Raw genomic sequence first — 288,358 nt, 5'->3', positions numbered from 1 at the left:
TTGACCTTAACCTGAATCTTAAGCCTCCCCAGACTGCTCCACATAGCCCCGGCTTGTGCCTAGATCCTCCAAGCCAATTCCTCTTAACTTTTGCCACTCACCTCCCGTCCTCCCACCATGACAGTTCCACTCTTGAAATCCATTTTTATGTCCTACTCATCTGTTAGACCATGTGCCTGACCACATCCCAGGCCATGTTCATTTAGCCCTGACATCCACCCCTGCTACCCGCCAGCACTCCAACCTGCCTGACCAAACAAACTCTGTAATGCCATCGCCTGCCCAGACTGCCAACTGGCATTTGTCCTTTTTGTTCTTTTCATAACTGTGCTCCACCAGCCGGGACTGCCCATGGCTTGAAGCTGCATTTGCTCCAAAGCACTGGTCCTACCCCACTGGGATGGGTGTACCCAGGCTCCAGATTTCTCTCTTCTCCTTTGTCTGGGGCGGTCACCTCCCCAGAACTGTCACCTCAACAATGATGCTGCTTAGAAACAAGACAGACCCATGTTGAGGTGAGCAAAACCACTTGTCTGCCCCTACCCCACTTCCTGGAGCATGGGAACCTTGTAACCACCTCCAGTCTTTTCCTAAATTTCCCAGTTAGGAGCCCAGACACCTGGGATGTATCTCTGTAAGGACACCTGCACCGAATAACATTTCTCTTTAATGTATGTAACAGTCACAGAGCGCTCTTCTCATTCCTAGCGGGCATGAGATTTCTCAGAAGGCCAAGTCCATTTCCGTTAAGAAATATTTTCATAAGATCACTTTGGTGTAGTGAGTTCCTGCAAGAAATATCAGCGGTGTGAAGCCTCAGAGAAAAGGGGAAAATTACATCAGGTGAGATGGGTTTGCTTCATGCTCAGACTAAGTGAGGAGCCGAAAGAAAGAGACGCATGTGTGGGGGGAGAGTGAAGCCATCACGATAGGAAAGGTCACACTATGGGTACCACACACAGGTACTCCTCAACCTGCTGTAGAGTTAAATCCCTATAAACCAGAGTGTTGGCTTGTGCCTATAATCCCAGCTACTTGGGAGGTGGAGGTAAGAGGATTGTGGTTTGAAGCCAGCCTGAGGGAAAAAAAAAAAGTTACCAAGACTCTGTCTCAAAGAACAAGGCAGGTATGCTGGTGTATGCTTGTAATCCCAGTTACACAGGAGGTGTAGGAGGATATGTTCCAAAACTGGCCCAGGCAAAAATCATGAGACCTTATCCAAAAAATAACTGAAGCAGAAAAGGGTTGGTGCTGGGACTCAAGGAGTGGAGTGCCCACCTAGCAAATAGGAGGTCCTGAGTTCAAACCCCAGTACTGTCAAAAAGAAAAGAAAATTAAATTCCTATATAAACCCATCATAAGTTGAAAACACATTTAACACACCTCACTGACTGATGAGCCCAGCTTAGCACCACAGCACACTGTAGAGTGTAAGTTGTTTCCCCTCCAAACCGGGGAGGGATGGAGGATGAACAGCAAAAAAAATCACATTTACTGATCTTGGTTCAGCCTTTATTTAACACAGACCCTGCTCAGCATTCAGAGCAAATGTGTTCTGCAGCTGTTCCGAGAGCAGTCCTGCCTTGCTAGGCTTGTGCAAGGTGTCCTGTGTGGTCTTCTCTCTCTAGGACAATGTGGCCCATCAGCTGAACAAGCCTCAGTGGGCCTGAGCAGTCAGGTCAAAAGTGTCCTGGAGCCAGTGAAGGAGGCCAGGCTGCCCCACCTGCTGGGCAGAGGGCACAGAGCCCTGAGCCGAGAGCCACCACCTCCCAGGCCTGCAGTGCTGAGACCAGCCTTTCCGGTTCGTCCTAGGGTAGGGCTCATATGGAGAGCCCCAGGTGAAGGGTGGGGACTGCTGCCCAGACCTGGGTGGGGCAGGGTGGAGAGGAGCCCAGCAGCTTTTCTGCGTGCAGGTTAACCAGCTTGTCCTGATTATTGTCCTTGGCTAGAGGCTGGGTGTGAGAGCTATGCTCTAACCTGGCTACAGAGCAGAAGTCAACAGGAGACAGAGCTCTGGGCGCCTCAGGACACTAGCCCAGTGTAAAACTGGCACATACTCTGCTCCCATACAGCCCACCCCTCACCTGGTTCCTCCAACCTTCCCAGGCTGATACGGCCTACTAATGGCACGACATCACAGAGAGGCCCTCAGAAGCTGCTAATTTGAAGGCTACATAATAAAATTTCCCCTGAAATCATAGGAGCAGGGACTCTAAGAGCCCAGACCTTAGCCTTATAGTTGGGGGAGCCACCCATTTACTGCTGGGGTTGCTAATCACTTAGTCACTGTCGTAGCCCAAGGACAAGGTAGCCTCCGTTTAAAGAGCAAGCTAATCTGACATCTCATCAACTGACTTCTGTGTACGGTTCACACAAATGAGTGTTTGTGTCCTTTCTAGACCAGTTCACCAGCCTTCAGAGGCTCAAGCAATACTTACATGTGTTACGTACCAGAACACATCATTGTCCGGGAAACAATTACAATAAATGCCACTTACTCCCTCTAATGAAAACATGTCAGCCTCTTTATCTTTCAGCAGTAGTGATGACAAGGAGGTCTTAAAATGTCCTAAGTGGGGCTCTGACTCTGGCCATGTTACCTCTCCATAACCAACTAAGTTCAAAGAAAAGAATAAACACTCCCTCACTTTGGGTTCCTCTGTAGCTGGAGGCTGATCTCATGGCTGTTTAGGCGGCAGTGGGGTAATTTCCAAGTAATGACAACTTGAGTCATTTAGGAGAAATTTTCACTCTGTAGCCTAAAGCAAGCACCTATGTTAATTAAACACTTCAAACTCTCCAGCTTCTACCATAGGTGGCTGGAGATGGAATTCTGACTGGCCTACCTGAACCCCAGAGTCACCATCATAAATAATACCTTTGATTTTTCAGCACATATTCTTAACAGCCAATGACTTTAGGGATCTCCTACAACACACATTTATACCCCCCACAGCCTTACGATGTGAACACTTACTTCCCCTTTTGACAGAGAAACCGAGGCATTGCTAGATGAACTAATTTGTCCAAGGGAGTATGGGTGGTCAGTCACTGAGTCTTGATTTGGATTTGAACTCAGGAAGCCCAACTCCAAGACCCCCATTTCCTAAAAAATACACCACACCAAGTCAAAACACAAGATGATTGAGTGAAGGAAGAATGATCCGTGGATGGAAAAGATAACCAAGATGAATTAAACCATCCTGGGAAAAACAGAATGAAAAGGTTCTCCTTTCATCCCCTCTGTAATTTCCCTTAAACCTGTTTTAGCCTGTGCTGCCATGGGGAAGTGACGGTCATGAGTAAGGCACAAGGGGACACCGATAACTTCGCTTTGGGGCTCGGTGTCGGGACAACGTAAGGAATTTTTAAAAGGCAATTTGATTATCAAATGTTTTTCTTACATGCTGAGTTTAGACTCTAACCCCTAATAAAATGTGACTCCACTTACCTCATGTGATTGCTTTGGGGCAAATCATATAATATTTCTTTCATCACTCAATCATGGTCAGAGACACCATGAGAACTACTAACTGCTCTGGGCTGACATTCAGAGTTCTTCCTTCTTTTGGAGGTTTGCTTTTTTTTTATTGAGGGGGACACTATTTTGTTTATGGGGTGCCTGGGGTCAAATCCAGGACTTAGTGTATGCTAGGCAAGCACTCAACCATTGAGCTACAGATCCAGCCCTATACCTTCTTTCTATTGCTGTAGCAATACCCTTCCTGCTGAATCGGGCTTGGTAGGCCTGATACAGAGCACTCAAAATATGGTAGTCCCCTTATCTGGAAGGCATGTGTTCCAAGATCCCAGTGGATGTCCAAATCTGGGTGGTACCCAAACTTGTATATACTGTGTTTTTTCCTATCCATACCTATGATAAAATTTAATTTATAAATTCAGCACAGAAAGAGATATAACAATGAATAATAAAGTAGAGCAATTACTGCAATATACTGCAATAAAAGTTACCTGAATGTAGTCTGTCTCTGTCTGTCTGTCTCTGTCTCTCTGTCTCTGTGTCTCTCTAACTATCATATTATACTCTACTGTACTCTCAGACCTAGTTAACCACAGGTAACTGAAACTGTGGGACAGGAAATTCTGAATATCGGGGACTAGCGTAGTAGCAACTAAATAAAAATAACACAGATGAGTAGTCACACATGGATCAAAACTCCATTGGGCATTTCTCTGTCATATACAAACCACACGTTAATTAGAACTCAGTGCCTCTTACTATTTCCTCTCACTGTGAAGAAAAACATTTGCCCACATATACTCAATACCAATTGTTCTTCCAAGTAGGAAGCCATTCCCACTCTGCAATGGGCCTCGGTGTCACTGGTAAATTTGTCAAGAGCAAGTTGGGGCCTCTTTGGAGCACATTAGTCCCAGCCCTTGCAACTGGTTTGAGAAGCTTTTCCTCAACAGAGTAGGTCATACTGTTTTTCTGCAACAAGCTTAGTTAGCCTGATTCCTCAGGTAAAGAAAAGAGGCCACAGACAGGAGGCTGGAACTAAGAAGCATCTGGCTCAGGAATGAGGAAGAGGGGTCAGTATCTCTTTTGGCTTAGACCCATCATCAATGACCAAGCTTCAGAATCACCAGAAGAAGTAAAAAGATTAAAAACAATTCCTGATCTTCTCCACCCCACCGCCCCACTAGAGTTCTGATTTAGAGAAGCTGGTACCAGGAATTTCACAAAAGTTTTTTTTGGTGGGACATGGCCAGAATTCAGTTATAAAGGTATTTGTTTCCAGAATGACCTCTGAACTATAATTCTTTTCTACTAATGCTAGATCTATGACCAAAATTTAATCTTTTTCAAAGTTGCATGATTATAAAAGATGAACAAGTATTATTAGCATCTGTTATGAGAGTTTAAGGTTTAAAATCAACATTTTGATACACACCTATACTTTCTTTTGAAATCAAAGGATACCAAGTAGGAAAACACTGCACACACATTAGCCCTCCCCTTGGGACAACCACCTTCCTAGTTATTTCTAACAAGAAAGGGATAGATAAATTTGACGTATGCCATAAATAATAATGAAGGAAATGTTTTCTACAACATAATAATGCACTGCCCTCCTCCGTTCACCGCCTTCAGAAGCTGGAAAATGGCAAGGATGCATTATAAAACAACAAATCAAACGCAGATTTTATAATTTTGTTGCCTGTGAATGTGCTGACCTCACATCAGATCCAGGACACATAACTTCCAAATAAGAAATATAACCAAAGCGTGAAGATAGTAAACAAAAATAGCATATGTGAGGGCATTAAGTAAAAATATTTTATTAGTTGATTTAGTTATCAGATTCTAGTAATGGTGTATATTTCATTAGTCCTGTTACTTATATCTTATTAAAAATAAGGTTCTGGTTAGTTTAACTCTGAAGCACAGATTTCTTTTTTCATTATTTTTCTTCCTTCTTTCCTTCCTTTCTTCCTTCCTTCTTTCCTTCCTTTATTTGTTTTTTTTTTTTTCGTGGTCCCAGGGCTTGAACTCAAGTCCTTGTGATTGCCAGACCAGCGCTCTACCACTTGACCCTTGCCCCCAGCCCTGAAAAACAGATTTCTTGAACAGTGTTTCCCCATCCCCATCCCCAGATATCCACGAAGCTAGGTCTATTGTGCACATCTCAATTGGACATAAATACCAAGAATCAATTCCTAAGAAAGTAGACAATAATTTTGTGTTTGCACTCAGACTAGGAGTTGGAAAGCTCCCAGTTGGTTTTCCCAGTATTCCACAAGAAGAGTAGGTTCACAAACCAAAACTAGCTTTCTTTTCTAAACTAGGTTATCCAGGCCCATAGCCCTGTCTGTGTTTCTTTTCCTAGCATCAGTACAGCCACCTTTCTCAGCAATACTTCAGGGAGTCAAGGGAAGGGTCCCATATCCACAGTTAGTCCGAGGCCCCTAAAGGAAGGGCTCCTCAGAGGCAGAGCTGCGAAAGCTGAAGCTTGATGTGGGGGGTGGGGGGTGGTGGTTAAAACTCAGAGCACAGAACCAAGGCAACATGTTCCAAGGGCACCCTTCATCAGGAAATTCTTCTTTCAAAGAGAAATTTATGGGTTTTGCCTTCTTTGCCCTACTAAGCTAATTTGCATATCCTGTAGACATAATAACCTTATCTTACAGATGGAATAACTGAGGCCAAACTCAGCTATTGCCCCCAAAGAACACAGCTGCAAGTGAGAATTGTGCAACTCACCAACACTTGTTATTTTCTGCTGTGTGTATTTTCATAAAGGGTAGTCATCTTAATGAGTGTAAGGTGACATTTCATTGGGGTTTGGGTAGCACTTCCCAAGTCATTAGTGATGCTGCACATCTTTCCATGTGCTTATTGGTCACTTGTATGACATTTTTCAGGAACTGTCTATTGAAATCCTTTGCCCATTTTTTTGATGGGACTGAGATTTGAACTCAGGGCTTCACACTTGCAAAGCAGACGCTCTACCCTGAATCACACTTCAGGTCAATTTTGGTGTGCTTATTTTGGAGATGGGGATCTCAAGAGCTATTTGGCCAGGCTGGCTTCAAACTGCAAACCTCCCGATCTCAACCTCCTAAGTAGCTAGGATTATAGAAGTGAACCACCGGTGCCCAGCCCTTTGCCCATTTTTAAACCATTTATTTGTTTTTTGGTTGTTGAGGTTTTTCTTGTTTATTCTGGATACTAACACCTTATCATATATAATTTGAAAATGTGTTTTACTGTCACATAGCGTGCCTCTTCTCTGCATGATTGTGACCTTTGATGCACAGAAGTTTTTAAGTTTGACCCCATTTATCTGTCTTGGCTTTTATTGCCTATTCTTTGGCACCATGTCTAAGAAATCATTGCTAAATCCAAAGCTACAAGATTTTCCCAATGTTTTCCTCAAGGCGTTTTGTCATTGTCAGTCTAACAGTTTTTATTATTACTTTTTTATTATCTTTTTTATTGTTTTTACATTTATTCATATGTGTATACATTGTTTGGGCCACCTACTTTTATTTTGGTGGTACTGGGGTTTGAACTCAGGGCCTTACGGTTGCTAGGCAGGTGCTCCTCCACTTGAGCCACTTGGCCAGCCCTCAGTCTAACAGTTTTTAATCCACTTTGAATTAAGTTTTGGATATGGCATACGATAAGGGGCAACTTTATTCTTTGGCATGTAGACGTCCAGTTTTCCCAACACAGTCTGCTGCGGGCGGCTCTTTCCCCGCAGAGTGGTCTGGATGCCCGTGGGCCTCATGCCCGGCTTGATTTCTGCGCTCTGTTCTGTTCCATTGGTCTACACGTCTGTCTCTACACCAGGACTACACTGCTGTCAATACTGAAGCTTTGTAATAAGTTTTGAAATCAGGAATTGTGAGACTTTCCAACTTTGTTCCTCTTTTACAAGAGTGTTTTGCTTATTCATGGTCCCTTACAATTCCCTTTGAATCTTAGAATAGATTTGTCTATTTCTGCAAAACAGACCATGTATTTCATGAGTAGGGATTCCATTGGATCTTTAGAACACTTTGGGCTCTGTTGACTTCTTAGCGACATTAAGCCATGCAGCCTTAATACGAACATTGCTTGCCTTCTATTTGCTTGTGTCTTCTTTCACTTCTTTCATCAGTGTTTTGTAGTTTTCATGTACAAGTCTTTCACCTTGCCTAAGTTTACCCATAAGTAACGTAAGTAATGCTATTATTATTATTTGTGGGGGGGCAATACTGGGGTTTGAACTCAGGGCTTCGTGCTTGCTAGTCAGGCACTCTGTCTTTTTGCTCTGGTTATTTTGGAGACAAATTCTTGCTTTTTGCCCAGGCTGGCCTGGACCATGATCTGCCTAGTCTCTGCTTCCGCCACAGCTGGGATGACAGGTGTGTGCCACCATGCCCTGCATTTTCTCCATGGAGATGTGTCTCAAAACTTTTGTCCAACCTGGCCTAGAACCGTGATCCTCCCAACTTCATTCTCCTGTGTGGCTTGGGAAAACAGGTGCATACCACTGTGTCCAGTGACTGGTTAAGATGGGGGGTGTCTCATGAACTATTTGCTTGGGCTGACCTCAAACCACCATGGTCTTCCCTATCTCTGCCTCCCAAGTAGCTAAGGGTTACAGCTGTGAGCCACTGCCTGCCCCTCACAGCAATAATGTTTTTTTTTTTTTGATACTACTGTAAATGGAGTTGTTCTTAAAATTCCTTTTTAAATTCTTCATTTTTAAATGTTCATAAACACAATCAGTTTTGTGTGCTGACTTTGTATTCTGCAACTTTGCTGACTTGATTTCTTAGTTTCAACAGGTTTTTGCGCAAGTGCGATAATTAGCGTTTCCTACACATAAGATCACGTCACCTGTCAACAGAGATAATTTTACTTCCCCCTTACAATTCTGATCCCTTGTACTTATTCTTCTTGTCCAACTGCTGTGACCAGGACTTTCAGTAATATGTCTAAGTGGCAAAAGATACATAAAACTGAGCGTGACTCAAGTGGTAGAGTGTCTGCCTAGCAATCATGAGGCCCTGAGTTCAAACCCTAGTACTGCCAAAAATGAATTTTTTTAAAGTGTCTTTGTCTTGTTGTTGACCTTAGAAAAAAGCTTTCAGTCTTTCCCCATTGAATATGTTAGCTGTGGGCTTTTCATCTATGGGTGTTTTGTTGTTTGTTTGTTTGTTTTGAAGTCTTCGAGATCAAACCCAGGGTCTTGCACATGCTAGGCAAGTTGTTCTATCACTTAGCTACAGCCCCAACCCTTTATTCCTAGTTTATTGAGGATTGTTTGTTGTTTGTTGTTTTTGTTTTGTTTTGTTTTTGAGACAGGGTCTCAATAGGTAGCCCAGGCTGGCCTCAAATTTATAATCTTCCAACCTCAAACTCCCAAATTGCTGGGATTACAGGCATCTGCCCAAAAGCCTGGTTTTCTTGAGTGGTTTTTTATCGTGAAATGTTGTGGGTTTTCTTCTGCATTACGATGATCTGGTGGAGTCATTTTCCTCTTTGTTGTGTTAATGTGCCGTAGTCCATTAGTTGAATTTTATATGCTGAAACACTTTTACATTCCAGCAATAAATCCTACTCGGTCATGAGGTGTAATCATTTAAATTTGTTGCTGAATTCAGTTTGCCAGTATTTTGTTAAGGACTTTTACATCAACATTCATCGGTGATGCTGATATGTACGTTTTTTTTCCTTGTAGCATCTTTGCCTGGCTTTGGTATCAGATAATCCCAGACTCAGAGAATAAATCTGAGGGATGTGCTCCTCTTCAGTTTTTTAGAAGAGTTTGAGGAGGATTGGTGGAAATTCTCCTGTAAATAGTTGGTAGAATTCACCAGTGAAACCATCCTGGGCTTTTCTTTCTTGGGAGGTTGTGATTACTGACCTAGTCTCCTTACCATGATTTTATTTCTTCAGCTTTGGTCTTGGTAGGTTGTGTGTTTCTAAGAACTGATCTTTTTCTTCTTGGTTATTCAGTCTGTTGGTATGCACAGCCCATTCTTTGGAATATGAAAAACTTTGCCAACTTGCTAAAGGGATTTAAGGACATGACAACACTAAGCTAGTCTACAATATAGTCACGCACAGTTGCTGCCTCAAGAAAACAGTATCCTGAAGTTCATATCGAGTTTTTCCACAGCGTGTACTGTGCACTGGTTGATTTTTTAGCACAATATCTCAGTAAAAATGTTCACTGCCACAAATATGCTGCTTTAAACGTTTATGACTCTGTTGTAAATGCCACAAGGTACCCCCAGCACAATAAAAAAAAATTTTAAGTTGATGACTAAATTTCACACATGTTTTGGCAAGCATGAGCTCTTTCTCCCATGCTTAACTACTTTGCTGTTCCTTTACCTCTTAGGTATATATTTCAATGGCATTGACCATAGGAGAAAGCTCTGCATTGATCAAAAAGTGTTGGCAAGCCAACAATCTATTGTGATACATCAATCCAGTTGAGCACCATAACGGTTTAGCAAGATCTCCCATGGACGGTATTTTTGGGAATTCTCAGAATATTTCACCCATCCTTTTAAGCTGAACGATTACATGAATTTAGTCAAAAGGAATAAATTTTCTAACCTCTGTGGAAGGCATCATCACCATGTTAAAGTAAAGCACACAAATAGGGCAAAACAATAGCTAACATTTGACTCATGGATGAGTAGGAAGTGCATTGCAAGTATTTTCATAGATGCAGCTAGCTGAAGCCTAGGCCATTTCCCTCCTGTGTCCTTCCATGCTCCTCAGGAGAAGGAATTGATGAGTAATTGGGAACAAGGACTCGTAGTGTACTGACATTTTGCTCCTGGATATGTTACAGTCAGAAAGAGACTCATCAGCAGCATCTCCAGGTTGGACAGGACCTTATGCAGTAGGAGTGATGGGTGTGTCCTACCCTGGGCTCTGCTTTTGTTCATGTGCCCATCCAAGGGCAGCCCAAAGGATAATAGTCACTCACTATTTACATCCCTATCACTAGCTCTTCCACAAAGCTTCAGTATTAGTTTCATTGTCATCAGTTTCACAAAGGAATAAATTTAGGTCCACAGAGATGAAATGCTTGGCCAGAAATCACCAAATAAGTGATAAAGCATGGAAGCCAAAGTCCAGAATCCTAGCCTAGCAACTGGCTTTTCATACTCTACTGTTTCCTTGATTTTTAAAAATTTCAAAAAATTCTTTCTTAGCATATGCTACTTAAACTTTAAGAATTCAATGTACAAACATTACTTAGGCATTATTTTTTGCATATTAATGAATTATTTCTTTTTTTTTTCATTTTTCTTTTATTATTCATATGTGCATACAAGGCTTGGTTCATTTCTCCCAATGAATTATTTCTTAAATGACTATCATGATACCTGCTCACCTAGTTTCCTCCTTCCTCACTGATTGCTCCTTCTCCACCTCCTTTACACATCGAGGTGTTGCAGACTCCCAAGTCCTGTCCTCAGCCTTCTCCTTTCTCTTTTGTTCCTGTGAAATATCTTCCAGTCATGCCTTTAAATAAAATGCATTCAACTGCTTATTGAACCTCACTTGGATGACTAATGGGCTCTTCAAGTAGAACAGATAAAGAGAATTTCTTGTTTTCTACTCCAAATCTGCTCCTGCCATGCACCTCACCAAACATCCAGTTGCTCAGGCTAAAATAGAGTTATCATTTATTACTCAGCTTCCCTCATCACTCAACACCTCCTCCAACCAAGTACTACCAATTCTATGTCTAAGATGTAACTAAATTCCCACCACTCTCTCCACTTCTGCCACTGCTACCCCTGCTCATGCCTCCATCTTCTCCATCCTGGACTCCTAAAGCAGTCCATTAACTGGTCACTCTGCTTCTAACTTATCTCACCCATGCTCCTATGGCCCCAGGTCATTCTCTATTAAGCAGAAAGAATGATATTCTAAAAGTATAAGGTAGAAATGTCATTCCCTAGCACCCTCCAATGCTTCCCGTCAAAAGGAGAATAACATCTAAAATCTCAATGATCCAGCATTTGGCTCTCTTCCTCCTTATTCATTCCATCCTAGTTACAGTGACATGCTGCCTCTTCCTCAGATGCGTCAGGTTCATTTTCATCTTGCTTTTTGCTCTTCTGAGAACATGCTTTTCTGGAAGTTTCTCTGATTGTCTCCTCTTCAACATTCTTTTCCCAAATCAAATTTCATCCTCTTAGAGAAGCCTTCCTGGCTCACTGAAAGAAGTTACCACAGCTCCACCATTAAAAAAAAAAAAAAAGCTAGTGTTTTTTTAACATCATTCTGCCTGGTTTAAAATCATCACATTTATTTGACATAAAAAATAGTAAAAAGTAAATAAGGACAGTCATGCCATGCTCAGTCCAGTTCAGTTGTTAAGATTTGTGTACATTATTTCATGGTTTTTCCTTTCTCATTATAAATACACGTACATACCACACACATACATGGATAACGCATCATATATGTTAACCTAACATATCACGGTATGTATATATTTTTGTGTAATATGTATGAAAAATAAGATCACAGAAATCAAACTTGCCTTTTTATTTCCAGAATATATTGAAATATTTTCATGTCAAAACATGTTTAAAATTCTAAAGGACTTTTAACCTTTCAAGTGACTACAGGGAGCGGGGGAGGTAAGCCAACACAAAGCAAGCTGATGCCAGCATCAGGCAGGTCCAGGAGTTGAAGATCACCTATGAGTTCAAGGACTCAGGGTGGGGTTGAGCACAGGAGGATAGATTCAAAGTCTTCAAGAAGTGTATAGAAGGAGCTGGATATGTGGCTCAAGTGATAGAATGCCTACCCAGCAATCACAATGCCTTGAGTTCAAACACAGTACTACCAAAAAAACCGAAGAAATATATAGCCCAGTTCCCCTTCCTCACTACAGTCGAGTGACAATCTCTTCCCAACTTCGTTAGAAGCCTAGAAAAGTATCCAGACACATAGCACAGCTGAGGAAAGAATAAGGCATAGGCTGAAAACAGATGGGGTTCATTAACGCCTGTATGATCAGTGGTGAGACTCCCAGTCTCACGCTGGCTTCTACAATACTAGCAACAAGCCCATCCCTTCCAGGCATAGATATCAGAAGACTCTGTTCCAGGAAAACCGATCTCCTAAATATACTGGTAATTTGGGGTACTCTGTGGAAAGAACCCCTCCCCCTGTGGTGAGACCTCTAGTTAAATTCAGTCAACATACATGGAGCTTCTACACTTTTGTATCTCACTCTTAAAAACTGATGAATAACCAAGGAACTTCAAATAGTTAAGAAAAGACACAAAATTAAAATAAAGACCATAATAAACGTATAAGTAAGCAAAAGACGGCACTCAAAGGAAAAAGAGTCATGGAAGAGACCAGAAGAAAATGTCAAAAAATTCTTACTATTTTTTCTTCCATAAAATAAAATAGGATAATAATACTTTTGAAAAGTAATAATTAGAGCCAGGTGCTGGTGGCTCACACCTGTAATCCTAGCTACTCAGGAGGCAGAGATCAGAAGAATCACAGTTAAAGACAGCCCTGATTCTCAAGACCATATCTCAAAAACAAAACAAAACAAAACACAAAACAGGGCTAGCAGAGTGACTCAAGTGGTAGAGCAACTACCTACCAAAGGTGAGGCTGTGAGTTCAAACCCTAATATCACCAAAAAAAGTAATAATTAGAGAGTAAGAAAAAAGAAAAGGCCCTAATAGGGAAGGAGTTGCACTCTACAACCAGGGATGAGGACATTTGGATGGAAAGCTCCAGGCTGCCTGAATGATCTCCTCCCTCTTAGTAAAATCGACCTCCCATTGCCTGGAACCATGCCAAGGTCTCACCTGAAGCAGACACCTCACAGGATGATATGTGTGTATCTTTCTTATTGCTCCTTTCCTTATTGTTTCTAGGTCAAGAGCTAGGGCAAGGTTTCAGAATATTTTGAGTGGGAGGATATTGTAAATCCATAATATAGGAAGAAATCTGGCTACCAGGTGTAGTAGGAACCATGGGAACATGTATGGAAGTGAATCTTAAGAATACTGGATTGGGGATGGGTTGGTAGAATGAACCACTATTCAACTCTGTACAGGCATACCTTGTTGTACTTTTCTTTAATGCACTTCACAGCTATTTGGGAAGTTTTTTTTGTTTGTCATTTTTTGGTTTTGTTTGTTTGTTTGTTTGTTTGTTTACAAATTGTAGGTTTATGGCAATCTTACAACAAGCTATCTGTCAGTGCCATTTTTTCAACAGTGTGTGCTCACTTTGTGTCTCTGCGTCACATGTTGACAATTCTTGCATTGGTTCAAACCTTATTATCTGTCACAGTGATCTGTGATAAAAAATCATTTTGTTTTGGTAGGACTGGGGTTTGAACTCAAGACTTCATGCTTGCAAAGCAGGTCCTCTACCACTTGAACCACACCTCCAGTCCTGTGATCAGAGATCTTTGATGTTGAAAAATGATTGTTTTGGGGCACTATGAATCACTCCCATATAAGACCGAAAAAAGTTATAAATGCTGTATGTGTTCTGACTGCTCCATTAACTGATTGTTTCTCTGTTTCTCTCCTTCTTTTTGGACTGCCCTATTCCTAGGACACAACAGTATTAAAGTTAAGCCAACTAATAATCCCGCATGCTACATGTTTAAGTGAAAGGAGGAGTGACACGTCTTTCACTTTACATCAGAAACTAGTGACCAAGCGTAGTGATGAAGGCACATCCAAAGCTCTTGCACCAAATGGTTAGACAACTTGTGAATGCAAAGGAAAAGTTCTTGAAGGATCATAAAAGTGCTATTTCAGTGAACACATGAATGATTAAAAAAAAGAAAAAGAAATAGTCTATTGCTGTTAAGAAGGAAATTTTAGTGGTCTAGATAGAAGATCAAACCAGCCACACATTCCAGAAGCCAAAGCGTAATCCAGACAAAGGTTCTAACAGCACATCTATAGTGCCAAATATTCTAAACATGGATTACTGAATATTTCGGGTCCACTGTTCAGATCTATAACTCCGAGAACTTATAGATATCACTCAAGATATCACTGCTCATTACCAGTGTACTTGGTCACCAAGGGCTCTAGTGGAGATGACAATGGGATCAATGTTGTTTTCATGCTTGCTAAAGCAGTGGGATCTATTTTGCATCCCATTGACTGAGTAATTCTAAATTTCAAGTCTTATTTTTTAAGAACTACATTTCACAAAGCTATAGCTGCCATGGAGACTCCTCAGAAGGTTCTGGGCAAAGTAAATTGTAAACCTTCCCAAAAGGGCTGGCATTTTAGAAGCCATTAAGAGCATTCATGAAGCATGGAAGGAGATCAAAGTATCAACATGAGCAGGAGTTTGGAAGAAGTTGTTTTCAATGTCATGAAAGCCTTTGGGACATTCTAGACCTCAGTGGAGGAAGTGACTTCAGATGTGCTGGAAACAGCAAGAGAACTTGATTTGGAAGTGAAGTCTGAAGATGTATCCTCATGCCAACCTTTAATAGGTGAGATGTTGCTTCTTATGGATGAGCAAAGAAAGTGGCTTCCTGAGATGTAACCTACTCTTGGTGAAGATGCTATGGACATTGTTGAAATGACAACAAAGGATCCAGGATATTACAGAAAACTTGGTTGATAAAGAAGCAGTAGCAGGAGGATTTGAAAGGATTGACTCCAAATGTCACCAAACAGCATCATCAAAGATCATTAAATGCTACAGAGAAATCATTCATGAAAAGAAGAGTCAATCACCACAGGAAGCTTTTCATTGCTGGCTTAGTCTAAGAAATTGCCACACCTGCTCCAACCTTTGGGAACCACATCCGTGATCAGTCAGCAACCACCAACAGCAAGACTGTACACCAGCAAAAAGAACACAACTCACTGAAGGCTCCGGTGATTGTTAGCATTTTTAAGCTGCATTTTATTTTGTTTTATTTTATATTTTTTGTAGTGCTAGGATGGGACCCAGAGCCTCACTCATACTAGTCAAGTGCTCAATCCCTGAGCTACACCCCCCAGCCCAATAAAGTATTTTAAAGTATATAAATTATTTCTTTAGATATTATATAATTGCACATTTAATAGACTACTGTACAGATTAAACATTATTTTATTTGCACTGGGAAATCACCACACTTGTGTGACATGCTTTATTGCAGTATTCATTTTATTGGGCCAGTCTGGAACTGAACCCACAATCCAGCTAAGGTATGCCTATAAACCACCCACTTGGAGACAAGTACATGACATCTTCCCTTCCATCCTGGAGGGTAGTTCATACTGTCAGGGTTGATGTTAATTTCAGTTTCCCTTCCATCTGTAGTGCCTCTGTAAAGATTGGTGGAATATGCCACCCCAAAATATGCCATTCTGGAATAAGGATTATTTTGAGTTAAAGGCACTTGAAAACCAGCAGATACAAGAAGGGCATTCTAATCTCCCCTTTTCTTCCTGAAAACAGGAGATAAAAACTCCCCTGAAAGATGTTCACCCTAGAGAAAGAAATTCCTCAGCAGAAAGTCAGAACTGAGAATTCAGTACAAACAGATCTGTTAAAATGGTTGTTATTGTCTTTTAGACCCCCCCATATAATTTAATAACTTTTCTACAATTGCCCTTCTTTATTCAAGTATAAAAGCATTTAGGTTTTGTCAGTTTAGGGGACCTTTATTTCCTAATGGGGGCTCCTTTGTCACACAAAACTTACAATAAATTCTTATGCTTTTTTCTATGAATTTGTTTAAGTCAATTTCTTTCTCTGGCTAAGTGGGAATGCTAAGTGAGTAGGGATAAAGTTTTGCCCCCCAACATCCTCAAGTCCCATTATATAAGGACTTATGGGATTCCTGAGTTAGTAATGTAAGATCCTGTATATTTCCATAAGTGAAGGGAACTAAGGTATGACGGTTTGACACATGGCTTTGAGCTCTACCAGTCTTCATATACTTCATCTCCCCAAAGCTGTGGAACTGATAAAAATATTAAAACAACCTCTGCAATGCATCTGAAGAACCAGCTCACAGACAACACCCTTCAGAGCTGGGGATCAACCCCACATAGGAGCACTCCCAGCATTTTATTTGGAAGACTATATGCTTCCTCTGATAGAAAGTTCAGACAGAATTAGAAGTCTAGGTCCCCAAGTGTGGCAGAAATGCTTCAACCAGTAGACAGTAAGGGCTCCACTGAACCTATAAACTATTGCCCCTGGCCATTTTGGGTTCCTCCTGAAGGCAGGCCAGCAGGTGAACAATTAGAGTTAATATACACTTGGGATTAATTGACCTCATCATCACAAGGGGATATAGTTCCTGTTACAAGATACCAATTAAAGTCTCAGCAACAGCTGTAGCTGTGGTCACTATGACTGGTTTCATTGGCCCTTCTGTTTTCCTTCTACTTCACAGACTTCGGCCTACAACTGCATTGACTCAGCAATACCAAAGCCCACTCAGTGTGAGGTAGAGATGGTGGAATCGAAGCCAGCAGTGGCTGCTTGGAACACGATGTTAGCCTCATGCCCCTGGCCCCTGGCCCACGTGTGATTTCACCTGCCTCTTGGCCTGAGAGCTTTACCAGGCACCACAGGAGCTTGCTCAGCTTGTGCACAGGGTAGCCCAGATGTGCTGGATTGAAACTCGCATGAGTGAATCTCTCCAAGGAAGGACAGCAGTCACTGAATACATAATTCAGCCTCTGAAACCTGCAGCAGAACTATTTTGAGGTTCATTCTACACAACTCCTCTGAAGGTCCCCAGCAATCAACACCAGATACCCACAGCAGCGATCTGACTACAAACACAGGCTTGTGTTTTTCCTCTGCTACCCTACCATTGTTCCTTCATTTGTGTTTCCTGGGATGACCTCCCACACAAACCACCTGCCCCCAAGTACTTATTTCAGGGACACTTCCTGTACCATTAAAAAGAGTAAGTGTTCTGATACCAAAACCTCCTCTTGGTGGTTGACTTGTAATTTATTCTAGCATATTAATGGTTTTGAAATTCATATAGTGATTTTGAAAGAGCAAAAAACAGAACAGCCTTTAAACCTTGTCAATCTCTTTATTTGTGTAGGAGTTAAAACAACAGAGTTTGGAATAAACCAACATGGCTTTGAATGATGGCTTCATTATTTACTTTGAACGTCACTAACCTCTCTAAGCTTTAGCATGCCTTGCTCTAAAATGAGAATAATAATGTACTCCCTGATGGGATTGTGTCAAGGTCAAATGAAATAACCCTGGTATCTGGCAAGGGAGAATAAATGGCAGGTATCATTGACATCACTTTCTTTTATGACTGTAGAATCTTTTTGCATCTAGTACCTGGATATATTTTGGAACTTTTGGTGTGCATTTCTCTAAGGGAAAATCTGATCTTTTATCCTGTACTTCAAAATAATAGGTCCTAATTCTACAGGTGTCTTTTCTTTTTACAGAAGTCTTATATGCATTTGTAGAAGACAAAAGTAAACAAAATGGTTCCTATCAGTTAACTCCTGAGAATAAGAAGCCAATGTTTAAATGCTAACTTGGCACTGAACCTAACTCATATGACACTCCTTTGAACACTGTCGTTTGAGCATTTTTGGAACTTCTTTGTTCGGCATCAGTGGTGTTTCGAGAGAAAGTTCTATTTTAGAGTATAGACTTTGTCCACCCTTGTTTGCCAGTCTCTGCTTATGCTGCTGTGACTCACTCACCTCCAGGGTGAAAGGAAAGAGTCTTCTGTTACCAAAATAAACACAGGGCCCTAATCCTGCCTCTCTCATTACTACCTGCTGACAGACTCTAGAGTCAGGCTGGCTTGGTAAGAACAGAGAGCTGTCTGAACATTCTCCCCATTGCTCCTTTATTTCCAACAGCAGCCCTAGGATTACACAGGTCTATATTCTGAAAATTGTTCTAACGTCTTCTTAGAGCAAAATACCATTGAGTAAAAGAATGTGAACAGCCATGCATGTTTTATACATAGTCCCTTAGTTCTACCCAAGCTGAACTCAGATGACAGATGGAAGGTTGGAAGCAGGCTGTCTTCCTGAAGTGGCTTTCCTCAGCAAGCCAGCTTTAGCATAGCACAGGATAGCAGCACAGGATAGGGGTCTATTCCCAGAGACCCCTAGGACAACTGGTCTATCATCAACATGGAAGTTTTGTGTTAGTCTCTGCCATCAAAAGCACAGAGCAGCATTCTGGGATGAGGAAGTTCAACGTGAAGTTCTTCTTTTTTGAATAGGGCATCATTTTGGGTGAAGTCCTGTGTATTCACAGCATGTGTGAATAGAAAAATACAAGTATCATTTGTCTCAACTTAGATTTTAATTTGTGACACTTCTGAATGTTGAATTTCCCTTCAAAGATATAAACTGGAGAGTGACAGAGGTGTGTTCACCCCTGTACTGAATTCCTGATGCCATGAAAAGAGATGCCTCTGTGTTTCTGAGCCTCATAGTAGAGAATCTGGAGGAAGGTAAGTAGGTAGGTATGGGTGCTTGGTGGGAGGGGAGGGAGAAGGCTTGACCAGTTCCTTCAAACAATCCCAGTAATTTTCATCTCCAGCAACGATTCTGTTTGGAGTAAGAATATTTCCACCATGATGTCTGGATGCCCCATCCCACTGGCAGTGCTACTTGGAAGGGCTGTGTGGCTATGTCCTTTACCAAGGTACCCAGCACACAACCCAGGTTGCTCCCAGTGGGAGGCAGCATGACATCATGATGAAGAAAGATCGCCTTCTTCTAATTCACCTCACCTCTACCAGGAAGGTCACTTCAGAGCAAAGGCCAGAAGGTGTCTGTCCTGCATGAGATAAAGGCATTTGTTTTTGTTTAGGATCTGCAGGAATTCATTTTATCATGTCAATGTCTCTTGTATCTAATTTCAGATAACCTAGATTTTTTTCAAATTCTGATAGCCTAGATTATTTCAATGGTATGGCAAAAGTCAGCTTCTGAAATGTGCTCTGGTTCTCATCAATTGCCTATAACTGCACTGAAAAGATTACTGACTTATTTTTCTTGAGAAAGGGTTAGGCAGTGAAATGTTGCTTGACTTTAGAAACTGGGCAGAGTGGCATATGGACATACAAATTTTCATCAAAGCATTTCAATTTAAGAATCTCCACCATAACAAAAAGGATAAAACAGAGACATCAAGGATTTGCATTTGGAGCTAGCTCACTCAGCAATTTACTCTTAGTGATTAAATGCAGGTTTTCTATTTCACATCTAAGTGTTCCTTCTTAAAAGTAACTTAATCAAAAACAATTGCTAATAGCTGGCTACTTATCCTGTGTCTTTCTACTGGGAAAACTGGCTGAGCACACCATCCTACAACCATCTGTTATCCTCACTTAATGACTCATTACCGCTGAGAAAATCGTATGCCATTTAGATCAACAAGATTCTATTTCTTCAGCAGAGAACACACACACACTTCTGAATTTCCATATTTATTTCTACAACTAAGGACAATACATTCTTAGGGTAAAAATGAAGCATACAACCGTACAAGTAGAAGCTCGCCAACATGATTGGCTATGACTGCTTTAATTTTCCTTTCTTGACTGTCTTTTCTCACGCCCTAGGTGTATGGTGTTCATCTCTGCCACACCCAGAACACACACCCAGATACTTACCAGAATTGCAAACTTCAGGAACAATGCACTTGGTGTGCCGAAGAACACTCACCTAAGATTATTCTCAGCAAGGCGAAGTGGCTAAGCTCTGTAAAACTAGCTACTCAGAAGGTGGCGATAAGGAGGATGGCAGTTTTAGGCCAGTCAGGAGGGGCAATAAACCAGACATGGTGGCACTCACCTGAGATCCTAGCTAAGGGGAAGGCATAGGTAGGAGTATCACAGTCCGAGATGAGACCCTATCTGAAAAATAACTAAAACAAAAAGTGGGAACATGGTTCAAGTGGTAGAATGCCTGTGTAGCAAGCACGAGGCCCTGAGTTCAAGCTCCAGTACCATGAAAAAAATTGTTTCAAAAAGCCAAAGTTCTTAACCATCCACCCACAGGTCACCATCTGTCTACAGGAATTTTAAAGCCAGAAACCACTCTACAGAGATAAGATAAGGCAATCTTTTTTTTACCCTTTTAAAAACAGACCTGTTTTTAAAACTCCACTGCAAAAATAGCTGTTGCAAAAAGAGAGAGTTTAAAAGAAGAAATTGGAACTGAGTCTATTCATTCCAATTTCCCTGCTTCATCTGCTCTTGCCCCTAGCTTAGGGACTGGCGGCAATTCCAATGACAACTTTACTGCATATTTGTATGAAACACTCTGGTTTAGGGTCATCCTTCTTCATAACAATTAAAATTACTATGAAAGTACTCCAAAGGGATTTCAAAATTGATTCCTGACGATTTTACTGGTAATACTCTGAATTCTCCCTTCAGAAGAGAATTAAGTACTATTAAAAATGTGGCTTGTATATTCCTCCTAAATGAAAGTCAAGGTGTCAGGGGAGTTCCAAGGAGAAAATGTGCTCGCCAAATGTGACAAGCTCTGCTCTTATCTTCCCTATTTCATTTGAAGATTTGTAGGGTGAGGATTGAGGGTTAAAATTTGAAAACATGTTTATATTAAAACAAACAGAACTATATTTTAGATTAAACATTATTTGTATAAAAAAATTAACTTGAAGTTTCCTCTGCTTTGAGCACTTGGGTGAAAAGATTTAGACACGATGAGGCACTGAAGTGAAAGGAGCCCTGTTCCCATGCTTCTGCTGTTGCTTAGGAATCTTTTGTGATCTAACCAAAGCCAAAATAAGTGGCTCTTGTGTGTCTCTATCAATGTGCTGTTTTATCTGTACGGATCCCCTGTGGTGTTTTTTTTTTCTGCAACACAAATTTTAGAACATTCTCTAAACAATAATTAAACTCGTAACATTCTATAAAGTGTGCCAATGATGCTAATGTTAAAACTAAATTGTACTTCAGGTAGGATCAGATATGTCATATCAATCAGAGGCAGCCACTTAAGAAGGGTTTTATGTAAATGTTGCAGCAAGCTGTACTGGGATTTTATTTAAAAAGTCTTCTCCACTGATCTCCAAATCAAGACTGGGGTCTCTAATTCCCACCATGCCCAGAGAGTGGTTTGGAAAATGACTTGTATGTGTTATATGTTTACAAAGCGATGACTCACGTGGTCCAGTCACAGAGAAGCACTCCAAAGACAGCCCAACAATGAAAACGCATTCTAAAACAATGTGAGATGAGTTTCTCAAACTGTAGTGAGGTAAAGATGTCCTGGAAGTAGATTTTTTTTGTTAATCTCCTTTGTTCTTTCCCATTTTATTGCCTTCAGCTGCACCCCCACCTTTACCTGGAGAACCAGCTGCCACCCAGGCCTGGTGGCACACCACACTTTTGTCCCTTCCCCTTCTCAGTATGTCTCTATGACAATAGGCCCCAAAACAACCTGCAAAGGAGACTCCAGCTTGGAATGTGGAGAAGTAGAAGAGATGGTGGAGAGGAAGGGCCCAAAACATTCACAGGTGACAGTGCTGTGCCATGCCCTACTATACCAAGCCTTGCCCCAACACCTGTCTACCTATTATTATGGCCCTTGGAAAAGTTAATTTATGTTCCTATGCTTCCATTTCTTCTCTGAACAAGTAAGAATACCTGAACTCACAAGAGAGGGACAGGTGAAGTTCACACCATGAGAGGCCCTTAGAACAGAACATGCCACTTAGTCAACCTGACTATCATGTCTGGGCCCTGGCTACAGAAAAACACCTCTGGCCTATTGTTCACTGTGTAAGTTTGGAGAGGGAGTCAGGCCAGGTTAGCTAGCAAATTCCTCCTGGAGCAGACCTCTACCCAACTCCCCTGATTTCCACCCTCCTCTTCCCATCCCTTCTCTTTCTCTTGCCAACTCTAAGCTTGGCACCTCTTTGACCCTTGCCCCGATGCACAGCTGTTATTTGAGAATAAACTTGGATTTGTTGGGGGTGGCAAGTTCCTTGAGCTGTTGACAATGTCAATCATTTTTCATCTTCAGAAAGTTGACAAAGTCTGTGGTCAGCTAGCAGAGCCCTGTCATTATAGATTTATTCCCTCTGATACTTGTTTATTTAGTTTTGCTCTGCACTGATCCGAAGAGATGTATTTAGTGGACTCTACTGTACCTTCTTGAAGCAGGAGCTCTCTAGAATACAAGCTGTTTGTTTCTCTCAGGCTTAGGATTCCTTACGCTCTTGATACACTCTACAGTCACCTACTTAGTAGTTCTTCTACCTTGACAAATATTCCTTGATTTTTATTAAAGAAAAAAAACTCCATCACAGTAATAATATGATTTTAATCACTGTTTCTAGTTAAGAAAAGCAATTTGGAAACAAAAAAAAAAAAGCTTCACTAACCCTACTTCCCTTTTCCAAGAATATTTGAGTGAACTAACAACGACCAAACCTGGAAGCCCTGTGAATCAGAGAATTTTGAAGAAAAGGAAGGATTTTCAATGATTTTGTAGATGAGGACACTGAGACTGCCCAATCTTGAATAGCTAGCAAGAGCCAAAGTCAGGGTGAGAGTCAAACATGACTGAGTGACCCTGCAAAACAAGACATGCTTATTGTATTAGCAGAAACGTCTCTCAGTGTGGGTGGGTGTGAGAGTGCGTGGGGCATGTTGTAGCAAAAGCTAACCTATTTAAAGTATGGTGGCTATATTCTTCCATTTCATTCATCTCCTTAAACAAGGAAAGCCTATAGGATTTTATGGCCAGTCCCCCTGCGGTACTTGGTTTTGAAACTAAAAGTAATTACACTTCACAGCTACCTGTGTGACAACCGAAAGACCTTGATATATTACTTCTTTGTTACATTTAACAATAAGAGGTACTTAGCATATCTGACTACTAACAATGTTGGTGTGAGATAATTGTTTGGGAACCTAGAAGTACTCATTTAAAGGGTGGAGACTCATGGGATAATTAGCAAACTGAAAACAATCTTAGTTACTGTGGGAAATCTCAGCCACTAGTCTTTAGGTGTTTCTCAAAGTCTGTGCTACTTTCCAGACTTCTTGGGAATATTCCTTGTATTTATTGCACAAAAGTATCTGTCCTTGTGAGTCTGAACCTACACGAAATGGAGGATCTCTGCACTTAAGCAGAGCTGAAAGAAAAATAATGACAGCAAAATAATGACACTTAGCAGATCCCTGTCATCAGTGTTTCAGGTTGAAAGGCTTCCCTTTATTTCAGCTCACTGCTTCCAGGAAGTTGTATTTTTCCTAAATGTACACCATTCAGATGGAGCGTTATTGATCTGAGGAAGTGAAGAAGTTGGGAAAATTCAATGACATATATATGCTTTAAAGAAGCTTATACTTCGTCTTTTTTTGTATGCAAGAAACTAAGCTCCTTAAGTTTTGATATCCGTTATCTTCTTGAACCAGCAGTGTGATTATTTTGGAAGTTGCTGGTTTCAGCATTGTTAATGACCACATCAGATTCTCTACCAGTCACAGAATAGTTAGATTAAAATGAAAACAGTGTAAATAATCACCCAGACTACATTCCTTTAAATTTATGGTAAGAAACATTTACCTCCTATTTTGAAAGGCACATGAGGAAAATCCATTACTAAGGGCCAAGTAGCCAAAGGAAGGACTAAGGAGTAACATCTCCGTTCTTCCACCTGCCTCCCTCCTCCTCACACTTCTATGGACCGTAATAGAATTAGCTTCTGACCAATGGTGGAAACAGCTAGTGAATTGGATGGCTGGCAGGGAAAAAGAGGTAGAGGCTGCAACCTTCACTTTCTGAATGGAAGAGGACCCATGGCAGGAAGGAGGCCGTAATTAGATGACGGAGGGATGACTCTTCAGTCAAACCACAAGAATGTCCCCTGGCTACCTGAACTTACTTAGTCTGCTTCTCTCTGCTGGAAGTGATGGATAGATATTATCTGAGATATTGCTCAGAGCAAACTATGAAGAGTTCACTAAAACTTATTCAGAAATTGTAACTGAACACCTCAAAAAGAGCAAGACCCTTAAGACTGACAAAACACAATTTTGTTTTGTCTAAAGTTTTTACCCACTCAAAGCATTCTCTTAATTCCTTTCCCAGAAAAGAAAATTAACAACAAAAGAACTACAAAATAGACAAAAGATTTGAATACCTGGTTTATTGGGAAAAATTCATAATGAAAAGTTCAACTGCTTCTGCTACAACTTACAAAATAATAACATGAATATAAAATGAGTTGGTTTTCATTATGTCAGTATAAATGGTAAAAAATAACAATAATAATCCATCCAATACCTATTCAGGGAAGCTCACATCCCTGAATTGTCCTATTGCATGGTTTACATCAGACATTTTAGGTCTGTTTACCAAAGAAGACCAGGTTTTAAGTATGTTTAGGTTTCTGTTAGCATTACAATCTATCAGTGCTGTGTCTATGATTAGCGCCCAGTTCATCCTGAGATCAAGAATTCAAGCTGCCTCCTTGTTTTAATGACACTTTTGTCATAGTAATTGCCTTCCGAACCACTACTGCTAGATGGCTTCATCATAGCCATCAATCCATGTTTCTATCCAGTCTACCCAGGGCCTAAACATATAGACACAAAACAGTATAGGTTTCTTCAGATAGCATTTGCCCTCACCCTAACCCCAATACTACTTAAAAAGAGAAATTTTTATCTTAGCATTTCACTACTGAAAGAGGCTTTATTACTGCAACCCACTTTGGCTATGGAGGAATACTTTCCTATGAGACATATCAATGTCAGCTTAGCACAAATGCAATCGCTCAGAATATTAATTAGAAATTCTCACAGGTGATATGCACGTAGGGAACTGAATTGTTTCTTTAAATAGCTGAAGACTTGAAGAAACATTTTTTGTTTTGTATTAAACTTAGAATGTTTGGTCACTGACAATTTTTACCAGTTTCTCTCTCTTCCCCTTAGCCCTTAATACAAACAGCCTGATCTATCTAGCAAAAACAAAAACTTGGTCCGATTATGAAATCCTGGAAGCCTTCTCACTTCTACCTTCTTCATGTTCATATTATTTTACAAATGCAGTATAAATGTTACAGTTTTCACACATAGGAAGATTTGCATATTATTAGTAACTAGCAAAAAGAAATATGTCTTTTTGAACTCCACAAAACATATGTAAAAGATGACTATGAAACTATAACACTATTTAAGAAACATTTTCAACCAAATTACTTGAGCATTTTTGACTAGTTTAGCCATCTGAACACTGCCAGTCATAGGTTCCATGTGGCCTGAACAGTTTCCAATTGGATCCAACACGGCAGCAGCGCCTTTCTTGGCTCTCCGTCACACACTAGGCAGATGTGTAGAAGTACCTGGGCTTGGCGTTGCCCAGAAGGTCATCTTCATAGTTGGGGAGGCAGCAGAAGAAGAAGGCGCAGCCAATCAGGATGATGGTGGCCGCCCACCCGAAGCCATAGGCCCAGTTATAGATGTAAGTGACAGCAGAGTCGGCATGAAGGCTGAAGGTCTGAGTGTACTTCACGGGGTAGATTACCAGAGAAATGATCTGAAATACAGCTAAATAGAAGAAAAACATCCCACCACGTGAGTGCGGCATGAATGAATTCACATGACACGTTCTGCCTTTAAGTTTGAATCCACCTAAAAACCAAATGCATCTAACAGATGGGCATGGTGGTACACCAACTGCTCAGGTGGCAGAAGTAGGAGGATCTCAGTTAGAGGCCAGCCTTGGGAATCTTAACATGAGACCGGGCTGTAGCTCAAGTGGCAGAGCACTTACCTAGCATGCACAGGGCCCTGAGTTCAATCACCAATATAGAAAACAAAAAGAGGGAAGGGGGGAGAAATCCACTGAAAACATCCTAAGCAACTAGAGGAATCTAGTTAGTCAAGAGTCAAAAAATTATTATTAGCTATTATGTATAACAGCTACCTGGAACCGAGCAGTGGCACACACACACACACACACATTTAATTCATGAAACAGAGCTAGAAAACAATTACAGTAATTCTATATTACACATGTAAGTATGTGACTTTGAACTAGAGTAAAAAGCACAAAATTGTGTTTTACATGAGAAAGCAGGATAGTAAGAGTCTAGTTTTATCTTTGTGCTTCCTGTACCAAATGTGGCTAATATATTCAGACAAAATGACATAGACATGTAGCGTGCACACACACACACACACACACACACACATACACACAGCGCTCAGTATCAACCTTCCCTAACACATTGTTGAACAGTCATTCAACAAGTGAATGATAAATAAGACAATGAACCCATGGTGGGAATGATCCATGTGGGGTGTCACCAGAAAAGCTTCCAGAGAAGACAGGCATGTGAGGAGTAAACAGAAGGGAGACACAGAGGGTGGGGGAGGGCACCCCAGGATGGAAGAACAGAAAGAATAAAAGAAGGGAAGGATCAAAGTGTTTGGGGGGAGTGGGGAGAGTATAAGCAGGGATGTGGAAAGGAAGGCAGACATCAAGATTTCTAAACTCCTTGGTGTGACAGGACGCCATGATTAATCAACATATTGACATGTTAAGCAACTTTAAAATAAACAAAACTTTATTAAATCTATTTTTGTAATCTTTTTTCAATGAGAATGCACAATTTTATAAAGCTATATCAAATGTCAATATGCTGTGTTGCATTCTCATCTCCTAACTCAGTGTCCCCTCTGCACACTGCCACGTGAACAGAATGATCGGGGTGTGAGGCGGTAATCCTAAGACACTGTTGTCACAGGAGGGGCCAACTGGCTGTGTATAGTCCTCATCGCCATTTTTCTCCCATCTTTGTTTTTTCCTATTAGTGCTAGAAATACAACCTAATCTGTTTTTCTTTTTCTTTTCTTTGATTTTTATTTATTTTTCTGCTGCTAGAAAGCCGACAGAAGTCTCCATATCTTGACTTGCTGCTTCTACTCCTCAACTCAATTAAAACAATCCCCTCTCTGGCAGTTTTTGAAGGGCAAACTTGGTACAGTTCTTAAAACATTTCTTGACTTCTTTTATTTTTTAAGTGGCAAACTTATTAAACTTTGTCCTTTACTGCAAAATATTATATGTGTAGGATACAAAAGGAATCCTTCTCTCTTTGACCTCAAATTTCCCTAGTAACCAATGTTGCATATTGTTATTTATCCATTTGGGTTCATCATACATGAAGTTATTTATTATAATGGTTTGGATGAATTCTTACAAAATTTAAATTATATCAGTGTTTTATTTTTCTGATTTTAATCCAATGACATATATAACTTAAAATCACTGTTGCTGTGAAATATCTTAAAAACCAAATAAGACTTTTCAAACATTATTAACACTAAAAATATACTGAGATTCCTAGATTTTTTATTCCTCTATATTCATTTCTTATACCACTAATCAAACTTTAAAAAGAGAGGACAAATAGAAAATTACAAAATGAGAGCAAAACGTTAGGCAGAACCTTTCAGCGACACATGTGTTGAAGCACGCTGGAAATAATTTTCTGTACAGTAGTAACCCTGCTACCCTGTTAGCTTGGGCAGCGGTGGCTAGGACTTACAGCTTTCATACTAAAAGGGAGCAATGGATGAAAGAATTTCACCAGGATACTTTTGATTATGGTAAAATATACGTACATAACATTTATCATTTTAACTACCTAGAGTATAATTCAGTAACAATAAGGACACTCACATGTTGTGTGACCATGCATTATCTAAACCCAAAACCTTTTCACCATCCATGCATAAACTCTATGTCCATTTATAAACCTCCTTAGCTGAGCATGCTGGTACACACTTGGAAGCCTGAGAAAGGAGGATCATGAGTTTGAGGCCGGGCCAGGCTACATAGCAAGACCCTGTCTCAAACAAAACAAAACAAAACATTCCCCTACTTCCAGCCTCTGGTAACTTCCATTCTACTTCTGCCTCTTTAAGTTTGTCATCTATAGATACTTCATATAAATGGAATTCATATAATATTTGTCCTTCTGTGACTGGCTTATTAATATGTCCATCATGTTCGATTCAGCGTGCATCGACATTTCATTCATTTTTATGAGCAAATAATGTTCAACTGTAGGTACATATTTTCTGCAGCCATTCATTTGCTTTTGGCTACTTTGGCCATTTCCACCGCTGGCTTCGTGAAGAATGCTGCCACATACGAGGGCTTTCTGTGTTCAAGGTCCTGTTTTTAATTCTTTTGGATATCTACTTAGCAGCCAGCTTGCTGGGTCATGGAAATTTACTAGGATTCTTCAGCGAAGGTTATTTCTAATGGTGATTAAAGCCCATGTACATCTAGTCCTCTAAGATGTAGGAAAGGAAGAGATATCAAATGCGTTTCTATAATAAGGTCTTGTAAATTTGAACTATGAAAAGCCAAATAGAAATACAAGTGGAGGTGGCGATCAACAAATTTCCTCATGCGTTTTGTTATTCCAAGTCACTTCTGCTTTCAAAATATTATTCCAAAAGCAAAGCTTGAAACAAGAGAAGCATGGAGTAAACTTGGTGGGATTTTTTTTTTTTTTTTTAAGTAATAGGGTTTGAACTCAGGGTCTTAAGTTATACTCCCGGCCCTTTTTGCTTTATTTTTCAGATAGGATCTCATGCCTTCATCCAGGTTGGCTTTGGACCGTGACACTCCTATCTCTGTCTTCTTAGTAGCTGGGATTATAAGCATGCATACCATGTTTGGTCAAACCTTGTTTGTAATCAAGAGAAAGTTTCAAATGTGTAGCACAAAGCACAGGCTGTGCCCCCCCTGGTCAGTTTCCTGAGGATCCTCACTTGTGCAGCCTCAGGCTCTGTGAACCCCACTTCTATAAGTGCAGGGCACACCACACAAAGTGGTTTTCCTGGTGGCTCATGCTTGAACTTACAGACCCCTTGTAATCACAGGCTTTTGACTTGCTTCCAAGACTGTCTGCTCACATTGGCTTTGTCCCCAGGCCTACAGCTGGATTTCTGCTCTGCTCCTGAGCCCTGGTTGGTGTCTGGAGAAACAACCTGTGGCCTGACTTTGTTGCTATAAGCACCTTGTCTTCCCACTCCCCAGAAAACCTGGCTTTGCTTCTGGATGAGGCTACATGGCTGAGGTCTTGTCCCTTTGACAGGTTCCTGCCTGACATTTCAAATAGCTCCTGCTGCTAAATAGCTAATTCTTATAGTCCACTAATAGAGGCTCATTAGGAGCCCACCCACTGCATAACTAGATTTCTTCATGTCACCTGTGTCTGAGTCACCATTTCCCCAACACAAGTTCTCCACTGCCCTTCTCTGTTCCACTGCAAAAAGCCCTTTCATGAGCCACTGCATCCTAAGATCACAAAACTCAGCAGTGACATGGTTCAAGGACACTCAGTTCCCCTCAGCACAGTGCTCACAGCAAGGCAGCACTGGGGACCACTCTGAGTCCACTGTACTTTCAGGGCTGACACAGCCCTGGTCCCCTCAGTACGTATCAGTGGATGGAGCCACCTAAGGAAGACAGGGACACACAGAGGACACACTTTGTCACATGAATGGGCAGCCCAGAATACTGTCTAAAGCATAAGAGCAAAAATCCTAAATCATATCTCTCCTCTGATTCTTCAGCTCCTGGGAACCTGTTTCCAGAATAGATCAGAAACACTAATTGCCATGGTTCTTCCTGGTGGGATCCAACACCACCCTGCTGACGCTCACTGGGGATGAATGAAGACTGACTGCTGCGTGGTCTTACCCGCCAGGGCCAGGAGGCCTCCAATCACTCTGAGGAAGACGAGCATCTGGGGTCCACAGAGGGCAAAGAAGGACAAGATGAAGCAGATACAGAGGATGATAAAGCCACAGAAGAGCATGGCGGCCGCCGCTCTTCCCCACGCTGCAAGACAAAGGAAACGGAAATTACTGAGACGGCCACAAGTTCTGTGCTGCAGATTCCAGGTCTGGCACAAGTTAAATTTGCTTATCAAATATCAGTAGGGTTTTGTTTTCTTTCTATTAGCTAAAGTTGGATGGAGGGACACATTTGGGGTGTTTTTTTTTTTTTTTTGACATTACGTAAGCACCTTCACATTTTAAGCAATGCAAGCACAGGACACTGATATACTGAGATTCAGGGATGCTTTTCTCTGAAATAAATTTCAGCTTCATTAACCATTTCTCATGTAATAATTTTGCCATTCAAAGAGGTATATGTAAAAGGTTCTAACACAACATGACCATAATAAACACTCCTGGAACTGAGCAATTCAAATTATAAACTCTTTAAGAAATGTTCCAATATCTTTAAGGGATTTTTGTTTCATATTAATGTTTATTTTCATGCAAAAATAATCACTGAGACTATATATTGATGACTAGGCAGAGATGCTACATAAAACAATTATAGAGAAGCAGCTATGATTCTACACCAAGTGTGGTAGCAAACAACCTTTCTACTTTTCTGCTTAAAATTTTATTTCTGAAGTTTTCAGAGTTTATTGCACAAGAGTTCTTAATGATTGATTTGGCCCTAAAAAAAAAGTCAGAGTGAGACAGAAAGTGACTTCAAAGTTGGAAGACCTACATGGGCACATCTAGCCCTGTGTGATTCCACTTTGCACCTGAGGAAATAGGAAGAGCCACCACACAGAAACCATCTAGAAATTTCTATCGTCCAGCCTGCACTGAGTTCCCAAACCTCTCCACCCACCTCCCTGCCTCCAGAGTTACAAACTAACACGAACACTCCCTGAATCCTCCCAAAAAATTGAGGCTCCCACAACCATCATGTCTAGGCTGGAAATGAGGGTGTACTGAAGCTCTGAGAGGTCAGATGACCTCCCATGGCCACACAGCTGGTAAAAGGTGTAGACATTTTGATTTCTAGCCTGTCTGAATGCAAAGCATGACTTTTTAAAGGTATCCAAAATGCACCCTTTTAAAGTATACAACACTGTGAGGTTTGCTACATTCACAGGGCTATACAGATCATTTTTATCCAGGTCATTTTTATCATCCTAAAAAGAAACGCTGTACCCACGAGCAATTACTCCCCCTCCCCCTGTGCCTCCAGCCCCTGCACCACTAATCTCTGTCTCTCTCAATTTGCCTATTCTGTATATTTCTCATAAATGGAATCATGCACCATGTGGCCTTTTGTGACTGACATCTTTCACCAAGCACACTATTTTTTGAGGATCATTAATTTTATAGCATCAATTAGTATTTCATTCTTTTTTATGGCTCAATAATATTCTTTTGTATAGATATCCCACATTTTGTTTATCCATTCATTTGTTCTTAGAAAAACATGTGCTCTTAGGCTTACTCTTTATTGCCTTTGGAAAGGAGACTGGTGTGCCCCTCGCCCTGGTGTCACCTCTACTCTCTAACACACACCATGGCTGTCAATGTCCTCACTTAATTCTAGGTATTTGAGTAGTCAAAACAAAGATGTGGGCTCACAGGAAAAGCAAGGGCTTGGAGCCAAGTGGACCTTGTTCATCCACTGCCTCAGCCACCTTTTGGCCACACGCCAGTCTCCTCATCTGTTAATGCAGGCTTTGTGCCTTGTTGGGAAGTTATTGTGAGGGTGCGCACCATGTGTGAAAATTGTCAGTTGTTATGCCCTGCCCAGTTCCCACTGCTCAAAGGGGTCCTGCTCTATTCCCCTAACCTTTCTCGAGGACCAAGTTTTCTTTTTTTCTCTACATCCACAAGGTTCTACATGTCCCTAAAGATTGTTCCTCACTTTCCTATTGTCACCTGTCACACACAAACCTGGGCTAAGCTCCCGCTCCCCTCTTCAACTCCCACACTCCCTCCAGGGTTTCCTCTAGCTGCGGGAGTGCCTGGGACACAGAAGGTTATTAAGGGGAAAAAACATTTTTATATACCTCAAAAATACTATATTCTTCCACAAAGCAACCCCTTGGTAGCAATGGTGAAAGGGGTAAGATGCTACATGACTGGACCTGTTCTTACTCTTCCCTGCAAATCTTGTTCTTCCTGTCAATTTTAGGGGTAGATTAGAACAGGAATGTTTTACTTTAAAGTGGAAAGGAATAAAGTCAAAATGTGATGTTTAATATGTCTCTTTTCTCACTTTGGCCTTGTCCTTCAAGTTAGGGAATATAAAAGGGAAGGAACCAAACTTTGGAAAGAGCAGTAATTAACTAATGAGAACTCCAAGCAAATCCCCCAGACCAGTGTCATATTAAGCAGTGGTGCTTACTGAAAACATAGATTCCTGGGACTCCCTCCAGACTCAGAGCTTCTGAGATGGGGCCCGGAGATCTGCATTTTAGTAATCCTGTTTCTTATATCCATAGTGAAGTGTAAGAATAAGAGAGATGATTAAACTCCTTACAAAACAGACTCAGCCCTATACAAAGAGCATGTTACCTTCAGTGTGTGACCCACTGTCAATTACAGTCTCATTTCTATAGATTATTGTGGCAACTGCTAATCATCAAGTCCAATTAAATCTGAAGTCCAATTAAATTCAAATATGCAAAGCCTTACTTCTCCTTTTATGAGTTCACAAGCTTGAGACTGCAGAGAGAGGCAACACACTGTATATGCGCTCAGATGGTTAACATGGGCAATACACTGCAAAGCAGAACGCCAGTTTTCAATACAAACCGGAGAACTTTCTTTCAAGGAACATGTTTCAATAATCAAACTTTTACAATCACATCTTAGTGTCTTAAACGTCTAGCTATTAAATCATGTATAATGGTGCAGTAAACGGTAGTATTAATTTTGCCTCTTTATCTCAGAAAATTAACACCAGCAAATTATTGCTACTATTCCCTCTAACATTTTAGCCAAAGCAATAATTTATGCTTAGTTTCAGGTACTTGGAAGGAATTAAGTAAAATAAATAGTAAATGAATTCCTGTTAAATCAACTTAGTTAAGGTCTTGGATATTTAAAATGCTGAGTCTAAAGACAATCAAAATGGAAAATTAAGCAACTTTTTGCCTTGAGAAAGGCTGCGTCAGTTGCAAAACACGTAAAACCTGCTCCTTATAGCCAGAAATCAACACCGCACTGAATCATTTAACTATCAGTTACACATTAATCTTGGCATGGTTCTAAAGATCTTAACTGATGAATGACAGACCAGTCCATGTAAGGCAGTCTACCTTCTCCTGTCAGTGACTATTTTGTTTGATGAGAAGAACCAAACCAGGTCTGAGCAGGGTGCCTGTGACCCAGTGTTCTGTCTGAGAAGGGGACCATCGGTCGCATGATCTTAGAGCATGGCTATTGTCACAACTTACATTTGAAAGGTTAAGATGGCTCTACCTTTCATCTCACTTAGTTGCCAAGAATGGGCCTAATATATATATAAATGCTACTTCTTTCAACACACAGTCCACAGGTCTTTGAAAGCAGGCTTCCCCTTTATCTAGTCAGAACACAAGTCTGTACTTCATTACTATTTTGTGTAACAAATTTCACTGCCTATCCTCAGTGTGTGTGTGTGTTTCTCATTGACAGGTGTCATCCTCTGAATTGAGATCACATAACATGTAATACTCCAAGCAAATAGATGGTAAGTTTCTCTGTAGAAATTTTTGTTTATCTTATTTCCTAAAGTGAAGATCAATTTGGAATTTTATAAATGTATTCTACATATGGTCAAAATTTATTTCTAAGCACTACTTGAAGAAGTTTATGTCATCAAAGAAACCAAAAGCATTATAAATTCACCCTTCAATAAGGTTCATCAAAGATCCCTAGAGATGAACAACAGCTGGTCATCAAACTTAGTTATAACCTGCAAGGCTTGAAACTTAAAATCAAGAACATGGAAGCCAATGAATGTCCAATAATGAAGCCAACTTTTTCCTAGGAGGTAGTTCTGAGTTCTTTGTGTGAAGAAACATGCTGTATTTTTTTATTTTACAGAAACTACACAGGAAAATGCAACATTACAAGGCAAATATGACTAGGAAAAGACCAGTAAGGACAACTGATAAGAAAAGAACAACAACAAAAAAAGTAAAAATAAACACCTTGAAAATCAGGTTAGAAATGATAAACTGAAACTTATGAAGAAAAAATCCTTTTACCTCATGATCAGGAAAGTGTAGCTAATATTCTTATCTGTCAGTAAATACTTTGGAGACTATCACTACTTCCCCCCAAAGTTAGTGCTTCTTTTCACAGATTTGCTACATTCATGAGTTTTACTGGTGGGCACCAAACAGACCAAACCAGTCAGCAGTCCACCCCCGTTGCTTAGGGTCCTGAAGACATCTACACAGCAGGCTTCTGAAAGGGTTCATTCCCTTTCCAGAACAAAGGCTTCATCTATTGGCAACAGCAAAGGCCCCGCTGGGCGATCTGTTTCTATGAGGTTCTTTATGCCCTACGAAGGACAGAACTGAAATCTGGATAGGACCATAGTTTAAAAATAAAAGATCCTATCTACAAAGAAATATGGTCATGGATGGCTATTATAGTCATAAATATTGTTTTTATATATTCAATGAGGAGGTAATCTTCAGTGACTTGGTCAAGGCTTCTGAAACTCAAAAGCTCTTGCTAATCACCTGGGGAACTTGTCACAAAGCAGACTTGATTGTGGGTGGGGGACCAAGACCCTGAAAGTCCAGCAAACCCCAGAGCAGGCCAATGATGCTGGTAGTGACACTTAGAGGGGCAAAACTCCAGAAGAAAAGCAAGATTTCACCTGCAAACAATCTACATAGGAAGGAGTAAGGAATGGCTCAGCAGAGGAAAGGAAGGGGAGCCACAGAGGCCAGCACCCCTAGCTGGTGTGAGATTCCTTTCGTGCTTGGCATTTTCTCCTCAAACTGAACCCAGTGGTACTTGACCTTTCATGTCTTCTTTTATCTAATCAATGAGGAAGGAAAATATCCTGCACAGAAAGAGGTGAAATGTACTCTGAAGACAAGATAACTAGCAGCCAATTGGAAATTCCAAATATCTGAAATCTGTCTGATGGAAGGAGGCTGGAAAGCCAGGATTTCAGGGAAGCACATTTCAGCTCAGCTCAGCTGAAGTGAGAGAGGACAAACAAATAGCATCATCCAAGAATTAGAACTGAGTGACTAGATGATAGAACTGAGTGACTAGATAAAGGGACCCCCTCTGTCCTGAGCTGCTAATGAGCCCAGGGCTTTGGTGAGAGTGAACAGCCCATGAGGCTGCACATTATAGGGCAAAGCCAAGTCAGATCCCTCAAAAGGGACAGAGGCTGTCTGCGTGGTTACTGCTAATCTCAGTTCAGATTCCAGGCACCGACTTTCCACCTCCTTCCCTTTTCTGCTGGTGCATAAACTCATCCCCATCCTTCTCCAATCTGACAAGCTGGCCTTACGATTTGAAATCTGCATAGCTGATGCTTAAGATAACTGCCAGATGAATTCTCTTCTGAAACTGGAAAAGAAGGTGCTGGCTGTGCAAACACAGTATATGTGAACACTCATTCAAGTTTAAGCTTGCAAGTTGATTGCAGTCACAAATACAGATTTTCGTGTCCTTCTTGGCAAATAAAAATCAAAAAATTTAAAACTGTTAAACTAGGTGTTACTTTAGCTCTACCATCAGGTAAGAGAAAATGCCCAGAGTATAATTTGGCCTATTGGTGAGGAAAAACAAGACGACTTGGTCATTCAAAGTTCTGTTAAAAGCCAGGCACTGGTGGCTCATGCCTGTAATCCTAGCTACTCAGGAGGCAGAGATCAGGAGGATTAAGGTTTGAAGCCAGCCTGGGCAAATAGTTTGCAAGTCCCTATCTCAAAAACAGCAACACAAAAAAAGGGCTGGTGGAGTGGCTCAAGGTGTAGACCCTAAATTCAAACCCCAGTACCTCCCCCCCCCCAAAAAAAGACTATCACTAACAGGGAAGAGTATTTTCTTATTAACATTTATAATTTTAAGGAACTATTTGCCTTTATAAAAACATCCATATTCTTTAGCGTTAACGTCAATACTTGTCAGGAATAACCTGTGACTTCACCACCACCATGAATGTATGAATGCTATATTACTCAGTAAAGAAGATAGTCAACACTTTGCAATAAAAAGTCTGTTTCTGAATAGTTAACAATGGTGAATCCAAAGTCTTTTAGAAATGGATGTACACACTCTATATTCTCTACAGAGCATAACTCTCTTCACTGAGATATTGTAATCAGAGCCACCCATCCGCCTTGTTCCTTGCTAAGCAAGATCGTGTGTTTTCATACATGTCTGAGTATGTGCAAACTGCCTATTGCATTTGAGAGACAGCATGACCTGAAAGACAATCTGCAGGGTTCAGAGATGCCTAGCTAACCACACTGTAGTGTGGAGTACATAATTTCTCCACTTGTGTGGCAATCCGAGCCAACAGTTCACGATGGATGTGGCAGAAGAAGAAAGCAGCATGGAAACTCATCTTTACCGGCAAGCGTGGGAGGGGCCCTTCCTTGGAGGTATCCTATGTATTGTTTCTTCCCACGGTCACTTACAGCAGTCTATCCTGGACTGCTGATTCGAATCGAGATCCTGAGCAAGAGCCTGGAGTCTCCTGGCATGTCATCATCTTTGCAAATAGGGTAACAGGAGTTACTCCATGGTGAGGTTAAAGCCACCAGTGATGGGCGAAAATCAGGTCTGCTGTCTCATAAAAGTGCTAGGAGATTTTTCAAGATTTGTTTGGAAAACTAAGCTTTTCCAAAGACCATTTTCCCCAGCTAATGGAAACAAACTATGCACTGGATGGGTGGGTTTTGTTTGTTTGTTCTTTTTTGTTTTTACAATGAAAAAGGATAATGCTTCAGACTTCCAATTAAAAAAAATAAAATAAAACAAACTAGAAACAAAACCTGCTTATTTCCTTCCAAAAACGAAGTAGTATCTCAGTTGGAGGTTGGAACAGCCACACCCTAAAAGGTGCGCTCACTCTGCCTGGCAAGGCGCAGTAAAACAGCACTGTGCGTGTTTCCCAAGAAGGCTGTGGCTGCAGCCAGAGTGGCGGCCCCAGTCATGTCCCAGCCAGAGTGCTGCCCTCCTGCCTCTGCCAGCTTACTTCCGGAGTGGAGGGCCTCTGAGAATTCCTTGGGTTTGTATGAGTCTTTGCAATGACGTGTAATCATCAAAATCTATTTTAAATAAAAGACCCACAAGCAAAGCTGTTCAACCCCCTGAAAGAGACTGGAGTTTGAATACATTTTAACTAAAAGATACAATTGTACTATTTCAAAGTAATGAAATCCCTTTAAAAACCTAAAGGATTTAGGATAACACAAACCTTGGCAGGCGCGCGCTTGTGTGTTTTCAGAGAAGAAAAACATAAACTTTGAGGAAAGCAGGAATTCCTTGCAGTCTTTACATTTTATTGCCTGCCTAGTGGGCACCTTTTCAGTGAAAGTTCATCCTCAGAACTTCCAAAGGATTCTAGAACAGATAAGCAACACCAAGCTGCAGATGCAGGCCCTGGAACCAGAAATAGGGTTTGGTTGGAAGCCCCGAGCTACTTTGGAGAAAGGATTAAGTTAATGGTAAAAGTGAGAAAATGAAAAACAGCAGGGTAGCTTGCTTTCTGTTTAAAACTTTAAAACTCAGTAGGTGAAACCTCCTTTGGCTTTAAAGTCATGCTCACCCACTCCCCACGCACATCGCTAATCCTAAATCTCTAGCTGTTACATCTACCGTAAGCAGGGCGGGGGAGGGGGGAGAGGGAGAGGGCGGGTGGGCACCCTGCACCCCTGTGCCTTTTCCTGTTTACAAACCAAACACCAAGGTTTCTCCAGGTTGGAAAACAAGAACACTCCAACTCGTCTTCATTTTGCCGCCCGCACAGATGTGTTCGCTTTTTAGATTTCAAATGAGGTTAAAATAAATCAATTTTCCAAACAACAATGCCGTGCTAAGCCAAAAGGCCACTCCCCAAAACAAGTGCTAACAAGAACTAGCCCGACGGGTAAGATACTGAAGTATCCATTGAGATCATAACTGCTAAAACTTTGCCTGAAAGGTCTTTCTTCACTTAGATCTAGTTAAAGGAAACCACCCTTCTGTAAAATAAAATACTTATATTTTAATCATGAGACCAAGCAGAGGAGGAAGAGAACTAGGGAAAAAACTTCGCTAGGTTTCCAAGAAAATACACTTTCTTCGTTATGGTTACTCATCTAAACCTTTGCAGTGGCTGAAATCAGGCCAGGTAACCGACAGACCTGTGAAATAAAACATGGTCTCAAGTAGGACCATCTGGTTCCGGTTTTGAGCTCAGTTCTTGCTTCATTTTGGTTCAGGTTGGATGAAGAGCCTGAGCTCTGGAAAGACTTTTTTTTTTTTTTTTTAAGCAACCACTACCCTAACCTGGTTGGGATTTTAGGTATGCAGCGGCCGCCTCAGGCCGCGGCCCGGCGGGCTTCCTGGAGGCGCCGGCAGGCACTCACCGTAATCCATGAGGCTCTGGCAGCCATCGTCGTAGGAGCCGCTGCCGCCGCCCTCGTCGAAGCACCGCCACCACAGCGAGGACGTCTGCAGGTGGTTGCTCGACTGCAGCCAGCCGCGGCCGGACAGCGCGATGATGTCGAAGGCGATGGCGCTGAGCAGGAGCAGGGGTAGGATCCACCTGCAGCGCTCGCAGGCCAGGCCGCAGCGCAGCATGTCGTCGGGGAGCGGCGCGGAGCGGAGGAGCGCGCGGGGCACGGGCGGCGAGGAGAGTGGCGGGCGAGCGCGGGCGCCGCGACAAAAGGGAGGAGGCGGCGGGAGGCGGCTCCGGGAGGAGGGAGGAAGGGAGGGAGTCCGGGGCGCGGGGCGCGGGGAGCGGCGCGGGCCCCACCTGGACGGCGGTGACTCACCGCGCGCCCGCCCCGACCTGCCCGGCGGCCCGGAGGGGAGCGGGGCGGGACACCGCGAGGGGCGGGGCGCGGGCTCGGGTGACACAGCGCGGGTTAACCCTGCCTGGGGCGACCCTGCCCCCGCGCGGGGCTCTGCGGGGCTCTGCGGGGCTCTGCGGGGCGCGCACCCCTCGTCCCCTGCCCGATCCCCTCCGTGCGCGCGTCCTTCCCAGCGCCTCCCCGCCCGCGCGCGGTCTGCTGCAGTCCCCGCGGTGCTGCGAGGCGCGGCCGAGGCCAAGTTCGCGTTTACGTGCGGTGGGCGGTGTGTGGGGGGGAGGGGTCCAGCTGCACCTCGAGGGTTCGTGCGTGTGCACCCCAGCCCCGCGTCCCCACCGGGGCTGTCAGGCAGCACGGGCCACCTCCTGCGGGGACCTTTGCACCTTGGACTTGGCTCCCTCAGTCCTAGAACTGTTTACCGCCGGGCTTTTCTGCCAGGCCACGGTCTCTTATCTGCGGGCCCCGGTGTCGGGGTGTGGTCAGCAGAGGAGCCCAGGACCGTGGTGGATGATCACATTTGATTTAACCAAAGCGCGGACCGGCTGCCCCCAGATAACTTCGTGTCGCCTCAGCCCGCATCCATGCCTTTCCATAGTCTCTAGCTCTTTCAATCCCACTTTATCTACTCTATCTTTATGAGTTTTGTCTCACCCAATAAAAAGCACACGTCAGCAAGCAGCCAGCAGCTGCCATCCCACCCCTGCGCTGGGAGCCAGCTTCCGTCCCGGCCGTGACTCCCCAGGTGTGGCGGGGAGGGCGCGGCGACCCAGGGGTGGCGCTGCGAAGAAACAAGGCCTCAGTGTCCGCGCCATGGTGGCCTGGGGTAAATCACTACAATATCCCTGAGCTCAAAGAGTTCTGAATCCGTGTGGTTTCCATTTTCCATTCGTTAAGTGGGAAAGAGACGGGAAGTTCTTAACGTTTCAAATTCGGTGTTGCACAGAAGCGGAAGGCTGCTTGTCTCCCGCAGCTCCCGGACCTTTTTTGAGGAAGAACAGAGTTAGGTGTTTTGAGAAGGTTAGCGTCTGAAACCACAGGAAATCATTGCCCTACCCTTCATTTTACGTAAACCAAGTCCACCGATGCTCATGAGAGGCAAATATTTTCACTTTCAAAGAATAGCACAGGAGAACTCTGCCAAGGGACAGCTGCGTGCGCCGGCGCTGTAGACGGTGACGTTTATGTTCGGAGGGTTTTCAACGCCGATGACAACATTTGCTTCCTTACTGACGCGTAATGTATTTGTGAGGGAAAAATTATATTCTTACAAGCAAACAGTACTGATAATAAACAAAATGGTTGCAGACCAAATGAAAGTTTCACTGGTGTCTTCATGTCTGAACGACCTGAGACTAGATAGAATGTCAATTTCTTCCAGTGAAACGGTTCCAATGGATTCGAAGTAAAGAGCTCCTTAATGCGGAGTTGAATGAAGGAAAGTAGCTGTTCAGATTTTTTTTCAGGTTTTCTTTTTTTAATTTGATTTTGATTAGCATACATTTATTGTATAAAAGGTTTTCATTGTGATATCTGCAAAATGCATATAATGTACTTTGATCAAATTCACCCCACCTATATTGCTCTTTCATAGCCTCCCTCCTTCCCCTCCTTTTTAACAGTTTTTGGTGGGTTTCTATATGTATGTGTATATATGTATATATACTTCTGTTTATTACTTCTATAATACTACACTGACCCTGCGTCGGTTCCAACAATAATGTTGTTGACATGATTCAGGCAGAGGCAGCACATAGTCGTCCAGGAGCCTGCTCATCTGTGACATTGGGTGAGTTACTTAACTTGTTTGTGCCTCAGTTTCCTTATCTGTAGATTGTGTTTGCCCCATAGTTTTGTAATGAGTATTAAAAGGTTGAATATAAAGGTGGCACATGCTTATCACCCCAGCACTCAGGAGGCAGAGGCACGAGGATCAAAGGTTTGAGGCTGTGTAGTGAGATGATGTCTCAAAAACAAAACAAAGGAAAGCAAACAAACACAAAAGCCCTAACTGTAAAGTGGTCAGGACAGTGCCTGGAGGTGGCAAAAGGAGACTGAACTGTTGTTAACCATGAGGACGATGACTTTCTCATGTTTTCTGTTTAATGAGTTTGAAAAGGGGGAAAACGAATCGTGTTTTTAAGAAGCAATTCTATGTATGGATACCAACCAGAGTCACTAAGACCGCGGGGTCATTCATCACAGCCGTATTCGTAGAATGCTAGTGTGCTAGTTCCCCCTACTGGAATATATAGGAATTGCAGAGCCCCTCTCAAAAATGAAAATAGGTACATTGAAGGATTGGGGGCGTGACTCAAGAGGTAGAGCACCTGCCTAGCAGGAGGGAAGTCCTCAGTTCAAACCTAGTACCGCCAAAAATAATAATATTTTCCTCAAAAGTTTCCTTCTTTCAGAAGGAAAGAAGGTGAACATGGTGGATGCACTCTACACGACCATGAATGCAGAACTTTTAAACCTGTGAAACCACCATAAGAAGAGGACTAAAAGGAGAAAAGTGGAAGGGATGAGCCAGTTCGGGTTATAATACATATATAAATGGAAATGTCGCAATGAAACTCCCTGTAGAGTGATCTTAAACAAGCAAAAATGTCTTTTTCCAAAAACAGCAGACAGGAAGGTAAAACAGGCCCTGTCTGGGAATTGGTCCCAGTGGGAGCGTGGAGGAGATAAGGAAAGGGTGAAGGAGGAGGAATACGTGGAAATATTTTGTACACATTTAAGAAAACTGAAAATGAGACCTGTTGAAACTATTCTAAGAATGGGGGGAGGGATAAAGGATCATGATGGAGGGGGTGAACTTAACTAAGATATATTGTAAGCATTTTTGTAAATGCCACAGTGTACCCCCAGTGCAACAGTAATATGATAATAAAAAACAAACAAAAAGAGAAATTAAAAATAAACCTACCTTATGACCCTGCCAAAAAATAAATACATAAAAATTCTAATACTTCTCAAAGTGTCCTTTTTTCTCCTCTTTCCTTTGCCTTCAAAAACATCCACCTACTCCCACTGCTTCCCCAGCTGTGATGACATGATCCTCCTGCTAGGTTCTGGCACAGCTGGTAGGACCCCTGGGCCTTTACTAGGGCTCTGTTGTGACATCCGGTTGAATCCACAGGTAAGTTGTCCCCCCATCGGACAAGGAGCAGTTGGGTTTCCTCTGAACGTGCAAATACTCCCAGTATCAAGCATTTGGCAAAGACACAGGCCATTGCTTTTCATAGGCGACATTCACAATACAGCTTAACTGCTGTGGACCGTGGAGTCTAGAATGATAACGAGGACCGTAGTTACAGCCAGTAGTTGAAATCCAAGAAGGCAAGAATGTCCTTTGCAAATTAACAGTGAATGGGAAATGTGGTAGACCCAGGTTCCCCCACCTTACCTCACCCACTCTCTCCTGCTCCTAACCCACTGCCCCTAGATCTCAGCTCCTCCTCATCCCCCCAACTAGGAGATGGGATGTCCCCAAGGCCCTGTGTATCTTTCCTTCAAAACTTTTCTCACAAATATTTTTGTTAATTTCTCCACTCCCACTGCACTGTAAATGCAACATGGGGAAGGATGGCATATGTCACATGTCACCATTGTTTCTACAACACCCAGTGCCTGGCAGATGGCACTCTTCCCTTAAAAGTTCTTATCAAGATTGTTGTCCTCATCCAGTCTTGGCATGAGATCCGTCAGCTTTCCACATGAGTACCTCAGCTCCATGAAGACTCTTGTGACACTGGACGGAGACTGATTTCCTTCCTTCCCTTCTTCCCGTGCTCACTTCCTGCGTTTCTTCTCTTTGGTTGGCTGGGCATCTGTTAGTCCAGTTTTTTGTTTCTTTGTCGCCTGCTCGGCTGTTCTGTGAAGAAGTTAGGTTGCTCACTGGCTGCAGTGCTTGGAATTAACCCCAGTGCTCAAGATGCAGTGTCAGCAGTGAAAAGTGAGGGCTTCCGTCTCCCTCAGACCCGTGTGACACCTCTAGGCATAGTTAGAGTTTTGTCAGTTTCGCGCTGATGTCTGCTTTCTTACACTGGTGCTTAACCCGCATCTCTGAGATGTGTTCCCTGGTGGGGTCCCTCTTGTGCACTAGTGTTTTCTTATGCTACAGTTGTATTTTAGTCCCTGTTCTGTGTCATCACTGGCATCACTGTTACCTCGGCCCGCCACCTCATCTTGTAGTTGACCTGCAGCTCTTCCTTTCAGCTCTCGTTTTGCAGGCAGGTGTCCCATCCATTCATGGAGTCACTGTGCTGACACCCGTGTAAAGAGGGTCGGAGCACTTCCCACATGTCAGCAGACACACTCGATATTAGACAACATGCCCTACTGGGGAGATACGGTAAAGACCTGTGAAGCAAGAGTGAGCCACAGAAGGCACTACCAGGCTTCTCTGAGGAGGTGGGACTTTAGAGAGAGCTTTCCAGATGAAGGAACACCTTGGGTGAAGACATGGATATAAGTGGCTATGAGTATTTTTAGGTGTTTTGTTTTTCTTTTCAGAGAATGACTTTATCAGTTAACTTAACCATCCCACAATCCAGCCCTTTTCTATTTTTTGGTGGTGCTGGGGTTTGAACACAGGGCTTCATGCTTGCCATGCAGAAGTTCTACCACTTGAGCCATACCCCCAGTCCTTTTTTTTTTTCCTGATAGGGTCTCATGCTTTTTGCCCAGGGCCAGCCTTGGATATCAAACCTCCTATGTCTGCCTCTCATGCAGCTAGAATTGCAGAGATGAACCACCATGCCCAGCTTGTTTGAAGTAAGGTCTCTATAACTTTTTGCCTTGGCTGGCCTCAAACCACAGTCCTCCTAATCTCCACCTCCCAAGTGGCTGGGATTACAGGCATGTACTACTGCACCCAGCTAATAATACTGCCTTCTAAAATTTGGAGATTGACACATATAAATCTGAGGAAGGTAATACCTTTACCTTCCAAATGACCAATATTGGCAATCAATTCAGTTTAATAACCAATGAAAATTGTTTTTGTTGTATCAATATTCAGTGCAAGGATAATTGCAAAAATATCACGAGTACCTAATAAAAACACCACAGTTTCGATGGCATAGCCAGGTATTGTATTGAAATTAGCATGATGTCTTAAATTACAGTTTCCTTCTTAATGAGTGAGTTTCTGCAGGCTGCTAGTGTACTTACTTCAGGGCAATTTTGTGTGTTTATAAAAGCTAACTGACTGCTTCACCCGGGGAGCCCCAGGGATAAAACAGTGTAAAACTCTACCTTAAAAAAGATTCAATTTCAGGTCAAAATAATTTTTCAAATACTGCTAAGTCTTCCTACACATAGTGGAACCATCCATGCAAGCAGTATCCAGTGGATTATTTATATTTGAAACACCTGCATTCATTTCTGCTCCTTATTTTCAAAATCTACCCAACATATAGATATTGATTTTAAACAACAAATACAAGTAAATGTTTGCTATCTTGAGGAAACCAAGGGAGCTGATATTTTCTTCAGTCTTCTTAGTCATTTCTCTACAAACACTTTTTCCAGCGTGGGTACCCTGCAGCTTCTCTTCCTCAGCAGTCAGTTATTCACTCTTGGCTCTTAATTTGCACTCAGCCCACCTCACCTGTATTAGCACTGAAGCCAGCCTCCTGCCCTTCATCCTCCTATCTCACGACTATGACTTCTTGAGCTAAAACCATTTTTCCTGGATTTTGAGGACATGGTTTATAGATAAATCTCTTGTCTCCTGAAAGCACATTTGTAAGTGAAATGTTGCTATGAAACGCTGTTACCGTTTCTATAGGATCTGGTATGGTTGCTTTGGGTCTTATTTCCTTTGCAAATCATTTGACCTTGGAAGGCCGTGACTGGGAAATGTCCCAGTGGAATCTGAATCCTACTTTGCACACATCAGCCGCACTCCTAGGTTTTAGGATCCTGCGTTTGCAGTTTTGCAAGCATTTCCACTGGGTGACCATGATTCTTGCTGTGATATGCCAACTTTATGACATCTGAGGCAAAGAGGTAATACCTGCCCCTGCTCCTCCTCTAACTACCTTTGCTGCTTTATGCTTTTCTCAGAGGCACTTTTACTTAACTCCAAGAAGAGCAGTCACTTACTGAGGACTCAGTACCCACTGTGCACGTGTACCATATCGTTTCATCTTACGTCCCTCACCCCTGTGAGGCAGATGCACCTGTTACCACCATCTCACAGATAAGGAAGATGAGGCTCATAGAGGTTAAGTAAGCCGTCCAATATCACACAGCTAGTAAGTGCAAAGGTAGGACTCAAACTCGGGTCCTCTGACCCAAATCTGCCTTTTCACACACTACACTCCAGCACCTTGAAAACTCTTAGCATCCACACCACATGGCAGTATCGTGACTACATATTATTTCCATTTTAGAGATGGGGAATTAGACCTTCTGAAAGGTTAAGTGCCTCATCCTTAAGCTAAAAGAACAAAACAAAACGAGTCATTGAGTGAAGCCATGACACCATTGGGTTGATGGGGAACAAACACCAGGTAATTATTACCAGGTAATTGCTGTGGTTCCCCTCCTGCCAGCCCATGGAGCTGATAGAACAAGACTGAGTGGAAATCAGACAACCTGAGTTCTAGTTCTTGCTGCCCCTGTCTCCCTTCTAACCCTCACCCAGCTCTTTTTTCCTCAGCCCACAAAAACTTTTCAGTGTCTCCACTGTCTTTCACCTCCTGTCCTTTTCTCCACCTACCCAGTGGTGTGAGAAAGTTTCTGGGGTAAAGAGCAGATTCAATTTGTAGCATTTACCAATTTCCATGTTGTAGATACTCTCCCACAGATGCTCTTATGCTACCAACTTTATGGTGCTGAACACAGTTAGGAAGAAATATACATAATCAGTCCTTTCAAGCTAATAACAGCACGCCACTACTTGTCAGTCCCAATATGCTACTAAAACTCCTCTCCAACTGGTCACTGGTGGGCTCAGACTATCTTGGGTTCTGTACTGGTCCATTTTTCAAGACTGTAATGAAATACCTGAGGCTGGGCTCTTATAAAGGAAAGAGGCTGCTGGGTGTGGTAATACACACCTACAATGCCAGCTAGTTGGAAGGCAGAAATAGGAGGATTGTGGTTCAAGGTCAGACAAAGTTAGCACAAGACCCTGTCTGAAAAACAAAACTAAAAGCAAAATGACTACAGATGTGGTTCAAGTGGTAGAGCGCTTGCCTAGCAAGCACGAGGCCCTGATTTGAATTGCCAGTACTACGCACAGAAAGCAGTTTCTTTAGCTCACACTAAATATTCAAAGGCATGGTGGCAGCAGGGGCTTAGCTCTGAGGAGGGCCCTGTTGCTGCATGAATCGTGACAGACTGAATCATGGTAGGAACAATTGTATAAAGAAATCACATCACCAGACAGGAAGCCAAAGAGAGGCTGAGGGGCCAGGCTTGCTCCTTTTATTCCCACTCCCTAAAGAATTAACTCAGGCATTCCACAGGAACTACCTTAATCCCTTCTAAGGGTGCACCCTAAAAACCTCGGCTCCACCTCCACCATCTCACAATGTCCTTACGCTAAGGACCAATCTTCCAGCACATAAATCCACAGGGGACAAACCACATCCAAACAGCTTCCAAAAAGATGTTAAATGCCAGTACCCAAAGACCACCGGGAGTCCCCCTGTGGTTAAGTGTATGACCTTGCTGCACAGAATGAGGACCCTGGAGATGAACTGGTGAAGGAGTGTTAGGAGGGGTTAGTGATAAGATTAGGTTGATGCGAGGTGATTTGGGCAAGGGTTCAAGGAAGTGAGTATTTTATTTTTGAGTGAGGACCAGGGCTATCTTTATTTATTTATTCTTTATTATTTTTTTTTTTTGGTGTGACTGGGGTTTGAACTCAGAGCTTTGTGCTTGCAAAGCAGGCACTCTACCACTTGAGCCACACCTCCAGTTCATTTTGCTGATTATTTTGGAGATGGGGGGGGTTTCTTGCCTAGGCTGGCCTCAAACCATGATCCTCCTGATCTCAACCTCCCAAGTAGCCAGGATTACAGGTGTGAGCCACCGGTGCCTGACAAGGGTATCTTCTCTTGTGGTTGCAGAGTGGTTTTGGTTTTCCTGTGCTCAGGTATGATGGTGGAGTGGTCTTGTTCTGTCCTGTTCTATCACAATTATGGAGTGACCTTGTCTGAGGCTGATAGTCTGTGAAGCCATACTCAGCACAGGATCACCATGCTTAGCTGTTGGTTGCCAGGCCAAATGCCAACCGCCAAGGGTTGTTTTCTTTTTTCTCACTGGTTCTCCATCCATCCCCACCCTTCCTCAACATGCTAATCTTCTTTTCCTCCCTGCCCCCACTCAGTATTGGATTCTTTGGGGTTCTTTCCTTGGACCACTCTTCTTGTCTATCTTTTTTCCTTGTGTGAAATCTTCCATGGTCATAATTTCAACCCTGACTCTCTACTTGTAATTTACAAATGCATATCCTCAGTCCATTACTCTTCCTGTGTTTCAGAATTTGACATCTGGCCTTCAGAAAGCTGGTAGCACCTGGATTCTTCCTCAAAGTCTTTGACCTCCACCAGGAGAGTTCAAAGTGCCCCTTCTCCTAAATTGACCCTACTTTCTCTATCTTCTGTAGCACCACCATCACCTTGGGCACTAAAATCAAAACTTAAAGGACATCCTTGATTCCTTTTTTTTGGTGGGGGGGGGGGACTGGGGTTTGAACTCAGGGCTTTGCACTTACAAACAGGTGCTCTACTGCTTGAATCATACTTCAGCCCATTTCGCTCTGGTTATTTTAGAGATGGGCTTGGGCCCATCTCAAACTGGGATCCTTCTTATCTCAGCCTCCCAAGTAGCTAGGATTACAGATGTGAGCCACTGGCACCCAGCCCTTGATTCTTTCTTTATCTCACATCCCATGGTTCAGTAATTTAAAATTTTTGCCACTCATTTTCCCTCCCAAATGTTTTTACTATCCAGACTCTCTGCTCCATCCTTGCTACTCCTACCCTGAGTCCCTGGCCTATACTATGACAGCTGCCCCCCTTACCCCTGGGTCTATCTTCCACATAGTATTAAAATGATCCAGCTGAATGAGAATCAGACCATGACACTCCCTTTGTACACCCCTCACTTGTCCTCTATCACTGACAGGATGAAGTCTGAGTTTCCTAAAAGTGATACACAAAATTCCCCAATGTCTGGTCCCTGTTTACCTCTCCAGTCTCAATTGTCACTCACCATTTCTGTATTAATTCCTCACACATGTGTCTTTGTTCCTGGAAAGCTTTTCTTCCCAGTCCCCTTCCAGTTCACTAGTTACTTCCTCTTGGTCATTTAAGATTGCTTCAGACCATATATCCTCTTGACAAAATCCCCTTGTTCCCACCTCCACTCTAATGTAACTGTGTGCTCTTCTCTTGGGGAGCCCATGTCCTAATCACATTGTCTTCTAACCATCTCTTTTAGGTCCCCACGGACTGGGAGATTCTGGAGAAAGTGACTATATGTTACTCACTTTATTATTGCCAGTACCTTTAAAATGCAAGTGTTCGATCATTGTTTGATGACTGTAGGAATGAACACATGGCGTTGTCCAAGCTACCTGAGACTTCAGTGCATCCAGCTGGATGTTGAGGTGGTTGGAAACAGTGTAAAGAAAGCTGTAGCTTGAAAGTGTGAGGGAAAAAGTAGAAATCAAAACTGAACAGTAGATGGCAGTAGAACATCGTGGGTTTTGGGGCATGACATTTACAAGATTTAAAACTGGTCAAATACTCAGAAAAACTACAGTCACATAGTGCAGTTTTAAAAATACCTACCTCTACCTGTTCGTTAGAAATAATGTAGCAGTATTAACTGTAATACACTATATGAATTAAGTAATCAACTGCCGTACTAATGTAAGCTGTTGGTAACAGCGGGGCTGGGAGGGAGATGCAGGAGAACTCTACACTGTCTTGGCAAGTTTTCTACAAATCTGAAACTGTCCCCCAAAATAAATTTCATTTTTAGAATACTTGCATATGTCTTTAAAGATAATTTTTCTTATAAGAAAACTAAACAGGATAACACCCTATCATTTTCCATATAAAATTAAGTAGGAAAGCCCCAATGTCAATAACTGGTGATTATCCCTAGGTTATATGATAATAGGAGATTCTAACTGAATACTGAATGCTTTCCATTTTACCTATTTTTTTCCTTTTTACTCCTGCAATATGTAGCAAAAAGTAGAATTTTACATTTTGAGACTGATAATACCTATTTCTAGCATACCTGAAAGTAAGCATTAGGAAAATAATCTTCAGATTTTAAAAATGAGTTTTTTGCATCTCCAACATTGAGACTACTTGTTTAAATGTGAAAATAAATGAATACAATTAAACATTTTGTTGATCCGGTATGATTATGAATATACTACCTACTCCTTTCAGGAAGCCAGAGGCTAGAAAGCACAACAAAAGGGAAAAATCAGCCACCTGGAGAGAAATACTTAAAAACACAGAAAGAAAATTGCTGCTCATATTTCTGTCCTTCTGTGTTTAAGTTTTTGTCTTCATGGGCTCTGCATGACTGAGACCCTCTTGTGGCTTCTAGCATCTTCCAGTTTTTCCCCACCTTTGTGCAGGCAGGCTTCTTCCCCAGCATCTGGACTCTACCTGGTGGAGACCTGAGGCTTCGTCCTCTCCGTCTATCCTCCCTCCACTGTGCTGGAAGCTTAGGCGTTATTTTCTTCCCACACAGCTCACAGGTTCATCAAGTTAAACATATCACCTGCATCCCAAATTTAAAACAGCCCAAACTGAGCTTTCAAAATCAATTCTCAATCCTTTTCTTTGTCTTCTCCATATTAATGAACGGTGCCAGCGTCTACCAGCATCCAAGGGGCCATCTTCAACCCAGCCACCCACATCCAGTCCATCAGAAAAACTAGCTGCCACCTGCAAAATGACCTCAGATCCATGGAGCTTTATCAAGTTCAGGCACTATTTTAGTGCAAGCCATGCTCCTTGACTAAAGCTCTGACGTCACATTACTAAGTGACTTCAAATCCTACCTAGACTGATATATGAGCTTCCTAATTGACTTTCCAACTTCCATTCTTAAGCCCTGACAGCAGCCAGAGATGCATATTTAAAGATGCACTCCAGTTCCCCACTTACAACTCTTCAACAACACCCACCTGTGGCCCCTGCACTGCACCTCATCCCATGCCCATCCCCGACAGAAAAATTGATGTCTCCTCACAAAACTCTGACACTATTTAATTACTAAGAAGCATAAGAAAGAAAAAAAAATCTGTAAGTACAGTTAATATTCTGATTTCCTTCTACTCCTACTCCTTTATTCTTATGAATATGTGTATAGAGATCCATGTATTTATATTATATATACCTTTGTTTAAAAAAACACTGAAATCAAATTCTAAATATAACTTTGTATCCTTTTGCTGTTTGTTGGATAGGTATGAATACTTTAAAGTCATTGAAACACATTACTAAGTGACTTCAGTCTCCACTTGCTACCAATGGTACTTGACTCCTGACTTGTTCCACCCAGGCTTCTTTGATTAGTTCCCGTTTGGATCTTTATACTTCTGTGTACTGCTGCTTATGACATTCATTTCTTCAGGAAACATTTAGAGAACATTTTCAGTAAATAGTCTAGAAAAACAAGAGGATAAAGCCCCTTAGGCTCTTCCTCCTCAGGAAATACCACCACCAAGTGACCCGGATGCTGATGCTTTGTGCTGTGGTAATGTAGAGACGTGCCTGCAGGGGAGGGAGTAGAGAGGAAGCTCACCTGGTCCTGGAGTAATCAGCAGGATGATTGGGAGGGGAGGGCAGGGGACAGCAGGTGCATCTGCTGTCTGTGATGTAATTCCAACTTAGTTCCAACCACTCCCCTCCCCCAACCCCCAGCCCCTCCCTGGGCTCAGGGTGCAGCATTCCAAAGGGGCTCCTTGATAGCCTTTAGTGATTGGGAGAAAGAAACATTTATTCAAAATTACTGTAGTCTAAGGACTCTGCTGCTTTATAAATAATACCTCTTTAAGTTGTCACAAGTAACTGTAGGTTAGACAGTCATGCCTAGTTTACTGACACAGCAGTTAAGTAAACCACACTGGTTAACAAGGGGATTTATTCCACTAGCCACAATGTCCACACAGTGTCCACCCCGTCACACCGATGCCAGCATACTCTGGATTGAGCTTAGGTAAACACAGCATTTAGAACACACAGATAAACAGAGTTAATGAAGATGTGGTATAGACATAAGCTATCTGCATTAAATACCAACATTATTTCCAAGCTTTGGAAGTCAGTAGGTAATCAGAAAAATGAAACACTGAGCTCAAATGTATTAGTCACATTTTTGCCACTGTGACAAAATACCTGATTAAAAACAACTTAAAGAGGAAAAATTTATTTTGGCTCACAGTTTAAGAGATTTCAGTTCATGGTCTGTGTCATTTCTGGACTGTGGTGAGATAGAAAACATCATGGCCAAAGGGCACAGAGAAGCAAAGGTGCTCACATCATGGAGCCAGAAAACAGGGAAAGTGAGAGACACTGTGATACAGAGGTCCCAGAACAAAATATAGTCCCAAGGACACACTCCCACTGGTCTACTTCCTCCAAATAGGCCCCGCCTCCCAAAAATGCCATCAAATTATGTATCCATCAGCAGATTAATCCACTGACGAGGTCAGAGCACTCATGGTCCAATCACTTCTCAATGATGGACTCCACTATCTGGGGACCAAGTCTTCAACACATGAGCTGTTTGAGGAGAAGCTTCATATTCAAACCACAACATCAAATAATGTATCTGGAACCCAAAAGTCTGATTAGAAATAATAAGCACTAGCATTCATTGAGTGCTTCAAGGTGCCTGGACCTATTCTAAATACATAATGTGTCCTAATTTCTTTAATCTCAGATCAACCCTGTGAGTAGGTGCTCTCATTATATCTGCTTAGGAGAGGGGGTACTGAGCCACGATAAACTATTTGTTTAAGGTCCCTCAGCAAAACGGTGTTAGAGCTAGGATTAGGGCCCAGACCCACTTCTGATTCTAAGGCCTTAGCATGTAACCATGATGTGATTATTATTTTTAATAATAATAATGGCAATTAATCTTCATTTAGTAGCTACTAGGAGGATATAATCCAATACCTTCAGTGGATACCTAAAACCATGGATGGTACTGAACTCTCCACATATTAGGCTTTTTATTACACATAATGTCTATGATAAAGTTCAACTTATAAATTAGGTACAGAAAGAGAGTGACAAATCTACTAATAAAATACAGTTAAAACAAAACACTGCACTAAAATTGCCAGCATTACAACTCTTGCACTGTAAGGCTATTATAAAGTAACATAATGGTTATTTAAACACAAACACTGAGATGCCGTGATAGTGTATCTAATAACCAGAGGTGGCTACTAAGTGACTAACGTGCAGGTAGCATATACAGCACTGATACATGGACAAAAGGATGGTTCACACCCTTGGCAGAGTGGCAGAATGGCATGCAATTTAAAACTCATAAATTGTTTATTGCCATAATTTTCCATTTAATATTTTCAGACCATGGTTGACCATGGGCAACTGAAACCAAATGAAGCAAAACTGTGGAAAGGTGGGAGCTACAACTACTGTCTATCACTTACTGTGTCCCAGTCTCTGTTTTAATCACACATCCATTTCTCTCACTCTCATGACATCTCTATGAAGTGTATATTTTTGCTTCTTTGTTACAGAAGAAGAAACTGAGGAAGCTAAATGACTTTTCCTAGATAACACAGCTTGTAAGTGGCAGATCTGGGCCGTCATACCGTACATTTAGAGTCTGCATACTTTAAATGTTAATATGCATATTTTAATTTTATTGGTGCACGTTTGAAATTTGTAGAGCATACAGATTGTCAGTATATATTTTAAAACTCTGCTTATCTTTTCCAACTAATTCTATGCACTGGCTCACTCACACTTTCTTGTCTCTGACTCTCTCTCTCTCTCTCTCTCTCTCTCTCTCTCTCATTACAGGACAAAGATTATTATTATGCTCCAGAGACTATCACAAAAATCTTGATTATTTACCCTAGAGGTCCTTTGGCCTGGAATTTTTTCAAGAAATAGTCAGTTAAGACCTAAATGTATAATTCATGTCCTTAGAAAAAACTCTTTTTAAAAATATTCTCACAAGACAGGGAAGAGGATGAGCTGAGTTGTACTAAAACTGCACAGACTTGCTTCTTGAACAAAGTGGAGGAACCACCCTCAGTATCTGGGGACTTTTTATATTTAAAATTCACACCTGGCACTCTGTTTCTGATGTTGGCATTTTGTTGCATTTGATCTTTAGAAATGATGGCACCTCCCTGTGTGTCCTCTTCTGCATATGTGTGACCCCTATGTGAGGTCACCTCAGCCCAGCTCACGCTGACTCCTCAGGACTGGTTGGTCTTGTCTCTAGCCTCTACACAGGTCTCTGTCTTATTGCCCAGATGGACCTTCAACACCCCTAGGTGAGGGTTTGTGCTTCTCTGATTCTGAAAGTCCCTGGTTCATCTGCCAGATATGCTATCTCTGGATTTCAGGAAGCAGAGCTGCCAAACAAATTGTCTGTCATGCAGACAGAGATGAGAAAGAGAAAAACAACCTAAAATATATAAATATTATACAATACCTAACACCTCTATTAAGGAAAATCAGTGGCTGTTAGACTCACTCAGAAACCTTTGCATGCCAGGCCCATCCCTGCCTCAGTCTAGAGGTGGCTGACATTGTCGTGAAGAGAAACAAGTGGAACAGCAGTCAGGAGACTTACTAGATTATCAATGTTCAACTAGAGCGTGTAGAGAGCTAGCCGTCTCTCAGAACTCAAATGGAATGTTCAATGCAATGCAAGGGCCCCTTCAAGTCTTTGTACAGATGTCCAGCTTGGCTACAGATGAGCTTGGCAGAATACATGGCCCGTGGTTGTGTTGCCGGTACCCTTGTCATTGCTGCACTCAAATGCAGATTTCTCTTATTTAAGTGACGCAAAGCCCTGAGTCTCCTCTCATCCTGTGTCTTATGTGTGCACACATGCACACACACACACAGTGTGTGAAGTATATAAAAATCCCTTTGCTTTACTAAACCAGTGATAAATCCGATTTGAGAAATAAAGTACAAACATGAAAACATCATTTAGCACATTTATGGAGACACTCCTCATTAGAGAGTACCACTGAACCTAAGAAAAACTTCAAAAACATTGAAATCTCAAATAGCAAAACTCATAAGTTAAGCATGGTGATTTCATTATGCAAGGAGGTCAGGGGTTATTGTCGTTTTACCTTCTGAAAGGTTTAAAGCAGTGTTTTCTCTAAGACTTCTGAGTTATTCAAGGTCTTTATTGGAATAACTAATATTCCAACTAGAATTCCTTCTAGTAATCACTAGAAGGAATAGAGACCCCACCTATGTTCCCTTTGAGTTTGCAGACTAATTTTGAGGGCAGCATACACACACACACACACACAGACGGTATTTGTGTATGATCAAGTGCCCAGTGGAAATATGTTAGTAGCCATTTGAAGAACTAGAAAGAGAATTACATGGTAGGCAGGAACTGTGGACTGAATGTTGTAGTTCCCCCTAACAAATAATTGTGAGTTGAAGCCTAGTCTCCAGTGTGATGGTAATAGGAGGTAGGGACTTTGAGAGGTAACTAGGTCATGAAAGTGGAGCCCTCATGAATTGGATTAGTGCCCTTGTAAGACGAGATATAGGAGAACTTCTCTCCTTCCTTTCTTCTCCTTCTTCTCCTTTCTTCCCTTCTCTCCTTTCCACTCTTTCTCTCCTTCTTCTCTTTCTTTCTCTCCTTCTTCTCCTCTTCTCTTCTTCTTCTTCCTCTTACTTGGATATAACAAGAAGATGGTTATTTTCACACAAGAAAAACAGGCCCTACTGGATCAACTGCATCTCAATCTTAGACTTCTCAGCTTCCAGAACTGTGAGAAGTATTTGCTATTTTGTTTATTTGTTTAAGCCCCACCCTCCACCCCCAGTTTAGGTACTTTCATTATAGCACCCCAAGCTGATAAAGATAGAAATTATATTTCTCTTCTCTCGCTAGGTAACAAATTAACAACACTCAGTGACTTAAAATAACACTCTGTCGTTGGCCCACAGATCTCCAGTTCTATAGTCCAGGCAGGCTTCGACTGCTCTCTTCTTGGGGTTTCACGAGGGTGAAATCATACTGTCAGTGGGAAAAGGTTCTTAGCCAGAGCTCAGGGTAAAAACCTGCTATCAGTTGGACTGTCCCTACTCCTTGGCCTCCTCCATCTTCAAAGCCAGCCACACATGGAATCCATGTCACACGGAATCTCTCTAATGAGGAATCCTCCTACTGCCAGATTGAGAGAATGCTCTTCTTTTAATGGGCTCACACTCAACAGGAAATTATACAAGGGTGAGAGTTATCGGTATGATTCATAGAATTCTACCACCATAGTGGAGAACAGTTCATAGAGGAAGAACCAAAGATCACCTTAAAGGAATGACAAGGACTAGATCAATAAGTGGCCTAAAAAGTTGCTTCCAGAGAGAGGAGCGGTTTCTTCACTCCATAAACATTTAAGTAGGTACCTGAATAATGGGACTAAAATGATGAATGAACAGGGCACGACTTGGGCTCATGAAGTGTGCCAAAAAGTGTGGGCCACAGACAGAATTGTGTGAGTTTGTGATCAGGGAAGAGGGAGTCATCCACAGTCTGGAGGATGGAAAGCATTCCTCTAAACTAGTATATTGTGGAATGTAGAGATGCCTAAGTACATTTCTAAGACAATATGTAGACATATCGATTTGCACCAGCAGTCCAGCAGCCTCGGCAAGGAATAAGTAGAGACTCCTATTCTTTCTTTCAAACCTGTCCAGGTAAACAGGGATGGCCTTTCTCCCATCCACTAGAAAGGAAAACCAACCCAACTCTTGAATTCTAAAATACTGTGAAGACCAAAGAAATGGCTCCTACGAGCTGGTCTCCATGCTGAGCTGTGCAGTCGAAGAGGGGACCTGGAACATGTCACCTAACTTCCTGGTTGTCAAACCAGCACCCTGGGACAAGGTGGTGTGGGTTGGGAGCTTAAGTTGGACTTGGTGTGAGCATATTTGACTGAGGGGAAATTGCCCTTAGTCCACCTCTGTGACCAGGACAGGGACCTGCAGCAAGGGCAGAGATATTGTGAGCTTGAGGTTCCAGCCTGGCTGCAGTGGCAGTAGGTGAAGAATATGCTTGCACTGTCAGAATCCAGTAATTCATCTGACAGACAATGACACTTCTCCAGCTTCAAAGGAATAATTGTTTTAAGCATTTGTTCCATAATTTCCCCAGGACAGTACGAAGTATAAGAGAGAGGGTGATGACCTAATGACAGCTACCATTTATGGAGAACATTGGGTCCCCATTGGATCTGAAATTGCAACAGGCAATTCCCCATGCATTCTCTGCAGTTCCTCCCCAGATCCTAAGAGGCAGATACTGTAATTCCTATGTTTCAGATAAAGAAACTGAGGTTCAGAGAGGTTAAACACCTTGTCCAAGATCTTCCAGAGAGGACTCCATGGCCAGGACTGTGTGTGTGGTCTATCAAGCAAACCCCAGGCTATTTATATTGAACACCACTGCCTCTGAAATCATGCTTAGAAAAGGATAAAATGTGCCTTGTGTTCTAATTTTTCAGAGCATCTAAAATGTATGAAATAACATGTGATCTAGGTTAGTTACATTGATGACATGGTGTGAGGTTAACTCACTATTCAGTGCATAACATAAATAACCTTGGGTGAAAGAACAAATTACAACTGGAGATAATGTCACTAAAGAAATCTTGAGACTTAGACCATACTGTGTCTTACAAACACCAGACCAAAACATTGGGCTGGTTCGTGCAACCTGGAACCTAGACCACCATCATTATGGTCATTCTGGTTGCCAGCGTTCTGTTGGGAATGATGATTGTTCATTCCCAACAGAATACCTACAGTATTCTGAGACCCAAACAACCACTGCCCCAGGGTGCATCAAGACTAGGGTCCAGACTCACATCTTCTGGGAAAACTGCCCAGCACTCAGCTTTCTCTGATCACCAGATCTTCAAGGGCTTCTCTCTGGATAGGAAAGAACTGGAAATCAAGGGGTGAGAGAGAAAAGAAACATCTACACTATAGAGGCTAAACACCACACTAGAGGGCAAAGAAGCAAAGAAGAGAAAGAGGGATGGAAATTTCTCTCACCCTGCCTTGCAAGTAATAGCTGAATGGACTTAGGTGTCCTCTGAGGGTTCAGATGACACCAGCTCCATTAAATGCAGATTATACACCATGTTTGACTCTGTCCCAAAGTTTTCAAGTAATATCCCAGCATCTCAGGCCTCTATTTATCTCTAATCCAACATTATGGGAAGAGAACCAGACTGGGAAAGAGTTAGGTTTGTCTTGGTTTTGCAAAGAATTGTATTACTGGGAAAGGCACCAAGTCTCTCTGGAATTAATTTTCCTCATCTTTAAAATGCAGGCATTGAACTAGCTAACATACAGTTATAAAAGTAAAAAATGGAGTAAAAGTAAAATTCACTATCCAAATAATCTTAGTCTCAAAAAGACTCCCTCCAAGACAGCAAGAACATCATGGCAAACAGGTTGGAGGTGATTCGTGAACCTTCTCTGGATAAATGACCTATATGTTTATAGATAGGCAATGTACGGTAAAATTTTGTTGATGATGAAAAGTAATTTGATACCTGATAGGCTATCCCTGAAGACTGGCAGAGTCTAAGATGAGAACAAGAATGGAAGCCAAATACCATATGTCTAAATATTTAAGTTACAGGTCAAGACCACAAACTTGGAAAAAAAGTATGTTCTATCCTATCTTGACAGATATACCTTCCTAGCAACCTTAGGGTCAACTTTGAGTTGAGAAATCATGGAAAGTTGATTTCCAGCTTGCTCTCATTTTTCTTTCCCTTTGACTCCTATCTATACTCCAGCTCATGTACATGAGTGCATGCATGTGCACAGCCCAGCCAACATGCTGAACTCTGTCCAAATCTCCTAGAGTCACTCCTTGTTTACCTCATGGCCCTGGGTGTGCTTATCCAGCACAGCATTTGGACCTTTGGAACTGGACACAGCTTGAGGCTAATTGGGACATGGGTGCCCCAAGTGTGATTTTGAATCATTGGAGATGCTGAATGGTCACATCCTGTAGGTTTACTTGTGGGGAGGAGATAGGGTAAAGAGAGGCAGAGTAGGGCATTCTAAGACCAGACCAGGACAGGGACCTTCAGAGTTTGTAACACACACCTGAAAGACTTACCCCTTAAGAATGGAAAATCCTCAACAAACATTCTTTTTTCCTTGTGCCTCTGGGCACCTGTCTTCCTTCTGGACATGGTAGGACCTCTGGAGCCCTACTCGCTCAAGAGAACTGTCATCTGACAGGTTCATGACCCTCTATTTGTACCCTCCACAACTCTCTCCATCTTCTCTGCTCAGTGCCATGAGGGAGAGTATTAACCTACGTGTGTCTTCCCCTGTTTCAAGAAGTATGTTCTACTACCACTACTGAATTATATCTGTGCTAATCAGACTTTTCACTATTATGACAAATACCTGAAAGAACAACTTAAGGGAGGAAAGATTTATTTTGACCCACAATTTCAGATGTTTCAGTCCAGTCAGCTGGCTCCATTGCTTTTGGGCTTGTGGTAAGACAGAAACCTCATGGTGGAAAGTCACAGCAGAGGACAGCTGCTCACCTTATGGTGGCCAGGAAACAGAACTACAGACAGGAGGGAGCCAGGGACAAGACACACCATTCAAAGGCAGACTCCCAGTGACCAACAGTCTCCAACCAGGCCACACTTCCTAACAGCCAATCTGTGTGAGCTATCAACAGATTAACCCATGGATGGAGATACAGTTCCCATGACCGAAGCACCTCCAACTAGGGACCAAGCCTTCAACACATGAGCCCTTATGGGGAGACACTTCACATTCAAACCATAGCAGTGTCATTTAGTTTTGTCTGGGGAATCTTCTGCATTTTGTTTTTTAAATTCAAAACAATATCTTTATTTGCCTAGGAAAAGAGTGGAAGGGTATTGAATATGCATTAACAATGATTATTTATGAGTAGTAATGAGTAGGGAGTTTTTATTTCACTTTTAAATACATCTACATTTTCTAAATATTCCACAATGAAGGTAGTAATATTCTTAAAAAACATGTTATATTATTCCTTCTGAAGATTATTTGGACACTAAAGCTCTGCCCTGGTGAATTAAAAATTTTTTCAATATTGGTAAATACCATTCTCTTTTTGTTATAAACCAGAGTTTCATGGAAAAGAACTAGAATTAACTCAACCATTTTCCTATCGAAGGACATTTAGGCTGCTGCCATCTCTTTGTTGTTACAGGCAATGTCCCAGCAAACACTTGCCGTTACTTCTGTAAGTATTTGCCAGGGATGAATCTTCAGCACAGAAATCTTGGGTCAAGGATGACATGATTTTAAAACTAATTGACAGTAACAAATTGACATGCCTTTTCATCTCCAGCTCAAGTATGTGGGAGTTCTGGTAAATGTTTGCTAACACTGTGTTTTAGAAATGTTTTGTTGTTGTCCATGTGATAGGTGAAAAATAAGGGAGCTCCTCAATTTGATTTTCAGCTCATTTTGAGTGAGGAGAAATGGTGTGTGTGTGTGTGTGTGTGTGTTTAGCGTTGGACATTTATTTGTAGTCCTTCATAATTTAAAATTAAAGCTCTGCCCAGCACTGATGGACTCCAGGGTTACTGCTGCTCAGAGAAAAAATACAGAAAAGCAATCACTCCCTTTTCTGAATTAGCCTTCAGCCCCTGAGGGCCCACTACCTTTCCAGTGCTATTTGTTGACAGGATCTCATAAGACTTACATTTCCCGACAACCTGCCATAGGTCCCTTTTACACAACTGACCTCACATACCTCACTTTGGGCCATGCAACAAGAGTAAATAAAACAATAGAGACAGAATTGGATGCAACTCAAAGCAAGTGAAATTCAATAGCTTTATTCCTTTCTGAGACTGAAAACCAGGTCATTTGGTCTTACTGAGGCCCACCCCATGTGGTGCCTCTGTGTCCCTCCCTCACCAAGTCCCCTCCTGCCTCCAACACACCAAGCACTTCACTGTTCCAAAGCCTTGAAGTTGCTCTTCCTGAGGTCTTCACTCTTACCCCTCGGGTTCCATTAGCTGTCTCTTTTATCCAGTCTCCCCCACCTCCCAAACACACTCAGTTACTCTGTGTTCGTCAGCTTTCCATTACTATAGCAAATCCCTGAAATAATCAACTTATAAAATAAGAAAAGGTTTCTCCTTGCTCACAGTTTTAGAGTTTCAGTCCATGGTCAATTGGTCTGTTGCTGTGGGTGGCACAGCACATCATGGTGGAAACCTGTGGCTGGGAAGGATAGGTAAGACACCTAAAAAACTAGCTAGCATTTGTTGCCCTTAATGCAGAGAAACTAAAGCAGATACCTTAAAGCAACTGAGGCCAATAGGAAAAGGGGACCAGGAACTAGAGAAAAGGTTAGATCAAAAAGAATTAACCTAGAAGGTAACACCCACGCACAGGAAATCAATGTGAGTCAATGCCCTGTATAGCTATCCTTATCTCAACCAGCAAAACCCCTTGTTCCTTCCTATTATTGCTTATACTCTCTCTACAACAAAATTAGAGATAAGGGCAAAATAGTTTCTGCTGGGTATTGAGGGGGGGAGCGGGAGGGGGTGGAGTGGGTGGTAAAGGAGGGGGTGGGGGCAGGGGGGAGAAATGAACCAAGCCTTGTATGCACATATGAATAATAAAAGAAAAATGAAAAAAAAAAAAAAAAGAGAAAGAGAGGAGGAGGCTGGGGCCCCTAAAATCTCCTTCCCACTAGGTCTCACCTCCTAAAAGCTCCACCACCTCCTGATAATGCCACCTGGGGAAGCAGGCCTCTGATAATGTCACCTGAGGAAGTAGGCCTAACACACAGACCTTCAGGGATACTTAAGAACTAACCTATAGCACTCTATCATCTCACCCTATTTACAGTCTGTATGTCAGGGTCTCCAGGACGTCACAAACTCAATGACATGGTTTGGAAAGGCTTTACCTTTCCACAACTTGTTACATAAAGGGATGTACATCAAAATCAGCAAAAAGAAAAGGTGCCTAGGTGAGGTACAGGAGAAACCAGGTACATGCCTCCAGGTGCTCTCACATGCAGTCACACAGAAATGCACTTCGTTCTCCTAATAACACCGGGTGGCAACACGTCCCACTACTGCCAACCAGGGAAGCTCACCCCAGCCATGGTGCCAGGGGTCATAATCAAAAGTCATTCACATAGAATTGCAGTGTCCAGAGTCCCCTAGAGGTCAAAGTGATACAACAGGGCTGGTCTGGAATCCTCTGATAGGCCTTTCTTTGGAAGGCCCAGGGTTTGATCAACCTGATCTTACTGAGTTAACCTTTCACTGTGCAGTTTGAAATTATTTATAGTTTGTTGACTATCTCTGCTCTTAGAAGGTGGTTCCGTGAAGGCAGAAGACCATGTCATTTTGTGCTGCCTGTCCACAAACTACCCCAGAACTTGACACAGACATTCAATAGATATTTGTGAAATGAATGAATGATTGAGTAAATGGAACTTTGAATAAGTACATACAATCAATTCCTCTTTCCTCAGCTTCTTATAGGAATTTGATCACGTATACATATCTTGAGAGCTTGAAGGAAAGTTATGAAGTATAACATTTTTATAGAGAAAAATAGTCCTCTGAAGTTAAATGCTTATTAGCATAAAATTCCAAGCATTCCTTCAAGCAATTTTTAAATTTCATAATTATTTGACTTGGCATGAAAATTCTATCTAAATATGTCAGAATTTTGAAGAATAATTTTGGCATTGTAATGAATCTCACTTTATTGCAGAGCCTGCCTTTCTCAAATTATAGTAATAATTCTGCCATAATATTCCCTGAAACATTTATGAATTCCTTTAACTTACATTTCAGCAGCATTTTAATCTTTTGAACTCCTTGATGTGGAAATATCTTTTTATCTAATGTCATAATTTCTTACAACATATTCCAATAAGTGAAAAAAATCTTTGATAAATGATATGTCTCCAATTTAGAACAATTTTGCTTGGGGGAGATGATAGGGAGTGTTTTATGATCATATTACCTAATGCTTAAGCTTGTACCATCTGCTCTGGCCACTAATTATAAGTGACAGGCAAACGGTTCACAAATATATAACAGATAAAAATGATTTAAAATCCTTGTATAAGCTTCTTTCATTTAAAAAATGCTCCTAAGAAGACATTACCATTCATGATTCGGGCACAAATTATAAAGTGAATTGGTCATACACAACAAAATGAGTTGTTTCCTGACTTAAAGATGCTCTCACGTTAGTGTGATGCTGGATTATAACTCTGCTGAAAAGTCTGTAGCATCTTCAGTATTATACAGAACAGAAAGGGAATTAGTGAAGGAATAGCAGTAAATACTTTCAACTGCATTCCCTTTGTGTGAGTCTGTGTTTTGAGATGAAAGGAATTGTTAAGAAGCAAGAGGGTATGAGGATATGTATAAGCTCTGTAGATTTGCACTATTAGAATAATAATAAGTCTGGCTATAGTAAAATAAACCCCACTGTGGACAATGCATTTAAACCCTAACCAAAGCCACAGACTCAACCTATCCATGCCACTCCAGTTAAGCAACTGACTGTTCCCTATTTTTAAATAAATCATTGCTCTGTCCTGGGAAATCAAATACTGGTGCAGCAGATTCTGTACTAATCCTACATTTTGCTAATCATAAGAATTACCTGATTCTTATTGAAATGATAACTTTCTAAGCTCCATGTCCGCAGAATAAGTTCCTATAGAGGAGACAGAGATGAAATTTATCTTCCAAATGGTATGCTGGGACATCGAAAATTTTCTGAGTGAATCAGTCTTTTGTGTTTATTATCAGTAGGCCTGGGTGTATATTGACCAAGAACTCCATCATGTCACCCTTGTATGGAGAGGTTGGGAGCTTTCCTGAGGGGAATTAGTTTTCTCCTTCTGTCTTTTCAGTGCTTCTAGGAAGAGTTTCTACTTGGAGGCAACCATAGGTATATGACAAGAAAAGGATTTTCAGGTAGAGTAGCCAGGTGTCCCATTGCCCAGAACTGAAAGGATTTCTAAGACCTGGGACTTCCAACAGTAAAATGAGATGAATTCACCACCTTGTTAGGAGAATCAGGCAGGGTGACTTTTTTTAGAGACTCAGGAATGGGAGAGGGTGCTGAGAGAAGTCAGAAAGAGAAGAAAAGGAATGTGATTCTTTCACACAGCCACAAGTGATTCTCTTTCTAAGTGTATACATTAGTTTCCCAGGGCAGATACTGGATTTAGAGTCCATCCTGATCCAGTATGACTTCATCTTAACTAATTATACCTGCAAAGACCCCTTTTCCAAAAAAGTTCACATCATTCTGAGGTTCTAGTGAATGTGAATGCTGGGGGCACTCTTCACCCCAGTCCAGTGTATAAGCTTTATTAATAAGCAAAGAGCTATTTTAAAAGATGGTTCAGATATGTCTTGTTGTTTGGAGATTCCACTATGCAATGTTTCTATTCTAATGAGATTTATTTGTCCACCCAGTGGTCTGCATCCAGCATTGCCATCCCACAAGCTCAAAACTCCAAAGACAAACATCAGCATCCCCTTACCTCCAACAAAGACAGGGTAACAGAGCAATAGGGCCACTACCTGAAATGTTGAGCTGAGTGTCTCTGCAACATTGTGCTTACAGTGTTTTGCTCAGATAGGTCCTCAAACATGAAAAATGTGGGTATTGAAGAAAAATGCAACTGGGCCATTTCATGTTTATTTATTGAGTTTGATAGGTAAAAATAGGGTAGAAGTGACACTAAGCATTCAACTTCACTAAGTACTTCTCATACATGATTTCATATCATGTTTGAGTTTGAGGCCACCCTGGGCTACGTAATGAGATCCTGACTCAAAAAGGAAGAGAAAGAAGTTAAATCGACTGATTTAGTCAACATTTTTGTTACATACATTAAAGAAAGTATCTTTTGCAAGTGTGTGAAAGTGTACAAAACGGGCATCCTTAGGCCCAGCTTCCTCAATGATGCTTTCATGGAAGAGGGGCCTCAGTTCTCATGAACTTGCTCCCCAGACCCCTCAGAGAGCAGGGATTGGTTGCTATTACCTGAGTGTTTTATCTTATTTAGAAGAGCAAAATTTAACAAAACAGGAGTTGGGCCATTTGAAGGTCTGGTAACAAAGCTGTCTTCAATTCATGGTTCAAACCACCATATTTTTAGCACAAGTCTTTGGGCCTCTGATGGCTTGCTCAAGCTGGGTGACCAGGAGCCTGGAAAAAGACACACATCCAACAGACACCAGGTCCCTCAGCTCCTGGCAGATGTGAATATAAGCTATCACTTAAAGTCTCTCCCACACACCTTGATTCTGGAGTCCTTGCTGCCTAACACAGACAGAGCAGCAGAGAAAGGCAGCCTTCAGTCTGAAGAACCTCACAAATGTAGGATTTCATGTTTGGGGAGGCAGGTACACAAAGCCTCTTTAATAAAAACTCCCTAGAGGACAAGAGGCAGGAATTAGTCAGGGGCTGGAGGTGTAAGAGCCTAAGGGGGAGAGGTCATTGGAGAACAACATTTGTGCAAGAGGTCATTGCAGGATGACATTGGTGCAAGTTTAAGAAAGGTATTGCTGGGATGGGAGGGGGACAAGGGTGAGGAACATAATTGAGTGCATGTGCATGAGAAAGTCCTGATCGAAAATTTGCATAGCTTAGCAGGGCTCCTGTTGTGCACATCTGTAATCCTAACTACTCAGGAGGCAGAGATCAGGAGGATCGTGGTTCAAAGCCAGCCCAGGCAAATAGTTCCACACAACCTTATCTCGAAAGAAAAAAAAAACCTTCACAAAAAAGGGCTGGTGAGTGGCTCAAGGTGTAGGCCCTGATGTTCAAGCCCCAGTACCAGAAAAAAAAAAAAAATTGGATAGCTTGGAAGGGGAGAGCCTTGAAACTCCTGCTGGTGCCTGGGGGGTGGGCAGTGGGAACTCTTTTGCCCATGGAGGCTCAGGGTTGGATGGCAGCACCCAGCCATTGCAGACCAGATATGCCCATTCTGGTTTGGCTCTCCAATGGCAAGCAGTATAGTGGTCACCATCTGAATAATAAATTAAAAATCCCAGCAGCATTGTGTCTTCACAGACATTGTCCGTCATGGTTTACTGAATAGAGCATGTATATGCTTCTGTAACTCTCAGATCTTTACTGTATGGAACAAAATGTTGACTAAATCACAGTCAATTTAGCTTCTTCATCTTCTTCTTTGAGACAGAGTCTCATTATGTAGGCCACAACTCGAGGTGCTAGGATTGCAGGCGTTTATTAACCAATCGGGTTCCTAGTTAACTTGTTTTAAGAACATTATAATAGCTCTTTTTTTCTATGTTTCTCACAGGAAAAAAATAGATCAAGGTCGAACACATTCTAATCATTCTTTCTGAATAACCTAACTCATGGTTTTCAGAATCAAATTTGTAAAGCTGTGTTAAGATAGCTTCAAATACATCTGGGAAATAAACATGCTATTTCACAGTGATTTTTTTGATTTTTTAAGTGACATTTCTTCATCAAAATATTTTGTGAAGCAATAGCCAAGTTATGGAAACAGCCAAGATGCCCCACCACTGACGAATGGATTAAGAAAATGTGGTATCTATACACAATGGAATTCTATGCAGCCATGAAGAAGAACGAAATGTTATCATTCGCTGGTAAATGGATGGAATTGGAGAACATCATTCTGAGTGAGGTTAGCCTGGCCCAAAAGACCAAAAATCGTATGTTCTCCCTCATATGTGGACATTAGATCAAGGGCAAACACAGCAAGGGGATTGGACTATGAGCACATGATAAAAGCGAGAGCACACAAGGGAGGGGTGAGGATAGGTAAGACACCTAAAAAATTAGCTAGCATTTGTTGCCCTCAATGCAGAGAAACTAAAGCAGATACCTTAAAAGCAACTGAGGCCAATAGGAGAAGGGGACCAGGAACTAGAGAAAAGGTTAGATCAAAAAGAATTAACCTAGAAGGTAACACCCACGCACAGGAAATCAATGTGAGTCAATGCCCTTTATAGCTATCCTTATCTCAACCAGCAAAAACCCTTGTTCCTTCCTATTATTGCTTATACTCTCTCTACAACAAAATTAGAAATAAGGGCAAAATAGTTTCTGCTGGGTATTGAAGGGGGGGAGAGGGAGGGGGCGGAGTGGGTGGTAAGGGAGGGGGTGGGGGCAGGGGGGAGAAATGAACCAAGCCTTGTATGTGCATATGAATAATAAAAGAAAAAGGAAAAAAAATATTTTGTGAAGGAAGAACAATGAATGCAGGTAAATTGATATAAACTTTGGCCCCAAAATACATTAGATAAGTGAGATAATAGTAGAGCTTCCCAGGGCTTATATATCAGGATACCTGGGTTTTCATTCCAATTCTGTAGTAAATAACCATAAAAACTTGAAAACTATAATTTTTGTACTTTGTCAGTCTTTTCTGCAAAATAAGTATATTCAGCTAAGTTAGTCGTTTTCCAGTGTGCCATCCTGCCCCTAATCCACAAGTGAACTTTCTTTGACTGTTTCCCACTTCTTCTTGGTTGAAATTGCCAGAGACTAACAACCCTATTTCCATCCTTTATGAGTTTGGAATTAATTGATAGATGGAGGAATCAGATGGATTGCTAGAGATCGAATATGTTTTGTCCCCTCCAAAACTCATGGTGAAATTTGCCACTAGGGTGGTGAGGTCTTTAAAGAGGTGATTGGGTTGTTAAAGGGATTGATGACTTCCTTTTGGGAGTAGTGTGGTCCTATGAAAGTGAGTTGTTATAAAGTCAGCCTGCCCTACCTGCTCTTTCTCTGGCACATGTGCAGACTTGCTCTTCTACTTTCTGCCATCAATTGAGGCAGCATGAAGCCATCACTGATGTCATTCTCCTAGACTATCCAGCCTCTAGAATTATGAGCCAAGATAAACTTCTTTCCTTAATAAATTACCCAGACTCAGGTATTCTGCAATAGCAACAGAAAACAGATCAATGCTGCCTGTAAATACAAGTACTAGTGCAATATGAATACCTGTAAATACAAGATGTTCCCTCAAGGAGCTTGTGGTCAGCTAAGAGACAAGTATTAATTATGAAGGACATACTTAATTGGAAACTGCAAAATAAAATGTCAAGTAAGACTTCTTCAGAAAGGAATATTTAATCTCAAGTGAGAGGAGTGTTGTAAGTGATTTGATTAGAAATCCTCGGGGCTAGGAAGAGCTGGAAGGTGGATAATGTGACCTGAGCAGGGAGAGAGAGAGAAATGAGCAGCAGAGAGTTAGACAGGAATCAGACCAAGAGGACTTGCAGGCTATGTTTCAGATGAAATTCATCCTATGTGGAATGGGAAGCATTGAGAAGGTCTTAAGCAAGGTATCAAAGGATCGGTGCAATGATCCACCCCATCCTAGTGGGAAAATCCCAGGTCCAATGCAAGTTCTGTACCTCTCTCTCAGCCTGCACCTCTGCTCCAGTTCAGTCACAGATATGGACTTCAACAGGTCAGACTTAAGGAATACCAGCTGGAAAATAAAGTTGTACGACTAGTCCAGTTAATTTAGTGCTATTATTATCATTTCAATTCATTAGTTTTCTATTATTGACATTAATCTGGAGGGGCATGTTTATGACATGCCAGAAAGCTTTGCCTTACTTATAATTTTTCAACAAATCATATGAAGATACACGTCTTACATAACAAATCTATGACTCACATAAGGTTTAGAGAGAATGAATGTAATGGGTGGCAAAATTCATTCAAAATTTGTGTAATATTATGTATACCCAGCTAAAATCTACCATATATAATACAAAGGGAAATTAAAAGCTCTGTAATTATGATTGAAATCAGTTATAACATCCAAGAAAGTGAAAAGAGACCCATGGAATGAGAGAAAATATTTGCATTTCACATAGTTGATAAATAACTTACATCTAAAATATATAAAGAACTCTTACAACTCAATAATAAGTAAACAGGGAGCCAATATTAAAAATTGGCAAAGACTCTGAATAGACATTTCACAAAAGATGATATACAATCCTCCTATCTATGCCCTATCTATGTTTCTATTTATAACTGGGATTATAAGCATGTGCTACCACACCTGGCAAAAAATTTTAAATTATTAGCCAATTGACTTGAGAAATAAACAGGATAACAACACATTATGACAAAGTAGGGTTCACCCCAAGAATGGAGGATTGTTTTAACACTTGAAAATTAATCAGTGTAATTCCCCATATTAAATGCTAGAAAAGAAGAAGCATGATCATTTTAAAAGATTCAGGAAGTACATTGGGAAAATATAATTCTCATTTATGAGGAAAATGAGAATATTGAAAACAGAAGGAAAGTTCTTCAACCTGATAAAGGCATCTCCAAAAACTTATACCAAAAGCATGCTGAATGTTTAAAGACATGAAGGAGAAGAAAAAAGCAAAGATGTCAGCTCAAATTCATCAGTATGCTGGGGGTTCAGTTATGATTAATAAATAAATGGCATACAGCTGGAAAATAATATGTAAATTGCAATCTTTAATTGTGGATGGCATGAGTGTCTAAATAGAAAACTGTAAAATATCCACAAAAGTCCCTCCAGAATTAACAAACAAATGGTACAGATTTGTAGGATGCAAGATCAATGTACAAAAATCAATTGTATTTTTATATACTAGCAACATGCAATTGGAAATGGAAGTTTAAAAACAATTTACAAGAGTATCAAAAAATATGAAATACTTATGGTTGTATCTAGCAAGTTATCTATAAGCCCTATATACTGAAAACCACAAAACATTACAGAGAGAAATAAAAAGAGACCAAAATGAATGGAGAGATGTACTATGTTCATGGATAACAAGACTTGGTATTATTAATGTATTAATTAATTGATGTATTAATTTTCCAAAAATTATCTACAAATTCAACACAACTGCAAACAAAATCCCAAAAGAACTTTCCATTAAAATGGACAAATTGATTCTAAAATTTATGTGCAAATGCAAATGGCCTCATATAGTCAAACAACTTTGAAAGAAAGACAAAGTAAAAGACCCAGACTACTTACTTGACTTCAAGAGGTACTATAAAGTTACAGTAATCAACACATAATGTGGGGAGGAGGATCCACTGTTCATGGGCATGAAGAAGCTCTAAACAGTGGATCTATTCTGTAGCTGACTGTGGTTGTGGCTACGTGACTTTAAAGACAGTCACTGATTTACAGTGGTCCAAGTTATACTTTTTCAACTTTATCATAGTGCAAGAGCAATATACATTACTAGACACTACACTTAAAGTTTTGAATTTTCATCTTTTCCTGAGCAAATGACACGTGATATAAGTTTCTCTGTGTATTGTACAGGAACAGGAGAAACCACTGACATGCTACAGTGTATTGTTTCTACTCTGAGATATTTGATAGGCTAGATACAGTAAAAGCATTTTCAACTTACAATATTTTGGATTTACAATGGATTTATTCAGATGTAATCCATCATAAGTTGAAGAACATCTGTATATATGACCCAAATGGATAGTACAATTAAATAGGTGGATTTTATTATATACAAGTTTTATCTCAATACAGCTGACAAAATTTTTAACCAGGTCACAATGGAGGAGGTTGTACTTGACAATAACTTCTGTGGATAATGATTTCTGAATGAATTTTGTATCATATTAGTGTACTATGGGCTTACAATATGACATGCCTATTTTAAAAGGCAATGCAAATTTAGGCAGTATTAAAATTTAAAAATAGGATAATAACCAGTCTCTACTCTTTAGTAATCAGCCCATATCTGGAGTGCTGTGCACCTTTCAAGAGAGGCATTAATGACTAGAGAGCATAAGGGGAAAACTGAATTTTCTGGTTATAGAAACCCCAATGAATGAGGACAGTTTAGGGGCCAGAGGGGTTTCATTCAATTATAAAGTAAATCTGTAGGGGAAAAGAATCATTATCTTAACTCATAACTCATTGAGTATTTAAGTCCCTGCTATGCTCCAGGCATTAGAATAGGCATTAATAATTCAATGTCTAGTTGAACGAATTCTTGTCACTATTTACAGATAAATTTTTCTTCCATAAAAGAGCATTCCAACAATTGGAGGTGCCAAAAAAGAACTGAGTGTTTTACAAAAGAAGTAGGACTTCTCAGTGCATCTGAGTAAAGATTGCATTCCCAGCTGCAGGGGAGAGTGCTATATTTTATGCTGGGAGTCAGGCTTTCTTTAAGTTTCCTTTCCAAATACGTTCTACAGAGTTGGATGCAACCAAAAATTTAATATAGAAAATGAAAAGATATGTTTTGAATGATTATATTTCATATTGAAAAATGTGTGTGACACATGCACATTATATCCAGATAATTATGATGAATAATAATCTATAGTGTCACCACCCAGGAATAGCAATTGTGAACATTCCATTACTCTCCTTCTAGATTTTTTCTATGTATCTATACACCATAAGAGAGGGACACAGACATATTTTTACCAATTGTCATCACACTCTATTTCCATTTCTGCACAGCTTTCTCACTTGAAATGTTTTCTGGAGGTCTGTATGTTAACAGAGACTGACATCATTGGAACAGGTAGCACTGTGTTGTGTGTGTTACTAGACATTGAGCATCTTTGGAAGCTTCTCTGCTGATCTGCTTTGGAAACACTGCTAAAGCATAATTATACATGTGAGTGTCTGGAAGGCACAACTGTCTTTCAAAAAGGAATGTTGCTACAATTTTGTTAATCTTTGATAATCTGAAAGAGAAATTTTTTGTTATAATTTGTATCTGCTTGCTTTTACTGATATTTATTCATCATTCATTTAGTTACCCCAAATATTTCTTATATAATGGCAAGTAAAAGCAATTCTGGTCCTTGCCTCATGGAGTTTCCCCTTTAGTAGACAGATATCAATCAGAAGATCACAAGTAAATGTTAAAGTGTCACTGAGATAAGTGTTGTGACAGTCAATCAGTGCAGTGAGCATGTAAACAGAGATGGACATGATAATTTAGTTGCGATCTTAAGAGAAGACAGGCAAAGCTTTCCTGAAAGAATGACTGAATGATACAGAAATTACCTGTCAAGGGGACAGAGATGAGGGTGATGTCACGAGTAAAGAATTCCAGAAAGAGGACACAGCATGCACAAAGGCACTGTGTGTGTTCTGGCAGCACAAAGAACACTAATGTGTATGCATGTAGCAAGCCAGGCACTGTAAAATGTGGTTAAGATGGAAAGACAGAAGTCAAGTCACACAAGGCCTTGTAGTTCATGTTAAGTTCACATTTGAGAAAAGTGTTGGATGTTCATGTATGCCACCACTAACCATTATTAAAGGATTTTGGTCTACGTCCATAGAGCAACAGAAAGTCATTGGAACATTTTAAGCAAGAGTGTCACATAAGATTTATGTTTTGAAAATAATCACCCTGGTTTCATGTGGGAAAATGTTTTAGGGGTTCAGGCTGGATGTTGGGATCCTCTTCCTGAGGCTAAAGCCTAGAAGAAAGATAGTTTAGACCAAGGTGATGTCAATGGATTTGGGAACCCGTGCAGATACAGAACTTGGTGAAAAATTGGTCACTGGAAGCAAGGAAGCATACAAGATTTCTGGCTCCAGGGCTGGTAGTGGTACCATTCCAGGGAACTCGGAGAAAGGACCACTTTTAGGAGAAATGTGGTGTTTAGATTCAAACATGTAGCTTGAACACTTCCACAAGTTTGTCACTTGTATTTCTTCTTATGTATACTTCCAATTACTCAGTTCTCTGGTATTTCATTTTTTCTTATCAATATAGCACCCCATAGTGGCACAGAACCTTTGTCACATATGTTGCAAATTTTTCTCTCAACTTGTCACATATTTCTTGAGTAATTTGCATTTAATTTTTTAAATTAATTTCTATAGAAGTGTTGACAATTATGCAATCTAAATATTATAAATCTGCATATTATCTTTTAATTTTAAAAATTAATCTATGGATTTTGCAGAATATTTATTTGTAGCTACTAATCAATCAGAATTTCCATCCCACAAACCAGTATTTTAAAAATCTTCTCTGGGTCAGCATGGTGGCACATGCCCGTGGTCCCAGCCATTTGGAGATAGGGGTAGGAGGATGGTGGTTCCAGCCAGCCCAGGTAAAATTAGTATGAGATCTCATCTGAGCAGCAAAATTAAACCAAAAAGAACTGGGCAGAGTGCTTGCCTAACAAGCAACAAGCATGAGCCCTGAGATCAAACTCCAATATCACAAAAAATGAAATAACACAAAACAAAATCTGAGATCAAACTCCAATATCACAAAAAATGAAATAACACAAAACAAAATCTCTGTAGAGATAAATAAAAGAAACTTCAATGAAAATACTAATGACCTTGTATAAGGGGTCAAGAAATTGAATTTTGGGGTGATATTTTACTATAAATGGAGTCTCTTCCCAGTAAACCATTGAGAACTCTTCCATTCTTCCAAATCAGGTACTTGGCAAAGTCTCCAGAATCAAATGATACTCTCCACAGCCCCTGTCGATTCTGATATTTGAAGAAGTGGTATCTATTCCAAAGGTCATCCTGACGGTCACCAGGCCTTTTCACTTTGTATCTTTAAGGCTTAACACACCACGTGTTGAGAAAATTAGCAATGTATTTCCAATTAAAATACTGAGAATGAAATACGTAGAAACTGTTATATATGTAAACACTTAAATTCTTGACTTACCAATACCCCTGAATGACCTGTACCACTTGCCCAGAGTCCTCTGCTGTCACTGATCCTCTGTTCTCCAGCACTCTTCCTCTGTCATTGACACTGTGATCAACAGAGCCTTCCCCGCCATTGCTATGGAGACCACCAGGAGCCCTGGCTGGGCCCTCTCTACCTCCTTTGCCTACCTTGTTTTGAGACCTCTCCAGCCAATGGCACCTCCCTCTGTTCTTCCTGTGCCCAATACCTCAGGACCCATGTGTCTCAGAGCTTAGGGATCAAAATATGGGGTCAGGGTGGCCAGGTTTCACTTTCTGGAGATTCTAAGAATATGCTTAGGAATATTTCAGCTATAGAATGGATTAAATAAGATTTTTGTAAGTTTGCCTGAGAACATAGCCACCATTTATAACACAGACTTAACAAAACACTTTTTGAGGTTACAGTCACCTGTACAGTGAAAATTACTACTTGTAGTAGTTTGGTTTTTCTTTTCATTTGATAAAATATTAAATTAAATGCACATTTTATCATTAATATCAAAGCCCAGTTCAGTTGTAAGGATGAAAAGGGAACTGTTTCTTTCTGGGCATGCCTGCAGCTAACTCAAGGGACTACTACCATAAGGCAAGTAGGATTTCTTTTCCCTTCAAACTCATGGCTTGCGTGTTCCCTTCTATTTTTGTTTAGGTTTTAGAACCATATTGCTGAGGAGCATGGTCTTTGCCTGTAAAATAATATACATATTTTTATTCTTAAACTATCACTAAGTTACAGAAGAGAAACAATCTTTCTCACATCTAAGTTTCCTCAAAAATCTCTTCAGTGTTTATTAAAACATTTTTGCAGAATAAGTTCCCACGTGTGATGAAAGTAGATCACAGCAGTGCTCTGACAAGACAAGGATGTTTTACTGTCCAAGACATTTTCATTTCCTTCTTCTGGCACCAAAAGTTTCTTCTTCAAAAAGCAGGGACCAGCACTAAAATTCTCCACTTCCAGCCCCTGTCCTGGCCTCCAGCCACAAGAGGTCACTCAGCAGTGAGGATGACATACTGTTTCTCCACATGCCAGGGCCCTGCAGTCTCAATCCCCCAGAGCAGAGATGTCCTTGAAGGAGCAGCAACTGAATTAGGTTTCATGCAAGTTTCCATAGGTCAGGTATGTGTGGTTACTTACAGTTCTTTTTCCCAGCTCCCTGATGTCCATGTCAGCCACAGGACTGGGCCAGAGACACGAGAGAGCTAAGTTCCAATCTCTATGCTTCATAGGGAAAATTTCTTTTCTCCCAACTATGAAATTTCCAAGTCTGTGGGTCTCTCAGAATTTGCCAAGTAACTGTAATTTCTTTATCTAAAAGCATAGTTGCCTCTGAGAACATTTTAAACAGCTTATTTGGCCCATGGTAAATGGAAAATTAAGATTTGAATACAAGACAGGACATGTAAAAGAACATAAAGATGGGTGTTCACAGACGTCCAGAGTAAAATAGTTGTTTCACTTCATCATTCACATATATTTTTATTGAATAACCACCATGTGTCAGGCATTCTATGATGCATTGGACCCTTGACAAAACAGACATGGTTCCTTTCTTTTTGGCTATTAAACTACATGTACCTTGGAAGAGGCACCTGAACGCATTGTGATCAGCGTAATGATCATCTCAAAGGCTCCGAGAGAGGATATGGGGAAGATAGGGAGCAAATTGGGTAGAGTTCAGGAAGAGGGAGGCAGGAGAAAGGGGAGAGAGAGAGAGGAAGAGAAGAAAAAAGAGAAATGAGGTATAAGTTTAAAGTTTCAGGAAATAAAGTACAGCTGAAAATAGGAAGAAAACAAGGTAAATGTGGTTTTATAGAATCCAATAAAAGAGTATGGTTTCAAGGAAAAAGTGTTTAATGACATCAAATGCTATTAAGCCTTAAAATGCAATAGTGGGTTGGTCAAGATATTTGAAGGAAAGAGACCTGGCAGGAGGGGAAGGACCTGATAACAAATAAAACCACATGGTAGAGGAGGCATTTTGAGAGGCAGTAAGGAACCTGGAACCCTCAGCCTCCTCTCTTCTGCTCATGATTCAGGTCAAAGCTCCACCATTTGTGGAGAGCCCCCAGAAACCCAAGTCAGTGATTTGTCTCCCCACTTCCATAGCACTGTTTTCCTTCCCTTCATGTCAACGACCTTATTTCTCTCTTGATTATAAACAGCAGCAAACAACCCAATAAATGGAAACAGAACAAGCAGTTTTTTTTAAAAGGCATTGGGTAGCTTACAGAATTTTGAATAGAAAAGCTGAAAAACTACACTTAGAAAACAGTTCAGATCTGAAGAAGGACAAGCAATGAAGATAAAGCTAAGGTCACATCTGCAGGCAGGTGGTGGTGGTTAGCCTGCCAACCCCGCATCTTGCTCCATCCACCACCATTGCCTCTGCCATTGTATCACAGTGGGGACAAATACAAACTGTCGCTCCTCCACTTTATTAAATTGTGCACCCCCCAATCATACATTTAAAAGAGTAAGCCTAACATTTACATGCATTTTGAAGAATAATAGAGCTGACACCTCTGTAGCTACTGCTAAGGCATTGTTTTGAACCCACAGAGCAGACTTTGACCTACTTGGTCCTTGTCCTCATCTCAGGGTAACCATGATCCTCTATAGTTTGTGTCCCAGACCATATGGCATTATTAGTTTGCCTGTTTTTGTACTTTATATAAGTGCAAGCACACTGTATGCATTCCTCTGTGACTTACTCTTTTTTTGATATTTTCACACGTTGATGTGAAATAGCTATGGTTTACTTGTTTTCACTGCTTTTTTGTACTAATATTCCATAGCTGATTTATCCTTCTGACTGTAGATGCTGTGAAGCTTGTTTTTTTCTTTCTCCAGTCAGTAACACTCCTGATTATATGTACGTGCCTCCTTGCCTCCTGATATATGTATTAAAAGAATTCATTGAGGCTCTATAGTGAAAGCAGTATTTCTAGGAATCGGGAGTGAGTGTATTTAAATTCACTAAGTAACAGAAAATCATTTAAATATATATGTGTGTATATATATGTATATATATATATATTTTGTGTGTGTGTGTGTGTGGGACTGGTGTTTGAACCCAGGGCTTCACACTTACAAAACAGGTGCTCTAACACTTGAGCCACACCTCCAGTCTAAGGCTGTAAATATTTACATTCCCACCAGAAGGGAGGACTTTCCTATGGCTCCACAGCTCCATCAAAACTGAGTGGTATCCAGTCTTGTGTTGGGCTAGTGTGGTCCTTTGCCAGGTTTCCCCAGGAACAACTATGTTTGAGGGTGTCACTATATGCTTATAGGCCATAATTACTGCTCTTCTATGACACGACTGCCCATATATTCTACCACCGTTTTATTGCATTATCTTTTCCTAATTGATTTGCAGGAATTTTCTTTCTTTTCCTTTTTGCTACTTAGGATTTGAACTCGAATCCTTGAGCCATGACCCTGGCCACAATTGGCATTGTGGATTAGTGGGAAAGATGCCATTTCATCCCTTAATCAGTGATGATTACTTTGCTTTTCCAATAGGGTTTTTTGCTGACTTTGGCAGGCCTACCTACCTCGATCCACCTACCTCCACCTCCTGAATAACTGGGATTACAGCCATGCACCACCATGCCTGGCTGCAGCAGCTCTTTATACACATTAGATGGGAGCCCTTTGTCAGTTTATGTCTTCCGGATATACTCTCCTAAGTTGGACTGCCCCCTTTGGCTTCTTGATGGTGAACTGAATTTCTTAAATTTAATGTAGTAAATTTTTATTACGTTTCTGACTTTTCTGTCTTTTCGAAGAAATTCTTCCGCTGAGATCATAGAGATATTTTCATTGAAAGGTTTATAATTTCCGTCTTTTACAAAGCCTTTATATATCTGAGGTTTTTGCCTTGTTTTGCTTTTTAGGTGTGAAGAAGTAAGGATGCATTTTTAATTTTCTGTATAGATACTTAGTGACATTAGCATCACTGATTAAAGAGTGAAGTGGCTCCCTCCCACACTGACCCACAGCACCAATTCTGTCTCAGGTTATACTTCATTCATGTCAGGGTCTGTCCTCATGTCTAGATCCTGCTACGGCCTGCCAGTCTATCCTGTGCCAGTTACATGTTGTCTTAACCATGGTAGTGTGGTAAGGGTTCTTGATTTCTGATAGGGAATTTTGCCTGGCTTATACATCTTCCAAATGATTTAAATTCAGCCTTTTTGTGTAATGTATAAACACCTGCTGAGAGTTTCACTAAAATTGTTTTTTAACCAATGTTTTCTGAAACACAAATAAGGAAGGTCTGTCCATATCCTTGTTAAAAAAATGATCTTTTCTATCAAAGTTTATGTCACCCTCTGAGATTACTTAAAATTCCTAAGGTCGCCATCTTAGGTGACTTGTGTTGTTTAAAGGGTTCCTGTTTTTCTGGATTCTGGTACAGTCCCATTGCCTGTGATAATTACCTGCCAAATTATGTGCCCTAACCCCATTCCCTAAGCCTTTTAGCCAATCAGGAGAGATTGTAAACCTTTAACTGGACAAATCCCAGGTGAGGGGCAGGTAGAACTGCGTCAGGGATATAAGGAGAAGCTACTGTCACCATTTTGTGCTCCCATGTCTGCTCAGGTGGAGTGAATGCGTGCTTGCACCCTTTTGATCAAGAGAAATTGCCTTGTCGAGATTTTCTCTCTCTCGTGTGTCTGTTTTCAGCACCGGAGGGTCTTTAGCTCCAACATCCTTAGTTCACCTTAATGTTCTTCAATCAAGACATCCTGTATTCTGCACTAAGCACCTGCACATATTTTTCTTCTGTTTATTCCCAATGCTTTTATATTATTTTATACTATTAAAATTTTTGCTCTTGAATAGAAATCCAGTTATCTTTTAATATTGATCCTACATTTACAAATCTTGCTAAACTCTTACTAATTCTTGCAGTTCGTCTGTAGATCTTTCATATTTTCCATGCAGATAACTCATCTGAGAAGAGGAGATGTATGCACGATGCTTTAGGTCATATAACATGGTGCAGACCTAGTTCTTAACCTACCCTCCAGGGAAAGCCTTCCAAGTGAGAAGGATGCTCGGGTGCTGGACAATAGGAAGTAGCTTGTGATCACCTGCATACACAGCAAGATTCTACTTAATCAACCTAATCACACAGATTATAATGTGCCCACAGGAGAATTCATTCTGGAGTTCAAACTGGAACTCTAACAACTGCACATGTAATATCACAACAGACAATTATTCCAGTCCCATCACTGATGGCAGCTACTGTGGCCTGTTACAGCATCTGTAAGGAGACAAAGCAAAGAACCCATGAGGAAGAAGGATGCAACATTCTAAATACCGGGTATTTCTATTCAGTGTAAAACCCCAGAGGTGACTTTTCGAAGTCATGTGTTCAGTAACTCCCTCCCTTTTCTTCTGAGGTTTTATCTACCCGCTGTGTCCACTGCTATAACCTATGGTTTCACCCAAAGTTTTCCTCCACGCATCTCAGGAGTTATCTAATTACTCACTTAGCACACTGTGTTTGTCAGCTTCCCATCACTATCACAAAATACCTGAGGTAATCAACCTGTAAAAAGAAAATTTTTGTCATTGTTGTTTTTTATTTTTTGCAAAGTAAGCACCTGCAAAGCAGGTGCTCTACTGCTTGAGCCACCCCTTCCAGACCATTTTGGTCTCGCTAGTTTGGAGACAGGGTCTCTCAAATGATTTGCCCAAGCTGGTCTCAAACCGTGCTCTTCCCAAATAGCTAGGATTACAGGCATGAGCCACAAGCACCTAGGAAAGTGGTTTATTTTGGCTAGTGCTTTGGGAGGTATTAGCCCACGATTGATCAGCCTCATGGTTCTGATTGTGTTCTGAGGCAACAAATCATAATGGAATTATGTGTTAGGACAAAACTGCTCATCTCATGACCAGGAAGCAAAGACAAGAGTGAGTAAAAAGGAGCAGGGTCCCACTACACCCTTCAAAGGATTGCCCCCAGTGACCTAATGACCTCCCCATCCCCTAATAGTTCCATGCTAGGTACCAAACCTGTAACAGGTGGGACTTTGTGGGGACATTCAAGATCCAGACTATTAAGCAAACACAAGCACACATACATTTAAAAATTTGTATGTAGTCAAGTATAAAACAAAGTTACAGAAAAATGGCAAAAATTTAAAAATTGCTATATATATGATGTAAAATTACTATCCTTAGTATACAAACATCTTCCAAATTGACAAAAAGAATTAATATCTGCAACTTTTAAATGGACAAAGGAATGGAACTGAGAAGAAATGCTGAAAATAAGATATTAAACTTCACCTTGTAGGTTTAGTTATCATCTGAAACAAACCTATAAATTTTAAGCTAATAACCTGGCAAAGAGGGAAAAGATTTTCAGCATATTGTGATGCTGAGGAGGAGGAATGCAGGCTGTTCTGAGCACCCTGGCAACATAACTGGGGCTCCTGGTGCAGGATTTGGCCACATGTCCCCCCACCCTTGAACTGTGTGCTTTCTAACGCAGCACCTCCACTTCCAGGAGCATATCCTAAGAATATATCCTAATAGGGAAGTAATATAATAACTATAGCAATGTTCATTGAAGCCTTGTTTCTAACAATACAAACTGGAAACAATTATATTAACTGATAAAATTTACTAAAGCACACATAAAATTGTAGGCAGCCATTTTAAAGGAAAAGTTGTGTGTACTAAGACATTGAATGAAAAGAAGCAGAATGCAAAAAAGCATATTATAAAATTACCTCATTTATATAGTGTCCCAACATGCATACATCCATGTGTACATCTAATATGCAGACATATCGTGCTTATGGAGAAAGATGTTCTTTAAAATTTTATTATCTAGCAGGTGGCAAGCTCTTTGGGGCTGTTTACAGTATTGTTTTATAGCATTGGATATAATTTTATGTAGCCTCAACTCTGCTGTAATTTCCTTTTCTTTGAGGAAGAAAGATGTAACATTCTAAAAAACACGAATTTCTATTCAGTATAAAACCCCAGAGGTGACTTTTCAAAGTCATGCTCTCAGTAACTCCCTCTCTCTTCTTCTGAGGTTTTATCTACTCCAGTGGTTCATTAAGTCTAACTGCCTTAATAAGTCGAACTTAAATTTTTATTTTCATGGACCTTGAGACCTCTGATGTCTCTGACAACTTGACCTCTACACACCATGAGGTAAACTAGCAAGTGCTGCAAAAGAAAGCCGCAACAGAGAACTTTTGGCTGCCTTCTCCTTCTCTCTAGAATCTTGGTCCTTCAGGTACTGACTACTTGGTCGTTTTGATACCTTCAAACATTTGCTTTTAATTTTCTAAGTCTAGTTCAACTGTAAGGTTGTTCTGATACAAACTATAGTGTGACAGCCAGAAGCAGAAGTCCAATTGTATCACATGTAAATGTATCTTAATTATTAATAAAATAGAAAATTGCTTTTGCAAATAAAATAATTCTTTTTTAAGGTGAATACTCTTTAATGTTATTTGTTTTGTGGGAATTTAAATTTTCCTTAAAGGATATACCATATTTTATAAAGCTACTTAAAATACATTAAATACAATCATTTACTTTTCCAAATGCTTAACATCATAAATGATTTTATAACCACCTTCAAATTAAATACATTTTTCTTAGGCTAAATTTAATTTTAAAATTAGCTTAATTCATATTCATATTATACTGGCTCATATTTGGATAAAGCTTTACACTGTAAATTAGTTTCTTTAATATGAGTTAAATATCAAAGTAAGTGAAAAGATCAACTATTTGATTATCAAGTTAAGGAAGCTTAAAAGAAAGATCTGAGCTGGAAATGTGGATTTACTGTCACATTTCTAGGTGACCAAATCTGCAATAGCACATTTAGTAGCTATTACCAGATTTAGAATTTTTGCTGAATTGGCACTGCTTCCTAAATGTTCACAAATAGGAAACTACTTGGTCCTAAATACTTTAGAGAAGTCTTCTGAGCATCCTTACACATTCTTTTCCATTTTCAAACTTTGGGTTCCCTATCTATTCACTTCTCTTACACTCAACATGTAAGAGCAAAATAGAAGTCACCAGGTGTGGCTCCTACAAATTCCTGTCCTCATATCAACAAGCTAGACAGTATGAAAACCCGGCCTTCACCTCCCCCTCTATATCTATAGATTGACATTTATCCCCAGACTGGACAATGATTCTTATTTGTGCTCTACCTGCCATCTCCCCCTCCTTGGGCACTTGTTTTACCCATGAAGCTTTTTTCTCCCACTTCTTTAGCCCCTGCCTTTATGTGTCTATAGCTGTACTCCCCACCAAGAGACTATTCCCATATCCCTCTCTGGCTTGGTGATTTTCAAATTTTAGGCCTCTACCCATTGGTGGATTATATTGAGTCTGTTTCACCAAAACATATTCTTTTCAGAAATGAGGTAGTGTGGGGCCTACAACAGCAGAATGCAACACATATTCTGAGCAAGAACTTTCCACATCACATCCATATTCTGGAGGACCTGGCTAACTTCACTTAAGATGATGTTTTCCAGTTCAATCCCTTTACCTGCGAATGACAAAATCTCATTCTTCTTTATGGTTGAATAAAATTCCATTGTGTAGGGAGAAATGGCCCAAACAATGTATGCACATATGAATAAATGAATTTTTAAAATTCCATTGTGTATACATACCACATTTTCTTAATCCATTCGTCAGTGGTGGGGCATCTTGGCTGTTTCCATAGCTTAGCTATTGTGAATAGTGCTGCAATAAACACGGGTGTGCAGGTGCCTTTGTAGTAACCTGAGTCACATTCCTTCGAGAATATTCTCAGGAGTGGTGTTGCTGGATCATAGGGCAGTTTTATTTTAGTTTTGTGTGGAGCCTCCACGCTGTTTTCCATAGTGGTTGTATTAATTTATATTCCCACTAACAGTGTATGAGGGTTTCTTTTTCTCCACATCCTCACCAACATTTGTTGTTTGTTGAACCAGAATTTTTAACAACCGAACTAAAACTATAGGAAGAAATAGGCATTATGGGATTAACCACCAAGGTCGTGCATGTACCATTGTCCTTATGCCTGAAGCCTGAAATAAATCAGGAAACAGACCAATGTGCTTGATGCCATTAATAAAATCATGTTTAATAGTAACTATTATAGCTAACAGCAAGTATTATTTATAAATAACATTTTTGTTTCAGTGTTTTAGCCTGTTTGTTCATGGCATATGTGTGCACTGGAAAGCAATGCGAAGTGTTTTCCCCTGTGAGTTGTGAAAAGATAAGAAGTTGTTTGCTTTCCTTCACAGCCAACAACCTGAGTATGTTGCATACACATGGGATTCTAGCTGCTTTTATATGTATGTGGGAGTGGGGGGGGTTCTGGGGTTGAACCCTTACGTTTATTTATTTTATATAATAGAAGCTGGTTTTGCTTTTCTGTTTGCTTTCTTTTTAGCGCTCTTCCACTTGCGCCACGCCCTCCAGCCCTAGAAACTGCTTTTTATAGGATCCAATATTCCTCTCTCACATTATTCTGATAGGTTATAGCATGCTGCTGGGTACGCCATGAGTAACCGCTCCGTTTCCCTGTTGGTAAACATAGGGATAGTTTTGTTTTTTATACTGAAATCCTTGTAGAAACATCTTTATTCATTTCCCTGATCACTTCCTTAGGATGAATTCCCAGCAGGGGAACTGTAGAACTGGGGCTGTGTATACACTGTACGCTCAGCCAGCTTCTCTCCCGGGAACGCAGTACCAGGTCACTCTCACCAGCAGCCATTGCTGCCCTCTTCTCACTAACAATAGCATTAAAATAGCATCTAGCCAACTTGATCATTAAAAAGAGGCAGCTGGTTTTAAAGTTGTGCTCTTTTGATTAGAGGTCGTGAACATTTTTAGTAGGTTTAGGGACCACTTGATTTCTTCTGTGACCTGACTTGTGTTCCTTGACCTGACAAGAGTGCCTGGTTTCCTTGTCTGTATACTGGGGACACTGGGGCCCAAACCTTCCCCGTCCCTCCCGCCCCCCGCCACCACACACACACACACAGTGTGGATGGAAGCCCCCCGCAGGGCATAATCACTTCGGGATCCCACCAGCCTGACCCCGGAGCTGAACACCGGAGTGGCCTCCAAGGCTGGTCACTAAATAGCTGCTTGGAGGACCACGGGATGCAGCGGGCGTGGCGCCTGCGTGGCACGGAGGACCCGGGGGTCAGAGCAGCACCACCCCAACTCCTCCCAGGGAGGCGGTGGGAGTCCAGCGACGAGACCCCTCCTCCCCGCCACGGCAGCCGATCGCCGCCCACCAGCAGCTCAAGCGGCTGAGCGCAGTGCCTGGCCGGCGGCTGCGGGCTTTTAGAGCATCCGCCTCCGCCTCCGCCGTTGCGCTGCGCCTCCGCGGCCTCCCACTGCCTCCCGCGCCGCGCAGAGCCAAGCCGAGCGGAGCGCACCTGACCCGGGCGGGCGGAGCGGAGCGGGGCGGGGCGGCGGGGCTGACGTGGCCCGCGGCATGGGGCGGCCGTGATTCATCAGTCGCGCGCCGAGTGGGATGGGGGCGAGCGCGGCGGCCGCCTAGGTGCGCAGGGCCCAGCAGCGCGGCGACCCTCGCCCGACCCCGCACGCTCGCGGTCCGCGCCGACGCGGTCTCAGGAAGATCAAGATGGAAGAGATCCTGAGGAAGCTGCAGAAGGAGGCGTCCGGGAGCAAGTACAAAGCCATCAAGGAGAGCTGCACCTGGGCCCTGGGTGAGCGCGCGCGAGCGAGCGGCGAGGGGACCCGCGCGGGCCCGGCGGGGCGAGCCGGGCTGTCGCCGAGCGTCGGTGATGCATGCATGTCAGTGAATCGATGTGGGATAGGAGAATCTTGGCTTGGGCGTAGGCATCCAGCTGCCTGCCCTCTGCTCGCCGTATCTTCTCCCAAACCTTTAATGTTTAAAGGAACTGCTGTCCTTCCCGCTGGGCGGCCCTGTTCCCGGTCCCCAGCACCGTAGACATCAGACCCCTGTCGCCGAGTTAGGACAGCAGGCCGGTGCGAATCCAGGGCCCTGATTCCGAGGCGCTTGTAGAGAAGTTAAGCCAACAACCCCGTCTTAATCATTGGAGAGTGGAACCAGGAAGGAAGGGCTTGTTCAATTTGATTTTCCTGACAGGCCAGCGTGCTGAGTATTTGCTTTCATGATTATTGTGCATGGAAAATAACAGATGGGCAGGATTGTGTTACCTCTGAGATTCTCTGTGGTCTGCCCTTCAGACAGGTGGGATTTAGATCTGTGAGCTTTGCTAACATGGAGTTAAGTTCTAGGCAGCAAATTGGAATGACATCTCAATTGGCCAAGAATTTAGGCGATCGGAGGTCAGGGTGGGAATGCAAAGCGATCAGGAGCACAGTTTGGGCGAGAATGATGGATTTTACAAAGGAAAGGCCAAGAAGAAACGTGGGCTCTGAGGGCCCTGATTTCCCACAGACATGAGCCTCCCTGTGGTTCTCACCAACCACTCAATTAAAAAATAGAATCTTTTCCCTGGAAATCAAAAACCAGCCCATGCTTGTCATAACACTGTGCTGTGTGGGGCAGCCAGAAAAGAGCGAGAAGTGTCCTTACCTCTTCCACTAAAGGTAGAATTCTGATTGTTAATGTTTAGAAGGTTTCAATTCACATATGTTTGCTGCGCATTTGCGTACAGAATCACAGCAACATTGCTTTTTCTTTAACCTGTGCATGTCATCACAGAATTGTCCAGAATATTGCCTACAAAGTTTATCATGTAGGAAGAACTAGCACTTGCCTATTTTAATTTACTGTTAAATAAAAATTGACTAAAGATCTGGGAACAGCAAGGCTCTTAAAGTCGCAGTAGTGTTTTGCATTGCTATTGTCATTCAGCAGCGATTCAGGCTACATTCCCAAATGCCTCTAATGAACGGCCACAGATGGCTGGGTAACACAATAAAGCAAGGTCCAATTGTGCTCCTGGCATGTCTTTCCTAGTATTTATTATTATTTTTCTGTAAATTAAGCAGATTTAGATAAGTAGGGAGGAGGAGAGTAATCTAATGTTTTTAATAAGTTTGAAATTTGATATTCAACACCATGTTAACTTTACAGCATTGTTGAGTTTAGGACCTTGAGGCTACCAGGGAAGCCCAGAGCTGAGTGCAGGTAGGTTTTCTGGGTCAAGTCCGTAGTCCAGCCTGACTTGAGTAGATGTCGTTCCTTTCCTAATGATTTTTTTGTAATCAGCAAGAGAAGAGATAAGCATAAAATGGTTAAATAATAGTGCAGGCATTCATATGTACGTTGGGATGAGCACAGGAAGGAAAGCGGTCCAAGAATGGGGTCTGAGTGTGAGGTTAGGGTGAGTTGGTATGAGATGGTGGGCTTTTGAAGATATCCCTTGAAAAATGGGTGAGGGGTGGGCCCCTTTCTCCTTGCTTACTTATTTAGCAAACATTTATTGAGACCTCATCTGCACTGAGCAGTGAGCTGTAGGTTGAGCAAAATGCTTCCTGCAAGGAGTGTGTGGGAAGGGCATTTGGAGAGGGAATACATAGGTAAACAAAGGCAGGAGACAGCTTTTTATTGTCTTTCCCACAGCCTCATCATGTTATAAGACACTGTCACTTCTCAGCCCCTTCGTTTCTTTATAGATTATCCTGTAAATCCCTTACAGAGTTCTTCAGAATCTAGTCACAACCACCTTTCTAATTGTTCCCCCTGCAAGAGCACAAGGGTCCAGTGTCAGTCAGCTGTGGAGCTTTCTTGATCACGCTGTGGGCACACATCTCTACTTTGCTCTTGCCAGACCTTCTGCCAGGAATTCCCTTTCCAGTTTCCCCAGGGCATGCTCACCCAGGAAGCAACTTCTGCACTCCTTAGCAGAAGCAGTTGCTCCCTGGTTCAGAGGCCTGCCCTCAGGACTGGATGTTAGAGCTGTGTGTATCTACTCAGCTAGGGAAGGGTAATTAAGAAATATGTCAGGCACAAGAGATCAGACTAGTGAAAGCAGACTTAGTCACAACATGGTTTATTTGCTCCATCCATTAAATATTCCCCCAGAAGAACAGCTGTAGTTGCGGTTTGCTTTGGAAATTACATAGAGTTTCAAGGACTTTTTGTCTCGCATCTTGTGGATTGACTGACATGCATGGATGTCCATAGTTTTGGGCTCATGCATTAGCACACTTACACCATCTTGGAAAAGAGGGGTCATCTCCCACTTAAACCATCATGGTAGAAATGGTCACCTCCCACTTACACCTTCATGGAAGAGGGGGTTTTCTCCCACTGATGACTGGGGGGGAGAAAAGGGTCATTTCTACACTTAGACCATCTTGGGAAAGAGGGTCATCTCCCACTTAAACCATCTCGAGAGAGAGAGGTCACCTCCATACTTAGGCCACCTTAGGAAAGAGAGACTACCTTGCACTTAGACCATCTTGGGGAAGAGGGGTCATGACCACACATAGGCCATCTCAAGAGATTGGGATCACGGTTGCTTTTAGGCCACATCAAGAGAGTGGAGCTCCTCCAGTCACTCCTGCCTGCTCATTGGTTTCTCTTGTCCTGATGGGTCATGTCAGAATTCCTAAACTTGACCTCTAGCCAAAGAATACAGTGAGCTAACTGGGTTATGCCTAGGCCATGAGTCCAACTGAAATCTAGTGTTAGAGAAAGATGGTTTCCTCAAAACAAAATCATGTGTGGCTTCAGAAGGCAGGAGAGAGGATGCTGGTCCTTCAGAGTAACAAATGTCCCCAGGGTGGTGAACTCCGTGAGTCAGGCACTGTGGATTAGGCTGCTTTGGTGGCTTCTGCCCCTACAGTTTGAGAGTTGTTCAGTCAATTAATTCTTCAGTGACTTGTTTGGGTTTCAAATGTTATTCGTCCTTTTTTATTTGTAAGAGTAATATGTTCGTTTTAGAATAGTGAAAAACATTAGCACAATATAGAAAAGTAAAAATTACCTGTATAATCTTTTCACTATAGGCATTTTAAAAACTTTTTCTTTTGTAAAGTGTCATTGTCATACATAGTGTGTATTATTATTTTTTGAACTTTAGCATTTTCTTCTTTGTTATTTTTTTCTTTAATTTTTTTTTAAGGTACCAGGGATTAAACTCAGGACTGCACATTTTCTAGTTAGGTACTCTACCACTCAAACCACACAACCACCAGTCCTTTTTTGCTTTTAGTTATTTTTCAGAAAGGGTCTTGTGCTTTTGACCCTGGGCTGGCCTCAGATTGCAATCCTATCCCTGTAGTTGGGATTATAGACATGTTACCACTATGTCCTCCTGCTGGTTGGTTGAGATGGAGAGGTCTCACTAACTTTTTGCTCGGGCTGACCTTGAACCCAGATCCTCTCAATCTCCACCCCCCGAGGAGCTCTTTAATACAATTTTAACTTTAGTGTTTTGTTCTACTTTGTCATAACACTTTTCTAAAAATCAGTGTTCTAAATGTTTGCACATTAACTAGCAAGGAATATGTATGTATCTTCTCTTTATTTGGTACTATCTGCATTCTTTTTTTGTCAGTGAGAAGATGTTCTGACTACAGAGTAGAAAAGTATGAGTAGGCTGGGTTGAACTCAGTTAGAGCCTAGAAGAAAAGAGTTTTCCTTCAGACACTGGCAAATGTGGAGGCTAGGAGCTAGGGGATAGATGATGGAGTGGTTGAGAGTTACATCTGGAAAGAGCCATGCCCATGTTTTAGAAATACTTCTAGTTTTTTACATATATGGGGGACTTATGTAGAATGAACTTGAGAAATAAAGGTGAGAAGAGAGAAAATTAGAGGCAGAAACCCCAACTAGGAGGAGAATCATTTACCCCATCACCACCACCATACTCCTACCTACCCACCTGCTTTCCCTGCCAGCTACAGGTTCTGCAACCTTCCCAGATGGACTTCTCAAAGAATTTTGGCAGGGGTTGTGCCCATGTCCTCAGTTTCCACTCACTCTTGGTCCCAGTCTGATCTGACTTTCACCTCCATCAATGACGCCACATGCGTCTGGGTGGCCACTTTGCCTACCTCATGACTGACCTACTGTTGCTGTGGCTCTTGAGCTGCTCTGTGTTTGTGGTTGAGTGCACCATACCTCCAGCTTCAGCTCAGTCTGATGAGCTGAAGCTAGTCCACACCTGTGCTCTGACATCCAAATCCTGAGGAAGCTACCTCCTCAGCACCTCTACTTGAGTGGTCCAAAGTGACTGTGTGGTCACCCCATCCTACCTCACCCCCAAACCTGGCTCGCCTCTGGTGTTCTAGGTCATTAGTTGATGTCATTGTCTACTCCATTGTATAAACCTGAAACCTGGAGTCATCCTTAATTCATTTTATAATTTGCCACCATTCCCAGTCACCCAAGTTCAGTTCTTTTTTGTTTGTTTTGTTCTTGATTTTTTTTTTTTTTGGTGGTATTGGGGTTTGAACTCAGGGCTTTATAGTTGTGAGGTAGGTACTCTCTCACTTGAGTCACATCTCCAGCCCTTTTGGCTCTGGTTATTTTGTAGATAGTCTTGCTTTTTGCCCAGGCCTGGTACCATGATCCTCTTATTTTATGCTTTGTGATATAGCTGAGATGACAGGCTCACACCACCACGCCCGACTTTTCTGTGTTGAGATGGGGGTGGGGGCGGAGTCTCACAAACTTTTTTGCCTGGCTAGCCTGGAATCTCAGCCCCCCAAGTAGCTAGGATTATGGGTGTGAGCCACTGGCACCTGGTTTTGGTTTTGGTTTTTTGAGACAAGGTCTCCACTATGTAGCTCAGGCTAGCCTCGAATTCACAATCCTCCTGCCTCAGCCTCCCAAGTGTTAGGATCACAGATGTTGGTCACCACACCTAGCTTAGTTCTCCCAATTTTTAGCTACTAACTATACCTCCAGGCTCTTTGCTTCTCTCTACCTTTCTTGCCAGCCCTCCAATCAAAGTGATTTTCCTTCCTTTCTTACACTTCTGTGACAGCCTCCTATCTACTCCTTCCTCATCTACTCCAGTCCTTTTTAAGCTATTCTCCAGGCCACACCAACTTGGAAGCCCTAATCTGATCATGCCGTGGGGATCATGCCATGTGGATACATGGGATGGCATCCTGTTAAGATGGACTGATATCCTAAATGTGTTCTGCTGAGCTCTGCACAGCCTGCTTCCTACCTGCCCTGCAGCCTCCTCCTGTGCCACCCTCCCACTGGTACACTGGATTTCGGCCACACTGATCTTCTTTCAGTAACTCACATATGCTATATCTTATGTCATTAATTTAGCATGTACTTAGTGAGCACCTACCACATGCCAGATGCTGTTCTGGGTGCTGGTACCATAGTGATCAAAATAGGCCAAAGGATCCAGCTCTGCCTTGGTGGCGTTTACAGGCTCTTGGAAGGAGCTGATGGCTCATACCTGAAATCCTAGCTACTTGGGAGGCTGAGATGGGGAGGATTGCAGGTTAAGGCCAGCACAGGAGATCCCATCTCCAAAATAACCAGAGCAAAATGGGCTGGCAGAGTTGCCCAAGTTGTAAAGCACCTGCTTTGCACGCATGAAGCCCTGAGTTCAAACTCTAGTCCCACCCCCAAAAAATACAAATATACACGACAACTCAGATAGTGATTAGGGCTAAAGGAAAACATAAACTTGTAAAAGGAAATAGGTGATCTGGAGGAAAAAGGAGATGCAATTTAAATAGGGTATTTAAGGAAAACCTTCCTAAAAGGGAGGCTGTGAATGGGGGAAATATCTAGTGGCTTCAAGAAGGAGTAAGGAAGCCAGATAGAGCCAGTCAAGCAACTAGGAGGTGACAGGCCAGACCCTGAAGGACCTTGTTGGACTTTCTCAGGGTTTAACTTTATTTAAAATGAGACAGGGAGTTATTTGGAGTGGAGGGAAAAGGATCCTGATGTGGCTGTTGACAGATCTCTCAGGCTGCTGGGTTGAGAGAGCCTGCAGGTACAGGGGGTGAGCCCAGAGGTGGGCAGCCCAGGGCATAGGCTGTTGTAGTCACCAGGTGAGAAAGATATGGTGGCTTGACCAGAGTGGCCGCATGGAGTCTGTGAAAATAGTTGTGATTCTCTCTGTGTGTTTTACTTTTTAAGTCTTGATTGTTTTTTGTTCTTGTTATTTGTCTACTTGTTTGTTTGTTTGTTTTTGAGACAGGGTCTTACCATGTTACCCAGGCTGGTCTCAAACTCCTGGGCCCAAGGAGGCCTCCTGCCTTAGCCTCCCAAAATAGCTGGGACTACAGTTATATACCATTATGCCTGGCTAAGTCTTGATGTCTTTTGAGCTCATTACTCCATTTACTTGGGATGTCCCATCCTAACCTAGTTTACACAGTCAGTTTCAGTCTTGTCCCTCCTGCTGGAAGCCCAGGTGCCACAGTCCACAGAGGGGTCTCCTGTCCCACATTTGCCTAATAATCTGTTCTCCAAATTCCCCAACCATGTCTGTCCTTGCCACTACATCCCTATTGTAGTACCTGGCCCAGTGTCTAGTCGGGGAATCATGGAGAGGAAATAGGAGCTGTCACTGACATCTAAGAACAGTGCCAGGCATTTTATGGTCATTATTTCATTAGCTCTTACTAGTGGGGTAGATGTTATCACTCTCTCCTAGAAGATGATAGAACTGGGCTAGGGGTGTAGCTCAGTGGGAGAGTGCTTGCCTAGAATGCAGGAGGTCGTGGGTTCCATCCCCAGCACTGAAAGCAAACAATTCTGAGAGGAGAGAACTGAAGCTTGGAGAGGACAAGTGACTTGTCCCATTCCCCAGTGCCAGTCACTGGTGTGGACCTGGAAATGGAGTCTGGTTCTCTTTGCTTTCTCTGTTGGTGCTTCCGTGGTCGCCTTCCTCAAGCGACCTCTCTTCCCTGGGTGACTCCAGCTGGGTTGCACAACTTTCCCTCTGCACCCACTGGACTCTCTTTACCTTGAGTTCCACACTTATCCCCGTATACCTAGACGGGGGGTCCTCTGACACTGCCTGCACTCATTGCTGCTGTGTGGCTGCCTTTCTTTTTCTTTTTCCCTTTTTTTCTTTGCTGGGGTTGGTCCCAGGGCCATGTGCATGCTAGGCCAGTGCTCTACCGCTGAGCCACACCCCCACCATCTTTTCCCTTTTTTCTGCTCACTTAGTATTTGTAGAGCAGGACACTGTTTCACATTCTGAGTTGGATACAGATCCCTCTCTCTGGAGGGGAAAAACACTCTGGTTTGGTGGCTCAGTGTCATTGCCTTTCCTTGGCAAGGAGAATCAGTTTGCCCTGAGCATTGGCCCCTGTCATGCTAACTGCTGGGCCATGCTGGTCTGTGTGACCTTTGAGCTGCTCCCTCAAAGGTCTGAGGGCTTCGTTTTCTCATCATCCTCCTCCCTTGGTCCCTCGCCAAGGCACCACTGACCCTGCTGAACTCATCTTTCTGTTTTGCCGATTAATTGTCTTTGTTAAATCCACTGTTTTGCCCCATTGGCTACACAGGCCAGATCCTATCTCACTTTGCCTGTTAGTCCTGAGTCTCAGGGAGGCAGGTGGTTTCTCTTCTTCCCTCTGATCTCTTAGCAAGGTGAGAAAAGATGTGTCTCCTTCCCCAAGGGAAATGGTTCAAATTCACAGAACTTGTTGATTCTAAGGAGATCATCTAGACAAAAGTGGGAGCCATTAAAATAGAGCAGTTTTGGGGAAAGGGAATAGTGAGTTTTTATTGATTCTACAATTAAGGGTGGTAGAAGTGTGGATAATCACAAACCATAGTAAGATACTGAATATTCAGATTGGACTAATGAGATTTGAGGATGGGCCTTCTAACCAGTATCCCTCACTGCAGTGTGATAAAACAGAGGGGTTAACCTACCACGTCACAATGTGTGTTGTCTAAGGTGCTTTGTGAACTTGGAAATCTTTCACAAGTGTGCACTACTGCTTAAGAATGTTGAAACTGTATTTTCAAGGAAAATAGCTTTCATTTCTCTAGTTTGATTGCAAGAACATATATCTTGGTCAGTTGTGAATAGATGGGATTGGCATTCTGGTTCAGGTAGTTGAACTAGTCTTTCTAAAGGGAAATATGTCTTAATTCTTTACTTTCCCTTTCCCAAGAGTAAGGCAAGGTCCAGGGAAGCCTCTAGGGTTATGAAGGGAGAAGAATCTGTACATAAGGATGACTTGCATGCAGATAATTGAAAATTGACTATTTTTATCTGAATTTCCAGGGGAAGAAAGAATCCAACAGTGAAATTCATGTATAGTATAGGTTTGCAGACTTTAAATACTTACTTATAACCTTGTAATTTTCCTTTCACAGAGACCCTAGGTAGCCTGGACACCATTGTCAAGATCCCTCCCCATTTGCTGAGGTAAGAGATGGAGACCATGTAAGATAGAAGAAGCAAACATTGCCCGTTGTGTTTTTCTGTGACACTTTTTTTTACTTTGTTGGGGTGCGGCATTGGGTTTGAACTCAAGGCCTCATGCTTGCTAGCCAGGTGCTCTACCACTTGAGCCACAACACCAGCCCTCCATTGTGTTTTTCTGAAGACTGGATCACCTCATTGCTTTACTGCATTTTTACTTGCTGACTAATGTTTTGTTTTGTTTTTTATTTTGCGTCTGTGAGCTGGGCTATTTCATATGGTTCACATTGTGGGAGCCTGATTGATTTCCATCAGTATATAGAGTGAATGAAGTCAGTAATCCTAAGGAATTAGCCACAGAAATCAGAGGTCAAAGGATAAAAGTGGACAAGGAGAGGCATGACCAAACTGAAGCAAGGGAGTGGTCAATGGGCAGTATCTTCCACTGCAGACTAGAAAATGACACCCCTCTATGGGGTGCAGCCCTACATTAGCCAGGGTAGATTTCAGCTTTCATGTCAACCCTGACTGGACACCATCTTACTGGTGACCAGTCTACAACCACACGCATTCCTGAGAAGCGAACCTATTTCCCCTACTTCTTCACCTCCCTCCACACCTTTCTTCCTTTTTTCCTCTTCCTTATAAGAGAAATACATGTCCCTTGTGAAAAATTTGGAAAGAATGAAAGTATAAAAAAGAAAGTTGTCCAATGACCAAAAAGAGTTTAATAGATTGCCTTAAGTCTGTTTTACATACACATATGCATTTATAAATTAACATGAAATTTTATTTACGACTTTGTTTCCTGCTAGCTTTTTCACTCTATACAGTGTGAAGAATGTTTTCTAATGTCAATATACATTCATCAAATTAAGGTATTACACATACTTCTATCACATGACTGTAGTATAACTTATTTAACAGTTTTTCTATTACTAATTTGGACCATTTTCAAGTTCTTCTCTGCGGTTATAAGAAATATTGAGCTTACAGAACTCTGTGGTGTATGATTCCTGTATTGTCATGGTATGATTTATTGGGCATTTCCTCTCTTTTAAAGTAGATTGAACAAGAATTACGTTTCTGTCTTAAAAAAAAAAAAAACCCATGATTTCTCTACGGAATCTGCTGCAGGCTTACGTAGTGTAAGGGATTCACATATGGGGCTGACGATGTGGCTCCAGTAGGAGAGCTCTTGCCTAGCTTGTGTGAAGACCTAGGTTCAAGACCCTCTAACAACAACCACAAAAATCAAATTACATTTATTTAGAGTGCCTAGATCTTGCAAAAGGACAGAATGACAGCCCACGCATATGACTAGCAGAGAGCTATTTCCACTGCAGGTGTCCAAAAGGAAGGCTTTATAAGAGCAATGATAGCTTTGAGGGGGTTTTATACTAGCTTTAGAGGGTCCATTTCCTGGTCACCAACTTTTAAGCACCTCTTCTGAAAACTGATTTGCTCAAACCCGATTTTGCCACACTTGTTTTTCCATCTCACCTTTTGCTTGACAAAGGAGAAAAGCACAGCTATAAACACTGGATTCCCTGTGGTGCGTTGTCCTCACCACAGAGAGCTATGCAAACACAATGTCCATGCTGGTAAAGGGAATGATTAGCAGAGCCAGGAAATATTTTTTTTTTCAAGTTAGGTAGTTTGGACTTCTTGACTCCAGCAGAATTGAAGGCAGACCTAATTTAAGTACCAGATGATAGACAAAAATATTTTTTTGATGATATTACCTTCATTTAATGAAACATATTTTGATAAGGTTTCTTACTACCTATATCTATAAAAATGAAAAAAGGAAAGACACAGAATTGACGCTAAGCCTTGCCTCATTATAACAATGGGTAATACTTATTCATAGATACATAGACTAACTAAAGGAAAAAATAAATGAGCCCTATCCATTTCATTAGAGATGCATGTCTAACGAAGTTGCATTTTCTGTGTTAAGTGTATTAACATTCTGGTGAATAATTGTTAATGTTCTTTGGATCAATTGTGTGCGTTAGTAATGGTAGCTCAAACTAAAAGAAAATAGAACACTTTTAAATCCTATGGTTACAGGAAAAAAAAATCTCTTTATACATGGTTTGATGCAGAGAAGTGTAATAAGGAGATTGACAAAAGCCTTTCAAAGCAGTAAGGCATTATTTTGTGGGGAAAGTTGAATGGAAGTATGAGTTCAAGGAGAAAGAACAACACAGCATTTTTTTTACTGTTTGGAAAGAGTTTGTTCATTTAGTTTTGATGGATGAAAGTACCTTTAAATTGCTGTAGTCTTTAGATTTCATGAGATACACTTAAAAAGTGATATGCTGTAATTAAAATTTTTAATAGTTCAACTAGGCTAGAATTATAGCCTTTGCAGTTAAAATTATTGTAAAATATTAGATGTTACCCTAAAGTATGTGAAAAACAGAATCTTCAAATTTTCTTAATGACCATATGAGCAAAACAACGTAGTGACCACTGATCTAAAGGTTGCTTCCAACCGTTAGTGTTGTTATGTGTTGTTTAGGTTAAGTGTTGTTTAACCTGACAATGAGACTTTCTGAGACTGGGGTGTGAGTGTGATGGAAGGTCTGCCTGCGGCATGAGGGCTCCAGGTCATGATGATACCAGAAGAGGGTCCTGGTCCACTGGTGGACTGTTCCTCAGAAGGCACCGGGTATCATTTTGGTCTGTGGGGGGAGGAGGTGAGCCAGAGAGAATACCATTTGAATGGGCCAGGGGTATAGGTTGGGTCCTCCTTTCAGCCATTTTTAGTTTTACTTTATTCAGTGCAGGTGAGCTGTACTCCAGAGCCAGCTAATGCTCATGTACATTCAGAGGAGGTGGTCACAGAATTGGCGGGAAGGGTGCCAGATGAGGACTGTGGATGATATATATTTGCATGCAGTTGTTTTTATCTATTGTCACCATTATTGGAATTATAATTCAGGGTGTTTATCCTAGTGATGAAGAGCGGGTGATGTCATCCTTGTATACAGAAGAATGTGCATTATTGTATTTCAGGTACACAATGCCATCAAACATTCTTGTACAGGGAACTAAACCATAAGAGTGAAACACAGCAGATGCATCTGTCATCTCAGAGGCTTTTATTCTGAAAGAGGAGAATGAAGGCAGATGAAATTGGAAAACCCTGTTACTGTAGCAGCAAGTGTAAATTTACTGTAGCCTTTCACACACATAAGGAGGTTTCTGCTTGCCTATGATTCACAATAGTAGGAACCTCTCAGAGTCTCTTCTAGGACATGGAAGAAGTCATAATTAGGACAAATCAATCACAGTGTGACTAACCATTTTGTCTTAATGTTATGGAAGTGATATGATGAGAGATCATATGGGCTTTTCCTCCTTTGTCGTGAGTCAGTCCTCCTTTAACCCATTGAGTCGTCTTGCTGTCTTCCCCCCTTTCTTGAGACAATGTCTCCTATGTAAACCAGGTTGGCCTCAGTGTCCTGAGTGCTGGGATTACAGGTGTGCACCACCATGTAAACTGCCAGGCACTTTAACCCAGAGAACAATGATAGGACAGATCCAGGTATCAGCATAACCAAGCCTTCACAAGGACTATGGGACACAGAGGAGGAGAGGGGCAATGTAGTAATTTGCAAGAGACTAAATATCGTAGAAGTCACAGTACAGGGGAAGGGAGGACAGGTTAATCCAGCTGCTCTCTTCCAGGTAAGACTGATGATAGCCTCATAAAACACAGCCACCAGCCCTGAAAATTCACAGTGAAAGCCACACCGTACTGAAAATTCCATAAAATGACACAGTTAATTTGGTTTTATCACTTGATTTCCAAAACCACAGAGGAAAAAACAGGGAGGTATAGAGGGTGAGAAGGTGAAATACAGATTTGTCAGATGACAGAAAACTTGAATGCTATTGGCCCCAACTATGGTCTGGATTTTTGTGTCCTCCCCAATTTCTTGGGTGGAAATCCTAACCTTCAAGGTAATGAAACTAGGAGGCGATTAAGTCATGAGGGCAGAACCCTCATGAATGGGGTTAGAGAACTTACAAAAGAGGCCTGAGGGAGCTTGTTTGCTCTTTCACCATGAAGGACACAGGAGAATATGGCAGTGTGCAATCCAGAATGGGGCCCTCACCAGTAGGTCTCACAGCTGCCCGAGCCATCCACTTTCCCAGTCAGCTATGATCTGCCATGTTTACTAACTCCTCCTCTTACCCTTTCCTACTTTCAGGGTTGGGTTGTAGGCACTGCCCAGGCCCCACCTCTCTTATGTCATAAGCTGAAATATAGTGTACTTGTCCTGGGCCTCTTTCTTCCAATGCTGAAGCTGAGACCAAAACAAAGTAACCCTTTACATGGGGCACTAAAATGTTGGCATGATCCAGGTTGTTTTCTTCAGCAAGATTGTTCACTGAACATCATTGCAACCTTTCTCTCTTCCTTATCCTGCTTGTCCTTGAAGACTGTTGCGGTTCAACTTGTTCTGCCAGGCAGAAATGGTCCTTCTCTCCCTTGAACCTCACTCTGCTCTTTAGCTAACTCCTCCATGGAACTTATCTACCAAGCTGGCAACTGTTTAAGGGTTCAGTTGTAGGTACTATCTGCAAGGAGCTCATCTATCTATTTTATGACCCTATGTGTCCTGTTATTTAGCCCACTGTCCTATAAATATTTGTGGGATGTAGCCTCCTTTCCAAACTTCCTATCACACATACCAGGGACCCTGTGTTCTCATCTAGATTGTTGAAAAACACAGTATTCCATTTGCCAGAATGGAATCTCAGCTTGGATAATAGAATTTCTGTTGCCAAGAGGGTAGGTCCCAAAGAGTAGACCTGGCAGCCCAATACCTAATTTGTTCACCCCAGCTAATAGAGACCTAAATCCTGTGCCTCTACTTGATCAAAGCCCTGAACAACCTAATGTATTAGTATTAGATTGGGGGTCAGGGATGGGAGTAGTAGTTATCAGGACTTTGATCAATATTCTATGCCAAAAGATGCTGAACGTGCAAAGATTTCAGTTCCCATTAGATTCCCATGAAAAATCCTCAGTCCACTTGGTGAGGTCCCACCTCCAATATGAATTTGACTTGAAGTATTTCTGTTCTTAAGAATGAAGAACCTCCATCTTGTCCTACCAAAATCCAGGATTTTCCCTTCCACTTAACCCAGGTTACTTACAACAGGACTGGTCCAGATGAGATAAGTCTGTCAAGGGAATCCTCGAGCTATCTGGTTAAAAGACATCCATTGGCAGAAGACCTGTCATTGGCATAACTCAGTGCCCTATTGGGAACAATCCAGCCATTCTTCTGGCAGTAGCCCAGCTGCCATTTTGTTACCTTCTCCATGCTTCTTCAGAGCCAACCTCAGTTTAATAACTTTCTGTCCTGCCAGTTTTTTTTTTTTCAGAAAGACTCTAAAGCCTTTCTTCCCATCAGTCCTTGAGTGTCCCCCAATCCTGCTCCATCTTGCCCTGACTGAGCTTTGCCCAGCCCTCTGCTTCATTGCCTGGTCCAGACCTTTCTTGCAGCTTACATCCTCACACATTCCTCCTTGTCCTGACTTGGGGACCTCCTGGTCTTTCATGCAGGTGAAAGAAAGTAATTCTAATCATTAGCTTCCCATTCTTCACTAGCTTTATCTTAATTGCTTTGATGCTTCATTGATCCATTTCATGCTTTAGTTCTATCCTTAGAACCCCAGAGTAGCTTCTTCAGGATGTGTGAAGTATTTTAATTTTGATTAAAAAAATATCCAAAACAACCTGGAAGGACTATGTGTGTTTTCTTTTTTTTTTTTTTTCATTTTTCTTTCATTATTCATATGTGCATACAAGGCTTGGTTCATTTCTCCCCCCTGCCCCCACCCCCTCCCTTACCACCTGCTCCGCCCCCTCCCACTCCCCCCCCCCAATACCCAGCAGAAACTATTTTGCCCTTATCTCTAATTTTGTTGTAGAGAGAGTATAAGCAATAATAGGAAGGAACAAGGGTTTTTGCTGGTTGAGATAAGGATAGCTATACAGGGCATTGACTCACATTGATTTCCTGTGCATGGGTGTTACCTTCTAGGTTAATTCTTTTTGATCTAACCTTTTCTCTAGTACCTGTTCCCCTTTTCCTATTGGCCTCAGTTGCTTTAAGGTATCTGCTTTAGTTTCTCTGCATTAAGGGCAACAAATGCTAGCTAGTTTTTTAGGTGTCTTACCTATCCTCACCCCTCCCTTGTGTGCTCTCGCTTTTATCATGTGCTCAAAGTCCAATCCCATTGTTGTGTTTGCCCTTGATCTAATGTCCACATATGAGGGAGAACATACGATTTTTGGTCTTTTGGGCCAGGCTAACCTCACTCAGAATGATGTTCTCCAATTCCATCCATTTACCAGCGAATGATAACATTTCGTTCTTCTTCATGGCTGCATAAAATTCCATTGTGTATAGATACCACATTTTCTTAATCCATTCGTCAGTGGTGGGGCATCTTGGCTGTTTCCATAACTTGGCTATTGTGAATAGTGCCGCAATAAACATGGATGTGCAGGTGCCTCTGGAGTAACAGTCTTTTGGGTATATCCCCAAGAGTGGTATTGCTGGATCAAATGGTAGATCGATGTCCAGCTTTTTAAGTAGCCTCCAATTTTTTTTCCAGAGTGGTTGTACTAGTCTACATTCCCACCAACAGTGTAAGAGGGTTCCTTTTTCCCCGCATCCTCCCCAACACCTGTTGTTGGTGGTGTTGCTGATGATGGCTATTCTAACAGGGGTGAGGTGGAATCTTAGCGTGGTTTTAATTTGCATTTCCTTTATTGCTAGAGATGGGGAGCATTTTTTCATGTGTTTTCTGGCCATTTGAATTTCTTCTTTTGAGAAAGTTCTGTTTAGTTCACTTGCCCATTTCTTTATTGGTTCATTAGTTTTGGGAGTATTTAGTTTTTTAAGTTCCCTGTATATTCTGGTTATCAGTCCTTTGTCTGATGTATAGTTGGCAAATATTTTCTCCCACTCTGTGGGTGTTCTCTTCAGTTTAGAGACCATTTCTTTTGATGAACAGAAGCTTTTTAGTTTTATGAGGTCCCATTTATCTATGCTATCTCTTAGTTGCTGTGCTGCTGGGGTTTCATTGAGAAAGTTCTTACCTATACCTACTAACTCCAGAGTATTTCCTACTCTTTCTTGTATCAACTTAAGAGTTTGGGGTCTGATATTAAGATCCTTGATCCATTTTGAGTTAATCTTGGTATAGGGTGATATACATGGATCTAGTTTCAGTTTTTTTGCAGACTGCTAACCAGTTTTCCCAGCAGTTTTTGTTGAAGAGGCTGCTATTTCTCCATCGTATATTTTTAGCTCCTTTGTCAAAGATAAGTTGCTCATAGCTGTGTGGCTTCATATCTGGATCCTCTATTCTGTTCCACTGGTCTTCATGTCTGTTTTTGTGCCAGTACCATGCTGTTTTTATTGTTATTGCTTTGTAATATAGTTTGAAGTCAGGTATTGTGATACCTCCAGCATTGTTCTTTTGACTGAGTATTGCCTTGGCTATTTGTGGCCTCTTGTGTTTCCATATAAATTTCACGGTAGATTTTTCAATCTCTTTAATGAATGTCATTGGAATTTTGATGGGAATTGCATTAAACATGTAGATTACTTTTGGGAGTATGGACATTTTTACTATGTTGATTCTACCAATCCATGAGCATGGGAGATCTCTCCACTTTCTATAGTCTTCCTCAATCTTTTTCTTCAGAAGTGTATAGTTTTCCTTGTAGAGGTCTTTCACCTCTTTTGTTAGGTTTACACCTAGGTATTTGATTTTGTTTGAGGCTATTGTAAATGGAATTGTTTTCATACATTCTTTTTCCGTTTGCTCATTGTTAGTGTATAGAAATGCTAATGATTTTTCTATGTTGATTTTATATCCTGCTACCTTGCTATAGCTATTGATGATGTCTAGAAGCTTCTGAGTAGAGTTTTTTGGGTCTTTAAGGTATAGGATCATGTTGTCTGCAAATAGGGATATTTTGACAGTTTCTTTACCTATTTGTATTCCTTTTATTCCTTCTTCTTGCCTAATTGCTCTGGCTAGGAATTCCAGTAGTATGTTGAATAGGAGTGGAGATAGTGGGCATCCTTGTCTGGTTCCTGATTTTAGAGGGAATGGTTTTAATTTTTCTCCGTTAAGTATAATGCTGGCTGTAGGTTTGTCATATATAGCTTTTATAATGTTGAGGAACTTTCCTTCTATTCCTAGTTTTCTTAGAGCTTTTATCATGAAATGATGTTGGATCTTATCAAAGGCTTTTTCTGCATCTATTGAGATGATCAAGTGGTTTTTGTCTTTGCTTCTGTTAATGTGGTTTATTACGTTTATTGATTTTCATATGTTGAACTACCCCTGCATCCCTGGGATGAAGCCTGCCTGGTCGTGGTGAATAATCTTTTTGATGTGTTGCTGAATTCGGTTTGCCATTATTTTGTTGAGGATTTTTGCATCAATGTTCATTAAGGAGATTGGCCTATAGTTCTCCTTTTTGGAGGTGTCTTTGCCTGGTTTTGGGATAAGTGTAATACTGGCTTCATAAAATGTGTTTGGCAGTTTTCCTTCCCTTTCTATTTCATGGAACAGTTTAAGGAGGGTTGGTATCAGTTCTTCTTTAAAGGTCTGATAGAATTCAGCAGAGAATCCATCAGGTCCTGGACTTTTCTTTTTGGGGAGACTCTTGATTGCTGCTTCAATTTCATTTTGTGTTATAGATCTATTCAGGTGATTAATTTCCTCTTGGTTCAGTTTTGGATGATCATATGTATCTAGAAATCTGTCCATTTCTTTTAGATTTTCAAATTTATTTGAAAATAGGTTCTCAAAGTAGTCTCTGATGATTTCCTGGACTTCCATGGTGTTTGTTGTTATCTCCCCTTTTGCATTCCTGATTCTACTAATTTGGGTTTTTTCTCTCCTCATTTTAGTCAGGTTTGCCAGGGGTCTATCGATCTTGTTTATTTTTTCAAAGAACCAACTTTTTGTTTCATTAATTCTTTGTATGGTTTTTTTGGTTTCTATTTCGTTGATTTCAGCTCTTATTTTTATTATTTCTCTCCTTCTATTTGTTTTGGGATTTGCTTGTTCTTGTTTTTCTGGGAGTTTGAGATGTATCATTAGGTCATTGATTTGGGATCTTTCAATCTTTTTAATATATGCACTCATGGCTATAAACTTTCCTCTCAAGACTGCCTTAGCTGTGTCCCATAGGTTCCGGTAGGTTGTGTTTTCATTTTCATTGACTTCCAGGAACTTTTTAATTTCCTCTTTTATTGCATCGATGATCCATTCTTCATTAAGTAATGAGTTATTTAGTTTCCAGCTGTTTGCATGTTTTTTGTCTTTACTTTTGTTGTTGAGTTCTACTTTTACTGCATTGTGTTCACATAGTATGCACGGTATAATTTCTATTTTCTTATATTTGCTGAGGCTTGCTTTGTGCCCTAGGATATGATCTATTTTGGAGAAGGTTCCATGGGCTGCTGAGAAGAATGTATATTGTGTAGAGGTTGGATGAAATGTTCTGTAGACATCTACTAGGTCCACTTGATCTATTGCATATTTTAGATCTTGGATTTCTTTATTGAGTTTTTGTTTGGATGACCTATCTATTGATGATAATGGAGTGTTAAAGTCTCCCACAACCACTGTGTTGGCGTTTATATATGCTTTTAGGTCTTTCAGGGTATGTTTGATGAAATTGGGTGCGTTGACATTGGGTGCGTACAGATTGATGATTATTATTTCCTTTTGGTCTATTTCCCCTTTTATTAGTATGGAATGTCCTTCTTTATCTCGTTTGATCAATGTAGGTTTGAAGTCTACTTTGTCAGAGATAAGTATTGCTACTCCTGCTTGTTTTCGGGGGCCATTGGCTTGGTAGATCTTCTTCCAGCCTTTCATCCTAAGCATATGCTTATTTCTGTTGGTGTGATGAGTCTCCTGTAAGCAACAAATTGTTGAATCTTCTTTTTTAATCCATTTTGTCAAACGGTGTCTTTTGATGGGTGAATTAAGTCCATTAACATTAAGTGTTAGTACTGATAGGTATGTGGTGATTCCTGCCATTTAGTTATCTTAGTTGTTTGAAGGTTTGATTGTGTGTACCTGACTTGAGGTTACTCTCTACTGTCTTGCTTTTTCTTATCCTATGGTTTGGTGCTGCCTGCCTTTTCATGGTTAAGTTGGGTGTCACTTTCTGTGTGCAGGATCCCTTGCAGAATCTTTTGTAATGGTGGCTTTGTGGTCACATATTGTTTTAGTTTCTGCTTATCATGGAAGACTTTTATTGCTCCATCTATTTTGAATGATAGCTTTGCTGGGTAGAGTATCCTGGGGTTGAAGTTATTTTCATTCAGCGCCTGGAAGATCTCACCCCACGCTCTTCTTGCTTTTAATGTTTCTGTTGAGAAGTCTGCTGTGATTTTGATGGGTTTACCTTTGTATGTTACTTGTTTTTTCTCTCTTACAGCCTTCAATATTCTTTCCTTAGTTTCTGAACTTGTTGTTTTAATGATGATATGTCGTGGAGTAGTTCTATTTTGATCTGGTCTGTTTGGTGTCCTGGAGGCCTCTTGCATCTGTATGGGAATATCTTTCTCTAGATTTGGGAAATTTTCCGTTATTATTTTGTTGAATATATTACGCATTCCCTTCGCTTGCACCTCTTCTCCTTCTTCGATGCCCATGATTCTCAAGTTTGGTCTTTTGATGGAGTCAGTGAGTTCTTGCATTTTCTTTTCACAGGTCTTGAGTTGTTTAATTAATAGTTCTTTGGTTTTTCCTTTAATTACCATTTCATCTTCAAGTTCTGAGATTCTGTCTTCTGTTTGTTCTATTCTGCTGGATTGGCCTTCCGTTTTGTTTTGCAGTTCTGTTTTGTTCTTTTTTCTGAGGTTTTCCATATCCTGGCAGTTTTCTTCTTTATTGTTGTCTATTTTTGTCCTGAGTTCATTTATCCATTTATTCATTGTGTTCTCTCTTTCACTTTGGTGTTTATACAGTGCTTCTATGGTTTCCTTTATTTCTTCTTTTGCTTTTTCAAATTCTCTATTTTTATTGTCTTGGAATTTCTTGAGTGTCTCCTGTACATTTTGGTTGACCCTATCCAGTATCATCTCTGTAAAATTCTCATTGAGTACTTGTAGTATGTCTTCTTTTAAATTATTCTTGTGGGCTTCCTTGGGTCCTTTGGCATAGTTTATCTTCATTTTGTTGGAGTCTGGATCTGAGTTTCTGTTCTCTTCATTCCCCTCTGGTTCCTGTACTAATTTTTTGCTGTGGGGAAACTGGTTTCCCTGTTTTTTCTGTCTTCCCGTCATTGTCCTTGGTGTTGTTACTGTCCCTGTACTGTGTGTAATTAAGTATTTTCTAGCTTGTAATAATAACAATGGTAATATTGAGAATGGAAGAGTGAGCTGAGATGGAAAGCAAGAAGTTAAAGAAAAGGGGAAAACAAATATACAGACAAGAGGGAGAAAGCAGAAGAAGGTATCAGACAAGAGAGTTTCAAAGGTATAAACAGGGAGTGTTAGTGTACTAATCGACAGTAAGCTGAACAGACAATAGAGAGACAGAGAGAGGATTGAAAATCAAAGATAAAAAAATAAAAAATAAGTAAATGAAAGTAATATCTATATATAAAAATGAATTAAAATAAAATGGAAAATAGAATATTAAAAAAAAAAAAACCAAAAAACTTCCAAGTTTATATGCAATGCAGTTTCAGTCTTAATAATTTGGATGTCCGTCTCAATCTCCATTCCTGGAGTTGGTGCCTCAGATGTTGTTCTGTAGTTGTCTCATCAAGGGGGATGCATAAAGTAGAACAAAACTACACACACACACACACACACACACACACAAGAAAAAAAAAAAAAACCCACCAAGTGTCCACAGTTCAAATGCAATAGTTTCAGTAAGTTTTTCGGCTTGCAGGTGTAATTCGGTTGTTCTCTCATCAAAGGTAGGGAGAAAAAGAAAAAGAAGCGTCTGGAGGCAGTTCTGAGAGTGGTATCTGCAACTGTGGCTTGCCTGCCCGCTGCTCTCAGCCTGTAGCTGGCGGCGTTATTTATGCAGATCTCAGGGGTGAGCTTAGCACTCACGTGGCCCCACAGGCTTTGTTTGCTCAGAGTTCTCCTGTGCGGGAGCCTCTGCTACAAGCTTTCCCCTTTCCAAGCACACTGGGAAAGGTGACACTGCACCCGCGTTGTCAGGCCTGGGTGTTTATTTACAGTTCATGTGGGAGGTGGGTCTTCCCCCCCTCCTCTGAAGTTTTCCTCCCACTGCCACTTTCAGAAGCTTTCCTGCTCCTGCTTACTGGGCGGTGCTGCTGCTCCTGCCGGCCGCCATGTTTATTTACAGTTCACGTGGGAAGTGGGTCTTCCCTCCTCTCACAAGCGTCCCCGCTCCTGGTTGCTGGGCGCGTGCCCTGCTCCCGCCAGAGCCTCTCCGGCCCGCCCGGCTTGTTTATTTACAGTCCCGGGAAGGATTCCCTTCCCCCAATCTTCAGCGCTCAGGGCAGCCCACCCTCTTTCCAGCGTGTCTTAACTGTTCTTATTGCTTAGTACTCAGTTTCTCTTTTTTTTTTCCCCGGGTGGAGGTCAGTCTGTCCAGGGGGCTACTCTGCTCTGGCCCAGGCTTGTCTGTGGGGCTACCGCGGTACCGCGAAGCTCACCTGGTCCGCGTCTTCCCAAGCAGTGTGGGCCCTGGGGGCCCTCCTGGTTTCTCCGTTTAACATGAAGTGGAGATTCTCTGCACCGGCTCTAGCCGCCATCTTGGAATTCTCTCTATGTGTGTTTTCAAATGATGAAGACAGCAAAGACCTCAGTAGTTGTTTGGGAGAGGCAGTCTGGTCTCATCCATGTTGTCTGCCTTTCTTATGTCATGGAATGGTGCTGTCCTCCTCTTGCTGCCTCCTACTGTGGAGAGGAGGAGCAAGGGATGTTGTGTAGGAGTTGGTCTATGTCTTCACCACTACCTGAGTGGAGAGCACTAGTATACTTGCAGGGCATGTGCTTCTACTGAGGCCCCACCTTCTTCAGGTGGGAGGCAAACAACTGCTGCTCCTGGATAGAAACTCACCATGGTATCTCATCTCTTGCTGCCTCCTTCTTTTTGGCTCTACTATAACTGACTTCTCTTTGCAGAGTCATGCACGTGTAAATGTGTTTTGGCTGTATTGAGCCAAGCTCTATTGCATTTTGCTGGTCTTCGTCAGGAAAGAAAATAGGAGCTTTAAGGCACTTTGGTTGGTTAAGCCTGGCTCATTTTCAGCTTTGGAGAATTCTTGATCTCAACAAGTAGGAAAGGGAGCATGGGGAAGACATTGTCAGCCTTGCTGGGGTTCAGTGGGAGCCTTTTCAGTGAGCGAGGACTTGTTCTGGAGAAGCTGAACTGGTCAACTTCCTGAGAACAATTTGCCTTAAACAGCTGAGTAGAATTACACTTCCCCATGGCCAGCAAAACCCATGTGCAAGAAGAAAGCAGTGTGTGGAGTGGTCTTTAGCAGCCAGGTGGCTGAAATCCATCTCAGAAATCAGAGTGCCCTGAATACCTGGTTTTTTCTTTTCCCTTCCCTGATGCTTTGGAAGGCAGAGGGTATTTGTGGCACTTTTTACATACTCTGACAAGATTATACCATCTCCTGACAGGCATCCCCTCTGTGTATCTGCCAACATGTAAACCAGTCCTAATGGTTTTCCTGTTCTAGTGCCTTCGATAAGGCAGAGCAGCAATTAACTCCAATTATAAGCTTCTCTTGTTAATAGCCCAGCTTAAAAGCACTATTAAAATGATGCAGTTATCACTTAAGGAAGTAATCACTGAGAGAAGTGCATGGGCTGCAAGCAAGGACAGAAAGGGTATTGACCTTGAAGGATATTTAAGGATGGGAGCCAAGATATGAGTTCAGAAGCCAGCTATGGCGACTTCATCTGCTGTGTTGACAAACAGCTGATGTCTTTATAACACTTAGCTTTAAAGAGAAACCATAACAGGAAACAACTTCATTTTGAAAAAGCATAACAACCCAATTGTGGGTTTTGTTTCTAAGTCCTTTTTCCCCTTTTGAGTGAATAAGGGTAGGGTAGGATTTTTGCTTTGTGGGTCAGTCCATGCTTCACATAATAAAACGATGTCTTATAAGCAATTTAGGTCCAAATTCTTGCTTTAACTTTAAAGTATGCCCTTGAGAAATTGTTTGTTGATGGATTATAGAAGTGGGTTTCAAGTGACAAGTGGGGACTTGAGCCCATCAATTCAGTCATGCCAGCAGCTCGGGAGGTTGGTATCTCTCTTGCTCACCTTCTAGAACTTTTCTTCTGCAGAAGACCTGGTGCAAAGACTAAATATGTTTCATTTTCTGGAAACCTTATTATTAAATGTTATTAACTATTAAATATTAAAATATGTATTAAATATTTTGTCTTCTATGTGTTTATTTTACTTCACATTTAGGTATTTATAAGCCAGTAGGATTGTGTAATTATACAATGTCCTGCTGTTTTTTTTGAAGTTAACTCTAATATATTTGATAGAGGTCTCCCTTTACCTATTCTAGAGTTCGAGTATTAATTTGATGCTTTTCAATACACTTAATAGCCTTATGACTCAAATTTCCCATCTATATTTGAAGTATGTAGGAACACAAGTTCACATTTTTTTAGACCTTTATTATAATGTCAGGGACCTTTCCAAGTACTATGAATGCTGATCTCACTGCTCCCTGACAGCTGTCCTGTGAGGCAGGGGAACACTGAAGCTTAGAGGCCCATGTGGCTGGTGAGGTACTAAGCCAGGCCAGGGCAGAGTCAGGCAGCTGGACTACAAAAAATGATCTTCTTAAGCCACTACGGCATAATATCTGTCCTGTGATTTAACACACAGGTGTATTTTTTCTTATTTGCAGTTTATAAGATGAGCTGAGATCAATAGAGCCATAAGTTTCATACAGTAAATTACTTGATGAAGCACCATTATTAAAGATAAAATAAGCTTTTGGAAAATCTGGTCTTTTTTGCCACCAGTTATGAGGGTGACATACTGACATAGGATTATGCATTAGAGCACCTGGTATTGAAATGACTTACAATGCAATTTCCAAGGAGCCAGAGCTTTTAAAAGAGGGAGTGTCCTGTACTCTGACTGAGAGGCAAGTCATGAATTATGAGCACTAAAGAAATTAGTATGTCATGGCTTTGCCAGGAGATGACCTAATTGACTTTTCCTCTTTGTAAGGCACAGGAAATCTTAAGATAAGAGACTCTGGTCTGGGAGTGATGTAGATACCCACTAGGGAATCCTGATTAATTATGTAATTAAGTAACTAACCCTTCCTTTTCCCAGCTTCTGTTGATTGACCCAGGGAAGAGGCTGGGTAACATTGACAGTGTTTCTTCAACAGGGTTAAGGTGAGCAAGCCTGTAGATTTACTGTGAGAAACCTTAAGGTAGGGCCCACTTTCAGGCCCTACCTGAAATCACATGCTGAGCTGGAACAGACTGAATTTTGCAATCAAATGAAGTCCCATGGAACAGTTCTATTTAAAAGACTTTTCCCCATTGGAATTGGAACTTCCCCATTGCTGGCTCTCTGTTGTAAACCCCATTTTGTTTTTCTGTTTTTACCAGCTAGGAGAAAATGCTTCAAATACAAAAGGAGTTTTGTATGATTACAGAAGCTGTTGGGGAAGAAGCCAGACAACTGTGTCCAGTGTGTGCTGTTTCACAGGAGTGGAGCCCAGATGGCAGGCCAGAGGGAGGGAAGGAGCTGAGCACAGAGTGCTCCCAGGGCTGAGCATGGGGCGGGGTGGGGGGGAACCCTAGAATAAAGCTGGATGAGGAAGACAAGGCCAGCATACATTTGCTGAAAATGGTAGGAAAGCCTTTGTGGTTTGAGAGATAGTGAAAATACAGATGTAATTTAAAATCAACAGGATATTTGATTAAGGAAGAAAACCGTGTTAGTTCAAGGTGCACGTGCCTAGGCATGCAACATGGATGGTGCCTGTGTCAATGTTTGTTTGAGATGATTGCCTGAAAGTTCTCTTCGTTAATGTCTCTATCCAGCAGTCTGGAGAGGGAGGTCGGTTGTGGGAAGATGGGGGAGATGAATCTGAGTTCTGGAGTAAGGGGCAGGAGGAAGGTGGGGACAGGTGTTCTGGACTTAGAGTCAGAGCTGAGCAAGCAGCAGTATGCATGCTGGGAGGAAAGAGAGAAAAAGGACACAAATTGTTTCTTCGGGGAGTGTGCCACTTGCCAAAAGGACAGAAAAGAGTTCACCACAGATCACAAAGTCCTGAGTGCAAGTCCTGGTTCTCCCATGTTTGACCATTGGGACTCTGAGCAGGTCATTTTGTCCTTTGATGTCTATAAATGGAGATAGAAACTGGAAGGTGAGGAGGAGCCCATATCCCCGTGTGACCAGTGTGGAGAGATCCTGTGGAGGCCTCAGAATAGATGCTGGTCTGCCCAGGAGAAGGGGTACCTGGTAGCCTCATCCTTTGTGTCTCCCCTACAACAAACAGGGGGGCTTACTCAGGGCCTCCACCTTCCTGCCATGGACCAAGGCAGCACCTGTCAAACCTTTTGTGCTCAAGACCCCGTCAGTATCATCTTAAAATTACTGAGGAGCCAGGTGCCCAGTGCTCAAGTCTGTAATCCTAGCTACTTGGGAGCCTAAGATTGGAAGGATCAAAGTTTGATGCCAGCCCAGGCAAATAGTCCACAAGACCCTATCTCCAAAATAACTAGAGAAAAATGGACTGGAGGTGTGGTTCAAGTGATAGAGTGCCTGCTTTGCAAGCATGAAGCCCTGAGTTCAAACCCCAGTCCCATCAAAAAGATGGGTATTATCAATTTACCATATTAGAAATTAAAACAAATAAAATTGCTAATTTATGAAAAATATCAGTAAGCCTATTACATGTTAATAGAAATGATTTTTGTGAAATATAACTACTTTTATTATCTCTGTGCCATCTTCAAAGCTAGGGAAATTGCCCTGTAATATACCCGCCAGTAACATATTCCTTGTGAAGGTTATGTAAGATACAAAGACAATACTCTGTAGAGTGTACACCGTGCATAAATGAAACATTACCCTGGTAAATGGGCTTGAGAAGTCTAGTCATCCGTAGAGTGACCAAACTTTTTTTCCTCCACTGATGCTGAGTTTCCAAGTATGATTTTCAGATAGGAAAACACAAGTACTGGAAATAACAGAGCAGATAAGAATCTGAATGTCAGTGGCATTTCCTCTTCCTAAGAGTACAAAGTGGCCTAATTGGTCCTTGGGACTTTTGAACAAATGGGCTGGAGCAGGCAAGACCTTGCAAACTTGACTATGGCCACTTCGAATGTTCTTTAGGATAAATTCTGGGGGCTGAGATCAGTGGTCTGAGCTCCATGCTACTCTCCCAGCTTGTTCTTCCATTCTCATTTTGAGATTCAAGAGATCTGAACTGCATGCAGTCTGTGATGAGGGTGCTGTGGTAGAGTGACCGGGGGACACTGTGTTCCCTATAGTACCACTGCACTTACCTGCCCAAAGACAATGGTTTGTTTGGTTCGTAACTAGAAGACAGGCAGGGTTTTTGGAATTTATGGGGTAATTGTGGGCATTGGTAAATTCTCTGGGTCTCCCATCATTTTCCTCTGGAGCAGAAACCATTACTTTTCTACCCAACACTAACTACCTCCTACTCCCGGCTGGTCCCATTGGATGTTGGGTCTGCTTTTTTTTAATTAGTCCTGTGCTTCCAAGGGGGCTAACCCACGCCAGGTTTTGCCCTGCTTTAGAGGGATGTTTCTCCAGTCTGATGAAAGTGAACTTCATTCTCTCTCTGGAAATTATCATCTTCCGATGGTGTTTGGGGTAGCTATAGCTGGTGTGCAGCTATGAGGGGGAAGCAACCAGGAGGCAAAGCTGAGTTCTCATCTGTGACTTAGAAACACTGAATCACCTAAGCCTGAAGCAACCTGCCTCCTGTTTCAGGCAGGAAGGGAGTTGGCTTTTCCGTTCCTTGCAGCAGAAAGTACCCTAATGCATCTCCCTTAAAGGCTCCTCTCAGGGCTTGGAGAAGGGCGGGGAGCCCAGGGCAGTGTGGCAGCCACAACCAACCTGATCTGTGAGTAGGATCCTTTTTCTCTTGTGTGACTGGCTTCTGCTACTTTGCTGTCCTTTTATTTCTTATGTTTGGTACCTCTGGTAAAAAAGAGAAGAGGACTGAGACGTGGGGAGCATTCAGAAGGCATGGGGCTTAGCGATGGGACCTTGACTCTCTCCCACACACTGGCCATGCAGGTGCCTATGTATATGACAGTCTTGTCCTGCCTCTGTGAATAAATGATTTCCTTGTGTTCCCTCCCAGCTAGACTCTAAACTCTACATCCTTAGCACCATGGCCTCTTGGTCATAAGCCTGAGCTCCAATATTGGGAGCTACCAACTACAAAAAACTGTTCTATGCTAGGAATTGTTCTAGTGACTTTATATATGCTGTGTTATTAAATTTTACAAGGAGTACAATCAGTGCTAATACCTGTAGTTTAATGAGAACATTGAGGCTTGAATGCTAAAATCACTTGCTAAGGTTCCATGTTTATGATAATCAGAGATTTAAATAAAGGTGTGACTAGAAAATTGCTCTTTTAACTAGTATATTCTGTGTTTTCAAGGTGTATTTGTTGAATATCATTTAGATATGCGAAGACAGGAATTATTGTTGTTCCTGTCTATGTCTTTATCTTTTTCTCTTGGGAAAGGTATTGGGGCAGAAGGCATACATGTGATTACTTGACTTTTGGCTTTCTCTGGATGTAAAGCCTTGTTGGACTGAATCATTTATGAATGCATTCAGCCATAAGTAGTGAAAGCCCAGCTGGCAGCAGTTTCAATGAGATGCGGTTCAGTTCTCTCATAGACAGGCAGTCTGGAGGTGGCTGTCAGTACTGCTATCTCAGGATTCACTTGGCCTTCCGTTATACTTGGTTCTTCATGCCACAAAGTGGCCGTTGCAGCTCCAGATACATCCCCATGCAAGAAAAAAAACACGCAAAAAGATGAGAGGCAGAAGGGCAGTGCCAGCTGAACAGGCCTGGCCCTTCCAGGAAAGTGAAAGCACTTTGAGTTACATGGAGGGCTGGAAAAGGAGGAAGAAGGATTGTTGGGAAAGTCTTAGCTCAATCCTGATATACTACATGGGGCTGACCACACTGTTGGGAAAACAACATTGGATCGTGGTCACTAAGGAGAGGCTGCTGGTGCTGCTTGCCACACATTTGAAAGCAGGGGCTGTTAGAAAATGAAGAGTGGGAGAGGTAGGTAGCCCCGCCCTGCAAACAGGACAGCTGAGGTTTGTAGGGAAAGCAGCTGCCTGAGCCAGGACCAGGAGAGGGATTTGTTTCCATAGACTCTTCTTCCTGCATGTACCTTCTGTTTCTATAAAGTGTTTGCTTTCAGAGTTCTTTAGTATCTCCTGCTCTGTATGTAAGCTAAGCTTCAGCAAGAGCTAAGACACGTGCCAGGCTATAACATGCATTTCTTGGTCAGAGGTATTCCCTGGATCTAGAGTTGGCCAGAGTTCTTGTGTCAGACCCCGTGGCCTCTCATGATGCCATGGACTCCCTTGGAGATTTCCACTTAAGCCACAGTGCTGAGCCTCCTTGTGCATACAGCTGGATTGCAGCTGGGCAGCTCAGCAAGGGAGGCTCTCTGCTCTCTAGGGACAGCTGGCTAGAGCCCACCATAAGGACATTGGGTCCCTGTGTTTCCTTGGGTAGGTGAATTCCACCTGGGGTGGCTGTGAAGAGGCAATGAGCAAATGCCCCATACACTTGAACATGACTTTATCTCTCAGGTCATTTTGACCATGTCTTTCAGTGGCAGGGTTCCTGGTCTTGTGGATAGTGATGGGCACATGCTACCTCCTGAGGCTCAAACAGAATGCTTCGTGCTTTTCCACACACTGGGAAAAGCACTGTGGACCAGCTCAGCTTTCCTAATGGGAATCTGGCCTCGGGTTGCCCTGGTGACAAAGCACCCGTGCAGTCAGCAGAGAGATTAAGTGGTGGTTTTCGTCAGTTTTGGAACCCCTCCCATCGGTATTACTGTGGGAAATGAGCAGGGGTCTTTTTTTCTTTTTTACCTTGTGGAAGGAGAGACACCTTTCTTTAACTAATGGTGTCTGTGCGGTAGGATTTTGCCAATAATATGATAATTGTGGCAGAATAATTATAGTGTTTAAAATGCTTTTAATACTTGGTAAATTTTTATTAGCATATTTTAATTATATAAAATAATAGGTTTTATTGTGACATTTTCATGCCTGTAAAGTACTTTGATCATATTCACCACCCCCCCCATTACCCACTCAGAAATTTATCACCAACTACCCTTTTCTCCAGCTCAACACCTTCACCTTCAGCCCTCAGGAACTAAGCTTATTTTTGCTGATTTTGTGGGCTTCCTTCTGTGGACTTTTGTAAACTCGCCAGATCTCTGTCTGGATACAGGACATCCATAGCTAAGCCTGCTGCACATGGCTGTGTTGTGTGTGTGCTTTGTGACCGCTGGTCTGGATTCGGAGAACAATGACTCCCCCCACCATGATAATTAGGGTGTCACAGCACCCAGGTTTGTCAGACCCCACCAGCCTTCACAGTTCCATTTTTGTGCCCTGGCCTGGGATTGCATCAGACAACTTTCTCTGGGTTCATCTTACTGCTTCTCAGTCTTTAATCATTTCACTAACAGTCTGCTACTGCTTTTCTATTTCCTCCGGTGCATAAAAAAAGTTACTGAGCGTATTTGTTTTTCTTCCAGCACATGTCTCTTGGGGACAGGACATGTGACGAATAGGAGGGAGTACAGTGGCCTCTCACTGATGCATCCTCAGGAGCGGGATGCCTTTGGGGTGCTGTGTCAAAGGCAGTCTAAAATAGGCTGAGGACAGCAGCCAAACACAAACCCTCCAACCTTTAAAGTCAAATTTGCCCTGAGAACGAGTCCTGTCTTCACATATGGGACAGGTTCACGTGGGTCTTATTCAGCTGACAGGCTGCAAGGAGGAGCAGGGAGGGTGTGACCTGCTGAAAGCAGCAGCTAATGAGAAGCCAGGCCGACCTTTCTGGCTCCCACCCAAGGCCTATTTTTAAAAAGTGCTTGCTGTGCAGAATCTATTGGGAGGTTCAATAGTTGAAACACCACAATCAAATTTCTGCTGGGAGAAGTTACTGTTTATGGGAAAATAAAATTTTACAACGTTGTCCTCTGGTGTTTCTCACCAAAATGAATTACTTAGTGGGAGGCATCTCTGTACTCACATGGCCAAGAAGGATTTTCAGTGTCTACAGAGAAAGCACTGCAGAGCTTTTAACAGGCAACAGCAGATAACTTTAAAACGTGCAAAGGTTTCACTGTGGTCTATAATTGGAAACACACTGTTTTAAAATTATTTAGAATGTATGCTAATACATGTCAATATTAATGTAAATTAATTTAAAAAATTTTAAATTAAAGTAATTTAAGCTGTTTTATCAAATTATTAAAATAAATTATTAAATTATTCAAAGTTAAATTAATATTTTAAATTTAATAAATTTAAAGTACTTAGAAATTAAAAGAATATTCACATTTCATAAAAGAACATTTCACACACTTGTGAAAAAAGGAATGTCAGGTTGTGAATGGAATATGTTCTCACTATAGAAAACAAAGCCTAAAACCACATTGTCATGTCACTGTGGCAGGTTTTATTCCATCCCTGCTGCATAGATGAGTACAGGCTGAGGTTTTGAAAGGATAACTCACCCAAGACTGCCCAGGAATAACTGATAAAGCCTAGCTCTCGACTGCTGAATGCAAAAGTCACATAGTGTACAGATAACAGATCTTCTGAGTACATATGAGAGAAATCGGACATGTGGGATATAACATTTTGTTGTTGGCTAATTTCCTAATGTCATAAAGGGTTCCTTAAAAGCATTTTAAGCTGCATTAAAATTCCATTAAGTTAATGTACCATAGGGGAGAAAAGTCACCTTAACATTTTCTTTATTATGGTAACGTTTTTTAATAATTAGCAAAAATTGGCATAAAATACTGGATAGCTCCTCCTCTTTAAGATATGGTGTCAGTTTTTAATATGCCATTGTGATATTAACTAAGGTCATTCAGTTGCACAGTAGGAGCTTTTCAGTATATCTCATCCCCCTCCTCCGACACATTAACCTCATGCTCTTCCTAACTGCCTGGGTAACCAGGCATCATATCCTGCACCCTGGAGTTGGGGAGACACTCACTGTGTCAGGAGGGGCTCTGGGAATGCTAGGAGACAAGCTGAAGGGTGAAGGAGGATAGCATCTGTTAGGATGGATGGTGGATATGTAAATTGAGAAGACATGAAGCTTAACAATGCTGAACACGTGTTTGATCAACACTTGTCAGCCTTGAATGTACATTAACCTTGGCACCAGGGATGAGACTTGCAGATGCTATCCTTGACCTTCTCTTGTGTTAGAACTAGCCTGACGCTTAGCTTTTACATCTGACGCTAAATTGAATGACTGAATGCTGAAAATTGTATTGCTATAGATAAAAAGTCAGTGAAAGGGTGATGGAACAGAGTTTTCTATTTTCTGGATTACCTGTCCATTTTATAGGAGTGTGTGCTGTTCAGTCAGAAGTTCTCAATTGTACTTGGCCTGGGAGAAGTGGGGATTGTTCCATTGGTTGTTGTGTGCTGAGCTGTGTGTGGAGAGAGCGCAGGACAGCTAGCAAGGTAAATGTTTTCATTACCTTGTTGAATTTCCAGGGACACCTGTGCTTTTTCCGTGCTGTGAATGCCTTGGTCTTCCAGTTTAGCTTGTGTTCTCTTGGGGATCAGGAAGGGGGCACAAATGTGTTGCTATGGAAAGGATGTAGACTTTGTATCTTATACTCCTTACATCTGGGTCTGAACTCACCCACTTACCAGTTCCGGATGTGACTCTGGGAGCCCCATGTCTTCAACTGCGAAATGGGCATTACTGCGTACTGCCCCTGTTCTGGTGAGGACTAAATGAGGTAGCACTGTGAGAAGGTTCCTGGCTCATGGCGGCCTGATAGATAGACACATCACTTCCCTTTCTTTCCATGCCCCCTCCAGAGCAGTGACCAGAGTGTTCCTAGTATTTCCTAACTTTTAGCAGTAGGGTCACACTTCTACACACACTCAATGCTTTACAGCACCTAGGTAGCTAGGACAAGTTAGCTACTCTGAACCTGTTAGCTCATTGATAACATGGAAATAAGTACCTGTCATGTGTGTTGTAAGCACTACATTGAGATAATGAATGCCAGGTCAGAATGGGCACTCGATGACTGGGGAGATGATTGGAGAGGACCAGCACAGATTGGACAATGTCTTAAGAGGATAGCCTTCTTCCTGGCATTGTCCCGAGCACCAAGCCTCCTCTGATAGTTGGCATCCTTTCTTCTGTCGACTCACTGGTTCCATCCATCCATTCTATACCTCGTTCTTTTCCTGGGAAGCTTCACCTGTTTCCAAGGCTTCAGCTACCACTTTTAGATGGGTAGTGTCTAAGTTTCTCCTGAGCTGTAGGTCAGTCAGCCCATCTGAATGCTTATCCATTGACACTTGGATGCCCGAAGGAAACTTGAACTAAAAAGGTAGACACTTACTTCCCACTTACTTTCTGCGAGGTGTTCTTCCAGGAAGTCTTCTCTGCCCCAGTGCATGCCATCTGTAGGTCCTGTTTCCTTCTTTCCATTCCTAAATGCACCGTACTTTTAGTGTGGGCCCATGTCACAGAGTGAGCCCTTCCCCCAAGCTTTTGTGCCTCTGGTTAATAACAGCAACAATCACAAAACTGTAATAACAAAACAACTGCACTGCAAGGTTGGGAAAGGCCCCATGGTAACCGTTTGTCGAGTGCGCTCAATGTGCTAGGCATTGCCACTGCTCCTCGAAAACCTGAGTGAGGTGGGGCCCTGCCCTGGGCTCTCATTGCAGAGGCCCCATTCTTGCTTTCCTTGGGGTCAACCAAATGTCCCCACCCAAAGCCTGTCCTGTTCTCTCAGTGCCTGAGACCTCAGAATTCCCTGCTCAGCTAGAGGGAGCCTCCTCCAAGAAGTCACGTGTGGCTTCTGACCCAGCTCTTTCAGAAGGCAGGTGGTGCCACAGGCGTGTGCTTCCCTAGCCTGCAGACTGGGCAGGGGCAGCTATTTGCAGGGGTTGTGGACTGAGGTGCAGGCTGAGGTCTGAATCCTATGATACTCCTGTGAGGCAAGGGTGGAACCAGAGGTGGCAAGAGAAGGGGGAGGACCAGGGGAGCTCAGGAGAGCTATAAATGTTAGGGTGGCTGTTTAATCATCGTACCCCTTCTTGAGGCGGGTGAAATATTTAGGTTATAGTTGTCAGAGCCCGAATTTGACCCAGATTAGTTTTATTTCTCCATAATATTCTACTTTCTGTCCATTCTCTACATGATAGCCAAGGTTCCATTTTGTAGAAAGTATCTGAGATCACATTATTCCCTTGATTGAAAATCTTCCATTAGCCCCTCGTTTTCCACTGGCTCACGGCCAGTCTCTCTGGCTTGGTATGCGAGACCCTTCAAACCCTGGCTCGAATCCACCTTGTCAAACTCAGTTCTCACCAATCTTCCCACCATGACTTCCCCATCTGGTCACGACAGGACTTGAGCTGTTGCAGAAACGCACTGTGCACCTTTGCACTGACAGCCTCAGCTGTCTTCTTCGGCACTTGACTGACCCGCTTATTCTGTCCCCGCCACCCCATTTCAAGACCAAATGAATGTCACCTTGTATGGGAAGACACTTGCATTTTTCCAGGATCACTCCACCTTCATTATGCGTTTACAGTTGATTATGCATACCAGTTATCAATCACAAATGCTTATTGCCTTGTGCTTATGTTTGCATGTTATCACTTGTCTATTACCGCCCTAACCTATGGGCTCCATGCAGACAGAAATTATATGTCACATTCTGTACCTGAAATTTCACGTACTTCCTGGATATACAGTAGGCTAACTAAACTTATTAAAGACATGATCAATTTATCACTAAAAATCTTCTCACAAATGGATTACAGGTTGTTTAGGAATTCTAATTTTAGTTTGGACAGTTGTATTGATCTGGTAATGGACTGGTTTTATAAGATACTTTGATACCATACCTGGAAATTTCTGCTGTGTGTGTTTGCGTGTGTGTATGTGCGCGTGCGTGTGTGTGCATGTGTGTGCACTTACATTAGGATTGAACCCAGGGCCCAGGGAATGCTAAGCATGAGCTCTACCACTGAGCTATACTCCAAGTACCAGAAGTTCCTATTCGTGGAAGTGTTACGTTACATTTAGCCCCGTTTTGCTGTTGTAAGTTCGGATAAACAGATGCGTGTATTATTTGTGAGCTTCCATAGGCCAGTGGGTCCCGGATAGGGCATAACATCACCGTGTTTCCCAAAGTGATTTGTTTTTAAGTCACCTGTCTTTGGTTGTGTGGACTTTCCTGCAAGATAATATGCCACTCGTATTTCTGCATAAGAGTTGCCATTTTTAAGAAGTAGCTCACATTTGTACAAGGTTATCAGCATAGGAAAAGCTGGCTGTGTTATTGTCCAGCTGGTGTCCTCTTGCCTAAGATTTGAGTCTTCCCTGTGGTTTGTTATTCCTTGTCTCTTCGTGGCAGGGGGCGCTGCCCTCCTGCTGTAGAGCCTGGCCACAGACCTAAACTCTTCATTACCAGCTGGAGTGTTTTCATCATGAAAAAATCATTAAATAACAAAACGCATGTGATCCCAGAACAATTTCCGTAGGCATGGTGCATGCTGTGAGGGTTTTCACACTACACCTGCGGGCCTGATGGTAGGAAAACGTGTCAAAGACAGAAGCAAGATCAAATGACGTGTACTGACTTTACCTTACAGATATGACTAAGGCCACTGCAAGTGAGCCTAGTGCCTGTCAAGGGTTTAAGGAGAAGAAAGAGTCCAGTAAGCCTTTGAAAGATGGTAAGGAATTTCTTTAGAGGGCAGCAAAGGGGAAGCTGTTCTAGGAATATGGTCCAACTGTAGATAAGGGGGAGTCTGGGGGTAATAGGAGGGATGCTGGGAGCCTAGAGGAAGAGCAGGAGGAAACACAGCAGAGTTCAGGGTTCATGGTCAAAGCCTGAAGGCAAGGTGGAGCAGGTTTATGCACATGCAGGAAAGGGCTAGCTGCACTTTTCCATAGTCTAAAGCAGTATCCGTGGGTTCACCATCCATAGACCCAACCAAGCTTGTACTAGAAGTTGTTTATTTATTATTTTTAACATTTTATCTATATTGAACTTGTACAGGCTTTTTTTACTCCTGCTTATTCCCTAAACACAGTGTAACAACTGTTAACATAGCATTCACACCGTATTCAGTATTATAAGTAATGCAGAGAGGATTTAAAGTACACAGGAGGGCGTATATAGGTAATATTCAAACACTAGGGCATTTTATATAAGGGACTTGAGTATCCCAGAGCCAATCCCCCATGGATATTAAGGGATGATTAATATATTCTTGAATTTTTTAAGATGTAAAAGTAGCCATGCAAGGTAGTGCACACCTATAATGCCAGTACTTGGAAGACTGAGGCAAGAGGATCATGAGTGCAAGCCTGGGCTACATAGTGAGAACCTGTTTCAAAAAACAAACAAAAAGAATGCCTGTCTTCAAAAGACAGAGCTACATTTGGGGGGTGTTAGGGGAATTTCTTTCCATTCCCCCCTCCTTCCACCCACTCTTTCTTCCTGTCTCTCTCTTTCTCTGTGTGTGTGTGTGTGTGTGTGTGTGTGTGTGTGTGTGTGTGTGTGGTGTACGTATGGTTTTTCATTCAAAAGCAGGACTGGAGCATGGTATACATTTGACATTGTATTCCCATTTTGTTGTGCAACATTTTCAAAAAGTTTTCCTGTGTTAAGAAAAACTTCAAAGTTGAATAAATTTATCTCTATGAAAAACAAAAAAAAAAGAAAAACTTCAGAATACTTTGTTATTGCCTATTACCCCATCCTCTAGCTGTATCCTGATTTAACCTTATTTACATTGTGAGTGACACTTCAGTGAAAGTCTTTGCATGTGACATTTTGCTACCACTATGATTATTTCCTTAGGAAAGGTTCTTAGTAGAAGAAATCCCAGGTCAGAGCACACGAATATTTTTAAGCTCTTGACATACGTTGACAAATTGCTTTTTTCTGAATTCTTAAGGAGCAGAACCTCTCCATGGGATGGCCAGAGGTGGTTCCCTGGGGTTGTTCAATGTCCCATGGAGGTGCAGAGCAGTTTATGGTATGTCCAGTGGGCATGCCCAAGTCTGTGAGCAAACGACTTCATGACAGCCAAAGTACGGAAGTGGAAGGATGGACGGACAGAGGATGGGAAGAAAAGAGTGTCTTCATAAGAGATCTCTCACCCACTTGGTCTGTGTAGACTGCTTCACCCAGTTCTTGGGGCATGGTTTGAGGCTGACCAGTGCTGAGTAGTAAGGCTGCCCTGGAGCACCTCAGGGACCCTGGGGCCTGCTTGGCCTTTCATCCATGGGAGAATTTTCTTTCTTCCCCTTGATTTCCTCATTAGTAAACATTGATGAGATTTGATCTTCACTGGGTTTCAGTGATCAAGGGTCTTCTAAATCCATAGCACATTGCTGGGCACCCTGGAGGCTTTAATATATGGCACTCTGTGACTTCAGCTATCACTCTCCCTTCTATCAGCTACCCTGTGGTTGAGGTGACAAAATGCCTGACGCAGAGAAAAAGGCCAGTGCCGGGCCAGCATGAAGTGTTGTGTCCTCTGGAGCGAGCAGCCACTCATTTGGCCTTTTTATTGCATGTGCTCTTCTTTACAGGCTCAGCTAACCTGTAAATAACCTGCTGTTAGCACATCTCAGGTGTTTTACTATTTTTGGTTATTAGAAAGTAAATTTATACTCATTCCTACCTTGGACAGGAGCAATTCCTATTTTTCCCTTTGTTTTATACTCAGGGTCTAGTACTTAATAGATCTCAATGTTTGTCAAAAAGTGGATTCTAGAACAATCTCTCATAGAATTCATCTGCACTTTATGTCATCTTCTCCCCCTAGAAATAAAAAAAATAGTTTTTTTTCTCCCCGATTATAGAGAATTCATACCTTATGGTGAAAGTATTAATACTGATAATCCCAGATTGTAGGTGAAAATACCAAGCCATGATCCATTGTTAATTTTTTCTAAGATGAATAAATTATCTTCTTGATTTGTAGTGTTTCATAGTTTTAAAATATTGGAATAATATTAGATAAAACTTTAAAATGAAAAAAGATAAGCCCGTTGTCCTTCATAAGAATGTAACAAAATGTTTTGTGTTTATGTAGCTTTTTAGATTGTCTGAAGCTATTTTTAAAAAAGTAGACCTATCAAATAGCAAAGATAAAATTTGTATAGTTTGGTCCATTGTGTACACAGGTTACTGATTTCTGCCTGACCCTCTGTGTTATCAAACAGTGATTTAATAAATGATTTCCATCACGGAATCCTAGAATTGTAGAGTGTACAAATATATGGTGCCTCCATGCTCCTTCCTGTCTAGTACATAAAGGAAGAACCAGCCCAATACCAGAAATATCTTTGGTTTTACTTGAACTTCACATTTGTGCTTGTGTTGGGTGATTATTGGTGAGTCTTACCTTCCCCTATTCACCTATCTTAATTTCCCTTTGTCTTTTGTGACCTCCCAGCCCAATACTGCTGGTCTGTGAACTGTAACAGAGCTGTTAAGGAAACAAGTTCAGTCTCCTTGATACAACCAGACACAGTGTCGCTGGATAATGTCCTCTTCATGAATATGCAGTGCTGCTAATTATACTTCTTCAAGAAATAATGGCATGTCAGGACATGAAAACTGGAGCCACTGCCTTTATTTAATTAAGCAAGAATGAATCTGCACGTGCCTGCGCATAAAAAAATGATCACTAAATGTAATTGAAAGTTGGTTTCCTATGCCCTTTCCCCAATAAGGCAGCATCCAGAAAAATCAAAAGATGATTTATTCCTATTCAGAGTGTACAAAAGGACTGAGTGTGTGCCATGTCACATCTTCATCATAAATCTCATCCCAAGATCCAATTAACAGGCTTGTTATGCCCTCTCATTAAAATCACTTTAAAAAGGGAAGGAAGGATGTGAGGGGAGTCTGCCATTTCATCGATTGCCAGGATTGATTTGGCTGATCCCCTCACCTCCTGTGAGTACACATGTACACACGCACACACACACACACCCAGGAAGCCAGCAAACTGCTTCTGTCCAGGGCTTAGTGTAGCATCACTTCACAGGTCTTCCTAGCAGAACCCTAAACCCAGTCACTCCAGGGAACTCCACTCTCTACTTTAGTGCAGTCCCTGAAGTTTCTGCCATGTTGGGTAGGGTCCTTTCTCCTATGGGCAGGAACTCTTAACTTGAGATCCCTGTGCAACTAGAGTTCAGGGACCCATGAGTCCCCTTGGGAAATGATATGTGACCTCCTCTAGGAAAAGGGTCTTTTGTTAGACTGTGTCTAAAATAAGTCTAAGAAACCCATCTGGTCTAGCTCTGCTCTGAGTTTTTTGAGGCCAAAGGTGGTTGGGAGGTACTTGGTTTTGGGTATCATACGGATTTAGACATGAATTGTTTCCAATCCATTTTAGCTGTATGGTCTTGAGCAGGCTACAAAACTCAGAGCCCATACTTTCTCAAACATAAAACAAGGAAGGAAGGCCTATTTTAAGGTTATAGTGACAGATAAGACTAAATGCAGAAATAATAGGTGATAGTAAGAACTCTTTTTCTTCTGTACATTCGTGAATACAAATGAAAGCAAGTGTCTGGTCTTCCCCAGCACCCAGCATGTATCCGGCACATAGTAGGCACTAAATGTTGGTTCCGTTGGTGGCTGGATGGATACAGTGCCTTGGTTCAGTGCCCAGATGAAATCCCTGTCTATCGTGACACCTTCTCAAAGCACTTATTTCTAAGACAGATCAATGTGCTATCATTGCTTTGCTGAAACCCTCCAAGAAGCTCCATGTGCTGTGCAAAATCTTCCCAAGTACACAAAAAGAGTAGATGTGTATATCCAAGACGGAGCATCACGGTAAAAGCTGGGCTTTGTCTTTGTCTTTGTCAGGACTGGGCAATACAGTCTGTAGGTCCAATCCAGCCTTTAACCTGTTTTTAAAAAGAAAATCAATGAGCATTGATCAAGGCTATATTCCAATAAAACCAACAAAAAGTCAGTGACTGTTTTTGTTCCTCAGCAAAGCTGAATAGTTAGAACAGAGACCATATAATCTGCACAGCCTAAAATATTTATTTTCTGGCTTTTAACTGAAAAGTATGTTAACCCCTGATATATTCTCCATGTACTCTTTACTACAATCTTCAGGATTTTTTTTTTTTTTTTTTGTGGTTTTAGGGCTAAAACTCAGGGCTTTGTTCTTGCTAAGCAGGTGCTCTACCACTTGAGTCACTCCCAGTCCTTTTGCTCTGGTTATTTTGGAGATAAGGTCTCACCTTTTGTCTAGCTAGTCTGGACTACAGTTCTCCTGTATTAGGCTTCCTGCTGTCACTGGGATGGCAGGCGTGTACCACCACACCCAGTTCTTTCTCATGAGATGGGAGTCTCACAAAAATATTTTTGCCCAGGCTGGCCTGGAATCACCATCCTGATCTCAGCCTCCCAAGTAGCTGATGACAGGTGCACACTGCAGTACCCACCTATTGGTTAAGATGGGGCCAGGCTTCTACCTGGACTGGCCTTAAACCACGGTCTTCCCAATCTCAGCCTCCCAAGTACTGAGGATTACAGGAGTGAGCCACTGTGCCCTTAGGCCCAGCTAAGATTGGTCTTTAAATGCCTTTTAGACATGCATGGTGGTGCACATCTGTAATCCCAACCACTCAGGATGACCATGAGTTTAAGGTCAGCATAGGCAAGGTTAGCAAAACTCTGTCTCAAAAACAAGATACAAAGAAAAGGACTGGGGACATGGCTCAAGTGGTAGAGTGCTTTCCTAGCATGTGTGAGACCCTGGGTTCAGTCCCCCAGTATCATAGGCACAAAAAAGAGCCTTTTTATGGATTCACCAGACTTAAATGTCTTGATTGAGATTGCACAACTTACACGTGGTTAGGGTTTGATTCTAGGCCTTTATAATTCCACAGCCCATGGAAAAGACTGATACTAGTCTTTCAATTCAGTCAAACCTAGTTGATCCACCTCCCTCTGTCAGCCCTCCCTGGTGATCACGATTGGCATGGAGAGCCAGTGAAGCCCCCTGGAGTTGTGGTGCAACCTGACTCAGGTCAGCAGTGTCAGTGACATGATGACAAGGTAGAATGAGGACTTCAGGGCTACTGCTGCAGATGGCAGGGTGATGTGGATGTTCAGTTGTTCAGACACTCCCTTGGGAAGAGCCACAGGCCGAGCGTGTCCAAAAGGGCCCATGTAGCTGCTAAATGTGGCATCCCATTTTTGTTGTGTTTTTTTTGTCATGATGGGGATTGAACCCAGGGCTTTGTACGTGCTAGGCAAGCGCTCTACCACCTGTGCCTTGCCCCCAGCCCATGAATGCGGCATCCACTCCTACTGGGTGCCCTGGTGAGGGGTTATGTAATCTGGGTGTGTTTTCTGCACATAGATACCTGATAGATTTTCCCCCACTCCAGACTACTAGGCTGTGGAGGCTTCTGGACCTCCAGATTTGCTCCTTGATACTGTGCTTCCACTGGATCAATCTGACTCCAAGTCGAAGATGAAAGTCCTTTCTCAGCCTATTAATCCTGATGGAATTTTGATTGTTTTAAGGGTTTGCTGAAGTCCTGTGCTGCTTCTGCTACTATTTCATCTGCCTTTATTCCTACATCTCCCTCTCCTTTCACCCTTATAATTAATTTTACCAAGCTCATGAACTGGTTATGAGGGAACAAAAGAAACAAAATTAGAAAAATCAGCTCTTCCTGCTCTAATTCACTGCACAGCATTATTTGCCTCGTAACTGTGACGAGCTGACCATAATGATAACAGTGACTAAATTATAGCCATCCAGCTGAAAATAAACAGTTGGGTAATCTATCCATCTGTCAGAGGATGTATCTCAGGAAAAAAAGACTGATGTTAACCAACCATGGTATAAAAATGGACACGGTAGTGTCGAGTTGGTGAGGGGAGAGGACAAGGGTTAGGAAGTCAATGTTCTTCCTGACAATCTGTTGTTGGCTCTGTCTTTGTGTCCGGCATTGGAGAGTGTCTGTGACTCTCACTTCATCTGCTTGGAGCTGCTGATGGAAGATTCCCTGACAAAGCAGCAGGAAGGGATCAGAGCTATAATTAGCTTTCTGTTGAATTGTGTTCTACAACAGTGACCCTTATTTCTGCAAAGATGAAACCCTCCAGTCTGATCCTGTGGTTTTCACACTCTCAATGACAATGAATCTTTCCATGTCTGCTGAAAACATAAACAGATAAAAAAACGGCAGCTCTGCTTTTTCGGGGATGGCTCTGGTAAAATGCAGTAACATTTCATTTGTTGTGTCAGTGTAACTCCAGAGGGAAATAATGGGTGATTAAAATTCTTGGTCTGTTGTTTAATTATTTAGAGTGAGTGCCTCTAACAAAGATATTTTTGTCTTTATAGCTCTTTTGCTTTATTTCCAATGTATTTTAATGCTCTGATTTTTTTAAGCTTTAAATATCCACGTTTTATGTTTGCATATTGTTGGCCAATTCAACTGATATCTGATTGTATCTCTGCCATGGAAATGTGTCACAAAGCTTAATCCACCTCTTTTTAAACTATTTTTTATTAGCATACATTAATAGTACAAGGGGGTTTCATTATGATAGTGCCATAGATATGTACACGTTCACCCCTCTACTATATTTCCCTGAACCCCTTTCTCCCCACCCCCCCCAACTTTATCACATAGTGTGTCATGGATTTCATATTGGACTGGGGGTGGCCCAAGAGGTAGAGCACTTGCCTAGCAAGCACAGGCACTGAGTTCAAACCCCAGGGCTGCCAAAAAAAATAAATAAATAAATAAAATTTCCATTGCCAGATGTGCCTCTTAATGGAGACGTCACAGAAAAATTTAAAATTGTAAATGATTTGTTGAATGTGTTGAGCTGGGGAGGGGTTGACGAAACAATAGGCCGTTAGTATTTATTGGTGATGTAGAGTTGCTGGCAAAGATGCACTTACTTCCTAGGTAGGGAAGGGGCTATGAGCAAAGCACAGAAATTTATATGAATTGTGCTAGAGTTGTTCACCCCAGATGTACAGGGTGCAAGCAGTGCATTAATCTAGGAAAAGGTGGACCCCGCTGTGTATTAATTAGCATAGCGTATAGTAATTAGAGAAAGTCTTTGTATTTGCTCTCCCCGTGAGAAGGCAAGCTCCCGCACAGCACAGCGTTTTCATGTGCCTTTGCATTCTGGTTAGAGTGGTCGTGTATGTGGGGGGCGGTGTTGTGAGGGGGAGTACAGAAGGCTTACATCGCCTGATTGCCAGCTCTGCAGAGCTCACATGTTGTCCTTGTTTCTGTGACTGCCAGGGAGAAATGCCTGCTGCCTCTCCAGTTGGCTTTGGAATCCAAGAATGTGAAGCTGGCCCAACATGCTTTGGCAGGGATGCAGGTAAGACTTGGACTGAGTGCAGAGGGTGATAGAAATTGACAGACCACTTTTGCATTGGAAGAGCAAATGGTTAACATTTGAAGTGCTGGCTGTTTAAAGATCCAGACAAAATTCAATTCAAGTAGGACATAGTTATGGAAGGTAACAGGATCTTTTTACATTCACTACACTTGCTGGGGCCCAGTGATATTTGGTTGAACCTTTGTAGTCAAACATCAATGCCTGGAGACCCAAATAGGTGCACACAGATATGAAATTTTTTTTTGTAGAGTCCAACTTTTAGAAGCGTAAGGAATCCCAAGAAAGAGAGACCCCAAGTTCATACCAGTGCAAGTCTCATACACGTTCCACATCTGTGGTGAATACAATGAGAATTGATGGTAAACTGGGAAGATTTTGTTTTGTTTTTTTATTCTACAGTTAGACTGGTGAATAGATTATTTTGTTTCTAGAGCAAGACTGGGAAGAAAAGAGAAATTTGGCTTAGTAAGAAAAGTCAGAGTGATGGAACACATGTCTTTCTCTGAGCGTTTGTGTTTTATACCAAACAAAGGCTCTAGCTCCCATAGTGAGAGGGTGACAACTGTAAAAATACATTGACTTCTAAAGTGATTTGGTTTCTAGACATAAGCACTCATGTGCAAGCTGCAGGGTTTTGTGACTCTGTTGGTGGCATTTGTCTATGTGTTTCATGTCAGTAAAGACAATTTCACAGTTAGCCTTTTAAGTTCAGAGAGGTCCATAATCCTCTTAAGAGTCAATATCCATGAGAGTCAAAATGAGTCTGGGCACAGTGGCTCACCTCTGCAATCCCAGCTGCTCAGGAGGCAGAGATTGGGAGGATTGCAGTTCAAGGCTAGCCAAGGCAAAAAAGTTAGTGAGTCCCTATCTCAACCAACAAGCTTGGCCTGGTGACATGTATCAGTAATCCCAACTATGCAGAAGGTGTTAATAGGACATTCAGGGTCTGAGGCTGACCCTAGGCCAGATCCTAGACAAAAAATGATTTAAGCAAAACAAAACAAAAACTGGGCTGGGGGTGGCTCAAGGGGTAGTGTGTCTGCCTAGCAATTTTGAGGCCCTGAGGTCAAACCCTAGTTACCACCAATGGGGGGGGAGGGGAAATGAGAAAACAGCTCTTTTTATCCCCAGTGGATTAAAATTATTATATATTTGTTATGCAAAAGCATTTGAAATAGTTAAACACTGAATAAATTATTAAAACCTTCTGCTTTCCTCAGCCTAATTGGGCCACCATAAAAATGAATGAGTCTTTGCTTTGATCCGCTGTGTTTGTTTGCTTTTTTCTCATATTATATAGATTCCCCTTGGGGTTCTTTTTTTTAACCCTGTGACACTCTAAGTTGCGGCTCCATGCGTCCCAGGGCTAACTTGCTTGTCTTAGCTTCTATGACTTGGCAAGTGTGGGTCTTTCTTTTCCTATCTGTCTGTCTGGCCCCTTCTACCTACTGCCTGGTGATGTCAGGCACATAGTCAGAGCTTCCCAGGCTTTATCACATTTAGTAAAAGCAGCTTTGTATTTGAAAACTTTAACTCTGGGCTGCCCTGGATGTACAATATGAATGTGAAAAAAAATCCCCTTTGAAAGAATTGGGATTGTCACCATGCCAGGTGAGACTGAGTTCCCAAAGTTCCTCCCTAGCTGGCTCTACCTATGCTGGAAAAGAAGAAATCAGACAGGTATAAAACTAAAGTGCTATACTGGGGTCCCCAAACCCACGACATCAGTTCAGAACCGGAGAAGAAGTCTCGTGAGTGAGAATCAGGGGTCAGGATGAGTCAGGATGTGCTGTCACCACCAGCCACAGCCACACTCAGACCCGGGGATGTGGCTCAGGCGGGGCATTAGCCCTTAGGACCAGGCAACCCCGGTGTATACCGGTTCCCTCTCAGAGCCACATTCGGAGCAGGACAGCACAGAGGAAATGAACTTGGGGCTTCAAGACCCTTTCTTTCTGCGCCATGATGCTACATTCAGAAAGGCACATGGGGACTTGGGTGTGGGGGTAAGGGTCCCCTGGGCATGTCCACCCTCCATCCCTGTCACCTGAATAACTGCATGGCCACACACAAGAATTTCGCTCGCTGAAATTCAGAATGAATTCTCTAGTGTTAGGAAAAAGTCTGCCAAAAGCCGTTTATCCAAGGTTGGATGCAGTTGTCTTTTTAAAGGCACATAGGGTAAGTTCTTTCCTAAGGGCCTGTAGCCAATGCCTCCAGGTAGCAAAAATGATCGTGGATATATAATAAGATAAGGCAATGGAGAGCCTGTCTGTGACCACAGCCCTCTGCCTCTCTGCAGAAGCTCCTGTCGGAAGAGAGGTTTGTTTCCATGGAAACAGACTCTGATGAGAAGCAGCTGCTCAATCAGATCCTGAACGCCGTGAAAGTGACGCCCTCGCTCAATGAAGACCTGCAGGTGGAAGTGATGAAGGTTGGTTTGATGTGGTCACCCATGTGTATCATTGGGACAGGAAACGCTGTGCTCCCTGCGCTTGTTATCTTGGAACGGATGCCTCTGCGTTGCAGTCATTGTTCATTTAGAATAGGTGACCATTGCCCTTGTTCACAGTCCTCCAAAATTACCTTGATTGTTTAACAGCAAAAAAGGCATAATTTCATAAAACTGTAAGGTATTTTGGTCCAACCCTGAGTATCAAAGGTGCTTAGGAAGTGTATTTGTCAGCTTGGGGTCAGTCTGACCATTCCAGATATTCTGCCTGCCTGCGTGTGTTACAACGAAGCAGAGACTTAATATGTTTTGATAACTCCTGGGATTGCAGCATGGCCAGCTTGGGAGAAGGAAGACCATCTTTTGGAGGCACATAAGAATTGCCTTTTGTTTTTCTTCCTTAACTTATGTGAACCTTATCTCCAACGACCACCTCTTTTTAGGGTGGCATCTCTCCATCTGCTCTTCCTTCTTTTCCCTTGGAAACTTCCATGAGTGAATATTCCTTATGCTGACTGGAGTGCTATATTCTGTGACTTAAGAGTGAGTTGATAAAGCAGATACCTTAAAAGCAACTGAGGCCAATAGGAAAAGGGGACCAGGAACTAGAGAAAAGGTTAGATCAGAAAGAATTAACCTATAAGGTAACACACACACACAGGAAATTAATGTGAGTCAATGCCCTGTATAGCTATCCTTATCTCAACCAGCAAAAACCCTTGTTCCTTCCTATTATTGCTTATACTCTCTCTTCAACAAAATTAGAAATAAGGGCAAAAATAGTTTCTGCTGGGTATTGAGGGGGGGGAAGGGAGGGGGCGGAGTGGGTGGTAAGGGAGGGGGTGGGGGCAGGGGGGAGAAATGACCCAAGCCTTGTATGCACATATAAATAATAATAATAATAAAAAAAAGAGTGAGTTGAGAGAAAAAGGATAGGTTCTCTGCCCCAGAGCAGCACCTTGGTCACAGCAATACAGCAGAAACCAACAAGATGGCTTTTAAGAATGTGATCTGCCCTTTTCCTCCCCAGGGGAACATGTGTAGAGGAACATTCCAGAATAGTTGGTGTCATACAGTAGTTGATTTCTTTCTGGAAATGCATTGAAGGGTTTTGTCTTGGGTAAAAGATTTTACTTCTTTGGGTTTCAGTGTCTCTATTCGGAGAAAACTGGCCTCAGTCATGACGGTTCCTCACTGCCCTGGGGCTGTGGGTAATTTAGGGTAGTCAGCCTGCCTAGTTTGAATCCTCCTCCCTCCATTCCTAGTAGGATATCTTGGACAGATTCTTCACCACTCAGTGTCTTGGTTTCCTCATTTGTAAGTAGTAGTACCTTCCCAATAGGATTTGGGGGGATGAAGCAAGATGACATTTGTAAACTTAGCATGGTGTCTGGCACAGAGCAAGGATTCTGTGTTCCTCCTGCCACCACCTCTGTCTACTGCTTCTGAATCAGCGCTCTGTGGGTGGGTTAAGGAACATGTGCTTTCCTCCAGTGTCCCAAGTGAGACGCAATAAACACTGAGAACCTAGCTGACTTTAAAGATCTCGTTTCTAGCCAGGTGCTATGGCTGCCTGCTGTAATCTCAGCTACTCAGGAGGCAGAAATAGGAGGATCATGGTTTGAGGCCACACTTGGGCAAAAACTTAGCAAGACCCTTTCTCACCAAGTAAGCTGTGCATGCTGATGTGTGTGTGATCCTAAGATATGTGGGAGGTAGAAGTAGGGTCATGGTCCAAGGCCAACCTTGGGCAAAAGTGCAAGACTGAAAAATAACTAACACAAAAAGGACTGGGGATGTGGCTGAAGTAGTAGAGCATGAAGTCCTGTGTTCAAAAGCAAAACAACAGCAACACAAAGGTCTCCTTGATTTTTAACTCTCTCTGCTTCTGGAGCATTCAGCTTTGCCTTATCTTATGACATGTTATGCCAGCTGTGTACTCATAGGAACTGGGCATAACCACCTTTAGATTTGTTTTGTTCCTTACTCCCTCTGTGCCCCTCTGAAAGGAGAGGTCAAGCCAGCCTGCTCGCCAGTCACTGTTGTGGCCTCCAAGTCTAGTCTTTGAATCTCCTCCATCTGTGAGGTCTCCAAGTACAAGAAGCATCCTTGCAGGTTGCATGTTTTTCTGGAAATTCTCCCAGGGATAATTTTCATGGAATTTGGGATTTGTGTTAAAAGTGAAAACAAAGAAGGATAGATTCTTCTAGGAGGCATGGACATGCAGAATGTTTAGTGGCAGTGTCAGCAGTAACACCTCTTTTGAGAACTTGTACTTGCTAGTGAATTCCAGCCCAGCGGGGCCTTTGCCTGCCTTGCTGAGGCCAGGAGATGACATGTGTCAACTCCAGTGGAAGTCATGCAGACTCTCTTAATGACCTTCCTAATGTCACCATAACAGGCCATGGCACTTTTAATCAATGTCTAGGAGGAAAATCAGACATTTCAAGAAAGAGGAGAAAAAGAAAAGAAAAGAAATTATCCAGATGGTCATTCTTTCTAATTAAATTTCCCAAATCTAATTAAAAGAGCCTTAAAAGGTAAGGCTCTTTGCTATATGCTATCGTTTTCAATTATTTTAATATTGAAACTAGGAAAATATTTAAATTCACATCAAACCTACTTTAAGTTAATTTTTTGTAGTTTACTTTGATTTTAAAGAAACATTTTAGCCAAGTTGTTAGAAAATTAATGATGAGATAATTGTATTTTTGGTGGTTTTATTACCAATGAAATGAAACTTTGGACTGTGGTAGGTGAAGACTATCATTTCCTATTTTTGAGATTTAAAATTCTCATTTGGGTACAAATATTGATCTAAATTATAGAATTTCTGGCTTGGAATAGCACGTTGTATCTCCCCTTCTCTGCATAAGGGATTTCTATATTAACTTTGTAGTAATATGCAGTAATATATCTCATAGCTAATGAAACAGATAAAATCTCCTACTAAGTCCTGATTTTGCTAATTTCACTTTTACATTGAAATGTTTTTACCACTGCTTCTCCCAAAAATTACATTTAAAAGGAAAAAAGGGAGCCAGAGAACTGGGTAAGTCTGCAAGGAAAGCCTAGATTCCCACTACACAGAAAGGGTATGTTAATTGAGTCTTGTTTTTTTTCTACATAACTTATTTTGGTGATAAATTTTTAAAGCTAGATTTGTCCTATAAAAATGCTCATTTTTGCATGAATATTTTGTAGGTACTGAAAATCACTTAAAATGAGATATGGTAGGCATTTTCAAACGTTGGCCTGGGTATACTATTCAGGAGGGATAAAACCCACTATGCAATTTTTATGTCTGTCTCACCACAGCATTGTATATTTTTAGAACAAATCCTACATTTTATTTTTTAGAAGCTAGTATAATGCATTTTATTTACATATTGCTGTCTGCTATGTCTATAAACATGAGAAATTGAACCAGATCACACTCTTAAGATTAGATAGCCATTGGATTAAATCGGACAAAGAATAATATGGAGTCCTCTTTTAGAATTGTCCCCAGGATTAAGCAGAAACTTGCTGAAAATGACCCTCAGTTTCTGGTGATAGTGTTCTCATTGAGAAAGAAGGTCCTAAACTTTGAATCAAAGGGTTAAAAAAAAAAGCAATGATGCTTGCTTCCAACAAATTAAGTAGGAATGAGGCTAAATCAGTGTAGGAACTGTCCTGTATGGTTTTAGTGTTTGATAGGAGAGAGAGAAAAGGCACCTTTGATTTATTGAAATGGTCATGAAATCCAAATAAAAATTTTATAGCTCAAGCAAACAAAGTGTCAGAATTGTAAAGAATCAGAAAGAAGGTTTCTCTGAAGATAGATTATGATGAAAGGGATTCATGGATGGCAGGGAGGTCTTTAAGATTTAGACTAAATTCTTGTGTTTTGGTAACATTTTCCCCTGGTGTGTGCCATTTATGTAAATGCCATGAAGACGTTCTAGGAGCCATGGACATAACTAATGATGTCCCTGACTAGAGTAATTAGGACTTTCTTTCCTTCTTACTAATGGATAACCTTTAGTGAGGTTATTAACTGATACAGTTGGCTTAGTCTTCAAAGGCAGGAAGGAATTATGGCTGGCCTTCTGCCTCTGTGAGAGATGTGAGCATCCTATCTGGGGAGGGCAGGCCGGCTTTGGTGATAAGGAAGGATGGGATTCTGGACCAAGAGAGAGCATCCAATGAGTGTTCTATTATTGGATGTTTTCTTTTATGTATATTTTGAGATAGTAGAAGTGAATACTGGTGGAGTGCAATTGTCAAAGAAGAGATGGCAGGGGCTGATTATTTAACATTTTTTATGCATCAGACACTCAAGCAAGTACTTTGCATTCATACTAAGGTCTCATAGCTAGTGAAATAACAAAGCCAGTATCTGAACCATAATTCAGCCTCAGGGGAAATCTGTGCTTTTAAACAGTAGGTTCCCTTGTCTGCTAAGACTATCCTAAAAAACCTGTAGGAGGTAGACATTTACTTTTTCCACTGTATGGAAGGTCAAACGAAAATTTAAGTCACAGGCCAATCAAAGTTCCTACAAGCATGAAGCCCTGAGTTCAAATGCCAGTACCACAAAAACAAACAAACAAACAAAAAAGGGCAAAGCTAAGAGTAGCTCAGAGTCCTGTATGTTTTTAGAGGATATTCTCTCACTAATTCCATGAACTAGATTCAAATATGAAAAGGAGTATCAGCCTGAAAACGTGGCAGCAGTGGTAGAGCATCTGCCTAGCAAGCACAAAGCTCTAAGTTCAAACCCTAGGACTGCCAAAAAAAAATAAAGAATTGGGAAGTCAGTGCAAGAAGGGAGGTGAAACAGAAAGGATACTGGGGGGTGAAGAGGATTAAAATACTCTACATATATACATATGAGGAAACCATAATGAGCCCACCAAACACTGTTTGCAAAAGGGGGGAAGGAATAGAAGTATGAAGGAGCGGTAAGCATATTCAAGGGATGTATGCGTGTATGAAATTATCACAGTGAACTCTCCTTGTATTATTAATGTATGCTAATTAAAAAGAAAATTTAAAACAATAAAAATAAAATAGAAGAGGGAACAGCAAGTGCAAAAACCTGAGGCAGACATGGGCTTGAATGGTTCACTTCTGCCATTGATTCATCTAAGACAAAGTGAGAGCCCTTGGCTAAGAAGTCAGGAAAGGCAAAGAAAAGAATTAAATAAAGTGTCTTTCCCATAAAATCAGCTAATGGCCCTTGGTGCATGTGAGAGAGTTGGTGAAAGGGAAAAAAAAATGTCATCTACTGTTGAGGTAATTTTTTGTGATAAAAGCCTACCAGACTTCTCTAGAACTAGAAAGGTGAGAGCATTCTGGACAGGGAGTTTACTCTTTGTGTGTACTTGGAACTCTGGTGTTAAGGTACCTGCACTATAGTCAGCCTGGGCTGGCAGTACGAAACAGGCCACATAGAAGAACTGTTTTTATTTTTTATTTATTTGAGGTGCTGGTGATCAAACCAAGGACCTTGCACATGCTAGGCAAGTGCTGTACCACTGAGTTACACCCCCAGCACAGAAGGACCATTTTTAAGTCCACTCTCAGTAATGTTTTAATGGCAAGTCTTCCATTGGGAAATTTATTCAAATAGTTATCCATTTATCTAATGGTTTAGTGTCATTAACTCTGAGGAGTTGGTCTTTTAGAGTGTGTCGTAGAAAGAACAATTGTTAGTGAAGTTTGAGGATGAGTGGCTAATTTGTCTTGCCTTCTTGTATTGAGGAGGAAAGAAATCACTTTTTAGCCTAAAGCCACCAAGGCACATTAGAAGATTTGCAGCAGACTCTAGCATTAAGGAAAAATCCAGTATTTGATGAAAAATGTCTAACTGTGCAAGGTACCGTTGTTGGAGGTCGATCTAACAAGCAAACAAACATACTGCTTGTACAATAAGTGCAGTACATGCCTAAAACATGTGTTTCTCCCAAGTGATTTGGTTTTGGACAGTCCTTCTTCTTTCTGCTGAGGTTGAGTGAGATGGTCTTTTTCTACTCTGCACATTGATATAATTCTTCCTAAGTTTTTGTTCTTGCTTCTATACTCTTTGGAACAATTGCCTTAGGCAAAGGACAAAAATATATAAAAAGGCAAGGAACAAACTTTGAAAACTTGGAAATGTGATTGCCTTTAAATAGTTTATATATTGTTTTTGAGATGAGATTTTAATGTTTTTTACTAATTTCTTTTTTAATAAAAGCACCACCATTTCTAGGTATTTTGTCAAATGAACACACTTGAGAACCACTCTAAGAATCAAGTGTCCTAAAACTTTTCTCCCGTGATAAAAGTTAATTAAGTATAAATTCAGAGGCTCCCAGTACTTACCTGCAGGTGTTCTAGAGTTGCTAGTAGAGTGCAATGATCCTTCAACTTTTTCAATCTATTCAGCCAATATTTGATTGCTTCTTGTGTGCCAGGCTATCTGACGGACACAGATGATCTTGTGGTAAGGAAAATGAAACCAAAATCAAGAAAAACCACAGTCTTTGTTTGGAGATTAATCATGGAAACAGAAATCAGGGAAATATATAAGCTGTGATTAAAAACAATGACAAAATAGTCTACAGACTGGAAGAGGATTCGCAATAAGACAACTACTCTGGAAAAAAATTTGGAGGCTACTTAAAAAGCTAGACATGGATCTACCATTTGATCCAGTAATACCACTCTTGGGGATATACCCAAAAGACTGTGACACAGGTTACTCCAGAGGCACCTGCACACCCATGTTTATTGCGGCACTATTCACAATAGCCAAGTTATGGAAACAGCCAAGATGCCCCACCACTGATGAATGGATTAAGAAAATGTGGTATCTATACACAATGGAATTCTATGCAGCCATGAAGAAGAACGAAATGTTATCATTCACTGGTAAATGGATGGAATTGGAGAACATCTTTCTGAGTGAGGTTAGCCTGGCCCAAAAGACCAAAAATCGTATGTTCTCCCTCATATGTGGACATTAGATCAAGGGCAAACACAACACTGGGATTGGACTATGAGCACATGATAAAAGCGAGAGCACACAAGGGAGGGGTGAGGATAGGTAAGACACCTAAAAAACGAGCTAGCATTTGTTGCCCTCAACGCAGAGAAACTAAAGCAGATACCTTAAAAGCAACTGAGGCCAATAGGAAAAGGGGACCAGGAACTAGAGAAAAGGTTAGATCTAAAAGAATTAACCTAGAAGGTAACACCCACGCACAGGAAATCAATGTGAGTCAATGCCCTGTATAACTATCCTTATCTCAACCAGCAAAAACCCTTGTTCCTTCCTATTATTGCTCATACTCTCTCTACAACAAAATTAGAAATAAGGGCAAAATAGTTTCTGCTGGGTATTGAGGGGTGGGAGAGGGAAGGGGCGGAGTGGGTGGTAAGGGAGGGGGTGGGGGCAGGGGGGAGAAATGAACCAAGCCTTGTATGCACATATGAATAATAAAAGAAAAATGAAAAAAAAAGACCTGATGGAGGGCAGATGAAAAAGGGCAGAGGAGACTTTTGAAGCCCTGATCTTTACAGTGAAAAAAGAAAAAAAAAAAAAACTAAAGTATAAGTGAGAAGCAAATAGTCAAGGACTGTGGTGGAAAGGGGGAAGAAAGGATTGCAGTATTAGGATTCATTCTGGCTAAAACAAGGCAGAATTTTATTTTTCTTCCACATAAACTTAAGCCAGTATTGACTGAACCATGTTATTACAGACTGTCATTTCTTGGACAGTGTTTCTCCAAATGGCTATTGGTAGCCGGCAATGACTCCCCACTTCCCAGCCAGCACATCCACAGTCCAGCCAACCAGCCGGAGGAAGGATGACATTTTTGCTTACAGCTGATTGGCCAGACTTAGTCATAGGGCAACACTCATTTGTGGGGAAAGCTGGGAAATGTAGTCTTTTTCTTGGGCAGGCATGTGCTAGAGTTCTATTCTTGAAAAAGAAGACCATTGTGTTAAGAGGCAACTGGCAGTCTGCCATGGCACTTATCACATGAGAATCAGTTTATTTTTCCCCAGTCAGAGATAGCTGGCTTGTTACCCTTTCTGCTACCTCCTGCTCCTTTTTCTTTGTACTTTCTCTGAGGGTAGGGATGAGGATGCATTCAGATGTGTGGAAGTTTAGCTAAGACCCAGGGGATTCCCTACAGTGGCCCATCAGGGAAACTACACAGCATAATCTCTCCAACTAAACTCTTGACTCAGGCCTGGCTGGGAATTTTCACTAGTTAGTAAGGGAAAACTGATGATAAACTGTTAGAATTGTTTTCTCCCTTTGGTGCCTAGCAGAGCGGCTGGCAGATGCTAACTAATTGCTTTTTAATTTAGTTATTGACTAATGGAGAGAAGGAAACACATGGTAGTTTTCAGTGACCCATCACAATAAACAACAACAACAGAAAGTAAATTGAGTTTATAGATAATGTCTGAGTTCAAAAATGAGAAAGATCAGCACAGATTTATATTTTGGAATTGAAGTAACCTCCTATATCAGCAAATCTTTTCTTTTAATAAGTAAATTGGAGTGTTTTAGTTTGGGTCCAGGCTTGAGCAGTCATGGAGAAGAATTGTTTTCTCAGCCATTTAGATTTTCTGGACAGGCCTTGTAGCAGGGCTGAGAGTTGACTTAGTCTTTAGATGTATTTTGGTATCTTATGTGAGGTCCTAATGCCCCTTGATATCAAAAAACAATTGTATTCATTTGTATGTTTAGAAACTAAAATTAAAGATTAAAATTTAGGGAGCATGTCAGCTTTAAGAAATAGAATTGTGATGTAGTAGCTATGAGAGTTGTCAAGGGAATTTAGAAGGAGGAAGAAAATAGGAATAGATTTCGTTTATTTGTGATTAATAGTTACAAATAAACACTGTTATAGTTTTTCCTAGAATTAGGTACCTAGCTGATGAATAGCAATAGCTTGTTACCATGGCAACACATAATAGCTAGACATATACCTGAGATATGACCATAAACCAATGAGAAATTTGAAATGTTTTTCTCTGGCAAAATCTTCTATTGACAAAAAAAAAAAAAATTGCTCAAAATAGGCCAATTATCAGAATTTGGGCAAGTTGAGCCAGAAAGTGATTCATGTGATTCCCTGCTACTTCAGCTAACACTAGTCATTTAAGACATCAGTGGTAGAAGTTTCATGAAGTAAAATAGTAAAATGTCTTGATGCATTTTAAGTCAAAATGAAGACTGACATTGCAACTCCACCACCCGTTGCTTTCTGCCCTTTAGATGTGACTCAGTGACTGATCAATGGTTCCCTGATGTCTTCCTGTAGTCCTGGATGCCAGCTCTGCCGGCTCTTGTGGCAGAGGTTCTGCAACTATCCACAAGGCACAGGGCTGAACCTTCTAAAACAGTGGCTCTCAACTGGGGTTGTGCTTCAGTTATCATGACTGGTAGGGGGTGTGCCACTGTCATTTGTTGAGTAGAAGTCAGTGACGCTGCTCAGTGTCCTACAGGGCACAGGATGATCCCCTCCCCACCCCCCAAAACAGACTTAACCCACATTGATTGTCCAGAGTGCCGAGGCTGAGAAACCTTGATCGAAGTACTTATCTTTGGCACCTGTGTTTTAAATTTAAATAAGGAAATGTCTCCTGAAATTCTGTGTGCTTACTTTGCAAATCCTTCTCTCCTTCACTGTAAAGATTGACACTCTGCCACTTTGCTGCCTTCAGAATTCTGGGGCTGCTTTGTTATTTACACATGAACCATGTGGCCAAGAATCTGTTTCTACTTCGTGGTCAAGGTGCACTTTTAGTAATTCAGACTCCAGAAGGCTCAAGTGCAGAAGTCAGACATACCCTACATCCATTGGAAAGACATTTGGTGTTTCCATATTCCTGTGTTCTTTGCTGATATTTCTGTCCTTGCTGTTGCCAACTTAGAGTAAAAAAAAGAACTAGAGTGTTTCTGAAAAGAAGGAATTATGCAGTGATTTTTAAAATTTTATGAAGTTTTAAGCCAATCTGCAGAAGAGGCTAGAAGGCAATGCATGTTAAATAACAAAGCTAAACTTGCAACCAGGGCCAGAGTTGGGGTCTAAAACATCTCTGGTATTACAAATTTCTTCCACATACAAGGAAAAGTGAGGGCAAGGCCTTCTCTGGGCTGCACTCACATTATTAGTTACTTTCATGAGTTCTGGTAGTATATTTTGTTTGTTTTGTAAATGACATCTAGCATTTTGAAAAATGAAGCTACAACCACTCAAAGCACTTGTGCATAAATTAAGATAGTTTTCATAATAAGAGAATGTCATACTCATTCCATATGCCCCAATGTTCCCCACTAGGTCCCATGTGACTTAGTGGTAGGCTGACTCCCTCACTTTTGATGGCACTCTTACCTTCTTTTCTGGGATTAATTTATTAATTATATGTGTTACAGCCTGTTAAATTTAGAGTCCCATGAAAGCGTGAATCCAGGATTACAACTTGTGCATGACATGTTAGGCCTGGAAACACCTTTTCAGAGCACAGTGATTTTCTCAGTGCAGAATGCTCATCACAATTTGTTGCAATCGTTTATCTTGTGACTATCTTCATGCCAGATGTTAGCTCGGCAAGATCAGGGATTGTGTGTCTTTGTTCATTGCGGTATGCCCAGCACCTAGCAAAGGATCTGATGCTAGCCACATCTCAGTAAGCACTTGTTGAATGGATGAATGAAAGCCTGAATCATGCAGCACACATGCAGAAGTGAAATGGACAGGCCTCTCTCTCTCTCTCTCTCTCTCTCTCTCTCAGCAGCATTGAAATTTGAACTCAGGGCTTTATGCTTGCGAGGCAGGTACTCTCCTGCCCTAAATCCCCTGGAAATGGTCTTGTGGAGGATACATTTCAAACCTTAACAGAAATGGGCCCTTGAGCTCATAAATTTTACATAAATTACCACTGATGATGGTGAGTGTGAAAGACAGGTTCTGAATAAAGCATAACAGGAAGAGTTAAGTGGGGGGAATGTTTTATAAGTCCATTAGAGATGCTCTCTGGTTAACAGAGATGATTTTCTCCCTGTCTAGAATAAGGTCCTGCCCATTTTCTGGGCATCATGAATGGGAGCATATCAGATTATAACATCTCCAAATAGGTCACCTGAAATCTTAGTATCACAGGTTCAGGATCCTAAATGCTAGGGACCAGAAATGTATTTGATTTCTAAATAGTTCAGGTTTTGGAATGTTTGCACAGACTTTACCAGTTGACAATCTCTAGTTAAAAAATCTGAATGTTCCAAAATCCAAAGCCTTTTCAGTTTCGGATTTTGGAGCATTTCAGATTTTCTGATTGTGGATGCTCAATCGTATTGCCTTATGGCAATACAACCCTAAGATAATAGGAGATAAACACTTAGCCTACCTAGAGCATTTAAACTGATATGAAGCAAAGTTCCACTCACCTTTCCAGCATCTTCTGTGGTCTCTGCTTTTCCACTTCCATGCCTCTGCTCGAGACTTTTCCTTTCTGTGGCTCATTTTGCCCTCCATTCTTCTCCAGGATCAGAGATGGTTTTTCATGTACAAAGTCGGCTTTCTCCATAGTTACTGTGGCCTTGAAAATCTTTCTACACCTTTCGATTATAACTCATTTCTGAAGTACAGTTGTCAGGCCGCACTGTCTCCAATAGATGCGAGATGGCTTGATGCCAAAGATTGTACTTGCTTTATATTTATAATCCTGCAAGCATTAGAAACTTAAGAAACAATGACTTGAGTTGAGTAAGTATATGAAAGGGAGGAGCGCAATCTCCAAAAGAGTTATGCTTTTCAATTGAGGATTATCTGATTTTTCTAATGCACTTTTTTACTTAAAAAGAGCATTATCATCATGTATGTTGGAATTGCAATTATATCCTACATCAAAAGAAACTTGTTTAACCTCTGTGATGTGTGAGAAAACAACCCAAAGATATTCACCATTTGCCCACCTCCTACCCCCTTTTTGCAGTGCTGAGGATCAAACCCAGGGCCTCTCACTTGCTAAGTGTACATTCTACCACATCCCAAGCCCTTGCACTATTTTTTTAAAACTCCATTTAATTTATTTGTTCCTGTAGAAATCTTGGGGAGGTAAGATGGAAGTTTTAAAGATAAGGGATTATTGAACATAGGCAAAGTCACACAACAATTTCATACCACAGTCCCATCACTAGAACACTTGTAGCCTGACATCACAGCCCTGCTCTGTCATGGTTACAGCCACAAGGCAGGATGTGCCTGATGGAGAAACACTAATCATGATGGTGACATGCCCTTGGGGGGGATTAGTCCATGATGTCCCCTTCAGAAGAGCACACCTGTGCTCTTGTACCCCTCATTATTCCCTAGCCACATCTGTCCCATGCTGATCCCAATGTGACCATGTTTTCTAGACTCTTATCACTTGTGTCCCATTTTTACAATAAGTCAGATTAATTTTCTCCTTTCTAGTCTAATTCTAATCTTTTATTTTTTACACCCAGGTTTCTAGATACAGTTTTGGTTGAGGGATTGTCTCTTGCACATAGTAGCTATCCAATTATTATATTTTAACAAAATGACTTTGAACTTCTAATAACCATTGTAATGTTGTTCCTCTTTCCTCCGAAGCCTTAGCCTCTGTTTTTCCAATTTGCTTCTTAGCTTATTTATGGAGGCAGTGCCAGCCGTCTAGATTGCAAACTGTCCCTGTCACTCAAGTTCCTGCTGTGTTGGGGTAATTTAGTCAATATGCTATAATGACCCTGACAAGGGTATATTTCTGCTAGAACTGCCCTCAATATTTCAGTGCTCCTATTGTCCTTGGAGCCAACGTGCTCAGAATGTTAATCTAAACTTTTTTGCCCACTCATTATACAGTGGAAGTCAGACACATATTAATTTGTTGTTGCCCTCCGTTTCTCACACCCTGTCTGTGTTTGAATCCAGTGCATTAATGCTTACTAGGCGTCGGGAGCATTCTCAGTTTTATCATTTTGATAAGGCATTGCTCTCTGTTGCATCAGCCTGATTGGACACTATGCCCTGTATGTATCTTGTGAATCATGGGAGCCGGGTGAGGATGGGGGTGCAGGGACACCATTGGCCTGGCGATTAAAAACCTGCTGTGCTCTCCACACAACAAACTGCATGAGCTTAAGGAGCTGGCTTCATTAATGTGTTTCACTTCCTTTCATTGTTCTGTTTCTAGTTTTTTCCATATAGCTTAGTAAGTCTTTGAATATCACAGCCAGACACTAGGTCTGGAACGCCTTCCTTCAAAGGTCTTTGGAGCTCTGTCAGCATGGCTGGGGGCTGGGTAAGGCTGTCTGGGCTTCCTGTGCCCTGTGGCTGGAGGCCTCCCTCTGCCTTTGCTGAGACTGGATTTCTGAAAACTGCCAGTTCACAGTACTCAAGGCTTCCCTACAGGCTCACACCTGCCTCTCCAGCCACTGCTGGAGAGTTCCTGTTCACAGAAAACCCAATCAAATTTTGAAACTTTTCTAAATCTACTTTTGTGCACCTGTGTGAATGCAGAAGGAGATGGAAGGCAGAAAGTCAATGAGCAGGCCTATAAGTGATGTTAATAATAAACCAGCTCAGACAAATATTTGCTGTCATTATCTTCTTACTATAAAGTGCTGCCAGATGCTCTAAAACCCAAGAGTCCAGGTGGACCAAGTAACCTCCACAGACCACCATTGCCACCTCCACCAGCCACTCTCTCAAACCTTCCTGTCCCCCTGCCAGGGATCATGACATAAAAAATATGAAAGAGAAGCTGTGCAATGTAGAAAAAATTGAAGTGAGAAAGCAAGAGATGAGAGTAACTTTGGAGACTGATGCAAGTGCTGAAGTAAATAAGCCAAGGAGATGTTAGAAAGGGGAATCAGGGAGGTGACATTTGAGTTGAAGCCTCAAAGGATCAGGCTCCAGCACTGTCTTGTCTGTTTCCCCACCAAGAGAAGCCAGAAGCCAAATGGAGAGGGGAGAGTCTGTCCTCTTACCTACAAAACTAGAAGCAATCATTAAATGTCTTGGGCTTTTATTGATCGGTTTCCTAATAGCTCTGTAAGGAGAAAGCAGAATTTTAATGATCCTTAAAGATCTTGCAAATGTCTGTTTGTTTGGGATTTTTTGGTGGCACTGGAGTTTGAACACAGGGTCTCACGCTTGCTAGGCAGGTGCTCTTACCGCTTGAGCCACTCCACAGCCCAAGATCTTGCAAATATCATTGGCCCATTGTCAGCACATCTTAGGGAATAAGGGGAACCTGGGACTTGGGAATAAGAAAACCCCATGCCACGTCCTGGGGGAAATTGTAGGAGAGAAGAGGCAAGTGGCATAAGAGCACTTGTAATCCCACGTGGTTTGGGGAAGGGGATGGGACAGAGTGTGCCTGACACTGGAGCACAGGAAAAGACAGAGACTGCACTGCCCAGTGCGTCAGCGCATGGACTCAGATTACTTGAGTTCAAATTTCAGCTCCACAACTTGTGACTGTGTCAGCTTGGGCAGCCTACTTAATCATTCTGACTCTCAGTTTCCAGATCAGCACAACAAGAACAATCGTAATAACACTTATTTAAAACACCAGTCTACATGGTTCACAGGCCTTACCTAACACTGGGCCTGGACATTTTTTTTTCTGATGGTCACTATCATTTTTTGACTTCCCTTATTACTGGACAGATGTGGAGTTGTTAAGGAATGCTGCTTCTGGCCAGTTTTGCAGAGATCCTTCCTGTGGGGAGAGTTTTGTGGCCTTTCTATCTAAAGTCTACTCTCTCTTTTATTAGGCAATCTGTGGTCCCTAATGAGAGAGCAGTGGGTAGCATGGAAACATGAGATCAAGTGAAGGAATCACAAAGCTAGAACTGCGCAGATGGCCTATGGACCAAACATGCATTTCTGTAATTTTAACCCCTGTCTCTTCCTTCTCCCTTATTTCCTGTTGGACACAGGTTTTACTGTGCATCACCTACACCCCGACATTTGACCTGAATGGAAGTGCAGTGCTGAAGATAGCCGAGGTGAGTACCTCCTGTGTTTGTGCCTTCTGCTCACAGCTGCTTTGCCTCTCACTAGGATAAACACTGGAGTGGAACTGAGCCCCAGCAGTGGGTGAGACTCTCCTTGTTCACCTTAAGGAATTTCAGCTAAGGAATTGTTTGTGGGCAGCATGCTATGTGGCCCGCCACCCTTACTCCTAATGCCATGTGTCCCTTAGCCATCTGCATGCTGGTGCTTGCTTCACTTGAGGCTTTAACTGTGGGAATAACCGTACCAGGTCTACTCTGCTCTACTCAGGCATGTTGCTTTCTCAGTTTCTTTTTCCTGAGAGTAATGGCTAAGCATTTGGTTTTTTAAATGGTTTTTAAGAAACCAAGTATTCAATTTGAAGAGAGATTTATTCGTCCCATCCCATGGCTATCCCCTAAGCCCTGATGAATGCATTTTGTAGTAGACATAGTTGGAAAGGCCTCTGTTCAATCTGTACGCTAGCATAACATAACACGTGCCTTCCAGCATGCCCAAAATATGTCTGATGGAGAACCTAGCTTCTTGAGTGGCTGCATTGTCTCTGGCCTTCCAGAACATCATCATTTCAAGCTGAACTTCACCACACTTAGAAGAATTTTCCTTCCTTTGCGTGAAAAAAATATCTTCAGGATTTGCTTATTCTGGCAAGAGTACACATCCAAACTATAAAGAGGCAATGATTTTCTGAATTCTAAAATCATGGAGAAATGGCCTGATTATCAGCACTTAAGAGTAGTAGTTATTAAGCAGCTATATGTGCTATTTATTTTATAAATATGGCGTTGTATGGAATTAAAGAGTGCAATTAAGAGGATTTTTTTCTTGGCAGTCCTGGGGATTGAACAAGGGCCTCTTGCTTGTTAGGCAATGTTCAACCACTGAGCTTACATCCCTAGCCTAAAGGAAATCATTTTGAGCAGGTGGAGAATGTATAAAAGACAAGCAGCCAATCAGCTGAGCCCTCATTACACTATAAATCAGTTTCCAAATATGTATCCATAGATGTAGACAAACACTTTTCCTTAGCACATTTACATGCTTTACTCTTTGTAAGTAATGACATAGGACAGTTATTGATAATTGTTTCCAATAGAATTTTAAGAGCTTTCATGAGTGTTCTTATTTGTAGGTTCACTTGTCACAACAGTGTGGTTTCAGAGAACAGCAAGAGCAGGATTAGCACATAAGGAGCTTACTAGCCCTCACCATCCAGAAAAATATGGGGACATGCTATATGCCATTGCCCAGCAGTACAAGGGTGGCGCCCAGGAGAGGGGGTGGAGCCCAGGAGGAGGGGCAATAAGTTATAGGGCTTCAGGAAGGAGGGCTTCTGGAAGCTCCATGCTACCCTTGGAGAGGAAGAGGAAGCTTTCTCCATCATCTTCACTGAAATCAGTTTTGGAATGAGAGTCTGAATGACTCAAAATGTGCAGTTCCTAAACAGTGGATGCAGTGCCAAAACCAGAAAAGCAATGGCACAACCAAAAAAGAAAAAATCTTAGCCTAAGATCCACATAAAGACGAAGGCATTTGAGCCTGGTATAAGGATGGGCTCTGGAGCGCCACTGTTTGGTGCAAATCCCGGGTCCCCCACCTCCCCAGAGGGTTTCTATGGCTTCCATTGGTATCATGTTTGCTTCTGTAAAAGAAATGATGAGTACACCTATCTAACAGTGTGTTTCTAGCAATCACACACAAAACTATAATCCATGTAAAAAGCTATTACTGTAGGTCCAACCCTGTAGTAAGTGTTAAGTGTTTGTCGTGTCTTTTTTGAAATAGTTAGAGAAGCCATTAAAACAAGCCATTAAAAACCCTTGAAATGGTGGGAAGGAATTTAGCTGTCCTCTTCTTTCTTGTACTGGTATACATTGATAATTACTCAAGGATGGTGTTTACCCTGAAACCTGTTGATCAGGAAGTAGGATGTGTACTTAAGAATGAAAAATGAGACTATTTCCTCAAGGTGCTGCTGAAGCTATAAAAGGACCATTAAACTCTCAAAGTGTAAATAAGAAGGCAACCTTCATTTTATGTCTAACTTTAACTTGCTTAATTAAGCTACAATTATGAAAGTTTTTTCAGAAGAGTATTTTCTTGATTACAGTAGGAATAAAAAATACCGCCACATTTTAAAAATGGACAGTTACAAAATATTCAACAAGTATTATCTGTTCAATGTCACGAACAGTCATTACTAAACCTCTGTTGGATACATAGTCTTCCTCTTCATTGAAAGCTGAGGCCAATTTTTTTCTTTTTAGCATTATACACAGACTAGCGATCTGTTGAATTTTCCAAAGATAGTTATTTTAATATCAGAAAAGGCTGAGGGTGTAGGAATTGCCAAGGACTTGTAATAAAGGAAAAGATCAAGTCATAGCCAAAAGCTCTCTGGGGCTAATTTGAAGTTGTTTAATGACATTGTTCCATTTAGAATGATTTGGGACATGTCTGCGTGCCTACTGAAGACTCCTCTATGGAATTTCTCAGAGGCAGAAAGCCCAGGTTGTAAATGTGTATTTGAAGGTTTGGTCTTACCAACTTCTGGAACTTCTAGTCTTTGATCCAGTGGCATTCTGACAGGATTGGGCAAAACCCATTTCAATGACCATTGCTTTTTCTCTGACTTTCATATTCTCAGGGACCTCCCTTTCTCACTGCTTCCATCCACCCATCTGTCCATCCAAACATGACTAGTGATAATAACTACTAGTCACTAAGTCCTAAGGCATGACAGTGACTAGCATTTTGTATATATTCTCCTTTACTCTCCACCACAATCCAGCTAAATAAAGAACCACAAATGAGTTTAACTTGCTTGCCCAAGTTTCTGTAACTATTCAAACCTGGCCTTTTACTGTGCAAACATGCTATTAACCACTATGCTGTACAGTCTTAGAAAATGTTAGTAGAGTCTTGCCATAATATTGGTAACCAACTAAAATTCCTAAGCATTGTGTCCCCCTTGGGCCTTCCCTGAGGGCCTAAGTTGTTTTTGTATGTGGTGTTTTTGCAAATGAAGCTGAAAGAAGTATGGAGATATTCTACTTTTTTTGTGACCATAGATTCAAGTGACCATTAGGAGTGTGCCACTGTCTCGGACATCTCAACTTATTGATGTTTTATCTTTTCTGAGCATTATGTCGCCATCAAAAGATCTAGAGTTAGTAGTAGTTCTGCTTGTTAACCCTTGGGAGCTTAAAAACATTGAGACTCAAGAACTGCCCCCAAAGATTTTTATTTAACTCTTCTAGTTGTCATGGAAGTATTTTCTTTAATTGGGCTCATTTCTAGCCTTTGAGATGTTTCATGATACTTTTTTTTTTACTCTGATGCACTATTCTGAGACAAAAAGTAGCCTACAACTAAAGGACAGTCTCCATATATATTTCAGAAGAAAGCTAGGCACGATAACCTATGCCTAGAATCCCAGCTACTCTGGAGCTGGAGATAGGGAGGGTCATGGTTGGATGCCAGTCTAGGCAAAAAGCTCGTGTGGCTCCATCTCAACCAATAAAAGCTGGGCCTGGCGACGTGCCTGTCTTCCCAGCTATGCAGGAGGGAAAAATGGGAGGATCCCAGTCCAAGCCAGCCTGGGCAAAAACACAAGACCCTATTCAAAAAATACCTAAAGCAAAAAGGCTGGAAGTGTGGTTCAAGTGGCTTAGGTGGTAGTGCCAGCCTAGCAGGCAGGTGCAAAATCCTGAATTCAAACCCCAGTACTGCCAAAACAGGACAACAACAACAACAAAAAAATTTTCTTCCAAGTTGAGATCCAAAAGAGAAACCAGCCAACTTCCCTACTCACAGGGTGATCAGACTTACCTATCCGTATATTTCCCAGGAATAATACAACTTCAGTTCCCCCTGTGTGTATGTTTGTACTGATTCAATGAGGTGCATCTTGCTACCTACCCACCTGTTAGGAAGGAGGCCTCTTTCAGAGGCCTCTTTTAGTTACCTGGTGACTGAGATGTCACCATGATTTATTATAGCATGTAGTCATTCAGTGATAACCAAAATTTTCTCTAGTTTTTCTGGATCAACAAGCGTTTATAGTCTTCCTTATATAGAGTATGTTTCTTTTGCTTTCTTGTAATTCAATCTCTGATCCTTTCTATCCTTAATCACCATAAATTATTTTTCATCTCCAGTTTCTTTTTCCAGTTGAAAATATACTAGCTCTTCCTTTTATGGAATTGATGATTCAGTATTGTGCACATTTTTAACCCAGCACCACATCACTAACCCCATTCAGACAGGAAAGAGAAGGCACTTGTGGAATTCAACAAAGTGAAGGTCATATGTATTTTGCAAAGCTAAGCAAATTTCTCTTTAGGTACCTCTTTTAAAATTTAGGCTCACTTTGGCCAATATGTATTGAAGAGCAACTGTGTTCCACTCTGCTACTTCTCACCAATAATGTGACAGTTCCACCCTGATTTTAACCTAGTATTATTATTCATCAGTTCACTTACCCAATACTCAAAAACTTTTATTGTGTACGCATGTCTTTAGACTTGGCGGTTTTGTGTTCTTTTTCCTTCTGCTTTTGAGTTTGTCTTTGTTTTGTTTTTGTTTTGCTTCATTAACCACTGATGTTTTTGCTCTCAGTTTTGTTTAGCATGTCATAAAGCTGGACGTCCACAAATGCATGAAATGATCAAAATGTCCATTCTGACCCTCCTCACTGCCCTGTGTCTTCGTGCGTTCCCTGGTGATCAGGGGCCTGTGGCTTTCCCCAAGGTATTTCACTTGGCCCTCTGAGCCTCTGCCAAGGTGCAGGCCTGAAGCATTTCAAGAGTCAGTTCTACATAATGAAAGCAAAGGACATGGGGAGGTAGAACAATATTGGGGGGACTAAGAGGAGAACACATGAGCTCTTTTCCGGAAAGTCAGCCTGCCTTTGGACTTGACATTCTTTTAACTTCACTTATCCACTGCACTCATTTTGGTACTGCTCTGTGGTGGAGAAAGAAAAGCATTCATTTTGTGAAAAATCTCTGATCTTGAGGGCAGTGCTCAGGTTTAAGATGGAAGCCCTAGTTCTGTGCCCTTTTGGTTTGCCAATTTTATTATTACTATAGCAAGTACAAGAAGCTTTCTTTAGGAGCTATCAGGATTGCTGACAAAGCATTTCTTCCTGAGTACCTAGAGGTAGCGATGCTATCAACAAGATGGTAATGTTTATATTTAATATGGGTCTCTTTGTTGTAGTCGGTATATATATCTATATTCCCAACTTTGGTAGAATGAGCTTCTTAAATACTTTTCCTTAGCCGAGTAAACTAAGAGGTTTTCCTTAATAAAATACCTCCTGTGATAAGTCATGTCCAATGTTTTCCCCATGGTATTAGACCAAAAACAGTGGGGACATTAAGACTCACACACAAAAGAAATGTGTGTCATTTGCAAAGTTCTTTTCTGTATATAACACTGTTATAAAAAATCTTATTCCTTGGGTGTACTTTTTTTCATGGGTATAAAGGGACTGATAGACTTTCTTAAGGGAGGTTGCCTTGTGCGTGTAGCTCAGGGTTCAAGAGAATTTATATTAAGTGTGCAGCTGAGCTCTCAAAACAGTTGTCCTTTCATCTTCAATGCTTTACACTTTTAAGTCTTAAAAGTCCTCCTTAAATGCATACATAAAAGCTTAAAAATTAACACTTATAAAGATTTCTTGGAAAAATGTATGATATAAAAAAATCTGTTAATTGCATGGTACAAAAGATACTTGTGTGTCTAATGTGACTATGGAGAATTTGACTTCATCAAAGTACAACGCTGAACTCATTTAGAAGTGTTTCAAGTTTTCTAAATTATTTCATCACATGCCAAACAGAAGTGTTGGGGATTAAAACACTTTTTAAAGCATGTGTAAACTATGTCCCTTCTTATCCATTATAACCCATAATCATTTGAGAAAATGAACTTAAAATTCACACATCCTAAAAAGGTTTATGAAAAGTTGTTTGTAATTCACTGTTTTTTAACTATACAATGAATTGATGTAGGCCAATTTCCAAATTCAATGTTAAGTTTCAAATGCTCCTTTGAAATATTAAGCAACCTCTAGGAGCTAAACTAAACTTTCAAATTGTACTTACTTTGGGGGCTTGGAGGTGTAGGTCAGTGGCAGAGCACTTTCTTAGTGTGCACAAGGCATACTAAGCACCACAAAAAGAAAAAGAAAATGTTTACTTTACCTGGTTAAGCTGCTACACATATCTTAATATCTAGCCTCTCATCTCAATTAACAATCATCCAATCAAATTGTCCATTTAGGCAAAAACCTCTGTTTTCATTAGAGATAATCTTAAAGCTATCCCTAGAAAAATAATTGAGGTGCATTAAGTCCCTCTTTTCATCTTGTTATCTTTAACTGTTTTGTGACATTCAAAGAATAGAAGAATATCTTACAGTGGAAAAAAAAAAGACAAATTTAAAGTGTGCCCATCCCTGTAGCTTGAGGAAAATTAGTGGCAATAAAGCCTGGGAAGTCATACCATTTAAAATCATCATTATCAAATAAGGGATTTTTGCTTTTAAAAATTGGGATTTCTCCATCAGTAACCACCAGGGACTCATCTTAGGTTCAAGTAGAAAGACCCAAAGAGGCCACAACTGACTGCTCATGCGTTCACTCAGTAGGACACAGGTCAGGAAACTGAAGTAGCATAGTATCAGGCATGTGTCCTTCGTAGGAGCCCTCACAGGTGACCTCGTGGGTGTAGAGGATGAGAGCACTTCAGAAGGAACTGTCAGGACAGAATCCCCTTCTACCAGGAATTTACAGTTGATTCGCAGCTGCTCCCATTCAGGTGCAGCTTAGCAATCAGGAAACATTTTCCCATAAGCTACTCAAATAGATTGTTGTGGTGGTGACAGTACCAGGGATTGAACCCAGGGCTTCCTGTTTGCCTAGCAAACGCTCTACCACTTGAACCACACCCCCAGTCCTTTTCCCTCCAGTTTGTTTTTCAGATGGGCCTTGTGCTTTTACCAAGGTGGCCTCCAACCTTGACCCCCTACCTATCTATGCCTCTTCCTAGCTGGGCCCATAGGCAGATGACATCTTGCCCAGCCTGGTTTTGTTTTCCTTATTTGTTTTTAAATTTTTGGCACCCCTCGGGGGTTGAACTCAGGGTTTCAAGCTTGCTAGGCAAGTGCTCTACCACTTGAACCATGCCTCCAGACCCCAGCTTAGTTTTGAGACAGTTTTGCTAACTTTTGCCTAGATTGGCTTTGAGCTGCAATCCTCCCATCTCCACCTCCCAATTAGCTGGCATTACATGTGTGGGCCACCACACCTGGCACCCATTTCCATAAACTGTTCTACTTTCATCAAATATCCAAGAAGGACACAGTTACAGAATTAAACCAAGGTCAAATTTGTTTATAGTGCTGGCAAAGTGTTTCCATAACTCTTTACCCACACTTTATAACCCATGAGTTAATAAATTCTATTCTACTCTGCCATGAAGGGAGCTTTTTTCAGCTTCCTGAATTTGTTCTTAGAATTATTTGGTTCATATAAAACTTGCTACTTTGCATTCCCTGGTCATCCTCAGGGAAATCTTACTTTTTCCTATATGCTTAAAAACAAATTTCCAGAGATCTTAAACATGTTTGACTATCTTCATTAATAAGAAGTCTGAAGTCAGGCTGACTTTCTGTATTAGAACTCAGTGTCCTCACTGGTTAATACCAAAGAATGTTAGTGATAACCTGACGTCCTGAGCATGCATCTTGCTACCTTATTTCCTTACCAGGTGTGCATCGAGACATACACATGCAGCTGTCACCAGCGTAGTATAAACACTGCTGTGCGGGCGACCCTCAGTCAGATGCTGAGTGACCTGACTTTACAGCTCCGACAGAGGCAGGAGAACACGGTGAGCCTGTGCCACGCCACATCCAGCATGGTCTTGGTGGTGTCTATGTGTGTCCTAGCATGCTGTGTGACCTATATCTGAGGACCCTCCTACCATGGCTTCTCCCCACTGGCAGTACTTAGGAAGGGCTTGTTTGTTTTGGAAGAACAATTACTTAGATCAGTTAAGCTGCTTAGAGTCACTTTTTAATCTTCTTATATTCAACATTTTAATCTAAAATATTGTGATGACCAATGTGAAATTAGGAAAAATGAGTGGCAGTGCATCTCATGATTGTAAGGTCTGGTGTTTTCCTTGGTCAACTAAAAGGTTAGGACAAGAGGTTCCCCTCACTTGCTGGGGCTGTCCTTTCCTCTGATGTCATAGCCTACCAGATATTTTCACTCTAAAAGGGAATAGATCATCTGAAATGAGTTTCTAAGGAAAACTTAAATGCACTTGGCTTTTTGTATATGCCATGAGTTATTTTCTGGGAAGGTCAATGAGAGGATGATTCCTCTCTAAAATTGATGTTTTTGTTTCGTTTCTAAATCTGCCTCTCATCACAACTCAGATTAAAATTCTCAGAAAATCTAGCAAGGAGTGCTCTAAAGTAGCATTAGTTAGTTTTTAAATAGGAAATACAGTTGAGACAGAAAGATCTCAGAAATTAACTTTACAGAAAGCAAGGTTTCATGTTTAATTTCAGTGTTGTCTCATTTTTAGCTTTAGCTATTTTCTAATTTTTAGAAAATCATAGAGTTGAGGGAAACCTTACAGATGGTCATGTTAAGTGTCTTTATTCCTCATTTCACAGATGAGATGAAGCCCACAGAGATGAAATTGAAATGTAAAATAATGAGCTTATTAGGACAGAGGCAGAAGGAAAGCCCTGGACTCCCAGCTTGCTCTCACTCCATATGAGCTATGGCAGCCAGGGTTGAAAAACAGCACTAATCTGGCAAAACAAATATTGAGTTTTTTTCTTTTGTGTTTGCTGTGTCTGAAGCCTAAGTTTCTATTAAAATTGTTAATGAGATATTTTTATTACTTTAGCTCATCCCTTGTTAAAAATAATTCCATCTACACTAGGATTTTAAATATAAGTGCAGGAATAGTTATTTTTAAATCTATAAATAGACTCCAAATCAGAAGAAAAAAGCATTTTTTAATGAAACTAAATATAAAATGTTAAGAATTTGTATATTAATATGCAGTCATGTTCTGTCCTCGGTAAATGATAACACAATTAAATACTCTAATATTAAACAATATCTTAATGTTTTAAAATGAAACATTGTAGTTTCAAAGTGCTTTCAATTTTGTTCACTTAATCTTATTTTTTAAATTTTGAGGAGAGGGCAGTCATACACCATGTTTTTTTGGTCAGTGACAGACCACATAAATGACAGAATCTTACAGGGAACTCAAGGGTATTGTAGACTGCACCATCTCTCTCTGCAAGTACAATCTGTGATACTCACACAACAACAAAAACCAATCAGCACTAAATTTCCTAGAGAGTGTCCCATCACTAAGTGACACATGACTATAAAGTTGCAAGTCAACTATCTCAGTCTGTTAGCTTATATCGCTCTTCCATAATTGTGACAGGTGTAGTTGAAGAGCCCTGGATTGTACTACAGAGTTTATCTGCCTCTGTTATACCCAGGTGTGACCAATCAGTCTTCTGGTCCTACTCATAACTGAACATCTGGACTCACCCCAACCAGAAGCAGGATCCTAAGTTAGTTAGGAAATAGTGTTTCCTGTTATTTCCTCTCTATTACTTGTGGATCCCTTTTGGAAAGGTGAGTTCACATCCCAGGAAACAATTTTCAGAACGCTAATGTTTAAAGCATTTGTGGTGTCTAGAGGAAGACACAGGTTTTGCCACATAAGAATTAGATATTTTTCCAAACACTATTAAAGAGGAGAAGTCCACAGGAATGGTGAAGTCTGTTCTAAGAGGCTGTGTGTTCCCCTGGGGACACACAGTACTACCTTGGAACAATGGGTAGACTTTGTAGCAAAGATACCACAGGCCACCTGAGAATTAGAAAGACCTAAATACAGTGGAAAGAGAATAAATAATGTAGAAAAGAAATTACTGACACGAAGGGTGTCTTCAACCTGTCCCCTCCCTACTCCCAGGGCAGGTTACAATTTTGATTCTGTTTCCTCAGGAATCCAGAGTTACTGTCCAGTTTTATTACTGAAGTATTTAGATGATGATAGCCACTGTGAAATTCTAAATTGCTCATTTCAAAAGGCAACAATGCCACATGTAAATATTGAGGGGTGGGGATGGAGGTTCATCTGCCCTTACATATAATTCTGGTAAGTTTCTTTTGAAAATGTTGTTCTAACCTTAGGTTTAGCTATAGACACTGATGCAACATTTCATAAAAATTGCTGTGGAGCTGCTGAGCTTGCAAATTATGAACGGAGAAGAGAAGACTTGTGCCTGTAGCAAGTTTAAAATCACCAGCAGGATGGGATGACTTATATGTCTGGTGGTTAATGGTCACAGACATGCCTCCTTGTCATCTCCTTGTGCAGAGGATTGGTAGTGTGAAGGGTTTCCTTCCCTTCGCAGCTCTGTGGACACTGAGCAACGGCTGAGATGGAAGTGAGCGTTTTTACATCCATTTTTCCCTCGGTGCTGTCTCTGCCCTAATAGTTCTGGCTCCACATAGCAGCAGCTGGTCTGATGCCACTGTTAATTTGCTCCTCTTTCAAACAGGACCATGTTGCTCTGAGCTGTGGTTCTCTTTGACCTGTATTTTGAAGGCCGCAATTTGGTCTTTCTTATGACTAGTCTACATCTGAGGGCCAAACACAGTGTAGTCTATGATCTTGGGAGAAATTATTGTCTGTGCAAAGCTTAACTCATCTCTTTAGGTAGGCATTGCCGCAAGTCATAGATCAGGAACCTGGAATCATAAAGCTCACCATGGGGCTTAAACTCCCAAGTAGTGGATTCTAAAGTGAATTTTTGAGGGAACTAATGGAGCGGAGTTCTAAACATCACAGTCTTTCTTGTAAATGCAGTGAATGGTGAAATGCTGTCAAGAGCTGGAGTGTGTGCTTAGCTCAGGTAGCTGAAACCTGAGCACTCGGGATGCCAGTTCACATTCTAGAAATTTCCATTGGCTAAGACTCGGAATTTGTACTGCATAAATCTCCTAATTGTCTGTGTGTGTCTCCCTCACTAGATAATTGAAAACCCAGATGTCTCGCAGGAATTCGGGAGTCAAGGTATTGAATTTGATTTTTCACTAGTTCAGTTTACAAAGGAGGTACAAGAATGCCTACTATGTGCATGGTGTCGGGGGTGTACAGATGACAAGAGCTCTGGTGTCGGTTCCTGCTCTCCTTGGAGGCTTTCCTTGGCTTTGCCTCTCTGGGTTTTACCTAAATGCTGCCTTCCTTCTGTTCCTGTGCCAACTGCACCTACTCGTGTTCCAACTATGTAAAGAAAAGTGACTCTGGATGTTCCTCCCATTTGGAGGCTTTTTGTTTATTTTTTGTTTTAGGATTTTGATTTTTGGTTTTTGGTTTTGTTACTTTGTTCTCCATGAAGCCAGATTCAATTGCTAAAATGACAGTTGGGAAGAAGGCATAAAACCCTGATTACCAGGCAGCACGAGGCACCAAAACTTTGCCAGATACCAATTTCTTAACATGAAAAATAAGTCACCATACAGGTTGTCTGGCACACAGCCCAATTTAAGTCACTGATGAATTCAAGTTAAGGAACTTTCTTTCTCATCCACAGGGTCTACATACAATTGCCAAGCAATTTAATTTTCAAGAATAGCTTTGAGAGTATTATTTTTACAGAAAGATATGGAAAATTCAAATCTTTTAGTTCAAACAATGAAATGTATGTTTTATTTCAGAATTTACTCAGTAACTTTAAAAACAGTAGAAAAATCTGTTTTATGGGTTTTTCCAGCTAATAGAGAGAAAAGGTTGGGAATGGGGAGAGGATGAAAAGGGAGGGATGAGGGGAGACAGAGAAACATCTGTACAGCCATAATTAAAAGAAAAAGAACAAGAGAAAGCAATGAGAAAGGGAAATGGCTTCAAGTCGTTTACTCTAAAGCCTTCTGTAATGCATCGTTTTAGTCCCATCTTGCCTCATTCTTGGGCTGTATGCCGGGAAGTGTCACAGCATCTTTTCTGCTTTTGATGCTCTCAAGGATATGCTGCAAGATTCCCCACCTGTCCTTTCCTCCTCAACACTAAGGCTTTTGCATTCTCATAAAACTGTCTCTTAATGTAAGATAGTTTTATAGACTAAAAAGGGAGTCAAAGTCATTTTGATCAAGTATATATCTCTAAAAATATATATTAGCAAATCAGGCATAGCAGGGAAGGCCTATAATTCCAGTTGCTTGGGATACTTGGGAGACTGAGGCAAGCAGGAGAATTTCAAGTTCAAAGCTAGCCTGAGGCGCTCTCTCTCTCTCCCTCTCTCTCTCTTTCTCTTTCTGTCTCTCCCCCACCCTCAGTGTGTGTGTGTCATCTGTCTGTCTGTCTTGCCACCTTCCAACACTGCTCGTTCTTTCTCTTACATTCTTGCCATTTTTTCCTCCATCTTTGATGACCTCATGGCCATTCATTCATTTATACATTCATCAGATACTAAGCCACATTTGCATAGATGCATACGGTTTTTATAGCCGAAGACAAATGTTTCCACTTATGATTTCAACAATTCGGTGAAATTCTGTTGTTTCTTTCATTTGTCAAAGGGGAAACCCAAGCTTACCCCAGCTCACACAGACAGCAAGTTGTGGACTTGTACTTGAACAGATTCCAGAATCCAGCTTTTACCCTCAGGGCATCTGTGGAATTTCAATTCTAGTTTCTGGAAAATAGAGCATGTTTGGAAAATTATTTTTCTGACACTGGCTATCACTCCGTTACCAACAAAAACCATGTGCCCTGTGTATACTGAGCAAGCAGTTAAAGTAGTGAAGCTGGTGACTGTGCCATCTTGCCCCCATTGTCTAGTTTCTTATTTCCAGAAGCCCATCTTTTGGTTTTTTTGTTTTTGTTTTTGTTTTTTACCATGATGCCATATTTTATATCTCTGGGACACAACTCAGACCTCCCCAGGAGACTGTGAAGTTCAAGAGGTCAGAAAAAGGGATCCATGGAGAGCCCATTGACCTAAATACTAAGAAAATCATCATCAATTGGGTTATTTTTTTAAATTCATCAAATCCTTTTTCATTAAGTGTGAATGCATTTTACTAATAATGAGAACCAACCTATCGTTCTCTTCCTGGCTATCTTTTGAATGTTTTACTTTAGAAAGGAATGATTATATAATTAGATATATCTAATGAGTACACCTAATTCTTACCTTTTCTGTGAGTGATTGTTCTGATGGCCTAAGAGACAGTCCGTATCTGGAAATTACCTTTCTATCCTGAAAAGCCCCAAAAGCAGAGAATGGGAGGACACTGAAGGAACAGCAGGGTCCCCACCCGTGCATGCCTAATGCCTATCACCTCCTCTGTTTTGAAGGGTCAACAGTAGAGACCCTCTGTGACGACGTGGTCTCTGTCCTCACTGTCCTGTGTGAGAAGCTACAAGCCTCCATAAAGTAAGTGCCTTTCCACAATTGCTCTTATCTGGCAGTGGTCTAGTTCTGAAATAACTTCTGTCTGCAGCATCACTTAAATTACAGATTATAGAGACAGTAGTTCCCGCCCACGGGTATTCACCTGTCATTCCTGAGAAATATATTCAGAGACCTCAGGCAATCCCAAATTACCAAATACCATTACTGAAGGATATAATTTTCTGAACTGAAAATGGGAAAACAATACCTTGCAAAGACGAGCTACTCCCTTGAGCATGGAGTGAGTGGAAAAAGCATGGGGTTAAGAGCTAGTTGACATGGGTGCCAGTGGTGACTCAGGTGTGGCCCTGCTGCCTGATTGTAAATGACTCCTCTCATTGGACTCCTTGCACCTCCTTCCTCTGTGAAATACCAGTTCTGGATTCTGTGGACCGTCTCTGTTCCTTCTGTGAGCTCATGCACATAGCTTTAAAAAGGGCCTGGTACGCTGACTTTTATATACTTTCTTATATTTATTTTTTTGCATGTTGGATTAATCAGTGGTGTTTGTTCATTTGGGTGATTAAGTTAAGAAGACAACATGATATATTTGATATATTGCAATAACTTTTGAAAATGCCACCATGTACCCCACCCTGCACAACAATTAAAAAAAGAAGAAGAATAAGAATAAGACAATGTCTGCATCCAGAGTAGTCAAACTCAGAAAAAAACAGACTTTCTGAGAAGGGATGAAGTCGGTGCCTGCTACACATGGTGAATTGCAAAATTCTACCACAAGATGCGATTCTCAAGTGCCCTTTGAATTAAAAAGGATGCTGTAGACTATCATGTACTGGTAACTAAGGGATTTGCTAATGCAGGAAAGCTTCCACTCGTGTGTTTTAACTACGGTAATAGATGGGAGATATGATCTAGCTGCACATGTGAACGAGGTCTCTCACTTAGCTTTAAACTTGGTTTTGGCAGAAACTTGTTTTTGTTGTGTAGTTTTTGTTTTCTCGGAAATTCAGGATTATTTTAAAGCTAGGCTTAGAAGCATTCCTACAAGTTGTTGCCAGCTGGTTTCTCTATTAATTTATGCACTATTCCTATAAGCCACCTGCATGTTTTGGGCAAATGAAATTCTTCATATCAGGCACTTAAAGGTCAAATACTAAAAAGGAGAGATTACTGTAGTGGTTACAAGGTGGGATGGGAGGAAATGGAGAAAGAAAACACGTGGAGTGAGTAAGTGAAAAGATCTAATGTGGAACACGAGGCCTGTAGTTATGGATGCTGGGTTTATTCAGCACTTTTCCTAAGCCAACAATTATAGCTGCTCTTGCCACATGAGGGGAAATGGATAAGCTCTGTGAAATGATAGATGTGTTAATCTGTTTCACAACAGTAAGCATTTTACTCTATGTATGTATCGCATAACGTCATACTCTATGCTATTCACAGAAAATGAGGGGTCTTTTTAATTCATGGGTGGGATAAACCGAAAAGAAATAGCACTTAACTTCTTCCCCACCTCACCCTCAAATTTCTCCCACCCCTGAGCCCTAGGCAGGTGGCAGATCTGAGTGAATCTCATAGCACATTAAAGAGGCTCTTGATGAACCCTGCTCAGGTGCCTTCTTTCCTGGACATTGGAGCACTAGAGCTGGCACACAGATCACCAACCTAGCCTGAGGGCTCCAGTACCAAACTACCCCGCCATGCCACCTGGTTTGCTGGGGACAGTGCTAGTATATGCCTATTGTGTGATCATTGTAATCACCCCTCTTCACTCTCAGCAGTGTCCTGGATTGGATGGGTTATGTATTTACTCATCAGCAACCATGGTCTTCATCTCTTCTACTGCCAACTTCTCCCCAGTCCTGCGCAGGGCCTCTCCATCATAGCAGAGCCAGCTGTTTCGTCAGAACTGGAATATGTTTCCCCGTCACATTTTCTCCTAAAACCCTTCAAGAGTGGTATTTAGAATATGATCAAAGTCAAGGGCAAACACAACAAGGGGATTGGACTTTGAGCACATGATAAAAGCGAGAGCACACAAGGGAGGGGTGAGGATAGGTAAGACACCTAAAAAACTAGCTAGCATTTGTTGTCCTTAACGCAGAGAAACTAAAGCAGATACCTTAAAAGCAACTGAGGCCAATAGGAAAAGGGGACCAGGAGCTAGAGAAAAGGTTAGATCTAAAAGAATTAACCTAGAAGGTAACACACACACACAGGAAATCAATGTGAGTCAATGCCCTGTATAGCTATCCTTATCTCAACCAGCAAAAACCCTTGTTCCTTCCTATTATTGCTTATACTCTCTCTACAACAAAATTAGAAATAAGGGCAAAATAGTTTCTGCTGGGTATTGGGGGGGGAGAGGGAGGGGGCGGAGTGGGTGGTAAGGGAGGGCGTGGGGGCAGGGGGGAGAAATGACCCAAGCCTTGTATGCACATATAAATAATAAAACAATAAAAATTTTTAAAAAATGAATATGATCAAAGTAGTTATATGCATGTATGCAAATGCCCCCATGTAACATTATTTTGCATAACTCATGTGCACTAATTTTAAAAACAGTAGTATTTAATCAAGTTGGCATGACTACAGAATTGTTGGATTTCCTGGGTTAAAACCCCTGCTCTGCTCCTTACTAGCTCTTGACTTTGGGTAAAGATTTCAATTACCCTAAGTTTAGGTATTTTATAAAATAATATATTATTTACTATTATATCATATAATATCAGTGATATTAATATTTTAGCTTTTTTAAGACTGAATGAGAAAATTCCCTTAAAACACAGGCCGTACACATCAGCCAAAGGTCACCAGAAATACCTGATGCTAATATGCTTAGGCTTATTAACTTGGCGTACTGAGACAGCCTGTTCTCTCTGGGAAACTAGGGCGCATCCAGCCAAAGCATGTGAGGAGGGATAGTTCTAGGATTTGATCTTGAGTTCGGTGACTTTGGAGTGAGTTAAAGGAATTGAGAGGAGGTGATGTCAGGAAGTACAGTCAGTTCTAGCATTGAGCTCCTTTGTTTCTACGCAGGACGTGAGAGGAAAAGACAGGAGCTAGAGTTGTCACTGGAGAAGTAGTCTTCACTCACCATGGAGGGGGACATTTGATCATTTCTGTGGCTGTGTAGAAGCCCCCCCCCTTTTCTAGACCCTAGTTCAGGCATGGATGCCAACATGCTTTCACCCTGTTCCATCCTCCCCATGCAGAGACTTCATCCTGTGTTAACATTCTGCCCCGTGGCTGATCGTTCACCAGGAAGCCTCAGCTAATGGCCCTGACCAGCCATCCAGGCTGCCCAGGTCTTGGCACTGTCAGAAAACAAAACAAAGACCACAGAACTTTAAAAACACAGAAACCATGGTCATTACTACGGGCAAAGAAAGCGAGCACACTAAACATTTTTTTCTGAGTAGCATTATAAGGGAAAACAACTGGAATTTTAAGATGTAGAACAGCAGAGGAGACTTGTGGTGATTACAGCAATTAACAATGAAAATCTAGCCATCAGGAAAAGGCAGAATGAACCCGTAGGCCTATAAATGTACCATTGTTCATTGGGCAGAAAAGAATCAAGTGCCTGGCATGAAGTTCACAGGTCTTTACACCTGGATGGCTCCAACATGAGCAACAGGGACCTAGAGGTGAGCATTTAACCTGGTTTAGCTTGGGCAGCCCAAGGTTATATCTCTTGTGTAAGTGTTGTAGGGATTCAGTTTTGATATCTTCAAGGAAGTAATGCCATAAGCGGACTCTTTTGAGTATGTAGTGCCTAGCATGTAGTAAATATGTGATATCTGCTGATTCTAAACTTTTTTTTTTTTTGCTTGCAGAATTATTAGTTCCAATTCTAGTTTGTGATGCAGTTAGGCACAATAAGCTTCTTTTGAAAACTTCGACTATAGTTTGTTAGGAAAATGTATTGTACATACATGAAAATGTGTACGCACACATATTAGAAACCAAAGGTCATAAATTTCTATTAGTCACTAAAGACATTTCTTAATCCTGTGACTTAAGAATAGGCTTTCAGTGGGGGGAATAATTCAAGTGACACATTCTTGTTTTTCTAGGGGTTCTCATTGAATATTAGATCAGAGATGGCTTTAGGCATGTTGCTACAGTGCTTAATGGTTCTGATAGCATTCTTATAGTCTTGGCTTGGTTTTTCTGTTGTAATTCCCCTAGTTATAATTCTGCCTTTAGAGTTTGTTTGCTTATTTTATTTAACATTTCCTATGATGATTAAATTACTCAAAGGTATGGGGAGCATTGCCAGAAAATCTGGGGTACAGCACACTTAGTGCAGCTGTAACAGGAGGCCTTTAAACTTTAAAGTCTATCTGGCCAGGTGATGCCCTGCCCTTGGCTGCTCACATTCTGGGGTTCTTCTTGTTCTCCTTAAGGGCTCCCATCTGTGTGGTTTCTTCTAATTTTACTGCCTTAATTCCTTCATTTCTCTTAGCTGAACTTGTTGCCTCTCCCACCTTCTAAATAGGTTCTCCTCTGAGGTCGTACTTCTCAACAACCATTTCCAAAGTCATAGCCCAGACGCCTTACAAGGCTTTGGCTCGATAGGGGTGTGTATTTGCAATACATTCAGTCTCTCAGGAGGACTCAGAAAATACATTCAAGTACACAGCACAGATCACCCACTTGCCTTAGAGATGTGATATTAATAGAGTTTTATATTAGGCAAGTTGGGTTCCATGATCCTGCTTAAATCAAGAAATTTGGGAAGAATAATTGGACTTAGAGTAATAGGTATTAATCCTCTGCCTGTCACCTGCTACCCTCCCTCATCCTCCTTTTCCTCTTAGTACAGGAGGGCAGATGGGAATCTCTACCAAAGCAAGCTGTAAGTCAGTGAGGCTGGCCTCAGTGGTTGAATCTAACTCCGCTCCTTACACAATTCCTTAATTCCTTCTCTCCTTTTTCTAACTAAGTTCAAAGCTGTTCATAAAGAAGGTGAAACTTTGAACAAAAATGGTTTAAAATAAGAACTCTGAGAACTCCGAACGCCTTACTGATTGCTCTCCCAGGACTTTCCAAGAGAGGGGGACTGCTCAGCCTTTGTGACCCACCTGTCCACACCAACAGCTCTGCTCCATGGAAATTCAGTGGTGAGCCCAGCAGACACTCAACCCATCAACCATGCAACACTCAAGCAAAAGACCAGGAAGGATGGTTCCCAAGCCTCCTGAGTGGGCAGATGTTTCCCACTGTGTTTTGGAGAGTTGGCTGGGTTCTAGGCTCCTTTTCCCTCTGTGTATCCCCCATATGTGTCTGTCTGCAGGCACACGAGTGAAAGTCAAATACACCATGCAGAGTGTATGTGTCTTCAGGGAGGGCCTGGGTGGAGGGTGCTTACATTTTAAACAGCTCCATTTAATGACATGACTCATGCAAGGCCACTTATTTGGGGACTGCTGCAGCCCACGGAAGAGCTGCCATCTGTCTCCAAGGAGACTGCTGGACCAGTTTCCTTGGCAATAAGTTCCCTGTTCGAGGCTGGTGCCCGGGGGCTGCAGTATTCACCACGTCACACTTTACAGATACTTGGAGCAACCTTGACTGCTGTAGCTTTTCTTCTAGACTTACTTCTGGTGTTTGAGAAATTGAGAATCTAAATCTTCCAGGTACTTCAGTTTTATGATGCTAGATTGACAGCTTGAGAGAGAAAACTTTTGTATTGTGGCATTTAAAAATTATTCTTAATGATAGGTCCAGAAACAGAAACTTTTGTATTGTGGCATTTAAAAATTATTCTTAATGATAGGTCCAGATCTTGGTCAGAAGGACTAACCTGAGACATAGTGAAGGTGATCCTTTCAGAACTGGTTTTCTAAATGCAGCTGGTAATTATAAGTGATATTGTAGCCCTCCTGTTTTTCCTTTCCTAATCTGTTCATGCAAAGGCATCCACAATGAACATTCTAAAACACAAATCTGGTCATGTCATCGTCCCGTCCATCACCTTACTCTGCCTTGTCTTGTACTTGCACAGTCTTTCTTAAATTGGCAGGTCTTTGGATGAAAACCTCAGACTTTGGGGTGGTCAGCTCTCCTTTTCCTCCTTCTTCTCTCCTTGAGTTTCTATACTTTTGTATATCCTTGGTATCCTTTTGTGTATCCTTGGTAATTAAACTTTTTCTTACCCCCATTTCTGTTTCTTACCACCTATAGTCCTCTTAATAGTTAGCCTGGACACATAAGAATGTGCTTCCCTCACAGTGGTCTATTTTCTTATCTTGCTTTATTGAGAAACCCCATAATAATATTTTTTGGGAAAAGTAATTTTTCTACTGAAAAGCTATTTCCTCCATAAAGAAGAAAGGTCAAATGTAATTAGTAAGGTGTTGACCAATTAAAAGATGATATAGTGAGCTAGGGATATAGCCAAGTGGTAGAGTGCAAGGCCCTGGATTCAATCCCTAGCACAACTTTCAAAAAAAAAAAAAAAAAGAATGAAAAGCAGCTCACAACTGTAATCCCATCTACTTGGGAGGTAGAAATCAAGAGAATCATGGTTGTAGATCAGCCCAAGCAAAAAGTTAGTGAGATCCCATCTCAACAAAAAAGCTGAGCATGGTGGCTTATGCCTGACATCCAAGCTAGACTAGAAGCATAGATAAGAAGGTCAAGGTCACAGGCTGGCCCCGGGGCAAAAGCAACAGACCCTATATATCAGAAAAATAACTAAGGCAAAAAAAAAGGTTGGGGTGTGTCTCAAGTGGTGGACCACCTGGCCTGGCAAGTGGGAGGCCTTGGGTTCAAACCACAGTACCACCAAAAAGAAAGAAAGAAAGATCGTGTAACAAATGGTTTCTTAAGAGGTTTAGATAATTAAGCATATTAATAATTAATATCACTGGCATATAGATATTAGTTAATATATCAACATTTGTACAATTATTCTAGTGTAAGATGTTAAACTGTGCATGAAGCATGGGTAAAATATTACTGTTTCATGTTGAGTTTTTCTACAAATATACAGAAAACTGTTTATTAATTTTTAAAACTCAGCCTAACAGTGTTAGTTTGCTAGGGCTGCCATAATAAAGTACCAAAAATTAAGTGCCTTAAAACAGGAGTAATTTAGCTGTGTGCCAGTGACTCACTCCTATGATCCTCGCTACTCGGGAGGCAGAGATCAGGAGGATCACTGTTTGAAGCAAGCCCAGGCCAATAGTTCACAAGACCCTATCTCAAAAAAAATTCTTCACAAAAAGGGCTGGTGGAGTGGCTCAAGGTGTAGCCCCTGAGTTCAAACCCCAGAACCACACACACACACAAATAAAAACAGGAGAAATTTATCTTCTCACAGTTCTGGGTGCTGAAAGTCCAAGGTCAAGGTGTTGGTGGGGTTAGCTCCTTCTGAGGACTGAGAGGACCTGGTCCAGGCCCCCCTCCTTGGCTTGTAGATGGTTGTGTCTCTTCATACTGTCCTCCCTCCATGTGTATCTAGGTGTCCACATTTCCATTTCTTTAGGGGATACCAGTCATGTTGGATTAGAGCCCACACTGATGAGCTCACTTTAGCTTACTTTTGTCTGTAAAGACATTCCTAATAAACTCATAATCTGAAGTACTGAGGATTAGAATTTGATTTGTGAATGTGTTGCGAGGATGGAAAGTGTAATTCAATCCATGACACTTTCTCCCCTTCTGCTTTGGTGAAACCTAACATTTTTCTTGGGCCACATAGCACCTCTTTAATTTTAAGCCTTGTGTTTTGCGCATCTATGTGTTGATTTTGCTCTTCCACAGTGACAGCCAACAGCTACAGCTTCTGTACCTGGAATGCATCTTGTCTGTGCTTAGCAGCTCCTCCTCCTCCATGCACCTGCACAGGGGCTTCACCGACCTCATCTGGTGAGCATCCCCTCCTTACTCCCTGAAACTAGCCCAAGGGTCTTCTTTTGCTGAGTCTTGGGTCCCTTTTCACAACATTTGTGACCTACCCACTTGTGACAGTTTTGCCCACACATAACTGTCTTAGAGGGAAAGTAGATCAAGTGCTGTGTTTACATGCTTTGGACCAAAATCCAAAGAGAAATTGATGGTTATTATAACAAATGTGCTTCATGGGATCGTGAGAGGCCAGAACCAGAAGGTCTTCTGGGTTCTCAGTTTGTTCTAGAAGCATATAAATACTTCAGAAGCTTACACGGGAATAAGAGACAGTGACCCGTACTCAGCCCTATTCTGGATCATTCTCCATCTAGACAAGAACACTGATCACTTGTTCATAATCAGAGATTCTAGGACATGACAGGTTCTGCAGGTAGCCAAGTCATTGTTCTGGGTCCCTGGGCTCACTGACAGGGAGGAATCAAATAACAGGTGCCAGTATGGGATTTGAGGTTAACATAGTAAATGAGAAATAGTTCTGTTATTTGAAGCTTTATAACTAATCCTTTTCGCATTTTGAGCCCCTTCTTCACAAAACATGTTTCTGTAAAAAAAAAAAAATGTTTCTCTTTGTTGTTGTTTTGGGTTGTTTTTGTTTTTTGGCAGGACTGGGGTTTGAACTCGGGGCTTTGCACTTGCAAAGCAGGTGATCTACCACTTTAAGCAATGCCTTCTTAGTGGTTCTCTTGATATTTAGTTAACCTTAGCTCAAGAAATGAGGAAAAGTATTCTGTTGACATGCCCCCAGTTGAGGGAAAACTGGGGCAGAATGCAGACCAAAGAAGGCACAGTCAGGACACCAGCTGTTGTGGGCACTCCTGTGGCATCTGGTGCTTGCCCTCAGATCGTGTTCCTTTCTCATCACCTGGCTTCAGGTGAGACTCACTTTTCCTTCTGTCTCTTCCCAGGAAAAGCCTCTGCCCTGCTCTCATCGTGATCCTCGGAAACCCCATTCATGACAAAACCATCACATCCGCTCACAGCAGCAGCACCAGCACCAGCGTGGAGTCAGACTCTGCCTCCCCAGGCGTGTCTGACCATGGTCGGGGCTCAGGCTGCTCCTGCACCGCACCAGCCCTCAGCGGGCCCGTGGCTCGCACCATTTATTACCTTGCAGCTGAGCTTATCCGGCTAGTGGGGTCGGTGGACTCCATGAAGCCAGTGCTCCAGTCCCTCTATCACCGTGTGCTGCTGTACCCCCCACCCCAGCACCGCGTGGAAGCCATCAAGATCATGAAAGAGGTAGGGAGGCGGGGAGAATGCTTGGTTTGTGGATGGGATCTCAGTGCAGTGTCTCGCACACAGTATGCACTCAATATTTGCCATCACTTGCTAGAAGGTCATCGCTACCATGTGGGATCCAGTGACAAGTGGGGGTATGTGCATGTGCCAGGGGTAATTAGCTATGTTTATGAAACTCTATTCAGTGTGTACCTGACCAGGCCCCAGGCCAAGAATTCACCCCGTTCATGCAGATAGGTATGTTGATTCACCTATGCCAAAATCAGATTTCAAAATGACTTCTTACTCAGGCTATACCTTATCCAAAAAAAGCCAGCAGTTTTGTTTCTGTGAGCTTGTTCATAAAGATCAAACTGCATTTCCCTAGGATACCTAACCTCCCCCAAAAATCAGAGTAATAAAATCCCCTTGTTCATTTACTTTAAGCAATACTGATCACCAATTTCTAAATAGTTAATTTTTTTAAACCAGAACATTTATTGTATCACAACTAATCATTAAAATTCTTAAGATGAAAATGATGCTGTAACAGCTGCCATCAGCTTTAGATGTTGGTCCCCTGGGATCCATGTGGCAATCTACATGTACGCTACTTGGCAGGGTGCAATATTTAGGTGCTCCCTAAATGTCCTAGCCACATTTCGTCTTTCAGCTGTGGCACTCCAGGTCTGCTTTCTTTTGTGCTTGACAGGGTATCTATGTGTCACAGGTCAACTTCTAAAGGAGGTAGGCCTTAGAACCACAGCAATGGCACGTGTGTTCATCTTGTTGGGACCCTTTCCAAATGATGACACGGTCCCTTTGTCATGTTGCCTCTGTAGCTTAGACCAAAGAGTAAAAAGTTAAATTTGAATTACTTCTTGGTAGTGTTTTAATGAAATTTGACAATAATGAGTAATGAAGAGTTCTGCCTAACATTTCTAGAAATGAAGGAATGACCCAGATTTGGTTGCCATTAAGAAAATCAATGGGAACAGAATAATAACCATTTTTTCTTTCTTACTATATAACAGGCACTTCACATATATTACCTTTAATGTTCTTAGTAACTTAGTCAAGTTGTATGTGTGGCTTGATCAAAAGGCCAGGTCTGTGGCCCAAAAGACTAAAAATCGTATGTTCTCCCTCATATGCGGACACGGGCAAACACAACAAGGGGATTGGACTTTGATCACATGATAAAAGTGAGAGCACACAAGGGAGGGGTGAGGATAGGTAAGACACCTAAAAAACTAGATAGCATTTGTTGCCCTCAACGCAGAGAAACTAAAGCAGATACTTTAAAGCAACTGAGGCCAATAGGAGAAGGGGACCAGGAACTAGAGAAAGGTTAGTTCGAGAAGAATTAACTTAAAAGGTAACACACACGCACAGGAAATTAATGTGAGTCGACTCCCTGTATAGCTATCCGTATCTCAACCAGCAAAACCCCTTGTTCCTTCCTATTATTGCTTATACTCTCTCTTCAACAAAATTAGACATAAGAACAAAATAGTTTCTGCCGGGTATCGAGGGGGTTGGGGAGGAGGGGATGGGAGGGAGGAGATGGGAGGGAGGTAAGGGAGGGGTTTGGGGGAGAGTGGAGAAATGACCCAAACATTCTATGCACATATGAATAAAAAATAAATTAATTTAAAAAAAAAAAGGCCAGGTCTAAGATCAGTCACCACTAGGTTGGTGAGGAGTATAGCTTTGAAGGTGAGATGAGGTAATTTGATCACCACCCAGACAGCAGGGCCCTCCACCAGGGACCTGCCCCTGCCCCTGCCCCTATTAAACTGGTAGCTTGGAGGAGCCAGAAAGGGAAATTCTTTGATTAGGCGGATCCCCAGGAAGAGAAGAGCAGGAGGGGTTGGCCACACATGCTCAGCTCCTTCTAGATTTACCAGCCAGATGAGGTCCTCCTCCTCCACTGGAAGAAGTGACAGGAGGGAGAAGACCTAGAATTTTACTCCACTGGATGTTCCATGTAGAAACACAAAGCCAAAGAAAAGGGGTTTTCTGTCCCACAAAGAAACTAAAAGGTCAAATGGTTTGCCCCAAGTTCCCAAAGACAGAGAAAAGTTACAAAGCCTGATCACTCTGGCCCTAAGCCCATGGTCTTTCCTATCCTTCCCTTTTTCCTGGATGTGACACTCAATTGATAATGAAAATCATTCCCACAGAGCCCTGCCTAGCACTGGTTGTTAAGGGTCACTGGGTATGACAGTCAGGGTTCAAACCTCGCTCTGCCACTCACCAGCTAGATGACAGTAGAGAAATCACTCAACTCTGAATTTACAGTTTTGTTATCTTTCTATCACTAGATATTCCAAAGTTTACAAGTTCAACATGCAATAAAGAAAAGATTTACTATGAGCAATGTCAATCCCCTTTCGTTTTTTTTAAATGGATAGTTCGGGGCCTCAAATTGTTACAGCATTTTTATGTCATTAAAAACACGTAAAAGAAAAAAATGTCACAGTTTGCGTAAGTACTTTGCTGGTAGAAAGTGCCACACAAAATACGTGGTGTACTTAACTGCTGCCGTAAGGAAGAAATCACAACATGTGGAAACTGAAAAAAGCTCATCTCCTCTCCTGCCTAATTTTTTCTTTCTTCTGTCTTATTGGACTTCTGCTCGTAAATCACCATTATTAACAATTTCGCCCTTGCCCAGGCTCTCTAATGGCTCCTTTTTGCCTTTCTCATCGTCTGAATTACTCTGCTCTTCCCAGAGCCTTCTGCTGCTGTTCTTCTTTCCCATCATTTCCCACAATGCAACATTATTTCCCAAGATGCAGCATTATCCTGTCTGACTGACCCTGCCTTGTCCTATTCTTGCCCTCCTGCCTCTATTCAGTCCCTCCCGCTATTCCCATGGTCACTTCCACTTCACAGTGTTGAGAGGTTGGTCACATGGGCTAGACCTTCCTAACTCTTCACTCCCTTGAGGGTGATATTGTATCTGTTTTCTAGATGAGGAAACTGAGGCTCTGAGGAGAGAAGCGACTTGCCCAAAGTCCTACACCTTGTGGGAAATAATGCTCAGAAGTGAACCAAGATATTCTAAGTACATCTGCCTATGTCAGCAAATCCTCCTTCCAGACTCTGCTTCCTCTGACACTGATCTTACTTTTACGCCATCCTGCCATTTAGCAATGACTGGAGTGTCCCGTCACACTGATTACTGCACAATAGGAAGTGAATCAAGCTTCTTATCTCCTCAAATACATTTTGTGTATATGGATTTTGTGTATTCCCCCTAGCATTTAACACTGCAGTGTTTCCCGAGGTCATTTTGGAGAAGTAAGGCTAGAATTAGACACCTGCTCCTGAGTAGTGTGTGCAGCCCATGCGGACCCATGCCGCCAAGCAGACGAATTTGGGCCAGGTTGTTCTGGAAAGCTGAGCTTCCTCTTTATATGACAAAACAGTCATTTAGGAAGGTTGGTAACCTAGATACCAAAATCCACAGGACTTATGCCCACAAAGAAACCACTCAGTACCCAGGGTGTCTCTTTAGCCTTTTGGAGTTTGAACGCTTGGTTATTTCCCTGTGACATGTTCTAGTATGTCACTCTGCCATGTGCACCATGTGCCTATTAATCGGAGCATACAGGACACTGTGTTTGTCAAAGAACATTCTCTTTCCTGTATCTACTTTCCCCAGAAGTACACTTTGCTTCCTTTTGTCTGTCCTGTGGTGGGGCTTTCAAAGGAGTCCCTAGTGCTCACCCAGCACTCATGTCTACCTGAAGAAGCTGAGCTTAAAAGGTCTAGCTGTTCTTGTTGTGTCTTTGAAGGTCCTTCAGAAGCCCGGTCACTCCACTCCCTGCCCCTCCAGATTCTGAAGAAATTGACAAATCAGCACAGATTAATAAGAGAATCTACATAGACTGTCTAATTTATTACTGGCAAAGTTGGCTTAGAGAAAGGATGAGGTCCTGAAAGAAACTGAGGTCTTTAAACTCCTGTCCCTGGAGCCGGGAGTGCAGCTCAGAGCACATGCTTAGCATACATGACGCATTCAAGGAACAAGTCATTCTAATATTTCATGAACTTTTCCAGATACTAGAAAGAGGAAACATTTAACCAAGTTTATGAAGCTAGCCAAACTTGAAAGAAAGCAACATTATAGTGTAATTTCGATCAGTTTCATTAAAATTTGCAGTTAGCATCCCTCGTCTAAAATCTGAAATGCTCCAAAACACAAAACTGTTTTTAGTGCCAACATGATGGCAAAAGTAGAAAATTCCACACCTTAGAACTATCCCATGCACAAAATTATTGAAAATATTATGTAAAAATACCTTCATCCTTTTTTATGTAAAGCATATATGAAACAAAATAAATTTAATGTTTGGACATGGGTCCCATTCCCAAGATATCTAACTGTGCAAATGCAAATACATCAAACCTGAAAAAAAAAACAAAAAACAAAAAGGAAGCCCTTCCAAGCATTTTAGATAAGGAATGTTCAACCCACAGCTGGCTTTTCTCCTCATATTGTTTCATCCATTAGAGAAAGTAGATGTTTATTTGCTCTCACAATTAAAACTTTGCGTCTTTTGTGATACTCACTTTTCTATATTTTCCCTCTCTTTCCTAAGATACTCGGGAGCCCACAACGTCTCTGTGACTTGGCGGGACCCAGCTCCACTGAGCACGAACCCAGAAAAAGATCAATGTCCAAAAGAAAGTCTCACTTGGATCTCCTCAAACTGTATGATACATTCCTTGTTGGGTCTATATGCGTGGGTGAAGACTGTTTCTCTGAATACTTTTCACCTCGTTCCCAAGTTCCTGAAGTTTTTATGAATCTACATGAAATGAGTCGTGCATGTTTAATCATTTACCCATAAGCCATCTGAGAAGATTTATCTCAATTCATTGTAATCAGTAACTTTCCACATTTTCGTATTGACTTAATGCTGAATATACAAACTGAAATGTTCATAAATTCATTAGAGTTATTTGAGGGAAGAAGTTTTTAATTGACAATATGGAACCAATAGGACTCCTTCACCTGTAGCATATCTAGAAAAGTAAATATGATATGGGTTGTAATCATTCTATTGACTGATCAGGAATATGTTAATTTTATAGAACAAGGTCCATATTATCAGATAGCCATTACAACTATTTTCTATTTGAAAAACTGAGTATAGGGCTGAGGGGTGTGGCTCAAGTGGTAGAGCTCCACCCAGCAAGCATGAGGCCCTGAGTTCAAATCCTAGTACTGCCAAAAAAAGAAAACTGAGCATAATACAAAAATGAGATAGTTCCATTCCTGTCCTCGGAAAATGATAAATCCCCCCTCAGGAATTTTCATTGGTAACTAGATAAACCACCCAACCAAGAGGGAGAGTTTGAGTTCAGGTGGTCCATTTACCTGGAGATTTTTCTCAGCTTGAGTATGTTTGTTTCATTTTTCCCAGAGCATTTGATTTTATGCAAATTAGACTGTCTCTTTGAATACTGTGTATTTTGCCAGATAACAGTTCTTGTTCACGTGGAGGCTTTTTTTCTCTTCCCTCTGCGACGCTGCCAGCATCATGGATGGCATGACAGAAGCATGCATCAAGGGTGGCATTGAAGCCTGCTATGCCGCTGTGTCCTGCATCTGCACCTTACTGGGTGCCCTGGATGAGCTCAGCCAAGGCAAAGGCTTGAGTGAGGGTCAAGTGCAGCTGCTCCTCCTGCGCCTTGAGGAGCTGAGGGATGGGGCTGAGTCCAGCCGGGACTCAGTGGAGATCAACGAGGCTGACTTCCGCTGGCAGCGGAGAGTACTGTCCTCTGAGCACACGCCCTGGGAGTCAGGCAATGAGAGGAGCCCGGACATCAGCATCAGTGTCACCACGGATACTGGCCAGACCACCTTGGAGGGAGAGCTGGGCCAGACGACCCCCGAGGACCGCTCTGAGAACCACAAGAACGGGCTCAAGTCACCAGCCATCCAGGAGGGCAAGGAGGTGCTGACCAAGGTGGCAGAAGCAGAGGCAGCAGACCAGCCCGATGTGGTCCAGAGAAGCCACACTGTCCCTTACCCTGACATCACCAACTTCCTGTCGGTGGACTGCAGGATGAGGTCCTGTGGTTCTAGGTACAGTGAGAGCAACTTCAGTGTAGATGAGCAAGACCTGTCCAGGACGGAGTTTGACTCTTGTGACCAGTACTCGATGGCAGCAGAAAAGGACTCTGGCAGGTCTGATGTGTCAGACATTGGCTCTGACAACTGTTCGCTGGCTGATGAGGAGCAGACACCTCGGGACTGCCTGGGTCACCGGTCCCTGCGGACAGCTGCCCTGTCTCTCAAACTGCTGAAGAACCAGGAGGCTGACCAGCACAGTGCCCGGCTGTTCGTGCAGGCCCTGGAAAGCCTCCTTCCCCGGCTCCTGGCCCTATCCAGTGTGGAGGAGGTAGACACTGCCCTCCAAAACTTTGCCTCTACTTTCTGCTCAGGTTTGTCAACCATTTTTTGCTCTGTAGGTGACAGAAGATATTGAGGTCATTTTGTCTTCATGGGAAATCATGAAGTGTTGAAAGAATGTTAATGAATCTTGGGGTTTCCTCTGTTTAAAGACAGTATGAAATACATGGGGGGTAATCCAGGAGAGAGGAGCTGGGGAGCCTGGGCTGCTCTGACTAGCTTGGTGTCCCTTGTGCCAAGACAGAGAGCCCAGCAGACATAGTGGTCCCCAAAGTAGCTTTGTGTCAATGGTAATGATGTCCTTGAGTCATCCAGAAATGGTAAAACTATGGAGAGGGTGTTCAGTTTGAAATTAAAATTATCCATATAAAAATCTCCACTGGAGAAGTCTTGCATTTAATATATTAAATTTAGATCTCAGATAAACTTCATGTTATAATAAACACCATCCCCCAGCAATTCTAGAAGAATTACCTGTCCCGGTGGTAATGGCTGACCTCCAAAGGCCCTCCCTCATTTCTTATGAGAACTGAGAAATATAATCCCAGCAAGGTCTTTTACAAAGCTCGAAGCTATAGCAAGTCTTCCAATTTGTGTGTGTAAAACCTTCAAGTCAATACTTAATTTTTAGTACATGTAACACAAGGGCTCATGTGAATTTTTTGTATGGCCAGAATATGGCACTCAGAATCTTGAAGACTGCCCAACTGTCAAAGGTCTATAAAATGTCCTATCAGACCCAATATGTTGTGTTTTTACATGTAGAAATCAGTATACTGAAAAGAGACTTCTTAAATTTTCATTGTTTCTAAATTTAAATTTTAGTGATTTAATTGTACTTTTGTCTTTTTAGTTCTAACGACATCTGTACTGCTTTTTTTACCATTTAGGTTTTGGCCTTTGTCTGTCAATCACAGACCCACCCGTCAGTCCATGATCTATTATCAGTGTAATGGATGTCCTCTGTCTCACTCTCCTTAGTAGCCTATGGTTTAACTGGTGACACTGGGCATTGTTGTGGGTAAGCTGAAGGACAGGTGTCCACCTCTGGAACAAAGGCACATGCTCTTGGTTCCTTGGCAAGGGCCACTTCCAAGATTAGATCAATAAAAGGAAACAATGATGCCCTACTGAGATGAGAGAGATGGTGGATTCTTCCCCACCTCCTAGCCCCCGAAACAGCAGCAATAAAAGCAGCGGAAGAGCAAGGAACTCTCTGGATCATAACCTGGCCTTAACTCTTTCTTTATTTTAATGTCATAGCCTCAAACCTTCTTATGCCGAAACGCCCATCGAGCATTGCTCCCTACCTGTTACCCAGGATCTGCTTCTTCTGTGACAGAATCACTGAATCACAGTCAGTGATTCCTGTCCTAATATACTATTGACACCAGCTGCCCTAATTCCAAATGACACAAGAGCCTTTCTTTTAAAACAAAGTTTCTTATTGTGGGAGAACTTGAAAACATTCCCACAAAAATGACTGCCATAAAGGCAGCACTTGACCTGAGCTGCAAGCCCTGCACAAGTGCCTCTCTGATCCCAAGAGGACCAAGGTAGCATCTGTGTGAGGTGGCTCCTCAGGACAGAAAGAAGATCCAGCCTTGCTCAGCAGCTGACAGAGGGTCGTGGGCACTTACTGTGCGTGGGTTTCAGATGGAAATAGCAAGACAGCAGATGCAAATAAGCTTGGGTAATGAGTGTCACCCCAAGTTTAAAGAAGGCACCAACACTCTGGCAGAGTGAACCCATGTTTATGCTATGAGATGTAGTTGTTGGCTTGTTTGGGTTTTTTAGTTAATTGATATGAAGCCCAAGGGATGTTCAAAATGAAAACCCTACTAAGTATAAAATAGCATTTTATATAATTTTTTCAAAAAAGCAGAGAGCAAGACAATCACTGCATGTGCTTCTGAACATCTTTTTCCCTCCGTTTTTGAAATCAGGTTATAGAAATAATATTCACACACCATAGTTTACTCTTTACAGTACACAAGCCAATGTTTTTTGATGTTTATATATGTTTTACTTAGGGTAAATACATATAACATTAAAAGCTGATATTTTGATCATTTCTAAATGTACCATTTAGTGGCACTAGTTATAGTCACAATAAATACAACCATCAGCACCACTATTTCCAGAACTTTTTTTTTGCTATTCTGGGAATTGAACCCAGGGCCTCATGCTTGCTAGGCAAGTGCTCTACCACTTGAGCCACACCCCCAGTCCCAGAACTTTTCAGCACCCCAAAAATGGGCACCACACTCCTTCCAAGTCCCTGTAACCTCTCATATACTTTCTGTCTCTATGACTTCATCTACTCTAGGTGCTTCAAATAAGTGGATCTAACATTTTTGTCATTTGTTCCTGGCTTATTACACTTAACACAATGTTTTCAAAGTTCATCTGTGTTGTAGTAGGTATCAGAGTTCCCATTCCCTTTGATGGCTGAATAATAGTCCATTTTTATGTGTGTACTACATTATCCGTTTGTGCTTTGGTAGACACTTGGGTTGTCACACCTCTTGGTCATTGTAGTAATGCTGCAGTGAGCACCGATATACAAGTATGTGTTCGAATCCCTGCTTTCAGTTCTTTGGGAATATAACTAGGAGTAGAATGGCTGTCATGTGGTAATTTCCTATGTTTATTTCTTTGTGCAACATTTTTACTTTTCAAAAAATTTATATTTAACTGCCCAAAGCATACTATTGAATAATTGAATCTAGTTCTCATAGCTGTCTTACTCATTCATTCTCATTCATTCATTCAGCAAATATTTTTTAAGGGTCTACTATATGACAGTGTTCTGGGTGCTGGGGATTCTGTGTGAGCAAAACTAACAAAACCTATCTCTCACAGATCCTGCGTAACAGTGGTGACAGCTGACGACCGACAAGTTTGTATTAATATAATGCTGGGCACAATGACTATCCAGCAATAAAAAGTACAGGGAGAGGGAAGCAAAGCATTGTGGGGTGAGAGGATGTGATTTAGATGGAACTGAAAGGAAAGGTCTCCAAAAAGCTGACACTTGAGCTGACACCTGTAAGAATTGAAGGAACAGGTCACCAGAGAGCCAGTCCAGTCAGTGGCAAAAATAATGCACAGGCTGGGTATAGCAGAACAATGCTTGTAATCCCAGCTACTTGGGCGATGCAGACTGTAGAATTGTGAGTTATAGAGGTCAGCCTGGGCAAAAAGGTAGTGAGACTCTGTCTCAGAAATAAAATACAAACAAAAGAACTGGGGCATGGCTCAAGTGATAGAACGCCTGGCTAGCACGTGCGAGGTCCTGGCTTCAATCCCCAGTACTATAAACTAATAACAATAATAATACTAAATGCACAAACCCTGCAGCAGGCATTTGTGGGTATGGAGAAGAAATAGGCAGGTGGTCAGGGCTACAGGTGTGAGAAGAGAGGGACGCAAGGACAGGTTTTATTGTATTAGAGGAAGCCACTGGATAGTTTGAGCAGTGGACAAAATGCAGTCAAATATTCTCCCCCATTGGTAGCAAAAGAAGGTGACAGAGGGCTTAAATGATTTTACCTAAGCAACATGGAGCTTCTTGCACAGCAGATGCACTCCAGAGTGCACACCCTCCCCATGTGCTGTGGCGTGTGCATTGTGCAGGCCATGATGCCATGCAGAAGTGTTCCATTACTAGGATGGACAGATACCAGTTTAGCCGAGCACACTGTCCGCAGGCCCACGGATCTCCTGGTTCCCACCCTAGGCATGATGCACTCCCCCGGCTTCGACGGGAGTAGCAGCCTGAGCTTCCAAATGCTGATGAACGCAGACAGCCTGTACACGGCAGCGCACTGTGCCCTGCTCCTGAACCTCAAGCTCTTGCATGGCGACTACTACAGGAAGCGGCCAGCCCTGGCGCCTGGCATGATGGTGGGTGCACACTCCGCATAGGCAAGCTCTGGCCTCCTGGCAATGTGGCCAAGCATGGGTTCCCCAAGAGGATGCCACACTGCTCTGGGCCGGTCATGTCTGACAGCTATGGAGGGTGGGAAGGGGTGGTGCACAGGGCACCAATGTGCAGTTTGCACAAGGCAAGTGCAAAGTGAGTGACATTTATTATTCTGTTGGGGTAATCAACTTGGCTCCTTTGTCTGAGCAAGCCACTCTACCGTGTCCCCAGGTGTATGTGAGCCTAAATCTATGGATCCGTAGCAGGGAATGGACAAACACTTTTGCTTAATAAATTATGAATTCCTAAGGATGAGTGATGACCTCATGAGTCTTAAGTCAAGTCTTTCTTGGGGTGCCAGCATTCCTGTGGGGAGCACACTCCATCTCTGCTGCTGTTGGGGCAGTGAGAAGAGGAAGCTGTCAGAAGTAGTCATGTGTTTCTAACCCTCCCACCCCCCCAACCCAAGAGTGCAGCACCCCTAATCTTTCTGCAGGATGTCTGTCCAAAGATGTTATGAGTGAAAGGAATGCAGAAAGCCTGGGCTTCTCCATCTCCCATCTCCTCTCTCATCGCCCCTCAATAAAAAGCCCCAATTCAGGGAGAAGGGGATGATGGGAAGAGACATTTGCCTACAGCCCCTGCTCATGTGCCCTCTCTGCAGAAAGAGTTCATGAAGCAGGTGCAGAGCAGCGGGGTGCTCATGGTCTTCTCCCAGGCCTGGATCGAGGAGCTGTATCACCAGGTACTCGACAGAAACATGCTCGGAGAAGCTGGCTACTGGAGCAGCCCCGAGGACAGCAGCCTTCCTCTCGTTACCATGCTGACCGGTCAGTGGCTCCGCCCAGCCTGGGGGTGTCTGTAGGGCAGGAAGGCCCACACATCACAGCCTCTTTCTGAGAGGCAGTGGTGCACCCACAAAGCTTCCCTGGCAGTCGGGGACAATTCCATGGCAGGGTCACTGAGGCATCGCACAAGCATCCATGTCCTCCTTCTGTGAAGAGCCTTTGGGGCTCATGTGCCCCCCGGACAAGGACTAACTTCAGCACCTTCATCTGTTGGCATGAGGCTGTGGGCTTCTCTATGGATGTGTCAAACTTTCTGGGCTGAAGGCCTGGATTATTCCTGGAAACTCTCACGTGCTGGTAGAGGCTCTCTATTATTTCGTACTCCTAGGATTTGACCAGTAATGAGAAATTTAAACTTTGGCCTCATTCCCATTAGCTGTCCTTATAAGACCTCCTCCCTTCCCTTCCCAGCTATACCAGAATTTAAAATAATGCCAAATACTTGCTGACCCACTATCCGGCCTTTAGGGTCCAGAGAGTTTAATATCTTCTTCAGCTATTAGCAAGTTCACATGAGGACAGCACAGAGAACAGTAAGCAGTGTTATCATAGAGCAGTTTGGGGGGGGGTTTGGCAAAAGCAGATTTTCTTGGTTTTTGTTGTCTTAGCCAAAATGTCAGTTAAAGATAAGAAAGGACTCAAAAGTTTGGTCTGTTAATCAAAGCCTTAGCAAGTTAGATCTTCAGGGTCATTTGGTATCTGCTCTGAGATGCCAGACTCATCTCTGATCTGAATTGTCCCTCTCATGAGCTGGCAGAGTGGCTGAAGTGATAGAGCACCTGCCTAGTAAGTGCTGTGTACCCCAGTACCACCAAAAAAAATTGATATTACGATTGTCCTCTCATGGTTCCAGCTGATGAGATATGTAGGGCTTGGCCCTGCACCAGCCCTCTCTGTGGCGTCCCATGTCCTGACATAGTTTAGCAGCTCTGCACCAGGCAGAAGCAGGACTGGGCAGGCCAGGACAGTCCTGCTGGGAAACTGATCTCATGACCAGAGGGTGTATCATGTGATCTGCACTTGGTCCTGGGGATTCTTATAAAGGTGGCAGAGTGGACTACTGACAAGTGGAACCCAACAATGAGGAATTTGGGATGAGGCACTATTTAAGAACAAAGCAAGGAGTTGAGGAACAGTGAGGTCTGTCCCCAAGTGCCAGAGTCCTGGTCATTGTCTGGCACTTGGAGTCTTGCTTCCAGACAGGATGCAAATGGGGAAGTAAGACTGTGTCTCAAGCCTCAGGACCCAAGACCATAGGACAGGTGCCCAGTTTGTATTTTGTTAATCACAATAGCATTTGTGTGCATTTGAAAAATAAGCGTTCATATATGTGAAGGACATTAATTTAGTTTACTTGTAAATAATGCTTGGTTTATATCTGTCTTCACAAACTCCCTTCAGTAGGGATGGAAGGTACTACCCAGAGCTTATAAGAGCTTAAACATGCAGCTTTAATTCTTTAATTTTCAAATGCCATAGTTCTGTCAAATATAATCTCTAAGAATCTCTTACCCAAAGCTTAATTAAAGGAATCATTTAGTGACTGTAGAAGGATTAACAGACAGTTCATGGTCGCCATATCCATCAGTCATCACTGTTAATCAACCTTGTCTTTATCATGGAACAGTAGACTCAATTGCTATAGCCAGGGGAAGGCTACTTAATTTTAGATTAATGGTGGAAAACATAGCTTCCTTATAAGAATTCACCAAGAAGCTTCTGTGAATCCATGTAGTAAATTCCAGATGTAAAGCGACAAAAGAAATGAACCTAGGGTTTGGAAATTTGATCTGATCTTTCCAGAATCAGCAGCAGCAGTCTGACCACCAAGTTACCATGGCATTACTAATGCCATACCAAAGCATTCTATAAAATTACAGAATTTCCATGCTTTAATAAACTGCATTACCTGAATTCATCAGTCCTTTGCCTAACACAGAACACATTATAAATAAAATGACAATTTCTGGTGAATGTCATTAGGCCATTTGAACCAAAGCCAAATTGATTTCCAAGAAACTGGCCTGTTGCCACATAGATTTCTACCTTTTTTGATCTTGTAATGTGTCATCCAGAGGTCTCCAGGCTTCTTGAAGTTTTTGTAAGAATCAAAGACATAGTAAAGCAGATTTTCAGCACCATGCAAAGAAGACTCATCCTATTGGGGTGAGCATGCAGTTCTAAACTCAGAATAAATTTATACTACTCTCCCAACCTTTCCATGTGTTGCATTCACCTATCTGAATTGATTCTAAATACATATGTTTTAAACCTTAATCCTTTCCTGTATACTGAGGAAAGTGGCACCTAGAGAATGGAGTGCCTACGAAGCTGCTAACAACAATGGTGGCAGAATTTAGCTTTATCTTTCTCCTTTTTTCCTTTTCTTTTCTTTGAATCAGGGTCTTGCCATGTGGCCCAGGCTAGCCTCAAACCCGTGATCCTCCTGTCTTAGCCTCCTGTGTGCTTGGATTAGAGGCATGCACCATGTACCCAGGCTCTTGCTTTATTTTTTTCAAATACAAAAACATACAATAGCATAATAGAAGAATCTTTTGACAATGAAAGAGAAAAGAACTGAATAAAACAAATCTATAATATTCCGATGAGAGTAGTTACACACTCAGTATATAGTAGAGGTGACAGATGTTTGTCGACAGGAAATGAACATTGTGCTGGCGTTTGTTTTTGACCGGAATGTCTCATTAACAGATATTGACGGCTTAGAGAGCAGTGCGATTGGTGGCCAGCTGATGGCCTCGGCCTCTACAGAGTCCCCTTTCACCCAGAGCAGGAGAACGGATGACTCCACCGTGGCAGGTAAGGTCTTGGATCCACACACACTGCCTGTGTTATCAGCAATCAAATTATCCTATGGCAGTATAAGTGAGGGAAGATTCTGTCTTGGTAGAAAAGGTAGAAATGGAAGTTATTTAGCACCGTCCAGCAAGCTGATGATAAAACATTCATTATTGATAGGCACAATGTGAATCAGGATCCAACAGTCCATTAAATTCTGTTTCCTGTCATAGAATTGCATGCAGCTCAATGTTGCTAACTGGATGGCCGGAGATCCCCGGTTCCTTCTTTGCCAGGTTGTGTGTGTCTCTGAAAACTGACCCACACCTCTCCTTGTTCTAGGTGTGGCATTTGCTCGCTACATCCTGGTTGGCTGCTGGAAGAACCTGATTGACACTCTGTCAACCCCCCTGACTGGCCGCATGGCAGGGAGCTCCAAGGGGCTGGCCTTCATTCTGGGAGCTGAGGGCATCAAAGAGCAGAACCAGAGGGAGCGCGACGCCATCTGCATGAGCCTGGACGGGCTGCGGAAAGCTGCACGGCTGAGCTGTGCCCTAGGTACTAGGCATATGGCGTCCCCTGGCCCAGGGGCTCCCTGTAGAATTCACTGGGAACGAAGTCATTTAGAAGGGGTTCTGCTGGTGAGTGGCCAGAGAACATGCGCTTTGTGTTCTCTAAAGGGGTCGCTGCTAACTGCGCCTCAGCCCTTGCCCAGATGGCGGCTGCGTCCTGTGTCCAGGAAGAGAAAGAAGAAAGGGAAGCCCAAGAACCCAGTGATGCCATAGCACAAGGTAACAGCCACAGGGCCAGAATCACCTGGTGCCCCGGACACGGTGTGTGTGCACCAGCACCCACTCATACTTGGTAACCAACACCAGTCCCTGTTCCGTGTGTGACACATAGTTGGCATGTGTCACTAACCGTGAGTCCCATTGGGCTGCAGGCTCAGTCTATTTTAAGTGAGGGTCCTAAAAAATACTAACAGTAGGTCTTCCGGAGAGGAGAGATATACTGGCCCCTGGTGACAAGGACAGTTCAGTTGGCTGCTAACAGAAGTGCCAGACCCACCTGGCTGAGCTGTGTCCTCATTCCATGTCAACAGGTGGCTCTGGGGCTTCATTGAGGTGAACATTTGAAGATCCCTCAGGTGACAGGGGGGAAGGCAGATTGCCCAGTGTTCCAAAGAGAAAAATCAAACAAACAGAATCCTCAAGAGGCTCAGGAAGAGTTTGATCTTGTTGAAGAAAAGCCTGAGTTCTGTGGACTTGGGAAAGGGTTGACTCTGAACCTGTTAAAACCAGTTTATCAGTGACCCTGATGACTGTCTAGACAGAGGGAAGGAGATGTCCTTCCTAATAGCATGGGAAGGTAAAAGGCAGGCAGCAAGCACAAAGAGAAACTCAAACTTGGCCCAAATGATGCTACTACTGTCATTCAGGTGTGTAAATTACTAGTCACAGAAATAGTTGTACATTTTTAGCTGAGAAAAACAATTTAGGTCAATGATCCTCAAACTTGAATTATATTTAGAGGTTGACTGGAAAGCAAAATACTTCTCACAGATCCCCAATGATACCTGAAAAAAATTACAATATTACCTAAGTATTGTTGTACAACCACGAACTACACAAAAATCTTTACCTTTAGTCAGAGTAGTGATACACACCTGGTAATCCTAGCATTCAGGAGGCTGAGGCAGGAGGATCCAGAGTTCAAGATCATCTTGTGCTACACAGTGAGGACCTATCTCAGAAAAAAAAACCAAAAAACTTTGTATTTACAATTTTGAAAACTCCACATAAACAAATAACAAAATGAAATCAGTATCACAGTCATGAGGCAAATGGTGTTTCACAAAAAATCACCTTGCCCTTTACAACACATATATGGTTCTCAGTCCCTTGAAGTTAGTTTGCTGTATTTCCTCACTCTAGACATCACTCAATGGTCCCACCAGATCCAGTGACATGATACCTTCATTCAAGGAGGACACTGCCATTTGGCCTTGTGTTGGCATTTTACATAACTGGCATCCCCAGTCAATCTGATCCTTTTGCAGTCAAGTGTAATAATAACCACTTAAGGAAGTGTTATTTGAATCTCACAAATACAAATGTGAACTCAGAGAGTGAAATAAGGTAATTTTCAGTTCTTCAGAAGTATCCTGGTGCTGAAAGTGTCCACCCAGTTCAGATAGGATCATCTAAAACCGTAACATTACAGAGTCTCAGAACTGCAGACTACCAGGACTCCTTCCACATTGCCAAGTTGAGGAATAGGGAAGGGTGAAGGATCTGGGCACAGAGGCTTGGCTGGAGTCCGCATATGAAGGCTATCCACACTGCTTTGTCTGCCCCAGAGCCCATGGATGGCCAAGAGAAACTGCACCTACCAGCGCAGGATCCATTGATCCAGCGCCGCCAATATGTCCACTGAGCAATCTGCATGATGAACCACGATGACCTGCCACAGAGGCACTTGCTGTCTATGGTTTCATTTCTGCCCTTGCATGACCACACATTCTTTCGTTTTTATCCTGTCTCTCTTTTTCTGTCTCCCTCACTCTGACCATTATTTAATACATCTTTCTGGCACAGTGAAGCTAAAAGTGGAGCAGAAACTGGAGCAGATGGGGAAGGTGCAGGGGGTGTGGCTGCACACAGCCCATGTCCTGTGCATGGATGCCATCCTCAGCGTGGGCCTGGAGATGGGAAGTCACAACCCGGACTGCTGGCCACATGTGTTCAGGTGCATGATGGGACCTCACGCTGATGGCATCAACCCTGACTTGGGAAGCCTGGGGGTGAGGGAGAGGGTGGATTCAAAGTCTTCCAGCGCTTAAATACATTATGAGGTTTCACACTGAATACACTCCAAACAAGAGATAGAAAAAAGAGAAAAAAGAAGTCCCCACTGAAGGTACATTTTAGAGAACAGAGTGACAGAGCTAGATTTAGGGAATTGTGATTTATCAGCTAACATTGTCATGAGAGACAGATGTGTTATACCAAGGAAGCAGAACTGATTTTTTAAATAGTGGATGAAGAAGACCATGTAAGTGAATACTGTACAAATTTAAAACCTGGTCATGTGTCAGCAATATAACATTGCTTTGTGTTTATCAATGTCCTCTTTATTTAAAGAAGGATTTTTTGGATCGCATCTGTGATTATGTAAGGAACCTAATTAAAGATGCCTGCTTTCATTTAACTAGAAAAAGGAAACGTAAAAGCAGAATAGTATGTCCATGGAAAAGACCAGCCAAAAATTTGACCCTATGTCAAAGTGAAAAGAAACTCCCAGTCCCTAAGCATGTCACACAGTACCTGTAAGGTGAAAACAGAGCGATAGTTCCAGTCCCATTCCTCATATGACTAAGACAGAATCCTCTCTGAGCACTGGCATTAGAGCAGGCCCAGTACCAGGGAAGGAGCACTGCACAGGAGCAGGCCCAGGGTGGGTGCTGCTGTGTCTTACCTTTCTCCCCAGCACATACTCCAGGCCTCATGCCAAGCTGTTTCAGGCAGGTCACCCACAAGGCAGGAGGAGCTGGATGATTGCCCAGAGCACGAGACAGATCTGGATTTGGTTTGACATCACCAAAACAACATAGCCATGAGTGTTGGTTGAGTTGCAAAGAGAGACACTTGTAGAATGTTCAAGGATTGAACAACCAACCAATTGGAGAGGAATATGTGAAAGGACCAAGACGAATGAGTCTGTGACAAAATGGGTTATGACATGGAGGCTGGTGACCAGCTGCTCTCCAATGGTCTTATAAGGAAAAAAGAGAAAAGGCTCAGATATCACTCAAGCAATGTGTGGAGATCAAAAAATTCTCTTGACTATAAGGGTCAAGTGTGGTGGTATACACCTGTAATCTCAGATACTTGAGATGTAGGGATCGAGAAGATCATGGTTCAAGACCAGCCTGCCTAAAAAGTTATCAAGACCCACATCTCAATAAACAGGCTGGATGAGGTGATACTTGTCTTTGATTCCAGCTACACAGGAGGCATAGATAGAAGGATGGAAGTTGGAGACCAGCCTGGGCTAAAAAGTAAAAGACCCTATCTGAAAAATAGTAAAATAACTAAAAGCAAAAAGTGCTGCTCAAATGATAGAATGCCTGTCTAGTAAGTGTGAGGCCCCGAATTCAAACCCTGGTATGGCCAAAAAGACAAAAACAAGGATTACCTAATTCATCAGAGTGGATGACCCAACAGGTCCTTTGCCAGCACCTGGATTATTCTCAAAGAGGGGCCTCTATGTAGCATCTTGCTCCAAGTTAAGTTGGGAACAGACACTTTGGAAGTTGCACCACTTGTGACTCTTCTCTGTCTGCCATGTTAGGGAACTGCCCCCCAGTCCTGAACCCACCCCAAGATGTCTATATGGAACCATCTGGACTAGGCAGGCTGTGGCTTGGTGGAGCCCCATCGTGGCCCATGGGGTCTGTCCATCATGTACATGCTTATTCCGGGGTCCCACAGTAAGGAAATGCTTCCCAAGTCCTAGTGAGAGCATGATGTCGAGGGAAGGAGGGTCCCTTGGGGAACTAGCTCAAAAAGCTGGAGTGCCGACGCACGTGTGAGCTGGGCGCCATACAGTCGGGTGGCCAAGGCTCCATTGCCTATCTTTTTCCCAACTTGCAATGGGAAAGGAGAGTCTGAGGAACCCCTCACTCATCTCAAACCTATGTAGTTCATCTAAAAAATGTGTGTATATAAAAATCTATCCAGTGAGAAAATGGGAGAAAAAGGAAGGAGAAAGTGGGGTGGATTGCAGTATTGGCTGCATTCCTTCTGCATCTCACTGTGGCATGGACAGAACTGACCAGGCTGAGCCTCAGCACTTAACAGCTGCTTATCTGTGACTCATTCTAGGGTGTGTGAGTACGTGGGCACATTGGAGCACACCCACTTCAGTGACAGTACCTCACAGCCCTCTCTGACCATCAGCCAGCCCCAGAAGGCATCTGGGGGCTCTGGACTCCTTGGGGACCTTGAATGTGAAGGCTTATCTCAAGAGCAGAACCTGGAGCAGGGGCCCTCCCTGAGCACAGCCCCTGTGGTCCAGCCCCTGTCCATCCAAGAGCTCGTTCGGGAAGGCAGCCGGGGCCGGGCCTCAGACTTCCGCAGCGGCAGCCTCATGAGTGGGAGCAGCGCCGCCAAGGTGGTCCTTAGCCTTTCCACCCAGGCAGACAGGTGGGTGCCTCAAGTTCATGACCCCCAAGGATGCAGCAGGGGCATCCCTCACAGCACGTGCATCTGTCTGGTCCATCACAACATTGATCCCGGACAAGTTGATTTGTTAGTCACTTAAATCTCTTTCCATCTTTTTTAAGCACAGTTCTCCCCTACCACCACACTCATCCTTTGAATGAACCATTTTCTAGTGACTAAGTCTTCCAGGTCTGAGGCAGGCTTCCTGTGGTCAGGGATCTGTACCATCATTTTGGGAAATTTTACCCCACGGGGCCCTCCTTTCCTCATTGGTGAAACAGGGTCATTTTTAGAAATTCTCTGACAGTGTCATTGTAAAGTTAAATTAATTAGTACACTTACAGCAACTAGGACAGAGGTTGGAAGATAATAAAAACCCACCCTTTTTATGATTCTTATAATTATAAAATCCCCCTCCCCACATAGGAGTCTATGTTGTTTACTGATGCCAACAACCACATTAAGGTAAAGAGGGAAAATCAACAATTGTCCCAACTGTTTGGTGAGACTTCTTGATGGAAAGTGCTTTTGATAACCAGTTGCCCGTGGTAGCAACTCACCTAACTCCTCAGTTTATGGTCATTATGCCCCCGGGCCCCCCAGCACTGGCCCCAGGAAGTTTATCCAAAGGACAGACACGTAGGGGCTAGGAAACGTGAACAGAGTTCACTGGGATGGGGCTCAGACAGTTCCAACTTCTTGTCCTGGCTTTGACACTCTCCAACTGCAAGGTCATGTCTTTAGAAATAGTTACCCCGATGCTCAGTTTCTCTGCTATCCACGTACAATATGCACTTGTACTAACCAGGTCAGTAATCCTTTTTCCTGTTCATCCAACAAGTTGGCCATGAAAAGGGTTTCTGGAACCTGGGAAGTAGTGTGCAGGTATCAGGTAGGGTATAATTGGCACCTCTTCTGTCTTACTAGGAGAGAGGAAGAAGACACAAGTGATGGACCCGGAAACCAAATAGTGTCAAAATTGTAAATACAAAATAGGAAGAAAAATGTATTGGTCTCAATAACTGGTAAACATTTAGCCTACTAACTCCCATTTTGAAACTTGGCATGTGTCATCTTCCTCCTTCCAAGAGGCTCAGGATTCAGTTGCTATCAGAGACTCTCGCTCTTATGCAGCACATGGCACCCTGCCTTCTAACGTCGTCACAGGGTTGGAGGCAGGCCTCTGGATGTCCCAAGAGCAGAAGCAGGTTTGCTTGCTGCCTGCCTCAATTGGCCATGGGAAACCAATAGTGATCTTCACAGCCCTCATTCTGTGACCCTGGGATTGTCCTCTTGGACTGGCTATTGTGGCTCTTCCTCCTCCCTGAATCCTGCCAGAAATGTCTGAGTCCAGAAAAATGAGTGGGACATTTTTCTTCCAAGAGATACTTGGGGCCACATAACATTCAGGACTTGGTATGAGGCCAGTCCCCACCCTGAGGGCCTTAGGGGATCTGGTCTTTACTGCTTTTATATTTTACACAATACCAAGCCTAGCATTATACTTAATTATAGGCAAACAAAAGCCTCCTGATTAGTTTGCTGGGAAGTTTTATATACATCATGAAATTTCAGCTAATTCAAAGGATTCCATCCCCAATCACACAGTTTCTGGGAGCTGTGCTCTACAATCTTTTCACCAAACACTTAAGGAGTGCCTACCACCAGGAAGGAGGGTGCAAAATGTTTTTTTAAATATGTTTTATGCTCTTTGGACCAAAATCCCACAATTAGTGCACACTTGTGCACAGCAATCATAGATATAATAATTGCATAATTTGTCTACAATGTGGGCAGAGCATTTTCATTAATCACCTCAATGGAATTACCATAACCACCCTGCCAGACTGCCTTTGCTGACTTGCTTGCAGCTAACAGCTTATCTGTTTGCCCCCAGGCTCTTTGAAGATGCTACAGAGAAGCTGAACCTCATGGCCTTGGGAAGTTTCCTTTACCAGCTGAAGAAAGCATCACAGTCCCAGCTTTTCCATTCTGTCACAGATACAGTTGATTACTCTCTAGCAATGCCAGGTAATTCTTGCCCTGGACAAATGGCCGGCAGAGAGCAGGAAACACCCAGTGTCTGATGCCAGCAGCATGCTTAAAGATTCGTGTGCACACACCCCTCACGCAGTCACACTGGCGAAGCTCAAGCGCAGGCTTGTGTTTCCGTTCCAGTGTCTGGGGGAAGGGGTAGGTAAATGAAAAGAAATGACATTGCCACCAGTGCTGTGGGTGTTACCCCTGGAGGAGAACAGGGTTGTTCTCCCAAGGTCTGTACTTGGGATGCAGAAACTGTGCGGCCACTTCTTAGGGTACAGGTAGCAACCCCTGAGTGTGGGAGCTCCTCTCCATTTCACAAACCCTCTACTCATGTCAGTCAAGTCAGCTTGCAGAAGCAATCATGGATTCTGGAAGGGACAGTGGGAGAGAAAAATGGGTTGATGAGTCTTATCCTACTCTTAGCAAACTGCTCTCAAGGCTTACCCCATAAAAGATGGGCAGAATCACTGTCTTCACAGGTGAGACCAAGGAAAGAGGCCAGCCATGCAGAAGAGCAAGTAGATTTGTAACAAACTGCCTGAAAGTTCCAAATGGGTGGCAGGTTGTTCACATGGTGCCATGTCTGGGATGCAGTTTGGTTGGTGGCAGGCAGAACTAAACATCTGAGGTCCCTGCCAACTTAGGAATCTGAGGTTCCAAGTGCTGTGTGCTCGGCCTTTTCCAGCCTTCCCCCACTAGTTTTAATAGACTTTCATACATGAGCTCTATAAAACCAAACTCCTAGATACATCAAAATTCCAAAGCACCTGAGCCCAACTTTTCTTTGTGCTTGAATAGGTCATACTGTTTTTGAGTTTCAGCTTTTTGGCATTTATGGTCTCGCCTTCCTGTAGGAGAAGTTAAGTCCACCCAGGACCGAAAAAGTGCCCTCCACCTGTTCCGCCTGGGGGACGCCATGCTGAGGATCGTGCGGAGCAAAACACGGCCTCTGCTCCACGTGATGCGTTGTTGGAGCCTTGTGGCCCCGCACCTGGTGGAGGTGAGCCTGGATGGTGCAAAGAGGCTGGATTGACCTGCTCAGGAAATCCTAGCACAGAGTCCATACGAGGGCTGCAGTCAGTGTGTGGACAAAGAGCACATGGCCATAGCGCAGTGAGAACATTCACATCACCTGGTCAGGAACATCATTGTTCTCTGATTACTCCTCAGTGCATCTAAAGAATCACCCGGTCAGATGCTGGTGGCTCACACCTGCAATCCTACCTACTTAGGATGCTAAGATCAGGAAGATAGAGGTTTAAGACAGAAAGAAGAGAAAGTTTGTGAGATCCTATCTCACCCAATAACTGGTGCAGTGGCACATGCCTGTCATTCCAGCTACATGGGAGGAATTAGGTAGGAGGAGCACAGTCCAGGCTGGCCTGGGAAAAAAGTGAGACCTCCCCCCCGCCATCTCCAAAATAACCAGAGAAAGAGGGGCTGGAGGCAGGGGTCGAGCAGTAGAGCACCTGCCTAGCAAGAGCAAAGCCCTGAGCTCAAATCCCAGTACCACCACCACCAAAAGAGAAATAAATAAAATCACCCAAACTTCAGTACTAGACTGGTTTCACTATTACCCTCTTTTTTATAATTCTGCTGCTCAGTTAGGTAGGGACACAGCCAGTTCTTCATTCCTTGTGATAAGCAGAGGGTTCCGATCTGCCCATTTATACATATGTGTGACAGTGCCCCGTTCGCGCCACTGTCTCTTTTCTAATAACTTCTGTAGGACGGTGTCCTTTCTGTAAGGGAACCATAGGTCCTGGTTTTCCCAACAGAATTAATACTGAGGCCCTTCCAGTCTCCGAAGAAAAGCAGTTTGTGGAGTAAATTTTGTGACAACTCTGTCGCTATCTCAGCGCATGATGGCGCTACTTCTAAGCTGTCAGGAAACTGTTGCCATTTTATAGTGGTGACTATTTTTAATCACTTTTTAACACTTAACCTGGTAAGGATGTATGATATAATTAAGTAGATTTTGAATAGAATTCAGTAACCTGAGAATATTCTAGGGCAAAGGAGTAGAAAGTATCAATTCAGTAGTGGGGAGAGAGTATATTAGTTAGATATTACCCTGCGATAAACCACCCCAAAAACCTAGTGGCTTCTAACAGCAGCTGCTTATTTAGCTCATGAGTCCGTGGCTCAGAAATCTGAGGAAAGCCCATCTGTTAGTCTCTCCTGTAGACCAGCGTCTGCTCATTTACATAGCTTAGGATTCCCAAGAAAGCAAGAGGACAAACTCTGATCACAACTACTCCTTTAATTCTCTACTAATATAATTCTTGCTATCGTGCCACTGGCCAAAGCAGGCCTCACGTCCAAACCCAGGGCCGGTGGGGGAGAGAACCACAGAAAGGCATAGACACAGGGCTGAGAACCAATTAGAGCTCTAGTTGCAGTTGGCCCACCTCTCTGAGGGATAAGTAACAAGCCCGATCCTCATATGTTTGGGGGCATGGGTAAGCATGAGACCGTGAGCAGTTCCCAGGCTAAGTTCCAGTGGTTTTACAGTGAGTGTGTATTATACCATCCAAAAACAATGTCATGTTGCAGAAAAAGAAATTTGTTTTTCTAGAAACATTGAAGTGAAGTTGGAGTTGTGTCTGATAGGTCAAGTTTTGGTTTTTGATTTGGTTTGGCTTTGGCAGTACTGGGGTTTGAACTCATAGCCTTGAACTTTCGTAGCTAGGCCCCCAGTCCTTTTTGCTTTGGTTGTTTTTGGGATAGGGTCTCACATTTATGTCTGAGCCAGCCTGGACCACAATCCTGGTCCAGGATTTACACTTCCTGAGTAGCTGGGATAACAGGTGTTTACCACAACCCCTAGCATTCTACAGGTTGAAATGGGGTCTCATGAGCTTTTTACTTGGGCTGGGCTTGAACTGTGTTCCTCTCCATCTCCACTTCATGAGTAACTGGGATTACAGGCATGAGCTATCACACCTGGCCAGTTTGAGCCTATATACCTAGCCAGTTGGTCAAATTTTTTTTTTAATGTAATTTAGTGTACAGCTTATCTATGCACTAAAATTCTTAGAATTTTTGACAATAACAGAATTCCGCTTCAACCTCCACTTAATGAAGTGGACCAGGAGATCCATAAGAAACCAAGAAACCCATCCTCCTCATCTGACATCCAGCTGGTGTTGTACTCTCTTGCATCATACAGGCTGCCTGCCATAAGGAAAGACATGTGTCTCAGAAGGCTGTGTCATTCATCCATGACATCCTGACAGAGGTTCTCACTGACTGGAACGAGCCGCCCCACTTTCACTTTAACGAAGCTCTCTTCCGGCCTTTTGAGCACATTATGCAGCTAGAGTTATGTGATGAAGACGTCCAAGACCAGGTCAGTTGACACAGGCTTCAGTGTCATCATTGCCAGAGCTGGCATCTCGTGAGTGTCCCCAAGCTTTGAATCTGTTATCTTCCCAATGGTCTTAGTTGAGATGGTTACAAAGGTAGCTTAAACGGTTTGGCTGGGAATCACCACATTAGTGATTGGTGGGAAGGGATTTGGACAGAGAGAATCTGGCTGTACTAGTCTCTTACATCTAGCCTATTCTCCTAAGTACCATACTCTCTACATGGAGACAAGCCAACTAGAAAGGACCTGGTATGGTGGCCTATACCTGTAATCCCAGCTACTTAGGAGGCAGAGATCATGGGGACCACTTTCCGAGGCCAGCTGAGTAGAAGGTTTGGGAGAAACCCATCTCAACCAATGGCTGGGAGTGGTGGCACACCCAGCTATGGGGGAAGCACAAATAAGAGGATCATGATCCAGGCTGGCCTGGTCATAAATTGAGATCCTATCTCAAACATAATCAAAGCAAAAACTGCTGGTAGAGTGGCTCAAGAGCATCTGCCTAGAAAGCACGAGGTCCTGAGTTCAAAACCCCGCTGCCCCCCAAAATAAACAAATAAATAAAGCTTTCTTTGGTGGTGCTGGGGTTTTGAACTCAGGACCTCATGCTGGCTAGTCAGGTACTCACTCTACCATTTGAGCCACCATCAGTGCCCACACATGAAGCATTTTTAACCGAAACTCTGGAAAGGGGATACAGACAATGTAAGAATTACAGTGATAGTGAATGGAGAGCTATTGCTTAGTGATGCAGACTTTCAGTTTGGGAAGATGAAAGTATTCTGGTGCACAACATTGTGAAAACACTTAACTCCACTGATCCATGTGAGCTACATATAATAAAGCGATCGATTTACACTCTGCATACTTTACCATGCAAAAAGAATTATGGGGGAACAGTCTAATAGTCCTCTCTCAGTAGGTGAAAGGACAACTAGGCAGCAGATAAGGATACAGAAAATGACCAATGCTACCCACCAGCCTGGCCTAACTGACATTTAGAAGGCTAGATCCAATAAAAGAACATACATTCTTTTCTTTTTTTTTTTTATTCATATGTGCATGCAATGCTTGGGTCATATCTCCCCCCTCCACCCCCCTTACCACCCACCCCGCCTCCTCCCTCTCCCCCTCACCCCCCCTATACCTGGCAGAAATTATTTTGACCTTATCTCTAATTTTGTTGTAGAGAGAGTATAAGCAATAATAGGAAGGAACAAGGGTTTTTGCTGGTTGAGATAAGGATAGCTATACAGGGCATTGACTCACATTGATTTCCTGTGCGTGGGTGTTACCTTCTAGGTTAATTCTTTTTGATCTCTCCTTTTCTCCAGTTCCTGTTCCCCTTTTCCTATTGGCCTCAGTTGCTTTTAAGGTATCTGCTTTAGTTTCTCTGCATTGAGGGCAACAAATGCTAGCTAATTTTTTAGGTGTCTTACCTGTCCTCACCCCTCCCTTGTGTGCTCTCGCTTTTATCATGTGCTCAAAGTCCAATCCCATTGTTGTGTTTGCCCTTGATCTAATGTCCACATATGAGGGAGAACATACGATTTTTGGTCTTTTGGGCCAGGCTAACCTCACTCAGAATGATGTTCTCCAATTCCATCCATTTACCAGCGAATGATAACATTTCAGGAACACACATTCTTGCCAGGTGCGGTGGCTCACTCCTGTAAAATTTATGGGATGCATCCCTAGTAGTACTTTGAGGGAAAGTATAATTGTATAAATGTTAATATTAGAAAAGAAGAGAGACATAAATAAACAAATTCTCAGATGGGCACCAGTGGCTCACCCCTATAATCTTAGCTATGTGAGAGGCTGAGAGTCAGAGAATTGCAACTTGAAGCCAGCCCAGGCAACTATTTCATGAGACCCCATGTCTACAAAACCAGAGCAAAATGGGCTGGAGGTGTGGCTCAAGTGGTAGAGCGCCTTCTTTACAAGTGCAAAGTCCTGAGTTCAAACCCTGTGCCCCCCCCAAAAAAGACAAATTCTCATGTTTATGGTCAATGGTTTGTGACAAAGATGCTGTTGAAATTCAGTGGGGGGGACAGGATATTATTTTCAACAAATAGTATGTGCATCCTTACCTCTCACCAGCCACAAAAAAATAACTGAAAATGGGCCAAGAGTTAATGTGAGTTAAAAATAAATATGGATATTTCTAGAAGAAAACATAGAAGGCCATCACTGAGAACTTGGGTTAGGCAAATATTTCTTAGAATTGATATCAGTCACATGACCCTTAAGAAAAATTGACTGGGCACCAGTGGCTCACACCTAGCTACTTGGCAGGCTAAGATCAGGACGATCACAGTTCAAGGTCAGCCCAGGCAAGTAGTTTGTGAGATCACATCTCCAAAATAACCAAAATGGACGGGAGGTGTGACTCAAGCGGTAGAGCACATGCTTTTCAAGCATGAAGACCTGAGTTCAAGCCTCAGTCCTACCAAAATGCAAAAAAAAAAAAAAATCGATGAAGCAATCTTCATCAAAATTAAAAACTTTTGTTCTTTGATACAATTAAAAGATAAAAATAAAAAGACAAGCCCAAGATTGTGGAAAAATATTTGCAAATCACATATGTCAGGAAGGATCTGAATCTATAATACATAAAGAATATTAGCCTCTCAGTAACAAAAGACAAGACACATGTCCAATTTAAAAAATAGCAAACTCCTTACGAACAGTTCATAAACAACATTAGATATTAGTGAAATGTAAATGTGTGCAAACTGGCTGCTCATGGAGAAGACTCTTGAGTGAGAGTTTTTTCTCTTGCACTATAATTAGCTCAGAAATAAGGGCAGAGGAGCACATTGCCCTTCCCAGAAATTCTCCTGTCCCTGTTAAATGCCATCTCCTTTGCCTGTGCCAGGTGGTCACATCCATCGGGGAGTTGGTGGAAGTGTGTCCCACACAGATCCAGTCGGGATGGAGGCCCTTGTTCAGTGCCTTGGAAACAGTGCACAGTGGGAACAAGTCAGAGGTCAAAGAGTACCTGGTTGGCGACTATTCTATGGGTAAGAATGGTTGCTATGGAGCCTTCATTCTTCGTGCCAAGTTCTATGCCATTGAAAGGAACTGAAAAGGGAAACCAGGCATTTAGTGTTTCATCAGCAGGAAATATGATGTAGCTAGGATCCGACGTCTAGGATCCAACGTCTAAGTCCTACGAACAGGCCAAGAACCCTGAATCTCTCTGCGTCCTGTTCTTGCTGACAAGTGGACATTGCTAAGGATAGAGAGGAAAACATTACTGGTTGAGCATCTGAAAATCCAAAATCTGAAATGCACCCTAATCCAAAACATTTTGAGTGTTCCACAGCACTTCGGATTTCAAATTAAGGAGGCTCAATCAGTGAAGTCCATGCAAATCTTCCAAAAATCTGGAAAACTCTAAAATCTGAAATATGCCTGATCTCTATATCCACTTGCTAGTGGGAAACAGAAAGGTGTTATATGCAGGGAAGTCAGAATTAGGACCATGGGTCCTGGCTGGAAATGGATGGGCATGCCCAGAGCCCAGGGATATTGTGCCAGGGGTCCCAGGTCACCAACACTCAGAAACCCACCAGAGAGACTCATCTCATGGGACTTAGCAGTTGTGCTAGGATTTATTAGACAGATCACATTTATCACATGATTCACGACAAGGATTTATGGTAGCAGTGTAGTAGGGACACCGGCAGGTCCTGAAGTGAAAAGACAGATAGACTGTGAAGGGATCCATGTGTGGCTTCCTCCTGCCCTTACTTGAAGGGTCACACAGAGCTCACTGTTCCCCTCAGGCAAGCTGCAGCAACATGCTGACAAGTGTCTACCCAGGAAGGCAGTTAGAGACCCAGATGGGAATTGGCCCCAGGGCCTCGATCCCTAACACATACCAAAATTTCAGACAAAGGAAAGCCAGTGTTCAGCATCAACCATATTGTTTACACAAACAGTCCAGGCACACTTACCACTTTATGAGGTAACTATTGCCAGGGCATATTCTGAGAACTGAGTTCCCAGATGCCAACACAAGGCCACCTAATTGCCAAACTGAAAGCAGACTCTCCTAGGCTTAGCAAATCTCAGGCCTCTTTTCTGCACAGGAATGAACAACTTCATATATGCAACCAAAGGTTTGTGTACACAGTCCTTCCTGTAGATGTTCCACAATGTTCTGTGCAGTAGCATTCCGGAGAACACAGAGACGTGCACGTGTGGCAGCCCCACCTTCCTCCAGCTTCCCCTCCACAGTCCTCCCAGCTGTCTTCATAGCCATCCTGCAGCTACAAAATGAGCAGGACAGCAGCCCAGCCAAGCCAGAAGTCCAGTCCAAAGACCCAGGCATTGCTCCAATTCATCTCTTCCAGGGCTCCTTGGAAGGTGCTAGAAGTATTGGCAACCTGCTGGCTTTCTTTCTTAAAATTCTGTGATCTTTGTCCCTCAGGGAAAGGCCAAGCTCCAGTGTTTGATGTGTTTGAAGCTTTTCTCAATACCGACAATATCCAGGTCTTTGCTAATGCAGCCACCAGTTACATCATGTGCCTTATGAAGTTTGTCAAAGGTCTGGGTAAGTGGAATCAACTTCCATGCCTCACAGCTGGAAAGGAGACCTTTCCAGGACCATAGGGTCCAATCTCTAGGAAAGAGATCGCCCACAACAGGCAGTCATCCCATGGTATAAGCACATAGGTTGAGCTGCACACTTGGGCAGAGAGCTTGGGTGTGTCGGGATTGGTATTTTTCCATTGTGTCTATGGACTGTCTCTCATGATACAGTATATTTGCAATCTATACATTATTTTATACCAACCTCTTTTTTCAATCTTAGACTATTCATTGCCATCAATAAATAATTGCCCTTAAATGTGAAACTATTGTCCTCAGTGCCACCTGAATTTGATATCTTGGCTCCTAAGAAAAAGTTAATACCTCCCTAGGCCTTATTAATTGTAAAATATGTTTTGGATATGTAGATGACCCTCTTCTTTGAGGCCTAGTGTATTCCAAGTAGTGTCTTAGTTGTTTCTACGCTTAATTTAGGAACATTTAACAGTCTGAAGTGTTGCTGTACAACACAACCTGCAAGACCTGACTTTTGTATAGCATGGGTTTACCGGGGGGTCACTGAAATGAAGGGGCAGTTAGTTAAGCCCCAAGCTTCGACACTTGAACTTTTGACAGATGGAGAGCTCTTAGACTTGGAGCCTGAGAACCTTGAACATAGGGAAAACATAATTATTCTTTTATACACCTGTCAAATAACTGATAATTCTTTTGTAAAATAAAACAAGCCATAAAGAAGTTATGCAACTCATGTCCCCCTTATTTTTGGAGTAGGAATAAAATAAAAGTCTCAGGATTTACTTGTCATGAGTTTGATCTACAGACAATTCTCATTATAAGTGCCTCACCCTCATCTGTCCTGTTCTGCAATAGTCCCCCTTTGCTAATGGTATGATGTTCCGAGACTCCCCCAATGGATGACTGTGACCATGGACAGCACCAACTCCTATGTATTCTTTTTCTCCTATACATACAAGCTGATGATAAAGTTTAATTTATGAGTTAGGCACAGTAAGAGATTCACCAAATATTCAGACCATGGCAGAGAGGAAAAATGTAATAAATTCTTCTTTGGATAGTTAGACACTAGTGTCTGTGGTAGAGATGCCTAGTAGCATAAAAGAAATTTGAGATTTTGCCTTACAAACTGGGGACTGGAGAGCCAAATAAAAGATGCCAAATATCAGTGTGCATGTGGCAGGTAATTTTATTTTATTTATTTATTTTTGTGAGACTGGGGTTCAGACTCAGGGCTTCCCACTTGCAAAGCAGATGCCCTACCACTTGAGCCACACCTCCAGTCCATTTTGCCTGGTTATTTTGGACATGGGGTTTCATGAACTATTTGTCCAGGCTGACCTCAAACCATGATTCTCCTTATCCCAGCCTCCCAAGTAACTAGGATTGCAGGCGTGAGCCACCCATGCCCAGCTTATGGAAAGTATTTTTAAAAGACAGGTTCTCTTCTTCTGTGAATTATAAAATGGATTCGTTGGTGTGGGGCTTGAGGTCAAGGGCAGAGCCCAGTGCAGGCACACTGCCTTTGTACCACCAAGCTCCAGGCAGTGACAGTCACATAGACTCAGATGCTTCATACACACACACACACACACACACACACGCAAATTTGGAATACCTGCTATAATCAAGAGGATGGGAAGTGGATTTATTATTAATTCTCATCTGCCTATTTTAACATGAATTTGACCTGGTTTCTGTTTTTACATTGTAAGTTTTAATAATGTAAACCAGGGCCTAATAAACTGTGATTCACAAGCCAAATCTGACCTGCTGACAGTTTTTACAAATAAAGTTTTATTGGAACACAGTCATGCTCATTGGTCTATGGGTGCCTTTGTGCTACAGCACAGAGTTGAGAAGTTATGATACAGACAGTAAGTATGGCCTTAGGTATTTACTATCTGGCCTTTTATGAAGAGTTTGCCAACCCTGATCTAAAACATAAGTTTTTGTTTTTTTTTTTAAAGAGAAACATGCCTCATTGCTTCTGAATCTTAACGAATGCCTAGTAATTATGTCTGTTTACCCACAGGGGAGGCTGCTTATTGCTACAATTGTAGGCAATTAGAAACAATTACAGTATGTGGAATGATTTTATTAGAAATAGATCATTATATGAGAAGAAAATTATAATTCTCAATTATTATTTGCCTATAGAAAATTCTAGATATCCTTCTACAGATACGCTAAATTGCTACATGTGCACAAAACCAAATTCATTTCAATTCAATTAAAGAGACTCTGTCTCCAAACCTTAAATGTTTAGAGTCTTCCCAGAGTCCTCGGTTATCATCCTCACTTAGTGCTACACACTGGCAGCAAATAACGTCCTTTTCCAAACAGAGAGGTCATGTGGTTCCTTCCAGCCCATCTCAGGGCGTTTCTCTAGGGTATCCTGTCACCAAAGTCTCAGAAGTCACATCCACCAACAGCAGGGCTCAGAGAAATGAATCACGGTGTGCCTACATACAAAAGAACTCTGATCAGCCGCTAAAAGGGGGAAATGCCCGAAAGGACTTTTCTCAGGGTTGTGCGATCTGATGTCATTTTCCCTCTTTTTTCTTTCTCTCTCTGTTTTGGTAACTATCTGGTGAACGTATGCTACGCAAGTGAGCAGGTCTTCTGTTGGAAGAGGAAGGCAGGGGTAATTTTGTTTGTCTCTGTCTCCCATGCTGTCCTAGGGGAGGTGGACTGTAAAGAAATAGGAGATTATGTCCCTGGGTCAGGAGCCACATCCACAGACCTGTGCCTCCCTGCCCTGGATTATCTCAGGCGCTGTTCTCAGGTAAGCGAGGCCCACTCTCAACTCCAAGCCTGAAACCCGCCTCCAATGGTGTCCACACAGTGTAACCGAATGTCTTTTGTCAAAGCCTAGGAGAGACGCCTTCATCTCTCCCACCTTGCCTCCAAGACTCCTCCATTTCCCCACTGCTCTGGCCCCTCTGTTTCCTTAGAGGTGGGTTAGGAGAAGGGAAAGCCACAGTCTGGTGTCCTCTTTGCCTGTGGACCGTCCTCAGGGATACCCCATCGGTGGACATCCCTGAAATTTTCATGTTTCCCTTGCTAGATTTATAAAAGTCTGTAAAAAGCATGTATATAAATTATTGAAAAATTATCCACTGTTTTTTTTTGTGGCCAATGAATATTCTATTTCCTCTGCTTCATGGAATAAGCATCTCTTATAAACTACTATATAAATCCAAATCACAAATAACTAAAAGTTTTATACTCCTGAGAGCTTTTCTAGTTTCCTATGTCCCCTTGAACATTGGTGCGCCCAAAGTGCAGCATTTTCCAGTATATAATTTGTGTTTGGGGTATTTTTCTTACTTAGTTGTTGGCCAAAATCTACAAAATGCCCTTGAAGCCAATATTCCTTAGTGGGCGACTTGCTAGCTTGCCTCGAAGACTTCAGGAGCAGTCAGCAAGCAGTGAGGATGGAATCGAATCTGTCCTGTCGGATTTTGATGATGACACTGGTAAGTTAACTGAGCAAGGTTATTCGCTAGGTTCTTAGGTCCAAAAGCTTAAGCCATAAGTTATCTGATGCATCCTAAGAATGTTCACCCATTTTTACTGGGTTTCCCTAATTTTATCAGAACAAATTTACCAAAAGTTGCTGTGACTTTCTAAAACCAACACTTAACACTCATTGCCCACACCCACTGTTTTTGGATGGATACCTCCAAGTAACTCAGCTCAGATTCACAGGTTCTACTAAATACAGTTTCCAACTCTGATTTCTCTTGAGTTTAGCAAATTGGGACAGTTGCATTGGTACTTAAATTGTCTGAATTGTCTTTAATGGCTTGTAAGAAACACAATCACCATATAATTACTTCCTGCATGACTATTTGGTTAGAGACTGGGAAAATTAAGCCATTACCAAAGAGCAAATCTATTTGAGACTAGTGACAGTAAAGGCTCACAAAAAGAATAATTTTAAAGAATTTGTTTCACATTAGATCCCAGGTAATCTCCTGTGGCTTAAGAATTCAATGTAGTAACTCAGTAGTTTTCTGGTGGATTAACTCATATTCATGCCTGCTGCCTACTGTCTCAGAAGACCCAATTCTCTTCCATCACTGGAAATGGAAATAAGGCCCTGAAATAGGCCTAGTTTCTGGGCACAGATTGTTTCAAACTTTTGCAGAAGAACTTTGGGGATGGGTAGTTTGTTTTCCATTTTTGTCTTTATTTTGCTGTTACAAATTCATTTATAGGTGTGGCTATAAATTTACAATTTTGATAGAGAATACAAACAGTAAAATCTCACGAATTCAGATTAGTTGAGAGAAAGAATTATAGGAAGAAATAAATATCTAACATAGAGAACAGTTAAACTTTTGGAAATTGGCTAGATGTTCTTTATGGCAGTTTCATTTCAATTAGATAAGAATAATTTTTACTTGGCATTTGTAAGTAGAGGTTGATGTTGTTTATCTATAATACATTCTTTAAGAGCATTTATATATTCCCCTTCCCATTTGTGCAAATCATTAATGCATTTTTTAGGAGGCCCATCTTATGGATAAAGCTCTAGCAAGCACCAATCTAATATTTCCCACATCAAGGATTTAAAGTTACACTTATGTATGAAATGAAGTAGATCAGAGAAAAACAACAACAAAAGCTTTAGGTTAGTATTTAAAACTAAACAGTCCTCAGCATTGATCTGTTCTCACATACTATCTTCTGACTTCCAAAGGCATATAATTACTTTCTCCCACCCAATGGGAAACATACACAAAACTAGACAGAATATTCAAAATATATACATATATACAAAACTAGACATAATGGTGTCACTCACTTTCAACTGTTATCAATTTATAGCCAGTCCCAGGTCTTGTGTATTTTCCTTGTTTTGGTGCAAAATCCAAAACATGGTAGCATTTCATCTTTAAATATTTCAGCACTTGTTCTTTAAGGATAAAGTGGGAGATAGAGATCCCTACCACTTCCCCTTGGGATCTTTGGAAATCCAATTCATATAAAAGCTGATTAACCAGAGAAAAACATAAAAGTGTGCTAGGTGGGGTGGCTCATGCCTGTTATTCTAGCTACCAGCGGACAGAGATCAGCAGGATGGTGGTTCAAGTCCAACTTAGACACAAAGTTAGCAACACCCCCATCTCAACAAAAAAATCTGGGCATGACAGTGCACACCTGTCATCACACCTAAAGAGGAGGCATAAATAGAAGGATCCTGGTTTAGGGAGACTTGGTCAGAAATGCAAAGCACTATCTGAAAATGAACTAAAAGCAAAAAGGAACTAGGGTGTGGCTCAAGTGGTAGGGTACCTGCTTAGCACATTCCAGGCCTTGAGTTCAAACCCTAGTACTACCAAAAAAAAGGAAGGAAGGAAGAAGAGAGGGAGTAAAAGTTTTATTTTACATGCATATGGGGATCTTCACAAGCAAGTAAAGTCCAAATGATCAAAGCTTGATGCTTTTATACTTTCTAGACAATGGACAATAAATTTATGAAGGAATGACAGGACAAATGGATCTCCACACTAAGGAATTCTAGGGATGTTAGTAAGAGATACGTGGGGTGGGAGAAGAAGCTAGAAGAAAGTAAAGATTACTTTAACAACATTGTTCATTCAGGGTCAGTACAGCTCTAATCAAAACTTTTGGTGGTCAAGACAGTTTTCTAACCTTGGTACATGAACAAAGTCCCTCCCCCAAAAATGTATGGCCTGTTGCCTATAGGAAAAGTCAGTCTTGTGGCCCTTTCAGAAGTTACAGTTTCTCAAGTGATTTGAGCTGGAAGCAACCAATATACTGTCTTGGCATATTTTGAGGTGGTGCATCCTTAAGTCCTTCAATAACCTGAAAATGAACAATGCTGTGTAGTAGACTAAGGGATTGACTAAAGTGATAAGGATATTTTGTCTTTTTGCTCCCAGGAAGTCTGACAATCATTTCAATATAGAATTCACATTGCCTTTTTATAATGGGGAGAAAGAACAAATTAGAGTATTTGTTTCCTTTGATTTTGTCAGAACATGTAAGTTGTAATCTATTAGACCCTGAGAGCTAACACCGGGGTGATGTCTGGCATCACTGCAGCCGCCGAGTGAGAGACTTGGCAGTTCACAGGTAGTGTTCACTCAGGTCTTGCAATGACTCTTCACCATGTGTAACTGAACTTCACGGAGGTCTGCTGTTTGGGCTCCAGGTCTCATAGAAGTTTGGATCATCCTGCTGCAGGAGCTAACAGCAGCTGTGTCCAATTGTCCACGTCAGCACCAACCCCCAACCTTGGATCTACTCTTTGAGTTGTTGCGAGATGTTACCAAAACACCTGGTAAGTATGTCCGTGTGTTTGGTGTGAGGGTGGTGGGGGTTGCTGTATGTAAATTTTTTCAGGAGGGCGTTTCAATGGCTGTCCACCTGTTTTCACTGTTTCCTGGACTTAATGCAGATCTTCACCTAGAAAAGGTGCTCGGTAAATATGTGATGAATGGCTCCAATACCACAGTGTCTAAAGTACGTCCCTGGTATTGATAGTATTCCTTCTGCCAGTCCATTTACAAAACCTGTGTGGTGCTCAGTTAGTTGGCTGTGCTGGTGACCCATGTCAGTTGGGCTGTAGTGACAGTTCTCCATGAGTCAGTTGACTTCGTCATGTTCCATAATCGCAGCCTTCCTCCTCTGTCAGATCTTGCAGTACAGGCACCCCTCCTGGACTATCAGTCAGGCTCACCAGGTCTGCCCCTGACCTAAGCCACCGTCCCCTCAGGACAGGCAGAAGTAAGACAGCAATATCTTGTTGGTAGAAAGGTCACAGGGGATTAGACTGGGACATTTTGTACTTGCCCAGCACAATAGGAAAAGGAGAGCCCTTTGGAAAGTTATTTCTTGTTCTGAATTAATCACATTTAGCATACATTCTCCATCCCAATTTTTCCAAGGTCAAAGACGTTTTCTTTAGAAATACTAGTTTTTAGTAACAGGATCAGGACCTAAAATGAAACCACTAGTGCTTCCATGGTGAAATGAAAAGGTCAATATTCATCATTATGAAGATGTGATAATTCATACTGTTTCAAAATCCATTGCAAAGCTTATACTGGAATTTTAAAAAGCAACACTGTAGCTACTTTCACATGTTAAAAAGTTGAAAACCTTCCATCAAAGAACAAGCAAGTCTTTTATAGAATTAATCATATGCCACTCCTAAATCTGTCTCACTGATAAGCACCGTTTTGCTTTGGCATTAATTGCCACTAAATATGTACGAAGAACATTTAACCCAATAATTCTCCTAGGAATATAGTATGGAAATTTAAGGGAATTAATAATAATGAAAATACAAATGCATATGTGTTTGTTTAAACATCTTGAATACTAAAATAAAAATTATAGACACCCTAAATGGGAATGGTTAAGTAAATTATGCAGACAAATGGGCACAATAGTACATGCCTGTAGTCCCCACCCTCCAGAGGCAGAAGCAGGAGGATCACCAGTTTGAGTTCAGCTTGGACTGCATAGCAATTTCGACGCCAGCCCAGGCTACACAACAAGCCCTGTCTTAAAACTAAACAAAAAAAGTTTGTGGGCATTAAAATGAATATTTATGAATAATATGCAATAACATAGTAATTGTTTATAAGGCATTACATTAAAGTTTATATATATAAAGTACTATTTCAGGTCCATAAAATTTTGTGCATTTATAAATGCACATACACACATGTACTCAAAAACTATGAGAAGGAATATATCGAAATGTGATTGTATTTGCAAGCTAAGTGTTTTTCTTCTTTGTATGTGCATATAATTTCCATGTTCATTATAAAAAAGGAATCTTTCTTTTAAAATCAGAATGTTAAAAATCTGTAACATTTCTTTTTTTTCTGTTTATTCATATGTGCATACAATGTTTGGGACATTTCTCCCCCTACCTCCGCCTCCTCCCATCCCCCCCACCCTGCCACCTTCCTCTCCTCCCCCACCCCCTCACTACCTGGCAGAAACTATTTTGCCCTTATCTCTAATTTTGTTGAAGAGAGAGTATAAACAATAATAAGAAAGACAAAGCGTAAAAATCTGTAACATTTCTTTAAAGAAGCACAAAGATTTTCCATATAGCACTGTCTACAGAGCAAAAATTAGAAACATCTTAACTGTCCATCAGTAAGAAAAATGGATTGGTGAACTGTTGCTTATAAATGTAGTGAAAAAAGTATATAGCAGAAAGACATTTAAATTTGTGATCAATATGCAGACCAAAGTTTACATTATCCCATTTATACAAAAGTAGTTTTTTTAAAAAACCCAAGCCAGTGGGGCATGTACCTGTAGATCCGGGTAACTGGGAGGGAGGGAGAGGTCACTTGAGCCCAGGAGTCCAGGACCAGCCTCGACAACACAGCAAGCCCCAGTCTGTTAACAGATAAATACACGAACTTGTATTTCTTTAAGTTCCATGAAAGTAGAGGTACTTAGATTTGAAAAGCATATGTGTGTCCATGTGTTCCTTTTCTAAGGACTAGCAGTTGATTGATATTTTAGCTCTATCAGTTTTTGAGTTTTTATGAGTGCATCCATATATTACTTATATAAATAAAATCATGCAGATGCAAGGAAGAAAAATGTCAGTTATTCTCAGTCTGTGTTCAACCCTTTCGAAAACCGTGTCAATGCTAAGTCTCGGCAAGGCGCCTCCCTCTTGGGATCTCAGTTCTGACTGTGACCTTTCTATTTCAGGACCTGGGTTTGGAATCTATGCAGTTGTTCACCTTCTCCTTCCTGTGATGTCCCTGTGGCTCCGTCGCAGCCACAAAGACCACTCCTACTGGGATGTGACCTCTGCTAACTTTAAGCACGCCATTGGACTCTCCTGTGAGCTGGTGGTGGAGCACATCCAAAGCTTCCTGCACTCAGGTGGCTGTTGTGCTGGAGCAGGGCACCACTGTCCAAAAGTGCTTAGTGAATACTAAGGCAAATACCTTTGTCCCGGGAATTATTAAATAGAACCACATGGTCAGTGCCAGCCACCTGATAGTGCGTGTACATATCATCAAAGGGAGAATCGTGTCCCCTTAGAATTATCAAACCTGGTACTCTGAATACATGCATAGTTGAAAATATAATGCAGAATAGCAGGTCTAGCATGGCTGTGCATTAGGAGAGGGAAGCAAGTTCAAGTATAACGTAAACTTTAAAAGGAATAAATATGCTTGCATCAGGAAGTCAGGAGGATCAGATCCCGTGTCCCTCCTTATCTGGAGAGGCTTAATGAAGCAGTTGGGACTTTAGAAAAAGGCTTCGATTGTGGGTAAGCAGTTACTTAACAGACTAGGAATGAAGAGAAGTTTCTTAATACTGGTGGCACTTTGAAAAAGATGTGCAGTGTGGAGTGGAGAAAATGTTGATGACAGCAGATGGAGAGGGACCGAAGAGTAGGGGAATTATGTTAGCTTTGGTACCCATGGAGCCACCTTTGTGAAATGTAGATTCTGTCTCATGATCGCCCATGGGAAGAGCTGTTAGTCTGGGGGCAGAAGAAACATGGCTGTGAGGCACAGGGGTTAGAAATGGAAGGAAAGGACATGGGAAAGTGTAAGGCAAGAGGTCCCCTGCTGGGGAAGATCAAGAAACTAAAGGAGACCCTGATGGAGAGTCACAAAGCAAAGATAAGAAACATCATCTCTCCTAAATTTAGGAAGGACAATTTCCCTTACAAAATAGGAACATTAATGGAGAAGCAAGCAAGGAAGTCTTCCCATGAGAAGCTGGTGACTGTACTTTGGGAGTCAATGCTTGTGACAAGGTCATTGCTTCCCTGGAGGATTCCACTGAAAATTGTTTCTGTGGCATGGCAAGGACCTTGAAGGGAAGTGTGCAGATACATTCCTTGCACTGGGGAAATAGAGTGACTTTTAGAAATTTTACTTCTTTAGTCCAAGAATAGTGTGAAGACAGACACCTGATTGATAAGGTGCAGGAAGATCACTTAATTCAACTTAATTGGGTTATCAATTAAGTTGAAAAGGAAAGTATACTTTTTCCTTTTCAAAAAAGAAATTTTTTTTACCAACTAATATTTAAGTTATGTATTCTATTCTGTTTAAGTAGGTTATTTATTTAACTTGAAAAATACAGCATATAAAAGTGAACTACATTTCATCTTGCTATATCTAGAAATGGATGAAATGAGCCAAAATTTGCTTGAGAGTTCTCCATTTTTGGGGAGTCCTGCCATTTTTCTGTTCTTTCCCCAGGGTTTTTATGTGTCTTTTTATCACTCAGACATTGCTCCTTTGCTGTAGATGGTCGTTTCTGTCTCCCTCCTTACTCTAGAGCTGTAAACCTTGGTCTCCCTTCTTCCTGTAGACATCAGGTATGAAAGCATGATCAACACCATGCTTCGGGATCTCTTTGAGTTGCTGGTGGCATGTGTGGCCAAACCAACGGAAACCATCTCCAGGGTGGGCTGTTCCTGCATTAGGTGAGAAAGAGGTGTCCCGACTCTCTACAGAGTTGGGGTTTTACTATGAAATCCAAGGAAATTTAGTTATCTTTTTGTGGTAGCAACTACTTTTTGGATTGCCTTTTAAAGTAAAAATGATCTTTGGAAATAAAAACGTGTACTAGTAACTCATCATTTCAGTGTTCAGTCAGTAAATATTTATTGTATAAAGCATTCTGCAAGGTAACCTGGTACATAAGAAGTGACATAAGCTAAGTCCCAAATCCTACAGGAGCTTCTTGTCTACTAAGATGATGTAAGAGCCAGACATAGTAGTGCACACCTGTAAGCCCAGTGCTCCAAAAGTGAAAGCGGGGTGAGGGGGGGATTGCAAGTATAAGGCCTGCCTGAGCTAATAGCAAGACTCGGTCCGAAAAAAAAAAAAAAAAGCCCTCCTAATAGAAGATCAAATGAAGAATAACAACAGTGAGGAGTGAATGGTGAATGCCAAGTATATATATAAAAGCCTCATGGAAGTAATTACACTGGTCAGATCCTCCAAGTGAGGGAGCGTTCCATAGATGGGGACTTTCCAAGCAGGAGATAAAAACAGTAAGGCTGCTTTGTTTTGCATATTTATTATTTGTTGAGGAAAGGTGGAAAATGGGCCTAGAATGGAAAACTTAGGACAGAATAGGTCCAAGTTTAAGCGTTGGCCTGTCTGCAATGGGGATCTGTTGATATTTCCATGTTAGAATGGTTTAGAAAATAGTTTCAGAAGGCAAGAGACAGGAAGACTGACCAGACAAGTACTGGGCATGCATCCAGAGGGCCTAAATTTTGTGGCTATAAAATGTATGGATTCAAGACATCTCTTGGCAGGTACGTTCTCGTGACAGCGGGCCCTGTGTTCACTGAGGAAATGTGGCGGCTTGCCTGCTGCGCCCTGCAGGATGCTTTTTCTGCCACCCTGAAGCCAGTGAAGGTAAACTGCCGGGCAGAGACAGACCGACCGAAGGGTTCTCTCCTTCCTTAGAGCCCTGATGCCTCCTCAGGGTGTACTCTGAGTTCTGCCTGCCTCCTCATGGCAGGCAGTCATACTTGAATCTTTCAGAGGGTGAGAAAGACACTGATGGGTCAGTACTTTTGTCCCAGGCACAGGGACCATGTCCAGTCCTAGACTGGGCATGGCACTATGAAGCGGATCCATACAGTGAACACCTCTCTTCCTCCCTAGGACCTGCTGGGCTGCTTCCACAGTGGCACCGAGAGCTTGAGTGGGGAAGGCTGCCAGGTACGAGTGGCAGCCCCCTCCACCTCTCCCAGTGCGGAGGCTGAATACTGGCGCATCAGAGCCATGGCCCAGCAGGTAAGGCCTGGGCTTTGGGCCTCAGGGCTCCAGATGCATGCTGGGAGTCCTGCTGGAGGTCCTGCATGGCCAAACTGCCTTTCATTCCCTTAGGGCCGTACACCTCTGGGCCCTGATCTCCTGCCAGTACTACTCTTTCCCAGCGATGGCTTCTGCCCAGTCATTTGCCTCTTCCCCACCATTCCTTGTTAGTTGTCCCCTCCAGCACTTAGATCAAAGTCCTTTCTGCCACTAGGACTTCATATACAACCTGCTTGGGTACTTGCAAGGATTTGATTACATGTCCCTGTTAAACTGCATTTTGCCTATGATGGCAAAACATATGTATTTTTTTAATTTTCCATTCAGATTTTTTTATTTCCCACCCAGAAATTTTAAAATGGTTTTAATATTTTAAAATGCATTGGTGGCTCACACCTATAATCCTAACGACTTAGGAGGCTGAGATTGGGAGAATCATGGTTCGAGACCAGCCTAGGCAAGTAGTTTGCGAGACCCCATCTCCAAAATAACAAGAGCAAAATGGTTTGGAGGTGTGGCTCAAGCAGTAGAGTTCCTGCTTTGCAAGCAGAACGCCCTGAGTTCAAACCCCAGTACCGCCACCTGTGCCAGGATCTCTGCATACCAAAGGTTTTTCCTTTTTGAGACATACTTAAGAAGTCACAAATGTTGGTTGTGAGCTCCTGAGGAACAGAGAATATGTTCTGTATGTTTGCTCAGGCATTCCTAGAGCAAGGCCTACAGCAATATGTGTTTGTTGACGTCATGTTTGTTGAATCAATTGAGTACCTGAATCACAGAAGGCCTTATAGCATTACCATAAGCTGTAGATAAGTCCCTAAATACACAGAAGACATGGAAGCCTGCCTCTAAGAAACCCCGTGTGGGCTTTCATCAGCAGTGCTAAGTACTATCCCTTAAGTTCAACACATTCATAATGGTGCTATTTATAACAGTGAAAGAAGAAAATTTTTCATGAAATGAAATTCCCAGAACCATTGAATAGCTAATCAGGCCACCATGTAGGAGCAATAGCCATGCTTGAACTGTGTCTTCAGAAGCAGCGGCCTTTTTGTAGATGCACATAGGAGGGGTATGTGTTTAAAATACTCAAGTTTTATAAATGTAGATGAACTGTCAGATTCAAATTAAATTTGAAGAAACAAGGCAACGTGGAGGTTCTACTCAAAAGGCTCCCTTTCTCTATAAGATCTGTTTACGTCTTAACAAAACCTCCCCTTAGCACATGGATAAGCTTGGATGCCCTGAATACCAAGTCACCTCCACATTGTTGGTTGTTCTGAAGGGCTTTCCCCAGCAGTGCTCAGGTAGTGGGATGAGAACCTTCCACTGTCAGCTTTTCACATCATCTGCTGAGCCCGTTCATGACATCCTGGGATGTGGGGACTCTGCTGGGTTTGGAGGGAGATAGCATGTCACTAGGAAACATTCGGGTCACCTGTAGATGCTGGGGCCACTTCAACAGCATGGCCACTGTAACCAGCTGCAGCAATAAGGTTGCTTCAGAACGATGACACGATGACAGAGAAAGCAAGAGGGTGTCCTCCAAACGGACAGCTTCTCAAAACAGGAAGCTGTGACACTTGGTTAAAAATTTCCACAGGTGCACACAGTAGTCTTTTCAATCACATCCAACCACACAGCATCTTAAATTCCCCCCTCCACTGCTCTCCCCCACCCCAGTCCCCTGATTCCTGAAACAGTTCCAACAGGTATCATTTTTGCATTTACATACATGTGTATATATTATTTGCACCATATTCATCCTCCTACCCCTTTCCCCACCACCTCCCCCTCCCACGGGTGCCAACCCCCCACTCCAGGCAGAACCTGTTCTGCCCTCCTGTTCTTCAATTTTGTAGAAGAAGAAACATAAAAGATAAAGAAACATAATGCTTTTGCTAGTTTGAGATAAAGATAGCTACACAGGGAGATTCCTTGTGTTGTTTCCATGCATACATTACGACCCCAATTGGTTCATCTCTACCAGTCCTCTTCACTCCTCCCCAGTCCCTTTCCCATGGTGGCCCTGGCCAGTTAAGATTTCTGTATTCATTCCTGTACAGTGAGCACATCAGCCACATTCAAGTTTTAGGTTTCCTTCCCTTGCCTTATCCCTCCCTTACACAGCCTCCCCTTAGTGTGACCCAAATCCTATAATTTTACCGCATTTGCTTTAGATCTATAATCTGCGTATGAGGGAGAACATACAATTTTGGCCTTCTGAGCCTGACTAACTTCGATTAAGATGATGTTCTCCAGTTCCATACGTTTACCTGTGAAATGACAAAATTTCATTCTTCCTTGTGACTGAATAAAATTCCATTTTATTCATTTCATTTTCTTAATCCATTCATCAGTAGTGGGCATCTTGGTTGTTTCCATGGCTTGGCTATTTATTTGTAAATAGTGTTGCAATAAACATGGGTGTACAGGTGCCTTTGTTGTAAACTGACTCACATTTCTTCGGGGTTTGAACTCAGGGCCTACACCTTGAGCCACTCCACCAGCCCTTTTTTTGTGATTTTTTTTTTTTTTTTTTTTTGAGATAGAGTCTTGCAACTTATTTTGCCCAGGCTGGCTTTGAACTCCAGCCCTCCTGATCTCTGCCTCCTGAGTAGCTAGGATTACAGGCATGAGCCTCTGGCGCCCAGCTTATTTTTAGTTTTTTAAGGAGGCTCCATACTATTTTCCATGCTGGTTGTACTAGCTTGCATTCCCACCAGCAGTGTATGAGGGCTCCTTTTTCTCCACATCCTTGCCAACATTTGTTGTTGGTGGTGTTCTTGATGCTATCTATACTAACAGGAATGAGGTGGAATCTTAGTGTGGTTTTGATTTGCATTTCCTTTATGGCCAGGGATGGTGAGCATTTTTTCATGTGTTTTCTAGTCATTTGGACTTCTTCCTTTGGAAAAGTTCTGTTCAATTCACTTCTCAATCTTTCTCTTTCTTCCTCAGTCCCAAAACTCCCTTCTATATTCACTCTTTAAATATTCCAGTGTTCATCAGTCCAATCATTCTTACAAAATTTGAAAAGAAGAGGTTTCCTTAAATAATCTGTCATTTCCAAAAGTATTTTAAGTCATGAGAAATGAAATAATTTGAATCAGAGATTTAGGAAACAGTTACTAATTTTTAGTCACTTCGGCCATTGTCTGGTGGAGCACCTCAGCCACATCAGCAGTCCTGAGAGTCTGAATTAATTTCTTAGTCCTGTGTTGGATATAAATGATACCAAACAGATGTGAAAATCAGAGATTATCATTTCAAATAGAACCCCTTTTATTTACTCTTAATAGTAAATGTCAGTACTTGCTTTTGAGGAGTACAAGGGACTGTCATGTGGTAGAAACAGTAGTGTTACTGGCATTGTATCCCCAGCCAGCATTTACTCTTTACTCTCTTCTAATGCTTTGCATATGTAGTGCACATATATCAATTTATTTGGTTCAACAAGTACCAGGAGGGAAAGCACTGTCACCCTCATTTTATAGGAGAGGTAATAGGTAGAAAACAACTTGCCAGCACCCACCAGCTAATGCTGGCAGAGTCAGGTAGAGGATGTTGATTTCCAGACTGTACCTTTGAATATGCTTGCAGGTGTTTATGTTGGACACCCAGAGCTCACCAAAGACTCCAAACAACTTCGATCATGCTCAGTCCTGCCAGCTCATCATTGAGCTGCCTCCTGATGAGAAGTCAAATGGACACACCAAAAAAAGGTATGCAGCTAAACACAGGCATGAAGGGTGCTTATTATAAATAAGAAAATTTATTTGTTTCCAGTTCTTGCTCATTTTCATCCAGAATTTCACTAAGAGTCTTTCAAATGTGTGTGAAGTCATTTAGCAATGGCTTTCATAAAAATGGTTAGCCTAAACCAGATTTCCCACATTTCATATGTATAAGTTGCGCAAGTTGCCACAACAAAGTCCCACAGGCTGGGCAACAAACAGCAGAGTTAATTTTCCCAGAGTTCTGCATTCTGGGAGTCAGGATCCAGGTGGGGGCGGGGTTTCTTCTGAGGTCTCTCATTTTGGCCCATAGATGGCCTCCTTCTCTCCGTATCCTCATGTGGTCATTCCTCTGTAGGTTTCTGTGTTCAGACTTCCTCTTCTTATTTGTTCATTTATTTTGTGATGCTAGGTATTGAACTCATTATCACTGAGCTATATCCCAGCCCTACATTTCCTCTTCTTATAAAGACACCAATCATATTTAGACTAGGACCCACCCATTAGACTCATTTTTACTCTTTAAATCCTGTCTACAAATGCATTCTCATTCTGAGGTATTAGGGGTTGGAGTTCACCATATTAATTTAGAAGAGACACAACCCAGCTCCTAAAATTATGCATATTGTAATCTGTCAAAAAATATTATTGGCTAGTGTGGTGATTTGTATGTGTCATCCCAGCTACTCGAGAGGCCAAAGGCACCACAATCATTTAAGCCTGAGAGTTCAAGGCCAGCCAGGCAACATAGCAAGACTCTCTTTGAATAATATTATTATTCTCATTGGAGACATAGTTCAGATTATTTGAGAAATACATAAAATTCTCTGTGGGCAATACTCCTGTCAAGAGGCAAAAAGATGTGTACCCTCTTTTTTAAATACATCATCCTGCCTAAAAAAAAAATATTCCTAGAGATGGAGATGAATGCAAAGCCCACCATTTCCCATTTTTTAAACTTCTGACATACTAGCAGTAATAAGAGTTTTAGCACCTTATATAAAATACAGGAGATAGATAGCACCATTCACATCTCACCCATGATGACCCAGTCAAAGGGACAGTCACTTACCCAAGAACACTGCCACCAAATAGTAAAGCCAGAATCAAAACCAATTCTAGCTGAGCACATTAACTCTGCCCCATGAATGGGATTCGTGCCATTTAAAAGAAGAGATAGGAGCCCTCCCTCATCACCACATGAGGACACAGCAAGAATCTGGCTGCCTACAACTGCCAGAGAGTCCTCACCAGACTGACCACAGTGAAACTCTGATTTCACACTTCCAACCTCCAAATTGTGAGAAAGCAATTTCTTTGCTTTTAAGCTACACAATCCATAGTATTTTGTTACAGCAACCTCAGCTAAGACAGTTGTTATTTCATAGACTGGGGGATTGGCTGTAACCTTGTTGGTATAGCAATTTGATTAAATAGCTATCTGGCTGAAATTTCCAGTATTCATTTTGTTAGTCAAGTGTTTGGTACCTACAAAAGAATATGTAGACTATTCAAAAGTTAGAATCATGAATAAAAGCTAGAATGTGCACCTGCTGCAACTTTACCAATATTACATGTGCCATTCCCCAGGTCTAGCAACCATTAACCACTGGTTTTTAAGTGTCACTCATTTTTGTCTATTTTATATACCAAAAATGGTGCATTCCTTTATCTTTACACATCGATCTGTTTTAGAATTCCACAGTTATTTTTGTGTCTCTTGCCCTTTTTTTAAAATATATATATTTCTGGTTCCGATTCAGTCAGCTATTCTTGCTGAAATTTTTTGAAGTAAGACTAAGAAAAATAGGAAAAGGAACAAAAGGCTGAATTCAAAATTTAAATAGAATATGTGAAAAATAAAATAACCTTATGCTCTTATGTTATTGATTTAAAAGGTCAAGTATGATATATTGTAAGAATTGTTGTACATGTCACAATGTACCCCCAGTACAATTTAAAATAATAAAAAATCAAAAATATAAAGGTTATTTAGCATTTTCAATAGACAGTTGCACACTCACTGTACTTAAGTAAAACAGAAAAACGATATTAAATTCCTTAAGCAATTCCACCGGCCACTAAGCCAAAAGACATTCCCTAACATTCTGTCAGAGACCTCAGTCAAACCCTCTTTATATTCTATTCTTGGGTTTGAGTCATATTAGAAGAGGCAGTTCTTAACTTAGCAGAGAATGTAGAAGACGACAAAGGGAGAATGATGAGTTCTTAATGGGTACGGAGTTTCTGTCTGGGATGATGAAAAAGTTCTAGAAATAGATAGCGGTGATGGTTATACACCATTGTGAATATATGTAACATCACCTAATCGTACACTTAAAATAGTTACAATAGGGGCCAAACATGGTGGGACACATCTGTAATCCCAGCTACTCAGAAAATGGAGGTAGGAGAATCATGGTTTACAGCTCACCTGAGTAATAGTATGAGACCCTATCTAAAAATAAACAAAAGCAAAAGAAGCTAGACAAGTGGCCCAGCTGATAGGTACGAGGCACTGAGTTCAAGCCCAACTACTGCAAAAAAAATAGTAATGTTATATTACATATATATATGCATATATATCACCACAAAAGTTATTTACGTGTCTTATTTTAAAAGATTACTAATTTTGAATGACAACTGTTTATTACTCATTTCTTCATTGAGTGACAACTGTATAAAGGGCAAAGTCAACATTTAGATGTAGAAGAATTATTATTTTCTGCTAGTTAAAAAGTGTTTTTCTGCTAATTATAAAAAATAATTTTTACTTATTTTTATTTTTCCTTTTTTATTATATTATTATTGCACTGGGGGTACATTGTGACATTTAGAAAATTGCTTACAATATATCTTACTTAAATTCACTCCTTCCATCATTCTCCTTTATCCCCCATCCTCCCTTTCTTAGAATAGTTTCAGCAGGTCTCATTTTTCCATTTTCATTCATGAGTCTGTAATATTTCTACTCTATTCACCCTCCTACACCCTTTCGTTATATCCTCCCCCCTTCCAACTGCCAGACAGCACCTGCTTAAGGTCATAGTGACACAGAATAAAGCAAAAAGCTTTTAACATATGGGTAGACCTTTTAAATCAATGCCTTAATAAGAGTTGTCATAATTTTGTAATTATCCACTTACAGGAATTAGTTGGCAATATAATGGCATAAGCTATTTCCACAAAATTCTAAGAGCCGTGAAAGAACAAGAAACCACAAACCCAAAACCACACTGGTAAATTAAAGTGTTTGGTAAATGTAGTACCTGGACTTGAAATTATTTTCTTGGTATAAGAATCAACCAAACAGAAGGTGCTGAATCACCAGCATTTTAGCACTTACATCCAAAGCTAACTTACTGGGCTGTGCCATGTTAGAAAACAGCAGGAAGTTGTTGTGATGTCCAGGGAGGATTTGCCTCTCCTACTCCCCATCCCACATGGCTAACCTGAGGGGCGTCTCATGGAAACCAAATAACCATTCAAGGCTTGTGAAGGAGTGCATGGCCACGTTGGCAGACAGGGGATTTGTGTGTGAGTGAATGCTGCGTCCTCACTGGGTTGGTTTAAAAGGATGTGAATTACCCTGTCAACTTATTCCTTAGCTTTTCCATGTCAGCCTCATTTTACCCATAGCATTAAATCACTTCAATGTTTGGTTCTCTTCTCTTGCACATGCTGGAAACATCAAAGTTTCATATTTTAGTTGGCACTTAAGACATTAACATTCAATCCTGGAAGACTGGTTTGGAGCAAAATTAAACTTCAGTAGATTTCAAAAACCTTTATGTTGAAGAAAACAGGATAGAGAGTAAGGAAAAGGCCTGTCTAAAGTTACAGAGTTTCTTTCTGTCTTGAGCTGATGTTTTATTAACTATGAAAGAAAATAAAATAGCATATCCTGTAATTGTACCTGTTTTTTTAAATTTTTGTAAAACTGTTGAATTTGTTTCCTAAAATTTGGTGGTGCAAATTCGGCATCCTAACTTAGATCTAGGCCTCCTGGATTTTAAAAAGTGCCAGGAATTCCACTAGCTATGATTAGAATGGAAGTTTGCCCTTTGTTGCCAGGAAGCCATTGGACTACAGGTGGTGTGGTATTTCACAGAATCATTCTGAAGGGAGCAATTGTGCATCACCCTGAAATGGCGCTCACCGGACCCTTTCTTTGCGTTTGAAGTGTGTCTTTCAGGGAGATCGTGGTGAGCCTGCTGTCTCATCAAGTGCTACTGCAGAACCTGTATGACATCCTCCTAGAAGAGTTTGTCAAAGGCCCCTCTCCTGGAGAGGAGAAGACCATGCAAGTACCAGATGCCAAGCTGGCGGGCTTCCTCAGATACATCTCCATGCAGAACTTGGCCGTCATATTTGACCTGCTGCTGGACTCCTATAGGACAGCCCGAGAGTTCGACACCAGCCCGGGCCTGAAGTGCCTGCTGAAGAAAGTGTCTGGCATCGGGGGCGCTGCCAACCTGTACCGCCAGTCAGCCATGAGTTTCAACATCTATTTCCACGCGCTGGTGTGCGCTGTGCTCACCAACCAAGAAACCATCACTGCCGAGCAGGTGAAGAAGGTCCTGTTCGAGGACGACGAGAGGAGCACGGATTCGTCGCAGCAGTGCTCATCTGAGGACGAGGACATCTTTGAAGAGACGGCACAGGTGAGCCCCCCGCGGGGCAAGGAGAAGCGGCGGTGGCGGGCGCGGCTGCCCTCGCTCAGCGTGCAGCCGGTCAGCAATGCCGACTGGGTGTGGCTGGTCAAGCGACTGCACAAACTGTGCATGGAGCTGTGCAACCACTACATCCAGATGCACTTGGACTTGGAGAGCAGTGTGGAGGAGCCCCCAGCCTTCAAGAGTGACCCCTTCTTCATCCTGCCCTCCTTCCAGTCCGAATCGTCCACCCCATCTACAGGTGGCTTCTCTGGGAAGGACACACCTTCCGAGGATGACCGAAGCCAGGTCCGGGAGCACCTAGGCGAGTCGATGAGTCTCAGGGTGAGTGGTGGGGATATGCTCATGGTGCCTCCCAGTCCCAAAGTGGAGAAGAAGGATCCCAGCCGGAAGAAAGAGTGGTGGGAGAATGCAGGGAACAAAATTTACACCATGGCAGCCGACAAGACCATCTCCAAGTTGATGACTGAATACAAGAAGAGGAAACAGCAGCACAACCTGCCCACCTTCCCCAAAGAGGTCAAGGTGGATAAGAAGGGAGAGCCACTGGGGCCCAGGGGCCCAGACTCGCCGCTGCTTCAGCGTCCCCAGCACCTGATGGACCAAGGACAGATGCGCCATTCCTTCAGCGCCGGCCCTGAGCTGCTGCGACAGGAGAAGAGGCCCCGATCTGGCTCCACCGGGAGCTCCCTGAGTGTCTCTGTGCGAGATGCAGAAGCTCAGATCCAGGTAGGTCCCTGCAGGCCAGAGGATGCTGGCAGGAGGCTGGGTTTCCCATACTTGATGGGTCCCCCATACTTGATGGGTCCCCCTTGCAGGACAGCAGTACCCATTCTAAGATTCGTTAGAACCCATTTCCTCCCAGAGTCAGAGGACTGCCCAACTCCACAATGTAGCATCTGCCTGAACCACTGTGTCAGGGTGAAACAGACTTCCGTCTCAGATCTTTTCAGAAGCTCTTTTGTTTCTCTGTGTTGCAATATATTTTTGAAAATTAGGAACCCACCCATATAAGTAAGAACATAAAATTCAGGGGCACTGAGTCCTTCATTATAATGGAACTGAAGAGCTTCTGTGGTTCTGAAGCACTGGAAATGGAAATGGAAAGGGCAGAGTGGATATTTTTACGTGGTTATGCCAATAAGCTGTCATCTAGTCCATCCTGAGCACATGAAGGTTCTCATTCTTCACTGGGCTTTGATTGGGGCTTCAAATACTTCAAATACTTCATATTTGTTATTCTATAGCTCATGAAAATGAGTTTGGAAAGGAAACAGTGCTGGAACTGTTTGTTCAGTTCGAGAAGAGATGAGATGGGAAAACAGAAACAGCAGAATTTAAAATAATCTGAATGCATATTTTAAATGGTAGGCTCCTGTTATAGGCATAGTACATTAGAAGATCTGGGACCCTAGGTTTCTATGAACCTCTACAAGACTGTATTCTCAGAATGAACATAATTTGGAATGAGCACGAATCTTGCAAGATGCCTGATTCTCCTATGAAATTCCTTAAACATAAAAGTGAACTTCATAATACAAAATCTACAAAACTCATACTAGACTAGATTTTTAAAAGTATCCCATCACCCTGAGATGTACGGTTGTTCTTCAGCATGTGGGCTTCTTGGAAAATCATATATCTTCATTGCTCGTCCATGTTGTGGAGTTCTATGTAATGATTTTAAAGTTATCCTAAATGAAGGCAGAACTATTCCAAGTCATCTAGGTATTATAAGATGACTGAGTAAAAGTATCATATAGCTATAATACTTGTAGAAATAACTATACTTATAATAGAGATAACTAGTGGAATTTCATTATGAGAACGCCAAAGAGGTTTTCCTTAAATCTAAGGAATAAAGATGTGAATAGTTTGTTAAAGCTGAAATTAACATATTCCTAATGTTATATGAGTCTTTGCACATCCTTCTATATATAAAGTTAAAGCCACTATTAATTATAGGCACATTAAATTATTAAAGACTAATTTTTCCATAGCTAAAATCTGAGAAAACCCATTTTTATATTGAAAGGGCTGCATCACATTGCCAAGCTGAAATGCTGAGACAACCAATAATTCTCTTAAATCCTTTCTCTTAGGCGTGGACCAACATGGTGCTAACGGTTCTTAATCAGATTCAGATCCTTCCGGACCAGACCTTCACTGCCCTGCAGCCTGCAGTGTTCCCTTGCATCAGCCAGCTGACCTGTCACGTGACCGACATCAGAGTTCGTCAGGCTGTGAGGGAATGGCTGGGCAGAGTGGGCCGTGTCTATGACATCATTGTGTAGCAGACTTGGATTCCATCCCCAAGGAAATGAGATAATGAGGGGTAGATTCTGCCTGCCAATCCAACTGATGGCATTTTCCCCACCACCCACCCCACTTAAGGCTAGGTCTCAGAGAAGGTAGTTCTCTGAAACGTAGTAACAAACCTTTCTACCCGCATCCTAATTCATCAACCTTGGGCCATTCTGGATACCAAGATGGTATCCAGATGATACAAGTGATCATCTGATTTTGCACATTATTACAGAAGAGTTAACATTCCTTGATATATTTCTAATCTTGAAGTTGATTTCCAAGTGTTTTTGCTTGCAGTGTTAGCCTCAAATGGGTTATTTTCAAGGATCACCCCCTTGAAAATACTACATTGGTCCATTTGATCTAGCATTTTAAAAATAAATGCAAGTTCTAAGAAAATATCTGCTGGTAAGTCAAGCTGATATATAAACACTCAGACATCTAGTATCAGCCATTATTAATTGGCAGAAAACCTATATTATGGTTGGATTTGGCTGGGGAAAAAACTATTGCAAATGTATTTTTTTCAGTGTCATAATCAAGAAAGAAATGACTTCTACTATAAAATATTCCAGAACATTTCAACATTAATCCTAAGTTACTAAGATTTTCAGGTTAGTATTTGCCAACTTCCCCATGTAAGGTACTATTGTGCCTTTATTTCTCTATTTCTAAAGGAAGATGTTCTTTCCTAGCAGGGTTTTAAGTCTGTGGTTTGACAGGCTTTAACACAAAACACCCAGTGGTATTGGCTGATGCATATGTTGTCAAGAAACTTGAGACTGACCAGCTACCCTGCATGTCCCATTAGTCTTTGCTTCTGCTCCCAAGGCAGACAAGAAAAGGAAAGAAAAAATGGTGCCTTAATCCTTCATTGCACAGACATTTCTATGCCCCACAATTATCCAAACATAAGGTACAAAACTTGGTTTTTAAGAGAACAAAATATTAAGTTGAAACTCATTTTATATCAGTACGCTTGGAGGAAAAGAACTCAGGAGTCCTCCATCCAGTGAGCAGACTTCTCAGGGAAGGGGGCAGGAAGTGCCAGGAAGATAGCTGGAAGGGGTGGGTTAGGGGACCATGATGGAATCATGTCAAATCTTAAACTATGATAGAAAACTTGTGAAATTGTGGTGTCTGTTATACAGGCTCTTATCTCAGAAGAAAATAAAGGGGAGAGGACATGATGAAGGTTAGAAAATTAATTTTTCTATTGAAAGTATTTCTTATTTCTCCTCTCTAGCAAGTGAAGTTACAATGTTTCAAGGGCCCTTTTATTCATACCAGTATTTTAAGTGGATATTTCTTTTCCTAAGAATTATTAGAAAATGAATTTGAAATCTTTATTGCAGTATATACACACAGATATATATACATATGTATATGTATGTAAACACATGTATATATACTTGTGTCTATATATATATATATATATATATATATATATATACACATTATATAATATATATATTCCTGGGGACAAAACCTAGGACCTCAAACATGTTTAAGCACGTGCTCTAACCACTGGGTCACACCCCTACCATACCCCTAGCCTTTACTACAATATATTTTATATTTCTTACATTATAATAATGATTGAACCTTTTGAATCAAGCCCACTTACATTCTAGAGAGAACGATTAGTTACTAGGGCATATGTGGTAATTTCCCAGTGCCTAAAAATATATTCATATATCATCCTATGAAGATAAAATATCAGTTCTCCAGTATTGAAGTAAGGATTTAAAATGGATTGAACTTTACCCAGGGATGGTATCCATAAACTTTGTCCTCCTTAAGAACTGTGTAGCTATCTACAAGGTTAAGAGCAAGGCAAGGTTCTCTGAGTTTCTTCAGGTGATCAAAAAGAAAAACTGAGTATTCTGTACCAAAAACAAAAAATTAATTAAATTTTAAAACCATCAGAAAGTGCACCCATCTCTTTGCTCTCAGCTCTGTAAGAAGTTTTGGCATAGCCTCCCGTCTTGTTGCTAGCCCATTCTAAGTCCCACACTGCCCTTAAGCCTACCCGCATGCCTCATGTACCCTGTACTCAGAGCTATCTGACATCCACCGCCACACCAGATGTCAACCAGAAAAGCAGCTTCCCAGGGAGATTTGCAGTTTTCAGAAACAAAGGACTGCTTACTACAAAGTAGTCTCTAATGAGTAGACTTCAGTTGAATCCTCCAGCCAGTGGAGAAGGGAGTAAGGTAGTTAGGAACCTCCCAGATTGCCAGGCAGTCCCTGGCACTGGTCCTGGTGTTTGGCCAGTGTCACAGTGTCTGCTTTCTCCCCCTCTCTTCTTTCACTCCCTCCCACAGTCTCTAAAAGTGCCAGGTATTTTTCTACTCACAGTCACTTTTTAGGCAGCAGTAAGATCGAGGCAGTATTAGCACTGTATATACAGATCTAAATAGAACAAAATTTTACACGTTGCTGTCAGTTGCCTGTATTTACTGCCAAAAATGAATTGCCTGAACTTGAGATTTTTCTCTCCTTTTCTTATATTTTGGTAAAGTGTGCTTCATGTAACAAGCATCTGGAAAACTCCAGTTATAAGAAGAATCCTAATTGAAAGGCCCAGCTGAGTGCACACACACTGCCACTAAGAAGGGTGTCAGGTCTAAGGATTGAGGCCTCATTAATGGTCCCTAGGGCCTTGCCCAGCTCCTGCACACCAATCAGCTTTTATAAATGGTTAGACTGCCTCCTTACACCCTCTTCTTATCTCTCTCTTTATGTTCCAGCCTTCTCTACTGATACAGGACTAGAACACATCTTAACATAGTCAGGCCACTTAATGACTGACCAATAAGAACCCATGGAAATGCTAACATACAAAACAGTTCAAATTAAAATATTTTGAATTAAACATGACAAAAATGTTAATATAATTCAAAGTACCTTTGACTTGAGACTTCCTGGTTCTTGTTGTTTTCAGCCATACTACAAAGGTAATGCAGTTACACAGTAAGTATCCCTAACCTGACCAAACACTGATTATACAGAAGGGAAAATTCATCAATGTCAGTCCCATCAAACCAAACAGAATGAAGACCTTAGTTTAGAACTGATAAAGAGGTGACAAATGGCAGGATGTGTTGAGTTGGTCACTGTGAATGCGGACCTTCTTACAGTAACCTTGTAAAACAGGTACTATTTTTTTTTCCCATTTTTTCAGATGAGAACACAAACCCAGAGAGGTTCAAAAATTTACCCAAGACAAATTTTTTAAAAAGGCAAAGTTGGTTGCAAAAGAAGTGTTAGACTCAGAGACCACACTGTTTCTCAGACACTAGGCTCTCAGTGCCCTGAGTGGGCTCTCTAGTATGAGAGAGCTCAGGGAATATTTGTTCCATATCCCAGATCTGTCTGGATACTAGGGGGATTTAAAAAAAAAAAAAAAGACTTAAAATGTGTTTGTAAATAGAACATATCCAACACATTTTCAGTGTTTGAAAATAAAGGAAATCAGAATCTAAACTTCAATCTTAAAGCAAACATTTAGTGTTACTCTAGAAAACCTCCTGCACTGGGTGGGAGCGATGGAACCCTACTGTCCTGGCCAGCTTTGAAGCACAAAACATGACAGTCTGTGTCTGGAATGGCATGCATACTCTGCAGACCTTTTCAAATAGCATTTAATCAACAAAGTGCCCTGTAGCCAATAGTGCCTCTTTACTTGCTTCTCTGGGATGTGCTAAACTTACAGACCACCATCTAAGTATAAGTATATGAAAAATAAATCATTCTCCAAAATGTACATTCTCTCAAGAGGAAGCAACTGGGTGGACAAGATTGACTCAAGGTCCAGGTACTGAGGGCCTCAGGACAGTGTCCATAGCAACCATGTGCCATACACCTCAACATTTGCACCTGTTCTACAGACAAGGAAACAGGCAGAAAGCCCAGAGCTCTACAGTAAGCCAAGGTCAAAACTGAAATGTGCTTGAGTACCAGTTATCTAAACCTAGCAAGATCGAGAGTGGCCTTAGGAAGCAAAAGAACATTTTATATCACTTTTTATTGAAAATATGAGCTTGATAATTGAGAAGTTGGTAAAGGACTTGAGTTACAACTATGCCTTCTCAAAAAAAAAAAAGTTCCCTCTATTCACTAGTGGAGCAATCTAGAAAAAAATACCTTTGTTTCTTTGGGATATCCCCTTCTTCTGGCTATACTGTGGTGTTTGTGTTTGATGTAGAAGTAATTAATAATTTCATTAAGATTTTGGAATAGAACATCATTTAGATTTCCAAAATGAAAAACAGACAAAAAATATATTCCCTAAGATTGTCTGGGAGATAGTTAAGAACAATGCTCAACTTTTAAACAGTGCTACCGCTTATTAAAGAAAAATATTACCAAATCACTAGCACCCTGCAAAACCTTTTCCCTGTATCTTTGCATGATAATGCACGGAGGTTCCAGGGAGGAAGGACTGACTAGTGACAAAAGTACACTCAATTGGTGGTGGTTCCATCCAGCATGGACCTGCCATCCTTTCCAACATCAAGAGTTGTTTGTACCGTTAGTTCCTGCCCTGGTGGTTTAACCAGAGGTCATTTAATTTCTTTTGTCTTAAAAACAATGGTTCTCAAACTCTAGCATACATCAGAATCACCTGTGGATTTTGTTAAGCCAGATCACTGGGCCATACCCAGTTTCTAATTCAGTACATCTGGAAATTTGCATTTCTAACAAAACCAGATGAAGTCAAGTTTGCTGCTGTGGGGACCAAGCTAAGAGAATCATTGCCCTAAGAAAATTTCCAACTGCTACCTTTAAGATCAGCCTGACTTATCAAGCACTAGAGAAAAACTGAACTTTCCCTTGGACAGACAATTTGGGATTGGATTAACTGCAACATTCCTGATCAATCTTCCCAGTTTCCAGTTTTGTTATCCCAACAATTGGTTTTTACATGCTAGAAGACAATGAATGTATCAATTCTATGAACAGTGAGATAAATCTAAGCTTTTCATCTTTGTATTTAGACGCATTGATCCTGTAAGTGATCGTTTGTATCATGTTGACCCTTTGACTTGTACTGAAGGTGATTTTAAATTGAAGTCTGTGGTGTGGGCATTTCTTTCCATCCAGTTTCAATGAGATGTTCCCATGTCTCATTACATCCTGGCTCCTGGCTCACACAGGCTTTTGAGTAGTTGCTCACTTGCCACTTGTTTTACATCTCACATTGGTCATTGAAATATCAGCATTTCAAGATGATATGACACAACTTGCTGTGTTATCCTCTTTCATTTAACTGTCTGGTGTAAATTTGCATTTTAACTTAATACACATCTGTAAAGAGCCTACCAAATGGCTTCATGGAAATTTGCAAAATGAACCCTTCTGAGCAGCTTGTTTTGACTTCTCAGTAAATATATTGTGTTTGTGCACAGGTCTGCACAATGGAGACTGTATTCATTATCTTTCAAATGGTAGGAAAAATGAATCAATGTGCTTTGGGAATACAGAGAAACCATGTTAACTCAAATATAGACAGGGGCTTAGTTTCTCTTCCAACTCGATTCGGTTAATTAGCAGTAAAAATTACTTTTCTGTTTTAAAAAGACCATATAAAAATATAAAGAATGGGAGTAATCTGTAATTTTATGAAATTTAACTTCTAAACAAAATAAAAATCCATTAATATAATTCCAGCTACTTGGGAGGCTAAGGCTAGAGTATGACAAGTCCAAGGCTAGCCTGGGCAACCGTCTCAACAATGAATGAATGAATAAATAAATAAATATCCAGCAAGAATGAAAAAGGGGGGGGGGCGAAGATCATAGAAGGAATGATTCAAGAGAAAAAAAGAATTAAGCACCTCATTTATAAACTATATTGATTAAACATAATTCTTATTGATCCAGTAAAGTTTCTCTAAAGAACTCTGCTTAATAAAAACGCTAAAATCATGTAGATTCATTTAGACTATAGTGTGAATAGGAAGTAATATACTTGAATTAGTGAAATCAGAAAATGGTATCAAGGATTCAAGTCCTTGCCTCAGTGGATGGAAATAATTGAAGTTTTGTTTTTGTTCCCCTTTTGTTTACCATCATCATTTTTTTAAAAATTATTCACTTAGTTCTTTTAATCATAGCTGATTTAAAATTTAAATTTAAAAAAATGAATCTCTAGGAATAATTTTATTTCAAACCGTTTTACCAACTGATGCCAAAAAGTGGAGAGGGGGAATCTGAAAGCCAATCTTTTGAACCACCATGTGAAATACTGCTTTTCTTCGTACAGTTAGGGAGGCTTCTGACCCTGATATCCAGCCACCCGTGGTCACCATGGCTACCTCATGATTCTGTGTAAGCCTCTGGTACTGCTCCCTGGGCCGGGCTTGCATCTAGTTTTTGTTGGAAGTACTTCTCTCTGATAAAAATTGGTTCCCCACTAAGTAGGCAGGACTGCACAAAGGTAAATTTTTTTTGGTATTTTGGGTTTCACTTCAATTGAAACCATGAGGTACAATATCCAGGTACGGCGTGATGGGGCAGGAGGAGGTGCCTAGAGGGAAAAGCTATTTTTGTTTCTTCGTTTGTTGTGTTGTGGGGGAGGGTGGGATGGGGAGCTAAAAATAAAATGTTTATTGCCCTAGTCATGCCAAAAGACTATTATTCGAGGTGATTTCCCTTCTTTTCTAAGAGGAATAAACTCTAAATTACATTATAAGCAGTTCCCCATCTTCCATTCTAGATAAAGCCAGTGGGTAGTATGGGTCCTTTTAGCCCTTCTTGTATTATACCAAAGAATCAACCTATTTTCATTAACAGTTATAGATAAATGAAGCTTGGTATAGCCATGTTTTGAGTAGGTATACAACTTTACCTGTAAATGCAAAATTCATCCATGCTACCCCATTCACCAGGAGCCTTGAACCATTTCATTTCTCCAAAGGCCTTGTCATAGAATTTTTGTTTTGCCTTCTTATTCAGTTTGGTTATGTTTACATAACCAAACTGAGCCCCCTCTCCTTTATGTGTTGATATAACTGTTGGATTTGCTATAATCTCTCTACCAGGTCTCTGTAAGCAAGCTTGCAAGTGTATTTTGTGTACATTTTATCTGAGGTGAAAAATGAGAATTCTAAAGAGAAAATATTTTAAAAGATACTGTATTTATGTTGCCTGTGTTGTAGAATAAAGATTCAAGTGCATTAAAAATCTGATATGTGAAGCAATTTTCTTTACTTAATAAATATGTCAAGATAACTTATAAGCCAGGCACCAGCGGCTCACACCTATAAGCCTAGCTACTTGGGAGGTTGAGATCAGGAGGATCAAGATCCCAGGAAAGATGTCCTAAGTAAAGATGGAGAAAAGCTGGGCCAGGAGGCACATGCCTGTCATGTGGGAAGCTTAAAATACGAGAATCGTGAGCCAAATGCAAGACCTACCTCCTAAATAACCAGAGCAAAAAGGGCCAAAGGCATGGCTGAAGCACCTGCATAGCAAGTGCAAAGCTCTGGGTTCAAATTCCTGTATTGCAAAAAAAAAGATAATTTATGTAAATAGCTTATGTTTACAGAATTCTGCCAAAAGAATGTGGTTCCTTTCCACGGCATTTCATAACTCTAAATTTAAAGTCCACTTTCTAATCTAATCCTACAAAAGAGGCATAATTCCTAGTCACCAGCTAGTATAATATGTGCCTCAAAACAAATTAGCAGAGATACATACCGCTGTTTCCATTTCCTTTTTTAAAGAAAAAAAGAGGACTTTTCCCCAATAATTTTCTTTCTTTTTCATAAGGACAAATGCCAAATTCATATCGTCAGTAGATACTATACTTTGTTCATTTAAAAAACTAAAGTATTGCCTTCTGCTGATAACAAAGTTTCTCAATTCATAAGAGGAAGTATTGTTGAGAACAATAGAAAGTAGTGTTGAGAGAAGAAACACAGCCACTTTGTGATCTTACTGGGTTGTGGTTTTTAAGACTGTTGAGAAGTCTATGAGAGTATAAGCCTAGGAGTGTCCATGCCCACATCATGGAAAGGTGAGACGCAGATGGGCGTGAAGAGGATGGAGATAGCTGAAGACAGCATAAAGAAACCCACCAAATACTGAAAAGCCGGGGGGAGGGAGGAGGTTGAGGGAATGTAATAGAAGTGTAATAGAAGGGGGTGAGCTTGTTCAAAGTTCACTGTACACATCCATGACATGACAATGAAACCCTCCTCTACTATTAATGTATCCTAATTTAAAAAAGATAAGACACACAAAATGCTATAGAACTAGAATCTGTGTATATGACCTTTCATGAGTCTGCCATTCTGTTCCTCACTGCCAATCTCACAGATGCACCATGATGATTTAGTCAATTGTGGCTCCAGCCTAGCACCACAAACAACAAAAAATAAACCTCAGTCACTTCTATCATAGGGAACACATGACAGTAAAATAGATACTAATATAGTTTGCATGGGATGTAACAAGAGATCAACCGTGTTCACGGATGGATGGCGAAGACAGTGCTAAGGCAGAGTGGACAAGGCCTCAGATGTCATTCAGAAAAGCAGTGCTCACAGCCCAAGCATGGCCCCTTCCTGGGAAAGGGAAGTCTGGACAGTATTTGTCTAGTCAGAGCACAAGTGTCCTGCTCTGTGAAATAAAAGAAACCCCTGGGTCACAAGGTGGTTTTAAAATAAAATGACAGCCCAATATGGTGGTCCTATTACAAACATTAATGCCTAATAATCACTAGCGCCTCGGTGAAGGCCAGTATTTTGTAAATAGCCAACTGCTTTGCAAGGTGTTTTCACATTTGAGATCACTATATATATATCATACCCTTGACACTCATACCCATGACTGCTCCAACATAGAAGCCTTGCATTTTATGCCCATCTGATAGGAAGAAGTCAGCAGCTGAGAAGCAGACCTCTTTAATCAAACATTTTAGAAATAAATTTTAGATAAATGGCCAGTTCTTCAATTATTAACATCTAGCAATGAATACACCACATGCACGACTCTAGCGAGATTTCTTTAAAGCAGAGACTTGACATGCTTCAGTTAGCTGGCTTATGATCAAAACTTGTATTATAATTTAGCTTTGATAAATATTTCACATCACTTACAGGAAAATTCGCTTTCCCATCCAGCTTTAAGGTAGGTTCAAAAACCAAATGAAAATAAAATCAAAGTGTAATGCAATGCTGTGGTTTTCACATATTGACCGACACTCCTGCTGGCTCAGACCTTCGAAAGAGCATGCCTTTTCTCTTCTCCTTGTTTTTATTTGTAAGTCTGAGTTACCACATCAAGTCATTCATGCCCTGAGTCTGCCCTGCTAACTTAATCTGGTTGTTGTCAGAGAAACAATTCAGTTAAATATCTCATTCCAAGTCTGAGACTGCAAAGGCAGAGTTAAATCTCAGAGAAGTTTATAAGGAGATTGTAAATGAGTTTTCTTAAAAGTAATGGAAATGAAAAGTTTCTAATGTGCCACAGCTGGATCAAATGCACAACAGCTTAGAGAAGAAAGCTCAAATACTGAACTCAGATTCGCTTTGATCTGGCTTCCTGGCCTTTGTATCAGCCCAGTGTTTACTCTATGGAGCCATTGTTGTGACTACAAGCTAAAGCACATCCTGTAGAAGTGACTAGTAGAGAATGAATTCAAGAGAATGAATTGGAAGTCAAAAGTTGTGATGCAAAAGGCTCCATTTACAACTTAGCTTGAAAAATGAGAATTGAAGCAAATTTAGCAATTATAAAGGAAAGCTATTATTGGTTATATTATAGTTAAAAGTTTAACATTTCAAGGGTTTTTTTCAATCTGCTCCTATCATAGCCATCAGATCAGTAAATACTTGATGGATTTTGCTAATATAACAACAGGTTTTAAAAATAATATTCTTCTAAAGCCAAGAATAGGGTTTTCAAACAGAAGGAATATACAGACTTCTCACAGCAAACTCGCTTAGAAAGGGGCTTCTTGGAAAATTCACTGAGCATTGACGATGTTTAGCTCTAAGCACAACTAACTAAAGACACAGGCTAAATCTGTTCATTAGGACAGATTAGAGGGTTAAAACTTAGATTTCTCAATTAATCCATTCCATTTCAGTTGCTCTTATTCTTAAAGAAAAATCTCTCCCTCTCTCTCTCTCTCTCTCTCTCTCTCTCTCTCTCTCTCACACACACACACACACACATACGCACACGCGCACACACACACACACACACACACACACACGCACACCTCCATCCCCCGCTCTGCTTGGCCAGGGCTTGGCCTGTGTGCTCACCTGCTTGTGCTCCTCCTAGGAGGTGAGTGTGAATACGTGAACTCGACCACAGCAGTGTTTCTGTGCTCCTGAAAGGCTGCTCAGAATTCAGTAACTATCAGAATAACCTGGATTGTGGTTTTTGTGAACTTGGGGACTGGCCAGACTTCAGGAATGGGTACAGATATGGATCTAAAGGACCAGCTCTGTGGCCCAAAGACTGTAGATGAAGGCTGCCAGGCCAGCTTTCTTCACTGCATATTTGGTGAGAAAAGTATATTTAGGATAAAACTCAATATTCTTTTTTTCTCCCATTATTTTTCCCATTCCTTTCTTCCTATTTAAGTAAATATTTAACTCAAGAGTTCACAATTTCAGGGCAGGAATATGATGGGGAGAAGCCCAAATTCTCCATCCCTGATATTTTAAAAACCAGCCATATGCCATATACAAGATCTCTAGGGTAGACACATAAGGGAAAATCATTTCTTTCTTTGATTGGAACTGTATTTCCTGGGAAGTTGTTCAACATCAAAAAGGCTGAAAGTCAGGGAAGACCCTGCACATGCCTAGAAGGCTGGTCTGTGCCTGGGTCACATTCCTTGCTGCAGGCCGCGGGCCACCCTGGGAAGTGTCAGTCCCTGGGTATGGCACAGAGTAGCAGAAAGTTCTCCACACAGGGCTGGGCTACGCAACTGGCAAGTGAGCTGCTCACCCTGAAGGGCTGTACTTGCCCAGCTGAGGGGCGTCTCAGGGTCATTTCCATGGGCAGGGGCTCACTATCCCTCAGAACTCCACCTCAGCTGATACTGGGAAAGCCAATAAAACCCAAAGCAGTCAATGCCACCCTGACAGAACAGAGACTCCAAACACTCAGTTGTTAGAGAAAATTAAAATTTCATGATGAATTTGGGGACTGAGATTTATATTTGCTTTTGAATAACCTAAAAATCACCATAAAACCTCATGTCAGAGTTTCTAAGGAAATTGAAATGGAAAAAAGAAAAAACAACAGCAACACCCAGCTACCCTTATAAATGCAGTCATTTCCAAAGAAGTGACATAGGAGTTGCCAATTTATGAGATGGTCCAAGTCCAAGGTCAGTGCTGCTTGGCCTCAGGGAGCCTCCTGCCCTGTGTGGGGCCATGGTGCCTCCTTGGGCCATCATCTTCCCCTGGGAACCCAAACTCTCTGCCCTCGTATATGACCCATTTTAGATCAGACTCCATTCCCAGGGCAGGGCCCCATTAGGAATGGACAAACCAAGTATGTCTGTCCATCCGATTCCACAACCTTCATTCTACTTGCTTCTAGCAACTTAGACACCCCTGTGTACTTTCTGCCAGCACCACCGCAGCCCCACGATGTGTTTATCTAACCATCAAAGGACACCTCCATTCATGGCAATTAGAGCCAGGTCAGCCTTAGAACCACCCATGGTTTCTTTCTGTGATCTGCAGAAGGACAGAAAGGACAGAATAACCAGCTTGCAGAATGATTTAACCCCACCAAAGCCATTTCCCCCACCCCCAGCTGCCTTACTCACCTGAAGTAGCTCAGCTACTCTAGACAGTCTCAAATTTTAATGACCATAAGAATCAACTGTTGATTGTTTTGGGGTTTTTCAAAATTTGTTCATTTATTTTGGTGGTACTGGGGTTTGAACTCAGGGCTCACCCTTACTAGGCAGGTGCTCTACCACTTGAGCCACACCCCCAGACCTTTTTTGCTTTAGGTATTTTTCAGATTGAGTCTCTTGCTTTTTGCCTGGGGCCAGCCTCAGACTGTAATCCTCCTACCCATGCCTCTCACATAGCCAGGATTACTGTACTGTGCCACTACACCTACCTTGTTCATTGAGCTGGGTGGGGTGGCAATAACTTTTTGCCCAGACTGGCCTTAAACCACAGTCCTTCCAGTTTCCACTTCCAGAGTATCTGGGATTACAGACATATGCTATCTTGCCCAGCCTTCATTAATTGTTGACCATGTAAGTATCCAGGTCTTCACCCTCATTTTTAAAAGTGGAAAATATCAATGTTTTTATGTTAGGACTGACTCCTTACATTTTTTTTAAAAAAAAAGGATTCACCTCAAATAAGCAAAAATTTTTTGCTTCAAATTAGGAATATTTTCAAAAATTAAAGATAGAGCTTTCTGGGTGCCAGTGACTCATGCCTGTAATCCTAGCTACATAGGAGGCAGCGATCAGGAGGATCACAGTTCAAAGCCAGCCCAGGCAAATAGTTCGAGAGGCCCTATCTCGAAAATACATAACACAAAAATTGCTGGTGGACTGGCTCAAGGTGTAGGACCTGAGTCCAAGCCCCAGTATAAAAAAGAAAAAAATAGAGCTAACAACATTTAAAGATGAAATGGGTAAGTTTCAAATAAATTAATTTTCTAGCTATGTCAGCTCTTTATTAATGAATATGTAAATCCTTTAGATGCTTGGAAGTAGGTTGGCTGATAATTATTAAGCTAATATCATTCTAAAATATTTAGTAACTGCTATTGGCATTGATTTTACCCAGTAAAGGCTGACATATAAGTCCAAGTAACAAATTACCCTATAGCCAACAGATTATGAAATAAATCTGGGTAAATTTTACTTGTAACACTAGGAACGAGTCAACCGCTGATGACTGTTTAGTAATTGTTCATTCATTCCCTTCGTCTTAGGAGTGAATTTATAAACAACCTGGGCCTGGTATAATCCCAAAGGACTGTGAATTAGAAGCCAGCCTGGGCTACATAGCAAGGCTCTGTCTCAAAAATACATGATAATTTTCTTAAGAAATTTGAGACCAAAAAGACAGAGCTTTCAAAAGGAACAAGAGGCCTTGCTATTCTGTTTAATTTGTCATCAAGAATAGTCTTGATTCCCACTTCTGCTCCAAACAGAGCATCAGAAGCAGAGGGAGCAAAGGGAGTCCTGGATCCATCTCTCACCACCAGTACTCAGAACCGTGCTGGACAACTGATGTGTCTTTTCCTCCTCACCAACAGTCTACAAGGTAGAGTATGTCCTACAGGTGGAGAAAGTAAAGACTCCAAGAAGTGAAAGGGGGATTAGCTTGATAAAGGTCATGGCTACATACTGGCAGAGGCAGAATTTAAACCTGCAAACCTGCACTCTCTCACTATGCCATCATGATTCACCTGGGGGCAAAAATTACAATAGAAGTGAACAGGCTGACAGCCTGAAGCCTGGCCTAGCACAGCATCTCCAACCTCAAGCTATTGAACTTAAATTCAAGTCTTTTTAAAATCCATACTCTCAAAAGTGATTGGCCTGTACTATGAGAGGTGAGTCTGGTCAGTTAGGCACAGGAACACAGAACAGGACTAAGTGGCATGCCATCCAACTGATAAATGGGTATTCAACCTGACAATCTAGCATTTGCTAAAAAATCAACTTGAGAGCTGGGTATGGTGGCATGTGCTTATAATCCCAGCTGCTGGGGAAGAGACAGGAGGACTGAAGTTCAATAGCCCAGGCAAAAGTTATTCAGACCCTGTCTCAAAAACAAGCCAGGAATAGTGGGGCACACTTACATAGAATCCTAGCTACTCAGGAGGCATAGATAGGAGGATTGCAGTTCCAGTTGGCCTTGGCAAAAGCACAAGACCCTATCTGAAAAGAGAAATAAAACCAAAAGGACGTGTGGCTCAAGTAGTAGAACACCTGCCTAGGTGCCAAAAAAACAGATAACTTGAGAAGCTTATATTCAAGACAAAATTAAAGTTCATTTCAACCACTCACAATTTTTAGAGCTCCCAGTTTTATCCCTACATTATGTTACGCTGTTGAGAACTGATGCTTTTAGCCCAAATGATCTCCGCTTCCTTTAGAAAGGTCTTCACTTAATTAAGATTTAATGTGATGCCTCCACTTTCAAAGAGGGTCGATACAGAAATTGCCAAATGTGTCTTCTATAATATTAATGGCAGGTTCCACTACATTACTATTTTTTTCTTATACAAGGAAGCATGAGGCCTTTGATAGCAATTTTCCAATTTTCCGTTACATACTGAATTTTTTAAAAGGTGGTCTTTGCTTTTGTCTCTATTTTGCCTGAGCTGCCAGGATGCTCAGAGCCAAAGTTAGGTTCAATGTGAGAGGCCCCATGCACTTCTGAGCTCACCGGATTCACTCGTCAGAACACTTGAGCAGTGTTTCAATTCATTTCAGCTCAAAACAAGCAAAGTGTCCTGACATAACTTTCCAAGGCTCCCACCCAGCTGGAAACAGTAGAATTTAAGCCCAGGTATGAATTAAAATTCAACTTTTCCAAACATGAGAAACTCCCTGCTATCACCCACCTGCAGGTCATTAATTTTATGTTGTTTTTGTTTATGAGCAACCATAAAGCCTTTTGTAAGCAACATATATAATTAAAACAGTCCCACAGGCAATGTGTGCACCACTAACTGTAAGATACAAGTAGCATATGTACCTACAGGTACTCGTAACAAGAGTCACACCAGAGACCCCAGAGTCAGAGACAAAAATCGGTGTCCTAACCCTGAGAGCAAGTGCCCCTGTATCCCACAAGGGTCCCTTGGCCCCCATGGGACAGGCAAGGACTAGGGATTTCCAGTCTCCATGTAGTCTCACACATGAGGCAGGCATGCTACAGCTTGAGCCACGCCCCCAGCCCTTTTTACTCTGATTATTTTGGAACTAGGGTCTCGCTTTTTGCCCAAGCCAGCCTGGACGGCAGCCTTCTATTTTAATCTTCCTGCTGATCCTGGAATGCTGGGCACAAACCACCATGCCCAGTTTTTTTCAATTGAGATAGGCATCTCACAAATTTTTTTACCCTGGCTGGTCTGAATCCATAATCCTCTTGATACCAGCCTCCATGTAGCTTTGAATGACAGGCATGCACCACTGCACCCAACTATTATTGAGATGGAGGTCTCTTGAATTTTTTAACAGGATAGTCACCAACTGGGATCCTCCCGATCTCAGCCTCCCAAGTAACTAGGATTAAAGGTATGAGCCACTAGCACCTGGCCCTTTTTTTTTTTCAAAAATTCATTTTATAGAGATCCAGTTCACATATAGTAAACTGTACCAATTTTAATGAATATAGCATATCCCTCCAATTCATTTTTCTTTAACTTTATATCCTGTGACCTTGCTCAAGTCGCTCATTTCTAGGAGCTTTTTAGTAAATTTCATAGGATTTTCCATGTAGATAGTCTTGCCATCTGTAAATTGAAGTACTTTCATTTCTCCTTCATAGTCTATAGGTCTTTGATCTCCTCCTGGCCCTATTGCCCTGGATTTCACCTCCAGAAAGTGTGGAATAGGAGTGGTAAGAGAACATCTTTGCTTCATTCTTGACCTTGGTGGAAAGCAATCAGTCTTCACTGCTAAGAAGTACCTCTCTGACACACTGGGAAAGCACTCTTTCCCTGCCAGCTTGATGAGATATTTCTCATGACTGGTTGTTAAAGATTTTCAATATTTTTTCTACATCTGTTGAGATTATTGCATGGGATTTTTCTTAGTAAGTTAACATGGTTACAAACCATTATTTAATTTTCTAATATGAATGCAATTTTACATTCCCGGGATAAACTTCATTTGGTCATTGTCTGCTCAGCACACACAACACACAACAGCACAGACTTGGTGGCTGCGTCAAAGAAACTTATCTTCTCACAGTTCTAGAAACTAGAAGCCCAGGATCAAGATGTCAACAGAGTTGATGCTGGCGGCACCTCTCTTCCTGGCTTGAAAACAGCCACCTTCTCTCTGTGACCTCACAGGGCCATTCTTCTGGTGTCTCTTTCTCTTCTTATGGGGCCACCAATTCTATTGGGTTTGGGACCCACCCTATGTCTGCATTTAACCTTAATTACTTCCTGAAAGGCCCTAGCTACAAATCTCAACACTTTTCGGGCTAGGGTTTCAACCTAGGACCTTGGGGAATGTGATTCTGTCCACAACGCCATGATGTGTGTTGCTGAATTCAACTTGCTAAAATCTGGTTAAGGGTTTTGCATCTGGATTCATAAGCAGTGTGGCTTGTGATTGACTTTTGTTGTAATGCCTTCAATTTTGCTCTTCAGGTGATGCTAACTCACAGAATGAACTGTGAAGTACTTCTGTCACTTCTATTTTTAGTTAAGGTTTTTATATCATTTTTTTCTTAAATGTTTAGTAGATGTTATCAGTGAATAACTGATAACCCCAGTCTGGAGCTGGGGTTTCTTTGGGGGAAATTCTTAACCTATGAATTTATTTCTCTTAATAGACATACTATTCACAATGTTTTTTTAAATAACAAAATTATTGACCTAAAATACACATGCCATTTTATTCACCCATTAAAAGTATGTAATTCATGTTTTTGGATTCAAAGACTTGTGCAAGCAACCCTTCAATCAACTCGGGAAGGATGGGAACGGTACTGGGGTTTGAACCCAGGGCCTCATATTTGCTAGTCAAGCACTCTACCACTTTAGCCAAGCGTCCAGCCCCACCACAACCAATTTTATAACACTTTTACCACCTCAGCAAGAAGTCCCACACGCTCTAGCTACGTTGTGAGGGCAGAATTCAAACCATGAAAAGAGGAGCCATTAAGAGAAAAGAAGGCAGGAATGTGAACCATTTTTAAATTGTGGGGTAAGGAGAGCAAGAAGACAACACACAGAAGCAATGAGGGCTAAGGAAAAGACTGAAGGGAACAGACTAAAGGAGAGGAAAAGGAGACGGTAAGATTCCCAGGAGGGAGGGGCAGGTCAGAGGGGACTATCTGGGTGAGTACAACTTGCTTTGGACAAAAAGGACGGCTCTTCCCCAGCACAACTCCCACCATGGTGGATGAGAAAAGATAAGGCAAGTTGACAAAAGTGAGGGCTTGAAGGAAATGCAAATTAAAACCACGCTAAGATTCCACCTCACCCCTGTTAGAATAGCCATCATCAGCAACACCACCAACAACAGGTGTTGGCGAGGATTCGGGGAAAAAGGAACCCTCTTACACTGCTGGTGGGAATGTAGACCAGTACAACCACTCTGGAAAAAAATTTGGAGGCTACTTAAAAAGCTGGACATCGAGCTACCATTTGATCCAGCAATACCACTCTTGGGGATATACCCAAAAGACTGTTACTCCAGAGGCACCTGCACATCCATGTTTATTGCGGCACTATTCACAATAGCCAAGTTATGGAAACAGCCAAGATGCCCCACTACTGATGAATGGATTAAGAAAATGTGGTATCTATACACAATGGAATTTTATGCAGCCATGAAGAAGAACGAAATGTTATCATTCGCTGGTAAATGGATGGAATTGGAGAACATCATTCTGAATGAGGTTAGCCTGGCCCAAAAGACCAAAAATCATATGTTCACCCTCATATGTGGACATTAGATCAAGGGCAAACACAACAATGGGATTGGACTATGAGCACATGATAAAAGCGAGAGCACACAAGGAAGGGGTGAGGATAGGTAAGACACCTAAAAAATTAGTTAGCATTTGTTGCTCTTAACACAGAGAAACTAAAGCAGATACCTTAAAAGCAACTGAGGCCAATAGGAAAAGGGGAACAGGAACTAGAGAAGAGGTTAGATCAAAAAGAATTAACCTAGAAGGTAACACTCACGCACAGGAAATCAATGTGAGTCAATGCCCTGTATAGCTATCCTTATCTCAACCAGCAAAAACTCTTGTTCCTTCCTATTATTGCTTATACTCTCTCTACAACAAAATTAGAAATAAGGGCAAAATAGTTTCTGCTGGGTATTGAGGGGGTGGAGGGGAGAGGGAGGGGGCGGAGTGGGTGGTAAGGGAGGGGGTGGGGGCAGGGGGGAGAAATGACCCAAGCCTTGTATGCACATTTGAATAATAAAAAAAAAAAAAGTGAGGGCTTGATAGTTTTTTCATAGAGAAAAGTTGAGCCCAAGAGAAAAGAAGAGGGCTTGGCAGGGAATTTAAAGAAAGTGGTCAGGGTTTCAAAGGAATAGGAAAGAGCTGACTGCCCATCTGTTCTCAGCCCCAATTTCCCCGAGGTGCCCTTTTTAGGGTTTCAGTGGCTCTTGGAGCAGACAATGCCTCCTGCTGACGTCTAACTGAGGATTCCTGCTGACGTCTAACTGAGGATTCCTGCCGACCCCACATGACAACAAGCTTCTTCGGTCAGGGACTGTTTTATGTGTACAAATCATAATACAGAGAATTTACCAGACACCCAATAGCAATGTTTGCTCAATAACTGGAATAAAAATATTGCTAAGTAGTAGAAGCTCAGTACCATTTACATGGTGGTTAATTCAGAATTTGAGGCTTTGAACTTGGACTCCACAACATAAGAATCCTCCAAAATCCAGAATTCTATAATTCATAGAGTGAGGGATAAGGACACTTCACATTTCAACTCAGTACTGCCTGCTCGTGACATTACAACGAAAACAAATTCCCGTTTTCAGAAAGAACTATCAGCAGGACCCTTAAAAATATCTGTGAAGTCTAACTAAATGATATAAAGACAAGAAATTGAAATACAAAATTCAGCAAATTTTTAAATGCTGTTTTTAAGACATGAGGCTTTAAAGGGGAGCATAGATTAACGTTGGCATTTGAAATACAATATCCCCAAATTAAATCACCTGTATGCCAGTTGCATGTCAAACAACAGGACTGCTAAATAATGCACATTTCAATCCGAAGGCTTTCATCTGGATAAATTGGGCAGTGAACTTACTATTAATTCTAGCAGTACCCTAGAGTATACAAATTTATTTCCAAATCATCTGCCTAAGTACCAGAAAACTACACAGCACATATCTCTAACCAAGGAGAATGTCTATGCCTTTTATTTTGGTAATATCAATCTCACTGCATTGCCCTCGAATCTAAGATTTTATTTATACATTCATTCATTCATATATACATTTATAGCAAAAACTCATAAATGTGCCCCAAAATGATTCTTGGAACCATGTCTAATAGCAAGACATGCCACATATGGGAACATGTTCTCCAGAGAAGGAAGATGTTCTGCTTACAGAGTTTCCAGTGTTGCAAAAGAGAAGAGGATTTTGCTCTGGCTAGATCACTGACTTTGTAAACCACTGGACAGGCCCCTCAGCTTCACCAGAATCCTACAGGCCAGGAGGGAACAGAATGACATATTCCAAGTCCTAAAACAAAATAACTGCCAACCAAAAATATACTTAGCAAACTATTCTTTAGAAATGAAGGAGTGAGTCTGGGTGCGGTGGATCACATCTATAATCCTAGCTACTTGGGAGGCAGAGATCAGGAGGATCATGGTTCAAGAATAGCCCTAGCAAAAAGTTATCAAGACCCCCATCTCAACAAACTGGGTGTGATGGCACATGCCTGCAATCCCAGCTACATGGGAGACGTGTAAGAGTGCAGTCTGAGGCTTGTCCAGGCAAAAAACAGTAAGACCCTATCTGCAAAATCTAAAGCAAAAAGGACTGGGGGCATGGCTCAACTGGTAGAGTGCTTGAGAGTTCAAACCCTAGTACCACTGAAGGGTTAAAAAAAAAAAAAACAGAAAGAAAGCAGAAATAGTCCTTCTAAAACAAAACAAAAGCTGAGAGAATTCATGTCTACCAGACAAGACTTTTGAAACATGGAAATGGGGAATCCTGCATCCAGAAGTGACAGGAAGATAACTGCCATCATGAAAGCATTGTGAAAGTAAAAATCCCACTACAAGGGCAGATATCCAAAAGAGAAATAGAAAAGAATCAAACATTATCAATATAGTAAACCATTAAGTCACAAAGATGAATGAAAGAGGAAGGAAAGACCAAGAATATCCTATACAACTAAAATAAAATCAGTGAAATGACAGGAATAAGTACTCACCGATCAATAACAACTTTCAATGTAAACAGATTAAACTATTCAATTAAAAGGTTCGGACTACCTGAATGGATTTATTTTTTAAAAAATAAAACCAATATGCTGCCTTTGAGAAACTCACTTCACCAGTTAAGACACATACAGACTGAAAGTGAAAGGATGGAAAAGTATATTATTCCAGCAAGCAGGATAGCTGTATCTGACAAAATAGACTTTCAGACAAAAACCTGAAGAAGACACAAAAAAAGTTACTATAAAATGATCAAGAAATTCAACAGGAAGACATAACAATTATAAATCTATATGGACCTAATGTTGAAGCACTATTAGACCTTAAGGGAAAGATAAATCCCAATGCACTAGTAATGAGGAGTCTGGGCCAGAGTTAGGGGTTGGGGATGGGAATGGCTCAAGTGGAAGAGCACTGGCATAGCAAGAGTAAGGCCCTGAATTCAATCCCTAGTATGGCACACATGCACAAAAATTAAGTAACAGTTAGGGGTTTTAAAATCCCACTTCCATAGATAGATTATTCAGACAATAAATTAACAAAGAAAGGTTATGGTTAAACTATACTATAGATCAAATGAATGTAACCAATCTTAACAGAATATTCCATCCAACAACTGCAGAATATACATTCTTTTCATCAGCACATGGAACTTTCCCTAGAAGAGACCATATATAAGACCACAAAACACTCTTTAACAAATTGAGAAAAACTTGAAGTCATATTCTGTATCTTTTCTAACCACAATGGATTAAAATTAGAACTCAACAAAAAAAGAAATTTTTGAAATTATACAAATATATGGATGGAGACTAAACTACACATTTTTGAATGAGCAATGGGTCACTGAACAAATCAAAAGGGAAAGTTCAAATTTCCTCTACACCGTGTGCTGGTGACTCACACCTGTAATCCTAGCTATTTGGGAGGCTGAGATTGGGAGGATCAAGGTTTGAGGCCAGCCCAGGAAAATAGTTCTTGAGACCCCCATCTCCAAAATAACTACAGCAAAATGGACTGGAGGTGTGGTTCAAGAGGTAGAGCACCTGTTTTGCAAGCTTAAAACCCTGAGTTCAAACTCCAGCCCCCACCAAAATAATAATAATAATAATAAATAATAAAATAAAAAGTTTCACTAAAACAAATGAAAACAGAAATAACACATACCAAAACTTAGGGGATACAACAAAAGCACTACTACTACAAGGAAAGTTTACAGTAATAAGTATTACATCCAAAAAAACAGTAATTTCAAGTAAATCACCTACAAATGCATCTCAAAGACTTGGAAAGACAAAAGCAAACCAAACCCAAAATTAATAGGAGGAAGTAAAACCAGAGCAGGAATAACAGAGACTTTTAAAAACAACGCAAATGAAACAAAGAGTTGATTTTTTTTTTCTTTTGAGAGAGAGTCTCACTTTGTATACCAGGCTGGCCTCAAACTCACCATCATCCTCTTCTGTCTCCTGAGTGCTAAGATTATAGACAGGCATGTGCACAGCTGTATTGATTTTGTTTTTTTCTTTTTTTTTTTTTTTTGCTATTCTAGGGTTTGAATTCAGGGCCTTGCACTTGCTAGGCAGGGACTCTATCACTTGAGCCATGCCCCAGCCCTTTCTGTATTCATTATTTTTCAGGTAAGGTCTTGTGTTTTGTGCCCCAGACAGGCTGGACAGCAATCCTCCTACTTAAGCTTTCCCCATAGCTTGGATGACAGGTACACTCTGCCATGCCCAGATTTTTTCTTTGAGATGGGGTCTTGCCAACTTTTTTGCTTGGGCTGGTCTTGAACTGCGATCCTTCTGACCTCTGCCTCCCAAGTAGCTGACATTACAGACACGAGTCACCATGCCGGGCCCTGAGTTGATCTTCTAAAAACATAAAATTGACAAACTTTTTGCTAGGCTAACCAAGAAAAAAGAATACACCCGAATAAAATTTAAAAAAAGAGGACATTAAAACTGATACCAGAGAAATACAAAGAATCATTAAGAATTGTTATGAAAAACTATATGCTAATAAATTGGAAAGCCTACATAAAATGGACAAATTTCTGAACATATCTGACCTACCAAAATTAAATCATGAGGACACACACACAAACGCCGAAATAGACCAATACAAGTAATGATACTGAGTCAGTAATTAAGTCTCCCAACAATGAAAAGGCCAGGACTGGATGACTTCACTGCTGAATTTACCAAGTTTGTTTTGTGTGTGTGCGTGCGTGGTGCTAGGAATGGAACCCAGGGCTTTGCGTGTGTGAGGCACAAGCTCTACCACTGAGCTATACTCCCAGCCCCATTATCAAACTTTAAAAGAATTAATTCCAATTCTTCTCAAATTAGTGCGAAGAATTGAAAAGGAGAAAACTCTTCCAAACCCATTCTATAAGGTCAGTATTACCATGTCACAAAACCAGACAAGGATACAACAAAAAAAAGAAACCTATAGACCAATATCCTAATGAACATAGATGTAAAAATTCTCAACAAAATACTAGCAAATCTAACTTAACAGCACATCAGAAAGATCATTCACTGTGCTGGAGTTGGTTTCATCTCAAGGATGCAAGAGTGGTTTGATGAACATAAATCAATAACATAATATATCACATCAATAGAATGGAGGATAAAAATCACATGATCGTCTCAATAGATGCAGAAAAGGTATTTGATAAAATTCAACATCCTTTCATGATAAAAGTCCTGAACAAATTAGGTATAGAAGGTGGTACCTCTACATAATAAAGGCTAACTATGATAAATCTACATGAAACGTCATGTCAAATAGGGGAAAGCTGAAAGCATTTTCTCTAAGACCAGGAACAAGACGAGGGTGTCCATTCTCACAGTTCTTACTCAATAAACGCTAGACACTTCAACCAGTGCAATGAGACAAGAGAAAGAAAGAAACGGCAGACAAATAGGAAGGGAGGAAGTTAAATTATCCCTGTCTGCAAATGATTCTATATATAGAAAACTGAAAGACTCCAACAAAAAACTATTAGAAGCGAATCCAGTAAAGTTGTGGATACAAAGTCAACATCCAAAAATCAGTAGCTTTTCTACACGCCAATAACAAATTTACCAAGATAGAAATCATAAAAGCACTCCCATTTATAGCAACTAAAAATAAATAAATAAATAAAAATCTAGGAATAAACTCAACAAATGAAGGGAAAAACTACAATGAAAATTATAAAACACTGGTGAAAGAAACTGAAGATATAAAGACCTCCCGTGTTCGTGGATTGCATGTCTTAATATTGTTAATATGTCTGCACTCTCCAGAGTGAGGCTCAGATCCAACACAATTTCCATCAAAATATCAATGAGATTTTTCACAAAACTAGAAAACATAGTCCTCAATTCATATCAAAGCCAAATGATATTACAAGAGGTTTTCTAGTTCTGTTTCACATAAGTACATGAAGTCCATCTACTGTATACCATCACTTTAAGTGGGGTGGGGAGGGGCTGAGGGGGAGAGACAATGGGGACAATGGAACTAATGTATGACATAAGTCTAATCAGAATTGTCACTATGAAACCCCCCTATATCATGAATATATCCTAATAAAAATTTATATTAAAAAAAAGCCAAAAGATACCAAATAGCCAAAGTAATGTTGAGTAAAAAGGACAGAGGCGGTGGCATCACAATACCTGATTTAAGACATAAAACAATGACTAAAGACAAAAGCGAGTATGCAATACTCGCTATTAGCTATGGTCACCAAGCTATACTACAGATCTCTTGAGCTCATTCCTCCTCATTGAAGTTTCGTGGTCTCTGACCCGCACCTTCCCTCTTTCCTTTCAGCTTCTGATGACAATCATTCTCTGCTTCTTTGAGTTTAATATTTATATGAGAGAGAGCATGTGATATTTGTCCTTCTGTGGCTCATTTATTTCACTTAATATATCGTCCTCTGGCTTGCAGATGATTTCCATCTTTATTAAGGCCGAACAGCATTCCATTGTGTATACACCACATTTTCCTTACCCATTCATCCACTTATGAACACTTAGATTGACTCTGTATCTTGGCAATTATGAACAATGCTTCAATAACACGGGAGTACAGGTGCCTCTTTGATATACGCATTTTATTTCCTTTAGCTATATAGTCAGTAATAGAATTGCCTTCTATTTTAGATCAATTATTTCTCCATATAATTTTTAATTTTCTGTTCAAATCTCCAGTCCCATAAATGCTTATATTTTTCCAAACTAAACTTCATACCAGTAGGTTTTTTTTGTTGTTGTTGTCATTCTTGTTTGGCTTTTAAAAACCACTCTGGGATATCCACTTTCAGATGCTTTGTCCTCATTTTTGCCAGTGGATTTTGTCAAATTGTCTCTTTCCTTCCAGATTTTCAAGGTCAACATTCAACAAAAACAAAGACCAGATCTGTGACCCTTGGGTGAACTCCATGAGTTCTCGCAGGCGGGGAGATCCATCACAGTGCTGCCTGCGATCTACTAATTAGTTTTTCTGTCAGCCTAATTGAATATAAGCTTATTTAATTTATATAATAACATCTTCAAACAGTGTACTGACCAGTTGACTAAAATTCAAAAGTATTTACTCGTGTAGAAATTGAATGTGCTACCATTTTACAGCCATCTTTGGTGCTGGTGGTTCAGGCCTGTAATCCTAATTACTTAGGAGGCTAAGAGCAGGAGGATCGTGATTTGAGGCCAGCCTGGGCAAATATTTCATGAGTCGCCATCTCCAAACTAATCACAGCAAAATGGACTGGAGGTGTGCCTCAAGCACTAGAGCATCTGCTTTGCAAGTTCAAATCCCAGTCCCACCCTCCAACTCCCCAAAAAAGCTGATGGAAATAAAAGAAAATACTATACCTTTGGTATAAAAAAATAAGCATATGCTGTGAAGATTTTTTTTAAACCTTTGATCATTAAAATCCATGCAGATTTTAGAGCTGAAGTCCATTAGCATTCCTGTAAGAAGTTACAACAGAGTCAGGCTGTTGGCTCTGTACCTGGGTGTACCTCACTACACTGTAGAGAAAACAGCTTCACATACCTCTTCAGTGAGGCCTCTTGTAAGTCAACTAACAATCCGACAATTTGTTTCTGAAATAATTCAAAGCTGACTCAAATAAGCACTATTAGATTAACCAACTGCTGTGGGAATTCAGAGGAAACAGTGATCCATTCTAATCAGGGTGCAAGGCAGGAAATTATAGAATATTACCTCATGGTGGCTTTTATGTGAACCTTCAAGGATAGCCAGATCTTGGAATTATTAAGTCTTATTTATATTTTGCATATTCACAGAGAAACTACAAGTTTAGTTTAGTAAAAAGAAGAATCATAGCCCATGACTGGAATTGAACAGAGCCTTGCAAATGCTAAGCACACTCTTTACCACTGAGCCACACCCATAGTCAACATTGACGTTTTTGTTTGTATCCAAACGTGTACATTTATAAGAAACATGCAGTTTTCTGACAAGTTTCTCATAAATGCTGTGAATATATCACATCTTTCTGATATTTATTTTCAGTTAATTATGTCTCTTTATATGTTTATATCTTAACTTACTCATTTTATGGACAGTTTGAACATTTCCAGTTGTTTATTATTTTGGATTTCAAGATGTGTTAAAACATCTTACAGTGTATATCTTTGAGTACTTAGCAGGTTATTTCTTCTATTTATTTATTTTTATTTATTTGTCCATCCTGGGATTTGAACTCAGGGCCTTGACCTTGTGAGGCAGGTGTGCTACCACTTGAGCCATGCTCCCAGCTCAGCAGATTGTTTCTTTAGGAGAAATCCCCAGAAATGGAATTGTGGCAGGCTTTCCCCACAACCTGTGACTTGTCCTGACTCTCCTGCTCTGACTAGCTAAGGCTCCATTTCTCTGCTGTCCTTTCAAGCGGTGACTCAAGCATTGTTTGTGCAGTTTCCAATTTGCCTCCTTTTCTCTCTTAAAACCATTCTAATTAGGCTTTCTCCCAACCACTCCATCAAAACTACGCTTGTCCAAATAACCAAGGATTAGTGCCCCCTTCCCCACACACATTCTGTTAAATCTAATATTAAATTTCATTTGTCATCTTGGTTGATCAAGGTAGATTATCATTGCCTCCTTCTGAAAACACTTTCTTTACTTGGATTCCAGTATGCCACACTTTCTTTGTTTTCCTTCCACTTCCTTGACTACTCACTGTGTCTCCTCATCCTATAGACACTAATTCCCTTGGGGATTTCTTTAAGTCTCCTTACTTCAATATCATCTCCTTTTCAATAAGTTCTAACTAGTATCTCAAGTCTAGTACTTTCTCTTAAACTCAAGCATATTGGAAACTTATCCCATCCAGAATTCAACTCCTGATCTTTACTCTTCTTGGATTAAAAACAAAACAGACATAGTGGTTCGTGCCTATAATCCTAGCTATGACAGAGGTGGAGACAGGAGAATATGGGTCAACCTGGCCAATTTGGGAAAAAAGTGAGTGAGATCCTATCTCAATGAACAAGCTAGGCATGGTGGTACTTACCTGTAATCCTAGCTATGCTGTAGGCAGAGGTAGAAAGATCACAGTCTGAGGCTGGCCCCAGGTAAAGTGTAAGAAAGACTCTCTCTGAAAAAAATAACCAAGTCAAAAGGAATGAGGGGCTGGGGGCATGGCGCAAGTGTTAGAGCATCTGCCTAGCAAGTGTGGGGTCCTGAGTTCAAATCCCAATGCCACCCAAAAAAAAAAACTGCATAAGCATGGTGGTACATACCTGTGGTCCCAGCTATTCTGAAGGTAGAAATAGGAGAATCATAGTTTGAGGCAGGTTCCAGGCAAAAGTTTGATACCCTAACTGAAAAAAAAAAAAAAAAAAAAAACAAGCTAAAAACAAAATGACTAGGGGCATGGCTCAAGTGGTAAAACACTTGCCTAGCTGGCTATAGCCAGAGTTCAATCCCCAGGACTGCAAAAACAAACACACAAACCCCTACTCTGATCATAGTCATTGCTCTCTGCAAATGACAGATATCATCCTAGTTACTCAAGCACAAGCCTTGGAAACCCTCTAGATCGTTCTTATCTGATACCATCTTCAGTTCTTCAAGAAGTCTTGTCTCTACTCCTAAAATACACCTAGAATCTAGAATCTCACCACCTCCTCTGGTCCATTATTTCTCCCATGAATATTGAAAGAGCCCCTTAATTCCTGTATCTTTTCACAACACAGAAACCTGAGTTGTCCTTTCAAATGAAGATTAAATCTTGTCACTCCTCTGCTCAAGTCTCTGCATAGCTCTTCCATTTCACTTAGAGTAAAAGCCAAAATTCTTAGGATCCTCTGTAAACACCCCACCACCAACATATATCCTCTCTGGCCTCATCCTCTACTTTTCTTCTAGCTGGCCACTCAAGCCACCCAGAGCTGCCAGTCATTGGGTGAAGTCACCCTCAGGTCCTGACACTGACTGGCCCCCTTCATAAGCAACTTCTTCGGCTCAGTGTCTGCATGCTGAATCCCTGGTCTCCTTCAGGTCTTTGCTGAAATCCCACTCTCCTGTGAGGTCCTGGTTGACTTCCCACTTCAAAATGGGCCCCTCCCTTCAGTGTTTGCTCTGCCCCCTCCCTGCTTTTTTTCTGTAATATTTATCATAGATATTTTATTTGTGCAATTATTTGCTTCTCTGGGTCCCTGAAAATGCACCCATAAAAGCAGGAAGTTTGGTCTGACTTGTTCTCTGCTGAAGAAGAGTCACTGTTGCAGGTGCATATTTAGTGCTTTAAGCCAGGCTGTCAGTTCACTTCGCAAGAAATGAAGGTATTTAAGTAAAAGGAGATATGGTGAAGCACGCTGGCTTGTTGGGGCCATGGTACCAGAAAAGCCACTGACACAGGAAAAGGCAAACTAAAGTACAGGTCGTGAGGCATGCCTGCTCTATCAGGGGATGTATCCCTGAACGAGACAACGTTTTCAATGAAAACGCAAAGCCAGATTATTCCACAGTAGTGAATAAAAGGACAAAATGAGAAAGAGTTCCACAAAAGGCTACTGAGCAAGGCACTGAGACATCTAGTGAAAACTTTACCATGAATAAATTTAACAAGAACCAAATTCTATCAGGGAGGGCTGCTATCTATGAAATGGTAATGAAAACTATGGGCCTCCCAAGAGATCTATCTACAAAGTTTAGAGAGTCTACCAGCCTCTGAAACCTATCTATAGACCACCAGGAACAGTAGCTGAGAATTCTAGGGAAGAAAAAGAGTTCTAGTTAAGAAGTATTGTTTCAGCCTCTGTCAATGACTTGGACAAAAGTGATTGGTGCTCAGATGAGGAAGTGAGTAGCTGCAACACAGACCTCAAACATTTGGAATAAATTTCCAAAGATGCAGTTCACTTCACCAAAAGAGAACTCAACCACTAAACCTGCTGTGGTTTGAATGCATCCTCCTCAATGTGATGGAATGAAGAGGTGGAGCCTTTAAGGGGTAATTGGACTATAAGGGCTGTCCCTTGTCTGACGCTTCACACAGCATTTGGTGAGCTTGCTTGCCCTTCTGTCTCCCTCCATGTGAGGAAGCAGCAAGAGGACCTCACCACCTGCCAAATGTGAACGCCTCAAGCTTGGACTTCCTAGTCTCCAGAAGTGTGAAAAGTGGATTTCTATTCTTTTTAAATTACCCACTTTCAGGTATTCTGTTCTAGCAGCCACAAACAAACTAAATCAATGCCTTAAATATTACATAATACATATATAGAATCAGGTATCCCAAAGTTAATGCAGTGAACATTCAAATTGAAAGCTTATTTTAAGTTTGCTATCAATAATTATATAAGGTTCACAAGATAATCAGAAGGAAGACTATTTAGGTACTGGTAATTTGATTTAAAAAAAAAAAACAAACTGAAATCAGCAAACATTCCATCCAAACAATCTAAGCTATTGTCTGTCTGGCTTCTGTACAACTTTATCATTAGGCATCTTTCATCTAAATAATTCAGTAAAGTGTTATTAATGAGTCCTTGTTTCTCTACCAAATAACACTCCACTCTGTACCACAAAGTCCAGAAATTATTAAAGAGAACTCAGCTTGGGTAGTTTTTCTTGACTAGAGGTATCTCTGGAGAGGGGCATGGAAAGGGAGCGGAGAGAGGCTCAGTTATACCTCAATGTAAACAGCTCTTTACTCAGTAAGACTGGTCCTTGCTCTGTGGTAAGGCTAATACAGGAACTCCCCCATTTGAAATCTATTCCACAACTGATCTCTGGTGCCAACCCTTCTAGTAAGAACACAAAAACAAATGTGGGCTGAATTTAAATGCAGTCATCCTGAGAGGTCTCTGGTCGGTTTCTTTTCCCTGTTGCCACTCATCAGAAGATGAGTTTACCAACAGCCATCGGCCGAACACATCCACGCTGGCTTCAGGCCAAGTGCAAGCAGCACTGTGGCAATCCCGGCAGAGGGTGGAAGGGTGGCCAGGCATCCGCTGGATGAAGACATGCAGGCACTGCAGGGTAGCAGCTGGAGGAAGTTTGGACACGCTGACAGGGGGACATACGAGTGGCTAACCAGCGAACCAAGCCTGCCTGTCTTGGAGACCCAGCTGCAGGTCTGTACCTATGGCTTCAGCCTTTTCTTCTCAAAATATGGTCAGCTTTTAAACCAACCACACCTATGTTTTTCAGATCTTAAAACTTAGTGGCAACATTTTGCATTGTAGATAAGATAAAAAAAAAATACGAGTTCACTGATGGCATGGTCTAAAGGAAATAACTTGAAAAACATATTTTTTGACAAGGATACAAACTTAGCACGAATACATTCCAGGAATACTTGATGCATCAAATATTTGAAAGAACACCTGAGTCGACAAGTTTTTATGCCTTGTGTTATAGCTTTGTTCTTAGATCAGTAAGTAAGTTCTATAGGTAAAAATAAGACTCCCTTTTGTGTTGGCTGAACAGTGACAAGTTTTTAAGAGTTAGCAGAAACCAAGTGTCTTCAGGGAGGATAGAGGGGGCTAAGGAGGCTTTTCCCTCACAAAGAAATATAGCAGTTGCTTTATTTTGTCTGGAAATCACCAATGAAGTCTCTCAACTTGAGGTAGATTGAAAGAAAAAACTTTTAATATAGCAGTTGATTTATTTTGTCTGGAAATCACCAATGAAGTCTCTCAACTTGAGGTAGATTGAAAGAAAAAACTTTTAATTTGTAGACATCTAAAAACAAAGAATTCTATAATCAGAAAAATTAGTGACATTGCTGACCACACAAGAAAGCCTATTTTCTAGAAAATCAACTGGTGAAATTGGTATTTAAATTCTCTAAAACCACCATTTGTAATATATACATATATATATATATGTATATATATAAATACACAGACAGACAAATCCACTAGCAGTTATACCTGTAATTAGATATTTCTCTAAAATATTCCCTGAGTAAACACAAACTGAAAATTATTAAAAGTTAAGAAACAACTTTGAGCCTAGTGAGAAATTAGAACATTTGACTGGAAAAGAAATCTTTTTTGCATTAAAATTTTTAACCAAAATTCCATGAATAACTAAGAAATCAAATTAAGGCTACTATGATACATTTGTCCTATAGCTCTGTAAAATCTCTCAACTGGAAAAAAAAAAAAAGAGTCCTTTGTCTCAGGAGAGTTTTCTAGTCTGTAAGCCATACAAGTCTTATAGTACCATTTGGTATTTGGACAAATTTTATTCAACTCGTGAAAGTACTGATTTCGGCAGGGACGATCATATTTTTCCTTTCCCAAATTTTTGCAATATCACCATCAGTGGCTTAATTGCAAACTAGTCTGTTACATGAAGCCTTTTAAATAGGACATCGTCTCCATATTCGGTGCACATAGAAGTTAGGGGGCATCACAGAGAACTGAAAATTTGAAGATGGACACAATTGATCAGAAACTAATATCTATTATTAATATAGAATAAAGGAAAAAACATGAAAAATGGTCCATGTTTATTGGGGTTAAAGAGTTACTGTTTTAAAAGAAATAATAGTTTTAACATATTTGATGATTCATCTAGACAGAAAAATGACAGTCAAATTTCTTTTTGACTTTGACCTATTATAATAAATTCATTTAGTTTTATCTATCCTTATGGTTATAATCTGTTATGTTATTCTGATATTAAACTAGATTGTGTATGAGAAAACAGAAGAAACTCCTAGTTTAGAAATATAGCTTAATAACACAATGAAATACATTGCTAAAATATTGTTCTGAAAATATATATTTACTTTAATGCCGAATTTTATCTCCACTACATCTTTAGCCTTATCAATAAATTTCTCAATTTCTTTTAATTATCTTTATTTTATTTTTAGTGGCTGTGGCCACTTGAGTGCCTGAGATATGAATATATAAGTAAATATCCTTTATTCACCAAGTACTTCATACACATTAATTGGTTTAATTCTCATGCAAATCCTCAAAACAAGATTATTTTTCCATTTCATAGAGAAGAAAACCCAAACGCAGAGAAGGCAGGAGTGCTCCACAGTCACGGAGGTGACAGAAGTTCATACTGAAGTTCAAAGACCAGTGTCAAACCCCAGCAACCACATATTCCTTGCTTCTCAAGGAGACTAATTTTTATGCTGCTTTTGCCAAAATATTTTTACTCATCTCACCAAGAAAAAAATATTTGGTAGTATAAATAATAAATAAAACATCCAATTTTGAATTAGGAAAACACACATTCTTATAAAACTCTTTAGGAAATAAAAAAGATAACACAAAGCCAGAGAAACCATCTCCTTAAGGAGATGACCAGCAAAAACAGAGTCCTTTTTACAGAACTCCAGCTCTCAGGTCATTGTTACGTTTTACTTCAAATAAGAAGATAAAGAGCTTAATATTTTGTTTTCTTATTTTAAACATAATTATAAGACTTTAGAATGTTTTCCTGTTTTCCATAGAAGTAGATCTTAGTGTTGACATTTTTACTGTATGTTTTATATAATCGAGAGTTTTTAATGCTTCCTTATTTCTTAGTGGCTGGGGTTAAAGGAACGCGTGTGAGAGCAGAACACTGCATTTTTCATGCTGCACTGCTGCCCTGCTGCTGAAACACCGGTTCATGACCACTTTCTTATTTGCTCAATGGGAACCAGCATTAATCTTATGAGCTAATACTATGAAATTAATACCTTTTAGGTATTAATTTATCTACAATTCTTTTTCCTTAAAATTTCAAAAATGTCTATTTCTCCTACCAATTTTACAAAACGAACTTTTAAAAGAATTAAAAAATCTTATTCCTAAGGGCCAGCTATGATATTGGAATTCAAATATTACACATATGTGGTATGAACACATATGCACGTGAGACTGAGTTCCAGAATTAAAGAATTTAAGTTTTACATGATTCTTTTGTGGCAAGAAAACATTTTAGGTCGAATTCTGAATTCTGTGCAGAATTCTAAATTTTAAAAAAACATACTTGCTAAGAGTTCCCAGTGAAAGAATGAGTTGTAAACTTGCCAACTAAAATTCATTCAGATATTTTTACTTTGGTGGGAATACCGCAGGATGTCATCCAGGTGTACTTTTGGACACTGAATTCACACTTCATCACGTAAATTCAGTTTATGTCAAGTTGGCTCAAGCTCACTGGCACGACGGATGGTCATAGAGATTTGGGAGTGAGCAGTCATGGTGAGAAGGATACAAGATGAAGGAAGGGGCCTTCCTTCCTTCTCTAACCCCCATCCCAACTCGGTTTCCCTCCCTCTCCGCAGGGCACCCAGCAGGTGAGCTCCACCCGGGCAGACGCTGAGCCCTTCCTCTGCATCCTTCTTCCCGCCACCGGGCTGCTCTTCCTGGCCTTCCTGCTGCTGTTCCTGTCCCGCCGCTGCCAGGCCCCGCGCGCCCACGGCCAGGTCTTCGGCCTTGACCTTGCGGAGCAGCAGCCCCCGGGAGAGGTGGCCGACCTCCTGCCCGGCCTCCCGTGGGGCAGCGAGCAGGGCTTCCCCTACTGCCCGCTACCCGCGCACCTGGCCCAGTTCTCTGGGAGCCTGCCGCCCTCCTATGAAGAGGCCACCAACAGCCGGCCTGGGGAAGAGGCCTCGGATCCCTGCCCTCGGTGTGCAGAAGGGTCACCTTGACCGGAGTTGCAAACGTAGCCTGCTCTGGAACCCCGTTAAAAAACAGCTCTCAACCTGTAACAGAGCCCGCAGGAAAAGGGGGAGACCCCACCCAGATCCAAGAAGCTGACACTCTTTAGACCGGGGTGGGGGACGCCTGACAAACGTTAATCTAGCTAACCTGTTTTCAAGTTCCTTAGGGAAAAGTGTTTCAGGTTCTTCTGAAGATGACTGGGCTTCCCTAAAATGTGTAATGCCCCTGAAAAAAAGAAATAGTTCTACATGCATGGGGAAAAATTCAAATTACCAGTGAGCATAGAATCAGCTCTGAAGGCAAGCAGGGCCACCCGAAGGTCACCGCTGTGACACCAAATAAAACTTGTCTTCCTGTGTCAGTTTTCTGGGTCTCATGGCCCCACTTGTATGTGAATGCTTCAAGATACATAGAGAGTTCTAGAAGGAGTAAAAAAAAATCTCTAGAGCTGCAGTGTCAATTGTGCTGTAAACAGTAGGGAAATGTGTTTCCATATTAGCAATGAAAGTACAGATATTTGCAAATATTTGAGTTAGAAAAGAATAAATATCTCCAAAGTTCTGTCCTCTGTAGCACTACTACTGCACGTTTGGCCTCTGATTTCCTGCCCAGGGATTTAGCTCAGTTATGTGGGAATGTGTCACACTAAAGCAGTGCGGTAAGGAAGAGACAGTTGCTATGACACATTATTCTACATGTGTATCAATATCTAACGCTATCACAGTGCGAAGCACTGCTGCGTGGTACTCTAACTAAGTTTGTAAGCTGCACAAGCAGCAGTACCAGGTCGAAGTGACCTTAACATTGCACAGGTCAAAATTTGGGATTACATGATAAAGAGAAACAGATTCCCTCTACCAGAAACCTTTCAAATCACGTAATTCCCACTCTGGCTTTACAGACTTTAAAGCTAGAGCTCAGAGAGATTAAGTCACTTGTCCAATGTTCTATACCTTAAAAAAAGACCTGGGACCAGAAGCCTGGCCTCTCTGTCCCAAGCAGAAGCACCTGCCATTCTGTTAGGTGTTTTCCCAAGAACATTGTACAGGTGGAATTTCAGCCCACTCTCCAGGCTGTCAGTTAAATGGATAGACATCTCAGCTCAGTGATTCTCAAATGTGGAGGCAGAGGTGGGTGTTGCCATATGGAAGATACATCAAAATACCACAGTGATGGCTTGGGTGTGGCTCAAGTGGTACAGCACTTGCCTAGCAAGCTTAAGGCCCTCGGTACACAGCCTGGTACTGCCCAAAATACTCACGGCAATGTCAGGGAAGGGAGGCAGGGGGTGACATATGTAATTATTATGCTCTTACTTAATGCTATAATTTTTAAAAACAATTTTTATTGGTTTTTCAATAGCAAACTAGACGACCCTTTGATGATTGCAGATGATCAAAAAATAGTGGCTTTTATCTTTTGGACATAAACATTTTTATGCTAGATATGTGACGTTGTAAACTTTTAGGCAAACAACAAAGTAAGCAAAAATAGGGTTCATTACTTTTTCAATGTAATCTGATAGAAATAATGGTTTTTATCTTTGAGGACTAAAACAAAATATGACTTATCTAGGTGAAAAATCAATAAGATTTCTTTTAGGGAAATTGTAGTGGAGTATTCACTAATGTTCTTTAAGGGAAATACATAAACAAATGAAAATGAGGAGCCCAGCACACAGCCTTCTTCACATTTTTAATCCTCAGGATCTACTTCTGTGTCAGAAACTGATGTTTCTTTCCTAATGGCCATTCCTCCTTCTTCCTTGCTATCACAACCTGATTTGAGTCTGGGATCCTGAAAACACCTGCAAAAGGCAGGCTGAACCTTTCCAAATACCAGGGACACCAGTCCTTAATGGCAGATCTGTAAGGGAGGGGGGATTTTTCTAGAAAAGTTTGCCTTACTCTTAAAAATAAATACACATCTTACTCTGCTAGCTGTTACCTGTCTGCAAGTGAGGTATGGATCTTGCAACCATGGTCAAAGCATCACTAAGTGACTGATAATGAGAGTGAGAACATGGAAAGATGAAAATGTGCATTGATGACAATGTAGAGCAGCTGAGTTAACCACGCAACTGCCTATATTTTCAGAACAGAATACCTTCCATACTGTTTTAACCATTTAGACCAGGCTTGCTACATACAAACAAAAATATCTCAACAGTTACAAGCGTTGCCATGTTTTTTAATGTTCTGATAGGACTGGGGTTGTAGCTCAGTGGTAGAGAGTACCTGCCCAGAAATGCACATGGCCCCAAGTTTAATCTCCAGCACTGAAAAAAAAAAGATAGACATAGGTAGATAGATAGATAGATAGATAGATAGATAGATAGATAGATAGATAGATAGATAGCTGGGCTTGGTACAGTGGTTCATGTCTATAATACCAGCTACTTGGGAAGCAGAAACAGGAGGGACTTCAGTTTGAGGCCAATGGGGGCAAAAAAGTAGTGAGACTCTGTCTCAAAAAAAAAAAGTAAAAGCCTAGGGATATGACTCAAGTGTAGAACACTTGCCTAGCATGCTCAAGGTCCTGGGTTCAAGCCCTAGTACCACCAAAAAATTTTAAAGTTCTGCTAAGACTGATTTTTTTAAAAGGAATCGGTAATAGGACTCATTTCAATGTCATTATGATCTGAGAAGGAAACATTTTCTACAACCAATCTGGAGCAGGGAAGTAGGTAAATTGTGAACCAGGAGTTAAGACCTGTGGCCCACAGGTCAAACCCCACATGCCTCCTGTGTTTGTATACCTGAGGAGACAAGATTGGTTTTCACATTTTTCAGTAGTTGAAAAATGTAAGAATACTACTTTCTGATATATAAAAATTATATGAATTCAGCTGTCAGGCTCTGTTTGATGAGAACACAGCCACACACACTTGCCTCTGGCTGCTTTCCATCTCTTAGGTCAGAGCAGTTACAACAGAGAGTGCCCTTGACTTTCCGAGCCTAAAACATTTACTGTCTGTCCTTCACAGAAAACTCTGTCAGACCTGGAGATATAGCTAGGTGGTGTTGTACTAGGTGGTAGAGGTACTTGTCTAGCATGCACAATGCCCTGGGTTTGATCCCTAGCACTGAAAAAAGTCCTCTTGAGTTTAGCCAGGTTTGGTGATACATGACTGTAATCCCAGCACTAAGGAAGCTGAGGTAGGGTGGGGTCCGAGTTCAAGGCCAGCCTGGGGTACATAATGAGACTCTGCCTCTGACAAATGAAGGAAAGGAAAGGAAAAGAAAAGAAATGGAAGTGGAGAGAGGAAAGAAAGAGGAGACTAGGGCAGAGCAGGGGGAGAAGAGAGGAGAGGAAAGGAAAGGGAAAAAGAGGAGAGGAAAGACAAGGAAAGGGGAAGGAAAGGGAGGGAGGAGAGGGGAGGGGAGGGAAAGGAGAAAGAAAAGGGAAGGGAAGGGAAAGGAAAGGAGGGGAGGGGAGAGGAGAGGAGGGGAGGGGAAGGGGAAAGGAGGGGAGGGGAGGGGAAAGGAGGGGAGGGGAGGGGAGGGGAGGGAATTTTCTGGCTGTTACAATAATTCCGTAGATTTCAAGCCTGATTGCATGGCAGAATTACTTGGAGAACTTTTAGAAATGCTGATACCAGGACCCACCCAGCCCAATTAAATAGAATAGATCCAGTCATTCTAAAATGAAATCAAGGTTGAAAGCTATTACTGTAGGTAATGAAAGTAGCCACAAAATTAAGGGAGTTTCGGAGTGGACAGATGAAGGGTAACAAGTCTAGAGAAAAGTAGATGTGTAAATACAGCCTTGAGCCTCACTTACTACCCAGCTGTCACAAGTACTTAGAAGCTGCTCTTGTAAAAAGCACTGACTCCTTACTGGAGCTCATGAATTAAGTAAAAGCAAGAGAAAAGTTTGGCATCCCTGCCTCCAGTTTTTGTATCTTCTTGTTGCTCTGAGCCATTCACCTTGCAGCCACCTTGGAATCGAGGAAGGACAGGACAGATGGATAACATCTTTACATGGAGAGGTAGAAAAATTACCTCCAAGGAAAGGAACAGAAGGGCTCCTTGGGGCAAACCACCTACCAGGCAACAATGACGTGCTTACTTGGCCAGAGTGCTACCCTCAAGTGAGGACAGTGATAACTTCTCTCTGAAATCTCTCCCAAAGCAAGGACTGAGACAAACAACATCACCGAGGCACAATGGGACTATTGAATTGTGCACACCTCTCACCCTCTGCTCTAATTCTTTTCCTATTTAAACCTAAAGTTCGTGGTTGTACTTGAAGATGGGCTGAAGTGCTTTCTTTGCCTCTTCCTGTGGTGCTCCAATGCCCCATAATAAACCTCCTTTCTCTGCCCTTCACCATTACTGGTCTCATTGTTTGTCATATTGGGGTGGGTGGCCAGACCTGTCCTGGAGTTTAAAACTCCAGTTTCCCAGCATTCTCTGTAAAGTGTTTCCTGACACCACTGGCTTATGGCACAGCTGCAACCAACTCCACTCACAAAGTGAAACTTGCTGTGGAACATAGAACAAGAATGCACAGTGGGTCCTTGTTTAAATGTTGACATAACTAGAAAACACTTGAAATACTGAGTGTTAACACTCCAAGAAAGACAGCAGAGTTGAAGAAAATCCACCAAGAGAAGAATTAAATTGTTAACAGCCAAGAAGTATTTTGAAAATAACTCTAGCCAGAAAAGATTATGAATGAGAGGAAGTATAATCAAAGTAATGAATAGAATGTAGACATTTTTACTACATTCTATACTGAACCAGAAAATATCTGTAAACCATTACTTTGGATGACAAGACGTCTGCTTCCTGTCCCAGCATGGAAAGAGCTTGGAAGTGGCCTTAACAAGAATAAGAAAACTGAGTAAATTTTAAAAATCAACATGACTGTTCTTAGGTCTATCAGAGAAGTGAGGTCACAGAGCAGTCAACTGCTCTGAAAGTTGGAGAGACAGACAGATAGATTCAGAGAATCACAACTTACCTGTGTAGAAACTCGCAAGTTAAAATGTCCAAGAACCAGTGCTGGGGTAGAAAACCTGAACTAAAATTGACGATTCCTGGGGGTTCTAAGTGGACAAATCTGAGAGTTAAAAATTCCAGGAGACCATCCACGGAGGCCCCACACTTTTGTGAGTTTTAATTCCTAAACCCTACTAGATTCTCACAGAGAAGACAGAAATCCCCTTGTGCTTCCAGCAGGGACAGAGAGAAAGAGTAAGAATTCTGAAATACACCATGGCTCCCCGTTTGTCCCGCAGGAGAAACTAGTTAACCGAACCCTAACCACTTGGAGATTTATTGGCTCATAATTGACTTGAGGGATGAGAATCCCAACTTCATCTCTCTCTGCCCTTCCACAGGGGAAGGGCAATATTGAACTCCAGCCCTCTCTAGCCATCCTCTCCTCAGATACATGACTAAAGCCCTGTTTACCAGTTCTCTTCACCCAGCACATCGTGTCCACCTTTCAACAAAAAAGTATAAGGCAAACTAAGGGGAAAAGACAAACAAAACCCCAGAATACCAACACCGCAGGGATGCTGGAATTATTAGGCCAGAAATGTAAAACGATTCTGATTAAGAAGCTAAGGCCCCTAATGGAAAAGTACAGTGTGCAAGATGAGTAATGTAAGCTGAGAGATGGAAGTTTGAGGAAAAACAATAAATTCTGGAGACAAAAACACAGCAACATAAATGAAGAATGGCTTTGATGGGCTCATATGTAGACTAGACAGCTGAAGAAGGAATGTCTGATCTTGACGCCATGTCAACAGAAACTTCCCAACTAGAAAAGCAAAGACAAAAGCAAACTGCATCTTAAAATCACACTTTATGATTCCAATGGATGTAAAGTTCTAGAAAACACAAAACAATAGAGATAATAAAAAGAGCAGTGATTGCCAAAGGCTTACAGCATTCTGACAAGGTCGGAATCTGCAGGTGCACCATGCCTCTATCATAGTGGGAGGGAACGCTAAATGGTTTCCCTTGACTAAAAAGAAGTTTGTGCTTAGTCAAGGACACTGGCAGTAAAAATACAGGATGGCAAAAACAGAAAGGTCAGACTAGGTCAGACTGTTTTGATGTTTAAGTCTCTTCCTCTTTTGTATAAAGCTTGCTGAGAAAAATAAAATTTGGGCAGTTGGTCATCAGCCTTCTGGCCCTCTCGATATGTGTCTTGTCTGTTCATTACTTCCCTGAGCCCTTTCTGGTCAAGGACCTCTGTGATCCCAGCACAAGTCCACTTGGACAGGGACAGTCACCAAATCAGTGTTTCTCAAGTGTGCTCCATGAACTGGTACAGACTCACAAACTGTTAGGGAGTCTGAGATAAAATGATTGGAGCACCTGAGAGAGGTTAGAAAGGTTTATAGCACTGTACTTTTACAAAATCCATTCATGTGACCAGTGGCCTTGTCTCACTGACGCTGGTCTAGGCGAGTTAAATGACTGTCACACTTGTGGGTTCAGAAGTACACAGCAGAGTGCCTGGCATACAAGAGGCCGTGGGTCTGATCCTAGCACTAGAATAAAAAAAATCACATAGCATGAGCTACAAAGAGTCTATTCAAATAGAATCCTGTGTTGGTTTATGATGAATTACAAAAATTTTAGATTAGCAAATGATCTTTCATTAAAGATAGCTTGAGAAGCTGGGTGTGGTGATACATACCTGTGATCCCAGCACTCAGGAGGCTGAGGCAGGAGGATTGTAAGTTGGAGAACAGTCTGGGCTATACAGTGAGTTCCAAGCCAACCTAAGCTATACAGCAAGACCTTGTCCAGGGGACAGGTGGAGGGTGGGGGTGAGAAGCACTGATCTGGAAGATGAAATGTCTTAGGCATCACAACTCAACGTCTTCTCCATCTTGGACTCAATTTTTACTCATCAGTTACCTCTTTTGTGCCTGGATCTCATTCTGCAAACCCAAACCTGGGGAGACCATTTTGCTGGACTTGTAAGCAGGCTGAGAAGTGACTGGTCCACAGGTAGGTTCAAGACTAGGGGTTCGTCTTCCAGGCAGCAGGGCCCATTGCACCATGGTAGCAGTTTCATTCTAAAAAGGTCAAGGAGTCCAGCCTGATTCCTGCCACTTCTTTTTTTCCCCCAAATGATTATTTGTGTTTATGTAGATCTGTTTATTCTCAAGCCATGATTTAATACAAGCCATGATTTAAATACAACAGGCAGAAATATCCATCATGACTAAATTTATTGTCTTACAAAAATCATTGTCTAGAAATATGGGAGTATAAGGCAATTATTTAATTTGCCCTAATTAGGAAAGAGTGTAAATAATTCTATAGCAACATTGAAAGCCCCATGTGGGACAGTTTTAAGGAACACCTTACCTGCCTTAAGTTTTTAGGTAACCGTCTTCAATCATGTGATCAGTTAGAACCATTTTCTCCTAAGGTCAGCAAGAGTTCTTTGTAAGAGCTTCTGGGAATGCATGCTATTTGGTTGTGATATATTTGATATTCTACTTTACTCCAAAGCATGGAGTAAAATCAATATGGATGTCCTATTTTTTTTCATAAACACTTACTACAGTTTCCAAAGTTATATCAAGTCTCACTCTGATTAAAATTGATGTTTTAATTTTTAAAGACATTTCCAGCTTTAGGCTTTAGCTCCTCCATCCCCTCACAATTCAATAAATGTCTTCTTATTTTCTGTGGCATATGAGAAAGGTGGTTTGTTCACAGGTGCTCCTAAAAATACTCAATTACTATCTAGCTATCTAATAACTTCTATGACCAGCATTCATTTAACATTTATCAAACAATTATCTATCAGGCTCTGAGCAAAGTGCTCAGTGGAAAAGGGGCTTTGTGGGTTGTCCAGGGTTTAAATAATGGATGAGTATTAGAATTCTCATCGAAATTAAAGAAGTTAACCAACAGGAAAGATTACATTTCTTATTAGAATACCAAATTGCTACCCGTTTTACAGTCAACATATTTGAAAGAGTAGAAACCAAAAAAAGACCAAATATGTAGTGAAGGTGTGGGACAAGAATGACACCAGAGTTAAAGGTGACTTGGTGGTAAGACATGTAAAGGCCAAGACCAAATTTTATTAAATGCTAAAACCACCAACCCCTACCACAGCCTTATCCAGGTAAAAATTCTTCAAGTTATTATTAAAAAAAAAAATCACCCCTAACTTACTATCATAAAAAATAGCCATTTTACATCCAGCTACAAAGGAAAGTACAAACAGGAGGATAGAAGGTATAAAGCAAGACTTATCTCAAAAATAACCAACGCAAAAAAGGACTGGTGGTGTGGCTCAAGTGGTAGAGCACCTGCCTACCAAATGCCCGGACCCTGACTAGTTCAAACTCCAGTACTGCAAGAAAAAAAAAAAAAAAGCCTTTTTGTATCCTCACAGATTCGTGGATACTACAGGGATACCTTGCATCTGCTCTGTGATCTCTGGGCCTTCGCTAAGGCTCGAGAGGACTGTCTGGAATCATCTGATCACTTGCTCACAGGTGTGATGGGAAACACCTGCTGTCAGCTAGGATCTCAGCTGGAAACCCACACATGCTCAAAGGAGCTGCTTGTGCTTTCCTTCTGCCAGCTGCTGTATTCTCAGAGCCAGTGTCCCAAAGAGAAGTTGGATCTAGCCTTGGAAGTCACCCAGTGTTATTTCTCTGTTGTCATAAGCCAAAGATTCAAGGAAAGGGAATGCAGAGCCCCACCTGTCCATGGGAGCTGTGTCAAAGTCCTGTTCCGAGAATAGCGTGCTGGGTGGGAGGTAAAACCCACCACAAGTATGGAACAGATAACCAAGTGACTAAGCACTATTATGGACAGTGCTTTTCTCAAGTTTTTAGTGCTCCTTTGAGAACACAGGTGCACTTTCACCCTTCCTTAGGGTGAGTCAACCCAGGGACTTAGTTGCTGTGGCCAATGAAATACAGACAGAAACAACTTATATAGCTTACTACATGAAACATTTATAGTCAAACCTCCTTACAGATCACACACTTACAAATTCACCTACCTGTTAAATGCACTTGAACCCCACAAGCAAGACTCCCACACTTTCCGATCACTCCCACACAGGCACAGGACAGCAAATCCCTCGAGCTGCTCAGAGCACAGCATCCTCAGCTGAGGTCAGAAAGGCCAAGCTCAGTCTTCTTGTTTCAGCTGTCACACTGTAAACTGTTGTCTTCTCCACAGGCCACTCAGGACCATGTGTGTCTCCTCCTTCTGCCTGTTGTGGGCGATCTCACTGTGCACTGTGGTACCCAGGTGCAGTGTAGAAGTGCTGTCTAGAGCTCCTACCTGTGAGAAGGATGTTAAATTTGTGTTACAGAAACTCCATTCGGACACCAGTTAAAATGGCGATAGCTGGGAATTGAATATTAATGAATCAACAACTATATTAAGTATCTTTATACAGAAAAAAGTTACACAAAGAAAAAGAAGAAAAAAGAAAAGAAACAACTTACATATTGATTGGGTGTCAAAAATATTGGGGCCAGAGAGGCTCACAGGAACCTAACTTGGTATTTCCCCTAGGATCTTCAGGTCAGGATTCACTAATTCAGTTTTGTGGTGACTGTAGAATGAAACTCCCATGAATAAGAAAAGAACCTACAGGTTCTGCTAGTAAGTCTCCTTGCTCAGCACCCACTCCCAGCCCCCCTTCCTTGGGGAGTGTACTTTCCTGCTTTCACTCTCTCTATAAAACTCTGCTGCTACTTTGCAAAAACAAAAGCAGAAGAAGAAACACCTCCCAGTGCTCTCTTTCCTGCCTGGGGTAGTGATGAGGGTCCCCTTATATAAAGACACCATGGTGCACCTTTACTTATAAATAAAATAAAATAGCTGCTTCGTAGTGTCACATTATTTAACTATGAGCTAATGACTAGAACAATTTAACACTAACTCATCGATTTGATTATTTTGAAATACGAGTATAAAACTTGAACCTTCTGAATTTTATTAAGTGTATTCTAACAAAATTCCATTAACTTAAATAAATCATGTATTTTACTTCTTATATATGACCAATTACCACCTTAAAGACAGATAATTCAGCCTAGTCACCTGCTGTTATCTTCATTAATGATATAGTCCACCCCCTCAACAGAATGCCTCCAAATTTAGCCTAACTTTTCTGCAAATAAAATGCTCTCCCCTAAAAAAGACATTGATAACTATAAAAGACAGTCTACAGGTTAAAAGAAAAACAAATTTCTTAACCAGCAATGTAAAGTACTTCCTTTTCCTTTTTTTAAAAAAACTCTACAATAAAGTATAATTACATTCTCAAAGTCACCTAAACAAAGGATCACATCTGTTACATGGTTAAAATAAATGGGTTATTTTAAAACACAAGTCAAAATTCATTATTGAGGCTTCACTAAATAATTCAAATATTGATTTGATACAACTACTAAAAATCGGCTTGCATCCTCGGGCCCTTGCACAGTTCTTGAGGCAGGGAAGGATAAGAAAAAGAAGTTACACCAATGGCTTTAAAAGGACTTGATCTGTCCAATGGGATCTTTTCTAGTAGTGAGCAGGAATAAGGTACTGGTACGAACTGCAGTGTGGACGGACCTTAAAAACACTACTTCTTTCACAAAAGAACAAATCACATATTATGTGATTCCATTGATATGAAATGTCCAGACTAGGCAATCCATAGAGACAGAGAGTAGATGGGTGGTGCCAGGAGTTGGGGACAGAGATGGAGAATGACTGTTCAGCAGTATGGGATTTCTTTTCGCAGCGACCACATTTTCTGGAATTAGACGTGATGGCTGTAGAGCACTGTGAATATGCTAAAACTCACTGAACTGTGCATTTTAAAACAGTGAATTTTATCTAATGTAAATTATTCTTAAAATTTTTTAAGCACTAGACACAGGATAGTTATAATCAAAAAGTCAGATAATTGGTGAGGATGTAGAGAAACAGAACACTCAGATCCTTCTGGTGAGAATGTAAAATGGTGGGGGGAATAAACAAAACACAGCAACAAAAACCAGTATGGCAGTTCCAAAAAAAGTTCAATACAGAGTTATTGTTTGACCCAGAAATTCCACTCCTGGCCATTTACCTAAGAAAAGTGAAAATAAATTTGTGCACAGAAACCTGTACACAAATGTTTTAGCAATATTGTTTATAACAAAGGTGGAACAACCACATATCCAACCACTGATGAATAAACAAAATGTTTATTCATATTACATGTTTATGACATATTATTCAGCCATAAAAAGGAGTGAAGTACTCATACATGTTACAACATGCATGAACCTTGCAAATACTTTGTCAAATAAAGGAAGTCACAAAGGACCACATTCTGTCATGATTGCATTCATATGAAGTGGCCAGAAAAGGTGAACCCATAAAGACAGAGAGAAAATTAGGAATTGCCTAGAGCTGGGGTTTTAGGATCTTGGGGGTGGCTAAAAGACCTGGGATGCCTTCAAGGTGTGGGGCGATGAAAACGTTCTAACATTGTAGCGACTGAACAGCTCCATGAATATATTAAAAACCATTTAATAGTTCACGTTAAAGAGGTTAATTGTCTCTATAGTCCTCTTGGAAAGACACCTAACCAAAACTTTTAAAACGCACTGTGGCCTGCCCTCCCCCAGCCCCCAGTCCTGGTGGGATTATTCAGAGGGCTTGAGATCATTTTTGGAAAAGGTCAAGGAACCAAGAGAGTTCAAGATTTTCCCAGAGTCACGAGTCCCCACCGGCCTGTCCCTCGAGGGACCCTGACGGCTTGTTTGGTGTAGGCAGGGCCGCGGAATCCAACCCACGCGTGGAGCGCGGGGCCCCGGGCAGGAGAGCGAGGTCAGGGTCCCGGCGCTGGCTGCGCCTTGCCGCCGCACAGTGGCGCACGAGGGGACAGGCGGCCGCTCAGCCAGTGCCAGGGACAAGACGGTGGCAGAAGTGCCCCGACCTGTTCTGCAGAAACCGCGCGCTGCCTCTCGGTCCTCCGCCCACGGCTGCCTGAAATCTAGTGCAGGGGGCAGGAGGGACCTGGGGGACGCCGGAAGAAGTGGGTCCTGCCGTCAGGTTCCCGGGCTGGGTTCCCTGTCCCCTTGGGGATGAGAGGGGGTTCGCGCAGGGGTCACGGCCCGGGTGGCAGATGTCAGCGTCCCCACCCAGCTCCCCCGCGATGGCGTCGCCCCCTGGTGGCGCAGATCCGGGCGTGTCCAGCTGACTCCGGTCTCCGCACTGCGGACAGAAGGGCCGCGCGTCGCCGGGGCGGGGACTCGGGGACCTCGGCGGGCCGGGCGCGGCGCACACGCAGGCGGGCGGCCGAGTGGCCGGGTGTGGCGGCCGCAGGTGCCCCGTTGGCGGCCCCCTGATCCGGTTCTGTGCCTGGATCGTCCGCGCTGCCCATGGCTGAGGTGCCCGAGCCCGACCTCGGGGCAGCCGAGGCGGCGGCGCCAGCCGTGGAGACGCCGGCCTGGAAGGCCCCGGAGGACGCGGGCCCGAAGGTAGGCGGGGACCCGGCCAGCGGGCGGGCGGGCGGGCGGGCCGGTGGGGGTTCGGGGCTGCTTGGCGGGGAGGTCGGAGGTCCCCGCAGAATTAAGTGAAAAATACGATTTTTAGGATGGTCCCAGTCCCTATCCCAGATCGTGTGCAAAGGGAAAACTCGGTCTTTAGCTGTCCCCCGCAGGTGAGGGCCACACTTCCATTTCTTGACTCTGTGGGGATTGGGAAGAACAGACTCAGTCCTAGATCCCGCACTGAGACGCTCCAGGTTGAGGGTGGTGATGGTGGTGTAAAATAGATGCTTGTTTCTTTTCACGTGGGCTGGGGTCTTCCCAGTTCCTAATCCCAAGGAAGAAAAGGGCCACCCCTGGTACTAAAGAGCCAGGACCTCAGGATGGCCCTGGGGCCTGCTCCAAGTAACCAGAGGTCAAGGTATCTACCTGGTTGCGTCTCATGTCCTGCTGTCCTGGACTCGCTTCTCCGTTCCATTTTAGCCTGGAAGTTATGAGGTTCGACACTATGGACCAGCCAAGTGGGTCAGCACTTGCGTGGAGTCTATGGACTGGGACTGGGCCATCCAGACTGGCTTTACGAAACTGAACGACTACCTCCAAGGCAACAACGAGAAAGGTAATGACAGTGTGCCTTGTCATTATGTGAACCTAGTGTGATTGAGACCCTGGGCATATTAAAGAAATATCCTTTATAATAGAAAAATAATCAGATCATCTAAGACCCAATGTTTTCAGAGAAAGCCTCCTCTAAGGAGCCTTTGCATGGCTGGGTCGTACTTTTCAGCCTCTGCCCTTCCCCCTGCTTCTGAACTGAGGCTCTGTGTAGTCAATGAGAAGTCCTGTCCCATGAACAGGATAAGGCTTCCAGATAATTTGGAGATTGGCAGGGTTAGAGATATCAGGGACAAGAAGATATGCAAGAGTACGAGTCTCAAGCCATAACTTCTGGCTGTTACCAAAAGAGGTCACTTAGCCTATAGGACCTCATTTTCTGATTCTAAAGAAAAAAGAATTAACCAGACCGTGCTATCTCTAACTTTTATCTCTAAAAACATAGGATTTGTTAAACCAAAAAACTGATAGTAAAGAAAATGTTCAATGTGGATCATGAATAATTGAGTCACTTAATCCTCATTATTTATTTATTGTAGTACTGGGGTTTGAACTTGGGGCTTTACATCTTGAGGCAGGAGCTCTACTGCTTGGGCCAAGGCCTCCAACCTCCACTCTTACTTTTTTTTAAAGATGAAAATTATTTTAAAGGTAAATAGTTATATCAGTACTGTAAAGCAAATCAAGAGATTCACATCAAAAAAAGAGGAGGTTAAAATTTAAAAAGCATGCATACATACACTAAAGTTGCTTTCATTTTTATGGCGCAGAGATGAAAATCAAGATGACAGCTCCAGTGACAAGCTACGTGGAGCCTGGCCCAGGTCCTTTCAGCGAGTCTACCATTACCATTTCGCTATATATCCCCTCTGAGCAGCAATCCGATCCGCCCAGGCCTTCGGAGTCAGGTGTCTTCATTGAGGACAGAGCTGAAATGACAGTGTTTGTACGGTAAGTGGTGGATAACTTACAGCCCTGCTGACTTCAAGGCTTGCTCAGTCGGCTGCTAGTTTTACCTGTGTGCACTCACCACTTAGCTCCTATGCAACTTCAACAGGCTTTTCCATGAAAACAGTGTGTTCCTACTGGCTTGATTTTAAATATTACTGAGGACCGTTGGCAGTACCTAATCAGTTCATTTAATGAGAAGTATATTGCATTCTCCCCCATATAAAACATAGTACAAATGATATCCCATCATGTCAGTCTGCCCTTATCTGCAATCTAGGCAGACTTGAGTAAAAGTACCCTAAGAAACATCACATGATATCGTCTTAGTCTGTTTGGGTTGCTATTACAAAATGCCATACATAGACTGGGTAACAGAAAGTTATATTTTCACAGTTCTGGACGTTGGGTCTGGAAGTTCTGGTGACTGACTAGGGACAATTTACTGGATCATCAATGGTACTTTCTTGCTGTGTTCTCTCATGGTAGAAGGAGACAAGATTCTTCAGTCCTTTTTTATAAGGGTACTAATCCCATTCTTGAGGGCTCCACCCTCATGATCTAATCCCTTCCCAAAGGCCCCACCTCCTAATACTGTCACATTGTGATTAGGATTTCAACATATTACTCTCAGGGGATGGGAGGACCACAGACATCCAGTCCACAGCACTCTGCCCCAGGCCACAAAATGCATTTGTTCCATCCCAGTAACGCCCAAAGTCTTACTCATTTCAGCATTGACTCAAAAGTCTCAAGTCCAAAATCTTATCTAAAATCATCCAAATCAAATCTGGCAGAGACTCAAGGTATGATTAATCCTGAGGCAAATTCTCTCTGGCTGAGACCCTGTAAAATCAAATGTTATGTGCTTCCAAAACACAACAGTGAGATCAGAATAGGATCAACATTCCCGTTGTGAAAGGGAGAGATAACAGAGGAGGAGGAGGGGAGGAGAAAAGGAAGGAGGAGGTGGAGGAGGCGAAGAAGAAGAAGGTTTTAGTTTTTCTGGTGAGTCTGAGATCTGAACTCAGGGCTTCACACATGCAAAGCAGGCACTCTACCACTTGAACCCTATCTCCAGTTCAGAGAAAAAGAAATGGATAATAGGTCCTAGTTAAGACCCGGACTTTAAAGGCTTGACATAGGCTCTTCTTTCCAGGCCCACTGGATGCTGGACACAGGTTGGGCACCTAGTACTCCCAGCAGCGCTGTCTCTACCTCCAGCTCTCATGTGTTAGCATCACCTACCTACAGCTCCACCAGGCTGGAATTGTGCACTGTAGCTCTGTAGTCTGGGGTACCTTGCCCCACAGTTCCATTGGGAATTGTCATAGTGGCCAGCCCTTGCACTGGCCCTCTGCCTGCTTCATGCACCTAAGGCTCTAGGCAGCTCCATCCTTCAAAATCTAGGTGGAGGGCTGGGATGTAGCTCGGTGGTACAGCGCTTGCCTAGCATGCGTGAGGCCCTGGGTTCAATCCCAGCACCAAAAAAGAAAAAACAACAACAACAAAAAAATCTAGGTGAAGACGTCCACATGCTCACACCTCGTGCACTCTCCAAGCTAGTGGAGGTGACACTGTGTGGATCCTGTGCCTCCAGCGGGCCAGTCGTCATAGCCCACACCATATCTTAGCCCACCCTTGCTAAGGGGACGGCCCAGGAGTGCTGCTTTGGAAAGCAGGAAGCAGACCCTTGAGGCTGTGTTAGGCATTGAGCCCCAGGGTCCAACCTGTCCCCAAGGCCCTCCTTTGAAATTGTTCTCCTCCATCCACTCCCTGGTGCACTGGGCCTATGATGGGAGTGGCAGCCCCTGACAATCTTTGAAATGTCTTTGGGGTCATTCTTAGAAAACAGGTCCTGTCTTCAGTACAGGTGTCAGTTCCAAACTAACCTCCTTATCCAAGGGGTTACTTGGCCCCGCCTTTCTCTCCTGAGCAGGCTTTTCATTTCTTTCAGGATGGATAAGCTGAGAATTTTCTCAAGTTTTAATTTCTGCTTCCCTTCCTATTAAAACTTTTGTCTTTAAGTTGTATTCTTTTTCTTGTATTGTACTTTAGGAATTCAAGAGAAGACACACCAGACTTTTTCCACTTTGCTTAGAAATTTGTTCAGCAAAAATATCCTATTTAATCAGCCATAAGTTCTTTGGCCCATGTGCCATTAGAAGAAAACACGCCTCAGCCAAGTTCTTTGCCACACTGTAAAGAATAGTTTTCTTGCAGTCCCAGAACATGCTCCTCATGTCCCTTGAGACTTCGTCAAACCCTGACCGTGTGGTACAACCCCCACGCTCTCCTTGGAACAGCCGTGGTCATCCTCAGCATCCTTGTATTTGTCGCAAGATTATAGTCCTTTCAGGTGGCCCCTGTAGCATGCCATGTGGCCAGTTTGCAGTATTTGTTTATCCTTTAATTTTAAAAATGTCACTCTCAGGCCAGGTGTGGTGGGTCAGACCTGCCTGCAATTCCTACTTAGGATATGGAGATGACCTAAGTCATCTGGTTACACCCTAGTTCTCTAGGCAGTGCCTGGCACTTCCAGGTGATATGGGGCTGTTTACTGATTAGGATGGGGTTCTCAGCTACTTCACTTCGGTTAGTCTCCTGGCCTCTCTCATTGCTACCAGCGTTTACCTCTGCTCTTCCAAACTCGGCTGTGGTGTTCCTTACAATACCCCTCCACCTCTGTTGCTGTATTTGAAATCCTCTGTTGTCCGCTTCTGGGGGGTTGAGCTCAGGTTGTTCACAGGTCCACAGTGCCCTTCTGAATATGCCCAGCTGGGTTCAGTAATACACCTGCCCGCTGCTTGGGCTCCACGAAGCTACCCACCCGTGGAGCTTGTCACACCGTGTACCTCCATACCTCTTTACCCAGACCCCAGCATGTCACCCAACTTTTCCTTGTTAAAGCTCCTCATCTGTAAAATGTATATAATCACGGTACTTAGCTATCTCATGGGGTGACTGTGAAGATCCACAGAGTGAAATTACACAAAACACTTAGAACATGTGTGTCACAGGCATCCCGTGCTACAAGCACTAGTGCTTGCTTTTCTCTTCCTGAAGGACAGGTGAGCCTCCTCTGAGATGTCTCCCTCAGTTTCTCCCTCGGGGGTCCTTCCTCCTGTCTTTATCATTCTAAGTGACAATAACTTCCTCATGAACATGACAGTATGTCACCATGTCCACGTATCTACCCCTGCTTCTAGCAAGGCAGGCACATGGAGCAGGGGCATACTGAATGTTTGTGTGTAGAATAAGGAACAACATGTATCCAGAGAACAGAAGGTGACTTCTAATTAGGGGTTCAAGTTTTGTTTTTAAGGAATATTGGGATCTGAAGAAAAATTCTCTTTAGACTATTCATTAAGGAAGTAAATAATAAATCCAGGAGCCAGAGTGTTTCTTTGCATATGGCTCAGAATTACTTTCATGATGAAAATGAGAAGAGTTGAATCAACTCACTGCCATGTTTTATTTAAGGTACCTGTGCATACAGAGATGCCCGCGTTTCCTTCAGTGTGAGTGTAAACCGAGGTGTGTGAGAGTGGGTTCAGGTGTGGGGAGACACTGGCAAAGCCATAGTTTGTGCCCTGGGGGCTTGTTACGTTAGGAAGCATGCACGGTAGAACTGAGTTTTTGCATGGCATGTGGATGACACTTAGGCTAAAGAAAGCACGTTAGGGGCATTTTTGTTTCACAGTGTTGCTTATGCTTAACAATCAGAATCAAGGTCATTGGGCTAGCATGTCAGCATTTCATTCTGTGCTGTCGTGATTTAATCTCAGGACATTTTGTGTACTTTAAAGTCTGTGCTTACACTTTTATTCCTTTCCCACATATTATTTGAATCATCTCTTCCCTGTCCTCCCAGCAGTCCCCTAACTGGCTCCTCCCTCCAGTGTGCTCCATCTCTCTGCCTGTGTTCTGATCTAGCTCTCATCTGGTTACTTTCTGCTCAACAGAAACATATGAAGTTCTTCCTTCTGGCTTCCACTCCCCTTCTGATCTCACTCTCTGCCTCACTATGAGAACGTGAGGCATTCCTTCTGTTCCTTTTCTTATCTCCCCTTTCTTTGTTCAGCAAAACCACCCTCCAGTTCAGGCCTAACTCAGCTGATGCCCCTTCCTTGGATTTAATCATCATCACTGCTCCCCTCCCGCCCCCCAGCACTTTGATCTTGTCTCTATTAAAACCCGTCTCAGGTAATATTGGTGTCTTCCATTGGACTATGAATGTATAGAAGTATCCATGTGTAACTCATTGTCTACTTTTTGCCCAAGGAGAGAAAGAAAGGGTGTACATTTAATAGAAAATTGAGAGTCTGAGCCAGGCATGGTGACTCACACCTGTAGTCCCATTTATTCAAGAGGCTGAGAAAGGAGGATCTCTTGATCCTGGGAGTTTCAGGCCAGCCTGAGCAACAGAGTGAGATCCTACTTCAAAAAGTAAAGCACTTTTATTACCCCAGCCGTGTGGGAGGTGAACTCTGTCTCAAAGAACAAGCTGGGTGTGCTGGCATATTCCTGTATTCCCAGACATGCAGGAGATGAAGGTAGGAGGATCTTGGTCTGAGGCTGCCCAGGCAAACAACATGAGACCCTATCTGAAATATAAGTGGAAAGTAAAAAGGGCTGGAGGCATTGCTCAAGTGGTAGAGCACTTGCCTAGCAAGTGTGAGGAAGGAAAGAAGGAAAGAAGGAAGGGAGGGAGGGAGGGAAGGAAGGAGGGAAGGAGGGAGGAAGGGAGGGAAGGGAGGGAGGAAGGAGGGAGGGAAAAAGGGAGGGAAGGAGGGAGGGAAGGAGGGAGGAAGGAGGGAAGGCAGGAAAACTTAGAGTCCAGAAGCACATATCTGAGAACAGCAAAGCTTGAGAAGCCCAGGGTGGAGCACATGAAATGGTATAAGTTCAAATCTGCTCATGACCAGATGGGACTGGAGCCCTCCCTGGGTCTCCTCAGTGAGTGTGAGGCGACAGGAGCTGGGATCCCTGGGAGGGAGGTCAGTGTGGCTGCCTGGAAGCTGCACTTTCGCCCAGTGTCCGCAGTCCTGCCTGCCCTTCTCAGACTGGCATTCGCAGCACATCGAAGCTGTCCATGCTTCTTCACTTTCTCTTCTGCAGGTCCTTCGATGGCTTCTCCAGTGGTCAAAAGAATCAAGAACAACTGTTGACGTTAGCAAGCATTTTGAGGGAAGAAGGCAAAGTTTTTGACGAGAAGGTTTTCTACACTGCAGGCTACAACAGTCCTTTCAAATTGCTCAATCGAAATAATGAAGTTTGGTTGATTCAGAAAAACGAACCCTCCAAAGAAAACGAATGAGGAGGTGGAAGGAAATTCATTGCCGGGGCAAATCTGCTTATTACAAACATCAACGCCACCTACAAGCAAAGTGCGTGTCTAGTATCTTCTACCTGAGAGCTAGTATGAATTGCGCTCATTTCCAGTGTGCCTTTTTGAATGTTCAGAGCTTTACTTAGATAGATGCCAGGGGACAAGTCTGAAAACATGTAACTCTGGTGGCCTTTGTTTCTGTGAGGATCCGGACATGCCACGGTGCTTCCCTCTTCACTGCATCACAGTCACTTTGCCTTTTGCTGCTTGGGTTCATGTCAGCTGGATGCAATGCCTCCCAGATAGTCTCAGTAGAAATAAGCGTTAAAGATTTATCCTGTGTGGAACTAGAGGCTGTCAGGCCTGGAGAGGTGAAGTTCAGCTGGGAACAGAAATAAATGGTCTTTTACTGCTGCCCTTGTCCCATCCAGATGCCCACTCAAGAAAACTCTCATGCAAAAGCATTGATAAAATTTTGAGACATAGGACAAGGTTATGAAGTTAGGAACTTCCTGTCCCCTTGCCACTTAATAAAGGTATGTTTTTGAAAGACACATAACTTAAAACTTCACATGGATTTTTAAAGTAGCTCATACACTATTGTATGAAAATGATTATCCAAAGTGTGGGTTGCTATAAAATCAAGGTTAGGAATCCTTGCCTAACTGGGGAAGGTAATGTCACATTCCGGTCCCTGCTCTATTGTGGCTCCCAGGGGAGGAACACAGTTGGAGCTCAGTAGCTTCCTGACAGTTACAGCTGCCCATGGGTTCATGGCTGCGTTTTCCTCACTGCTTGAGGTCACACCGTCACTTGTCAGGAGAAAATCACTGCACATGAGGTTTGAGTGGCCAGTGGATTGGATGGAGCTAGATGATGTGCGAGGTCCCCTCTACCCTAACGTTACACAGTACCTCTTAAATTTCATCTCCCTGACCTGGATACACTTAATGGTTTCTGTAGCTGACATACATGGATTGCCTCAGAAGTGCACTGTTCCAAGCGTGTCACCAGAATGTTCACACTCGGCCCTCAGATTGACCCACATTGGATGATCCCCATTTTATAGATGAGGAAACTGAGGCACAGAGACTTTAGGTAACTTGTCCCAGACGAAACTAAGGGTAGAGGCTGAGTGAGTCCAGCACTGTGACTTCTAAGCCCACACTGATGACCACCACACCCCACGGCTGACTGGATGGTGATACTCCTCGTCCAGAGACGAGTCACACGACTCTGACCTCAGAGGTCCCTCTGAGGTGATAATTTTTTACTCAAAACAAGCTAGATTCCTGGTTTTGTAATTACTGTGGATATGTTGAAATTCCTGGCAGCTATTTCCAAAGATATTTCCTTGAGTTGGATATTAGAATTTATTAATTCTTTGCATATTTGTGCTTGCCAAAAAGAAATTTTCTTTTATAGCACATTTACCATCACTAACTATGGAACACCTTTCAGCTCTCCTACTGATGAATGTCCACGGTACCAATCTCCACTGTTAGGATGCAACTATTTCTAGTATTTAACCTCCAGTCCTATGTGAAACATGCCTCTCCTATGCAATCAATGCCACTTTTTAATGAGAGGTGCATATTTCTGATGACCAAGATTAGGGTGTAGCTGGGCACTGGCAGCTTATACCTGTAATCCTAGCTACTTTGGAGGCTGAGATCAGAAGGATCCCCATATAAGGCCAGCTCCAGCAAAAAGTTCATCAGAAACCATCTCAATCAACACTTGGCAGTCATTTCAAGCTATGGGGGAGGTTGAGATCAGGAGAAGTTCCAGGTAACCTGGGCCAAAAAAAAAAAAAAGTTTGCAAGACCCCATCTCAACAGAAAAAGCTGGGCACAGTAGTGTACATCTGTATCCCAACAATGTCAGAAGCCTAACATAGCAGGATCAAGGTCCAGGCCAGCCTAGGCAAAAAGACGCTCTCTCCAAAATAGCCAGAGCAAAAGGACTGGAGGCCCAGCTCAAGCGGTAGAGCACCTGAGTTCAAACTCCAGTACTGAAAAAAATTCAGTTGTAGGTAAAAAAATGTCCAAGAAGAAAAACTGACTTTCTACCCGTCAAGTTCAAGGTATGCCTTTCCCCCTCCTCTTTCTTAAAACCTAAGCTCAAACATTTTCAGCCTTAAATTGATCAACCCAGACAGTATTTCTCACTGAATCAGTTCTTTTAATTTTGTGATTGGCACCGATTTTGAAATATTCCTATGTCAACATCCCCTTTTCATTTTCTTCTTTTAGCGATGAGAAATACCAGTGTAGACTCTTTTCTATGGCTCAGCATTCCACCTGTGCTGTTGGTGGTTTTCTTTTGCAGTGTGGGAGCCTGAACCCTGGGCCTCATGTGTCAAGTGCTACGAAGACGCTACCCCACTGAGCTACACACCCAGCGCGTGGTCTTCCGTCCTCTGTAGCCTGTCCCGCTCAAATTCTACCAAGCACTGGTACTGTCCCTTCTCTCACCGCCAGAAACCCCAGGTTCCCTGTGACCCTTCTGCAGAATAAATCTCATCTCTCTCTTGCTGTGGTTATCCATTTCCTCCGGGAAGAGTCATCCAAAGGCACCTTTGGAGCTCTGGGTTATGAGATGGTGTCCAAGGGACCATGACAGGACCTAAGGTGGGCAGTCCCCACCCACCCCTGTGTTTCTTCCAGAGCCATCAAGGCATTTATGCTTGTCAGGTTTTTAGATTACGGTTTTTTAAAAAGGCCAGAAAACAATTCACTGAAACTCTGTGCATTTATTTCATTTCATTCTCTCTTTAAAAATGTGGCTTTTCCCCTAAACATTTCCCTGAAATAACATTTTCCTTCTTCAGGTCATTATGGTGTCCCCACTGTGTTTCAGGCACTATGCTAGGAGACTTGGTCCCCAGCTCCTCATCAGTGACTTGTCATTCACCAGCAACATCACTCTTCTTAGTCTCAGCTTCCTGCTGAGAACATAGCAAGGGACATGACGGACAAGCCACCTGTCCTCATGGATTTTACATTTGGGATGGAGGTCAACACAAGAAAGATGATTTGAAGTTGTGTCAAGTGCTATGAAGAAATGCAACAGAGTAGTGGATGTCATCTAGCGTGGCCTGAAAGTTCTCTGAAGGAGAACTCCTGGATGTGTCAATGGTGAAAGCCAGGAGCAGATGAGCATCTCGGACAGATGAGACAGCATCTAAGAAAGAGTCCACATTCAGGGCCTGCAACAAAAGCTGCAATGCTGCTTGCTGAGCGGGACAGCTGGGCTGGGAGAGCACCGTCTCTGTGGGTAAAGAAAACTGCTGACCTTCCACAGGCTTTTTCAGGAAACCCACAGCCCAGGATCAATGGCCTTTCAAAAGGATGGACTGGACTTTAGCTGTGCTGCGGTCACCAGAGTGCATAGCTGCTGAGGGTGTCATTTAGAAGCGAGCTCGCTGATTGAGGGTGCTGTTGATTACTTCTGCGACTTACTTGGAACTGCCATTTCTTTTCTGAGATTTGGAGTTGTGACAGACAAACATAGGCAGGTGGACCATTCAGATTTACCTTCAGGTTGTCTAGTTGTGCAAGTGTGGTTAGACAGTCTCCAGCTTTTCCCTCCTTTAGAGCTCATCATATTTCAAGATGAGGTCACACTGTTCCCGAGGGAATATAGAGCGTACCCCTGGGAAAAGCAGAAGTAGCTGACAGCATGCTTTTTTTCTGCCAACTTCTAGCCAAAGGCTGAGTGAGGTGGTGGAACAATACCCAGCCTATTTGCCCAACCTGGGACTCTTCAGAAGCAGCTTTTGCTCTGGAGCTCCCTGGTGGGCTGGTAGAGACTTTGCCAAGTCAACATTGCTGTCTGCCAGCTATCTGCTCAGTCCTTCTTTGTGTGGTCCTTCAGAAGTGTAACTTCACCACATCTCTTTGTACTTCTAACTCCATCTCAACCTCAAATGGACTCAACTGGTACCAGTGGCTGGAGAACAAAGGTGAAAGCATTTTGAGAATGCCTGGCTGGTTATAAGGCCCCAGCCCTGGTGGAGAGGTGATGGACAGAAAGCCCCTGACACAAAGAGGATGTGCAGTTATTGAAACTTAGATGAAGTGGTGTCCTGGTGCAGAGGAATGCAACGAGAGGGGGATGATTCTGGCGTCTCAAATATGGGCAAAAGAGTAGACACTAAATACATGGGCAAAAAACTAGAATGGTTACTACTGAGTTGAATTGATATCCTATTGGAAGGTAGTGAAGAGCAGAGGTCAATCAACAAACAACTGAAAATCAACTGTAAGAGCCACAGTCTCTTGGGCAAGTTGCCAACAAGTCCTCATCTCCTGCAATAGCCAAGTAGAAAAATTCTGAAAGTCAATGACACAAGATCAAGCTTGGATGGCAAAACCAGTTAACCACCCACAGATGTCCAACCAAGTCTGTAATGTCAAGGTTAAAATCAAACATGGGAACCTGAAACATGTGATGGGGACATTGGTAGGTGCCCCAACAATTTTGACTCCCTGAAAGTTTGAGTCTACAAAGGAAGTCTACCCTTCCTCACTAAAAGCTGGAACTGTCCCTCCTCTTATCCTCTACCCTAACACAAGAAAAGATGATATAAAGTCCTTCCCCCATAAGGCTACAGGTGCCCCCCAGGAGCTGTTCCTATCTCTTCTGGCTACCGGAGTTATCAGCAGTTAAGTCACAACATCACTAGTTGGGGCTGTGCTGAATCTGATAAGGGAAGGAACGGACTACATCCAAAAGGAGCTACATCATTGTACAAAAGGAGCTACATCATTGGGTCACCAGGAACTAGGAGATGCCAGGGGCATCTTTCTGGGACTGCATTCTGAGGTCATTTGATAAAGATGCCAGTTTCTTAACACTAAATAAGGGAGAATTTCTTGACTTGGGGGAAAACTCAAGATACAGGATTTAACACCATAACAAAGATGCCAGAGGACAGTGTAAACTTGCTGCTCACAGAAGCCTAGAAAAAGTGATAGAAATGTTGAAATGCTAGACTTTGTTGGTCAGATAGTAGAGGAAGGAATGCAGGAGGTCAGGGCTGCTGGAAAGGAGATATGAGGCCAGATGACCTATCAGAAGATTATGTTCCCTGGGGAAGGACAAGAGAAACCATCATTCACCAAGGCCACTGCAACCAAGGCCATTAGGAGCACACTGGCAGGAAAGGCTGCTGAGAATAACTTGGGTGATGAGAGGACCTTGAAGAGCCCAGAGGACAATATTAACTACAGAAGCTAGGATGTCATCATTATGTTAACTACTAAGCTCAAAATGGCAGTCAAGGGAGCCTGACCTGGTATCCCCAGGGACAAAATAGATAGGTAGTCAACAAAGGTAATGATTTATATATAACCAAAAGAGCACAAGAATTGGAGAGATCACGCCAATTATAAAAAGGAGGAGGAGGAGGAGGAGAAGAAAAACAACCAAGAGTCCTCGCCCAGGTTCCAGAGCTGAGCCAGTTTTCTGACCCAAAGCTTATGACCAAAGAAGGGACTGGATCCCAGCGGAAAAGTCCCTGCGTATTTCAGTATGTGTGCACAGTAGTGATTCCTCCAGTCTTTTTCTAAATGTACCTGTGGCCATTTGCTTAGGTGGCTACACGCTGGGGAAAGAGGAGTATCTGGATATGTGCAGGTCTCAACTAACATTTGAAATCCAGAAACCAAGTGTCATTACAGTTCTTGTCCCCCATGAAGCTGGGAACATATAGAAGTTAGAAAAGAAACATAATTCTAACCAAAGTTTGGCTGGCAATATGTCCCTTGGGTCTGCAGACCCACCACTAGTTATTGCCTGTCCCCGGATGTATAACTGACACTAACATGTGGCAGGTAGAACAACCACACTTTGAAAGTTAAAGAACTTTGAAGAAGCCAGGTGCTGGTGGCTCACGCCTGTAATCCTAGATACTCAGGAGGCAGAGATCAAGAGGATCGCAGTTTGAAGCCAGCCCAGGCAAATAAAAAACCCATCACAAAAAAGGTGAGGTGGAGTGGCTCAAGGTGTAGGCCATGAGTTCAAACCCCAGTACTGCCAAAAAACCAAAAAAACCCAAAAAAACCAAAAAAACTTTGAAGCGTATAAATCTCTAAACCCCTATGCCTCAACCAGGTAGTGAGTCAAAGTCAGTATGGCCTTCAGCAGTGGTTGTTAGGCACTCTGTGAGGAAGAACTGCTTCTGGCCACGATGGTACAATAGGAACTCAATGTACCCTTCCATCTTTACAACCAAACCCAGACAAAGCATGGCAATTAGGGCTTTCAGACCAGGAATATGCTCTCTCAGAGAAAGGAAAAAACGAAGTCAGTCCAATGACTGCTCATGCCAGTGGCCTGGAGTGGTTTCCAGGCAGCAAAGCAGGAAGGAGGGAACCAGATAGAGACCAGTGGTCTTGCTGAATTGAGGGGACAGAGATCAGTGTTCCAGGCAGCCAAGTAAGTGAGAGGAGGAAGGAGAGAAGTAGAGGGGGAGAGAAAGAAGAGAGAAGAGAACTCTGTAGATCTGCAGTGGGTCGCCTGAATACTTGGCTTAGTGAAGATGTGAGAAGAAATTAACCAAACCAAAAGATGAGTTACTGGAAAGTAGTTGAACAAATCACCTACCGATCACATACAGAGCAGGAAATCATTTCTTCTCCCACTAGCAAGAGCAGAAGTAAATCACAGTGCCACCGGCATCATGTCAGGTGCTGCTTTAACAGAGACATTAAGTTATCCCTAGGTTAAGTTGTCCAGAGACTTACAGCAAAGCTTAAAAGCAAGCACCAAGTTAATTTCAGGAAACTTACTTGTGCACCAGAATAAAAACTAATACTACTTAAATGGATACAACAAAATCCACTACCAACAAAATCATATCGACAATTCCCAACATGAAAAAATTATTACAGAAATAAAACAATACAATTCATAATTAGGAAAAATGATCGATCATTAGAAGCTGATCTAGAAGTGACAGATGAAAAGGAACTAGCAACTTGGATCATGTGGTCTGGCAGATCCTATGGTACAGGAGGTATCAGTGGTAAGAAGAATAAAACACCAGTGTGGAGTATATGACAAGAGGCAATAGGAGAATGACAATGCAAGTCCCTGGGGTCCTGAAACCAGGCTGTGCTGACTGCAAGAGAGAATCACATGCTTTTTGAGAAACAGCTTCTGCTGTGCTACTGGGTCCTGGGAGAGGTAGAAACGTGAGACCCAAATTGCCCATCTCATCTAAGTCCGATGGGAACCAACCAAGTTATAGAGTTGGCAGAACTAGCAGCACTCCATCACAGGACAAAAATGATATATCCAGCAGCAGCTGTAAGCAGGTCTTGAGAACACCTACAAACTATATGTGAGAGGTAACCCATGAATTTATTGGTCAGACAGTAGAGGAAAACACTTGGGCTTTGTTTATCCATGAGTTAGCTTACTGTGTGACTGCACACTGAAAATGCTCCCTATCCAAGGACAACATTGAATAATAATTGCAAAAAAAAAAAAAAAAAGAAGAAAATGTTTTGCAGTCTTTTTGCAAGAAAAGGGCAGAATTGTTGGTGGTGCACCCGGTCATTGACTTTGTGAGGGAGGAGAGGTAAAATATATATGGAATCACAACACTGGCAAATGGCCTATTCCCAAAGGCATTCTCCATCCCTAGGCAACACAGCAAGATGAAATATAATCTACTGCTGCCATCTGGAAACTCTGGATTCCTTGTGTCCAGGGACCAGTAGGCAAGAGGAGCCCACATATTGACAGGGGTAATTGAGCCTGAACTGCTGTTACATTATGGGGGCAGGGAATGATATGCATGGAACTCAGGTGACACTGGAGGTGCCCAATGTGCTCTTTTCCCAATTACAACTGAACAGACAAGTGTAGCAACACTCATTTGACAAAGGTTCAGGTCCCAGTTCAGGATCTTCAAGAAGGAGAGCTTGGCTCTCATTAGGAAAGTCAGAGACCAGCAGAGGTGAGAGGGTGAGGGGATCAAGAGTGGAGGAAGGAATGCTGAATGTGGCTTAAAGACCAATTGCAGGTTACCTTAAAAGCAACTGAGGCCAATAAAAGGGGACCGGGAACTAGAGAAAAGGTTAGATCAAAAAGAATTAAACCTAGAAGGTAACACACGCACAGGAAATCAATGTGAGTCAACTCCCTGTATAGTTATCCTTATCTCAACTAGCAAAAACCCTTGTTCCTTCCTATTATTGCTTATACTCTCTCTTCAACAAAATTAGAGATAAGGGCAAAATAGTTTCTGCCAGGTAGCGAGGGGGTGGGGGGGAGAGGGAGGGGTGGACTGGGTGGTAAGGGAGGGGGTGGGGGCAGGGGGGAGAAATGACCCAAGCATTGTATGCACATATGAATAATAAAAAAATTAAAAAAAAAAAAGACCAATTGCAGGAAGGTGCTATATAGTTGGTCCCACCGATGTGCAATTTTAAATTTTCCCCTGAAGATTAAAGCCCTATCAGAGTCCTGGAGGAGCTGCTCTCCACGTGTTTATAGGAAAGTGGATCCACATGCGGAAAGAGATGGACTGTGGCAGGCATGGAGATCTATCACTGAGCTAACTCTTCAAGAAAAGACTTGCACCAGCTGTAAGGAATGAGGATAGCTTCCAGTACCACTGGAATCCTCGTTGAGGTCACACAGTTCTTAAGGGAGGAGGGTTTAGAGGTTAGTGATTAAAACTATGGAAATGGCAGGCATATTTTTCTCAGGATGGCCTCTTGTCAAAGATCTAACCATTGCTGTAGGAGGTCCTCCCCATGGCTGATCCCTCCCATGAGGGATCTTTTCTCCAGAGATCCCCATGGGACTGGTGGTTTCATAGGATCTGTACTTTAGACTGACAGAATCTGCTAATCACCCTGCCCAATTCTGCTTCCTCCCATTCCTTTGCAGTAAGAACTTTGGTGCTCCCAAAGCACCAAAAGGGTTTCCTTTCTGAAGAACCTGACCTGGCAGAGGACTATAAGAACTTATATTTTCATTAATGACAAAGACTCTATGGCAGGAAGCAGCTTCTGTCAAGTGACACAAAGAAAGCAAATCTTGTGTCAGGAGGCAGTGGCAGACTTTGAAGGTGGTGCAGACCACAGGAAGGAGCTTGAATTTTATTTTTGCTCTAATATCTCCCGACATCCTCTTTGGTGGCTCACAGTTTGAGATCACTGTTTCTCCTCCAGCCTTCCATCTGTTTGAGGGAGAAACAGGAGATGCCACAAGGGGAGGGGACAACACCTATATAAGGAAAGCAAGGTTCCAGACTACTATCCATGGGGGCGCAAAGCTGTGCCACTCAAACCCCCTCCAGTCCACTGGAGACCTGTGAGGCAGTGTTTTGGTTGGGCACATTGGCAGCCTGGACAGTTTTAGGCATTTTGTGGCATTTTGTTTTGACAGATAACAGGTGGGGGTTCCAGCAGAGTTAGCTAGAGCCCAGATACTCCCCCTGCATATCTATTCTGATGCTGATACAGATTTTGTAGGATAGCCTTTTTCCTGGGGTTGAACTCCTTAATGATAGCTCATTTAAAGAACTTTTTCTCATGGCAAAATAAATGACTACAGCTGTTCTGGTCCTTGTCCTGTGAAAAAAGCCTGGTCAGTATGGAAGGTAGGTTATAGCAGTTCACTGAAAGGAACTATTCCAGTAACCCATTTAAGGAAATGGACCTTAAAAATCAGGTCCATGTTTTGTTCAAATCCTAAAATCCAATATCCTAAAATGAACCAAATTATCCTACTGTGTCCATTTATGATGGATCTCAGCAAAATAAAGAATGACTGAGGGCTGGAGGTGTGGCTTAAGCAGTAGAGCACCTGCTTTGCAAGTGTGAGGCCCTGAGTTCAAACCCCAGTCCCACCCAAACCAGAATGCTTTTACACGTACGCTGCAAATACATTAATGCAGAACCAATGGAGTCTATCCAGTGTTTCACCTGTGTTCCCAGGATAGCAGCCACAGAGTGGAGTGTGTCACCTGTGGGTGAGGAATTAACATGTAAAATGCCTCCTTCCTTTTCTTTCCTCGTCATTGTGATTTCCTAAATGAATATAGCCATAAAATAGCCTCATATTTGTATATAACCCTGCATGCATTCTCATGTATACTTTAAATCACCTCTTGATTACAGAGTGGCTAATTCAATGTAATGCTATGGGAAGAGGTGTTTAGGGAACAATGATAAGAAAAAGTCTACGTGTTCAGTAGAGATGCATCATTTTCAGATTCTCTCCTCTTTTTTTTCATTTTCCTTTTTGTGGTGCTGGGGACTGAACGTACTGCTTTGCAAATGTTGGCAAGTGCTCTACCACTGAGTTATATCCCCAGCACCTGTTTCAGATATTTTTGATTTGCAATTAGTTGAAAGCACAGATGCAGAACTCGTGGATAGGGAGGGCCAACTGTATATCTCATTCCCACAAAGAAAGTGACAGATTTCAATCAAGATTCTTCAGAAACAGTAGGAGGGCAGAAATCAGACCAAAGTCAAGACTGTTTCCAACTGACAGACCACATGCTCACTTGCTTCTCTCCAACTCTTAGAAAAAATAAAGTGGAACAAGCCCTGGGGCTTCCATGACTCTGGTGTAAGGAAGGCTATCCATCTCCCCTCATGGAGCTTTGAGTAAGATGCAGCCCAGAAAAAGCAGCCCTGGGGTTGGAGATTTAGCTCAGTGGAAGAGCGCTTGCCTGGCAAGTGTAAGGCCCTGAGTTCGGTCCCCAGCACCGGAAAAAAAAAAAGGAAAAAAAAAAAAGAAAAAGCAGCCCTCATGGAGGGTCAAGTAGTACAGCTGAGGCTATATGGGTTTAGGAGTGAGTCTAGATTCCTGCTTCTCCATATATCATCCACACTTGTGAGGCTCTCACATCCCTTCACCTGTCATAGCATCTGATACCAGTAGATATGTTATTTGCATTTCATCCAAAAGCCCTTATTTTATTTGGAGTCGTTCCCCCCCACCCCCCAAAATGTTCTTTTAGACACCCTAGTGTCCGTGATGTTCTTTCTCCTCACTGTGGGGTCCCCACCTCCCACAGGCACCTTCTGATCTTCACTGCTGTTCTTTTTGTTTCCAGCAAAGCATTCAACAATTTGGTACAAGAAGACTTATTTCATTATCCAAAAAACACATGTACAAACAAAAAGAAGTAAGTTTCAAATATTGACTTTACAACTGTTTTATTCAAAGTAAATTTAAAAATCTAATAAATATCTTTTAAAAATAGGGATGTTTAATTATTTCATAATTAGTTGTGATGTTGCTTATCTTACTTTCAAGCAAATGATTAAGTTCAAGATTTCTGATATCTACATACATTCTAATTTTTAAGGTAGCTATGGAAAGATTTCATTTTCAAAAGCCAACACTGCTAAAATGAGCCATTTGCCTCATTACAGTAGACGATTGCCCCAAGGGATAAAAAGCCCTTGAACCTGTATAGCAACAAGTTAGGTCTTGATTTCTTGGTGTAGAAAAAGAAGGGCTTTGTTTTCTGCAGAGAATAAAAGGAGCCTTAACTCTTTCCTCAAAGACATGTCTAAAATGGGAATCAAAGTTTTCCTTAAGAAGCCTAGTGATGATTTCACTAGCGTGGTCCACTCAGGTCGTTTTCATACCACTGTCGATGGTGATTGACAGATACACTGGACTTAGACCAAAGATCTCAGCATCTTCATTCGTGAGTCCTTCAAATACATGACTGTGGTTTACTCTAAGTACACGGACTTTGGGAATAGAGGGAGGACCACAAGAATTACCACGTTAAAATAAATACTTCCTATACTTTTCTCCCATGTCTACAAGTGTTGGAATTCTGATTGGAGATTGAAAAGTTGTTAGTAACACAATTGTTTATAAACAAATATAAAAACACACGAACCAAATGATGCAAAAAAATCTTTTTAATCTAAAAACTCATTCCCCAGGGCTAATTAATACCCAAGCCCTACCAACCTGTATCAGTTTATTTAACTAACAAGAGCTATTCAGCATTTTTTTCAAAGTGAGATAATATATAATAGATTTGGTAAACCTTTCTAAATTAGGACACGATGCTGCAGGCAGTTCAAGGAAAAAAATAGCATATTTTTCTTTGGTATAACCAAAAGAATATCCAAAAGTTAGCAAATGTTAACATTTCAAGTGATAAGAATTGCCAAACGAAGTTTAAACTCTGGTTAAAAAAAAAAAAAAAACTCTTGTAAAAGGGAAACCTTCACACCCACAGTTCTGTAGTGCAAGTTTTCAAATTTAATTCTGAAAAATAATTTTATTTCATAAGCAGGAAACAAATTCCAGCAGTGTATCACTTACTCTTCTTCTTTTTTCTCTCTCCTCTTGCCCCCTGGGCCCATCTATACCATCACGTCAAGTTCAAGTTCTCAGAGAAGGGCTCAGCTGCTTCTTAAGGAGGACATTCATGTCAACTCCATGCACTTTCACAGCTGCACAGCAGCAGGCACCAGGTTACAGCATTGCCACTTCCAGGTTTGTCATTTTTACAAAAAAGAAACAAAGCCTTTTTCCCCCTGAAAAAAGTACCGGAACCACTTAGTCACTTAGCCCATTGTGTTCCCTATACTGTGTCCCCTCAGCAGCACACGTGTGCATGTATCCGTGCTACTGCTTTTTTTTTTTTTTAATTTAAAGAAGTAATGGCCTTCTCCCTTCCTCCAGGACTCACTAATTCCATAAACATAATTCTCCCAAGCCAGATGCCAACTAGTCCAGAAGACCCTATCACTCTACCTAGCTTAACTCTGACCTTCTTTCTCCTACTTCTGTACAGGCTGTTAGCGTGCATATTTGTTTAAAAATGAAAGTGTTCAAAATGCACCCAGCACACACACACACAGACACACACACACACACGCCCAGCATTTATGAAACAACAAAATCTTCCCCAGGAAGCACTTTCAGAAGTTTAAGCTTCTACTTGCTTTTAAGCCACATGGCAAGTGGCAAGTGAGACCTCAGTGATCCACAGTGCTTGGATACCCAGCACCGATGCTGAGTGGGGCCAGGGACAGCCAGGAAAGGCCCCTCAGGCTTCCCAGAGCAGAGCTCCTCTGGTCCTCCAACTCATCCAGATCAGGTGCCTTCTGGTCCTAACTGTCCTTCCTCCCAGCATCCCGACACTGCTCCAAAGGGTCCCTGTCCTCTACTCTGGCTGTCCCACCTGGGGGGCCAGGAGCCCCAGACTGCAAGGCGTTGAGCTCCGGGCCACATGGCAGATGGCCCTGGTTCACCTGCTCGCGCGACAGTCCGTCCAGGGACCGTTCTCTGGCCGCGTCCAGCACCCAGCGCGCTCTGGGGTCCGCAGGCTCCCCGGCCTCCCCTTCTCCCTCGGAGATGACCGTCATCGGGCTGCTCTGGATGCGGTTCCGCATGCTGTACCTGCTGCTGGCCGCTGAGGGAGGGGTGCGGCTGCGGCCGTACCGGGGCCCGGAGAAGGACAGGCTCCGTGGCATGAGGCCTTCGTGCTTGGCCCACTCTTCCTGCGCCCTCCTGTTCTTGCTCGACGGGCTCTCAGGGGCGTCGGGCGCGGGCTCCGACCTGGATCTCTGGAAGCGGGGGTCAGTGCTCTTGAGCATCTCGGCCGCCGACATGCGCGCGCTGGCATCCGAGCGACTCCCCTTCTTGAGCAGCAGGGCTTTGAAGTTGTCGCTGCTGGTGCTGCTCTTGCGCACGCTTCTCTGAATCGACCCCACTTGCCTGGGAGAGGCCAAGCTGGGGGCAGCTCCAGTGGGTGTCACTGGTGGGGAGGGAGAGTGGTTTCGGGAGTGGTCGTCCTCGGAATCTTTGCGGCCAAGCACTTTCCTCTTGGATCTGAGATGCAACGACATTGAGATAAAGGTTAGTCCTCCTGAACCTTTGCTTCAATCGCAGCGCATCTTGGGTCACCATCGACTTAAAACTGACTTAAAAGATTGACTGTCACTATGGAGACGGTCAAACACCCTCACAGTGCATTACCAAGGGATGTTCATCAGTCACTGCCCATGGCCACTCTCCACCTTTACTGGGTTATTTTGAGACAAACATCAGACACTGTTAACCTACTTCTCTGAGGCCTGCACCCAAAGTTCTCAGCATTCACAGCTTTTCACACAGCTCTTTTGGTCTGGGCTTATCCTGTGGACTTCACAGGTGTCATCTTTCTACTCTTGCTTGTCTTGGTCAGGCCTGATAGATGAGCCAGTGCCCAGACTATCCCTAAGACACGCCCCACTCCAGGTTCTAGACAACACTACAACGTTGCACTCTCATTCATTCTAGAGTTTGACACAAAATTCCTTCTCAGTTTCTACAGGGCCCTGTGTCAACTCCCAGAAATCCAGTGTTTCAGGGGAAATTTAAAAAAAAAAAAAAAAAGAATGAGCCTTCTGTGCCAGCTCCATTTCATGGTAGACTTCAGAAAACCTCGCACTCTCAAGAAAAAGTGAGGGGTAGAACAAGGAGTAGATCTGGGAAAGAAAGGTGTTTTCCATGGGGATTTCTTGTCCTCAGTCTCTAAGAACCTCTTCAATGTGGGGAGATGGTGATAACAGAGAGTGAAATCCCCTTGCTGGTCTCTTTTTACCAGCTACTATTTGTGTGCACATCTATTGCCTATGGGATCTTGATATAGGTTACATAAGAAGGCATGTGTCTGTCTCTCCTGTTACAAAATCATAGCCTCTGCAGCAAGGAGAAGTTGGGAATGTGGTATCAGTACACACAGATTAAGAGTTGACTCTCAGTTTCACCTTTCCAGCTGTGTGACCTGTGACAAGCTGGCCATCAATGCTGCATTTCAGTCTTCATACTTGGAAAATGGGTATGTTTGTGCGGAGGAAGAAAGAAGGAACCTCTGAAGTCGAACAGACCTCAGTTAAATTCCATTGCTAAAGCTTCCCTGTATGACCTTGGGCAAGTTAAATTCCCTGTGGGAAAAAGAAGACTGTCTAACTCATCATTTGTCAATAAAGATGAGTGGAGTAACACCCATAAAGTGCCAGGTATGGAAGAATGCTTAACAAAGCTTCGAGTGTCACACTGGGAAATGAATTCCCCCTGCCAGCAGGTCAGGCTTTAGCTTTCACATGGCCTACACAGTAAGGCAGAGGGGAGGATGGGCCCATGTTGGTTGTTCTGGGAGCCTTTGGTGCTTCCAGTGTTGTCTACATGCTTCTGGCAAAACAAAATGGTGGAGGATAGGCAGTGGTGAGGATCCGAGACAGGTCCCAGAGCCCTGGTGGCTATAGGTCAGCAAAATGTGGCCTATGATACTTTCATCAGTGGTCAAAAAGGGCAGTGCCCTAGTGTCAGTTAATAACCTACAACAGACCACAAAAATAAAACATCTCCAAGTCAGAGAGCCGGAAAAGAATTTAGAAATGGTTCGGCCACTTTGGGTTTTAGAGAAAGAAATGGAGGTCTAGAGAGTGAAGACACACACAGAGGGTGAGTAAGACAACCAGGACTCAATGCAGTTTCTTTCCACTGACAGCACGTGGACTCATAATTTACATGGGTAACCCCCAACTCAAGCCACTCTGCTCATCTTAATCTTTCAGATATTGCCCTGTGGGGTAGTATTTTGTTCGGTTTTTAAATGGTGGTGGGTGTGCTGAGAGACATAAATAAGCCACAAATATACTGGCTTAAAAACTATGGCCTCTAATTATAGAATTAAAGGAGATGATGGGATTTTATAAAAGCATTGCTGTTTCTCAGCAGCACCTGCCCCTTACAATGAGAGTTAAATTTATACATGAATTCCTTGTGCATTTCTAAAGAAGAAAAGGACTGAAACAGTTAACACTGGTTCAAAAACTAATTACTTCAATAAATACAAAAACTTCACACCTCAATGTGTTCTACACTTTCCATCTGGCCTTAAATCTGAAGTGAACTAATTTGCATTAGAAAATTTGAAAGCTGTGCCTCAATTTAGATAGTCTTTATTTTAAATTATGAATTTAGGTGCTGAAGTAAATAAAGTCCTAAATATCACAGACTTTACATGGATTTTTATTACTGCTGATACAGTACTAAAGCTACAGCAGAAATTAGCATGTGTCCTTGCTCTTTCTTTGCTATCCACTTCCAGGGCCACTTGGCTTTTATCTCTCTCATGTGTACAGAGAATAATACAGACTGGCCGATTTTCACATCTGTAGTTGTAACTGTCTAGTAGGAGAAGCCACAAACTTTCCAGTGTCTTCTGAAGGTTGCCAAAATAAAATATAGAAGAGACCTTTGACATATTTTTAGGAAAAGTATGCAGTAAACTCGGCCCCACAACAGTTGGGCTTCCTTAAAAGCAAGTATTTAGTACATAGAGCAACTAGGCAACACAAATGTCTGTGGCTTGCTATTATAAATATATATTCCTGTATATTTAGCAACTCAATGCATTCCATAGTAAATGAGAGACCTGGAATCTTGGAAGAATTTCTTGACAATTAAAGTCCGGTTGGTTTCATTTAATTCAGAAGATATTTATTGAATGCTTGTTATATGTCCAGCATGGTTGAAGTTAAAAACATCTATATAAACTTCCAGAAATGTCACTAAGTTTGCTTTCAAAAGATGCACCATTTTTCATTTCCTGATTCTGAGAAATAGTTGGATAGATAGCTACCTTTCTATTTTGAATGAACTCGAAGAAACTAGTGAGACATGGTAAGAGGAGCCAGTCTTTAGGGGCTATTTCACCTAAACTACAGTGGAAAGGCAATGAACACTGGGCAAATTCTTGATGGACAGATCAACTTGCCAGCTTGCTTTCTTCCCGAATTAGACATTCGTGTGTTGAATGAGGAGTTCCAGGTAGGGACAGCATCATGCATTCCATCCCATACAAGAGTCCTTTCAGTTAAATTCTGAGTACTGGGGAACAGTACTGGCACAGGTTGTTTATACAGAGACTCAAATAATTTTATAGGCAGCTTTGCTTCATAAAGGGCAAAAAAAAGGGAAGAATAAATGCCAAAATAAGGTCTCAGCAGCACTCATAAGTTACCTGAAAATTCTGTAGTAAGGAAGTCTAGAAGGAAGCACAAAGTTTAAAGTATTTGCACACGTACAATCTTATCAATTTTTACAATTGCACCACAGTGTGACAACTCGGCTGTTTACAACCAAACAACGTAATCAACAGAATGTTAGTGCCAAATCATACTCACTCTTAAAGGTGACTACGTATACAAACAATAACAGTCCAGGCAGTGTATTTTGAAAACTTGACTCTGTACTTCGTTTTAAACCAAATTATTTCTGACGCCAGCA

General features: G+C 41.9%; 5 protein-coding genes and 2 long non-coding RNA genes across 14 annotated transcripts in view; 3 read left to right on the top strand and 4 right to left on the bottom strand.

The window, feature by feature from the left end:
- Nucleotides 1–24,634: 24,634 nt before the first annotated feature.
- On the bottom strand, nt 24,635–39,210 carry Perp (p53 apoptosis effector related to PMP22). The gene is made up of 3 exons (XM_020179423.2): nt 38,903–39,210; nt 30,232–30,372; nt 24,635–26,054 (listed from the first exon to the last, which is right to left on the bottom strand). The coding sequence occupies exons 1-3, from the start codon at nt 39,114–39,116 to the stop codon at nt 25,828–25,830; spliced, it is 582 nt and encodes a 193-aa protein (XP_020035012.1). The 5' UTR covers nt 39,117–39,210; the 3' UTR covers nt 24,635–25,827.
- Nucleotides 39,211–83,943: 44,733 nt separating this feature from the next.
- On the top strand, nt 83,944–225,584 carry Arfgef3 (ARFGEF family member 3). 2 transcript variants are annotated; one of them, XM_074073635.1, is made up of 34 exons: nt 83,944–84,133; nt 92,689–92,740; nt 126,408–126,489; nt 128,813–128,944; nt 143,922–143,990; nt 151,776–151,898; nt 155,096–155,138; nt 157,422–157,500; nt 165,259–165,363; nt 166,311–166,644; nt 171,237–171,349; nt 172,178–173,088; nt 176,799–176,965; nt 177,649–177,814; nt 180,545–180,652; nt 180,974–181,189; nt 181,312–181,422; nt 183,229–183,379; nt 185,518–185,838; nt 187,754–187,887; nt 188,754–188,899; nt 191,072–191,251; nt 194,151–194,295; nt 195,711–195,833; nt 198,532–198,635; nt 199,185–199,329; nt 202,038–202,166; nt 204,575–204,751; nt 206,204–206,318; nt 207,162–207,264; nt 207,517–207,648; nt 211,273–211,394; nt 215,590–216,811; nt 218,185–225,584. In XM_074073635.1, exons 1-34 carry the CDS (start codon nt 84,049–84,051, stop codon nt 218,374–218,376), a joined length of 6,537 nt encoding a protein of 2,178 aa, XP_073929736.1. In that variant the 5' UTR covers nt 83,944–84,048; the 3' UTR covers nt 218,377–225,584. The 2 variants fall into 2 exon arrangements, with proteins under 2 accessions (XP_073929736.1, XP_073929743.1); XM_074073642.1 differs by lacking the exons at nt 83,944–84,133; nt 92,689–92,740 and adding an exon at nt 110,575–110,906.
- A 19,711-nt stretch (nt 225,585–245,295) lies between these two features.
- Nucleotides 245,296–265,653, bottom strand: LOC141423279 (uncharacterized). Its single transcript, XR_012448007.1, has 3 exons — nt 265,527–265,653; nt 260,691–260,977; nt 245,296–245,381 (listed from the first exon to the last, which is right to left on the bottom strand). It is a non-coding gene; the product is annotated as an uncharacterized lncRNA (long non-coding RNA).
- Nucleotides 247,972–251,674, top strand: Smim28 (small integral membrane protein 28). Its single transcript, XM_074044246.1, has 2 exons — nt 247,972–248,138; nt 251,309–251,674. The coding sequence occupies exons 1-2, from the start codon at nt 248,028–248,030 to the stop codon at nt 251,672–251,674; spliced, it is 477 nt and encodes a 158-aa protein (XP_073900347.1). The 5' UTR covers nt 247,972–248,027.
- Nucleotides 263,690–271,480, top strand: Hebp2 (heme binding protein 2). Its single transcript, XM_020179418.2, has 4 exons — nt 263,690–264,162; nt 264,655–264,790; nt 265,557–265,737; nt 270,856–271,480. The coding sequence occupies exons 1-4, from the start codon at nt 264,064–264,066 to the stop codon at nt 271,052–271,054; spliced, it is 615 nt and encodes a 204-aa protein (XP_020035007.2). The 5' UTR covers nt 263,690–264,063; the 3' UTR covers nt 271,055–271,480.
- Nucleotides 270,953–279,325, bottom strand: LOC141423280 (uncharacterized). Its single transcript, XR_012448009.1, has 2 exons — nt 277,679–279,325; nt 270,953–275,020 (listed from the first exon to the last, which is right to left on the bottom strand). It is a non-coding gene; the product is annotated as an uncharacterized lncRNA (long non-coding RNA).
- A 2,919-nt stretch (nt 279,326–282,244) lies between these two features.
- Nhsl1 (NHS like 1) overlaps nt 282,245–288,358 on the bottom strand; it is a 219,084-nt gene continuing 212,970 nt past the window's right edge. For all 7 annotated transcript variants that reach the window (XM_074073580.1, XM_074073591.1, XM_074073587.1 and 4 more), the window contains one exon: nt 282,245–284,911. In XM_074073580.1, coding sequence (XP_073929681.1) covers nt 284,191–284,911 — 721 coding nt within the window. In that variant the 3' untranslated portion in view covers nt 282,245–284,190. The remainder of the gene's footprint in view (nt 284,912–288,358) is intronic.

The sequence above is a fragment of the Castor canadensis genome, chromosome 1, assembly GCF_047511655.1.
Source record: "Castor canadensis chromosome 1, mCasCan1.hap1v2, whole genome shotgun sequence".
Classification (NCBI taxonomy): domain Eukaryota; kingdom Metazoa; phylum Chordata; class Mammalia; order Rodentia; family Castoridae; genus Castor; species Castor canadensis.
The sequence above is the reverse complement of the archived record's forward strand: the minus strand, read 5'-3'. Positions and strand labels throughout refer to the sequence as shown.

Bases quoted from the DNA above. Each gene is read 5' to 3' on its own strand.
- Perp (XM_020179423.2), bottom strand. From the start codon at position 39,116: ATGCTGCGCTGCGGCCTGGCCTGCGAGCGCTGCAGGTGGATCCTACCC. The intron at 30,373-38,902 runs GTGAGTGCCTGC...TTTGTCTTGCAG, and splicing joins CCAGAGCCTCATGGATTACG to CGTGGGGAAGAGCGGCGGCC. The intron at 26,055-30,231 runs GTAAGACCACGC...TCTTCTATTTAG, and splicing joins AGGCCTCCTGGCCCTGGCGG to CTGTATTTCAGATCATTTCT.
- Arfgef3 (XM_074073635.1), top strand. From the start codon at position 84,049: ATGGAAGAGATCCTGAGGAAGCTGCAGAAGGAGGCGTCCGGGAGCAAG. The intron at 181,190-181,311 runs GTACTAGGCATA...TGTTCTCTAAAG, and splicing joins ACGGCTGAGCTGTGCCCTAG to GGGTCGCTGCTAACTGCGCC. The intron at 181,423-183,228 runs GTAACAGCCACA...TTTCTGGCACAG, and splicing joins CAGTGATGCCATAGCACAAG to TGAAGCTAAAAGTGGAGCAG.
- Smim28 (XM_074044246.1), top strand. From the start codon at position 248,028: ATGCAGGCACTGCAGGGTAGCAGCTGGAGGAAGTTTGGACACGCTGAC. The intron at 248,139-251,308 runs GTCTGTACCTAT...CCCTCTCCGCAG, and splicing joins TCTTGGAGACCCAGCTGCAG to GGCACCCAGCAGGTGAGCTC.
- Hebp2 (XM_020179418.2), top strand. From the start codon at position 264,064: ATGGCTGAGGTGCCCGAGCCCGACCTCGGGGCAGCCGAGGCGGCGGCG. The intron at 264,163-264,654 runs GTAGGCGGGGAC...GTTCCATTTTAG, and splicing joins CGGAGGACGCGGGCCCGAAG to CCTGGAAGTTATGAGGTTCG. The intron at 264,791-265,556 runs GTAATGACAGTG...TTTATGGCGCAG, and splicing joins CCAAGGCAACAACGAGAAAG to AGATGAAAATCAAGATGACA.